The sequence below is a fragment of the Oryx dammah genome, unplaced genomic scaffold, assembly GCF_014754425.2.
Source record: "Oryx dammah isolate SB20612 unplaced genomic scaffold, SCBI_Odam_1.1 HiC_scaffold_15, whole genome shotgun sequence".
In the NCBI taxonomy this organism is placed as follows: Eukaryota; Metazoa; Chordata; class Mammalia; order Artiodactyla; family Bovidae; genus Oryx; species Oryx dammah.
The window spans coordinates 17,710,538-17,936,465 of record NW_024070199.1 but is presented as its reverse complement, the minus strand read 5'-3'; the positions used below and the strand labels follow the sequence as shown (position 1 = coordinate 17,936,465).

Here is a 225,928-nt window from a genome sequence, read left to right as displayed (position 1 = left end):
AAAAAAAAAAAATGACCATTGTGGCTTATAACAACTATAAAAGTAAAATGTATGACAATGATTCCAAGGCCAGGAGCAGAAAATGAAACTATATTGCTGTACAGTTCTCATACTATATATAAAGTGGTGCAGTATTACTTGAAAATAGAGTCTAATATGTGAAAAAAGTATGCTATAAACTTCAAAGTGATCTCTGGAAAAAGGTGTACATATATAATAAGTCAAATAGGAGATAAAATGAAATATAAATATTACTCAATCCAAGAGAAAACAAGAAAAAAAAAGATACATAGAACAGGAGAACAAATAGGGAGCAAATAGTAAATGCCAGATTTAAGCCTAAATACATCAGTGTGTGTTAGTCACGCAGTCGTATCTGACTCTTTGCAACCGCATGAACTGTAGCCCACCAGACTCTTCTGTCCATGGAATTCTCCAGGCAAGAATACTAGAGTGGCTTGGCATTTCCTTCTCCAAAATACAGCAGTAATTCCTTTCAATGCAAATAAACTAAATGCTCCATTTTAAAAAACAACAAAATTGACTAACTGGATTAAGAGAACAAGCAACAACAAGCTCCTTACAAGAGTTTGGTTTGTTAAGATAAATTTAGAAAAAAAAAATGGAAAAAGACAGTCCAGTACTTAGGACTCTCTGCTCTCACTGCCAAGGGCCTGGGTTCAAACTCTGGTCAGGGAACTAAGATCCCACAGCTGCACCGTGCAGCACAAAAACAGGAAAAAAGAAAAAGACACACCTTGTACATATATCAGCATTCCACTACCAGGATAATGCCATGGACCAAGCATGGACAAAACTTCAATCACATATAACAAAAAGCTTCTGCTACTCACACATCTGAGCTGATCTGCTATCCATTCTGCTGATCTAGACTGGCCTCAGGTATTATGACCAGACAACTCTGCTCCATGTGTCACTCAACCAGGCTGACCTGAATATGTTTTCATGGTGATGGAAGTCATACAAGAGAGCAAGCCTCAATGTGCAAGCCCATTTCAAGCTTCTGCATCAAGGGATGTCTTGAAGTCAGTCAGCTCATGGTAGAGGGCACAGTAAAGTTGCATGGCAAAGGGTGTGAACACAAGGGTGTAACTAAAGGAAGGATGAAAACTAAAGTCAAATGATATAATCTACCTCACTATATTATCATTAAATCAAAAAACTTTGAGGCAAAAGCATTAGCAGAGACAAAGAGGGACATGTATAATGATGAAGAAATATTTTTAAACATTTGTGGGCACCTAATTACATAGCCTGTGAAGGAGAAATAGACAAATCCACAACCACGGTAGGAAATTTAGCACACTTCTCTCAATAAATGATATAATAAGCAGATTTAAAAAGTGGCTGTAAGGATACAAAAGATGTTAACATTTAATTAATAAACTAGTTTAACTAACATTTATAAAACACTGTTCTCAATGACTGCAGAGTTTTATGTTCAAGCGAAAATGGAACATTTATCAAAAAACACAATTATTTTAATAAAACGTTGTAAACATTGCAAAAAAAAAAAAACACACAAGCCGGAAATCAGTAAGAAAAAGAGACCTAGAAAATCCCACACTTGGGAATTAAACACCATATTTATAAAAACCCATGGGTCAAAGGAAAATGACCACAACTGAACTGAGAACAGTCTGAACTGGTTGATGAATTTACATGAACTTGTGAACAAAAGTTCTGTGTCTGGGAGGAAGGTAAGCTGCTTGAATACTAAATAAAAGGCAACATTTAAAGCAGAATCATTACCATAACCATTTTCCATATGTATAGATCTCTAACTTTGTGTATATCAGCCAGAGTAGCCAAGTTCATATGAAAATCAATAATATTTAAGGAAAGATCAATAAATATTGTTTCCCTTGCAGCTCCGAGATTTCCAAACCCATGTATTCAACAGCCTTCTGAAATCTCCACTTAAATTTCTTACAAGCATTTCAAAACTAACATGTCCAACACTGAATCCTTCACTTTCCCTCCAAAACCTATTCCTCCTGAAGTCTGTCCCATTTCAGTAAATGACACCACTCTTCACCTACTTGCCTGAGGCAAAAAGGATTGAGATACCAGAAAAACTCACCCTCACCCCATAAAAACTAGAAAACTGGGAAATATATATATATAACTACTATAAGAGGTCAAAAAGGCAGCGATGAGCAGTGATCCTCGATTAGAGAAACCAACGAACATGTCCTTCACGCCTGCAGTAACTTCTGCATAAGCCGAGGCACCGGGCATGTAGCCGAGATTGGTGGGGCCCCCACCCATCCCCCCATTCACCCTCCCTCACTCCCCCACTCCTCACCTCCCCCAACCCCCGTCTCAGATGGGGACTGGGGACTGGCTCAGGTCCTCAGCATCCTCTGTAGAGCAGAGGGGATAATGGTAGCTCCAGCTTTATTGGAGGACGTGGTGAGGATGAGCTGACAGGATAGAGTGCCTCAGGTGTGCCTGCCAACTTGAGAGTATTAACGTAGCTTTCTCTTTCTGGAGATGCTTAAGGGGGAAGTACGTATGGTGACTTCACCACGGGAAACCTAAATCTGGAATTCAAGCTGAAGGGGCCGACGTCTCTCAAGATGGAGGCCAGGCAAAATAAAACGCGCAAGGCTGGAGTGCGGTGGGCGTGGCCAGGGGCGTGGCCTCGGTGCCTAGTCAGACGCTAACACTGAATTTAAAGCCAACCGCAAACCTTAGCTCAGACCAACAAGCTTTAAATGTTTTTTAAGGTATGCCCTGTTTATTTTTGGTTCTTCTAAAAATACTATTTTCGTTCTTCTAAAAATAACATAAACTTAGTTCTTGTTAATCACTTAGTTCAGGCATTTATGTTCTAGCCCAGTTATTCAGTTTCATTTTTTAGCTATTTTTTCTTGCCCTTTTTTCCCCCAAGCTGCTTCAAAAATAGACCTGTGTAGTTTTGTTTCTTTGTTTAATCTTTGATTCACACAACTATTTCTCTAGCTCTGATTTTATTTCTGAGCTCTAAATTCTTGTACCCATCTTCCTGCTGGTCATCTTCATCTGAATGTCCTGGGGTAGACACGTCAAGTTCAGTAAACTCTCACCTGAATTATCTTTCCCTTCTAATCTGCCCCATCACCTGCGAGTGCTTCCAGATTGCCAAATAACAAGATCTGAAACCTATGCCTCATTCTTAACTCCTTCTTTTCCTCTGCAAATCCCCCTCCCTCCTAATAGGAACCAAGTTCTGCTTGTTATACTTCCTATTCATTTCTATCCATGTCTCCTAGTCATTCCGTGTTGATTTCAATGCCTCCTAGGCCTGTAATCACCTCCCTGGGCACCAGCTGCTTAGTATTGCTATAGTAAGCCTTTAAGGAAGTTATAGTTACTACAGTTGACTCCCAAAGAATCTCACTACTTCCAGTTTACCTTTCCAAAACTCTGCCTTTCAAAGATCAGGTAGTAAGTGATCTACAGGAGTTAGGCAATAATTGCCTTAATGTGTTTTAGTGTATGGTGTTCTAATTGGCATGCTGTGTGAAGCATTACCCAGATTGTACAAAGAGGAGGCCTTATGCAGACTACATTTAGCAACTGTGTCCATTGGCTGGTCAGTTAATTTGACATCTGGCAACCTCTGCTGCTGCTGCTGCTGCTAATTCACTTCAGTCATGTCTGACTCTGTGCGACCCCATAGACGGCAGCCCACCAGGCTCCCCCATCCCTGGGATTCCCCAGGCAAGAGTACTGGAGTGGGTTGCCATTTCTTTCTCCAATGCATGAAAGTAAAAAGTGAAAGTGAAGTCACTCAGTCGTGTCCGACCCTCAGTGACCCCATGGACTGCAGCCTTCCAGTATCCTCCGTCCAGGGGTTTTCCAGGCAAGAGTACTGGAGTGGGGTGCCATTGCCTTCTCCGCTGGCAACCTCTAGTGAGAACCAAAAGCTGTTAGCCAACATAAATTTCCTTGACCAATCGCAGTCCCATAGAAACTACAGAAAAAGAAAAGTACCTCAGCAAGAATAGAATATTTTTTCTTTTTTTCAGATCACAGCATAAATTCAAGCTTGAGAGGATGAAAATATTAAATATTTATCTTTAGAAAAATGACCTCAAATTTTTTAGAAGTTTCATTGCAATTACAACTCTAAAGAAAATTAAAATATATACAAATCAAAGAAGTATGAAAAGCTTAATGACAACATGAGTTAAGTATCAAAGAAAAAAAGAAAAGAAAATGATTTTTCTATATATTACAAATAAAACTGGACAGTTATTTGACATTTGTTTTCAACAATTATTTTTACAAAATATATGCTCAAAGTTTAGAATGATACAATTTTACTATATTTTTCAGTTCAGTTACTCAGTCGTGTCCAACTCATTGTGACGCCATGAATTGCAGCACGCCAGGCCTCCCTGTCCATCACCAACTCCCGGAGTTCACTTAAACTCTTGTCCATCGAGGCGGTAATGCCATCCAGCCTTCTCATCCTCTGTCGTCCCCTTTTCCTCCTGCGCCCAATCCCTCCCAGCATCAGAGTCTTTTCCAATGAGTCAACTCTTTGCATGAGGTGGCCAAAATATTGGAGTTTCAGCTTGAGCATCACTCCTTCCAAAGAACACCCAAGGCTGATCTCCTTTAGAATGGACTGGTTGGACCTCCTTGCAGTCCAAGGGACTCTCAAGAGTTTTCTCCAACACCACAGTTCAAAACCATCAAATCTTTGGCGCTCAGCTTGCTTCACATTCCAACTTTCACATCCATACATGAACACTGGAAAAACCATAGCCTTGACTAGACAGACCTTTGTTGGCAAAGTAATGTCTCTGTTTTTGAATATGCTATCTAGGTTGGTCATAACTTTCCTTCCAAGGAGAAAGCGTCTAATAATTTCATGGCTTCAATCACCATCTGCAGTGATTTTGGAGCCCAAAAAAATCAAGTCTGACACTGTTTCCACTGTTTCCCCATCTATTTTCCATAAAGTGATGGGACCAGATGCCATGATCTTAGTTTTCTGAATGTTGAGCTTTAAGCCAACTGTTTCACTTTCCTCTTTCACTTTCATCAAGAGGCTTTTTAGTTCCTCTTCACTTTCTGCCATAAGGGTGGTGTCATCTGCATATCTGAGGTTATTGATATTTCTCCCAGCAATCTTCATTCAAGCTTGTGCTTCTTCCAGCCCAGCGTTTCTCATGATGTATTCTGCATATAAGTTAAATAAGCAGGGTGACAATATACAGCCTTGACATATTCCTTTTCCTATGTGGAACCAGTCTGTTGTTCCATGTCCAGTTCTAACTGTTGCTTCCTGACCTGCATACAGATTTCTCAGGAGGCAGGTCAGGTGGTCCGGTATTCCCATCTCTTTCAGAATTTTCCACAGTTTCTTGTGATTCACACAGTCAAAGGCTTTGGCATAGTCAATAAAGCAGAAATAGATGTTTTTTTCTGGAACTCTCTTGCTTTTTCGATGATCCAGCGATGTTGGCAATTTGATCTCTGGTTCCTCTGCCTTTTCTAAAACCAGCTTGATCATCTGGAAGTTCACGGTTCATATATTGCTGAAGCCTGGCTTGGAGAATTTTGAGCATTACTTTACTAACGTATGAGATGAGTGCAACTGTGCAGTAGTTTGAGCATTCTTTGGCATTGCCTTTCTTTGGGATTGGAATGAAAACTGACCTTTTCCAGTCCTGTGGCCACTGCTGAGTTTTCCAAATTTGCTGGCATATTGAGTGCAGCATTTTCACTGCATCATCTTTTAGGATTTGAAATAGCTCAACTGGAATTCCGTCACCTCCACTAGCTTTGTTCATTGTGATGCTTTCTAAGGCCCACTTGACTTCACATTCCAGGATGTCTGGCTCTAGGTGAATGATCATACCATTGTGATTATCTTGGTCATGAAGACCTTTTTTGTACAGTTCTTCTGTGTATTCTTGCCACCTCTTCTTAATATCTTCTGCTTCTGTTAGGTCCATATCATTTCTGTCCTTTATCGAGCCCATCTTTGCATGAAATGTTCCCTTGGTAGCTCTAATTTTCTTGAAGAGATCTCTAGTCTTTCCCATTCTGTTGTTTTCCTCTATTTCTTTGCATTGATCACTGAGGAAGCCTTTCTTATCTCTTCTTGCTATTCCTTGGAATTCTGCATTCAGATGCTTATATCTTTCCTTTTCTCCTTTGCTTTTTGCTTCTCTTCTTGTCACAGCTATTTGTAAGCCCTCTCCAGACAGCCATTTTGCTTTTTTGCATTTCTTTTCCATGGGGATGGTCTTGATCCCTGTCTCCTGTACAATGTCACAAACCCCTGTCCATATTTTTAATTAACCCTATAAAGCATAGTATTAGTCCCTGAAATTAAGATATTAAATAATTAAGTATATTTCAATGCCAAATGTAAATGTATAAATAAATACATACAGTATGAATGAGAATATCATGGCTTTAAATCTCAAAGCACATAGCACAGACCTTGATATTCTGATAAATTTAGTTGTAACATCTATAACTTTTATAATGAGGCCTAGTTGATTAAGATCAATATATATTAACAGGATAATATAGGCATAGAAGGATGAATGACATATGGTCACACTCTGAATGAGTGGATGTCTCATCTAGGAGAGTGGATGTCAGAAATAATGATCAAATGTGATAAATACCTTGTATGATGAACAAATGAAAGCTTATAAATGTTCCATTAAGTCATCACTTTGCTTTTGCACAGCAAAGGAAACTATAAATAAGGTGAAAGACAACCTTCAGAATGGCAGAAAATGATAGCAAATGAAATAATTGAGAAAGGATTAATTTCCAAAACATTCAAGCAGCTCATACAACTCAATACCAGAAAAACGAACAATCCAATCTAAAAGCAGGCAAAAGAACTAAACAGGCATTTCTCCAAAGAAGACATACAGATGGCTAACAAACACATGAAGAAATGCTCAACAGCACTTATTATTAGAGAAATGCAAATCAAAACTACAATGAGATATCACCTCACACCAGTCAGAATGACCAGCATCTAAAAATCCACAGATAACAATTGCTGGAGAGGATGTGGAGAAAAGGCAACGCTCTGGCACTGCTGGTGGGGATGTAAATTGATACAGTCACTATGGAAGACAGTATGGAGATTCCTTACAAAGTTAGGAATAAAAACACCATAAGACCCAGCAATACCACTTCTAGGCATTTATCCCAAGGAAACCAAAACTGGAAAAGACACATGTACCCCGATGTTCACTGCAGCACTGTTTATAGTATCTTGGATGTGGAAGCAACCTAGATATCCATTAACAGATGAATGGATAAAGAAGCTGTGGTACATATATGCAATAGAATACTACTCAACCATAAAAAGGAACACATTTGAGTCAGTCCTAATGAGGTGGATGCCTAAAGCCTAATATAAAAAGTGAAGTAAGTCAGAAAAAGAAAAACAAATATCATGTACTAAAGCATAAATATGGGATCTAGAAAGATGATACTGATGAACCTACTCACAGGGCAGCAATGAAGATGTAGACGTAGAGAACAGACTTACGGACAAGAGCAGGGAATAGGAAGGAGAGGATGAGAAGAACGGAGAGAGTAGCGTGGAAGCATATACACGAACATATGTAAAATAGATAGCCAATGGAAATTTTCTGTATGATTCAGTGAACTCAAACTGGGGCTCTGTAATAACCTAGAGGAATGAGAAAGGGTGGGAGGTGGAAGGGAGTTTCAAGAGGGAGCGGACATATGTACACCTATGATTAATTCTTGTTGATGTATAATAGAAATCAAACTGATATTATAAATCAATCATCAATCAATTAAAGATAAATAAATATAATTATTAAAGAAAAAAATAAATAAAATACAAACCTGAACATGGTTAAAATTCATTCCTAGGCTCCTTAAATGGGATCCTACCTTTCTCTCCAGCTTCATCTTCCCCCTTACTCTCCTTCATTCCCACTCATATTGAAACCCCAGCAAAAGCAAATCCCTTGTACTGCTCTGTTAGATCACTATGTACACTTATTCATGATGTCCCTACTTCCAGGCTGACTCACTTACCATCCTCAACTTTCACCTGGCTTACACCTCTTGTTAGTGTAAGACTGAGTTTAAGAAGTCTTTGATCATCACCACCTATTCCTCACCAGCAAACTTGGTTAAATACTTGCTCCTCTTGTCCTGTATGTCCCTTGAAATGGTTGTACCCACTGAGATTAGGTAGCAAGCAAGGGATTAAGCAATCTTTTGTGATATGAAGATGGAACTTCATTCTGATTTCTTCTTTAGACATCTTTTCCTCTTTTTTATCAACAGAGAATGAGGTATAGGTCCCATTAGGGCAAATATAGACCTGATCCTGTCACTCTTGGTTTTAAAGCTGAAGCAAGTAAAACAAAACTAAAGCACGCAAATAGAATGTAGAAAAGGACACCAAAGAGCTTATCAAATAAGTCTAATTATCACATTCTTATTTCAAAGAACCTTAGTATTCAGTTAATCTCTGTGGGAGGCTTTAACTTTTAACTTGCCTGTTAAAAATCAGGAATGAAAGTTGACTTCAGGACATGATGTGTTTTACATAAGAAACCACAGATTCCCACTGATACCTGGGAAAGGTTTTCTTCCCCAGCTTTATTGTCCCAACAGAACTAACTCAATTTTGTAAATTCATTATAAATCTAATTAAATTGTTCTTTTGTAATATTATTTTAAGTTTGATGGACCCTTTCCAATCCAGATAAAAGTATGATGAACTCAAAAAGATTGTGTTGGAAGAGTTAGTACATTTTAAGACTCCTTCATAACTACAAACTGAAAGTTTGCTAGTCATTTCTTCAAAACTCTCCTTTCCTTCTGCAGAACATAAGCTTTTAGTCCAAAAGTTTCCATAAGGAGCAAGCTGACCTGTGATTTTTTTTTTCCTAGTGATCATTGTTACACTACCATCTGATGGGAAAATCTACTAAAAACAACATAAGAGAATTTGTAGTTTGCTATAGACTGTAAAGCCTAATTCAAATACTTTAAAAATGTATATTTTCTTCCTCTCTCTCTCTCTCACACACACACACACACACACACACACATACACACAAAGTCATTTGCTATTTAAACACCCAGACTGATGCATGGTCACCTAGGCTGTGTGTACAGAAATTTCACAGCAAAATATAAGAGGCTTACATGTTATATAACATATTCTTTTATATAAGAATATATAATATTAGTATATAATATATATATACTTATATAATAAGAAGTATTATAAAAGTGTAGCAAATTCCTAACTTTGCCTGCTTTTGAAAGTCTAGGCAATAGCTATCTCAACTTTTTTTTTTCTAATTACTATAAGAGCAATTTTATTGCTCACTTCTTGGACTGAAGGATGAGTCAGGAGTTACAAGTCAGGAGTTGTTTTAAATAAAGGTTACCTAAATCTTAAAAATGATAAAATTGACACCAAAAAAGGGATAAACTTGAGACCTATGGATACATTTCACCTCACCAGCTGAATGCTAGCCTCTGATTTCTCTTTCTTGGCAGCATCCTGGGGCTTGATATACATTCTAGCCATATGTGCAGCAGTATATCAAGCCCAAAGTTTGAACATTATCACTTCTAAATATATATGATATTCGTGTTTCAAGAAATATCCTTATATAAACAATGAATCTCCTTTTAAATGAAAGATCACTGAAATTAATGCTTTGCTTTTAATATACCATGATAAAGAAATATTGAACTGCAAGTCTGAAAGAGATACTAAATATTAATATTAGGGCTTACTCTCTTAGCAATTTGGCAAGAAAGAAATAGAGGCCCAGCCAGGATTTTGAACAGAGTAGCCTCAAGCAGCCTCAAGTAGATACAGGTTTTTATAAGTGTTGATTGATCATTGATTCTGTGGCCAGGAACCAGTTATTGGCTATGATGCGCCTAGTTGTTGGTTCTTTTATAAAAAACCTTCAGTTTAGTACCAATAAGAGAGTATAAGGTATAAAACCTCCTGAAAATCCAGGTTGTTGTTATTCAGTTGCTTATTCATGTCTGACTCTTTCTGACCCCACGGACTGCAGGACACCAGGCTTCCCTGTCCTTCACCATCTCCTGGTGTTTGTTCAAATTCATGTCCATTGAGTTGGTAATGCCATTCAACCATATCATCCTCTGTCACCCACTTCTCCTCTTGCCCTCAATATTTCCCAGCATTGGGTTTTTTTCCAATGAGTTGGCTCTTTGCATCAGGTGGCCAAAGTATTGAAGGTTCAGCTTCAGCATCAGGCCTTCCAATGAATATTCAGGTCTGATTTTCTTTGGAATTGACTCTTGTTTTTCTTTTTTAATTAATTTATTTTCATTGGAGGCTAACTACTTTACAATATTGTGGTGGTTTTTGCCATACATTGACACAAATCAGCCACGGGTATATGTGTGCCCCCCATCCCGAAAATCCCTTCCACCTCACTCCCCATCCCATCGCTCTGGGTTGTCCCAGTGCACTGGCTTTAAGTGCCCTGTTTCATGCATCGAACTTGGACTCATCTATTTCACATATGGTAATATACATGTTTCAGTGCTATTTTCTCATATCATCTCACCCTCTCCTTCTCCCAGAGTCCAAAACTCTGTTCTTTGTATCTGTGTCTTTTTTGCTGTCTTGCATATAGGGTCGTTGTTACCATCTTTCTATATTCTCTATATATGCATTAATATACTGTATTGGTGTTTTTCTTTCTGACTTACTTCACTCTGTATAAGAGGCTCCAGTTTGATCCACTTCATTAGAACTGACTCAAATGTGTTCTTTTTAATAGTTGGATAATATTGCATTGTGTATACGTACCACACCTTTCTTATCCATTCACCTGCCAATGGACAACTAGCTTGCTTCCACGTCCTAGTAAACAGTGCTGCAATGAACACCGAGATACACATTTCTCTTTCAGTTCTGGTTTCCTCAGTGTTCATGGCCAGAAGTGGGGTTGCTGGGTCATATGGCAGTTCTATTTCCAGTTTTAAAAGGAATCTCCACACTGTTCTCCATAGTGGCTGTACTAGTTTGCATCCCCACCAACAGTGTAAGAGGCTTCCCTTTTCTCCACACCCTCTCCAGCATTTATTGCTTGTAGACTTTTAGATAGCAGCCATTCTGACTAGCATGAGATAGTACCTCATTGTGGTTTTGATTTGCCTTTTTCTGATAATGAGTGATGTTGAGCATCTTTTCATGTGTTTATTAGCCATCTGTATGTCTTCTTTGGAGAAATGTTTAGTTCTTTGGCCCATTTTTTGATTGGGTCTTTTATTTTTCTGGTATTGAGCTGCATGAGCTGCTTGTGTATTTTTAGATTCTTTGAAAGTTGCTTCATTTGCTATTATTTTCCCCCATTCCAAAGGCTGTTTTTTCACCTTGCTTATAGTTTCCTTCATTATGCAAAAGCTTTTAATTAAGTCCCATTTGTTTATTTTTGCTTTTATTTCTGTTACACTGGGAGGTGGGTCATAGAGGATCTTGCTATGATTTATGTCAGAGAGTGTCCTGCCTATGTTCTCCTCTAGGAGTTTTATAGTTTCTGGTCTTACATTTAGATCTTTAATCCATTTTGAGTTTATTTTTGTGTATGGTATTAGAAAGTGTTCTAGTTTCATTTTTACAGGTGGTGGACCAGTTTTCCCAGCACCACTTGTTAAAGAGATTGTCTTTTCTCCACTGTATATTCTTGCCTCCTTTGTCAAAGATAAGGTGCCCATAGGTGCATGGATTTATCTCTGGGCTTTCTATTTTGTTCCATTGATCTATATTTCTGTCCTTGTGCCAGTACCATACTGTCTTGATGACTGTAGCTTTGTAGGGTAGTCTGAAGTCAGGCAGGTTGATTCCTCCAGTTCCATTCTTCTTTCTCAAGATTGCTTTGGCTATTTGAGGTTTTTTCTGTTTCCATACAAATTGTGAAATTATTTGTTCTAGTTCTGTGAAAAATACCATTGGTAGCTTGATAGGGATTGCTTTGAATCTATAGATTGCTTTGGGTAGTATACTCATTTTCACTATATTGATTCTTCTGATCCATGAACATGGTATATTTCTCCATCTATTTGTGTCATCTTTGATTTCTTTCATCAGTGCTTTATAGTTTTCTATATATAGGTCTTTTGCTTCTTTAGGTAAATTTATTCCTAAGTATTTTATTCTTTTCGTTGCAATCATGAATGGGATTTTTAACTTAATTTCTGTTTTCTCATTCTTAGTATATACGAATGCAAGGGATTTCTGTGTATTAATTTTATATCCTGCAACTTTACTATATTCATTGATTAGCTCTAGCAATTTTCCAGTGGTATCATTAGGGTTTTCTATGTAAAGGACCATGTCATCTGCAAACAGTGAGTTTTACTTCTTCTTTTCCAATCTGGATTCCTTTTATTTCTTTTTCTTCTCATTGCTTTGGCTAAAACTTCCAATATTATGTTGAATAGTAGTGGTGAGAGTGGGCACTCTTGTCTTGTTCCTCAATTTAGAGGAAATGCTTTCAATTCTTCACCATTGAGGATAATGTTTGCTGTGGGTTTATCATTTATGGCTTTTATTATGTTGAGGCATGTTCCTCCTATGCCTGCTTTTTGGAGAGTTTTTATAATAAATGAATGTTGAATTTTGTCAAAGGCTTTCTCTGAATTTACTAAGATAATCATATGGTTTTTATCTTTCAATTTGTTAATGTGGTGTATCACATTGGGAGAAGGAAATGGCAACCCACTCCAGTATTCTTGCCTGGAGAATCCCAGGGACGGAGGAACCTGTCGGGCTGCAATCTGTGTGGTCGCACAGAGTCGGACACAACTGAAGCAACTTAGCAGCAGCAGTAGCACATTGATTGATTTGCAAATATTGAAGAATCCTTACATACCTGGGATAAAACCCACTTGGTCATGATGTACTATCTTTTTAATATGTTGTTGGATTCTGTTTGCTAGAATTTTGTTGAGAATTTTTGCATCTATGTTCATCAGTGACATTGGCCTATAATTTTCTTTTTTGTGACATCTTTGTCTGGTTTTGGTATTAGGGTGATTTTGGCCTCATAGAGTGAGTTTGGCAGTTTACCTTCATCTGCAATTTTCTGGAAGAGTTTGAGTAGGATAGGTGTTAGCCTTTCTCTAAATCTTTGATAGAATTCACCTGTGAAGCCATCTGGTCCTGGACTTTTGTTTGTTGGAAGATTTTTTATTACAGTTTCCATTTCTGTGCTTGTGATGGGTCTGTTAAGATTTTCTATTTCTTCCTGGTTCCGTTTTGAAAAGGTATACTTTTCTAATTCATCCATTTCTTCCAAGTTGTCCATTTTACTGGCATATAGTTGCTGATAGTAGTCTCTTATGATCCTTTATATTCCTGTGTTGTCTGTTGTGATTTCTCCATTTTCATTTCTAATTTTGTTGATTTGATTCTTCTCCCTTTTTTTCCTGATGAGTCTGGCTAATGGTTTGTCTATTTTTTTTTTTATCTTCTCAAAGAAACAGCTTTTCATTTTGTTGATTTTTCTACAGTCTTCTTTTTTTCTTTTTCATTTATTTCTGTTCTAATTTTTATGATTTATTTCCCTTTACTAACTCTGGGGTTCTTCATTTCTTCTTTTTCTAGTTGCTTTAGGTGTAAACTTAGGTTATTTATTTGATTTTTCTCTTGTTTCTTGAGGTAAGCTTGTATTGCTATGAACCTTCCTCTGAGCACTTCTTTTACTGAATCCCATAGGTTTTGGGTTGTTGTGTTTTCATTTGTTTCTATGCATATTTTGATTGTCTTTTTTATTTCTTCAGTAATCTGTCGTTTATTTAGAAGCATGTTGTTCAGACTCCATATGTTTGTATTTTTAATAGCTTTTTTCTTGCAGTTGACATCTAATCTTACTGCATTGTGATCAGAAAAGATGCTTGAAATGATTTCAATTTTTTTGAATTTTACCAGGGCTAGATGTATATGGACCAGAATGTGATCTATCCTGAAGAATGTTCCATGTACACTTCATAAAAAGGTGAAATTCATTGTTTTGGGTGAAATGTCCTATAGATATATCAATTAGGTCTAACTAGTCCATTGTATCATTTAAAGTTTGTGTTTCCTTGCTAATTTTCTGTTTACTGATCTATCCATATGTGCGAGTGGGGTATTAAAGTCTCCCACTATAATTGTGTTACTGTTAATTTCCCCTTTCATACTTGTTAGCATTTGCCTTACATATTGAGGCATGCCTATGTGTGTGCATATACATTTATAACTGTTAGATCTTCTTCATAGACTGATCCATTGATCATTATGTAGTACCCTTCCTTGTCTCTTTTCATGGTCTTTATTTCAAAGTCTATTTTATCTGATATGAGTATTGCTACTCCTACTTTCTTTTAGTCTCCATTTGCATGAAATATCTTTTCCCAACCCTTTACTTTTAGTCTGTATGTGTCCCTCGGTTTGAGGTGGGTCTCTTGTAGACAGCATATATATGGGTCTTGTTTTTGTATCCATTCAGCCAGTCTTTGTCTTTTGGTTGAAACATTCAACCCACTTATATTTAAGGTAACTATTGATAAGTATGATCCCATTGACATTTACTTTGTTATTTTGGGTTCAAATTTATAAATTTTTTCTGTGTTTCCTGTCTAGAGAAGATCTTTCAGCATCTATTGAAGAACTGGTTTGGTAGTGCTTAATTCTCTCGGCTTTTGCTTGTCTGTAAAGCTTTTGACTTCTCCTTCATACCCAAATGAGATCCTTACTGGGTATAGTAATCTTGGTTGGTTTTTCTCTTCCATCACTTTAGGCATGTCCTGCCAACCCTTTCTGGCCTGAAGAGTTTCTATTGAAAGATCAGCTATTATCCTTATGGGGATTCCCTTGTGTGTTATATGTTGCCTTTCCCTTGCTGCTTTTAATATTTGCTCCTTGTGTTTGATATTCATTAGTTTTATTAACCTGTGTCTTGGGATGTTTCTTTGTATTGATCACTGAGGAAGGCTTTCTAATCCCTCCTTGCTATTCTTTGGAACCCTGCATTCAAATGGGTGTATCTTTCCTCTTCTCCTTTGCCTTTCACTTCTTTTCTTTTCACAGCTATTTGTAAGGCCTCCTCAGACAGCCATTTTGCCTTTCTACATTACTTTTTCTTGGGGATGATCTTGATCACTGCCTCCTGTACAATATCATGAACCTCCTTCCATAGTTCTTCAGGCACTCTGTCTATCAGATTTAATCCTTTAAATCTATTTGAAACTTCCACTGAATAATCATAAGGGATTTTATTTAGGTCATACCTGAATGACCTAATGTCTTTCCCTATTTTCTTCAATTTAAGTCTGAATTTGACAATAAGGAGTTCATGATTTAGCCACAGTCAGCTCCTGGTCTTGTTTTTGCTGACTGTATAGAGCTTCTCCATCTTTGGCTGCAAAGAATATAATCAATCTGATTTCGGTACTGGCCATCTGGTGATGTCCATGTGTAGAGTCATCCCTTGTGTTGTTGGAAGAGGGTGTTTGCTATGACCAGTGCGTTCTCTTGGCAAAACTCTATTAGTCTTTGCCCTGCTTCATTCCACATTCCAAGGCCAAATTTGCCTGTTACTTGAGGTATCTCTTGACTTCCTACTTTGCATTCCAATCCCCTATGATGAAAAGGAGATCTTTGGGGGTGTTAGTTCTAAAAGGTCTTGTAGGGCTTCATAGAACCATTCAACTTCAGCTTTTCAGAATGACTGGTCAGGGTATAGTCTTGGATTACTGTGATACTGAATGGTTTACGTTGGAAATGAACAGAGATCATTCTGTCGTTTTTGAGATTGCATCCAAGTACTGCATTTTGGACTCTTTTGTTGACTATCATGGCTAATCTGATTCTTCTTAGGGATTCTTGCCCACAGTAGAGGATATAATGTCATCTGAGTTATATTCACCCATTCCTGTCCATTTTAATTCGCTGATTGCTAAAATGTTGATTTTCACTCTTGCCATCTCCTGTTTAACCACTTCCAACTTGCCTTGATCCACGGACCTAACATTCCAGGTTCCTATGCAATATTGCTCTTTACAGCATCAGACTTTATTTCCATCACCAATGACATCCACAACTGGGCATTGTTTTGCTTTCACTCCACTTCTTCATTCTTTCTGGAGTTATTTCTCCTGTCTTCTCCAGTAGCATATTGGGCACCTACTGACCTGGGGAGTTCATCTTTCGATGTCATTTCTTTTTGCCTTTTCAGACTGTTCTTGGGGTTCTCAAGACAAGAATACTAAAGTGGTTTGCTATTCCTCTCTACAGTGGACCACGTTTTGTCAGAACTCTCCACCATGTCCAGTCCATCTTGGGTGGCCCTACTCGGCATGGCTCATAGTTTCACTGAGTTAGACAAGACGTGGTCTATGTGATCAGATTGGTTAGTATTCTGTGATTGTGGTTTTCAGTCTGTCTGCCCTCTGATGGAGAAGGATAAGAGGCTTATGGAAGCTTCCTCATGGGAGAGACTGACAGGGGGAAACTGGGTCTTGTTCTGATGGGCGGGGCCATGCTCAGTAAATCTTTAATCCGATTTTCTGTTGATGGGCAAGGCTGTGTTAGCTCCCTGTTATTTGACCTGAGGTCAAATTACGGTGGAAGTAATGAAGATAATGGCCACTTCCTTCAAAAGGTCCCATGCACACTGCTACACTCAGTGCCCCCAACCCTGCAGCAGGCCACTGCTGACTCATGCCTCTGCCAGAGACTCCTGGACACTCACATACAAGTCTCAGTAATCAATGCAAAGAAACAGAGGAAAACAATAGAATGGGAAAGACTAGAGATCTCTTCAAGAAAATTAGAGATATCAAGGGAATATTTCATGAAAAGATGGGCACGATTAAGGACAGAAATGGTATGGCCCTAACAGAAGAAGATATTAAGAAGAGGTGGCAACCATATACAGAACTATACAAAAAAGATCTTCACGACCCAGGCAGTCACGATGGTGGGATTACTTGCCTAGAGCCAGACATCCTGGAATGTGAAGTCAAGTGGGCCTTAGTGGGCCATCACTATGAACAAAGTTAGTGGAGGTGATGGAATTCCACTTGAGCTATTTCAAATCCTAAAAGATTGGGCCTTAGGAAGCATCACTATAAACAAATCTACTGGAAGTAATGGAATTCCAATTGAGCCATTTCAAATCCTAAAAGATGATGCTGTGAAAGTACTGCACTCAATATGCCAACAAATTTGGAAAACTCAGCAGTGGCCACAGGACTGGAAAAGCTCAGTTTTCATTCCAATCCCAAAGAAAGGCAATGCCAAAGAATGCTCAAATGACTGCACAATTGCACTCATCTCACACGCTAGCAAAGTAATGCTCAAAATTCTCCAAGCCAGGTGTCAACAGTATGTGAACCATGAATTTCCAGATGTTCAAGCTGGATTTAGAAAAGGCAGAGGAATCAGACAAATTGCCAACATCCACTGGATCATTGAAAAAGTGAGGGAGTTCCAGAAAAACATCTACTTCTGCTTTATTGACTATGCCAAAATTGTTGTGTATCACAACAAACTGTGGAACATTCTTCAAGAGATGGGAATACCAGACCACCTGACCTGCCTCCTGAGAAATCTGTATGAAGAACAAGAAGAAATAGTTAGAACTGGACATGGAACAACAGACTGGTTCCAAATCAGGAAAGGAGTACATCAAGGATATATATTGTCATCCTGCTTATGTAACTTATATGCAGAGTTCATCATGAGAAATGCTGGGCTGGAAGAAGCACAAGCTGGAATCAAGATTGCTGGGAGAAATATCAATAACCTCAGATATGCAGATGACACCACTCTTATGGCAGAAAGTGAAGAACTAAAGAGCCTCTTGATAAAAGTAAAAGAGGAGCATGAAAAAGTTGACTTAAAACTCAGCATTCAGAAAGCTAAGATCATGGCATCTTGTCCCATCACTTCATGGCAAATAGATGGGAAAACAGTGGAAACAGTGACAGACTTTACTTTGGGGTCTCCAAAATCACTGCAGATAGTGACTGCAGCTATGCAATTAAAAGATGCTTGCTCCTGGGAAGAAAAGCTATGACCAACCTAGACAGCATATTAAAAAGCAGAGGCATCACTTTGCCGACATAGGTGTGTACAGTCAAAGCTGTGGTTTGTCCAGTAGTCATGTATGGATGTGAGATCTGGACCATAAAGAAGGCCGAGTGATGAAGAATTGATGCTTTTGAACTCTGGTGTTGGAGAAGACTCTTGAGAGTCCCTTGGACAGAAAGGAGATCCAATCAGTCTGTGCTAAAGGAAATGAGTCCTGAATACTCATTGGAAGAACTGATGCTGAAGCTAAAACTCCAATATTTTGGCCACCTGATGCGAAGAACTGACTCATTTGAAAAGACCCTGAGGCTGGGAAAGATTGAAGGCATGAGGAGAAGGGGACAACAGAGGATGAGATGGTTTGATGGCTTCACTGACTCGATGGACATGAGTTTAAGTAAGTTCCAGGAGTTGGTGATGGGAAGGGCAGCCTGGTGTGCTGCAGTCCATGGGGTCACAAAGAGTCGAACATGACTTAGCAACTAAACTGAACTGAACTGTGGTGTTTTGCCTTGGGTTTATCCTATTTAGGACTCTCTGGGTTTCTTGGGCTTGGGTGGCTATTTCCTTCCCTATTTTATGGAAGTTTTCAACTATTATCTCCTCAAGTATTTTCTCATGCCCTTTCTTTTTGTCTTTTTCTTCTGGGACACCTATGATTTGAATGTTGGGATGTTTAACATTGTCCTAGAGGTCTACAAGGTTGTCATTTCTTTTTTTCTTTTTTCCTCTCTGGTTCATTTATTTCCACCATTTTATTTTCCACCTCACATATCCTCTCTTCTGCCTCAGTTCTTCTACTGTTGGTTCCCTCCAGAGTGCTTTTGATCTCAGTTATTGCATTTTTCACTATTGATTGACTCTTCTTTGTTTCTTCTAGGTCCTTGTCAAACATTTCTTGCATCTTCTCAATCCTTGTCTCTAGTCTATTTATCTGTAACTCCATTTGTTTTGAAGATTTTGGATCATCTTTACTACCATTATTCTGAATTCTTTTTCAGGTAGACTCCCTATCTCCTCCTCTTTTGTTCAATTTGGTGGGTATTTATCATGTTCCTTTACCTGCTGAATGTTTCTCTGCCTTTTCATTTTCTTTAGATTCCTGTGTTTGGAGTGCCCTTTCTATAGGCTGGAAGTTCATGATTCCTCTTTATTGTGGAGTCTGCTCCCTGTGGGTGGGGTTGGACTAGTGGCTTATCAAGGTTTCCTGGTTGGGGCAGCTTGCAACTGTGTTCTGGTGGTGGAGCTGGATCTTTTCTCTCTGGATTGCAATGAAGTGTCCAGTAGTGAGTTTTGGGGTGTCTATGGGTCTGGCATGGCTTTGGGCAGCCTGTCTTTTAATGCTCAGGGTTGTGTTCCTGCTTTGCTGGAGAATTAGCATGGTTTGTTTTGCACTAGAATTTGTTGGCTCTTGGGTGGAGATTGGTTTCAGTGTAGGTATGGAGACTTTTGGGTGACCTCTTGTCTATTAATGTTCCCTGGAATCAGGAGTTCTCTGATGTTCTCAAGTTTTGGAGTTAAGCCTCCTGCCTCTGGTTTTCAGTCCTTCTCTTACAGTAGCCTCAAAACTTCTCCATCCATATAGCACTGACAATAAAACATCTAGGTTAATGGTGAAACAATTCTCCACAGCGAGGGACACCCAGAGAGATTCACAGAGTTACACAGAGAAGAGAAGAGGGAGGAGGGAGATAGAGGTGACTAGGAAGAGAAGAGGTGTAGTCAAAAGGGGAGAGAGCAATCTAGCCAGTAATCAGCTCCCTAAGTTTTCTCCTCAGTCTGGAACACCCAGAGAGATTCACAGAGTTAATTAGAGAAGAGAAGGGGGAGGAAGGAAATAGAGGTGACCCTGAGAAGAAAAGGGGCAGTCAAAAGGGGAGAGAGCAATCAAGCCAGCAATCACATCCCTAAGTGAAAATGGATACTGAAGATTAGATTCTTAAAGGTACAAAATTGATAACAAATACCAAAAAGCAAAGATTAAAAATCTAGAACAGAGGTTAGGCTCTCAAAAATACAATATAAAAAATACAAAAATTAAATATATATATGAAATTTGCTTTAAAAATAGGGTCTTTTTTCCAAGGTAATAGTGAATGAAAATTAAAGGAGTAGTAAAGAATTTAAATTTGTTTTAAAAAATTTAAAAGTGATACTAGTAAAAATATATCTAGGAATTTCTCTGGAGCTGTTGTGGGCAGTGTGGGGTCAATTCAATTTCAGATAGTTCCTTGTTCCAGCTTGTACTTCTTCTCAAGGTCCACAGGCCCCCTCCAATGCACAGTGTTAACTACAGGGTTTTAATCTGTTGCATCTGTCACTTCCAGAACGGTTCCCTCGTCTTCGTTTATTTTGCCTTCCTCTGTTTGCAAGTCTCTTCAGGGCCTCACTTCCGCCCTGACACAAGGGGGCGAAGGTGGTCACTTATTTAGGCTCACTTGTTCAGTTGTGTTGTGGGGAGGGAGCGACACTGCAAACAAGTATCACTGGCATGTGTGGGGAGTGCTCACGGTGTATGGACCACACTGGGTTTGCCACAGCCCAAGGCAGCGTGTGCTCCCAGGTTTACACTGCTCAAGCTCCAGGGTACCCTGCAAAGGCACTCACCCAAGTGGGCCCTGTGTTTCATGCACTTCCCAGGTCTAAGCCTCTCAGGTTCTCGGGTACTCCGCAAGGACACAGACCCGGTTAAGCATGTGCTTTGTGCCCTTCCCAGGTCCAAGCAGCTCAGGCAACCAGGTGTCTGGCAAGTGCACTGTCCCAGGTGGGCTGTGCATCTTAATCACCTCCCCGTTTCCAGCCGCTCGCTCAGTTTCCCAGGGGCACTGCAAGAGCACCATCTCAGGGGTGCCGTGTGTCTCCTCTGGGGAGCTGATCTCAGGCTGTGACCCTCCTGGCTGATGTCAACCATCCAGGATCCCAGGAAGACGTGGTTAGCAACTGGGAGCTTGCTCACAGTTTGGTGGAAGATGCTGTCTCTGGGCCCAAGATTGTAGCAGCCCCTTGCCTTCCAGCTCTGGCTATGGCACAACTGCCTCTCTGCCTCTGGCAGGGGAGGGGCCTGTAAGTAGCCAGCTAGCTCTCCTTCGAGATTTGCTCAATTCTTTGTTCAGTAGCAGGCCAGCCTGCGCGTTAGACCCTTTTACAGAAAAGTTCTTTTTTTTTCTCTCTGGCAATCCCACAGTTTGGATTTCTATCTCACATTGGCTCCCTCAGATTGTCCTCAGGGCATTCAGGCCCCGTCCTTACCCTGAGGACCTATGACGCAGCCCATGCCTCCCTGCCCAGCCCCCGCTTGCTAGTGGCCTTCGCAAGCATCTGGGTTCCTTCACTGGCAGTTGCAAGTTAGGCGCTTACTCTGTGGTGTTTTGTTTTGTTTTGTTTTTTCCTCCCGGTTATGTTGCCCTCTGAGATTCCAAAACTCCCCACAGACCTGCCTGTGAGAGGGTTTCCTACTGTGTGGAAACTTCTCTTGCTTCACAACTCCCTCCCCAGGACAGGTCTCCATCCCTAGATCTTTTGCCTCTCTTTCTGTCTTTTATATTTTGTCCTACCTCCTTTCGAAGAGAATGGGCTGCCTTTCTAGATGGCTGGTGTCCTCTGCCAGTGTTCAGAAGTTGTTTTGTGGTATTTGCTGAAAATTCAAATGATCTTTTGATGAATTTGTGGGGGAGAAAGTGGTCTCCCCATCCTATTCCTCCGCCATCTTTGGACCGCCCTCTAGGATTGACTGGTTTGATCTCCTTGCAGTCCAAGGGACTCTCAAGAGTCTTCTCCAGCACCACAGTTTGAAAGTATCAATTCTTCGGCACTCAGCTTCTTTATAGTCCAACTCACATATCTGTATGTGACTACTGGAAAAACCACAGCTTTGACTATACAGACCTTTGTTAGCAAAGTGATGTCTCCGCTTTTTAATACTTTGTCTAGGTTTGTCATAGCTTTTCTTCCAAGCCTCCTGACAACCCACATAATTCCAAGCACTATAAAATAGGACTGCATTTGCTATGTGTCAGGGATTGTGTTAAAAGCCTTGCATACATCATTTTATTTCCCTGGAGACTTAAATACTACCATTGTACTCATTTCATAGACCTGATTTTTGTATGATGTCCCTTGTATAAGGTGAAGAATAGGATTTATGAGCCAACTATATGCTGTCTTCAAGATACTCACTTCATATATAACAATACAGGCTGGATTAAAGTAAATGAATGGAAAAAGTTTTATCATGTAACTTTTATCATGAATCAAAGGAAATCAGAAGAGGCTACATTCATATCAGATAAATTATATTTCAGAACAAAGATTATTACTAGAAATAGAAGGGCATTATATAGTGATAAAAGGGTCAATAATCCACGAAGAAGATATAGCAATTCTAAATGTGTATTTGCAGCAGACAATAGAATTGAAAAACATGTTAATGAAAAATTGGTAGAACTGAAAGGAGAAAAGGACAGATCCACAATAACAGTTCAAGTCTTTAACACCCAAATCACAATGGATAGGACAATTAGATTGAGAATCAGCAAATATTTAGAATTCAACAACAACATAAACAAACAAGATCTAATTGATGTTTATAGAATATTCCACTCAACAGTATCAGCATATGCATTCAAGTGTGTATAGCACATATAAAACATTGGCCATATTCTGTGCTTTAAAACAAACCTCAACAAATTTAAAAGGTCTTAAGTCATACAGAGCATATTGTCTCATACACTGGAATCAAACTGGAAATCATAACAGAAAGATAACATAAAAATCTACAAATATTTGGAAACTAAACCACACACTTCTAAATAATCAATGGGTCATAGAGTAAGCCTCAAGATAAATTTTTAAAACACACTGAACTGAGTGAAAGTGAAGGTACAATACAAAAAAATTGTGGGACATACCTAAGGCTGTGCTGAGAGGGATATTTATTGCACTAAATGCATAAATTAGAAAACAGGAAGTTGCAAATCAATAACCTAAGCTCTCATCACAAGAAATCAGAAAAAGAGCAAAATAAATCCAAAGCTAGCAGAAAGAAGGAAATTATAATAAAGATGTATGAGGCAGGAGTGAAGTAGACGTGGCTATAAATAATATGTAGTAGTAGAAATGTTTGCATTTTTATTACATCAGTGTCAACATTCTGATTGTTACACTGTCCGATAGTTTTGCAGGGTATTACCAGGTAGGACACTGGATAAAGAGTATGTGGAATACCTCTGTATTGTTTCTTACATTTCATGTGATTCTATAATTATCTCAAAATGAAGTTAAATTTTAAAGACAAGAAACAAAGTATTGTATAACACAAATATAAAAACAATAATTACCCAGAACATGCAAAGAATTTCAACACATAAAATATTTTTAAATGACAAAGTGGAGAAAAATGAGGAAAAGATTTGAAAAGGCACTTCACAAAAGAGTAAAAGCATTATGAAATACTACAACAGACACACCAGATTGGTTACAATGAAATGGTCTGACAGTATCAAATGTGAGTACAAGGTTGAGCAATTTGTAAGGAGTCCCACACTGGTGGGAGACTAAATTGGTATAACTTCCTTGGAAAACTCTTAGGCATTATCTTAAAATGTTGAAGAGGTCTGTGCCCTGTGATCTAATAATTCCACACCTAGGGTATCTTCTAGATAAATGTGTGCTTATGGGCAGGATAAACATACAAGAATGTTCGCAGCAACATTCACAGTAAAGTTCACAGCAACATTACGTGTCATAGCCCCAATTAGCAAATAACTCAAATGCTCAACAGAAGAATGAATAAATAATGTCCACAAATTCATACAACTGAATAACATAGAGCAAACAAACCCAGATGATCAGATAGTATATACACCAGGCCTCTAGAATAGGATTTACAGGAAGAAACCAACAACAGGTTTAGAAGCCCCTGTTGCTCACTGCATTTGGAGTCAGCACACAGGAATAAAAGTGATCCTGGTACTGGCATGAATATGGCTATACAGTGTCTCTTAACCAACTCCCTCCTTACACACTGCCAGTAAGGAAGGTTGTTTCTTCACAAAGAAAGAGATTTAAAAACCACAGAGTGGCTGCCTGACAAGGCTGTGATTCAATAGATGGTGTGATTCAATAGATGGCTCCTAGCCCTGTTCACCACTTCATCATACATTAGACAGGAGTGCACAGGCTCTTTCCTGACAAAGTAAGGAGTAAAGGCCATGTCTTGATATGGTAGACAAGCATTCTAGTACAATTGATTTCCTTAAGCATTCAAATGTAGCTAGTTTCCATGGCTCAAAAGCTAACTCTTCTGGGAGGCCAGCCTGCAAAGTGAAAGTCACTCAGTCGTGTCTGACCCTTTGCAACCACATAGACTATACAGTCCGTGCAATTCTCCAGGCCAGAATACTGGAGTGGGTAGCCTTTCCCTTCTCCAGGGAATCTTCCCAACCCAGTGATCAAACCCAGATCTCCCACATTGCAGGCAGATTCTTTACCAGCTGAGCCACCAGGGAAGGCTGCAAAGAATCTTAGGCAAGTTAGCCCTTATTTCTCAACCACTGTTGTTCTCCACCTCCAATCTTGGTGTGGCCTGTATGCATCATACCCCATTCCATTAGTAATATATACCATTTCAAGCTATAGGCAACACTGGAGAATGGTTAGTATAGTTTCTAGGGCAGCGTTATCAAAGTTGAACTGTTGGAGCCACCTTGAGGGCTCATCTGCAGACTGCAGATCCACAGAGGTCAATGAGAATTTGCATTTCAGAAGAGTTCTCTGGTGATGTTAATATTGCTGGTGCAGGAACCACACTTTGAAAACCTTTGGAATAAGGAAAGCCATGAATAGTCCTTTCCTGAACCAGGGCCTTAGGGAGCTTAGACTCAGACAAGAAATGAGGTCCCAGAGTTCTGAATACAACAGATAACTATACTGCCTTCCCCCACATGCAGAATATGGATTATCCTACCTGCCACTAATCATGATTCATAAAAATACGTTGTGTTGATTAGGACACAGACAGTCCTTTGGCTATAAGATTGTGAAGATCAGTTCTGTGACCTAAATGTACTCTGGTTAAAATAACAATAACAACAATAATAAATAAAAATAAAATCATCCTGGCTAAGGAATTCAGGCTAATCCACTCAGTAGCTAGAGCAGTCTCATAAGCTATTGGTGTGTTCAGTCTCTCAGTCATATCCAACTCTTTGCGATGCCATGGACTTTAGCCTGTCAGGCTCCTCTGTCCATGGAATTTTCCAGGCAAGAATACTGGAATTGGTTGCCATTTCCTTCTCAAGGGTATCTTCCCGACCCAGGGACCAAACCCATGTCTCTTATGCCTCCTGCATTGGCAGGCAGGTTCTTTACCAATAGCACTACCTGGGAAGCTAGTCATAAGCTATTTAGCCATGAATAACTGGCAGATTTCCTATCGTCTTCAGCCTCAATTACCCCCACCCAGAGGTAAGCCTATGTAGTGTCCTCCCCACCCCAAAGCCAGCTGGGAAATTTTCCCTTTACATCTGAGTCAGGTGGTAGCTATGGGCCAAAAATCACAGAAAACATGAAATAGCTCAGTTATCACCTCAAGTTCCGGGTTATGTTCCATGAAGGGAAACAGGCGACAGCCATTTGATCACACTGGAAAACAATCTGGGGTGGGGTGTGGTGGGGTGTGGGTGTGTGATTCATACTTACAGGACCTGAATAAAGACTAACCAAGACTTGTAGAATTACTCCCAAGTCTCCAGTCACCAACAATCCTGTTATCCCAGGAGGTGGTTCACTTCAGTTCAGTTCAGTCACTCAGACATGTCTAACTCTCTGCCACCCCATGGACTGCAGCACACCAGGCATCCCTGTTCATCACCAACTCCCAGAGCTTGCTCAAACTCATGTCTATCGAGTCGGTGATGCCATCCAAACATCTCGTCCTCTGTCATCTCTCATCTCTGTCCTCCTGCCTTCAGTCTTTCCCAGCATCAGGGTCTTTTCCAACGAGTCGGCTCTTCCCATCAGGTGGACAAAGTATTGGAGCTTCAGCTTCAGTATCAGTCCTTCCAATGAGTACTCAGGACTGATTTCCTTTAGGAATAACTGGTTTGATCTCCTTTCAGTCTAAGGGATTCTCAAGAGTCTTTTCCAACACCACAGTTCAAAAGCATCAATTCTTTGGAGTTCAGCCTTCTTTATGGTTCAACTCTCACATTGATACATGACTACTAGAAAAACCATAGCCCTGACTAGATGGACCATTATCAGCAATGTAATGTCTCTGCTTTTTAATATGCTGTCTAAGTTGGTCATAGCTTTTCTTCCAAGGAGCAAGCATCTTTTAATTTCATGGCTGCAGTCACCATCTGCAGTGATTTTGGAACCCAAAGAAAGAAAGTCTGTCACTATTTCCATTGTTCCCTCCTCTATTTGCCATAGTGAGGGTACCAGATGCCACGATCTTAGTTTTTTGAATGTTGAGTTTTAAGCCAGCTTTTTCACTCTCCACTTTCACTTTCATCAAGAGGCTCTTAACTCCTCTTTGTTTTCTGCCATAAGGCTAGTGTTTGTCATCTGCATATCTGAGGTTATTGATATTTCTCCTGGCAGTACTGATTCTAGCTTGTTCTTCATCCAGTCCTGCACTTCACATCATGTACTCTGCCTATCAGTTAAATAAGTAGGGTGACAATACACAGCCTCAACATACTCCTTTCTCAATTTGGAACCAGTACATTGTTCCATATCCAGTTCTAACTGTTGCTTCTTGAACCACATACAGATTTCTCAGGAGGAAGGTAAGATGGTCTGATAGTGCCATCTCTTTAAGAATTTTCTGCAGTTTGTTGTGACTCACACAGTCAAAGACCTTGGCATAGTCAATAAAGCAGAAGTAAATCTGACACTCTTGCTTTTTCGATGATCCAGTGAATGTTGGCAATTTGATCTCTGGTTCCTCTGCCTTTTCTAAATCTGGCTGGAACATCTGGAAGTTCTCAGTTCACGTACTGTTGAAGCCTCGCTTGGAGAATGTTGAACATTACTTTGCTAGGATGTGAGATGAGTGCAACTGTGCGGTAGTTTGAGCATTCTTTGGCATTGCCTTTCTTTGGGATTGGAATGAAAACTGACCTTTTCCAGTCCTGTGGCCACTGCTGAGTTTTCCACCTTTGCTGGCATATTGATTGCAGTACTTTCACAGCATCATCTTTTAGGATTGGAAATAGCTCAACTGGAATTCTATCACCTCCACTAGCTTTATTCATAGTGATGCTTCCTAAGGCCCACTTGACTTCACATTCCAGGATGTCTGGCTCTAGGTGAATGATCACACCACCGTGGTTATCTGGGTCATGAAGATCTTTTTTGTATAGTTCTTCCGTGTATTCTTGCCACCTCTTCTTAACATATTCTGCTTCTGTTAGGTCTATACCATTTCTGTCCTTTATTGTGCTCATCTTTGCATGAAATATTCCCTTAGTATCTCCAATTTTCTTGAAGAGATCTCTAGTCTTACCCATTGTATTATTTTTCCCCTTCCATTGTTCTAGTCTTTCCCTCTCTATTGTTCAGAATCCTGTCACTCCAGGAGGTGGGGAAACAAGTAAACATGGGACATAGCAGTCCATTGTTCACAGTGAATATCCTAGGCAGGTAGTGGGTAGTAATCCAATGGAGTAGGATAGGAAACTGGGAGTACATAAGTGTTAGGAAACACTGGAATGCTTCAAGCTTTCCTTACTGCATCTAGTAACTGATCCAGCATTGTGACAGATTAACAAAGAGGCCACTATAAATAAGAGATGCATGGAAGGAAACAATGGAAAGATTATGCAAGCATCTTTTAATTTCATGACTTTAGTCACTGTCCACAGTGATTTTGGAGCCCAAGAAAATAAAAGACCTGATCATACTGATACCATGATCTTCGAGGTCCCAGCCTCCAGGACAGTGAGAAATAAATTTCTGTTGTTTATAAGCTGCCCAATCCATGGTATTTTGTTAAGCAGCCTGAACAAACTGACAGCTTCCCAAGATTCCCTGCCTTTGGCATACATGTACCTTTTCTCAGTTGCTCAGTCATGCAGAAATCTAGGTACTGTGTTGTTGTTGTTCTGTTACTAAGTTGAGTCCAACACTTTGCAACTCCATGGACTGGAGCAGGTCAGGCTTCCCTGTCCTTCTCTTATATCCTGGAGTTCAATGAAATTCATGTCCAATGAATCAGTGATACTATCTAACCATCTCATCCTCTACCACCCTCTTCTCTTTTGCCTGCAACCTTTCCCAGAATCAGTGTCTTTTTCAATGAGTTGGCTCTTCGCATCAGGTGGCCAATATTTGGAGCTTCAGCTTCAGAATCAGTCCTTCCAGTGAATATTCATGATTGATTTCCTTTAGGATTGAATGGTTTGATCTTTCTGTCCAAGGGACTCTCAAGAGTCTTCTCCAACACCACAAGTCAAAAGCATCAATTCTTCATCACTCGGCCTTCTTTATGGTCCAGATCTCACATCCATACATGACTACTGGAAAAACCATAGCTTTGACTGTACACACCTATGTCGGCAAAGTGATGCCTCTGCTTTTTAATATGCTGTCTAGGTTTGTCATAGCATCTCTTCCAAGGAGAAGCAGTTTTTAATTTCATTGCTTTCATTAATTTCAATCCACAGTGATTTTGGAGCCCAAGAAAATAAACTCTGTCACTGCTTCCACTTTTTCCCCTTCTATTTGCCATGAAGTGATGGGACCAGATGCCATGATCTTACTTTTCTGAATGCTGAGTTTTAAGCCAGTTTTTCACTCTCCTCTTTCACCTTCATCAAGAGGCTCTTTAATTCCTCTTTACTTTCTGCCATTAGGGTGGTATCCCCTGCATATCTGAGATGGTATCATCTGCATATCTCAGAATAGTTCTCTCAGCAATCTTGATAACAGATTGTAATTCATCCAGCCCAACCTTTCGCATGATGTTGATAGCTTATGGTGAATGATGTTGGATTGGTGATCTCCGAAGATTTAGCTTTGGGATCAGAGACCAGGCTTGATCACTAAGAGCTTTCTGTGTGGCAAAAGTTTTACTGTGGTGAAAAAGGACAGAAAAAGCTTCTGACATAGACATCAGAAGGGGAAAGGAGAGTGGCCCCCTTGCTAGTCTTATCAAGGCTTTACATACTTTTACCAGACTCAGTCATATGTCTTAAGATAACAAGAGTAGTCAGAAGGTTCCTGTTAAGAAGAAACATATCCTTGAGCAAGATTCATTGTTGTCATATAATCATTAGTACAGAGCTTAAGGAAAAACATACCCTTGAGCAAGATGAGTTGTTTTGTTGTGTAATCATTAGCTCTGGGTTTGAAAAAAGTTAGTGTTAAAGATTGTTGTCATAACAACTCAGAGCTTAAGACAAATCTTATGTGACTAAGACAAAGCAATATAGAAAAAAGTTTGTCCCTTTCTCCTCAAGAGGCCCATACCTCTTTCTCCTCCTCAGGGACCCCAGACTTCTTATCAACCTACCTAAGAATTAGAAACAGTGACAGACTTAATTTTCTTGGGCCCCAAAATCACTGTAGATACCATGAAATTAAAAGATGCTTGCTCCTTGGAAGAAAAGCTATGACAAACCTAGACAGTATATTAAAAAGCAGAGGTATTACTTTGCCAACAAAGGTCCATCTAGTCAAAGCTATTGCTTTTCCAGTAGTCATGTATGGATGTGAGAGTTGGACTATAAAGAAAGTTGAGTACCTAAGAATTGGATGCTTTTGAACTGTGGTGTTGGAGAAGACTCTTAAGAGTCCTTTGGATGGCAAGGAGATCCAACCAGTCAATCCTAAAGAAAATCAGTCCTGCATATTCATTGGAAGGACTGATGCTGAAGCTGAAACTCCAATACTGTGGCCACCTCATGCAAAGAACTGACTCATCTGAAAAGATCCTGATGCTGGGAAAGATTGAAGGCAGGAGGAGAAGGGGGCGACAGAGGGTAAGATGGTTGGATGGCATCACTGACTCGATGGACATGAGTTTGAGCTCCAGGAGTTGGTGATGGACAGAGAAGCCTGGTGTGCTGCACTCCATTGGGTCACAAAGAGTCAGACATGACTGAGCAACTGAACTGAACTGAAGAATTACTTCTCTCAATGTATTCTGCAAGGGAGTTGAATAAATAGGGCAACGATATACAGCCTTGTCGTATTCCTTTCCCAGTTTTGAACCAGTCACTGTTTCATGTTCAGCTTTAACTATTGCTTATTGACTCGCATCAGGTTTCTCAGGAAATAGGTAAGGTGCTCTAGTATTCCCATCTCTTTAAGAATTTTCCACAATTTGTTGTGATCCACACAGTCAAAGGCTTTGGCATAGTCAATAAATCATAAGTAGATTTTTTTTTGGAATTCCCTTGCTTTCTCTGTGAGCCAACAAATGTTGACAATTTGATCTCTGATTTCTATCCCTTTTCTAAATCCAGCTTGTACATCTGGAAGTTCTCGGTTCACGTACTGCTGTAGCCTAGCTTGAAGGAATTTGACCATAATCTTACTAGCATGCAAAATGAGCACAATTGTCTGGTAGTTTGAACACCTTTCTTTGGCACTGCCCTAAGTGTTGCAAGAGGGCATCAGAAGGCAGACACACTGAAACCATACTCACAGAAAACTAGTCAGTCTTATCACACTAGGACCATAGCCTTGTCTAACTCAGTGAAACCAAGCCATGCCAATGGAGCAACCCAATATGGGCGGGTCATGGTGGAGAGGCCTGACAGAATGTGGTCCACTGGAGAAGGGAATGGCAAGCCATTTCAGTATTCTTGCCTTGAGAACTCCAAGAACAGTATGAAAAGGCAAAATGAAAGGATACCAAAAGAGGAACTGCCCATGTCATTAGGTGCCCAATATGCAACTGGAGATCAGTGGAGAAATAACTCCAGAAAGAATGGATGGAGCCAAAGCGAAAACAATACACAGTTGTTGGATTTGACTGGTGACAGAAGCAAGATCTGATGCTGTAAAGAGCAATACTGCATAGGAACCTGGAATGTCAGGTCCATGAATCAAGGCAAATTGGAAGTGGTCAAACAAGAGATGGCAAGGGTGAACGTCAACATTCTAGGAATCAGCAAACTAAAATGGACTGGAATGGGTGAATTTAACTCAGATGACCATTATATCTACTACTGAGGGCAGGAATCCCTCAGAAGAAATGGAGTAGCCATCATGGTCAACAAAAGAGTCCAAAATGCAGTACTTGGATGCAGTCTCAAAAACGACAGAATGAACTCTGTTTGTCTCCAAGGCAAACCATTCAATATCACAGTTATTCAAGTCTATGCCCCAACCAGTAACGCTAAAGAAACTGAAGTTGAACGGTTTTATGAAGACCTACAAGATCTTTTAGAACTAACACCCAAAAAAGATGTCCTTTTCATTATAGGGGACTGGAATGCAAAAGTAGGAAGTCAAAAAACACCTGGAGTAACAGGCAAATTTGGCCTTGGAATGCGGAATGAAGCAGGGCAAAGACTAATACAGTTTTGCCAAGAAAATGCACTGGTCATAGCAAACAGCCTCTTCCAACAACACAAGAGAAGACTCTACACATGGACATCAACAGATGGTCAACACCAAAATCAGATTGATTATATTCTTTGCAGCCAAAGATGGAGAAGCTCTATACAATCAACAAAACAAGACCAGGAGCTGACTGTGGCTCAGATCATGAACACCTGATTGCCAAATTCAGACTTAAACTGAAGAAAGTAGGGAAAACCGCTAGACCATTCAGGTATGACCTAAATCAAATCCCTTATGATTATACAGTGGAAGTGAGAAATAGATTTAAGGGTCTAGATCTGATAGGTACAGTGCCTGGTGAACTATGGAATGAGGTTCGTGACATTGTACAGGAGACATGGATCAAGACCATCCCCATGAAAAAGAAATGCAAAAAAGCAAAATGGCTGTCTGGGGAGACCTTACAAATAGCTGTGAAAAGAAGAGAGGTGAAAAGAAAGGAGAAAAGGAAAGATATAAGCATCTGAATGCAGAGTTCCAAGGAATAGCAAGAAGAGATAAGAAAGCCTTCTTCAGCGATCAATGCAAAGAAATAGAGGAAAACAACAGAATGGGAAAGACTAGAGATCTCTTCAAGAAAATTAGAGATACAAAGGGAACATTTCACGCAAAGATGGGCTCAATAAAGGACAGAAATGGTATGGACCTAACAGAAGCAGAAGATATTAAGAAGAGGTGGCAAGAATACATGGAAGAACTATACAAAAAAGATCTTCACCACCCAGATAATCATGATGATGTGATCACTAATCTAGAGCCAGACATCTTGGAATGTGAAGTCAAGTGGGCCTTAGAAAGCATCACTGTGAACAAAGCTAGTGGAGGTGATGGAATTCCAGTGGAGCTGTTTCAAATCCTGAAAGATGATGCTGTGAAAGTGCTGCACTCAATATGACAACAAATTTGGAAAACTCAGCAGTGGACACAGGACTGGAAAAGGTCAGTTTTCATTCCAATTCCAAAGAAAGGCAATGCCAAAGAATGCTCAAACTACCACACAATTGCACTCATCTCACATACTAGTAAAGTAATGCTCAAAATTCTCCAAGCCAGGCTTCAGCAATACGTGAACCGTGAACTTCCTGATGTTCAAGCTGCTTTTAGAAAAGGCAGAGGAACCAGAGATCAAATTGCCAACATCAGCTGGATCATGGAAAAAGTAAGAGAGTTCCAGAAAAACATCTATTTCTGCTTTATTGACTATGCCAAAGCCTTTGACTGTGTGGATCACAAGAAACTGTGGAAAATTCTGAAAGAGATGAGAATACCAGACCACCTAACCTGCCTCTTGAGAAATCTGTATGCAAGTCAGGAAGCAACAGTTAGAACTGGACATGGAACAACAGACTGGTTCCAAATAGGAAAAGGAGTCCATCAAGGCTGTATATTGTCACCCTGCTTATTTAACTTACATGCAGAGTACATCATGAGAAACGCTGGACTGGAAGAAACACAAGCTGGAATCAAGACTGTTGGGAGAAATCTCAATAACCTCAGATATGCAGATGACACCACCCTTATGGCAGAAAGTGAAGAGGAACTAAAAAGCCTCTTGATGAAAGTGAAAGAGGAGAGTGAAAAGGTTGGCTTAAAGCTCAACATTCAGAAAACAAAGATCATGGCATCTGGTCCCATCACTTCATGGGAAATAGATGGGGAAACAGTAGAAACAGAGTCAGACTTTATTTTTCTTGGCTCCAAAATCACTGCAGATGGTGACTGCAGCCATGAAATTAAAAGATGCTTACTCCTTGGAAGAAAAGTTATGACCAACCTAGATAGCATATTCAAAAGCAGAGACATTACTTTGCTGACTAAGGTCCGTCTAGTCAAGGCTATGGTTTTTCCTGTGGTCATGTATGGATGTGAGAGTTGGACTGTGAAGAAGGCTGAGCGCCAAAGAATTGAGGTTTTTGAACTGTGGTGTTGGAGAAGACTCTTGAGAGTCCCTTGGACTGCAAGGAGATCCAACCAGTCCATTCTGAAGGAGATCAGCCCTGGGATTTCTTTGGAAGGAATGATGCTAAATTGAAGCTCCAGTACTTTGGCCACCTCATGCGAAGAGTTGACTCATTGGAAAAGACTCTGATTCTGGGGTGGATTGGGGGCAGGAGGAGAAGGGGACGACCGAGGATGAGATGGCATCACGGACTCGATGGATGTGAGTCTGAGTGAACTCCAGGAGATGGTGATGGACAGGGAGGCCTGGCGTGCTGCGATTCATGGGGTCGCAAAGAGTCAGACACGACTGAGTGACTGAACTGAATTGAACTTCTTTGGGATTGGAATGAAAATTGACCTTTCTTGTGGCCATTGCTGAGTTTTCCAAATTTGCTGACATATTGAGTGCAGCACTTTAACAGCATCATCTTTTAGGATTTTAAATAGCTCAGCTGGTATCCCATCACCTCCACTAGGTTTGTTCATGGTGATGCTTCCTAAGGCCCACTTGACTTCACACTCCAGGATGTCTGGCTCTACGTGAGTGGTTATTCCAATCCTTAAGACTTTTTTTGTATAGGTCTTCTGTGTATTCTTGCCACTTCTTAATCTCTTCTGCCTCTGTTAGGTCTTTACCATTTCTGCCCTTTATCATATCCATTCTAGGATGAAATATTATATTGGTATCTCCAGTTTTCTTGATAAGATACCTGGTCTCTTCAATTCTATTGTTTTCCTCTACTTCTTTGTTCTGTTCTTTGAAGAAGGCCTTCTTATCTCTCCTTGCTTTTACCTGGAACTCTGTATTCAGTTGGATATATCTAAGGTCCTATAGTGAAGGGGTCTTACAGATGTAATTAAGTTCCCAAATCACTTGACTTTAAGACAGTGTGATTATCAAAGTGAGACTGGCCTATTCATATAAGCCCTTTAAAAGCCATTTTCTCTGGCACTGCAAGAGAAGTGGAAATCAAAGAGCTATGTTCTGGCTGGTCTAGCAGAAACCAAACATTCCTTTCGTGAATTGCCTGTGGGATCCATGTGGCAAGAAGCTTCAGGCAGCCTCTAGGAGCTGGGTCCTCTGCTGACAGCTAGTAAGAGAAAGACGACCCCAGTCCTACAAGTAAATTAATTCAACCAACAACCAGAGAGACTAGAAGATGACTCCAATCCCCACATGAACTACAATACTAACACCTGGATTTTCAGCCTGATGGGAGCTTAAGCAAAAATCCAACCAGAACCAAGCAGAACCCTGTGCCACCTGCCTCACCCCAGTAAAAAGGCCCCTTTCATATTTTCTGCCTTTTCTTTATAGAAAAGCTGAAGTCTTCCAGGCCTTCCTGAGTCACAAATGAGAAGGCTCAAGCAGCTAATGATTAGGACAACAGAATCACAGACTCATGTCTGATGCATGTTCCTGAGTTGTTCTATAGATAGTGCAACTGACATCAGAGGGGGAAAACAACTGCAAGATGACTGGATTGCAACCATGCTATGAACTGCTCCATATTGAGTAATACTGAATCTATGGCTAGCACAATTCCAAGAACTGGCCTTAAGAGAATGGGATTAACACTATAGTTCATAATAATCTATATATTTGTGGACATCAAAATAATTGTAGCTTGTTCTGCCTTTACATGTAAATGGACAACTATAATCGTCACCAAAGAGATGGTACAGACCCATGTCAATATTTTCCACTCAAGAACATGGTGCCCTATGTCAGCGTGATAGAGTTATAGAAGACCAACCTTTGCCCATAATCCCATAGAAATGGATGATGTTCTAACAAGTGGGGATTTGTGAGCAGCTTTCGGCATGAAAGAGCTCACTGCAGGGTGCACCCTTTTGTCACTAACCTTAACCAGGCACCCTCATGCTCTATTTATCTCTGGTCCTGGCATACCTTTCAAATCTTTCGATCACACAATATCTTGCCTAATCTGCTGGCTCTTTCTGTAGATCAAAGAAGTAGAAATGAATTAACCAATGATCAGATCTCTTCCCCTTCCGTAATTTTGTGAATAAACTATGTGAACAAAATAGCATCTAAAAAAAAAATCACAAGAAGTTGGCAAGCCTGCACATGAGCCTGTATAATAGGGGATGGTGACAACTCTAACTCTCATCATTTCAATGATTAACTGAGATTACTTCCCTTTTTCCCTTTAAAAACTTTCAGGGAGGAGCAGAATCACTGGAGATGGTTTTCAGGAGACAACAAATCCACCATCTTCCCAGAATGTTGACATTCTGTTTAAAAGCAACTCCTTTCTAACATTTGTCTCTCTCTCTCTCTCAATTATTGATTTTTGAGCAAAGAGCAGTCGGACTTGATTTGGTAACAGAACCACATCATACTCCACCATGCTCCTTAATCATGACCTAGAGAAACTGTGTTAAGCCATGATGTTTGTGATAATTCGTCATGCAGCAATAGAAAACTAACATATAGGGGACAGATGTGTTCAGTACTCATAAAGAATTAGACAAATAGTGATTATCTGAGTAGACAGTTTCAGAGTTCTGGTTCCACACTCTGAAGGCAATGAAATGTAAGGAAACTTGCTGTTAAGTTGCATGGTCATGACGAATATTCACTATGTGGGTGGATGTCTAGATATCCCCATAGTAAATGATACCGAACAAAAGTTTGTGTGGCTCAGTGGTAAAGAAACCACCTGCCAATGCAGGAGGTGCGAATCGGACCCCTGGGTGAGGGGATCTCCTGGAGGAGGAAATAGAAACCCACTCCAGTACTCTTGTCAGGAAAATCCCATGGACAGAGGAGCCGACCAGGCTACAGTCCACAGGATCTCAAAGAGTCAGGCATGACTCAGCAACTGACCACACAGGCACAGATGCACAGTAAGTCCAAACAAACCCAAACATCAGAGTTTGGAGCAGAGAAAGGCTTACTGTAGGGCAAAGCAAGGAGAATAGGTGGCTTATGTTCAAAAACCCCAACTCTCCAGTGCTTCTTAGGGAAAAGTTTTTACAGGCCAAAATTTGGGATGACGGTTGCAGGGTGTATGACTCCTTCTGACTGGTCAGTGGTGAAGTAACAGGTCAGTATTCCAGGAATCTTGGATTCAATCTAAAGTTGCCATCCTCCACCTGTGTGGGGGCTTTAGTTCCTACAGAAGTAGTCAAAGACACTTAATGTATATCCCTTGAGAAGGAACCAGGATCCTGTTTTTCACGGCTGCACTACAGCTTCTTGATTGTTCTTCCTTTGTTTCTGCATTTCCTTACTTTGCTGGCTAGAAACTGCTTGAATCTATTCTTTGGAACTCAGGAATGTCTAGAAGGCTGAAGTCTAGATCCTGCAAATAAGAAACTAGGAATACAGAATCACTCTTGTGTCCAGCAGGGCCCAATGGGGTCCTGCTTGATTACATAGACAGTCATCACTCTAATGCTTAAATTGTTGGAAAGTTCACAGCAGAGCTAATGCTTGTGAAACACTGCCCCTGAGGTGGTAGTTGAACTGACATGATGGGACTCAAACCCAGCCAAAAGCCAGATTGGGACTTGAACCCATGGTCTGAGATCACACAACTCATCTCAGGACTCAATGAAGCTCAGGCTCTTTATGACTCATCACAGAAAGAAATCAGTGAGAGACAAAGCCATAGATATGAAATGGATTTACTTAGAGAGATGCACATTCCATAGACAGAATGTGGTTCATCTCAAAAAGCAAGAACAGCCTTGGGGGAAATACACTCCACAGACAAGAGTGTGGGCCATCTCAGAATATGAGAGGCCCTGAAATATGCTGTAGTTAGTTACAGGCTGGGTAATTTCATAGGTTAATGAGTGGGAAGATTATTCCAACTATTTTAGGGAAAGGGTGGAGAGTTGCAGGACTGGGCCATCACCCACTTTTGGTCTTTTATAGTTGGTCTCAGAACCATCATGGCATTGGTGGATGTGTCATTTAGAATATGTTAATGCATTACAATGAACATATAATGAGGCTCAAGGTCTACTGGAAGTCGAATCTTCTGCCATCTTGGTTCTAACCAGTTTTTGTCATATTCTATGAATCTGAGTGAACCCCGGGAGTTGGTGATGGACAGGGAGGCCTGGCATGCTGCAATTCATGGGGTCGCAAAGAGTCGAACACGATTGAGCGACTGAACTGAACTGAACTGATGGCTATGTCAAATTCCCTGAGGTTCTCAATTCCCTTGCCAGATCCCCAGGTTGGGAAATCTACTGTGGGCCCTAGAACTTTCGCAACAGTGCAGGAACTTCTTTGGTATAAGTGTTCTCCAGTTTGGGGTTGTCTGCTCAGAGGCTCTATGGTGGGGCTAATGGCAACCTCCTCCAAGAGGACTTCTGCCACACACTGTGGAAAATTCTTAAATAGATGCAAATACCAGACCACTTTACCTGCCTCCTGATTATGCAGGTTAAGAAGCAAGAGTTAGAACCAGACATGGAACAATGGACTGATTCCAAATTGGGAAAAGAGTACATCAAGGCTATATATTGTCACCCTGCTTATTTAACTTAAATACAGAGTATATCATGAAAACTAGCAGGCTGGATGAAGCATAAGCTGGAATCAAGATTGCTGGAAGAAATATCGATAACCACAGATATGCAGATGATACCACCCTTATGGCAAAAAGCAAAGAGAAACTAAAGAGCTTCTTGATGAAGGTGAAAGAGGAGAGTGAAAAGCTGGCTTAAAACTCAACATTCAAAAAAGTAGGATCATAGCATCTGGTCCCATCACTTCATGGCAAACAGAGGAGGAAACAATGGAAACAGTGAGAGACTTTATTTTCTTGGGCTAGAAAAACACTGCAGATGGACACTTCAGCCACGAAATTAAAAGATGCTTGCCCTCTGGAAGAAAAGCTATGACAAACCTAGACAGCATATTAAAAAGCAGAGACATTACTTTGCCAACAAAGGTCTGTCTGGTCAAAGCTATGGTTTTTCCAGTAGTCATGTACAGATGTGAAAGCTGGACCATAAGGAAGGCTGAGCACCAAAGAATTGATGTTTTTGAACTGTGGTGTTGGAGAAGACTCTTGAGAGTCCCTTGGACTGCAAGATCAAACCAGTCAATCCTAAAGGAAATCAATCCTGAATATTCACTGGAAGGACTGATGCTGAAGCTGAAGCTCCAATACTTTGGCTACCTGACACGAAGACTGAGGGCAGGAGAAGGGGACAACAGAGGGTGAGATGGTTGGATGGCATCACTGATTCAATGGACTTGAGTTTGAGCAAGCTCCAGGAGATGGTGAAGGATTGGGAAGTCTGGCATGCTGCAGTCGACGGTATTGCAAAGAGTCAGACATGACCCAACTAATCAACTCTAAAATTCCAGAGAGGCAATTAACAAACAATTTTCAGCCCTCATTAGACTAACCAGTTTACCACTGCAGTCTAAGAGTGAGGAAGTACAATCTTTGGATCTTCATCATTTCTTCTGGAATATTATCTAATATTCCGTCTTACATAGAAGCAATCCAATCATACTTGTCCTTTCAGTAACTACAGGAGGATCTCCTGTTGCTCTGCATTTTTCTTCATAAGACAGTATCAGGTCTCACTAATCATCACTTTTGACCCCCTGATCTAAAAGCCATAATTACATAGCATTATGAGTTGTCAGCTGACCAGTCCTCCCTGGAGTTATCACCTTCATTTGGAGGTGGGAATGGAGAGTGTGATGGTTAATTCTGTCAACCTGACTGGGTCATCAGGAGCCCCCTATCTCATTAAATGTTATTTCTGGGTGTGCCTTTGAGGGTGTATCCAGAAGAGTTTAGCATTTGAACTAATTGATGGACTGAACAAAGGGGATGTGCCTCCTCAAGGTGGGTGGACATCATTCAATTAGCTGACAGTCTGAACAGAACAAAAATGTGGAGAAAGGCTATTCTGACTGTACCAGTAGGACATTGATCTTCTCCAGCAAAGGGACTCAAGTCAAAAATATAAACATATATCCGTTCTCTTCCAAACTCCTCTCCCATTCAAACTGCCACATAACATTGAGCAGAGTTCCCTGTGGTATACAATAGGGCCTTATTGCTTATCCATTTTAAATATAGCAGTGCAGACTTGCTTTTTTTTTTTTTTTTTTTTTTTGGCCATGCCACCCACTCCAAATCCCAGGGACGGGGGAGCCTGATGGGCTGCAGTCTATGGGAGTCACATAGAGTCGGACACAACTGAAGCGACTTAGCAGCAGCAGCAGCAGCAGCACAGCATGCAAGATCTTAGTTCCCTGACCAAGGATCAAACCCATGCCCCCTGCAGTGGAAGGGCATAATCCTAACCATTAAATCACAAAGGAATCCCCTAGACTTCCACTAGAATCTACACCACTGCTCTTTGACTGTCTGGTCTTCAAACTACACCACTGGCTTTCATGGGTCTTCACCTCTGCAAAAGTGTTAAGAATAAAGAATACACAATAAAGTAAGTATATAGTGGTAAAGCAGCATCTTATCTGCAACTTAATCTCAAATGATTCTGGAAGAAAGAATATTTTTATCATATATATATTTTTTCTTAATTTAGAAAAAATCAAAATAAAAACTTAGAAAAGAAGGGAAGGGAAAAAGGAAAGAAAAGCATACACCAAATAGAATATTTTCATCTCCTTTTATTGAAGGAAATAAAACTGCAGAGGCAGTGGTACCTCAGAGCATGACAAGGTAGCCATTGGGGCAGACATGACAAGCCACAATGCTGGCCAGGGGTCCTACCATAATGGGAGGACCAAAACCACAAAGATAGCAGGAGGTAGCAAACATCCCCAACACCCAGTGCAAGCATTTCCATTTGCAGAGAGCTTGGCCATGCAATGTAAAAACAGGGTCCCCTCATAGCTGGCAGACTATCATCTCAGGCCAACAAATCCATCCGAAACTAACATGTAGTCTCAGATTTGGAGTTCTTTCTCTTTGACCCAGAGATCAGGGCAATCAGAAGATGAGTTACTCTTTTAGCTCCTTGTTGCAGATGGAAAAACATGCTGAGTTCTTCAAATATCACATAGGTATAGCTGGACAGGTGCTGATGCCCAGCTTTGTTCTAAAAGCAGCTTTTTTTTTTTTTCTTGACTTCTCACACTACTCTCACCCAGCATGTGCTCTAGGAAACTTCTCAATGTTCTAAACAAGGGCAGAATGGGGGCAGCAGCCTAGGGGAATTTAGGGAGTCAAAAGCTGCTACATAGCCAAGATCATTTCACAAGAAATAGCATGGGGAACACGATTAGATCTAGATCCTCCCAAAAAGATGCTTGAAGCATATACAAAGAAAAACATGGTAGCTCTCCCACTCATATCAGGATCAGCTGTGCCAAAGTCATGGTCCAGAAAGAAGAGCCATTTCATGTCCTGGCTGAATATTACCTCCATGGCATTCCTTGGGCTATTCCAAGTTTCAAGTACAATAATGTGTTTGGGCAGTCTGATAACAGAAAAGCAAGCACTAAAAAATATCTCAACTGATCACAGGTTGATAATGTTATAAAGTCAAATATTTATATAGTCAAGAACTGATTGGTTGGTGGGGGGGCGGGGAGCAGAAATAGGAGTCCAAGGATTTATTCATGTAAGTCCTTGATCATAAATCACCCTCACATCCACAGGTTGGGAGCAAATTCCTTATTTTAAAATGGCCGTCATCCAAATAGTCAACTGCAGTTCTCTTCAATGCTGGACACATGGTTTTCAAGGATCAGTCTTGAGAGCACTAGACCAGGAAATGGGAGGAGAAGGCAAGGAAGAGCATCAGGGGTTGGAATTTCCGAAATGAGCATTTATTTCACAGAAGGCTTGGCACAATGAGGCTGGGGTGATGTGGTTTTAGTGATTGTTCTTGGTTGCCTCCTTTGCAGCAGCAATCAGTGGAGTGAGGCTGTAGAGAGGCTTGGCAATCTTCAGAAATTGATGCTAGAAAGGAGAAAAAGAACAAAAGACTCATGACAATTTACCATTCTTCTTTAGCAACCATTACAAGATTTTCAGGGCATCCATGTTTGTATACTGTACATATCATCAACTTCAAATTGAAGGACATCTTTCAAAGATAACATATCATTTTGAAGAACTGTTTGGCAATATCCACCTACAGCTAAACACATGTCTATCTTATATCCCACCAATTCCACTTCTAGATATATTTCAAGAGAAGTAAGTTTTTTAGTTCACCAGAAGACACACACATAAATGCTCACTGCAGTTTTACTTATGACAGTTATAAATGAAAGAACCTAAATGTCCAAGAGACTGAAAGAATGAGTAACATTATATTCATAGAATACTATACAAAAATTACAGAGCAATGAAAAGGAATAAGTAATTGATACACTGATAATAGGATGAATCCCACAGAAGGCACGCTGCATGAAAGAACACATATATAAGAAGAGTTCGTACTGTATGATTTCATTTTATATTAGATGAGTCCAAAATATGGTGATAATCAGAATAATAATGAGCTCAGAGGGAAAGTTATTAACTGATCATGACCCAATGGTACACTCAAATTCTGCATTTCAGAAGCACTGATTTGGGAATTTGTTGTTCTATCCTTGAGTTTAGTAAGGTTAATTAACCCAGGAAGGACTTGGTCCTTTTCCAAATCACTTTCACTGGGCTATACTGTGGGCCACACCCACAACCATTAAAGACCATTGTGGAAAAAACACCATTTGAAAATTACTTTTATGTTTTCAATAAAAAAAATTATGGAAAACGATCATCAGAGAACTCTGAACTCACAACTAAAAATGATTTTTATTCATTTACTAGTGAAAACGCTTTGTGTCTTGAGTGTAGGATGTTTCTCCCCTTGGATAAGAAACATAGGAACTAACTAATGTATTTTCTTTTCTGTTTTCACTACCAGGACACTAAGAACCAAATTTGATGTTTAAACAAAACTATTTAACACAAATGATTAGCATGTTTGATTCTTCTGGCCATCCTAAGTCTCTTTTATTAATCATATTGTATATGTATATACACACACATTAAATTTTAAAATTTCTATATTTCTAAATATAAAAATATCTACAAATATTCTTTGCTAGAAGAGCTTCAAATTCTTTTTGAACAGAGATGGGATTCAAAGAGGTACTGAGAATAAGAAACTATTACTACAAAAGGAATAAAAGATCTTGGCTAAATTATGAAGATATGAATTCCAACAAAAGCCCCTATGTATTTCTATCCATATATATCTTTCTCACAGGAGAAACAGATGTGAAGCTTTCATGATCTGAGATTCTGAAAGTCATCGTTTAGAATATTTACAATGTACAGTAAGAATCAGTGTTCTCAGACTGCATGTTTATACAACTCCCCTGAGTTGAGAAAGCAGCATGATCCAACACCCAATTAGGAGGCCTCAGTTTCCTTCTCTGTGTAATGAACAAATCAGACAAGATAAGTCCTAAGGTCTTTCCAGCTTAACACTCGGAACCAGGCAGTGGCCAAGAATATACACACTTGAGAGCCAAATACACACAGATTTAAATCCTGGGTCCACTACTTCTCAGTTACTTTTTAATCATGCAAAGTTATTGAATACTTGAAATCTCAGTTTCCTCACCTGTACAAATGGGAATACAAAAATCTATAAATCACAGGTTTATTAAAAAAGAATAGGTTAAAAAATATGTAAAATGCTTAGTGCCTAGAATGTGGTAAAGATTCAACACAATGTATTTATTATTTGTCATGTATTATTATATCAAGAAAAAAACTCGAGAAGACATTAATCTTTCAGTAACTATGTTTTAATACCTAGTTAACAATATCATCTTGAGGCTTAGACTATTTGCACATTTCCCAAAGCTTAGTGTTTCCAGAAAAAACTTCATATGAAAGGAAAAGGATCCTAACCTGCCTGTTGTAAGGAGGTTTTGTCCCAAAGGATTCTAGAAACTAATGGGTTGGGTAGAACCCAGATCTCATATCTAATATATCAATGCTCTGTAGTCAGTAACTCTGATTACAAAGAGATGCTAAATATCTCCAGAAGGTAACATTTCAATGAAGGTTTAAGCAATTCCATTCAATTCAACAAACATTTTCTGAATAGCTATTTTTTAATTGAAGTATAGTTGATATACAATGTTATATAAGTTTAAAGATTAAACAACAAATTGTTGCTGTTTAATCACTAAGCCATGTCCGATTCTTTTGCAACTCTGTAGACTGTAGCCCACCAGGCTCCTTTGTCCATGGGATCTCCCAGGCAAGAATACTGGAGTGGCTTCCTATTTCCTTCTCCAGGGAATCTTCCCAACCCAAGGATCGAACCTACATCTACTGCATTGGCAGGCAGATTCTTTACCACTGAGCCACTAGGGAAGCCCATTGCATAAATCACAGGTATAAAATATAGTGATTCACAATTTTTATAGGTTACATTCCATTTATAATTATTATAAAATATTGGCTATATCTCCTGGGTTATACAATATATCCTTGCAGCTTGTTTTACATATACTAATTTGTGTCTCTTAATACCCCACCCATATAATGTCCCTCCCCCACTTTCCCTCTCTCCACTGGTAACCATTAATTTGTTCTCTATATCTATAAATCTGTTTCTTTTCTGTTATATTCACTAGTTTATTTTACTTTTTAGATTCCACATATAAGTGATGTCATACAATATTTGTTTTTCTGGCTGACTTATTTCACTTAGCATAATATCCTCCAAGTCCATCCATGCTGTTGCAAACAGCAAGATTTCATTCTTTTTTATGGTTGAGTAGTATTCATAAAGCCCTGGAGAAGGAAATGGCAACCCACCCCAGTATTCTTGCCTGGAAAATCCCATGGACTGAGAATCCTGGTAGGCTACAGTCCAAGGGGTTGCAAAGAGTCGGACATGACTGAGCGACTTCACTTTCAGTATTCATCCACATCTTTATCCATTCATCTCCTGATGGACACTGAGGTCACTTACATATCTTGGCAATTATAAATAATGTTGCTATGAACATTGAGTTGCATGTATCTTTTCATATTAGCTTTTGTTTCTTTCATATATATACCCAGGACTGGAATCACTGGGTCATATCATAGTTCTATTTTTAGTTTCTTGAGAAACCTCCATATTGTTTTCCATATTGGCTGTACCAATTTACATCCCCAGCAAGTGTGTAGGAGGGTTCCCTTTTCTCCACATCCTTGTCAACATTTGTTATTTGGATTCTTTTTGATGACAGCCATTTTGACAGGTGTGAGGTGATTTCTCACTGTGGTTTTGATTTGCATTTCCCTGATACTTAGTGATACTGAGCATCTTTTCATGTGCCTGCTGACCATCTGCATTTTCTCTTTGGAAAAATGTCTATTCAGGTCTTCTGCCCATTTTTTAAGTGGGTTGTTTGTAGGGGTTTTTTTTCCTGAATTGTATGAGCTGGTTATATATTTTGGATATTAATGCTTTATCAGTCATATCTTTGCAAATGTTTTCTCCCACTGAATATCTATTTTGACTCAGGTCTCAGGTAAGAGGAAACCAAGGATTAATAACATAGAAGTTATGATCTACTAACAGTAAGGAAGACAGAACTGTTCATAATTAGCTTTAATGTGATGCAGTATGGTACATCCTGCCCTGCCCTGCCCTGTGTTGCTGCTGCTGCTGCTAAGTAGCTTCAGTCATGTCCGACTCTGTGCGACCCCATAGACAGCAGCCCACCAGGCTACCCCGTCCCTGGGATTCTCCAAGCAAGAACACTAGAGTGGGTTGCCATTTCCTTCTCCAGCCCTGCCCTGTGTTAGTCCTCAAAATACAAAAGTTTTATGACTTTTGTATACTGACTGACTGTGCAAATCTACACATTACTCACTGTCAGTAAGTTGCATGTCACACTTATTAAATCACCAGCTGGCAATGTAGTAAAATAACACTAGTAATGAGAAATTGCAACTGAAACATAAATGCTAAATATAGATAATGTGGTCAACTAAGAGCAAATTTTGAAACCATATGAAATAATCACACTATAACTTCAGGATTAAGCTGGTGGAATATATAAGGCTTGGTAAACCCCCAACTTCAGGTTCCCCACAGCCTGTCAGGATCTCACTCCAAACAAGCAGACTATAGGGACCTTCCTGATGATCCAATGGTTAAGACTCCAAGCTTCCACTGCAGGAGGGCACAGGTTTGATCCCTGGTCAGGGAACTAAGATCCCTCATGCCATGTGGCATGGCCAAAAAATTGAAATAAATGAACAAACAAGCAGACTATCATTCCCACCATCTGCAAGGGTTTCCATGAAGAAACTGGGAAGACTTGAAATGTTGCACTAACTATCCTCTAAATGAATGTCTTCTGATATCCTTTCCTAAAAATCTATCTTTTGAGTTTATCCCAGTAAAATATAACTTGTATAAGATTTGCACGTCAAAAAATTTCTTCTCATCAAGACTCAAACTCTGTAGACTAATTCAGGCAGAACAAAACAAGCACCAAAGGAAGATACAGGCAAAGTTCAATAAGAGCTCAGAAAATAACTCTGTAAGATACAGCCTAGAAAAGTACAGAGTTTTAATAGGCTGAGGAAGAGCCCAAGGGAGTAACATGAGCAAAGGTCCAGGGATGAACAAGATGAGGGAAATAGGAGTGTGGGACGTGCTAGGAGAAAAGCCTAGTTCTAAAACAGCCGTACAAAAATGCAGCAAAAAAGCCTTGGTTACGTGATTCTCTGAATTAGGTGCCTCCCTACATAGGGACAGTTACCTGCAGCAGTTCTTTAGCCGAACCTCTCTTCTCCACATCCATCTCAAGACAGCGGTTCAGAAAGTCTCGGAAGATAGCTGACAGCTTCTCTGGGTTCTGAAGCTCTGGGGTCCCATTGGTGGCAATGAGGTACAAGGCCTGGAAATACAAACAGAATTGCCCTGGGCTCTACCTGGGGTTCTTTCCTGGTTCCCAGACAGGCCCCCAAGAAATATGCTCGGCTGCTTTCTGCCTTCAGAAGACAAAGAGGCAGCTTTGGTTTCCAGGAGAGAATATGACTTAAGAGCCAAATTTCCAGTGAATTTCTAACTTCCTCATCTGTAAAACAGGGATGTTAACAGTGCCTATCTCACATGTCTGTAAAATAAACTAAGATAACATATTGAAAGCACTTCATAAGCTTATGAAGTGTGTTACAGATCCAAGGATTTGTTACTATTGATTTAAATCTAAATGGTTTACTATACATTTAGCCTAATGAGTTAAACACCTGCCCATTTACTGAAGGAAATTTATTATTCCTGGTGCCCTCATCTCAGTCATCTAAAAACTGATCTCTTCTAGCACGAAAAGAATATATAAAGGAACTGTTCTGTAAAGGAGCAATCTGTTTCACTGTTGCCATCTTGGTTCTCTAATATGAAGCCATATCCTGGGAAAGATAAAGAAAAACATCATACTAAACCTTTTAAAGCAATCTGAACTTTATTTCATAAAGTGTTTACACAAACACTATCTCATTTAATGACCACAATAACTCTGGGTAATAGGCAGGGCAAGAATTATCATCCCCATTTCACAGATAAAGTCTTAAAACATAAAGAGATATGCTTGGGATCATGCTGTTTACACAAGCTCATGTCCTCTGACTTTGATCCCAGTCTTATTTCTGTTACTACTACTCATTATCATTTTCAAGGCCACTCTAAGGTGGAGGAAGATGAGTGGCAGGTGGATCCACAGGGCAATACTGGGAGGCAAGGGAAGAAACTATGGAAGGTAGTTTCCGTTTGGTACACTAAAACACTTTTCAATAATCAGGGCTATCCAAGAGGTAACTGGCTAAAATTACATGACTGTAATGACAGAACTCTGGGAATTCTTGCACTGAGTGAGAGGTTGGAATAAATAACAAAATAAAAACAATCAGAATAACTCTCACATTTGCCCATGATCAAAATTACCAACCTACTTGTATCTGTATTCACTTACGCTGCTTTCCCTCTCCTATTATAATAACAAACTGTCCAAGTTCTAATTTGATGATCTTTACTTCAGTACTTGATCCAACCCCCCGATCTACTTAAGGATATCACTATCTCTCCTACAGATGTCACATCCCTCTTGTACATGACCATTTTCCTCTCTACTAGATAATTCTCCTCAGCACAAAAACATGCTATGATAATATCATCTTCAAAACAAAAAACAAAAAAAGAAAACCCCCCTAGTCTCTACTTCAAGATATGGCTCCACTCACTTCTCTGTTAGCATAACTGCAAAATTCCTCTGAAAGAAAACAATGAAAAGTAACTGCTTATACATGTCATTTCTTCACTCTGGTGGATTTACTCTAATCAGGCTTTCATTCCCATCACTCCAGTGAAACTGACTGTCAAAGTCATCAACAACCTTCACACGGGCAAATCTAATGATCATTACTTTGCATTAGCTTAAATGCAACTTAGTCACATTTGACACACTGGTACGTCCTCCTTCTCAAAACACTTTGTCCTCTTGGCCTCCGGGACACGTCTCTCAGTTCTCCTTCTACCAGGAAGGCTGCCCATTGATCAACTTTGCTGGTGCCTCTAATTTGTAAATATTTGTAAATATCCCAGGTCTCAGTACTACCTCACTCCCTAGGTGAGTGATCTCATTATCATCTACCTCTGATTTTTAAATAAACCAACTATATAATACCTACTAACAAATTTGTATTTTGAGTCCTGAATGCTCACTCTTGAACTCTGAACTCTTATGCCCAATTCTACTCAATACCTTCCATTTAAGATGTCTAATAAACATTTTAACTTAACATGGTCAGAACCCTGTCCACTCTGCTCACTCACTTCAGGGACATTAGTCTCCTTGGTTTTCCCAAGGATGTATCAAATATGTTCTTTAAACAAGTTCTTTATACACTTGATAACTTGAAAATTCTTACTTCAGATTAATCTCAAGGCTGATTCCTTTTTTCATTTTTCTTTTTACTTTTTCATTCCTTTTTTTTCTTCAGATGTCTCCTTAGATAACTTATAAGAGAGGAATTCATTCTCCACCTAGAATAAAATAGCATACTTCTCTGTCCTTCCCCCTCTTACTCTCTTAAGCCCCTTACTATTTCTTTCACAGCTCTTCTCTTCTGTTACTATATATTAATTTGTTTTATTATTATCAAAACAGTTTCTTGCCCAAAAGAACTCAAATAATCACTGAATATATGAATGAATGACTGCTAATTTACATTTTCTTTAAGCATGTATACTTTACCACTGCCTAGTTTGATCCAGAAAAGAGAATCCAACAGCCCAAACATCTTGATATGGGACTAGTAACACTCACTCTCAGAGGGTTTTCGTTGAGGTATGGGGGCTCTCCTTCAATCATTTCAATGGCCATGATGCCCAAGGACCAAATGTCAACCTTAGGCCCATAGGCTTTCCGTGTCACAACCTCTGGTGCCATCCAGTACGGTGTTCCCACCATGGTGCTGCGTTTGCTCTGCTCTGGGGTGATCTGAGCACAAAATCCAAAATCAGCTGAAAAAGAAAAGACAGAAACAGTTCATATGCAGAGTTTCTTCTGTAAATACTGTGTGCCTACCCCGAGGTATCAAGCTCTGCCAGCGTCCTAACCACTACATCCCTTGTCTCTCCAAAGCTGGAGTCACATAACTGCCACCTTCATATCCAGCTCCTAGGCTGTGCCCTGGTCAGACTTTAAGGAGGAATATGAAACATCATTTCTGCCTTCCTACTCCTCCTCAAACCAGAAACACTAGCATTAAAGGCTAAGCTGCCCATTTTGACATTTATTACCTGCCCAAATTCTGCTTTCTTCCTGAAAACCATCCCCATACACCAGTATCTGGTTACTAGGTCCTTATTTAATTTCCCAGGCATGAAACCCGAACCATCTACAACTAGGCATGACAAAATGTGGTCCACTAGAGAAGGGAATGGCAAACCACTTACGTATTCTTGCTTTGAGAACCCCATGAACAGTATGAAAAGCCAAAAAGATAGGATACTGAAAGACGAACTCCCCAGGTCGGTAGGTGTCCCATATGCTACTGAAGATCAGTGGAGAAACAATTCCAGGAAGAATGAAGAGACGGAGCCAAAACAAAAACACCCACCTGTGGATGTGACTAGTGATAGAAGCAAAGTCCGATGCTGTAAAGAGCAATATTACATAGGAACCTGGAATGTTATGTCCATGAATTAAGGCAAATTGGAAGTCGTCAAACAGGAGATGGCAAGAGGGAACATAGGCATTTTAGTAATCAGCAAACTAAAATGGACAGGAATGGATGAATTTAACTCAGATGACCATTATATCTACTGCTGTGGGCAAGAATCCCATAGGAAAAATGGGGTCGCCATCACAGTCAACAAAAGATTCCAAAATACAGTATTTAGGTGCAATCTCAAAAACAACAGATTGATCTCTCCAAGGCAAACCATTCAATATCACGGTAATCCAAGCCTATGCCCCAACCAGTAACACTGAAGAAGCTGAAGTTAAATGGTTCTATGAAGACCTACAAGACCTTCTAGAACTAACACCCAAAAAAGATGTCCTTTTCATTATAGGGGATTGGAATGCAAAAGTAGGAAGTCAAGAAACACCTGGAGTAACAGGCAAATTTGGCCTTGGAGTACAGAATGAAACAGGGCAAAGGCTAATTAGAGTTTTGCCAAGAGAATTCACTGGTCATAGCAACACCCTCTTCCAACAACACAAGAGAAGACTCTACACACGGACATCACCAGATGGTCAATACTAAAATCAGATTGATTATATTCTTTGCAGCCAAAGAGGGAGAAGCTCTATACACTCAGCAGAAACAAGGCCAGGAGCTGACTGTGCTCAGATCATGAACTCCTTATTGTCAAATTCAGACTTAAATTGAAGAAAGTAGGGAAAACCAGAAGACCATTCAGGTATGACCTAAATCAAATCCCTTATGATTATACAGTGGAAGTGACAAATAGACTCAAGGGATTAGGTCTGATAGAGTACCTGAAGAACTATGGAAAGATGTTTGTGACATTGTACAGAAGATGGGAATCAAGACCATCCCCAAGAAAAAGAAATGCAAAAAAGCAAAATGGCTGTCTGAGGAGGCCTTACAAATAGTTGTGAAAAGAAGTAAAAAGCAAAGGAGAAAAGGAAAGATATACCCATTTGAATGAAGAGTTCCAAACAATAACAAGGAGAGATAAGAAAGCCTTCCTCAGATATCAGTGCAAAGAAATAGAGGAAAACAATAGAATGGGAAAGACTAGAGATCTCTTCAAGAAAATTAGATATACTAAGGTAACATTTCATGCAAAGATGGGCACAGTAAATGAGGGAAGCAGAAGATATTAAGAAGAAGTGGCAAGAATACATAGAAGAACTATACAAAAAAGATCTTCATGACCCAGATAATCATGATGATATGACCACGCACCTAGAACCAGTCATTCTGGAATGTGAAGTCAAGTGGGCCTTAGGAAGCATCATTACGAACAAAGCTAGTGGAGATGATGCTGTGAAAGTGCTGCACTCAATATGCTCACATATTAGGAAAACTCAGCAGTGGCCACAGGACTGGAAAAGGTCAGTTTTCATTCCAATCCCAAAGAAAGGCAATGCCAAAGAATGTTCAAACTAACACGCAATTGCACTCATGTCACACACTAGTAAAGTAATGCTCAAAATTCTCTAAGGCAGGCTTCAACATACATGAACTGTGAACTTCCAGATGTTCAAGCTGGTTTTACAAAAGGCAGAGGAACCAGAGATCAAACTGGCAAACATCCATTATATCATTGAAAAAGCAAGAGAGTTCCAGAAAAACATCTACTTCTGCTTTATTGACTACAACAAAGACTCTGAGTGTGTGGATCACAACAAATTGTGGAAAATTCTGAAAGAGATGGGAATACTAAACCACCTAACCTACCTCTTTAGATATCTGTATGCAGGCCAGGAAGCAACAGTTAGAACTGCACATGGAAGAACAGACTGGTTCCAAATAGGAAAAGGAGTATGTCAAGGCTGTATATTGTCACCCTATTTATTTAATTTATATGCAGAGTACATCATGAGAAATGCCGGGCTGGATGAAGCACAAGCTGGAATCAAGATTGCCGGGAGAAATATCAATAAACTCTGATATGCAGATGACACTACCATTATAGCAGAAAGCGAAGAAAAACTAAAGAGCCTCTTGATGAAAGTGAAAGAGGAGAGTGAAAAAGTTGGCTTAAAACTCAACATTTAGAAAACTAACATCATGGCATCTGGTTCCATCACTTCATGGCACATAGATGGGGAAACAGTAACAGACTTTATTTTGGGGGGCTCCAAAATCACTGCAGATGGTAACTTCAGCCATGAAATTAAAAGACACTTGCTCCTTGAAAGAAAAGTTATTACCAACCTAGGCAGCATATTAAAATAAAAGCTGAGATATTACCCTGATGACAAAAGTTCTGTCTGGTCAAAGCTATGGTTTTTCCACTAGTCAAGTACGGATGTGAGAGTTGGACTATAAAGAAAGCTGAGCGCTGAAAAATTGATGTTTCTGAACTGTGGTGTTGGAGAACTCTTGAAAGTTCCTTGGACTGCAAGGAGATCCAAGCAGTCTATCCTAAAGGAAATCAGTCCTGAATACTCATTGAAAGGACTGATGTTGAAGCTGAAACTCCAATACTTTGTCCACCTGATGTGAAGAACTGACTCCTTGGAAAAGACCCTGATGCTGGGAAAGATTGAAGGCGGGAGAAGGGGATGACAGAGGATGAGATGGTTGGATGGCATCACCGACTTGATGGACATGAGTTTGAGCAAGTTCCGGAGTTGATCATAGATAGGGAGGCCTGGTGTGCTGCAGTCCATGGGGTCGCAATGAGTTGGACATGACTGAGCGACTGAACTGAACTGAGGCATGACCCTTTAACAAGTTCCTCCTCTTGTGCCCCAGGGTAGAGACTGCTAACAGTCCTCCCATAAGCTGCCCATCCACCTGTGACACAACCTGTTTGTCTGGATTCTTGGTCCTTACACTTCTGAACAGAATGTTCTGCCTGCAGTTCATTCCCATTATACTGCTATTATATGTTCACTTAATTACGAGGCCTTCAATAAGAACTATGTGTTCTTACTAACATTTTTCATTCTCAGATGGCCAACCACATAAATAGACATTTTATAAAAGTTTGCTAAATGAATCACTGAATGAAAGTTATTACACTAAACTCTCTTCTCTAATTATGTATTTTATGTTTCCCATAGTAGATTGAGAACTACTTAAATACAGGCAAAAGTATCCTTGTTGCCCATCACAATAAATGTTTTTCATTCAATGTATAAATGGGGGGGGGGGGGAATGTCATCCTATATAGTGCTGACTAACATAAAGTGCCTGCATATCCAAGGAAATAGATTCTTTGGTGAGTCTTGTACCTACTCTCATAGGATTACCATCCCAGAGGAGACAGGGTCCCAGAGAGAAGAGAAGTGATTATCACTCCTACTTACTTAGCTTGACAGAGCCATCCATTCCTAACAGGATGTTGTCACTCTTGATGTCTCTATGAATAACTTGGTTCGAATGCAGAAACTCCAAAGCTTGCAGGCACTGTTGAAGTGATGTGGGCAGAAGGAGAGAGAAAGGACAAATAATTATGAAGACTTACAGAAAATCACTAATCCAACCTCCTCATTTTATGATATCAAAAGTGAGACCCCAGTGAATAAAAGAACTTACTCCAAATAAATGGAAGAGGCAGGTCTAAAATCCAGTCTCTTGTCTCATTACTAAACATACTTTTTTTTTTTTTTAATACTCGGTGCTGTCTCATACTTTTCTTATAAGATACTTGACCACAGTGTATTGTAACATAGCTTATAACAGTTTTAGGTACAGGAATTCCTCCAAAGTATTTTAGAATTATTTACAGAACGTTAGCACCTTGACAAAGAACCCAAGGCAAAAAAAAAAATACTGAGGAAGAATGGAAAGGAATTTGTAAAGAAAAAACTACAGGAAAATGACAAATAAGAGTCACATTTGGGAAACTAAACAAATGGAAATGATACTAGAAGCTGTGAATTTAGGAAGATAATCTTATTTTGGTGAGGAGGCAGTTTGTGCTGTTTGCTGTATTCTGCTTTTTACATTCCCATAAACATCTGCAGACAAATGTCCAGCAGGCAACTGCAGGTGTGAATCTTGAGTGCTGTAGAGAAGCTGGACTTGAAATAAACATTTACAAGTCTTTCAAGTTATGGTAATGGTTGAAATTGGCAAATGCTATAGTAAATAAAGAAGAAAGAAAAGAACCTTGGAAAATACACAGACTCAATAGGCAGAATGAGTAATATAGAGACTGAAAAGAATAATAAAAATGCCTGGTTCTGACCAATAAAGTTATTCTAGACAAATCTCTTATTCCCTCTGGGCTACTGTCTTCCCAGCTGTAAAAGGTGAGGATCAGAAAAAACGCTATAAAGGTTACTACTAAATCTATTAAGAAGTTCATAACCCAAAGCTAAAATTTAGAGGCTTCCACCAATTAAAAAACATGAAAAAGATGCAAACCAATTAGAGGACAGTACTGAAATATTAATATTAAACATAAAGTCTCTACATGACCAAAAGGTCCGCTCCTAGACACATACCCAAGAGAAGTAAAAACATATTCAACCAACAACTTATCCACGAATGTTCACAGCATTATCCATAAGAGTAAAAAAGTAGAAATTACCCAAATGTCCATCAGCTGATGGACAGGCAAATAAACAGAAACTTACTTGTTAATAAAAGGACATATGCTATAGAACAGATGAGCCTTCAAAATATTATACTAAGCAAAATGATCCAATCAGAACACATATTACCTTTATATGAAATACCTGGAATAAGCAAATCAACAGACACAAAATAGACTAGTGGCTGCATAGGCCTGGAAGGGATGGGGCCAGGTTGGGCGGGGGCAGCAGGGGGGGTGACTGCTAATAGGTACGGAGTTTCTTTTTCAGTTCAGTTCAGTTGCTCACTTGTGTCTGACTCTTTGCGACCCCATGGACTGCAACACGCCAGGCTTCCCTGTCTATCACCAACTCCCGGAGCTTGCTCAAACTCATGTCCATCAAGTCAGTGATGCCATCCAACCATCTCATCCTCTGTCATCCCTTCTCCTGCCTTCACTCTTTCCCAGCATCAGGGTCTTTTCCAAGGAGTCAGTTCTTCATATCAGGTGGACAAAGTATTGGAGTTTCAGCTTCAGCATCAGTCCTTTCAATGAGTATTCAGGACTGATTTCCTTTAGGATAGACTGCTTGGATCTCCTTGCAGTCCAAGGGACTCTCGAGTCTTTTCCAATGCCACAGTTCAAAAGCATCAATTCTTCAGCACTCAGCTTTCTTTATAGTCCAACTCTCACATCCGTACTTGACTAGTGGAAAAACCACAGCTCTGACTAGACGGAACTTTTGTCGGCAAAGTAATATCTCAGCTTTTATTTTAATATGCTATTTAGGTTGGTAATAACTTTTCTTTCAAGGAGCAAGTGTCTTTTAATTTCATGGCTGAAGTCACCATCTGCAGTGATTTTGGAGCCCCCAAAAATAAAGTCTGTTACTGTTTCCCCATCTATGTGCCATGAAGTGATGGAACCAGATGCCATGATGTTAGTTTTCTAAATGTTGAGCTTTAAGCCAACTTTTTCACTCTCTTCTTTCACTTTCATCAAGAGGCTCTTTAGTTCTTCTTCACTTTCTGCCATAAGGGTGGTATCATCTGCATATCTGAGGTTATTGATATTTCTCCCGGCAATCTTGATTCCAGCTTGTGCTTCATCTAGCCCAGCATTTTGCATGATGTACTCTGCATATAAGTTAAATAAGAGGGTGACAATATACAGCCTTGGCATACTCCTTTCCCAATTTGGAACCAGTCTGTTGTTCCATGTCTGGTTCTAACTGTTGCTTCTTGACCTGCACATAGATTTCTCAGGAGGCAGGTCAGGTGGTCTGGTATTCCCACCTCTTGAAGAATTTTCCAGTTTGCTGTGATCCACACAGTCAAAGGCTTTGGCATAGTTATTAAAGCAGAAGTAGATGTTTTTCTGGAACACTCTTGCTTTTTCAATGATCCAACGAATGTTGGCAATTTGATCTCTGGTTCCTCTGCCTTTTCTAAATCCAGGTTGAATATCTGTAAGTTCACGGTTCACATACTATTGAAGCCTGGCTTGGAGAATGTTGAGCATTACTTTGCTAGCGTGTGAGATGAGTGCAATTGTGCGGTAGTTTGAACATTCTTTGTTTCTTTTTAGGGTGATGCAAATGTTCTAAAACTGATTATGGTGATAGCTGTATAACTAAATATACTAATATGTTTTAAATTATGTACTTTAAATGGGTGAATAATATGGTATGTGAATTATATCTCAATAACAGTATTTTTAGAAAGGTGAATTATCTCTATGAGAACTTATGGATAATAGTAATGCCATGTATTTGCATAACATTTAAATGTTTTTCCAAATGCTTTTTTGATCCACATGGTACCCCTAAGGTATACACAGTATGAATGCTGCAATTCCTAAGATAAATCACTTGAGACATATTGATTTCCCCAAGCACACATTTGCATGTATCTCAACCAGTAAAAGTCAGTTCTTCGGATGACTGAAATGAATAACATCTTAGTTATTACAGTAACTCTGCATTTCCAAAGGTCCCCAGAATACAGATACATAGTTCATCTATGATATTAAATTTCATGGGGGAAATGTGATTAGGAAAAAACGTCTTGAAAGTTTCCTGGTGGGGGAGGGAGAATAATGAAACAAATTTGAACACCACCTCAGTGGTACAGTAAAGAAAATAAATCAGATCTCCTAAGATCCCAGGCCTGTGTTAATTCCATTAACCTACCTGTGTATGTGTTCTAGATCCCAGGGTTTTTAATGAAAAGATGATCATATTTTCTAGGACAGCAGTGATTTCACATGACTTTATTTTTCCTAATATTATTACAAAACCATGTAATTTCATCTGCATGATTCTAATTCCTCTATCATCAAATCCTAGGCATACTCATCCCCATAAAACTCTGAGTCTAATCTTCTAACCACTTAATCATGCTCTCTTTCCCTAATTCCCAAACTTTTATACTATTAGTCTATGAGAAAGTTTCAGTCTCTTATCAGCAAAGCAGCCAATACACTCAACTTCTCCAAATACTCCCTTCATCCTCTCGCTCTAATGAAGATGTGGCCATCCCCTAAGGACACTGCTTCTCATGTAGGCCTTGCCAAGGTTTTTATTCTGCCTCCTTATACAAGCATTTTACAGATTTTAGATGTTTGACAGCAATGAGGAGAGAGAAGAATACTGATTTAAACTTTGTTTCCTATTCCTTTTGCCTGGAAGTATTTTACCCTAGATTTCTGCTTGGCTTACTTTCTCATATCATTCAGATCTTTACTCAAATATATAGCAAAACCTTCCCTGACTATATGAAATAGTATCTCCTCTGTCACTATCTCTTTACTCTGCTTTATTTCCTTTGTAACACATGAATAAAGCAGGAAAGCAGAATAAAAAATATGACTAAAATATATACCCATATTAAAGAAATAAAGGAAAATAAGTGTTCACAGCACCTATTTTTAAGAGGCTGAAATAATACGATTTTATATATGTGTGTGTGTGTGTGTGTGTGTATGAACTTTCTTTCAGACTACAGTTACCTTTAAAGAAAAAAAAATGATATAAAAATCTCAAAACAGGTATCATAAAAGGATGATGGGAGAATACAACTAATTTCTCCCACCTCTACAGTGCCCAGGCTGAGATCCCATTAGATGCAGAACCCTGAGATACATAGATATGGAAGCCATGTCCTGCTTAAGTCTAATTGGCTGTTGGCCTTACCTCACGGCACACAGCTGCAATCTGACCTTCGTCCATGCAAGTTTCCGTTACCACGTCTGTCAAAGAACCTCCAGCCAAATATTCCATGACAACCCATAGCTCATCTCCCACAAGGTAACTGCAGGGGTAAAGGTAAAAGGTGAGTAGGAATAGGGTACATTGAGCCATAGCAGTGGCTTTCAAAGGACAAGCATATACACAGAGTGACTCTGCATTTCCCCCAATTCTGAAAGGGTCTAGGGTCCTTTTTTCTGAAGAAAAGCAGAATCTATGGGACCGTTTCACTAGCTTGACATCTCTTAAGGATTCGACTGGAGAAAACAAAGCAGACTGTCCTGTGAAGCCCCAAAAGATAGAACTAAAATCACTAGGTTGAGGATGCAATAAAATTTCATTTCATCACAACACAAAGCTGTATTTCTTAAAATCAGGCATGGTTCCCACACCTCTAGAAGCCTGAAAGCAGAGAGTACCCAAACGTCTGATGAAGATGAGATTTGGCGTCCATGTTACCAATATTAGGGAAGTTACTAAACATCCTTGAGAGTTCTACTAGATTTGAGATCCATGAGATCAGTACCAGGTCATGTTCAAGATTCCATCCCCAGAGAGAGTGGCACAGTAGATGTCATTATTTACTGAATAAATCAATGAGTAAAATAAAAGATAACTGCAAATGTTAAATAAAGTAATAGTTACAAAAACCATTAAAAAGCTGTAGAGTTTTATACACACAGCCATTCTGCTGACAATGATCTCCGTTTTGAACATCTCTGATTCTAAGAAGGGAATAAATTCGGTAAGGATTACAGAACCAAAGCCTCTTCTGGAAGCCAAGGGTTTCCAATTTAGTACTGTATCACTACACAGACAATGGGGCTGAGAAGGGCTAAAACTGAAAATTTCACTCAGGGACTGGATCACTCAGCTCTGTTATATGATAAGTAAAAAAGTCACTTAGCCTGTCAGTTTCCTCTGCTACAAAATAAGACAAATAAACAACAAAGATAGTCTAGAGCTCTACAAACTCTTGTGCTAGCTTTAGACAAAGGAGGCAGACTGAATTGGCTTGAGCTGTGTGGTATGTCATATCATCTTCATCCCCATATTGGGACTACTGCTGGGCAGATGGGAGGCTACTGGGAAAAATAAACAGTCTCAAGTAAAGGATAAGATTTAAATCATATTCTCTTGCCTATTAATCAATTCAGTCCTCTTTCTGTAATATTATGAATTCTCTATACATCAAAGCCTTGCAGTTTTTTAATGTCCATGAAGAATAAATATGACAGATTAATTTCTCCTTCAACAATCTCTTAGGAGAACTGTGGGGACTTGGACCAAAAGAGAATTCAAGCCTGGGTTAAAAAGCCCTCCATTGCCATAAGGCTATTTCATCCCTGACAAAGAATATGCATTTATAGACCATCCCCCAGCATGTCGAAAAGACATCTGTCAACTTGGACTGACTGGGGGGAAAACACAAGTGTACAAAAGATTATGTGGACACTGACAAAGCAGAGTCCCTTTAGCTGGGCCTCACATAATGTTCTCAAGACCAGATTCATGTTGTCTCAATTACTATGCAGCTATACACTGTGCCAAGGTACCATCAAAAAAGCTTCAGAGCATCCCATATTTAGAGAAGAAAAAATACGAATGGAGTTCTCCTCTAGGAACTCACAAAAACCACAGACTCTCAAATGTAGCCCCTTCACTGAATGTTCAGCTTAAGAGTACCCACTCTTCTCCTCCAGCAAGAATTCCTAGGTATGTTTTTCTACACCAGACTACAACTGATGACAGGGACTGAGCCTAATTTATTTCTGATTACAGAATATAATAAGCCTCTGGAAATACTGGCAAAGGCATGATAAACAAACAATTTATAAACCTTCTAATCCCATTCCCAGAACACAGATTCATTCAAGCACATGCACTTTGTTGTTTACTTACCTCCACTAATGAGGAACTCACTATTTTATGAGATAGGCCATACCCTTAAGACAGCTTTCATTTTTCCTTATCCTGAGCCAAAATGTGGTATCCTTATAACCTTCAGAAGCTTATCCATGCTTTATTCTCCATATAATAAGTTCTTAAAAGAGATGGGAGGATGAATAACTTCAGAGGATTCTTCAGAGCCAGTCATGACCTACATCATGGAGAGACTATCATCTCCAAAACAGAGAAGGCCATAGTCCAACTCCTTGCCTCTTTAAAGAAATGAACGCTTACCACTTTTAGATTCAGAACAAGAAATCTGGCATAATCTGGCAGCAATGAAAACAAGTTGGCAATGCAGGATAAATAGTAAGAAAAATTACTCAGAGTCTAAGACTTGGTCCAATGTCACCTTCACCTCTGATGTGTCTGAAACCCAGGCAAGAAGCACTTTCTTTTGTTCAGATATGGTAGAAAAGAACATAATATGATGGAAACAGCATGGATGTTGATGCTAGGAATATTCAAATCCAAAACCCTCATTTGCTACTTACTGGCTTACTGGTCTTGGACAAGTTATTAACTTCTATGAATCTCAGTTTCTTCATCTGTAAAATACAGACAATAAACCCTACCTCATAATGAGATACTGCTATTCACAAAAGTGCTTAGTACAAAGAAAAGCATAACACAAATATTAGCTACAACTCTTATTATTACCTTAAAGAGCAGAATTCTTACAGGCTGGAAAGATAGGTTAAAAGAATCAAAATGGAATTTAATGAAGATAACCAAAAATCTATGTTACCAGTTTAAGGCAAGCTCTTGTTAAGAAAAAAAAAAAAAAAAAGGATCAGAGATTTGAACTGACTACATACTTACTAGGGGTCAACAATGAAAACAGAACACTTAAAATTTAAAAAAAAAATTTTTTTTTAATGAACAACAAAAAAAAGAGTAAAATCAAGTTCCGTAGAGTTTAGAACAAAGGAGGGGTTGCACTGTCTCCATACAGCTCAAATCTCAAACAAGGCTCAAATTTCAAACAAAACTACTGAATGTCACATTTTAAGATAATGCAGACAAACTAGAAGTTATTCAGCAGGGTAAGCAGGATCAGGAAAAGATTTGAGATGCAGAATGATTTAAAGACCTTTGCGTCTGACTCAGGCAGACAGGCTGAAGGCATTCCCTGGGGCAGGACCAGCTGGGAGAAGCCATAGGGTGGTAGGGTTCAGCCTAACCCAGAAGACTGCGCAGCAGTTAAGAGATGTCCAGCAACATGCAGGCTCAGAGGCACAGAGCTGAGCACCTTAAAAGATTCTTGAATGGAAAGAGTTCTGAGTGCTGGTGTTGCCTTCTCTAATAGCACTACCATCCATCAGTCCCAAAGGCCTTATTTCTCTGACAGGACTACCACTCCATACCTGTCCAAGTAGTTCACAATATTTGGGTTCTTGTTTTCCCTCATGACCAGGATCTCATTAATAATCAGCTCTTTCTTCGGCTGCTGCTGAAGGTTCATCTGCTTAATAGCCACCTGAAATCAAAGTACATTCAGTGTATAACCAGAGTCACTCCAAATTTACTGAGCACCTACTAAGTACCAGACATAAACACTTAGGAGACAGAGATGAATAAAATATGGTCTGAGCCCTTGAGGAACTCACAGTTTATCACTGGAGACCAATGGTACTCAATGCAAAGTCCAGCAACATCATCTGGGAATGTGCTGGAAATGGAAATTTTCAGGCCCCAACCAAATCTACTGAATCCGAAACTCTGTGGGGTTTTTTTTGGGGGGTGGGGTATGTGCATAGTTTGCATAAATTTTCTATTTAATGGAAAAGTTCACTTGCTAAGTATAAAGATCATTTATTACCTGGCATTGGTATTGGTGTCACTGGAGGTGAGGATAAGACATGGTTATGAAGAATTTAAATGAGCAAGTAAAAGAATTTAAAAATTTATCTTTCCATTCATCTCTCTACCTTCTTAGATCTCTACTTAATCCAAGCTCAAGTACTGATAAATAGGGACTTCCTTTTCCTCAAAAACCCTGTATTTTAACAAGCCCTCCAAGTAATTTGGGGCTTCCCTGGTGACTCAGACGGTAAAGCATCTGCCTGTAATACGGGAGACCCGGGTTCAATTCCTGGGTCGGGAAGATCCCCTGGAAAAGGAAATAGCAATCCACTCCAGCACTCTTGCCTGGAAAATCCCATGGACGGAGGAGCCTGGTAGGCTACAGTCCACAGGGTAGCAAAGAGTTGGACATGACTGAGCAACTTCACTTTCACTTTCCAAGTAATTCTAATGTGAACCAAAGTTTGAAGATCAAACTTGCTACAAAATACTTATATTAGAAAAAACACTTTTAAAACTCACAATATAAAAGAGGTGTGCTTTAACAAAGCCCACACAAAATGTTACAGAAACATAAAACTGGCAAGAACTCTTTCACACGATCAATGTAGAGGCTTCATAAAGGGGAGATGCCTTTTTAAACTGTGGAAAAGTAAATCAGAGTTGACCAGGTTAAGAGAGAATAGAAAAAGGGGATCCTTAATGTTTATGTATGAAAAAGATCTTGATAGGCTTTTTGTCTATAGAAATAAACAAATTTTCACATAATACCAACTTAAGGAATATGCTAGTTTCCAAGACACTTTTGCATCCATTTTTGCAGTGTGTCAGGTACTACACAGAATATTCTCAAATGTATTTCATTTAATCCTCTGAGACATGTTATGACTTAAATATTACTACCAACCATGTTTGACAGATGAGGAAATTGTAATTCAGAGAGGATATGTGACTTGCAAGCACAACAATTCAGTAGCAGAGTCAGGATTAGAATCTCAAAAGCAATGCCCATTTATTCTGCACACAGAGCCAGATTAATCTTCCCCACTGTACACATTTGATAACACTCTCCCAGATTCAAAATTAAAAAGGTTCCTGTTCCTAGAGATGTTCCTCGGCCCAACATTCAAAGTCCTTCTGATCTGACCTCTATCTTACTTCTCACTGTATTCTTTCATATGCTACAATGAAAGATGTATGCTCATATCCGAGCCTCTCTCCATTTGGAACATCTTACACTGTTTTCACAGGTTCAAAACCTTCTTATACTTTGTATCAGACCAAAAGAAATTTCCTTCTCCAAAGCAGAGAGGTTTTTTGCCTTCTTTAAAGCCCTGTAAGACCATATTTACACATCTCTTGTGGAACTTACCACATACTGAATTGTATGATGATTAGTTAGGGTGTGTATCTCGAGACATTTGAGAGCTCGTTTGAAAGCTCAGAATCCCTGGTGCCAAGCATAGGGCCTGATACAGAGTGTGTTCAGCAAATCTTTTTGGCAATGAAGAGGAAAAGACAAAATTCAGTGGGTTGATAAATACTTTGTTTCTAAACCACAAAGAGCATCAGCAATAGGCTACTTCATCCAACAGGACTAGACTTTAAATTATTTAAGTGTTTATTGCCTAGAAATAACATCGAAGAACATGAACATCTAACAGAACAACTACAACTAGTCATTCTAGAATCATCCAGAAAAGTAGAGGATGAATAATTCAACTTTTATGGGAAAACTCCACACTCTATTATTTCTTCAAATTAAGTATGGACAGTCTTCTGCCAAGAGTCATTTATCAGTAAGAAAAGAAACTATTTTTTTGAAAGATTTTGACCACTTCCACTCCCTACCCTAAGTGAGAAAAAATTGCTGGAAAATCCCATTGAAGGAGGAGCCTAGAAGGCTGCAGTCCATGGGGTCACTGAAGGTCAGACACAACTGAGCGACTTCACTTTCACTTTTCATTTTCATGCATTGGAGAAGGAAATGGCAACCCACTCCAGTGTTCTTGCCTGGAGAATCCCAGGGACGGGGGAGCCTGGTGGGCTGCCGTCTACAGGGTCACACAGAGTCGGACACGACTGAAGTGACTTAGCAGCAGCAGGGTCTCCTATCAGGGAAGGCGTCTGGTCTGGCTAGTTTTCTGTAACACCTGATGATTAGCTTTTTCTAACATCTAAAGAGGAAAACATTGATCTAAAGGCCCATCACATTAAGACTGTAAGCCCTTATAACACATATTAAGATCTGGACCCTATGCAGTTCCTAAGGCCACCCTGGAGGATGAGACAGAGCTTGTGAATTTCACAGAGGTCACTGCTGGCAGCAGCAAGGGAGAAGAGAGGCAGGCCATGGATGACAGAGGAGGGGACTGTCCTTTCCAACAGCTACTGACTAAACATGGGCTAGGCTAAACGCCCTTCACCTGATCAGATCCCTCTTAACTCAAGCCAGCAGACAGCACTCCCATAACAGAAAAAGAGCTGGATTTGAACTCTGAGGGCCTAAGCTCTGGGGCTGATTCTTTCACTTACCAGCCTTGACCAATCACAAGCGCCCTGAGCCTCCATCTCTTTATCAATACTAAGGATAATAATCCCCACCCTGATTTCCCTCCTCATAGGATTCTTCTGGGGACTAAAAGAAATAGTGGTCAATGTGTTACTCATACATAAGAAATTTAAATAATACAGTAATACAACAGTGAAAATGCTAATCACTGTCGTAACTGCATTTGATGAGTACTTGGCACAGAGCAGCAAGAATGACAACATAATCAGCAGGAATGACAGCAAAAACCAACCACTCTCCCACCACAGTGTTAGGTGCTCAACTGACAACGTCTCTGTAAAACAACCCTGTCAACTGAAAATCATCCTCTGCATTTTCAGATAAGAAAATAAAGACTAAGACTTACAAGGAAGTTGCCCAAGGTCATAATCAATGCCTTCAGGCTTGTACGACTTCAAAGCATCTTCCAGTCTATTTTGTCTACTATATACATTCCCTCTAAAAATAAGCTTGAAAATTAATTGTCGGATGTGTAACTAGAAGACTTCCAGCACTAACATGCTAATCTTCCTCTATGTGACAGGCAATAGCTCTCTTTTCCCATCGGATAACTCTCAATATGCAGTCACTCACAAAGAGCATCCCGCCAGCTCCACTAAAGATTTATACTCCCTGGGGGAGAAAATGAGGCCTTCCTGGCTACACTGCATTAGCTGCTCTAATGGACTTGCTTCCATTCATAGTTTTGTAACCACAAAGCAAGCACATGACATCAAGTTTGTTTCCCGTGGCCAGCTTCTCACACATGCAACTCCAGACCTTCAGTGAACCAGCCAGCACCAGCCTGCCTCCCATCAAGGGCTGTGAGGCTCCAGAGGTCAGAAATATGACAAGAGGCCATGGTGCCAAACCTTGCTGCAGCCTAGCAGTCAAGAAAACACAAGTTAAGATTTTTGAATCAAAAGATTCTAACCCAGTCCTTGCTAACTGTTGGCAGTACAAACCCACAAAAGTTACTTTAACTCCAAGCCTCAAATTCCCCATCAGTAAAAAGGAAATAATACTGCCTACTGTGTCGGGTTCTTTTTAGTATTCGTATAACCTCCTCTTTTCTATCTCTGCCTCCAATATAGCATATTTAAAATCAGCAAAATGATACCATCCTTCCTTCCTTACCGTTATTTCAACACAGGTTTCTGTCAGCACTGTAAGAGTCTTATATGTACACAACAGAAAGTATGGTTTCTTACACTTATATATATATATGTTTTTAATGTCTGAATCTTTCATAGTTCTTAGCATAAGTGTAGTATAAAGTAAATGATCAGTAAACACTGTGTGAAATAAATATGTGCAAATAAAAGTTAATATATACATAATTCTTAGTTTATGATGTATTTTTCACATGCATTGCTTCACTCAACAGTCTTGTGAGGTGTATGTTACCATGCATATTTTATAAAGAAATAAAATTCAAGCTCCAGAGGTCAAACGACTTTTCCAAGCTTTTATAAGTAAGTAAAGGTAAACATCTGGGCTTCCCTTGTGGCTTAGCTGGTAAAGAAGCCGCCTGCAATGCGGGAGACCTGGGTTCTTTCAATGGGTTGGGAAGATCCCCTGGAGAAGGGAAAGGCTACCCACTCCAGTATTCTGGCCTGGAGAATTCCATGGACTGTATAGTCCATGGGGTTGCAAAGTGTCGGACACGACTGAGAGACTTTCACTATCCACTAAAGGTAAACATCTAGTTATCTGGTTCTCACATCAAAGAACAATTAATAAATCTTTAACATAATTTTTGAAGTTGACTTACCCTCAATGGAGCCTCAATATTTGCCTCAGACACTTGTAAAAGCCTGACAAGAGCACAGTGAGTTATGTGACTTCTCCAGTACATCATGGAGTTTCAACCACCAAACATATACAAGCAGGTCCTAGTAGCCTCCCTCAGAGGACCCTAACTCTATTTTCATTGGAATAAGAGGTGCCTCTCAAGTTCTGAGCCCCATGAGTCTTTGAACTAAGACCTTTCCCAAGTAACTCCCATCCACAACCCACCTGCTAACATTCCTGCTCTGCAACCAAAGAGTACAATGCAAAGAAACTTTAAGCATTCTAGATTCCCTTCGTGGCTTCCTTCTGCTGAAGATAAGATCTTGGGTCATCAGGCCTTAGCAATAAGATTAGAGATGTTCCAGCTTATGAAACATGAGACAAAGAGGTGCCTCCAAGTGAGAACTTCAATGTCTACCAGAATCCTAGGCACAGAGTAATGGAAGACCCACTAGATTAGAGACAAGAGACAAGGTTTTAAATCTCTTCTGTATCAGATTTCTCTCCTAAGCACCAAATTTGTAAAAATAACTGTCCACCAGGCAGTTTCACAAGGTCTCTTAGGGCAGTATCTAACTTCTTCAAATCTATATTTCCTCTGATCACTCACTTGGGCTTCCCAGGTGGTGCTAGTGGTAAAGAATCCACCTGCCAACACAGGAAACACAAGAGATGCAGGTTTGGTCCTCAGGTGGGGAAGACACCATGGAGAAAGAAATGCCAACCCACTCCAGTATTCCTGACTGAAAAATTCTATGGACAGAGTAACCTGGTGGGCTATATTCCATGGGGCCACAAAGAGCAGACACAACTAAGAACACACACACACACATCACTCACTTGTGAGTCATCCTCACCTTCACCAAATTCTGTCAAATCTACTTAAAGTGAAACTCTAGTCGCTCAGTCGTGTCCGACTCTTTGAGACATGGATTGTAGACTACCAGGCTCCTCCATCCATGGGATTTTCCAGGCAAGAGTACTGGAGTGGGTTGCCATTTCCTTCTCCAGAGTATCTTCCCAACCCAGGGATCCAACCCACCTCTCCTGCACTGGCAGGCAGATTCTTTCCCACTGAGCCACCAGGGAAGTCCCTCAAATATACTTAAGTGAAGTCGCCCAGTCGTGTCCAACTCCTTGCAACCCTATGGACTGTAGCCTATCAGGCTCCTCCGTCCATGGGATTTTCCAGGCAAGAGTGCTGGAGTGGATTGCCATTTCCTTCTCCAGGGGATCTTCCCGACCCAGGAATCAAACCCAGGTCTCCCACTTTGCAGGCAGACGCTTTACCGTCTGAGCCACCAGGGAAGCCCCCAAATCTACTTAAGTACCTCTCAAATACATCACTTTTCCCCATTTATAATGTGCTACCACCTTAGTCCAGACATCATCTCTCATATGGAATTACCCAATAACCTGCTGAGTCACCTGCTTCACTCTTGTCTCTTCCAATCTCTTTTCCACATTCCAGCCACAGTAACTTTCCAAAATCTGTAAGTTTCACCATGTTGAAAGAATTCTAGTCTACAATAGTAAAAAACTAGAAGAGTCCCTGTTGAGCTAAGAAGGCCTAAAACTTAACAAAAAAGAGTAAGAAATGGTAAAACTGAAGGAGTAGTAGTTGGTGGTGGATACTTACCTCCTGTCCTGTGGCTACATCCATTGCAGTGTACACAGTGCCCGAAGCACTGAACAGGTGTGGGAAAGAAAAACAAAAAAAAACAGATGTTAGATGAGGTGACATTTGTCAAATGAAGCTCTCCACACACAATCTAGCAATGCAAGTGTTAATAAAAATAGTAGCAAAAAATGATCCTCCCCGTTGTCTCTTCCACTCTCATGAAAGGCAGTATGTAGCAGCAAAGAGAATATAGGCTCCAGTGGCCATCAGGAAGTGAGGAAATAAAGTAGGGACAGAGGAAGAAAGCAGAGAAATACTGGTATAATGCTACGAAAGTGAACATGTCCATTCTAAAGGACTAAAAATCTCACTTTATGCTTATAACCATGAACTCCGTATATCTGTGAGTGGTATGCAACAATATTTGTAACCTTACATGACAATGTGTCAGATTTACACGATGCGATTGGAAGAAAATTAAAATTCTATGCACTGCAAAAAAAAATGTATTCTTGGCAAGCCCTGTGATTATGCTTCCCAGAGAAGTCATGTCAATTCAAGGAGAAAAGTCACTTTTAAGTTTGCCTGGAAGCCAGAAATTATGGTCATTATCTTCCAAACTACAACTCTTTGGTTAGGATTTCATTGTAGCTACATGTCAGGAAGTTGAGATCAAAGATATGGACAATCAAGGACTGGATTCTCTACATTAGTAGTTACTTCCTCATTACTAATCATCCTACCTCTAGGCATCTTCTGTCATAAAATTGATGTCTATATTCCTGTCCCCATTCGCCCTTATCCCACCAGATGTGCCATTCTTAAAGGGCAAAATGCCCAGGCCTCACAGGACTGGACATTTTCAGACTGCTTCTCCATAATTATAGAGGAAAGCTACTCAGGCCCACTGGGTAGTACTTAATTGTTTCTACCTCCAATAGACATATAATTAGACACATGAATTCCAAGTAAAACAAACAAAATTCTTCACTCTTAGGGAAGAAAAAAAAAAAAACAAGCAAAAATTATAACAGTACCAATTTATCATATATATGTAATATGTATAGTATATATGTAATATGTATAGTTTTTTTAAGATTTTTTTTAATTGAAGGTTAATTGCTTTACAGAATTTTGTTATTTTCTGTCAAACATCAACATGAATCAGCCATAGGTATACATTTATCCCCTCCCTTTTGAATCTCCCTCCCAACTCCCTCCGCATCCCACCCCTCTAGCTTGATACAGAGCCCCTGTTTGAGTTTCCTGAGCCATACAGCAAATTCCGACTGGCTATCTATTTTACATATGGTAACGTAAGTTTCCATGTTACTCTTTCCATACATCTCACCCTCTCCTCCCCTCTCCCCATGTCCATAAGTCTATTCCCTATGTCTATTTCTCCACTGCTGCCCTTTAAATAAGTTATTCAGTACCATTCTCCTAGATTCCATATATATGTGTTAGAATACGATATTTGTCTTTCTCTTTCTGACTCACTTCACTCTGTATAATAGATTCTAGGTTCATCCACCTCATCAGAGCTGATTCAAATGTGTTCCTTTTTATGGCTGAGTAATATTCCATTGTGTATATGTACCACAGCTTCTTTATCCATACATCTATCAATGGACATCTTGGTTGCTATCATGTTCTAGCTATTGTAAATAGTGCTGTAATGAACAATGGGATACATGTGTCTTTTTCAACTTTACTTTCCTCAGGGTACATGCCTAAGAGTGGGATTGCTGGATCATATGGTGGTTTTATTCCTAGTTTTTAAAGGAATATCCATACCATCTTCCATAATAGCTGTATCAATTTACAATCCCACCAACAGAGCAAGAGCATTACCTTTTCTCCATGCTCTCTCCAGGATTTATTGTTTGTAGACTTTTTGATGATGGCCATTCTGACCAGTATGAAGTGATATCTCATTGTGCTTTTGATTTCCATTTCTCTAATAATGAGCAATGTTGAACATCTTTTTATGTGTTGTTAGCCATCTGTGTGTCTTCTTTGGAGAAACGTCTGTTTAGGTCTTTTTCCCACTTTTTGATTGGGTTGTTTGCTTTTCTGGCATTGAGTTGTATGAGCTGCTTGTATATTTTGGAGATTAATCCTTTGTCACTTGTTTCATTTGCTATTATTTTCTCCCATTCTGAAGGCTGTCTTTTCACCTTGCTTATAGTTTCCTTTGCTATGCAGAAGCTTTTAAGTTTAATCAGGTCCCACTTGTTAACTTTTGTTTTTATTTCCATTATTCTAGGAGGTGGGTCATAGAAAATCTTGCTTAGATTTATGTACTGAGTGTTCTGCCCATGTTTTCCTCTAAGAGTTTTATAGTTTCTGGTCTTAGGTTTAGGTCTTTAATCCATTTTGAGTTTATCTTTTTATACAGTGTTAAGAAGTGCTCTAATTTCATTCTTTTAAATGTAGCTGTCCAGTTTTCCCAGCACCATTTACTGAAGAGGCTGTCTTTGCCCCATTGCATATTCTTACCTTCTTTGTCAAAAATAAGGTACTGATTGGTGCATGGGTGTATTTCTAGGCTTTCTACCTTGTTCCATTGGTCTATATTTCTGTTTTCGTGCTAGTACCATACTGTCTTGATGACTGTAGCTTTGTAGTATAATCTGAAGTCAGGAAGGTTGATTCTTCCAGCTCCAGTTTTCTTTCTCAAGACTGCTTTGGCTATTTAGGGTCTTTCATGTTTCCATATAAATTGTGAAATTTTTGTTCTAGTTCTGTGAAAAATGCCATTGGTAATTTGATAGGGATCGCACTGAATTTGTAGATTGTGTTTGGTAGTATAGTCATTTTCACAATATTGACTCTTCCTACCTAGGAATGGAATCTCTCTCCATCTGTTTATGTCATCTTTGATTTCTTTCATTAGTGTCTTATAATTTTCTGTGTACAGTTCTATCCTGGAGAATGTTCCATGTGCACTTGAGAAGAAGGTGTATTCTTCTGCATTTGGATAGAGTGTCCTAAAAATATCAATGATATTCATCTCATCTAATGTATCACTTAAGATTTGTGTTTCCTTATTAATTTTGTTTTGATGATAATTCTAATAGAGTTAGTTAGAGTCTTTGATGATATGTCCATTGGTGTGAGTGGGATGTTAAAGTCTCCTACTATTATTGTGTTTCTGTCAATTTTTCCTTTTATGTCTTTTAGTGTTTGTCTTATGTATTGAGGTGCTGCTATGTTGGGTGCATAGATATTTACAGTTGTTGTGTTGGATTGATACCTTGATCACTATGTAGTGTCCTTCCCTATCTCTTGTAATATCCTTTATTTTAAAGTCGATTTTGTCTGATATGAGGATTGCTACTCCAGCTTTCTTTTGTTTCCCATTTGCACGGAATATATTTTCTCTGAAAAGCTTTTTATTTTTCCATCAATTCTGAATGAGATCCTTGCCGGGTACAGCAATCTTGGATGTAAATTTTTCCCTTTCAGTACTTTAAATATATCCTGCCATTCCCTTCTGGAGAAGGAAATGGAAACCCAATCCAACACTCTTGCCTGGGGAATCCCACGGACAGAGGAGCCTGGGAGGCTACAGTCCATGAGGTCGCTAAGAGTCCAACACAATGAGCAACTTTTACTTTTCACTTTCATGCACTGGAGAAGGAAATGGCAACCTGTTCCAATATTCTTGCCTGAAGAATCCCAGGGACAGAGCCTGGTGGGCTGCCGTCTATGGGATCACACAGAGTTGGATACAACTGAAGCAACTTAGCAGCAGCAGCAGCATTCCCTTCTGGTCTGCAGAGTTTCTGCTGAAAGATCAGCTGTTAAGCAAATGGGGTTTCCCTTGTATGTTACTTGTTGCTTCTCCCTTGCTGCTTTTAATATTCTTTCTTTGTGTTTGGTCTTTGTTAGTTTGATTAGTATGAGTCTTGGTGTGTTTCTCCTTGGGTTTATCCTGTATGGGACTCCGTGCTTCTTGGACTGATTGACTATGATTGACTACGACTTCCTCTTCCATGTTGGGGAAATTTTCAACTATAACCTCTTCAAAAATTTTCTCATACCCTTTCTTTTTCTCTTCTTCTTTTGGGACCCCTGTAATTTGAATGTTGGTGCATTTGATATGGCCCCAGATGTCCCTGAGACTATCATCAGTTATTTTCATTCTTCTTACTTTATTCTGCTCTTCAGAAGTTATTTCCACCATTTTATCTTCCAGTTTACTGATTCGTTCTGCTTCAGATATTCTGCTAGTGATTCATTCTAGAGTATTTTTAATTTCAGTAATTGTTATGTTTGTCTCTGTATGTTTATTCTTTAATTCTTCTAGATCTTTGTCAATTGATTCTTGCATTTTCTCCATTTTGTTTTCAAGGTTTCTGATCATCTTTACTATCATTATTCTGAATTCTTTTCCAGGTAGTTTGCCTAGTTCCTCTTCATTTACTTGGACTTCTGTGTTTCTAGTTTGTTCCTTCATTTGTGTAGTATTTATCTGCCTTTTCATTATTTTTTTTTAACTTATTGTGTTTGAGGTCTCTTTTTCCCAGGCTTCAAGGCTGAATTCTTTCTTCCTTTTGGTTTCTGCCCTCCTAAGGTTAGTCCAGTGGTTTGTGTAAGCTTTGTATAGGTGAGATTTGTGCTAAGTTTTTTGTTTGTTTTTCCTCTGATCAGCAAGGCTGAGTGAGGTGGTAATCCTGTCTACTGATGACTGGGTTTGTATTTTTGTTTTGTTTGTGTTTAGATGAGGTGTCCTGCACAGGGTGCCACTGGTGGTTGGGTGATACCAGGTCTTGTATTCAAGTGGTTTCCTTTGTGTGAGTTCTCACTATTTGATACTCCCTACGGTTAGTTCTCTGGTAGTCTAGGGCCTTGGAGTCAGTGCTCCCACTCCAAAGACTCAGGGCTTGATCTCTGGTCAGGAACGAAGATTCTACAAGTGGTCTGTTATGGCATTAAGTAAGATGAAAACAAATATCCAAAAACGAGAAATCAAAGATGAACCCCAGACAAATGGCAGTTACAAAATCAGGCAAATAATAATTAAAATAAATGGAATATACACATATACATATATACCCAGGAGCAAAGTCAAAACAGTCCAACAAAAATAAAGTCCAGTAGATTGACCCAGCAAACAAAGAAAATCAAAAATTATATTTACCAGTTAAGAACAAAATTAACTAAAGTGCAAACTGGAAAACAAAACTAAAGCAAGGTGCCAAGTGGAGAATAAAGCAATGAAAACAAAAATAACAAATATGTTGCGAGGAAAGGAAACAAAAAAAGAAATAATAGATATGCAAAGTTAAATAGAGATAGATGAAGATTTATATACATTAAAGATTAACTGCAAGAGGAAAAGAACAGTAGGAAAGGCAAACAAAGGAATAAATATAGAAAAAATATAATAGATTTTTAAAAATTAAAATTATAAAAAAGAGAAAAGAAAAAAATCAGAAGAAGAAGAGAAAAAAAAGGAAACTTCCACAGAACTGCAAAAGTCCAATGTAGAAGCAGAGGTTTATAACAGTAATAAAAAATGTGACTGTCAGAATGACCATCATCAAAAAGTCTACAAAAAATAAATGCTGGAAAGGGTATGAAGAAAAGGGAACACTCTGGCATTGCTGATGTGAAAGTAAACTGATATAGCCATTATGGAAGATGGTATGGAGACTCCTTAAAAAGCCAGGAATAAAACCACCATATGACCCAGCAATCCCACTCCTAGGCATATACCCTGAGGAAATCAAAACTGAAAAAGACACATGTACCCCATTGTTCACTGCAGCTCTATTTACAATAGCTAGAACATGGAAGCAACTTAGATGTCCATCGACAGATGAATGGACAAAGAAGTTGTGGTATATATATACAATGGAATATTACTCGGCCATAAAAAGGGACACATTTCAATCTGTTCTGAGGTGGATGAAACTACAGCCCAGTATATAGTGAAGTAAGTCAGAAAGAGAAATATAAATATTGTATACTGACATATATATATGGAATCTGAAGAGACGACACTGATGAATGATTTTCAGGGTGGCAATGGAGAAACAGATACGGAGAACAGACCTATGGACAAGGTGGGGGGAGAGGAGGGACAAGGGGAGATGTATGGAGAGAGTAACATAGAAATTTACAATACCAAGTGTAAAACAGATAGCCAATGGAAATTTTGTATGACTCAGAGAACTCAAACAGGAGTTCAGAGACAGGCTGAAGGGTGGGGTGGGGAGGGACATGGGAGGAGGTCTGGGAGGGAGGGGACATGGATATACCTATGGCTGATTCTTGGTGATATATGACAGAAAACCACAAAATTCTGTAAAGCAATTATCCTTCAATTTTAAAAAAAGAAACATAAAAAAAAGTGAATATATGTATAACTGATTCACTGTACTGTACAACAGAACACTGTAATTACAACATTGTAAACCACCTATATTCCAATAAAAATTTAAGAATAAGAAAAAGTGACAGAATATACACATATACATATACACCCATAAGCAAAATCAAAACAGTCCAACAAAAATAAAAGTACAATAAATTAACCCGGCAAAGGAAATCCAAAATTACATCTACCAGAACAAACTAACTAAAGCACAAACTGGAAAACAAAACCAAAGCAAGGTGCCAATTGGGGAATAAAGCAATGAAAATAAAATTAACAAATATATTGAGAGGAAAGGAAAGAAAGGAAAGAATCAATATGTAAAGTTAAACAGAGGTTAATAAAGAAGATTTATATACATTAAAGATTAACTGCAAGGGGGAAACAACAGCAGGAAAAGCAAACAAAGGAATAAATGTAGAAAAAATAATATTTTTTAAAAATTAAAATTAAAGAAAGAGAAAAGAAAAAAGAAAAAAAATGGAAAACTCCACAGAACTGCAAAAGCCCAATGTAGAGACAGAGGTTTATAACAATAAAAAATGTCACTGAGGAAAAAAAAAAAGAAGCTCAAAAGCTTAATTAGATTTCATAGTGCCAATAAAATCGACAACAGAGGGAGAAAAAAAGAAAAAAAAAAATCCAAAAGAATCTACAGAACAAGTCAAAGGATAATAATAATAAATGTTTTTCTTGAATCATTGCTGTCAGAGTCCTTTCTCTCACTGGGAGTCACAGTCCACCTCACCTCCCTAGGATTCCCTCCAACACTGTACTGGTCTCTGTACCTGTTATGGGGCAGCTCAGATTCTAATCTGGTCCTACTCCTGTGTGTTCTTGCCTCCAATGTCCACAGCTATCAGAACTAGTGCATTTTCTTTTGTGGGAGCTCTCAATGTCCTTTTATATATTCCATAGACAAAGAGTCTGCCTAGTTGACCGTGTGGATTTAATCTGCAGCTTGAACAGCTGGTGCCAAGGTTTGGGGTCTTCTTCCTTAGCCACATTGCCCCTGGGTTTCAATTGTGGTTTTATTTCCACCTCTGCATGTGGGTCATCCACTGGAGTTTGCTTCTGAGGCTGCTCTGGAGGATTTGGGTTTGCCCCTGTGAGGCCAGGTATGGAGGTGGTGTATGTAGCTGCTTGGATCGCAGGGGTTCTGGCAGCACCAAGTACTCAGGGGAGTTGGAGGCTAGGGCAGCAGGAAATATAGTGCTCTCAAGGGGTATGGCAACCAGTATTGGCCAATATGCTCCAATATTCTTGCCTGTAAGAAACCCCCTCCCTAACAGAGAAGGCTGGCAGGCCACAGATTAGAGTAACAAAGAGTCAAACACTACCGAAGTGATCCTGCGAGCACAGATGCAAGACATTTTTTTACCTGTGGCAGCTCTGCCCCATTGAGAGTTGAGTGTGAAGGTGACCCAGTCGCTTGGCTTACGGGGACCCTGGCGGTGCCAAGTGTGTGGGGACACGGACTGCCTCTGCAGCAGGAGTTATGGCCCTATCAGAGTCTTTTTTCAAGCCTCTTATAGCTGGCTATCAGAAGGCCTCTTTGGCCAGTCTTTCTCTGTAGCTCCGCCCATTCAGGTTCTTAGAAGGCTCCCTTGCCTGGGGTCCTACCCTGTTGTTCAGTGCATCAGGCACATAGAGGGGCCCCCCTGACTGGGGTCCTATTCTGTAGACCAGCACATCAGGCACTTAAAAGGGCACCCTGGGTGGGGTCCTACTCTGTAGTTCAGAGTGTCAGGCATTTGATAGGCCAGACTTTCAATTGTTCAGCAGCTGATGTTGGCATGTGTAGAGAGAAGCTATGGTGATGGAGCCACCCCTCTATGCATGACTCAGCAGTATCATCTTGCTTCCATGGCTGCCTGGCTTTCCTCCACCAGCATTTCCCACCACAGTCTCCTCCCTCACATCCCCTCCATTTGTCTCTCTGTAGTCAACAGCAGCCCTTGCCCAGGGATTACTCCACAATCCCTTAACTCCAACTCCCAGCCACTACGCCTTCCAGGGGGCCTGCATCCCTGTCTGAGGTATGTATGGCTGAGGCAAGGACTGTCTGATTCTCATTTCATTTAGGCTGCCACAGATCAGCTGTTTCACTCTCAGCCTTAAATGTTTCTCCTCTGGTTCAGACAATTGCCCCAATGTGGGGATTGGACCCTTGCTTCAGTTCCCCCACTGGCTGAGGGTCCAGTCCTACTAATACTCCTGTTTCTCCCCCTAGTTGCTTCATCCTACCGAGTTTTGCATGGTTTTATATATTCCTTCCACTGGTCAGGCACTCCTGTCCACTCTCAGCTGGAATTCTGCATGCACTTCTGTGTGTGAAGGTGCATTCCTGACGTATGCATGGAGAGAGATGTACCCTACGTTCACCTAATCTGCCATGTTGTTTTTTCTAAGATTTTTTTAGGTGGACTATCTTTAAAGTCTTTATTGAATTTGTTACAATATTGTTTCTGTTTTGTTTTGTTTTTTGGCCCTGAGGAATGTGAGATCTTAGCTCCCCAACTGCAACCAGGGGTGCAGTATCAAACCTGCACCTCTCCATTGGAAGGCAAAGTGTTAACAACTGGCCCACCAGGGAAGTACTCCATGTATAGTTTTAAAATAATGGAATGTGGAAACATCAGCATAGGTGCTTAGTAAGTATTGCAATCCTCTCATCACTAACATACCTGTCAAATAAGCAAGGACAAAACTTTTGCAGATAGTGCCTATTTATGGGCCACATACATCTGCATATGCATATATATAAAATATATAATCAACAGTTTGGGAGGTAAAAGACCGTGAATCCACAACCCCTCTCCCTTAAATGAAGAAACTGATGTCCAGAGATAGGACCTGACTTATCCACACTTGTCTGTGTACCTTTCTTCTACATTGTTAGTATCTCAATGTAATTAGCTGAAGAAAATACCATCCCAGATTACTCAGAGCAAGGAAAATAATGTCTTCTCAATGTGTTAACTACGTTACACTAGGTCAGACTCAGAAAAGCATGTCTAATAGCAGAAGCACTGGACCAGGGAAAAAGGAGATCCACTCAAGTCCAGGGCTAGTTTGAGGATTAAATTGAACAATAGATGCAAATAACAGTTGTAAGCTATAGAATACTGTACAAATACAACATCAGTACACTATGCATTACTTTATCTTATTTCAGAAGTTCTTAAGATATATAGGAAAGAAACCTGAGGAATTCCCTTGCATTCCAGTGGTTAAGAATCCACCCTCCAATGCAGGGGATTCAGGTTCGAGCCCTGGCTGGGGAATTGAGATCCCACATGTCTCAGGGTAACTAAGCCCACATGCCTCAACTAGAGAGCCCATGTACGGAAAACTACGAAGCCCATGCCCCACAACTACAGAGCTCACACACTCTGGAGACTGCACAACACAACTAGAGAGAAGCCACCATTCCACACCTAAAAATCCCACATGCTGCAAGGAAGATCCCATTTGCCACAACTATGGTGCCACAATTTTTGACGCCCTGATGCATCAAAAATTTGAAAAGAAAGAAAAAACAGAAAACTTCAATGTCTTCCTTAACAACAATGCTTTCATTCACGTAACACTGAGAGCTTTCTACAAGCCAGTTTTTTCAGTTTCTTTTTAATTTTAGCTAATTGGGTATCTCTATAGAAATCTCATTCTTTTTCTTTTTTATATAAAGGCAAACTTACTTTTTATATAAAGGCATAACTAAACTAATCTGCACAAATCTTAAGTATACAACTTGATTTTTCAGTATGTACACACCTACATGTTCACCATCAACCCCTCAAGGTTCCCTCATGCTACTTCCTAATCCTCCCAAACACAACCATTATTCTGACTTACATTAGCATGTATTATTTCTGCCTGTTCTTTAATTCCATATATTAAAAAATCACACAGTATTTGGTCTTTTATATCTGGCTTCTCTTGCTCAAAAACACTTTTAAGACTTATCACAGTATAATTGTTTGTTTGTCTGCCTATCTCCTTCTGTAGATATGAGGGTCTCTCTGAAAGCAGATACAGTCCGATTCATAGCTGTACTCATGGCACCTAGTATCTAACAGAGATTCAGCTAAGATTTGCTGAATCAGTACACTGAGGTCAGAATACAAAATCCAGAAAAAGAACCAGAGAGTAAGAGATATGATTTCTGTCATCCACTACAGTCAATAAAAACAAGACCAGGAGCTGACTGTGGCTCAGATCATGAACTCCTTATTACCAAATTCAGACTCAAATTGAAGAAAGTAGGGAAAACCGCTAGAACATTCAGGTATGACTTAAATCAAATCCCTTATGATTATACAGTGGAAGTGAGAAATAGATTTAAGGGCCCAGATGTGATAGATAGAGTGCCTGATGAACTATGGAATGAGGTTCGTGACATTGTACAGGAGACAGGGATCAAGACCATCCCCATGGAAAAGAAATGCAAAAAAGCAAAATGGCTGTCTGGGGAGGCCTTACAAATAGCTTTGAAAAGAAGAGAAGAGAAAAGCAAAGGAGAAAAGGAAAAATATAAGCATCTGAATGCAGAGTTCCAAAGAATAGCAAGAAGAGATAAGAAAGCCTTCTTCAGCGATCAATGCAAAGAAATAGAGGAAAACAACAGAATGGGAAAGACTAGAGATCTCTTCAAGAAAATTAGAGATACCAAGGGAACATTTCATGCAAAGATGGGCTTGATAAAGGACAGAAATGATATGGACCTAACAGAAGCAGGAGATATTAAGAAGAGGTGGCAAGAATACACGGAAGAACTATACAAAGAAGATCTTCACGACCCAGATAATCATGATGATGTGATCACTAATCTAGAGCCAGACATCTTGGAAAGTGAAGTCAAGTGGGCCTTAGAAAGCATCACTACGAACAAAGCTAGTGGAGGTGATGGAATTCCAGTGGAGCTGTTTCAAATCCTGAAAGATGATGCTATGAAAGTGCTGCACTCAATATGACAACAAATTTGGAAAACTCAGCAGTGGCCACAGGACTAGAAAAGGTCAGTTTTCATTCCAATTCCAAAGAAAGGCAATGCCAAAGAATGCTCAAACTACCACACAATTGCACTCATCTCACACGCTAGTAAAGTAATGCTCAAAATTCTCCAAGCCAGGCTTCAGCAATATGTGAACCGTGAACTTCCTGATGTTCAAGCTGCTTTTAGAAAAGGCAGAGGAACCAGAGATCAAATTGCCAACATCAGCTGGATCATGGAAAAAGCAAGAGTTCCAGAAAAACATCTATTTCTGCTTTATTGACTATGCCAAAGCCTTTGACTGTGTGGATCACAAGAAACTGTGAAAAATTCTGAAAGAGATAGGAATACCAGACCACCTAACCTGCCTCTTGAGAAATCTGTATGCAGGTCAGGAAGCAACAGTTAGAACTGGACATGGAACAACAGATTAGTTCCAAATAGGAAAAGGAGTCCATCAAGGCTGTATATTGTCACCCTGCTTATTTAACTTATATGCAGAGTACATCATGAGAAACGCTGGGCTGGAAGAAACACAAGCTGGAATCAAGATTGCCGGGAGAAATATCGATCACCTCAGATATGCAGATGACACCACCCTTATGGCAGAAAGTGAAGAGGAACTAAAAAGCCTCTTGATGAAAGTGAAAGAGGAGAGCGAAAAAGCTGGCTTAAAGCTCAACATTCAGAAAACGAAGATCATGGCATCCGGTCCCATCACTTCACGGGAAACAGATGGGGAAACAGTAGAAACAGTGTCAGACTTTATTTTTTTAGGCTCCAAAATCACTGCAGATGGTGAATGCAGCCATGAAATTAAAAGACGCTTACTCCTTGGAAGAAAAGTTATGACCAGCCTACACAGCATATTCAAAAGCAGACATTACTTTGCCGACCAAGGTCCGTCTAGTCAAGGCTATGGTTTTTCCTGTGGTCATGTATGGATGTGAGAGTTGGACTGTGAAGAAGGCTGAGCGCCGAAGAATTGATGCTTTTGAACTGTGGTGTTGGAGAAGACGCTTGAGAGTCCCTTGGACTGCAAGGAGATCCAACCAGTCCATTCTGAAGGAGATCAACCCTGGGATTTCTTTGGAAAGAATGATGCTGAAGCTCCAGTACTTTGGCCACCTCATGCAAAGAGTTGACTCATTGGAAAAGACTCTGATGCTGGGAGGGATTGGGGGCAGGAGGAGAAGGGGACGACAGAGGATGAGATGGCTGGATGGCATCACGGACTCGATGGACGTGAGTCTGAGTGAACTCCGGGAGATGATGATGGACAGGGATGCCTGGCGTGCTGCGATTCATGGGGTCGCAAAGAGTCGGACACGACTGAGCGACTGAACTGAACTGAGCTAGAAAAACAGGTCCCATATACTAGCAGAAGAGTCTGTAAGTTCTGTCTTTCATTTCATATTAGTGCTGGTAAGTCTCAGCACCAGGTAAACAAGGTTAATATGGAAAAGCAGAGCTATAATTTGGGAAGAAGGTTTTTGTGCTAAGAAAATAAATGGTTTTTGCACTCTCAATGCAGGAATATTTTTAGCAACAATGTCAACTAATGGCACATCTCACATATTAAAACATAATCTAGAAGCCTGAGATCAGCCTAATAAAACACCTTCAGATGGGTGAGGGGTGAGGTGGAGAATGAAGAAAAAGGTTTATAAGAGGCACAACAAAAGCAAAAGCATATATATCAGCACATTTTAAGTCATTTTTCTAGGGAAACAAAAGGTACCTACTAACCCTTGTCCAATCTTCTCAAACCGTGTGTATTTCTTCTTAGGATCGCCCACACTCACTATGCTCCCTTTGAAAGAAACAGAGAACATAAATCAGTTTTTCCCAGATCAACAATACAAAACAAGCTCCATGCTCCCCCAACTCTGAGCCAGCAAAGTTTAAAGAACTATCTCCAATACCCTATAACCACACTAAGGCGCTTAGCTTTCCCTCTTAAGTTTCAACCAAAAGTTTCACCTCCTTACCACTTTTATTAATAGTACCCTAATCCACTTCTAATCTCCTAAAAGTTATTCATTCATTTTTAAATTCATAAATTCAATAAACATTTACTAATTTTAATATGCTCATTTATTATGCACTAAGCCCTAGGTTGAGTGCAACAAATGAAGACCCAGTTAATGGACCCAATAGATGAGACCCAGTTAAGACAGTCTCTGCTCTCAAGAAGCTGTAATCTCATACAGGAAACAGATACCATGTATAAAGTTCCATGAACATATAATAATTGCTGTGATACAAAAAGAAGCAAAAATATAGACCAGAAAGGCCTCAGAAGGGAAATGAACCTGGACTAATTTTTACAGGGTTAGAAGGATTTTGCCAGGGAGAGAAAGTCAAGAAAGGGTTACAAAAAAAGTATTTCAAGTGCAAAAACACAGAGGTATGAGAAAGTTCACAGTTTCAAAAAAAAGTCTTCTGAAGATGGTAAAACTGAGCCCCACCAAAGGGAAGATACTTCCCCTCAAGGTCACACAGCAAACTGGTGTCAGAGTTAAGATTAGGAGTTCAGGTTTGGTCTCCCAGTCCAAAGCACTTTCCAATAATATCAATTACTGGGATTTGATACTTTTCAAATACATTATCCCATTTGATCTACAAATGAGACAGGGATTAACATTCCTATTTAAAAGATGAGAAAAAGGACGGTGAGGAAACAGTAGAAAATTGCCCAAGACCCAAGTTAATGATCTCATCTATGCTAGGGCTTCAATCCAAGGATCCTTAACTCTCAAGCCAATCTGTTTTTACACAATCCTATGTTCTAAGTATTACTGTTTCTGAAAAAAAATCTGATTCAGAGAAAAAGAATATATACAAGAGCAAATAGATGGCCAAGGTAAGTGGCTTTTCTTATTTCATCATTTCATAAGGGCTCTGGGTAAGGGCGAGGCTTCTCTGGTGGCTCAGACAGTAAAGAAATCTACCTGCAATCTACTTCCATCCTGGGGGCAGGAAGATCCCATGGAGAAGGGAATGGCTATTCACTCCATACTCTTCCCTGGAGAATTTCATGGACAGAAGAGCCTGCTGGGCTACAGTCCATGGGATTGCAAAAAGTTGGACATGACTGAGCAACTAACACTGGGCAAAGGCAACTTTGGAGAGAATGAAAATTTTTTTTTAAAGTCAAATAAGAATTATCAGGATGAAATCAAAAGCCACTAAGCTGAGGAACCAGAAACCTCAGCTTTAGAAAGCAATGCCAGGGGGCAGACTTCACCAGATCAGTCACATCAAATCCTCTTTAGACATAGATAAGTTCAAAGAATAAATCAAAAGCCTTGTCAGATGTTTTTTTTCAAGCCTACAGGCCAACCCATTCCTTTCTTCTCATATGAATTCTCCTGCAGATTACTGAAAAAGAGAAATAAGCTGCCCTAATATTTCTCATCACTAAAGAAAGCAAAACAGGAGTTCCCACCTGACTGCAAGAAATAGCATGCTCTGATTACAGGAGCACAAGCTGCATGCTAATCCCAGATCTGTCACTTTTTGGCTTTTTGCAGAGTATTTAGCACTCTTAGCCTCAAATAACTGCAAAAAATAAGGATTATAATGTCTGTCTTCACAGGGCTAAAATGAGGAATAAATGTTCATTTGGTACATACTGCAGGCTTACAAAATGTTAGTTTCCCTTCCTTCTTTTTCTGCAACCAAATGGCAGGTCCATCTTCTGCCAACAGAAACATCAATAATCAACACAGCACTCTTCCTCACCAGGTTTACACAAGGCCTCAGTCTTTCTCAACACAACCTTTCAGATTATATTGTAAGTAAAAGCTATTTTATATCTCCATAAGCCTGTGGTAAGTGATTCCCAGCCTTTGAAGTGGGCTATTCACATACTCTCTCATCATATTCCCACCCTAACATAGCATCTAATCAGGGCTGGTGAGACAGAGGAGGTGGGTATAGGGACGGGTGAGAAGAGGCACAGTCTGGCAAGATATAAAGCACAGCCTCCACTGACAAACACCTAGCATAGAACCTAGATCTTTATAGCAACAGAATTCTCTTTGTGCTCAACCAGTCACATACCAGAGGGAAAATAAAAAACCTACAAAGTGCTTACGTAATTTCTCCAAGATCTCCTCATCAGACATCTTAGGCTTCTTCTTCTGCTTCTCAGTATTCCGGGTCAGAGCATCAGGTGGAGTGGTATTATTCTCAGTAGGTGAAATGGGAGATGTAGCCACATCCCGAGTTGGAGTAATAGGAAGTGGTTCAATCACAGACCGTGTGTATACCTGCATTGTTGGTGCAAACATTTGGTGAGGCCAGCCTCTCTTAGATTTATGTGTTAGAACAACCAAAGAAGAACAAATCTCAGTAAACTCATCTCTTCTCCTATGCCTTTGGGGTGCCACTGCCTTCTCCATAGAGTTGCTAATGAAGAGTATCCTATGATACTCTTCCTCTACGCCCAGGCTGTGAGAATGGAATGATCTTCCTTGCTCTCACTTTTTACAACAAGGGTTAGTGAGAGTCTGAGCACTTAAGATAATCAATATAAGCTACACAACTCTCACTATAAAGAGTTTAAAGGATATCCTATCACTAGATGGGAATCCCATTCATCTGCAAAATTCTGTTCTTTCCCAAGCTGAAATGAATATCCTGTATTCCTGCAGTACTTTTCACTGCTAATACAACACTGAGCATTACCTTCATTTGAGTTATTCCCTCTTTAAATCCTGAACGCTCACAGAGAAAAAACTGCAATTGTTCTTCTTTAAGAGGCCATAAGATAGAGTTATTTAGATTATAGACTCTGGAACCTGCCTGCCCAGACTTAAATTCCAAATCTTATTCTTACCATTTGTATGACTTTGGGCAGACTACTTAACTTTTCTATGCTTTAGTTTCCTTGTCTGTAAAATAGTGATGCTAGTGATACTTATCTTATAGAGTAGTTGCTGCTGCTGCTGCTGCTGCTGCTACTGCTAAGTCACTTCAGTCCGACTCTGTGCGACCCCATAGATGGCAGCCCACCAGGCTCTCCCGTCCCTGGGATTTTCCAGGACTGGAGTGGGTTGCCATTTCCTTCTCCAATGCATGAAAGTGAAAAGTGAAAGTGAAGTCGCTCAGTCATGTCCAACTCTTAGCAACCCCATGGACTGCAGCCCACCAGGCTCCTCTGTCCATGGGATTTTCCAGGCAAGAGTACTGGAGTGGGGTGCCATTGCCTTCTCCATAGAGTTGCTAATAAACCATAAATTAATTAACATGTGAAATAAGCAGCATCACATTCAGGGGACATTAAGCTTTCAAATTTCGGCTAATATTATTATACTGCCTATTCATTCATTTCCTTAATAAGCATTTACTGAGAATCTGTTCTTTGCCTTGCTGTACAAAATGCTGCCCCATCCACTACTTCTGTGAAGGAAGTCTTGGAGAAAGTCCTAACTACAAGGCAGAAAAAGACAAATATCAGAAAAAAAGAACAATCTATATACTATTGAGGCTCAGAAGAAGTGATCACATGTTCTACCATCCGTCCCCAAGAGATGCTTCAAGGCATTTATCACTTTTTTCATAAAAACATCACAACAATTTTTGGGTTAGTCTAAAAGCTCTATGAAGGCAGAGAATCTGAGTCGTTCATCACTGCGCTTCTATATCTAACCAGTCATCTAACAAAAAGTAAGCATTCAGGTAAAAGTTTCATGAATCACTAAACAAATAAATGGGGTTCTTCAGCCGGATCTTGAAGGATGGACATGGTTATAATAGGCAGAAATGGAAGAGAACTTTCCACTAACTTATTGCTAGTGGAAATAGCAATAAGTTGAAACATTGAGATCAGACACTATTGTTTCTTCACTGACTACTCCTGCATAGTGATTTCTTAATTTTCTATTCTTGCACATGTAGACAAACTATATCCCTGGCACCTAAACATGAATTTCATGCCTTGTCCTTCTCCTTTAGTTCTGATATGGCTCCTTGAGAGGAAGAACCCTGCCTTTTCCTTCTCTAACATTCTCTTTTTCTGGCTCCCAACACAGGTCTGCTCATATAAAAAAGGCCACTGTACTATGCTGGAATATAACCTGGACCTGGGGTAAATTACCTGCTTTCAGTTCTGGCTATTTTGCTTAGAGACTTTGGATTGATCAATTTACCTCTCCAAATCTCAACTTCTTCTTCTTCTATAAATTAGGAATTAACAGTATCTTTTGGGGGGGAATGCTATGAAGATCAAATTTATCAGTTCATTCAATACTGCCTTTCTAAAACCTTTTAAGAACTATGTTAAGCACTCCAAACACACACATATATATGTGTGTGTGTATACATATATACACACACATATATATCCTCTACATATACATATATATATTTCCTCTACTTGTAAGGAATTCATGGTTTAATGGGAAAATTTTTTTAAATGAACATGCTTGCAAATCGAAAAAACCTTTCCAATGTGACATCTCTGGACAACTCTCTGATTCTGAAGCTCATTTTCCTTAAAGTGAGTTTGTAACCTACAGAAGCAGTGATTCCACAGATTCTGCTTATAAATTATAATTCTAAAAGGTCATCTAATCCCCTTGAATTGCCTCCACAGCATCTCCCATACTCAGTCAACCAACATCTGCTTGAATATTTCCATGAATTCTCTAGTTCAGAGAATCTTTTTTGTATTACCACAGAGTTTAAGCCCTAAATCATTCTTTCATTCTGAAGTTTTTGTCATAATAAAAAGTCCAAACAAAGAAACACTAGTAATATCATCTAATGATAGATCAGTGCTCAGTGATGCTAAAACATGTAAAACGCAGATTATGCAAAGTGAGGGCAAAGGGACCACGGCTATTATGAAATGCAAGAACCTCAAAGGAAGTTAAATAAAAATCACTGCCAATATCCAGCATCAAAATGCACTCCTGATGTCCAAGGTATTAATAGCACTAATGTTTTTACAAATTCTCTTGAGTCTTTCAGTATCATCAATAATGTCTTAAGAGCCTGAACACTGGACTTTAACAGGGAAGAAAAGATCTATAGCAGGCTAATTTGTTGCCACCTAGGAGATGGGAACAATTTATGTTACTTCTACACTAAGTAACACTAATTCTGTGTATCTTCCTGTCTATAAAGAAAGTAGGGCTAAGTTGGTACAAAGACCAACTATTTAGGACACCTTGGGACTATCTGCAAACCAATGATAAATAAATATACCACTTCCTGTCTTTAATCATACAGAAAGTACCTTTCAATCAAGGTAATTTGGTTATTTCACCACCTCCAAAATCTCAGGACCCCCACCAGAGTATTAAACTTCTAGACCTTGGCACCCATCCCTTACTCCCCACCTCCAAACTCTAATAAATCACAAAGACTCACAGATTTTGTGTGCTCTGGGCGTGGAGCAATCACTGGAGGTGGGGTAGCATCATCATCATCATCTTCATCTTCTGAAACTGGCGGCACTGCAGGGGTCTCAGACACCGCCTTCACATTCTGCACAGTGACAAAAGCCAGGTTCGTTAGGTTAAACCAACATGGAACTTAAACTACCAGGGTCACCAATCTCCCAGAAGAAACCTTCTCCTGACACTCTTTCTGAAACACACATCAGCCTCCAAGCTCTCCACCTTTGTAGCTGGCCTCAGGAACTCAGCCATCTCCCCTCTCTTCTTTTAGCTACCACTCCCCCTTCAGTCCCTGGAGGGCTTCCTTCTCCCACCCAAAGCCTAATTGTGGATGGGGAAACCAACTGACAGCTTCTCTACCTGCCTACCCCAAACCAAACCCTGAAGACAAGCTCGTATTTCTTTCTTCTCTATGAATTTTACTCTGTGCTGAACAGAGGATAAAGTACAATATGCAGGAAAGGGATCAAGAGTTCAGAATTTTACAAAGTTTATCATTATAATTCTGTAATCCTTTCTGATATGGTAAATAGTCTTTGCCTCTCCTTTTCCTTCTTTACCAAAATATACTGCATCCCGCTATCAGGTACCCTCACCTGCAGATATAGAACATCACAAGAAGCAATGAGATTTTCTTGTCACAGGAAGCAATGAGATTTTCCCCAGATCAGATGCTACCTATTTCCTTAAGCTTCTGCCCTGTCTTGGAATGACCCTTACCAGCACCACTAATTGAATCTGCTATAATCTCAGAAACTTGATTTTCCCACGCGAACTATAACAAAGCTGGGCCAAGACTGGCAGGTTTCAGGGCAAGACCAGGCAAAAAGATCATACCATTACTGTTTACAACACATGTTCAAGAGATAAAATAGCTCCAAAATATGAGATTTTTGACAGAGATTAAATGATTATAGTATAGGACCAGAGAAGCAATAGAGATCTTTTAGTAGATATTGATGTAATTCAACAGTTTCAGATATTTTCAGACCATCTACTTTGTGCTCAGTAAGATACTGTGATGGATGTTTTTGATATAAATGTACAAAGATGAAAAAGATGGTCCAAGTCCTAAAAGTAGCTCACCATCTGATGCAGGAGACAGACGGACGGACAATTCCCCTTCTGCTGCCATTTGAGGCCGCTGGAGAGAGGAATGTCAGAACAACATGGGATAGTGAAGGAACTTATTTAGTTGAATATTATACTAGAGTTATGTGTGGGAGAGTGGCCTTTACCACATTTGACATACTAAGTAAGGAAAGTTGGCATCTTCACAGATTCTAACAGGACCTCCAGTGCAGGACATAACTTAAAAACTGCCAGTGACAGGCGTTTGTAAGCAACTAGTTTTAGTGACTACAGGCAGTGAATCCATCCTTTCAGCTTCAAGTTTTATCACTTGAGGAATGTGGAGGTGAGGACTGGTATAATTTGAGGGGTGCCCTTAAGTCACTTTCAGTTCTAAAATCCAATAGCAGTTCCTTCCCTGTGAAAGCACATATTTTGATACTTTTCCACTCTAATTTGTTTTCCCCCTAATATTCCACTCAATAAGATTTAACTAGGAACCCAAAATGAGAATGAAGTTAACTCAGCAACCTCTCCATCTTCTTGGGGCCCTAGGGCTACCCACTGTAAACTATAAACACCAAGTGTGTTGCTTCCTAAAACTGTGGAGGAGGGGATTTCATCACCTTCCTTAGCAACACATTCTGGTTTCCACATGTGATGGCTTTGGGTAGTTGTATTAACGACTATCAAAATCAAGAGATATAGGTTTCTTTCCCAGAATTTTATTTCTTATCCCTGTGTCCTTTGCCAAGGGTATCCCACTTTAAGCCAAAGTTCTCATCCACAAAATGGAAATGATGACAAGAAGCTCTTTGCCTACCTTAGAGGACCACATGGAGAAAGAAATGAAGTGATGCGGGTATAAACACACTCAGTTAGAAAGATGTAAGGAATCAATTAAATTATCATTATGGTTAATAACCACAAACCTCTTTTTAAAAAGTGACTCCAACTCATCCACTGATTCACTGTAGATAAAGTGCCTGGTCCTATGGCTTACATTTTAGAAGAAGATACATTTAAAATTCATCACCAAATTGCCAGGTAGTAGTAAGAAACATGTGAGAGTAGAGATTGATTGAAAGTAAGGAATTATTATCTTAGATATAAGTAGTCATGGAAAGGCCTCTTTAATGGCCAGAACAAAATGAGAAAACAAGCCATCAGACCCTCTGGGAGAAGAATATTCCTGGCAGATGGAAGAGATACAAAGACTCTGAGAAGGGAACATGCTTGGAATGTTCCCAAAACCTCCAAGTGCCTACATATACTACTGAGAAGTGCTTATCATTTTAAAACTGCTGAACTTTGGGTAAAAACATAGGGATCTCTGATGTTCTGGCCCAGGATTTCTCCCATCCATCCCACCCTAGCTTTATTAGAGCAGGGTTTCTTCCAGGGAAGGCAGGCTGCAACTATGTGGTCCAAGAGGTCTCACTTTCATTTGGAGGAGTGAGCAGTGCCCAGGCCCAGTGGGGCCATCAGTGGAAGTAACCTCCCAGAGACGGCAGCAGGAGAGAGTCAACCGCTGCTAGCCTGAGGCTGCAATCCTGGATAGGGCAAATGAATTCTGGCCAAGACTGCTCAAAGATACAGCAGACATTAGAGAGAGGTCCCACACTGGTCATACATGCCTGACTCTGTGCACATACATAAAAGCTTCAAAAGGGACAAGCAGAAAGTTAAAGTTTCTGGACAGCCCTCAAAGAGATCTCAATAATGAGCAATGATATAGATTTTAACAACACTATCAATCAATGCAACCTAACTGACATATACAAAGCATTTCACCCAAGTTCTGAAGAACACACATTACTTTCAACCACTTATGGATAATTCTTCAGGATAGAATATATGCTGGGCCATAAAACATATCTCAATAAATTTTCAATGACTGAAAACACACGAAATGTCTTATTTAACCACAGTAGAATTAAATTAGAAATAAACAATGACAAAAAATTTCTCCAAAGAAGATAAACAAATGGCCAATAAGCACATGGCCAATACTCAACATCATTATTAGGAAATGCAAATCAAAACCACAATGAGATACCACTTCATATCCACTAAGATGGCTATAATCAAAAGACAGACAATAACAAATGTGGGAGAAGATATGTAGAAATTAGAAGCATCCTAATGTTGGTGGGAATGTAAAAAGGTACAGCCACTGTAGAACACAGTCTAGCAGTTCCGCAAATGGTTAAACATAGAGTCACCATGTGGCTTAGAAATTCTACTCCTAGGTATATACCAAAGAGAAATGAAAACACAGATCCACACCAAAGTTTGTACATGAATGTTAGTATGAGCATTATTTATAATAATCAAAAAGAAGAAAAAAGCCAAATGCCCATCAACTGATGAATAATCAATACAGTAAAATATTATTCAGACTTTTATAAAAAGGAATGATGTCCTGATACATGCTAGAACATGGATGAAACTCGTAGGTATTATACTAAGTGAAAGTAGACACAAAAGACTACATGGTCTATGAGTCCATTTATATAAAATGTCTGGAAAATGTAAGTTTATATAGACAGAAAGAATATCAGTGGTTTCCTAGGGTTGGGCATGGGAGTTTGAATGAACTGTAAAAGAACACTAGGGAACTCTTTGTGGTGATGCAAATATTCCAAAAAGAGATTGTAAAGACTGTTGCATAAGTCTATAAATTTAATACAATCATTGAATTGTACAATTCAACTAGTATGGATGAATTTTACAGTATATAAATAAGTCAATAATGCTACCTTTTAAAAGTAAAAATTTTAAGTTATATGTAAAACCAGCAGGTTCTTATCTTGTATTTTATATAATACAGATACGTAAGGAGTTAAAACCAAAAATTCCTCAGGAATGCCTGATAAAGATGGCAGATTGAACATAGGCATCTATTTCTTAAAATTTCATTAGAACTATAATAAATAATGACCTGTTAAAGCCATTAAACCCAGAAGGTTGGGGAAAACAGGAAAGAAGGCAGGATTAGCAAAGGAGGCAAAGAAAAATAGATGAGCAGTAACTGTTAAAAAGATCAAATCTCAAGTTGATGGTAGGCAAATCTGAAAATCAATCTACATATCTATGCTGCAAAATTAAGGCAAGGAAAATAGAGTAAATATTTTAAAAAATCAGAGAATTAGTCCAGCAAGTCTTAAAAAAAAAAAAAAAAGGAGCTCCAGAAAGAGAAAACAAAGAAAAGAGGGGATGAAATCATCAACAACTCAGGCAAATTTCCTAAAACTGAAAGCTTGAGTTTCCAGGTTGAAAGAGTTCACAAAGTTCCTCATGAAACAAATAGGTAAATATAGAGATGAAATTGTGAAATTTCTAAGTGATGGTGACAAAAAAAATGCCACAACCCTCCCAAATGAAAAAAAAAAAAAAAAACAGGTCAGGTACAAAGAGGCAGGAATAAAACAGCTTTGAAATTGAATAGCTAATACTGAAAAGTAGATAACAAAACTGCACTGCTTCCCAAATTCTGGTGGAAAAGTATTTTCAACCAAGAATTCCATGTACAGCCAAATATCAATCAAATGGGAGGCAGAATAGAAGTGCTCCATTTTGAGACCTGAAAGATATTAAGTATTTACTTCCCACCTACTTTCTCAAAGCTACTAGAAGATGGGATCCACCAAACTAGGAAGCAAACTAAGAATGAGGAAGCACTGCAAGTGAAATAGAAATTCCAACACAGAAATGCAAAGAAATTTCAAAGACAATAGTGAAGGAAGACCCCAGAATGACAGCTATTAGTTACTAGGATTTTAGTTCTAACTGATTTTTTAATCTAATGCTTGGGTAAAAAGAATTTTTAAGTGAATATTCTTAATTACCATCAACCCAAAAGGTCAGTTCAGTTCAGTTGTTCAGTCGTGTCCCAGTCTTTGCAACCCCAGGGACTGCAGTATGCCAGGGTTCCCTGTCCATTACAACTCCTGGAGCTTACTCAAACTCATGTCCATCGAGTCAGTGATGCCATCCAACCATCTCATCCTCTGTTGTTCCCTTCTCCTCCTGCATTCAGTCTTTCCCTGCATCAGGATCTTTTCAAATGAGTCAGTTCTTTGCATCAGGTGGCCAAAGTATTGAAGTTTCATCTTCAGCATCAATCCTTCCAATGAATATTCAGCACTGATTTCCTTTAGGACAGACTGGCTGGATCTCCTTCCAGTCCAAGGGACTCTCGAGAGTCTTCTCCAGCACCACAGTTCAAAAGCATCAATTCTTCCATGCTTAGCTTTCTTTATGGTTCAACTCTCACATCCATACATGACTACTGGAAAAACCGTAGCCTGGACTAGATGGACCTTTGATAGCAAAGTAACGTCTCTGGTTTTTAATATGCTGTCTAGGTTGGTCATAGCTTTTCTACCAAGGAGCAAACATCTTTTAATTTCATGGCTGAAGTCACCATCCATAGTGATTTTGGAGGCTAAAAAAATAAAAGTTGCCATTGTTTCCCCATCTATTTGCCATGAAGTGATGGGACTAGATGCCACGATCTTAGTTTTCTGAATGTTGAGTTTTAAGCCAACTTTTTCACTCTCCACTTTCATCAAGAGGCTCTTTAGTTCTTTGCTTTCTGCCAAAAGAGTGATGTCATCTGCATATCTGAGGTTATTGATATTTCGCCTGGCAATCTTGATTCCAGCTTGTGCATCATCCAGCCTGGCATTTTGCATGATGTACTCTGCATAGAAGTTAAATAAGCAGGGTGACAATATATAGCCTTGACGTACTCCTTTCCCAATTTGGAACCAGTCTGTAGTTCCATGTCCAGTTCTAACTGTTGCTTCTTGACCTGCATACAGATTTCTCAGGAGGCAAGTAAGGTGGTTTGGTATTCCCATCTCTTGAAGAATTTTCCACAGTTTGCTGTGATATACACATTCAAAAGCTTTGGTCTAGTTCATAAAGCAGAAGTAGATGTTTTTCTGGAATTCTCTTGCTTTTTCAATGATCCAATGGACGTTGGCAATTTGATCTCTGGTTCCTCTGCCTTTCCTAAATCCAGCTTGAACATCTGGAAGTTCACAGTTCACATACTGTTGAAGCCTGGCTTGGAGAATTTTGAGTATTACTTTGCTAGCGTGTGAGATGAGTGCAACTGTGCAGTCGTTTGAACATTCTTTGGCATTGCCTTTCTTGGGACTGGAATGAAAACTGACCTTTTCCAGTCCTGTGGCCACTGCTGATTTTCCAAATTTGTTGTCATACTGAGTGCAGCACTTTCACAGCATCATCTTTTAGGATTTGAAATAGCTCAACTGGAATTGTATCACCTCCACTAGCTTTGCTCGTAGTGATGCTTCCTAAGGCCCATTTGACTTCTCATTCCAGCATGTCTGGCTCTAGGTGAGTGTGAGTGATCACACCATCATGATTGTCTGGGTCATGAAGATCTTTTTTGTATAGTTCTTCTCTGTATTCTTGCCACCTCTTCTCAGTATCTTCTGCTTCTATTAGGTCCATATCATTTCTGTCCTTTATTGTGCCCATCTTTGCATGAAATGTTCCCTGGTATCTCCAATTTTCTTGAAGAGATCTCTAGTCTTTTACATTCTATTGTTTTCCTCTATTTCTTTCCATTGATCACTGAAGAAGGCTTTCTTATCTCTCCTTGCTATTCTTTGGAATTCTGCATTCAAATGGGTATAGCTTTCCCTTTCTCCTTTGCCTTTAGCGTCTCTTCTTTTCTCAGCTATTTGTAAGGCCTCTTCAGACAACCATTTTGCCTTTTTGCATTTCTTTTTCTTGGCAATGGTCTTTATCACTGCCTCCTGTACAATGTCATGAACCTCCATCCACAGTTCTTCAGGCACTCAATCAGATCTAATCCCTTGAATCTATTTGTCACTTTCGCTATATAATCGTAAAGGATTTGATTTACCCAACAGGAAAATACTGTTAATATTTAGTGTTTAGCCTTTCCAAGGGTGGTAAACTAGATCATCACATGTTCAAACATACCTTTATGTTGACCTCATGCTTGAAAGCTAGTTTGATTAGGTATAGAATTCTTGGTTCTAAATAATTTTCCTCTTACCTCCGAAAATACTGCTCCTTTGACCACTACTGTTAATGAGCCACATTAGCTGTGTTTTCATTTTGAAGGCTTTGAAAATATTTCTCTTTATTCTTTGGTCTCTTTACAGTTATCTGACTTGGTAACTGGTAGGCTCTCCCATCTGAAGATTCATACCTTTCTTTAGCTGAGAGATTTTTCTTCCATTATTCCTTTTTCTACTCTAATGTCTTAATCCTCTAGGTCTTCCTGAATTGCACTGAATAATGTCCTATATCACTTATGCTTTAATTTTCCATATGTCTTTATGTTTTATATCATTAATCCACCTTTATGTGCATTTTTAATCCTTAGAAATTTATTTCTTTAATCATATTTTCAATTTCTAAGAATTATTTTTTTATCCTCTGATTGCTCTAATCCATGGGTCCCCAACACAAGGGCCACAGCCCAGTACCAGTCAATGGTCTGTTAGGAACCGGGCCACACAACAAGAGGTGAGCAGCGGACAAGCAAGCAAGCCAGCCAGTGAGCAAAGCTTCATCTGTATTTACAGCCACTCTCCATGTTTGCATTACTGCCTGAGCTCCACCTCTTGTCAGATCAGCGGCGGCACTAGATTCTCATAGAAGCACAAACACTCTTGTGAACTGCACACATGAGGGATCTAGGTTGTATGCTCCTTATGAGAATCTAATACCTGATCGGAGGTAGAGTCAAGACAATGATGCCAGTGCTGGGGAGTAACTGCTAATATAGATTATCATTAGCACAGTAAATGTAATACACTTGAATCATCCCCAAACCATCCTCACTCCCCTGCCCCTAATCATGGAAAAATAGTCTTCCACAAAACTGGTCCCTGGAGCCAAAAGGTTGGGAACCACTGCTCTGATTATAGCATGTTTTGGGAGATGCAATATCTATAAAACCTTTGAATATACTGGGTTGGCCAAGATGTTCGTTCCAGTTTTACGAAACATCTTACAGAAAAGCCCAAATGAACTTTTTGGCCAACCCAATATTAGAGTTCTTTTTAATTTTCTTTCTTGAATTATCAATTTTCTCTGGCATCAGTTTTATTTCTTTATCATGGTCCTTCTCTCTAATGCTTTGTTCCTCTCAAGTGTCTAGAGATCAAGTGTCTAGGCTCTCCGCTCATATTTATCAGTGAAAAATCAGACTAATCAGTGTATACACCTAGCACGTGCTTCCTCTGTAGTCATGCGAGTGTGCTTCTCTGCTGTCTCTTCCTCTGAATGGGCAGTCTGACGCAGTCTGTATATGAATTATACAGATGAGGTAACTGACAAGTATCATTTCAGAGTGTGTCAGCACGGAAGAGTATGTATGATAGAGATTCCTCTTCTCCCAGTTATCAAAAGCATAAGAAATTTATCCTTGGGATGCAGAAATTTAATGTATTTTTTTCCACTGCAGAACTACTTTTCCTTTTCCTCTACTTTACACCTGCTGTAGAGATTTGTAGTTAACTCCAGTTCTGCTGCTTCTCTCTCAGGCCCCTGTACCCATATCAGGCATTCTCCTGATATGGGTAATTTACAAAGAAGCAGTGTGCTTTCTTTCGAAAAGTGTCTTTTAAGCTTAGGATCAACCTTCTGATACCTTTTGTTCACTTAACATGGAGGCTGATCCAGCTTTTTCAATTACAGAATTTAAATTAATTTACTCTTGAAGATGACCCAGGACTCTTTCCTGTTTTTTATATATATTCTCTCACACCATTTTCTCTGAAGCTACTCTTACTTTCCTAGGATTTTTCTCTTCCACATACACAGAGCAGCTGTACTTTCTGCTGCTCCAGTCAATCTGATCTTATCTGCTTTCTATCTTCCACAAATTTCCAATAGTGGTTCATTAATAAGCATTGTATTGAATTTATTTTTTATGTATCTTTTCTGAATTTAAGAAATTAAGCATAGCAAGAGAGACAGAGATATGAATTCATCCCACTACACAGATCCAAATTCCAGAGGTATCTTTCTAAAATGGTTGTTATTATTCAGTAGTTCAATCATATCCAACTCTTTCTGACCCCATGGAGTGTGGCCTGCCAGGCTCCTCTATCCATGGGATTTTCCCAGCAAGAATACTGGAGTGGGTTGCCATTTCCTTCTCCAGTGGATCTTGCTGACCCAAGGACTGAACCCACACCTCCTGCACTGGTAAGCAGATTCTTTACCACTGAGCCACCAGGGAAGCCCTTTCTAAGATGGTAGTTTAGACTAAAATAAATATCTAACTACATTATTTAAAATACTTCCTTAGCTCAAGTGGAGAGTCCAAGTTCTTTCACCTGACATGATGGATCCTTAACAATGTGGCTTTTGTTCATGCTACTTCACACAAGAAAGCATTGATTGCCCTTTTCTCTGGCTGGTATCATTGCCTACATTTACCTGACACTGTGTTACTTACCTGACACTGTGTTATCAATCCTTGTTTATGTGTTCTGATTCCTCACTAAGTTGGGAGATCAAGAGCAAAGACCTTACCCATCCTTGACTCTTGGGCACTCACGGAGCCTATAACATAGTAGGTGATCATTTTATAAATGAGAGCTTAGGCACTAAAATGCTAAATAATCTGAGAGATGGATCTCAGACCAATGAGCCACAAATAAAAGAATTTTAGAACTAGAAGAAACATTAAAGTTTATGTTTGTTAAATGAATAAACTGTGAGGGCCCAAGAACCTTGTGCCAACTATCCTGTACTACCAAGCAGGATAAATCACTCCATCAAATATGACCCTCATTGTATGTTATTCATGTACATCTCTTGCAGCCCTCATCCTTATGTTAATTTTTTCTCAAGGACTAAGATAACGCAAAAATTTTATCTCTGTATCACCAATACCTGGGCACAAAGAAAGTGCTAAATAAATATCAATGGTTAAATGTAGAAAATGAATGCTGCGGAGAACTTAATATTGTACTGGTTTCTACTACTAATTCATTCAAGGATAGGAAGCATGTCACGTAATCTCTGAGTCCCAATTTCTTGTGTTATGGAGATTACAGTATCATTCAAATATTTCCAACATCAAATGGAATGATCTGTGTGAAACTAATAAGGAAAACGATGCCATGCTATCACAGGACAAACCATATCCCCACATATAACTAGTAAGGAAATAAAGAGGACTGAGCCACAGGGATAATGTTCTGAATTGGGGAGAAAATGTCCTTGACAATCTGGTGGTTTTAATTGTAGATACTAAAATCAGTACAGGTTTTTACAAAGCAGGTGTTATCCTCTCTGCCATATGGCATGAGCCCCAGGGCTCCTCCTCCTCACTAAGGAACAACAGACTGAAGGCTTTACTGCAATCTCCTTTATAAGACCTCTCTGACATCTTCTTTCTCAGTTCCCTGCCACAGTGGGAAAAAAACCCAGGACAGAGACTCAGAAGACCCTAGTTCTAATCTGGTTGTATCACAATAGCAATTATGAGTCTCCAGGAAAGTCTGTTTCCTACCTGTGAAGTGGGGATGATAATTTCTTCACAAGGTTAATTTGTGAGGACTAATTATGTTAACATACATAAGTTACTGGGCTTCCCTCATAGCCCAGTCGATAAAGAATCTGCCTGCAATGCAGGAGACCCAGGTTTGATTCCTGGGTTGGGAAGATCCCCTGGAAACGACAACCCATTCCAGTGTTCTTGCCTGAAGAATCTCATGGACAGAGGAGCCTGGCAGGCTACAGTCCATGGGGTCATGAGAGTCATAAACGACTTAGTGACCAAACCACCACCATATAAGTTACTAACACAGTGCCTGGCACATCTTAGCTACTCAATAAATAATAGCTGCTACTTCGCCTTGAAAAGCATAAAGACATTTGAGCCACAAAGAACAGTTCAGCTTTGGTTAACATCCCTTCTTCAACAATTTACAACTCAATAATGGGGAGAAATTTTCAAAGATCTTAACACCAGCAAATTCTTCACCACCTTTTAACTGTATCTCTTCCATTTGATGAAAAATGAATCAGTGGAAAGCAAGACGAACTGGGAATCAGTTACCTATTGCCAATAACCCTTCTCAATTTCAGTTTTATCATCTATTATACAAGGATAATAACCTGTCTCATTAAACTCCTGTGAAGAGTAAAAGAGAACCATGAATATGAAAGGAGCCAGGATGCTACTGGCAATGGACATGTGAACTTTTTTTTTTTAATCACTGATTACAGTATAAAATGACTCAGAATAAACGAATCTCCAATGCTGGAAGCATGATTCAACGTTTTTGGCTTGTGACTCAGTATTGTGTTAGAATGTATGACTCCTCCACTTAAGATCCCTCAATAGCTTGTTATTACCTTTAAAAGTTAAAATTCCTTACATGATCTGACCTGCCTACACTTCACATTCCAATCATAACAAACCACTCGCAGTTCTCTGTACAAGCCAACCTCATGAACCTCCTTGCCTTGCTGCTAAGTCGCTTCAGTCGTGTCTGACTCTGTGCGACCCCACAGACAGCAGCCCACCAGGCTCCCCCATCCCTGGGATTCTCTAGGCAAGAATACTGGAGTGGGTTGCCATTTCCTTCTCCAATGCATCAAAGTGCAAAGTCAAAGTGAAGTCGCTCAGTCGTGTCCGACTCTTCGAGACCCCATGGACTGCAGCCTACCAGGCTCCTCTGTCCATGGGATTTTCCAAGCAAGAGTACTGGAGTGGGGTGCCATTGCACATGCTATTTATCCTCTGCCTGGAATACACTTGTCTCTTTATTATTCTTCCCCAAGATAACTAACTCATTCAGTTCAGACTTCACCACCAGGAAGCTTTTCTTAAACATCCAATCTTTTATTCAGTACGTGCCATAGTATAATTTTATTCAGTATTATATCATTATGTGCCACATGCCATGGAACCTGCAACTGACAGGTGAGACAGTTCCTGGCCTCATGAAGTTTTAGCATCCTGTACTGTAACTGTTTGTGCCTTCATAACACTCACAAGACTGGGAGATCAGGAATTTGATAATGTCTGATTCATCCCTATACTGTCACTTCTCCACAGAAGACCTGGCATAGAATAGCAGCTTTGCAAATGTTTAGTAAATCAACATAAAATAACCAACTCTGCACAGAGACAGCACTAGATAAAAAGAATAGCAGTAATCTAGTATAATAAGTCACAGCTTACTCATTATAAGACCCTTTCAAATACATCAACACCTCATCACATAATCTGCTTTAGAAAAAGGAATTGGTAAATTGTGAAGGTCAGAGGGACCCATGAGGTCATTAATGACTTCTACATATTTCTTCAAATGATAGGACATTCACTACAACTTCAGAGGACAGAATGAATGACCTTAAATTAATAGAATCTGCTCCCTTCAACAATTAATCCTAATCCTGGTTTTGTAAACCCAATTAACCCAAAAGAAGGAATTCTCTTTTAAATGCAGCTATTTGAGGATATTTCCAGGTTAGGCAAAGTGTATAGTCCTCAGTCTACTGAGGAAAAAACTGAAGCTCAGAAAGGCAAATTGTCTTTCCTAAGGTTCAAAGCTAAAACTGAAAACTGAGTCTAGCAGCCAGTTCTTCTGGTTCCAGGGTTAGGATTTCTAGAGCATTAATAAATGAAAGCTGGAAGGGATATCTACTGCTTATTAAGTTCAAGTCCTTTACTCTGAGACCCAGGGTAGGAGAGTGACCAAGATGAGTGCCCAACAGCCCAGACTCTGCATCTACCACACTGACCTGATCCCTAAAAAATCATACCTGCCCATATCAGAATAGAGGAAATAAAGGCTTACCAAAGTGTTAGAAGAATTATAATCCTCAGCTGATTTATCTGCAAAAGAAAAAAGACAAGTGATTCAGTCAGTAAACAATTACAGTGAATCCTTTCTTGAGACTTAGGAAGCCTATTCAGTAAAATACTTGCCAAGCTTAGAATAACAGTGTTACTGATACTACAGTCCCAATACCATGCTAAATACTTTACACACATTACCACCTCTAATCCTTGCTACAGCTGGGTACTATTATTATGTCTACTTTTATAAATTTGGAAACTGACATTCAGTGAAGTGATTTATCTACAAATTATTTAACACACAGGTTATTAGGAGTCAAGATCTGAATTCTGGTCTAATTCTAAATACTATGCTAGAACTATATCCACATTATCAAGCCTCAGTGATTAAGGAAATTACCTCCATTCTAAGAGAAAAGGAAAGAGTTCATAACTGGTATCACCCCAAGACATCTATAACAAATCATGACCAGCATGCAGCTTCAGCTTTTAGAAAGGATCCTTCTATATCCATGTCTATTCCCCACAAGGAAAGAAACACTAAGCCTTAGGAAAAGAGCTTTCTGGGTAGCTCCGCTGATAAAGAATCTGTCTGCAATGCAGGAGACTCTGGTTTGATTCCTGGGTAGAGAAGTTCCCCTGGAGAAGGAATAGGCTACCCACTCCAATATTTTCACCTGGAGAATCCCCATAGATAGAGGATCCTTGTGGGCTACAGTCCATGGGGTCATAAAGAGTCAGACACGACTAAGCATCTCAGCACAACACAGTCACGTCAAGTATAATTAAAAGTATGGTCTTATTTCTGACACTAGATCTAAATTCCCTCAATATCACCAAATTTTATTAATTCCGAGATATATATTTTTTCACATTAACACCTCTGAAACAAAGATGTGTCCTACAGTCAAAGGTATTTCATGATTTAATTGGCAGCTTTTTTCTTCATGTATGTAAAATAACAATGCATCTCACAATCAATGATATCTTAAACTTGATAAAGTATGAAACACAAACCCAATGGAGATCTTGCAAGAAAATAAGTTTAAACACCAAGTATTATGTTTGGATTTATTCTTTAATCCCTAGAAGTCCTAGAAGAAATTGATTTCATCAGTTCACCACCAATGGAATTAAGGAAAAGAAATATTATATCAAATCCTACATCTACCTCACCAAGAAACAAGGCCAGATAATGTCCAAGATCTCACATACATGGAAGTGTCAGGTATAGCTCCTGTGATCCTATGACAAATTATGAACCCACAAACTGTGATAATATGTTCTTAAAGCAAGGCCTGAATGGCAAGCTGTACCCCAGAGAAATCAAATCAGGATATAGCTTAAACCTAATTCACTTGTTTTTCTTCTCCAAAAGCATATTCCATACCAAGTAGAATACTATGCCCTCACTGCACTACCTCCAAAATTCCGTACTACTACTGTTTGTGAGGACTGGGTATTCTGGTAATAAACATATCTCAATCATATAAAAGAAGAGTAAGTTTGCACCTTCTAAATGAGATGTACAATTTCTATATATAAAAATTAAATTTCATAGCACAGAATGACACAGCAGAAAGCACTTCCAATCCCTTCATTGTACAAACAAATAAACTAAGGTTCAGAGGAAAAGAAACTGGTTTAAGATTACATAAATCAAATGCCACAAATCCATGGCAAAGAGGGCTAAAACCCAGGACCTGAGGTTGTCAGTTCAGTTCAGTTCAGTCACTCAGTCCTGTTTGACTTTTTGCGACCCCATGGACTTCAGCACGCCAGTCCTCCCTGTCCATCAGTCCTTCCAATGAATATTTAGTCCTTCCAACTTCAACATCAGTCCTTCCAATAAATATTCAGGACTTATTTCCTTTAGGACGGACAGGTTGGATCCCCTTCCAGTCCAAGGGCCTCTCAAGAGTCCTCTCCAACACCACAGTTCAAAAGCATCAATTCTTCGGTGCTCAGCTTTCTTTTTAGTCCAACTCCCACATCTATACATGACCACTGAGAAAACCACAGCCTTGACTAGACAGACCTTTGTTGGCAAAGTAATGTCTCTGTTTTTTAATATGCTGTCTACGTTGCTCATAACTTTTCTTCCAAGGAGTAAGCGTCTTTTAATTCCATGGCGGCAATCACCATCTGCAGTGATTTTGGAGCTAAAAAAAATAAGTCTGCCACTTTTTCCACTTTTTCTCCATCTATTTGCCATGAAGTGATGAGATCAGATGCCGTGATATTTGTTTTCTGAATGTTGAGCTTTCAGCCAACTTCTTCACTCTCCTCTTTCACTTTCATCGAAAGGTTTTTTAGTTCCTCTTCACTTTCTGCCATAAGGGCGGTATCATCTGTATACCTGAGGTTATTGATATTTCTCCCGGCAATCTTGATTCCAGCTTGTGCTTCATCCAGCCCAGCGTTTCTCACAGTGTACTCTTCATATAATTTAAATAAGCATGGTAACAATATATAGACTTCACGTACTCCTTTTCCTACTTGGAACCGGTCTGTTGTTCCATATCCGGTTCTAACTTGCTTCTTGACCTGCATACAGATTTCTCAAGAGGCAGGTCAGGTGGTCTGGTATTCCCATCTCTCTCAGAATTTTCCACAGTTTATTGTGATCCACACAGTCAAAGGCTTTGGCATAGTCAATAAAGCAGAAATAGATGTTTTCTTGGAACTCTCTTGCTTTTTTGATGATCCAGTGGATGTTGGCAATTTGATCTCTGGTTCTTCTGCCTTTTCTAAAACCAGACTGAGGTTGTCGATCTAATCTAAATTTTGCTTATCACATTACCTCTGAGTTGGTACAGAAAATAAAGTGCTAAAAAAACAGGAAACAAAAAAAATTGGCATGAAAATTGTGCTTTGGTTTTAGACAGCAAAGGATTTAAAGACCCAAGTTGAAAACACACTTACATCACTGGTGTATCACTCAATTGATATGTTAAGGCTCTATGAATAAATCGCTTACTTCCCCAAGCCTAAATAATTTCTCTGAGTATGCAAAATGTAGGTTAACAGTACTTGTGCTTCCAGTCTCTCAATGTCATCATAAGAATCAAATGAGATAATTTATGTGCAAGCATATATAAATTGAAGTAGTGTTGTCATAATTAATATGAGAATAGTATGAGAAGAAAGGAAATAGGAAAATGAGAGATAGGACATTTAAAATAACTGTGCCATAAAAAATGAGATCTACTGTATAATACAGAGAACTATATTTAATATCCTATGATATACTGTAAAGCAATTATCCTCCAATTTAAATTTTTAATAAATAATTTTTAAAGGAAAAAATATCATATCATAAACCATACTGGAAAAGAATATTTTAAAATAGAGTGTCTATATAACTGAATCACTTTGCTGTATAGCAGTAACTAACACAACACTGTAAATCAATTATACTTCAATAAAAAAATAACTGTGACAAATATAGAGTTTTGCCTGGAGCTGCTTTGGTCTTCAACTTACAGAAAACAAAAAATCCTTCAGTGTTATTCATTTATGCATACATGCAGGAACATACACACAATTACCTGAATGTGTATATCATATACCCATATTCACTCATATATACTTAAAGTGGACTTTTTATATTCCAAACATACAGAAACCCACAGAGCTGCTTCCATAAACATAAACAGTATTTGTACACATCTATACACATACACATAAAAAGAGATTATTTCAAAGACTCTGCTACTGAGGCTTTCAAAACCAGCTCCTAATCTGACATTTCCACGACAAACTCTTAAAAACACAAACCCTAATCTAGAAAACTTTCCTACCTATGATCCCTCAAACCCAATACTGCCTTGGAATAACTCACTCCCTCAATGGAAGAAGTGAGATAGATCCAGAGGGGACAGATATCAGGAAGGGAATATGCTAGGCACAGGTATAATGCTCTGCTGGGCACCACTATGCAGAATGAGCAAAGCTGCAGTTTGTCATCCTCACCATCTGTGCCCTTTGCTACAGGCCAGATACTTGCTGGGAAAAGCATCCTTCAAAATCAGTTAGTTCATCCTGGTTCTCACTATCCCCAACAACACTGACCTTTAAAAGAGACAACAGTAACACCAGCATTAAGCACTGAACTCAGAGTTAAGAATAGTGGTTAGGAGACTACTAATTTAGGCACAATAGAAAGGCATTTGGGGCGTTAATGTTTGCAAAACAAGAGGAAACTGGAAGTGGTATATACTAAAGACACTACTTGCCCTAAAATTCTAAGATGCTATATAAAAGGCAAGTTTCAAGAAATGTAGGCCTTCTTAGGGCTTGCTTAAGAAAAGAAAAATTTCTCTGCCATGGAAGGAGGTGTTCCGAGCAAGAGTTACTAGAAGCAAGTGGCAATTCCTAGTCCAGGAATTAGGAGACCTGGATTCTAATCCCAATTCTGGTATGAAAAACATTCTGAAAAACACAGCCCTTTATACAGAGACAATGAATACATCTAAAGAACATTTATTATTATTTGGCCTTTTTTCATATGACTGATAAAAATTAGTTTCTTGAGGAAGAAATTGGGCTTGCCTACTTAAATGTGTTATCACATAACTTACTGATATTGAAAACGATGATAACAATGGCTACATTTCCATGGTGCTGTTTTATAACCTACAAAGAATTTTCATATCAATGAGCTCATTTATTCTCATTACAACCTCTTGAGATAGGAAATAATATCCCCATTTTGAAGCTCAAAAAAATGAAGTAATTACTAAAACCTAGTCAGTACCAGAATCCAGATTTTCTAGAACAAAGTCTGTTTTTATACATAATATCAGAGTATTTTTTAGAAACATGGAGTTTTAGAGTAAAGACTCAAGTTCAATGCAAAAACTCAACATCGTAGCTCTCAAATTTCAAAATTCCATCTTAGTAAAAGTGCCATCTCTACTGTTCCCATAATGTTCTTCCTTCACATCAATGGGCATCCAATATAAAAACTTTTTTTTTTCCCCTAGACTGTCCTAGACACAATCTCCATACCTGTAAAACTCATATACTTCTGGCTGTTGGAGGTCTTCTTTGAGTTATAAAATTCCAACACATCCAGAACAGCCTGCGGGTTTTTCTTCTGCTCCGACTTAGTGATATTTGATGTCTGAAGCAAGCGGGCCCATTGCTCTGGCATGCCCTATAAGAGAGATATGCAAGGCTGTCAGCAAGGCACAGTCACAGGGACCCTGAAGCAAATTCAGAACTCACTGTGGAGTGGAAGACTGGTTCAAGATGGGGAAGCAGAGGACATGTGCTCACCTCCTCCTCCAAAACTCACAACTGCTGAACAGTTAGCTACTTTGCTGGAACCCACCAAAAAAAAAAAAAAAAAAATCCAAAGACAAAGGTGTAGCCGCAATGAGACCGTAGGACAGGCACAATCACTGTAAAACCAAATCCAATATCTGCCAGGTGGGAGACCTACACAGAAGTTCTGCCACTGTTGTGAAGGTTCTGAGCCCTACGTCAGGCTTCCCAGACTAGGAGTCTGGCAATGGCACTAGGAATCCCCAGAGAATCTAACTTTGAAAGCCAGTGAGATTTGACTACAGAATTTCCACAGGACTAGGGGAAACACACTCCACTTTTGGAGAGCACACACAAAATGTTGAGCCCAACAGGACCCAGGGAAAAGGAGCAGAGACCCCATAGGATAATGAACCAAACCTATCTGCTAGTGCTGCAGAGTCTCCTGAAGAGGCAAGGGGCAGCTGCAGCTCATGGCTGCGGCTCTGGGTGGCAAGGGCACTGGCAGCAGCACTACCCATTGGCATGAGCGCTCCTGGAGAGTGCCATCAGCCCTATCATAGAGCCTTTAGCCTCCAGGGTTGGGTCACCTCAGGCCAAACAACAAACAGGGAGGGAACATATTCCACTCATCAGCAGACAAGGGGATTAAAGTCCCTGCCCACCAGAGCAAAATCAAGAATACTATACCCAGTGAGGCTCTCATTTAGATTTGACATGGAAATCAAAAGATTTAAAGACAAGCAAAAACTAAGAGAATTCAGCATCAGCAGACGTGCTTTGTAACAAATGCTAAAGGAACTCCTCTGGGTGGGAAAGAGACTGTGTGTGTGTGTCAGTCACTCAGTCGTGCCTGACACTTTGCGACCCCATGGACTACAGTCCACCAGGTTCCTCTGTCCATGAGATTTTCCAGGCAAGGATACTGGAGTGGGTTGCCATTTCCTTCTCCAGGGGTTCTTTTAGCAACTTTAAAAAAGAAAACGTGTGTGTGTGTGTGTATGTATGTACTGTTATATCAAAACCTCGTGTGTGTGTGTGTGTGTGTGTGTGTGTGTGTGTGTGTACGTATGTATTGTTATATCAAAACCTCATGGGTGCAGCAAACCCAAAAACTACACTGTGTGTTAGTCGCTCAGTCATATCTGACTCTTTGCAATGACAAGGACTATAACCTGCCAGGCTCCTATGTCCATGGGATTCTCCAAGCAAGAATACAGGAGTGGATTGCCATTTCCTTCTCCAGGGGATCTTCCTGACCCAGGGCTTCAACCAGGGTCTCCTGCATTGAAGGTAGAAACCACAGATACACATAAGAAAGAGCAACCCAAACACAACACTAAAGATGGTAATCAAACCACAAGAGAACAAAGGAAGAAGGGAAGAAAAAAGACCTATGAAAACAAACTCAGAATAATTAACAAAATGGCAATAGGAATATACATATTGATAATTACCTTAAATGCAAATAGATTATATGTGCCAACCAAAACACAAAGACTGGCTGGGCGGATACAAAAATAAGACTCATATATATGCTGTCTACAAGAGACTCACTTTAGACCTAGGGATACATACAGACAGCAAGTGAGGGGTTGGAAGAAGGTATTTCATGGAAATCAAAATTAAAAGAAAACTAGAGTAGCACTACTCATACCAGACAGAACAGACTTTAAAACAAAGACTGTTATAAGAGACAAAGAAGGTCACTACATAATGATCAAGGGATCAATTCAAGAAGATATAAAAACTGTAAACATATATACACCCAACATAGGAGCACCTCAATATATAAGGTAAATTTTAACAATTGTAAAAGAGGAAATCAATAAATGCAGTAGTAGCGGAAATTCAGCATCACTAATATTAGGGAAATGCAAATCAAAATCACAATGAATATTACCTCACACCAGTCAGAATGGCCATCATCAAAAAATCCCCAAAGAATAAATGCTGGAGATGGTGTGGAGAGTAGGGAACCCTCCTACACTGTTGGTGAGAATGTAAATTGGTACAGCCACTACGGAGAACAGTATGGAGGTTTAGTTTTAAAAAACTAAAAATAGAGCTACCATATGACCCTGCAACCCCACTCCTGGGCATATATCCAAAGAAAAATATGATCTGAAAGGATACGTGTATCCCAGTGTTCACTGTTGCACTGTTTACAATAGCCAAGAAATAGCCAACAGAAGCAACCTAAATGTCTGACAGAGGAATAGATAAAGAAAATGTAGTACAGACAGACAATGGAATATTACTCGGCCATAAGAAAGAATGAAAGAATGTCATTTGCAGCAACATGGATGGACCTACAGATTGTTATACTGAGTGAAGTAACTCAGACAGAGAAATATCATATGATACCCCTTATATGCAGAACCTGAAAAGAAACAATACAATTAAACTTACTTACAAAACAGAAACAGCCCCACAACCTTAGAGAACAAACTTATGGTTACCGAGGGAAAGGATAGGGGGTAAGGGATAGTTAGGGAGTTTGGGATCACCACCTACACACTGCTATATTTAAAACAGATAACCAACAAGGTCCTACTGTATAGCACAGGGAGGTCTGCTCAACGTTACGTGGCAGTCTGGATGGAAAAGGAGTTTGGGGGAGAATGGATACCTGTATATGTATGACTGAGTACCCCTGCTGTGCACCAGAAATTCACAGCATTGTTAACTGGCTATCAGTCATTTCAGTCGCTCAGTCATGTCTGACTCTCTGCAACCCCATGGACTGTATCACACCAGGCTTCCCTGTCCATCATCAATTCCCGGAGCTTGCTCAAACTCATGTCCATCCAGTCGGTGATGCCATCCAACCATCTCATCATCTGTCATCCCCTTCTCCTCCTGCCCTCAATCTTTCCCAGCATCAGCATCTTTTCTAATGAGTCAGCCCTTCGCATCAGGTGGCCAAAGTATTGGAGCTTCAGGTGGCCAAAGTGTTGGAGCTTCAGCATCAGTCCTTCCAATGAATATTCAGGGTTGATTTCCTTTGGGACTGACTGGTTTGATCTCCCTGCAGTCCAAGGGACTCTCAAGAATCTTCTCCGAAACCACAATTCAAGAGCATCAATTCTTCGGTGTTCAGCATTGTTTATGGTCCAGCTCTCACATCTATACATGACTACTGGAAAAAGCATAGCTTTGACTACACAGACCTTTGTTGGCAAAGTAATGTCTCTGCTTTTTAATATGCTATCTATGTTTGTCACAGCTTTCCTTCCAAGGAGCAAAACTCCAATATAAAATAAGAACAATTTTTTTTAATTTTTTTAAAAGAACTAACTTTTTGAAAACTGATAGCAGCTAGAGATGAGTTTAGTCATTCCCTTCTCTGCCCTCAGAGCTTCTCACAGGCCTCTCTTACAAGACATCTTACTGTATCAGTTAACTTCTTGAGATGTTTGCTCCTCACCAGGCTATTACTCCTTTAAAGCATGAACCTTGTCTGATTTATCTCTGGATCATCAATGCCCAGCACAGAGTCCCTGCCAAAAGGCCACTTAACCAAGGTCTATTTAAGGAACGGAGGTTCAAAGGCTTCTCTGGTACAATTCTGGAGGTGCACAAACAGTCCCTCTCAAGAACATGAGAAGATAGTAATAAGGGTCTCAGGCAAAGACAGAGGCATCAGGAAGTCTGAAAAAGATTAAATCTAACAGTGTATAGCCAGAACTCTGAAAGACCAAACGTCTTTCTGTGACCCAAAAACTTACTGTAAACTCGCCTGTGACAGCATCAAAACCAACATGAATCGTGTGCTCAAAATCTGATGGAAGAGAAATCTCTGGCCGTTCCTTCTCCTTCTTTTTATTTGCTGCAAGAGAAACAGGAAAAAGGAGATAAAAACAAAGATATGACTTTATTTATTTATTTATTTAGCTCTTTATTTATTTATTTATAAATACCTTTATTTATTTAGCTCTTTTGAGCTCTAAGCTCTTTTAAAGGCCAAGGACTATGATACAAATTCACCTGTGTATTTTACAGAGCCCAAAACCAGACCTAGTTTGAAGCAGATGCTCAATTCATGATTAAAGGTTTAATTTTTCATTGAACTATAGTAAGGCAGGAGCAGGAAGAACATTTATCAGAATGTCCTGGTTTTACCACTAATGAGTCTGTTGATCCAGGGCAAGTAACTTCCTTTTTCTGAACCCTGGTTTCCCCATCTGCAAAATGAGAAGACTCAAGTAAATGGTCTCTAAAGAGCCTTCCAACCCAGACATCTTACATTCTATGAGCTTCTAGAACCTGCTTCTACCTTTTGATTCTTGATTATGGATCACTTAAAGGTTCCCCACATTATGGAATTTTAGATTTAGAAATTGCTTCTTAAAATGAGTATCTAATAATTAATCAAGTACAATGATTCAAGTTACTTTTCTCTATTATAACTGATTTACAATATTAGTTTCAGGTGAACAATACTGTAATTCAATATTGCTATAAACTATCCTCCATTTAAAGTTGTTATAAAATATTGGCTATATGCCCTGCACTGTAAAATATATCTCTGTATCTTATGTATTAATTGAAGTTCTTCATATGTATTAATATTCACTGTGGCCTCACAGCAACCTTATCAGTTAGGTACTATCATCCTTACTTTACAGATAAAGATGCTGAAGCATAGAGACTAAGTTATTTGCCCAAAATCAAATGGTTAGTAACAGTAGCAGTCAGACTCAAATCCAGGCAGTCTGGCCCAGGCCCTAAGTTCTAAACCACTATTCTATGCTACCTCCCTAGACTAGGGCCTCAAAGAATCAAGTCCAAATATTTGTAATCATCAAGGGTGCTGCATCAAGCAGGTGTTCTGCTGATCTGGCACAAAAAGCTTCAATATTTACAGAGTTATTGTGCCCTTGTCATACTCTTGTGTTCCCCCCAAATTCATATATTCTAACTCCCAGTACCTCATAGTATGATCTTATTTGCAAACAGAGCCACTGCAGATATAATTATTTAAAATATGATTAGGTCATACTGAAGTAGGTTCAATCCCTACCTGACAATGTCCTTATAAAAAGGGATATTTGGAGACAAATGCACACAGGAAGAGATAAATGCAGAGATCAGAGCAGTATTTCTTCAAGCCCAACAAATTTTTCCTCACAGCTCTCAGAAGGAACCAACCCTACAAACACCTTCATCTTGGACTTCCAGCCTCCAAAATTGAAATAATAAATTTATTGTTTAAGCTCCTTGTTTGGGGTAATTTGTTGCAGCAGCACTAGCAAATTAATATAGCCCTCTCCCAACTAAAAAGAATTTCGGGTCTTGGTATTAGCTAGACCTAGTCCATTGGAGCTTCAATGCAATTGTGTAACAAGTAGGATAGTGATACTAGTGCCCATCTGACAGAAGAAACCAGAAGTTTCAAGAAGTTAAGTAGCCTTTCCAAGGTACAGAGCAAGTTAGCAGCAGATCTGGGGCCTTCAGATCTGAGGTCTTCAGGCTTCTAGCCCCAAAGTCTTTGTATTCCGTCACTCCTACTATATATAAAAAAGATAATGAGGACCTACAGTATAGCACAGGGAACCCTACTCAATACTCAATAATGGCCCACATGGGAAAAGAATTCAAAAAGAGTGGGTATATGTATGTCAGATTCACTTTGCTATATACCTAAAACTAACACAGCATTGTTAACCAACCTCAATAAAAAAACTTTTTAATAAAATATTGAGTTGGAAAAAATTTTCATTCAGGCTTTCCTCACCATCTTACAGAAAAATGCAAATGAATTTTTGGCCAACCCAATAAAAACTATAATTTCACAAACACACACACAATTCAATAATAAGAAAACAAACCGATTAATGACATAGGCAAAAGACAGAAGAGACACCTCACCAAAGAAGATATACAGACAGAAAAGATACTCAGCATCATATTTCATTAGGGAACTGAAATTAAAACAATAAAAGCCCCTACACACCTACTAGAATGCCAAAATCCAAAACTGACAACAACAAATGTTAACAAGAATATGGAATAACAAGAATTTTCATTCATTAGAACTGGGAATGCAAAATGGTTCAGTCACTTTGGAAGAAAGGTTGGCAGTTGTTCAAAAAATTAAACATACTTTTAATCTAGCATTTATGCTCCTCCATTATTTACCCAAAGGAAATGATAACTTATTCACACAAAAACTTGCACATGGATGTCTGCAGCAGCTTTATTCATAATTGCCAAAACTTGGAAGCAACCAAGATGTCCTTCAGTAGGTGAATGGGTAAACTGTGACACATCCAGAAAATGCAATATTTTTTAGCACTAAGAAGAAATGAACTATCAAGCCATGAAAAGATAATGAGGAACCTTAAATACACACTACTAGGTGAAAGAAACCAATCTGAAAAGACTACATACTACATGATTCCAACTATCTGACATCTGAAAAGTCAAAACTATGGAGACAGTATAAAGATCAGTGGTTGCCAGAGATGAGAGTGGAAGGAAGGATGAGTAACCAGAGCACAGAGAAATTTTAGGGTGATGAAAATATTCTGCATGATCTATAATATTGGATACGGAGAAGGCAATGGCACCCCACTCCAGTACTCTTGCCTGGAAAATCCCATGGACGGAGGAGCCTGGTAGGCTGCAGTCCATGGGATTGCTAAGAGTCACACACGACTGAGCGACTTCACTTTCACGCATTGGAGAAGGAAATGGCAACCCACTCCAGTGTTCTTGCCTGGAGAATCCCAGGGACAGAGGAGCCTAGTAGGAGGCCGTCTATGGGGTCGCACAGAGTCAGACACAACCGAAGCGACTTAGCAGCAGCAGCGGCAGCATAATAGTGGATATTTGTGCATGTGTAGGCCACCTCATGCGAAGAGTTGACTCATTGGAAAAGACTTTGATGCTGGGAGGGATTGGGGGCAGGAGGAGAAGGGGACAACAGAGGATGAGATGGCTGGATGGCATCACTGACTCAATGGACGTAAATCTGAGTGAACTCCGGGAGTTGGTGATAGACAGGGAGGCCTGGCGTGCTGCGATTCATGGGGTCACAAAGAGTCGGACACGACTGAGTGACTGAACTGAACTGAACTGATACATACACATATATATATTTATTCAACTCACAGATTCACAACACCAACAGTGAAGTCTAATGTAAAATATGGATGTAAAGTGAATATGATGTGCTGATATAGGTTCATCTATTGTAACAAATATACCACCCAAGGACAAGATGTTAGTAGTGAGGTTAGATGTGCATATGTGGGAGCAGAATGTTTACAGGAAATCTGTGTACTTTCCACTCAATATTGCTGTGAAACTAAAACTTCTATAAAAAATAAACTTTTAAATAAAGATTTTGAGAACTCTGCTCTACAGACTTATATCCTCTACTTTATCTCCCACTACAGGAAAACCTTCTTTTACTATGCTTCGAGTTACTATACTTCACAAACTGACAATTTGTGGCAACCTTGCATTACCAGATGATGGTTAACATATTTTGGTGATTAAAGTATTTTTCAATTAAGGTATGTACACTGTTTATTTGGAGAAGGCAATGGCACCCCACTCCAGTACTCTCGCCTGGCAAACCCCATGGACGGAGAAGCCTGGTAGGCTGCAGTCCATGGGGTCGCTAAGAGTCGGACACAACTGAGAGACTTCCCTTTCAGTTTTCACTTTCATGCATCGGAGAAGGAAATGGAAACGCACTCCAGTGTTCTTGCCTGGAGAATCCCAGGGACGAGGGAGCCTGGTGGGCTGCCGTCTCTGGGGTCACACAGAGTCGGACACAACTGAAGCAACTTAGCAGCAGCAGCAGCAACACTATTTATTTTAAAATAGATGTGTACTTAATAGACCACAGTATAGTGTAAACGTAACTTTTATATTCACTTGGAAATCAGAAAAATTCATGTGACTCCTTTTACTGTGATGCTCACTCTACTGGGGTAGTCAGAACTAAACCCACAGCATCTCCAAGGCATGCTTGTACTTAGGTTTCATACAGTCTACACCAAATACACTGAACCAGTAGTAATGATCCACCATTAGCACATAATGTGCTCTTCCACACCTCTTGACTTTCTCTCTAGTTACTCTCTTTGCCTGTAAATCCTGTCTTTCCTTTTCCCTTCCCTTGCCACGCCACCACACAAACCCTTTCCTTTATCCTTGTCAGGTCTCAGCTTAAAGGTCATCTCTTCTGTGAAGTCTTTTCTCATCTCTGCACTGGGGTGTTCACCTTCCCCTCTGTTCCCAAATCCATGATAGTTATTGCCTACTTTCAGAGTTTATTTTTCTAAGCAGACTCAGTTCTAAGTGCAGGGATCATGTCCAACTTACCACGAATCCCCAACAGCTAGCAAAAGCCAGGCATAAAACAGGTGCTCAGACACTAAGTGAAGAAAGGAACAAATGATCAGACACCTAACTCAACCTAGCAAGGAATCTAAGGAATCTGCCTAAGACATGCAAATTCTCTCCAGGGCAGGACTATATGTTTCATTTTTACAAGCTCTGACCTGAAGTACACAATCCTGTTTTAAAATGCTGTTCTGTGGTAGCTCAACACACTGGCCAAAAGATATTCTGAAGTCCTGATGCCTCCAATAGACCCAATACAACCCTAAAGGGAAGGAGAGGGCAAAAAGGTCTAAAAAATCCAGGCCAGTTTTGCCTCTACTACACCATGTAGTCCAGGTTGTCAGCTTTCTCATCTGAAAAATGTAGACAATAAACTAGATGATCTTAAGTGCCCTTTCAGCTCCTACATTCCAAATGTCTATGAAAACAGAAAAATAAGCACACTCAAAGCCCTGTAACTACATCTCTTCCTGACACAGTATCCCACAGTTTTAACAGGTACTTCATATATATCATCTCATATAATCACCACAATTCTGACAATCAATTTTTACTTGGAGACTATGAAACTGAAATATGGACTTGTCTACAGTTATGGAAGTAATTTAAATTTTAAAAAATGTGGCTTCAGAGCCAAGGCCCTTTTCTACTACTTTACCCCCTCTAAACAACTTCAAGCGGCATCAAGAAAACTTCCTGTTATGAAGAGGAGAAATAACATTAAAGAGTTAACCACATATACGATACTAGAATATTTTCCTTAATTGTCATAATCCTATGGGATATATTTACTACTGTCATTTTACAGATGAGGAAACTTAAAAGCAGTTAAATAATTTGCTCAAGCTTATACAGCTAGTAAGAGATGAATTTGAACCCAGGTCTGATTCCACAGGTTCTTCCCTTAGTATCTTAAGAGAACCATTTGTCTACATTCCAACTGCTAGGGTTTAAGCTATTTTTACATTTGGCAATTTTCCTTCCAGAAGCAGATGCTTTGTGAAAGGGAAGGGCTTGCTATGGCCCAAATTAAGCATTCATTTATGACATAAGTCCATCTGTCTTACTCATAGCTAGAATGCACTGGACATGTTGCAAGGCTTTAGAATTGCTTTCTGTTCCTAAATTTCTCCTGATCTAGTCAGTTAAAAGATTGTAGGGAAGAACACTTCTACATTATTTTTATGTTTTACTTAGGTTTTCCAGATCTAATATTATTACATATTATTTCTATGATATGTTATTAATATGCCATATAATATACCCATCACAGGCAAAGAATGTCAAAAGGAACCTTGGTAATGGAAACAAAGAGAGTAGTTCACACAATGAATAGTCTATAGAAAAGAACCCCTGGGAAATGAAATCACTTAACACTTGAACATATAAAGAATATCTGAAATTAGTAGTTTCAAGAGGCTTATCATTTTGGCCTCAGCTTCAAATATTGAGTACTTGTTCCAGAGATCTAGGCCCATGTCCAGAGCTTAGAGTTCTGCTTCTGACATTATAGAGAACTCTTGAGAACTTCTTGGGAAACCTTTCCTTGGGTCTGCTTAGTCCTAGTACACAAAATTTTTTAATGTGGCCCCCTCCAATACCCCTGTCTAAACCAACTGGAAATACAGCCTACATACAAGAAGAGAAAGGTATTTTCCCAGGACCACTCTTCAATTCATTCTTGGAGGAACCTCATTAACAGTTGTTATTTTGTACATCTCAAACAACTTTTAGATGTTAATCACAGATTTCAAAAGAAAACCATGACAGCAAGCAATAATAGCCACAAAATTACTGTTAATAAAGCTTCAGTTTGAATCTTTAGTATTAATAACCCAATCAGGGACTTCCCTGGTGGTCCAGTGTCTAAGACTCTCTGCTCCCAATGCAGAGGCCCCGGGTCCCATCCCTGGTCAGGGAACTAGATCCTACATGCCACAACTAAGATTCAATGCAGACAAATAAATAAATAAATATTTTAAAAATAATAATAATCCATTCAACAACTCTAAGAGATAAATATTATTATGTATCCATACTACAGGTTGATTTCCCACATGGCTCAGATGATAAAGTGCCTACCTGCAATGCGGGAGACCCAGGTTTGATCCCTGGGTCAGGAAGATCCACTGGAGAAGGAAATGACAACCCACTCCAGTACTCTTGCCTGGAAAATTCCATGGATGGAGGAGCCTGGTAGGCTACAGTCCATGGGGTCACAAAAAGTCGGACACGACTGAGCGACTTCACATTCACAGGTTAGATAATTGAGATGAAGAAAGGTAGCGCCAAAGGTCACAAAGTCAGGGATGGTCAATGGTAATAACCTCAAGGGCCCGAACTCCAACACAGCTTCTTCTACATGCACTGTGCCTTCCCTATATTGCAGACTATGTGACTATGAATGGATGTCATTAAATGAAAGTTTGTTTTAAAATGAGTTAAAAGAACTAACCAAATCAGTTCTACCAAAGGCATTAGTCTGAACATCTATAGGATGGGAGCCTTCAAACAGTACATTGGTGTCTGAGGACTTAGAACAACTAAAGAGCCAGTCCAGAGGTCAAGACAATATGTCAAATGCCAAACTCCATGCAACTATGTGTCATATGAACTTGGGCAAGTCCTTGACTCTCTGAGCACAAAAGTATCACAGCTGTAGAGTGGAAAGGTCCCTGGAATCATAGAGAAGAGCTACAATCTCACATCAGCCACTCCTAACTAGACCTTGGTTAAGTTATTTAAATTGAGTTACCTCAGTTTGCTGTCTACAAAGTGTAACATTTATCTCCATGAAAAACTGGTATATTCCACAACCATCAAAGCTCCTAATATAATAAGTGAGCCAAAGAACTGATGGTCTAAAATTGCGGTGCTGGAAAAGACTCTTGAGAGTCCCCTGGACAGCAAGGAGATCAAACCAATCAATCCTAAAGGAAATCAACCCCAAATATTCATTGAATGGACTGATACTGAAGCTCCAATACTTTGGTCACCTGATGAAAAGAGCTGACTCACTGGAAAAGACCCCAATAATGGAAAAGATTGAAGGCAAAAGGAGAAGAGGGAAACAGAAGATGAGATGTTAGATAGCATCACCAACTCAATGGACATGAATCTGAGCACACTCTGGAAGACAGTAGAGGACAGAGGAGCCTGGTGTGCCGTAATCCATGGGGTCGCAAAGAGTCAGACACAACTGAGCGACTGAATAACAACAAATGTTATGTTTATTACTATTATATTAGTACTATTTGTTATTTCTACATTTATTACTATTGTTATCTTAAGGATCAACTAAGATAAAGAGAACGCATGTGCTTTATAAAAGCTAAAGAGCTTTACAAACATGAATTATTATTAACAAAGGAAAGTGTCAGAGTAGGATTTACCTACCCACTCATTAAGACAGAGAAATTGTGACTGAGGAAAAAGAATGAATCACCTGATTTCATGAAACCAGAGATCACAGACTTACAGAAATAAAGTGGAAAAAGAAGTCTGCAACCCCGTCCATCCTAATATTAATATTAAGCCTATCTTTGGCTAATTCTATTTGACTTCCCAGTAGCATGGGAAATAAGGCTGACACTGCAAAATCCCAAGTTGCAGTACAGCTATCCAAGTTCCAGTACAAAGCATTGACTTTTTTTTTTTTAAGATTTATTTTTAAGAAGCCCCTCTCATGGGTTCAGCTGAGCCAATCTGAGCTCAAGGCAGTAAAACACTCCAAACTTGGAGAGATAAACACTGATGTAGTCCAGTTTTAAAATTAACTCAGCTAAACTCTTCCCAAGCTTGGAGAATTCCACTTTGGTTGTGAAAATGCAGCCAGAAAAAAATTCCAAACTAAATGCTGAAGAACTTCTTAGAATAAACCAAAGGCTCCAGATCCTAACCGCAGGAACCAGACTTTCCCACATGGAATTCTACAACTCAGCACCACCTATCACAGGCCCTCAATTACAGCTTCTGACAATCATTTATGCATCCCTCCAGGCACATACTAAAGCTATGTTGGAGGTCAGCATTAGGTAATGACTACAGACATTCTACCCATTGCCAGCTCAAGTCTCAACCACTAACGCAGCCCACCAAGAACTCTTCTTTCTCTTCTCCAAATCCCCTTAGACCCCAAGACTGTGTGCCTGCTCAGTTGCTTCAGTTGTGTCCAACTTTTTGCAACCCTATGGGCTATAGCCTGCCAAGCTCCTCTATGGAAATTCTGGCTCCAAAAGTATGGGTAGGACCCAAGCATCAGTATTTCAAAAAAGAACCATGAATGAGTCAGATGTATAATCTGGGTTGGGAACAATTAACAGATAGTATTCTGTGACGTGGTAGATACTTTACAAAGATTTAGTTTCACACTCATTCCTTCCACCTTCCAGCTGTAAGACCTTGATCAATTTACTTTTCTCTAAGCTTTAGCCTCTCCAACTGAAAATGAGTTGTTATAGATACCAGATCAAACAGGAAATGAGGTTTCCCTTTTAAAAAAATCATATTTCTATAGTGTTTTACAGTTTAAAAAATGCTTTTATATCCACTACATGAAATGACAACAGCCTACTCATAATATGGGATGACTGGGAATTATTATTCACACATTACAGTTAAGGATACAGGGATTAAAATAAACAGGTAAAAGGACTAAAAAAAAAAATCACAGACTTAATAAATGTTAGAGGTAGGACTCAATTCAGGTTCTCTAAATTCAATTCTAGCTCATTACTCTGTGTAACAGGTATAAAGTTTCAAATAATTTATGAAGAGCATACTACGGCAAAGACTGCCAACATTGCTATGGATCCTTCTAGGATTAAGTTAAGCACAATGAGCAGGTCAACAAATGCCTTTTGGTTGAATGAAATCAAGCTGAATAAAATTTCCAAACAAAGGGAAAAAAACTCATTTATTTCATTTTGATGTATGCATTAATTACAGCCATCTAATAGGGCTTCCCAGTGGCTCAGACGGTAAAGAATCTGCCTGCAATGCAAGGGACCTGGGTTCGATCCCTGGGTTGGGAAGATCCCTTGGAGGAGGACATGACAACCGACTCCAGTATTCTGGCCTGGAGATACCCCATGAACAGAGGAGCCTCATGGGCTACAGTCCAAAGGGTCACAAAGAGTTGAACATGACTGAGTGACTAAGCACAGCACAGCAAAGTATTAACGCAAAGGAGTAAAACCTATGTGTTCAGGGTATGTATAGAAAATCCAAAACTAGGGAGTGAAAAAGAGGCCACTATATCATTTCACAAGAACTTCTCATAACTATATGCTTTCTACCTCTATGCTTTGAACTTATAGAAAACTTCTATGCTTTGATCTTGAGCCATGAGTTTTATTTTCAGACCAGATTTGGCCTAGGGTTACTCAACAAGGATTTCTAGAAGAACCTCTGCATCTACAGCTTTATTGCTGATCAAAATACTTCACAATGGCCTAGTTTTGTTTCCCATAATATACAACCTGATCCAACTTCATATTTATATCTCATTTATATAATTAGAGGATTTCAAAACTGTAAGAGACTATATTTCAACTTATTTGACTGATTTTTTATTTTTTGATTACTTTTTATTGAATGAAAGATTATTTAAATTCTGTAGCACTTTATGATTTTCAAAGGTTTCACACACATGATTTCATATAATCCCATAACAACCCTCTTCCCTCTTCCTTCTCCCTACTACGGTATCACTAGTGTGGTCCCCATATCTGTGTGGCTGTAATATTTTAGATGAAGGTACTTAAGTTCACGGACAATACCTGACCCAAACCAGGCAGCCAATTTATGAGAGAACCAAGACTATAACAATATCTAGATCTCTACCTCCCCATTCAATACATAAGGTCATCCCCTCAGTTTCCAATGATGTCTAAATGGCTCCATCAGCTGTTTTTTTTTTTTAAACAGAGTTTTACTGAGATAAAATTCACATACTATAAAATTCACTCAGAGTGTAAAATTCAATTGGTCAATATGTTCGCAGAGCTGGAGAACCATCCCCAAAATCAATTTTAGAGCATTCTCATTACCCAAAAGGAAACCCCTGAGAAACTACTGTACGGCACAGAGAACTCTACTCACTGCTCTGTGGTGGCCATATGGGAAGGAAATCAAGAAAGAGGGGATATAAGTGTATCTTTAGCTGATTCACTTTGTGTACAACAGAAACTAACACAACATTGTAAAGCAACTATACACCAATAAAAAGTAAAAAAGAAACTCCACACCTCTTAGCCATCACTTCCTAATCCCATTCACTGACTCCTACAACCCTAGGCAACACTCTTACTTTTTATCTATGAGTTTCTCTGAATAATTCATATAAACAGAATTATATAATATGTGGTCCTTTGGGACTGGTTTCTTTCACCAGTTTTCAAGGTTTGCCTATCTTGTAGTATGGATCAGGGCTTCATTTCTTTGTTACCAAATATTATTTCTTTGTATAGATATATAACATTTTATTTACCCATTCATCCTCAATGAATATTTGAGCTGCTCCCACTTTTTGGCTATTATTAATAATGCTGCTATAAATATTCATGTACAAGTTTTTGTGTTGACATAATTTTTCATTTCTAGCTCATATGGGTAACTCTTTATGTATTTTTTATATAAGTTCCTTATCAGATATATGATTTGGGAATTTTTCTCCCACTCTGTGGGTTATCTTTTCACTTTCTTGAAGAAGCACAAAAATGTTAAATCCCAACCTTTCCTAGACACAGGAAACTAAAAGTCAAAGGAGTTAACTGACATATTTAAGGTTAGAGAGCTAATAAGTGATAAATCCAGGATCTGAATCAGGGCTACCTAAGTGAGAAGCGCATGATAACTATTTGCAGACAAAAGGGCAATTTTTTCAGCATGCCATAAAAACAAAGCCCTACAAACATGGCTGAGAACTTTACTTCATTTCAACAGCCACTTACATATTTGGGTAGTCAAACCAAAGTCATTTATTCATATGGACATCCAACTGTCTATTTCACTATCTTATTCATAAGGATATCAGTGACTTCATTAGATATACTGTTAAAGTCCTGATTATTCTAAAAGCTTTATTCATGAAGAGGAAATGAGTCCTGGCTGCACTACATGGTTTGTGGGAACTTAGTTCCCCTACCTGGGATTGAACCCAGGCCTCCAATGAAAGTACCAAGCCTTAACTGAAAGTGTCAAGCCTTAACCACTGGACTGCCAGGGAATTAGGGAATTCCCTAGCATTACTTCTTCTTAGTGAAGTCATGCTAAGTCCTACTTTTTTTACCTCAGCTATTACTTGTCTTTCTTACTGATGTTTAATCCTTAAATCTGGGTTTAAGTCTAGGACATATGACTAAAGAAGGGGCAATCAAAAAATCTGGGAAGAAGACCTTCCAAATGAAACTAGTTTGGGGAGAAAAAATTTCCAAATGAAGACATTTCAATATTTCTTATATTTTGTGAGGTCATAAACAGTTATGAACTTAAAAAGTAAGCAAATTCAGATTGACTAAGATATAATATATCAACAGCATAATTATTTTCCTCAAATTTTGCTCAGATATAATTAATAAAGTATAAAAATGGGTCTATTTTCTACTTGACTTCAGCCATTTCAGGAAAAAAGACAAACTATTTAATGAGAAAAAAGGGGGATTAAAAGAACATTAAGTGAAAGAAGCAACAAATATTTTATTCAGGTTACAAAAAAGAAATTTAAGTATACAAATGATGAGAAAGAAATGAAATACTGTACTTTTATCTCCAGGTAAGATGGCTCGGTAAAATCGGTCCTTTTTTTTCTTTTCCTCTGGGTTTGGTGGCAGAGGTTTGGAACCGTGGTTTAGGGTTCCAGCGTCTTTGCTGCCAGCTCCAATCATAGTGCTGGTATTTCTCATCGGAGGGGCTGGAGGTTTGTCTTGAATGTCTAGGCCGTTATTTGACATCGTCACCACCAGCAGCAGCTACTGGAATCAGAAAGAAGAACATACCTCTTAATTATTTTTGAGCAAAAGGAAATACATTTTGGAAATTTTAGAAAAATCCAAATTTTACAACCCTTCCTCCAGGACTCACCTCAAGCCCTTCTACAACATTCCATGACTACTGCTGTCTTACTTAGTTCACCATACTCAAAGATGGAATACCTACTCAGTCCTAAGCCCTGCTGAAAATTCACAAGGTTCTTGCTTTTCTCTTCATTCTCCTATCTAAGGCATTCGAAAGTACAAAAAAACCACAATGATGTGGTTTAAAAGGCAGAAATTTGGCCTAGCTAAACTGAGTATGAATCCATGTGCTACGTACAGGCTTTAGAGAAATTCCTTAATCACTTGGTTTCTATTTATACATTCACATGAAGATTAAATAAAAGTGCCAAGAGCCTTCCACATAGTGAGTTCTCTGCCAAGTCTTAATTTCATTGCCTTAGAAAAATCATTCCTTCTCTGGTAGGAACTGTATCACTATATCAAAGGTCAGTAATACTGCTGGCTTTGTAAATGGTTTTACTGAAACACTGTCACATACATTCATTTACATATTTTCTATGGCTTCTTTCATGTTCCAATGGCAAAACTGAGTAGCTGTAACAGACCTAAAATATTTAGGTTGTTCACAAATCTAAAATATGTGCTATTTGGTCCTTTACAGGAAAAATTTGTTGACCTGTGACCTTTATCATCATCTCTCCAGGATCTCCTTCCACTAAAATTTGACCTTGTTCTAAATATATGATGATCAACGTATAACCATCTTATCCTATACAGCACTGAATTTACAGGCAATTTCTAATGCTTCTGAGAAATAGAAGGAATAAAATCTAAAAGAAAGCTGGAAAAATCCCCATCACATAGAATCAATAGTTTTAATGAAGATAGATGTTATTACCTTAAACAAATAGGCTTGACAATAGATATAAATATATCCAGAGTTAATAAAGTTTTTCATTATTCTTCCATACTACAATGGAAATTATATCTTTAACCATGACTATTTAGAATGTATGTTCCTTAGAGTCAAATACAACAGTGCTAGTGCTTTAGAAACTATAGTTTCTAATTATTTTTTTAAAGCATAATAATCACCAAGAACTTTTCAGAAATACAAATGTATTTGTTTGACCCCCATAAATTCTGATTTAGTATGGCTGGCCATAATTAAGGCCAAAATTTTATAATTTTAAAACTTAGTGATCCCAGTGACTGCCAGAATTGAATACCACTGCTTTAGAAGTCAATTACTTTAATGCTATGGACAAAATTGATGAATTGGGGTACTGGAGAAGACTCTTGAGAGTACTTTGGACTGCAAAGAGATCAAATCAGTCAATCCTGAAGGAAATCAATGCTGAATATTTATCAGAAGGACTGATGCAGAAGCTGAATCTCCAATACTCTGGCCACCTGATGAGAAGAGCCAACTCACTGGAAAAGACCCTGATGCTGGGAAAGATTAAGGGCAGGAGGAGAAGGGGGCGATAAAGGATGAAACGGTTAGATAACCAACTCGATGGACACAAACCTGAGCAAACTTCAGGAGACAGTGAAGGACAGGGAATTCTGGTGTGCTGCACTCCATGGAGTCGCAAAGATCGGACACAACTTAGCGACTGAACAACAACAACAAATGGACAAATCTATAGTAGTCTTTTTAACATTTTCTAATAAATGCAGAGCTAAATGATCCCTCACATCCATTTTTTCCCCAACCCTTTCTCCACGTGTCATCAATGACCTTAAAACACTCACACTCTACTCAAAACCCTTCAGTAACATTACGAAATAAAAGCTCAAGTTCCCTAGCTTGCTTTTGAAGGCCCTTCCATTATTTACCAGTTCTATCCATCAGCTTCATTCCCCACCACTACCACTCCCTCTAATTCCCCTTACATTCTAGCCATACTCTACTTCTCTAACTTCTTTAAATATACTGCAGCTTTCACACTTTCATTCCTTTGCACATGCTGTTCCCTCTGCTTAGAATGCCAACTTTCCTATCCTCAAATTCACTCATCCTTCAACTGCTATTTCTTCTAAGAGGCCCTTTTGAAATGTTCTCATCTTCAAGAAGTTAAGGTCCCCTACTCTGGACTTCCAAGGCAATAGGTATATTTCCAGGTTATCACATTTATTTTTACTATTATGTTATAATTATCTTCACCAGGAGCCAGAACGATACCCAGAGGTCAGGCACAATTTTGTCACCTTTGTAATCCAGAAGAGTCTAGTATAATATCTGACTCACAGTGGATTCAATAAATATTTTTATTAATCAAAAGTTTGACAGAGATATATACCTTGCCTTAAGGAGTTCAGTACAGATGAAATTTTAAGGTCCTTCACAGTCTGATAATGAACTGCCTCACAGACTAAGCCACCATACCTGAACACAGCTTACAGTCAAATTACACTTCAGAAATCTCTGTTCTCTTGAACTTGTCAAGTAGTCTCTTACCCTCCTCTTGCCCCATCCCACTTCCCACCACCTAATGCTTATCGATGATTTCTCTCTCTTCTGACTGATAAAAACTTTACTCATCTTCTAAGGCCAAATTCAAACTTCGTCTATTTATATAATTCATCCTGACCTACCTCTGGCAAACCAACTGCTCCTTACTTCTCTTTTTGAACAAAAGAAATCAAGTAGCAAGGACAATCTTGTTAACCTAGAGCAACTCTCTGGGTGGTGCACTTTTTACCCATTTCTTCCAGTTTTATTTTGCAGATCTGCCTTCATTTTCCCTCCCACACCCCAATGCAAGTCCCTCAGCTCCTCCAAAGAGAATTTCTACCAGCTCAGTTCTCAAGTGTACCTTCCCACTCCAGACTGCCAGTTCCAAAATTATACTCCCTGCAGCCACCTGATATCCTCAGCAGGCCCTTCTTTGCCTCTTAAGTCCTTCAGCCAAAAGCTTCATTGAATATAACTTTTTCAGGATCACAGCCCAGGAACATGCCAAGAAAGGCTTCACTCTTTCTGATAACGCTTTTCTTCATTTTTCAGTTCTTCCACTGTGTTTGCTGAAGCTGAAACTCCAATACTTTAGCCACCTGATGCGAAGAGCTGACTCATTTGAAAAGACCCTGATGCTGGGAAAGATTGAGGGCAGGAGAAGAGCACGACAGAGGATGAGATGGTTGGATGGCATCATCAACTCAATGGACATGGGTTTGGGTGGACTGCGGGAGTTGGTGATGGACAGGGAGGCCTGGCGTGCTGCAGTTCATGGGGTCGCAAAGAGTCAAAGACGACTGAAGTGAAGTAAAGTGACTGTGTTTGGACAACTCCTGGTGGTAGATCTCCACTTTCCAAAGTATTCTCAATTATTAAAACCAAAATCTATTGTTGAAATACAACCTTTGAATCCTTTGTACAGTATTTCAGCCCATGTCATCTAGCCCATACTTGAAAACCTCCAGTGATAAGAAATCTACAGTCTCACAAGTCAGCCTATTCTATCATCAGTGATCTCATTTAGAGAGTTTTCATTTATATTAAGTTTTTATCTTCTCACACTGAATTGAAATTATTTGTTTATACATTCACCTCTCCCTACAATTCTCATCCCTGGCAGACTTAAGATTATAAACTCAAGAACAAACTTCAGTCATTTCACAATCCCCAATACCAGTCCTGGCACAGAACAGGTAATCAGTAAAGACTTGGTGAACAAATGAACAAACAAGTGACCAAATAAAATAACAACAAATGAACAAATAGACACTACTTGCACCTATTACTCCTAAATCCTATCTCAGGGCAAGTCAGAAAGGCCTACTGCCTCTTACTCAGACAGAAATTTAGGTACCTGAAATCATCTCTCAAGACTCCCCCAAAATCTATTTTCTCAAAGCTAAACATTGCCAGTACTTTCAACAATACTCACAGAACACAAGTTTGTGCTTTTTTGAACCTTCCCTTTGCACTTACTTGGACTTAGTATTTCTATACTACTTTTCAGTTTCTCTGAAGCCCTCCAAACAGTCCTTTCCTGTGGCTTCTCCACAAGTCTTTACTCTTTACACTTCATAGATCCACTCACAGGTCATTTTGTTCATCTACACCTAGCACAATAATCAGAACATTTTAATAATCAGAACATCAGAACCTAGCATATTAATCATAACCTACACTATCGTAAACTTTGTTTATATGAAAACAAGTCCAAAATTTCAATCGTGAGAGGAAAAAGAATTACACTTGACTCTTGAATATCATGACCAAATACATCATAAATCTTCTAGCAATCTCTTCAGGTCAAAGATTTGGGAAGATGACAAGCCAATGCCTTCTGACAAGCTAAAAGATAAAGCTAAGCCCAAGGCCAACATTAAGAATGAGAGTTCAGATAACATCACTTATCTATCATAGATGACAGACAGACAGAGAGAAAGACAGAATGACCATGTTTTACCAATGCTCCAGAGCCTCAGAGAGCCTAATGATTTATAAGCAACTAATTATACTGAAGTATTAATTATTAATCAACTGAATGACTCTATAATAAATGCAGGTTCACTGTAAGGTTTCAAAAGGGCCACTGGTAGGGTGATAGAGTAAAAAGATGACTGGAGTTAAAATCAGATGAAATTTAAGTCCTGGCTCTGCTTTTCACTAGCTATAGTTCTAATAGAAGCCTCTATACCTATGAGCTGCAAACTGTTGTTTCCCTTGAGCAGTCTCACAACAGATATGGGTCAAGAGGCAACCAAGGACGGGAAGTGATTTATGTCTGTTTTTCTGTAAAAAAAAACACCAGCTTCCCTGGTGGCTCAGACGGTAAAGCGTATGCCTGCAATGCGGGAGACTGGGGTTCAATTCCTGGGTCGGGAAGATCCCCTGGAGAAGGAAATGGCACCCCACTCCAGCACTCTTGCCTGGAAAATCCCATGGACAGAGGAGCCTGATAGGCTACAGTCCGTGGGGTCACAAAGAGTCGGACACAACTGAGCGACTTCACTTTCACTTTCACTTTTCTGTAAAAAGCATATAAAAACATATTCATGCATGCTCAGTTGTGTCTGACTTTATGACCCCAGGGACTGTAGCCCGCCAGGCTCTGCTGTCCATGGAATTTCCCAGGCAAGAATACTGAAGTGGGTTGTCATCTTCTACTCCAGGGGATCTTCTCATCCCAGGGATCGACCCTGCATCTCCTGCATCTCTTGCACTGGCAGGCAGATTCTTTACCACTGCACCACCTGGGAAGCTCAATCAAGCATGCTATAAAAAGCAAGAAGATATAGTGCTGAAGTAGAAAAAAGGGAAAGAAAACATTTTTCAAGTAGCCACTATGTGCAAGTATACTTTCAATCAGTTCAGTCGCTCAGTCGTATCCGACTCTTTGCGACCCCATGAATCGCAGCACGCCAGGCCTCCCTGTCCATCACCAACTCCCAGAGTTCACTCAAACTCACGTTCATCGAGTCGGTGATGCCATCCAGCCATCTCATCCTCTGTCGTCCCCTTCTCCTCCTGCCCCCTATCCCTCCCAGCATCAGAGTCTTTTCCAATGAGTCAACTCTTCACATCAGGTGGCCAAAGTACTGGAGTTTCAGCTTTAGCATCAGTCCTTCCAAAGAACACCCAGGACTGATCGCCTTTAGAATGGACTGGTTGGATATCCTTGCAGTTCAAGGGACTCTCAAGAGTCTTCTCCAACACCACAATTCAAAAGCATCAATTCTTCAGTGCTCAGCTTTCTTCACAGTCCAACTCTCACATCCATACATGACTACTGGAAAAACTATAGCCTTGACTAGACAGACCTTTACATACTAAATAAAACCAGACAGGGATTCAGACGAATGTGCTCACCAACAACCACTTCTTTCTACTTTATCACATCTGGATTCCACAGCCACTAGTATAATACAGTCAAGATAATCAAAGATTTTAAGATACCCATAACATCAAAGCCAGAAAAAAATCTTAAAGGTCATCTAATCTGATCCCCTTACATATCAGGTAAGAATACAGAGGTCCAAAAAGCACAGAGAAATTACCTAAGACTACACAGAAATTTAAAGGTGAGGACTGGAACCCAAGTCTTCAGACACGCTGCCAAAGAATTTTCCAACTATACTTGAGGTAATTCTAGCCCCTCTGTACCTTCACTGACCTGAACTATGCTACTTCTGATTTACAATTAGATCATTCAAATCTAGCCAGTGGCAAGTATAGAAATATATAAACACATTTAGGCTGGACTTGAGATTGATATTTACTAAATGTCTGCCATGAGGTAAGCAACAGAAAAGATAAAATAATTTCCTGTTCCTCAAATAAGTCAAGTGAAAGTTAAGTACATCTTTTACTGCAGCTGTAGGTTCTTCATTCAAGTACAATTCAAATAAATAATTTTTAATGTGTACTTACTTATAAGGTTCTATGCCAGAAACCAGGGATATAGAGATTATATAAATGAGTAGGGGCTTAGGGAAATTCCTTGATGGTCCAGTGGTTAGGACCCTGTGCTTCCACTCCAGGGAGCTCAGGTTAGAACCCTGGTCAGGGAACTAAGATCTTGCATGCTATGCAGTGCAACCAAAAAAAAAAAGAGTAGGGGCTTAAAGAATAAATGGGTCAGATAGTAGGCTCTGACTCTAGACTATGAGAATTCGCTTGGGGCTTTTTAAAATACCAGATGAAGTACTTAAGAGAGGAAGTATGCTAATGCCCGCAATTTACTTTGAAATGCATTTTTTAAAAATAAGATACATTAATGGCTGACCATAGGGATGTGATATAATATACATGTCAATATATAATGGAAGTGATAAAGCAAGTTAACATGAAAATATTAATGATATAAGAATCTATATGGTGATTATATAGGCATCCACTATAAAATTCTTTCAACTTTGCTGTATGTTTCAGATTTTCCTTAAAAAGGGAGGGAGGGGTGGATACCACTGCTTGAACTCTGATTTTAATTGGTCTGGGATAGGCCCAGACACTGAAATATTACCTTGACCAAGGAAAACAGACAATAAATAAATAGAATGATTTTGACAGAGAACAATGACGGCAAGTATACTCCAGACCATAGGAATAACATAAGTGTGAGAGTATGGTGTTGTAGAATGTAACATGAAAGTAAAAAAAATAGGACACAGCAGAGAGGGCCTTTTATTTTCTGTAACGCATACAGCTATAGTTAGAAAAACGGTCCCTTCTAAGCAGTTCTGGATCTGTACAATGAAGCTCCGTGTTAAAAATAAAAGATGACATGGTTGATTAAGAAAAGACTGAGAGATGACAATGAGAAAGGAGATATGGTCTGGAGGAGGGGACCAGCTGCTATTTGTCTGTACTGAGGACTCTGTGGTGCCTTGAGCTCACACAATAGGACTTGGAGCTTAGGAGAGGCCTCTAAATGCCTAAACAAAGTTGCCAAAATTCTTTAAAAGTATCCCCATAGAAGCTCCTGGACTAACTGTCTTTACAAACAGGGTTTCAGACATCACTTAGGTCTGATATTTTAATTACTAACATTAGTGGAATTTACAAGAAAACTTGGAAATGTGGTTGGTATTCTTTTCCTCATTCAGTCATGCAAACATTTATTCATCTCCTACTTTTTGTCAAGCTGTGTTAGGTGCTAGGGGATAAAATAGTGAATAACTCAGAAGAAAAATCTCAGAGATGCTGCCAGTCACCCAGGGTCACACAGCTAGTGGGCAACAGAGCCAGGGACCTGAAATGAAATCTGTGTGACTACAGAATCACCTCTCTTTCCACTGCACCATACCTTATTGTTCACTCAAAAGGCAAAGGAATGGACTACATAACCTCTAATAATACCTCAGGCCATTATTTAAATGAAGATGGGAAAGGAAAAAAGAAATAAAACCTATCTCATATATTAATCACATTTTTCAGTTCCAATAACTTAGAGCTGCTGAGACTTGCATGACCAGCACTCCAACCAAGACTGGGGAGTGCATGCCCTTGACACCTGGTTATGAGAATCTGATCTTTAATTAAATCGTGCCAGGAGGTTTTCTTTGGCAGGAGCCTGGAATGTTGCAGTCTTGAATTTGCTGAGGGATGTCCTTCTGACAAGTCAAAGACATTCCCGCTATGCAGCCTCCAGTCACTTGCACTAGTTTAGCAACAAGAAAGCAAGTGCTGAGATAGCAGGGAGGGAGGAAAACTGGAAGCTGGTTCTGGGCATAGAAAAACTACTTTAATTTCTGACCCCGTTTCCTCTTTGGTAAAATACAAGTAAGATTGTCTTTTTCACAGACTTATTATGAGAATTTAAAAGCATATATAAAGTCCCCAGCATGCTGTCTGACACAAAATAGATATTCAATAAATACCTTTTATCTCCAATTACCGAACCAGTTTCATCTCTTTTATGGCTAAACTTCTCATTCCAGCCCAATGTGATTTCACGCTCTTGCCTTTGCCCACACTGTTCTCTCTGCCTAAAACGTCCCAACTTGTCTGCCAAGAAAATTCCTACCCATTCTTCAACATCCAGCTTGACTCACTTCCTCTATGAAACCTTCACACAGTCCTCCTATTTCTACCTTGCCCCAAATTTAATAGCATTTTATACATAATTCTGTGCAGCAGGTTCCATATTTCATGATATTAATCTCACCAGTCCATGAACAAGCCATGGAACAAAACTAAGTACGATTAATGTCTATGTCCCCAAGACAGCACAGACCTGGCACAATTAGGTAACTAGTAATGGTTCACTGACTAAGGTAGCCTGGTTTAGAGAAGAAAAACACAGGGGCTGGAAGTATAAAGTCAGCTAATTCAAAATTTTTATTTTATAGTTCTAATATGAAACCCATGGGGTATGCAACTTACCTAAGATCATTCAATGAAACAGTGCAAAGGACATGACTAGCCTGATTATTCAGATTCTCTTAAAAATACTTTTTCCACTAATTATAACTTGAGACAGAATGAACAAAGAGCTGTACCTGGAAAACATGGAAAAAATTGTACCTGTAAAGCAAAATGGAAAAAGCACAGAGATACGGAGTCAAAGATTTAACTTACGCTGACCTATACCTTCACCCGCCCCTCACCCTACCAATAATACCACACATCTTCCTCACTCCTATCACCCCTGCAGATGACTTGCAGAAATCAACACCAAAGGTCTTATAATCCTCTTCTATCATCTTGGGCAATTCCTGACCTGCATCTCCAATGCAGGAGACAGAAGAGACATCAGTTCAATCCCTGGTTCGGGAAGATCCCCTGGAGCAGAGGATGGCAACCCATTCCAGTATCCTTGCTTGGAGAATCCCATGGAGAGGGGAGCCTGGAGGCCTACAGTCCACAGGGTCACAAAGAGTCAAACACAACTGAAGCGACTTACCATGCACACAGTCCAAGTTAACCATTATTCTCATGATCACACCCTAGACTTTATTCCCAAAATGTTCACTGACTGATATCTAGAGTGAATTATCCAAACAAAACCTCCTATTCATGTAGCTCACCTGTTCAAGAACTTCCAAAAGCATTCTTAGACTTTATTTTGAGCTTCAATCCACTATCAGTTAGTCCCTACTGCCATCACTTCCTTTTTTCCCTAAACATAAATCACTTAAACATCAAAAAACATCAACTCTCTAAAACTCAAAAACAAAAACATGAACAACCCAATTCAAATATGGGCTAAGGATTTGGACAGACATTTCTCCAAAGATATATGCACATAAGCCAATAAGCACATAAAAAGGTGCTTAATATCACTAACATTTAGGGAAATGCAAGCCAAAACCACAATGAGATACCACCTTGCATCCATTAGGATGGCTACTATCAAAAAAACAAAACAAAACAGAAAATAACAAGTGTTGATGAGGATGTGGAGAAACTGGAACCTTTATGCATTGCTAGTAGAAATATAAGATGGTATCGCCACTATGGAAAATAGTAAACAGTTCCTAAAAAAATTAAAATATTATAGAATTACCATATGATTCAGCCATTCTAATTCTTGGGTATATATCCAAAAATATTGAAAGCTGAGTCTGGAAAAGCTATCTGTACACTCATGTTCATAATAGAATTATTTACAATAGTTAAAATGTGGAAGCAACTCAAGTGTTCATTGACAGATAATGGATAAGCAAAATGTGGTATGGAATGAAATATTATTCAGAAAATGAAGGAAATTCTACAACATGCTACAACATTGATGAACCTCGAGGATTTTATGCTCAATAAAATAAGTCAACCACAAAAAGACAAATATTGTATAATTCCATTTACATGAGGTACTTAGAGTACTCAAAATTATAAAGACAGAAAGTATAATGGTGTTGACTAGGGGCTGGGGAAAGGGAAGAATGAGAAGTTGTTGTTTAACAGGACAGAGTTTCAGTCTTACAAGATAAAAAGAGTTATGGGGATGGATGGTAGTGATGTTGTGCTGTGCTGTGCTTAGTCACTCAGTCGTGTCTGACTCTTTTCAACCTCATGGACTGTAGCCACCAGGATTCCTCAGTCCATGGGGAGTCTCCAGGCAAGGATACTGGAGTGGGTCGCCATGCCCTCCTCCAGGGAACCTTTCCAACCCAGGGATCAAACCCAGGTCTCCCGCATTGCAGGTGGATTCTTTACAATCTGAGCTACCAGGGAAGCCCAAGAATACTGGAATGGGTAGTCTATCCCTTCTCCAGGGCATCTTCCTGACCCAGGAATCAAACCTGGGTCTCCTGAATTGCAGGCAGATTCTTTACTGGCTGAGCTACCAGGAAAGTTCCATGGTGGTGATGGTTGTACAATAATGTATTTTTAACACCACTGAATGGTACACTTCAAACTTATTAAGATGGTAAACTTTATATTATGTGCATTTACCACAGTAAAAAAGAAAAAAGTAAGGAGAATTAGAATTTTCATCTAATAAATACAGTACAATGTGCTGAAAGTACACAGTGGTATCAACAGTCATGTTACCCCGTTAATCCAGGGTAAAGATCAGTAAAATGAGACTTAAGATATTAACTGTGGACACTGGATAACTGACTCTCAGTAAAATTTGTAGGATAATAAGATGGCTTATAATAGAATTTCTCTGCACATGTATATACTAAACCACCCTGATCAAAAAACAAGAACAATCTACCCCCTTGCCTCCTCTTCCTTTTCAAAATTCAAGTGGCAAAATCCCAACTTCAGGATAGTTGAGCTTAACTCTCTCCAAACTGCCTCTATACTAAAAGAACTGAGTATCCTAGAGAACACTACCTACCAGTTGACTGCTTCAGCTTGAAAATTATGATGCTCTTCCTACTTAAGATTGCTGCTGCTGCTGCTGCTGCTGCTGCTAAATCATCAGCTGGGATTCTCATCCACCCCTTCCCTCAGGCAATGATCCAACTTTCAATGAGAAAACCGAAATCTGCTCAGGAGCACACAATCTTCTTACTCCTAGATCTGTATGTTTCCTGCACGGGTACCACCCACTGTACCATACAATGAAGGAGGTGTCTCTTATCAGAAGTTATCCTCCCCTTCTCTCTTCTCCCTCTACTCCTTCACTTGTACTCCCTCTCACCTGGAATGTTCTTCTCCTTCAGCAGCTACATTAACCTCCCTCTTTCTCTCTCTCACACACACACACATATTCAGTCATTCAGCAAATATTAATACTCATTTAGAATCTATAATGTACCAATTCTAATCTAGCTGAATAGAACAAAGTCACTGTGTCCGTGGACTTTATGGATTGATTAGTAAGAGAAGTGAAGAAATAAATAAATAAATATACAATGTCAAGTCAATAATGAAAATTAAACAGTAGTTCATGTGAATATAAACAGACAGGGATGGGGGTGGTATATACGATAATGATCAGGACAGGCTTCTCTGAGGAAAAGACACAAGACATGGATGAAATGCAACAGCAAATCCCAGTAATATATGGAAGCATTTTAAGCAAAGGGAGCAGTAAGCACAAATGTCCTAGATAAGAATATTTGGGGCACAGAGAATAGCAAAAAGGCCAGCAATACAGAAGTTGAGTGAACAAGGAGAAATGTGGTTAACAGTTTAAGAGTAGAGATGTAGCCAGAGGTCAGAATATGCTGGACCTTACAGGCCACAATAAATTTGGATTTTGTAGCAAGTGTAAGAAGACACTCAAGAATTGATTTATGTTTTGAATAAACCACTATGGCTGCAGAGTACTGACTGCAGAGGAGCAAAGGAAAAGCAGAGAAACAATTAAGTTATCACAATAATTCATATGAGAACTGATGGTGGCTTAAATGGATCACAGTAGGCAGAGAGTATTTTGAAGGTAGAGCCAAATGACTTATTTGGAGACTAAATATACAATGTAAGAAAAAAAGGAAAAACCAAGATCTCTCAACTTTTGGCCGGAGCTAGAATACTAGATGAATATAAACATGCTATGCATCTCCTATTCAAAGACACACACCCACACACACACACCCCTTGACATTCACATACTCCTCCAAACACTATTTATTTCTTTGTTCCCCTTCATAACAGCTTCTCAAAAGAACTGTCTACTTATACTATCTCCACTTCCTCCCCTTCTGTTTGTCAACTAACACCCTACTATTTGGCCAAGAGTAGTCTTGTCAAGCCTCCTTGTCAATCATCTCCATGTTGCCAATCAAACGGTCAGTACTCTGTCCTCATCTGCTCAACCTCCCTGCAGTATTCAGTGTAACTGACCTCCCTTCTCTTTCAAATGCTCTACTTTTTTGGCTTCTGGGAAAGCACGTTCACCTAACTTTCCCTCTATATTTCTGTCCATTCCTATCTCCTTTGTAGACTCTTCCTTCACTAGCTACATGTCCCAGGCTAGGAAGCTCCTTTCCTCACACTACACTCTGTCCTAGATGTTCATCCATTCCCATGACTTAACATATTATCTATATGTTGATGAAACCCAAGTTTTTATCTTTAGTCCCAAAGCTTTTTCAGACCAATAACTATCTGTTAGATCAGCAGTCTCCAACCTTTTTGGTGCCAGAGACGGGTTTCACAGAAGACTATTTTTCCACAGACAGGGTGGGGGCGCAGAGCAGGGATGGGGAGGTTCAGTTCAGGTGCTAATGCAAGTGATGATTCAGGCAATGTAAGTGATGGAGAGGGGCAGACGAAGTCTCACTCGCTTGCCTCCCTCTGTGTGGCACAGTTACTAACTTGGGCCCAAGAGTTGGGCGCCACTCTTTTAAATATTTTTCCTGCATGTCTCAGTTCAGTTCAGTCGCTCAGTCGTGTCCGACTCTTTGCGACCCCACGAATCGCAGCACGCCAGGCCTCCCTGTCCATCACCAACTCCCAGAGTTTACTCAAACTCACGTTCATCGAGTCGGTGATGCCATCCAGCCATCTCATCCTCTGTCATCCCCTTCTCCTCCTGCCCCCAATCCCTCCCAGCATCAGAGTCTTTTCCAATGAATCAACTCTTCACATCAGGTGGCCAAAGTACTGGAGTTTCAGCTTTAGCATCAGTCCTTCCAAAGAACACCCGGGACTGATCTCCTTTAGAATGGACTGGTTGGATCTCCTTGCAGTCCAAGGGACTCTCAAGAGTCTTCTCCAACACCACAGTTCAAAAGCATCAATTCTTCGGCACTCAGCTTTCTTCATAAGTACCCTAAAGCTAATTTCAACAAATGGAATTCAGGATGTTTACAACATCTATCATGAATTTTAATTATATTTGCTTACTTATTATACATCTCTCTCACTAAACAGTAAGCTTCACAAAGGAGCAATTCTGTCGTATTTATCAATGTATACTTAGAAATTAAATAGGGCTTAATAACAGTAAACATCAACATTTACTAGACCTTCTCTGTCTAGTAATAATTCACATGCTAACAGGAGAGACAGATACATAAACCCCAATGACAGTACAACATGGTAAGTGCCACTATGAGTGACAAAAGGATGCACATGAATCCGAAAAAGGGGCCATTAGAACTATACTCAATATTTTGTAATACTGATAAGGGAAAAGAAGCTGAAATATATATATATATATATATATAATTACATCACTTCACTGTACACCTGAAACTAACACAACATTGTAAATCAACCACACTTCAATGAAAAAAAATAAAAATATAAGCCCTTAACAGCCTAGGAGTCAGGGAAGACTTTCTTAAGAAGGTAACTTCAAAGGTATTTCTGCAGGATAAAAGTAAGTATAGCTATAAAGTACCTACTATATACTTTCCTTTTTTATATATAATTATTTTAAACTTTATAACTCAAGATATTTAAAAAGATCTTCTATTTTATATATGAATACTAGAAAGATTAAAAACCAAGTACTTAGTAGGTGAACTGAGGTCAGTTTAGTATTAATCCCTTTACCCCTTCCTTCTTTTGTTTTTTTTTGTTTTGTTTTTTGCTATAGCACAAGCTATCACTAAAAATACTTCTCATGCTTGCCACCTACCATTTGTTTGACCTTAAAGAAAACACTGTGTTTCTCAGGTGGTGCTAGTGGTAAAGGACCTGCCTGCCAACGCGGGAGACATAAGAGACGTGGCTTCAATCCCTGAATCAAGAGGATCCCCTGGAGGAAGACCTGGCACCCCACTCCAGTATTTCTGCCTGGAGAATCCCATGGACAGAGAAGCCTGGCCAGCTACCGTCTCCAGGGTTACAAAGAGTCGGACACGACTGAAGCAACAGCACACACGCACACAAAGAAAACACTAAACCTCTCAACCTCAGTTTTCAGTACAGGGCTCAACTACCAGTCTCTAAAGCAAAGCATCCTCTTCCTAGCCCCTTTCTTTCATTATTAAGGATTGAGGCTCAGTTTTAAACTAGTCAGTGAACAACCCTTGGGATTTCCTCCAGGCTGCAACATCTGAGCATTTTTCATGGCTGAAAATACACTTAGGAACAATCACAGTAACATCTATGGAGCACTTCACAGTTTACAAAGTCTTTTCACACATTTATTATTTCATTTGATCCTTACCAACCCTATGAGTTATTAAATATCTATTTTACAGAGGCCAATGAAAATAAAATGTTTCACCTAGCTCCATTTGGTCTCTCGGCTCTATAGTCTGCCAGAAATTGAATTAAGAAATTGGAGGGGTGCAGAAGGGGAGGGGAGTACAAATGACTCATACAGGGAGCTCAGCATCAAGTCCCCCAAGTGGCCCAGAGCCAGGAGAAGTTAACAAGGAAAAAGTGTATTTCTCTTCCAAAATAATGAGCGTTTGGCCATGGCACAGTGACCTATCACAGGAGTCTGTTCTTTTTTCATATCAGCAGCACCTAGAGTCTAGCCTCACAGATAGGCAGAAAGGAAAACATAAGAAAACCCTTTGTACACTGTATGTACACACAGAGTCAGAAGATAATGTGGTATAAAAGCACAGGTATCACCTTTAGAGAAGACCTGAGTTTAGGGTCTAGCTCTGCCACTTACTGAATCAAAAGTCCCCTTCTCTGCATTATTATAGTTCCTTGTGCTTCTCTTACATCACATATCATTATCACATGAGGTTTCAGATACCCACTCTTAGACTTGCACTGGAAGTCAGCAACTTAGTTCAATTTCCATTTTTGCATCCCCAACACCTGGTACCATAACTAACATAGATGGTTCAGAGAAGGTTTAAGGATGAACAGATACCATATTCAAAGCTTTTTGTACATAAGCACACTGTCTAGACAGTAAGTATATGTATAATAGCAATCTTGCCTTGTTATCTCTGCTTTCCCTCTCACTGTCCCAGACTGAGGACACTCCTGAAAAAAAGTTTACTGAGGAGAAAACAAATCAGCCCAAAAAGCTAGTTTTCAGAGAGAAAGAAAATGAATGTATATGGTCCTCTTTCCCAGACTACAGTGTTTCCCAATACAGCAATCTCTAGGCCTAAACAACCCCTATCTTATCCAGGCCACTCTCTTCTTCAAAAGACCACTGTTCTTCTCCCTCAGGATTCCTCCTTCTCTCCCTCCAACCCACTCCTGCTATTGTCCTCTTCTTCCCTAGGTTCACAAGTCTGCCTCCCTTCCTTCAGGTCCGCAAAGCTTCTAAGCTGTTAAAGAGTCTGTGTGTGTCTCCTAGTTGCTCACCATTTCCCTGGTGGTTCAGATGGTAAAGCATCTGCCTACAATGAGGAAGACTGGGGTTCAATCCCTGGGTCAGGAAGATCCCCTAGAGAAGGAAATAGCAACCCACTCCAGTACTCTTGCCTGGAAAATCCCATGGACGGAGGAGCCTGGTAGGCTACAGTCCATGGGGTCGCAAAGAGTGGGACATGACTGAGCAACTTCACTTTAGTTGCTCATCTCACTAAAGGAAGTTAGAGCCTCCAGAAAACTCTTGCCCTTCTCCCACCCCAGTTCCTAAGTCCTCCCCGTCCCATCTGGCTTACTCATTCTGCCTCTGGGAAATGAGGTGGAGGACAAATCCAAGAAGAAAGACTGCTTACTGTGGGGCCCAAAGCAAGGCAAAGAGGCAGTAAGGAGAGACTGGGGCTTGGGGAAGATAGATTCGTGATGAAAGGCAAAAGTAAGGGAGGGAATAGTGTTTGGATTTCACTAACACCATAGCAAAAGTCCCTGCAAACCAGTAACCTGCCAAGAATGAGAAAGCTGGACCAAAAGGAAAAGAGAAGAAAGCTTAACCAAGAAGAGAAGGACGCAAGAGAAAAACTGGCTATGGAGGGGAAAGAACTAGAAAGGGAAAGTACGAGAGGAAAGGGGAGCAGGAAAAAGAAAATGGGAATGGGAGAAAAAGTGGGTAGGGCACAGGACAGGAAAGATGATCAGGAGTAGGAAGTAGAAAGGCAAGTGGTGAGATGATAAGGTGGTAGAGTCATAGAAAAACTGGGGGAAGAAGGCAGTCCAAAATAATCACGGTAGGTTAGTAGCAGCCTGACATGTGTTTCTTGGTCCCAGATGATCATGATTAAGACATTACACAGTCTCAAGGTCTGTCATTAGCTCGACATTCTAAGGAGGAAGTTCCAGAGAAGACAGCTACGTTTAAAGCAGCTTTATGCCCAAGTATCAAAGAATTGGCCAATTTGGAAAAAAACTATTAATATACCTTGACCTGCTTCTTCCCAGCTCTGTCTCGCTACGACCAATATACCTACACTCAAAACTTTAAAAATCACCATTCTTAACCTCTGCCTTGTCCATGAAGTCACAGAGTCCTGAGTAGCCCAGTAAGATGCCATTCAAAAGACTAGATGGAAAAAAAGGTACCAAGATCTGTTTCCCAAGTCTGCCTATCTCCTACAGTGCTGAGGGGGACATTTCTGCTGTCTACTCTAGGGCTTTTACCAACTTGCCTGTCCAAAAGGCAGTTTGGCAGTCTGAAAATGCCAGTCACAAACAAAATGTCAAGCCCTTCGCTGCACAGATAAGGAAACTGAGGCCCACAAACTCGGGTCTCCTGGATTGTAGGCAGATGCTTTACCATCTGAGCCACCAGGGAAGTCCTTAAAGGCTGCCTAAACAGGACTAATTCCCCCTCACCCCAGGTCTCTCATCTCTCAGTTCACTCCACCTCTTAACAAGTCATTTATAATACAGTGCCTCTCCTCAGCACCAGAGAGAAAAGCCCCCTCGGTCCGGCAGGACAGCAGCTAATCCAAAGCAGACGGAAGCATCACCCCAGCCGCCAAGCAGAAGGGTGCTTACAAAGGAGCAAGGATCCTCAGGCAGAGCAAGTTCCCCAAAACCAGCTTCCCCTTCAGAGCCTTCCCTACCCAGGGCTCTGGTTCCAGCCCTGGCCTAGCCCTGGGTGGGCTCATCTAAGCATTCCACCATAAACCCGTTCTATTACTTAGGGTCTCAGACCCTAAGTCTACCGGACCCGCGTCACCACTCCCCGGAAACCAGCAGAGCCGTCCCCCCTCCCCAGCACCGCCCAGCTGAGCATGCCCCAGGGTGGGCCAGCATTACCTGGTCGGGGGAGCCGGCCCCGGCATCTCTGCCTGCGGTTTCTATCGCAGAGCCGCACCTCTCCCACGCCTGGTCGGCCGCGCGACACCCAGGCTCCACCCGGGCAGCTATACTTGGCTGGGGCTGGGCTCGCAGCAGCTCAGCCGCCCGAGCTCTGGCTCTGGGGTGCAGCACACTCCCGCCCTCACAGGGCTCCGCTCCAGGGTTGGCGAAGCAGAAGGGGCGGGGAAACAAGGGAGGGAAGGAGGCGGGAGAAAACCCGCTTCTCCTTTCAGTAAAGAAGCTCAGAGGGAAAGCAGAGAGACTACTACCTTCCCACCCCCTCCGCTATTCTCCTCCACCTAGTCTTCAGCAGGGGGTACTTCTCAGTGAATCCAGGCTTTCCCGGGACTGTCTGAGCTTCCTGTGTGGGCCCCAGAGTCAAGAAAGAGAACCAGAGCTCTTCTGTGCCTTCGCTTCTCCAGCTGGGTCTGGACCCAGGACAAGTCAAATCAAACCTATCATTCTATATTAGGCTTCAAGCAAAGAAACTAACCCACCCACGCCCCAAACAAAGGTGTCAGGTTCTAATTCGAATGCCCCAGGGAAAACATTGGGCGGGTGCTTATAGCTGCTTCTAAGCAAAGAAATCTCTGTAGCAGCTACCATTTATTAAGTGCTATTCTGTACCAGGTACTTCACAAAATGTTATGTCTATCTCACCACAACCTCAGGAAGTAGTTGTTTGTCGTTTAGTTGCTAAGTCGGGTCCAACTCTTTTGCAACCCTATGGACTATAGCCCTCCAGGCTCCTCTGTTCGTGGGATTTCCCAGGCAAGAATATTGCAGTGGGTTGCCATTTCCTTCTCTAGCAGAATCTTCCCAACCCAGGGATCCAACCCAGCTCTCCTGCACTGGCAGGCAGAAGCCCCACCAATTCACATGTGTCAAAACTGAGTTCTGGGCTTCCCTGGTGGCTCAGTGGTGAAGTCTGCTTGCCAGTGCAAGAGACATGGGTTCAGTCTCCAGTCTGGGAGGATCTCACATGCCACAGAGCAACTAAGCCAGGGTGTCACAACAATTAAGCTTGTGTTCTAGAGCCTATAAGCTGCAACTCCTGAGCCCACACGCAGCAACTACTAAAGTCCATGCGCCCTACAGCCTGGGCTCCACGACAAGAGAAGCCATCACTGCAACTAGAGAGTAGCCCCTCCTAACCAAAACCAAAACACCAGTCAAAACAAAAAAACTGAGTTCCAAGAAAATATGGTTTTGTACAATAAGTATTTCTTAAACACATACTGTGAATCAGGCATTGTAAAGGGCCCCGAGCAGAACAACACATTACAGAATATTTACCAACACTGGCCCAGACCCTCTAAATCGACCCCCCAAAATTGAAACATTAAAAAAAAAAAAAAAACTTTCACACATTTTCAAGTGCTTCCTAAGGGTAATTTACCTTGTCAATTACCTCTATAAACTGCTCTTGAGAGGTATCAGGAGTCAAGAGAATGTAGGACCTCTTGGGGGTCATAACTAGGAGTTTGGGTTTTGTTCTAGGTTTTAGCAATGGGAAAGATTTGGAAAGTTTCAAGCATAATGACAAGGTCTCATCTATATTTTTTTAAAATCACCAACTGCTGAATGGAAAACAGAGGAGACGGTTATGAAAATGAAAAGTCAGTAAATTCTTTCAGAACTTTAGCCAAGAGAAGAAGGTAATGATTTAGATTAACATATTGGAGAAGAGATAAGGAGAAATAAACATATTCTAGAGATATATGGCTTGGAAGCAGCAGCAAAAGTTGGTAAAAGACAGGATGTGATGAGTGAAAGACGGCAGTGACTTCCCCAAGACCACACACTTGGTAAAGGACTGACTCATTCCAACTTTGGTTTGACTCCCAAGCCTATGTTTTATTTCTCTCTGCCATGTCAATTATCTTTATAGCAACTGCCAAATCCCTCTTCCTACAGCCTGGCAAAGAGCAGGTAACCAGTATTATGTCTGATCAGAATTTAAGTGTACTAGAGGGAAATTTTATGGAATTTACTCATTTTCCCTGAGAGATGTCCACAAGTCCATTCAATATGCCAACATAATCTGCTTACAAAAGGATACAGGGGAAGAACTCCAGGAGCACAGAAAAGAGGTCTTCTGTTAGGTATCTTTCACCCTTCCCAGACCCTCAGTACCTGTGCTATTACAACTACCAAAATCTCAATTTTAGTGGAGGAGATGGAATTTCTTGAAAATCTCTTCCAGCATGGAGATAATCAATCAATAATACAGACTAGAGGGGTCTGCTGCACTATGAGAACTCAGACTCAAAGTAGTTTTAGAATATTCTTTTAACTCCCATACCCATGTCCTTCAATTTATGAATGAGAGGAGAACCGAAAAGAGTTCTCAGTCTTGAACATAGTTTTTCAAAGTAATCATCAGTAAGCGTAACATCTGATCTTACCTAATTTCCCAAGCATCTGCTCTTATATATGGGCTCTGCTGAAATGTGAAGGAACAGAAAGCTCAGGAGCAATGAGCACTATGAGACAGTGCTTCCTAACTAATATTCAGCCAGATGCCTCTCTGTAAACTTCTAATTCTACCTCCAAGAGCACTCAGAAAGCATCCTTCAGTGCCAAGTCATATTAAATGCTTTCCGATATGTGTATATGATGATGTATCAAGGCCATGCACTTTTTCTCTTCTCCAAAATAAACACATTCAGTTCTTTTAATCATCTGCTCATTCAACAACTATTTAAGCAAATTGTACAAGCCACCAGAAACAAACATATCATCAAAGAGGACCACACCTTCAAGGAGTTTATAATTTTGGTGTGCTGGTTTTTAACTCTCCCTATGTATCAAAATTATCTGGGAAGGTTTAAGTATATATACTTAAGTCCTAGCACAGAGGTTTACTAAATTGGTCTGGGATATAGCCTAGGCAACACATCTTATGAATATAACTCTGGCTATATATAGGTATCTATCAGAGGACTAATACTACCTGACTTCAAGACTTATTATAAAGCTACAGAGATAAAGGCAGCATGTTACTGGTGAAAGAATAGACAAATATATCAATGGAACAGAATAGAGACCCTAAATATACATACACAAATACAGTCAACTGATACTTGACAAATGAGCAGAAGAAATTCAATGGAGAAAATAGTCTTTTCAATAAATGGTGTGAGAACAACTTGACCTCCACCTGCAAAAAAATTTAGACACAGACTTTACACTTTTCACAGAAATTAACTCAAAATGTATCACAGACCTAAACGTAAAATGCAAAACTATAAAAAAAAAAGTCTAGAAGATAACAGAGAGAAAACCTAGATGCTTCAGACTGGGTGATGGCTTTTTATACAACAAAATCACAATCCATAAAAGAAAAAGCTAAAAACTTGGGCTTATTTAAAAACTAAAACTTTTGTTCTGCAAAGACCCTTTAAGAAAATGAAAAGACAAGTCATAGACTTGGGAAAACATTGCAAAACACACATATGATAAAGGATTTATATTCCAAATATACAAAGAACTCTTAAAATTCAACAATAAGAAAACACACAACCCAACCAAAAAATGGACAAAAAATCTAAACAGACACCTCATCAAAGAAGATATAGAGATGGCAAATAAACACATGAAAAGATAATCCCCCATGTGTCATTAGGGACTTGCAAATTAAAACACCACTAGATATCTATTAAAATGGCTAAAACCCAAAACAGTGACACCACCAAATATTGCTGAGGATGTGGAGCGACAAGAATTCTCATTCACTGCTGAGGGAATGTAAAGTAGTACAGCCACTTTGAGAAACAGTTTGGCAGTTATAAAGCTAAATATAGGCTTACCAAACAATCTAACAATTGCACTCCTAGATACTTATCTAAATGAGTTGAAAAATCTATCCACAAATATTTATTGCAGCCTTATTCATAATTGTCAAAATTCAGAAGTAACCAAGATATGCTTCAAATAGATAAATGGATAGACAAACATCCATAGAATGTGTATTAAATTCAGCAATAAACAGAAAGTGAAAGTGAGAGTGAAGTCGCTTAGTCGTGTTCGACTCTCTGAGACCCCACGGACTGTAGCCTACCAGGCTCCTCTGTCCATGGGATTTTCCAGGCAATAGTACTGGAGTGGACTGCCATTTCCTTCCCCAGGGGATCTTCCCGACCCAGGGATCGAACCCGGGTCTCCCGCATTGTAGACAGATGCTTTACCGTCTGAGCCACCAATTCAGCAATAAACAGAAATGAACTATTAAAACATTAAAAGATCTTTACCAGTTCAGCCACCAAGAAAGCCCATTAAAAGACTTAGAAAACCCCAAATATATACTGCTAAACGAAAAACATTAGTCTGAAAAGGCTGACTCCAATTATAGAATATTCAGGAAAAGGAAAAACTAGAGATGCAGCAAAAAGATCAGTGGTTGCCACACACTAAGAAAGTCGTGGCAAGGATGAATAAGTGAAACACAGGACATTTTTTATATAGGAAAACTATCCTGTGTGATACTATAATAGTAGATACCTGATACTATGCATTTGTCAAAATCCACAAAACTGTACAACACAACGAGTGAACCCTAATATAAACTATAGGCTTTAGTTAATAAAAATGTACCAATACTAATTCATCAATTGTATCTACTATTGCAAGATGTTAAGCACTTCCAGAGGAAGTGCTGGGAGCAGTGGGACAGATGTGGAGTATGGTCTTTGCACTTTTTGGTCAATTTTTCTACAAGCCTAAAACAACTCTAAAAATAAAATCTATTAAAATAAAAGGAAAGTATCAAACAAAAAAAGACATATAAGATAAACTTCATTTTCTTTTTATTAGATTCAATAGGCATAAAGTTACTCTGTCAAATTGTTGTACAAGTTTCTGCTGCTGCTGCTAAGTCACTTCAGTCATGTCCTACTCTGTGCGACCCCACAGACGGCAGCCCACCAGGCTCCCCTGTCCCTGGGATTCTCCAGGCAAGAACACTGGAGTGGGTTGCCATTTCCTACACACCCTCAATTTCTATGCTTATCTCATTCCAGACTGTGAAGAGTTCAAACTCTACTTTGAGTAGTGATGCTTTAGGGCACTTTCCACTAAATACAGTTCTGTCTGCAATGAACCTCTTATTGCCTGGTTCCCCATGGGGAATATAACAGTCTAAGTGCAGTCCATCCTCTATAGAATGTAGCTGGACTATCACCTCCATTAACTATACTTAGTACTTCCAATAATTCAGTCTGAAGCTGCACTAGCTTTAAAGTCACAGTAATACCTTCGGCTGACATTGGGCTTAGGCAGCCAAAACCATAATATTCTTAAGTATAGCATCATGCTAGGTATCCTCTAGGGTCCCCATGTCACCATTTCTTTGAAACTTAAAATGTAGAACCTCACTGTCATCTTCCTTAAATTTCATCTTTTTGGCTTTAATTCATCTTGTCAAACTCCCTTGCTCTCTCATTCACTCTCTTCTCTCTCTCGTGCCATCTAGCACCGTAGCTTTTCTTTCCATTCTTTATCACTTGCAAATTTAATAAGTACTCTATCTCTTCAAACATTTATCAAACACATACCATGTGGTCTTGCCTGGACTTGGTCATCAGGGTTAAATATGACCTAGAAATGGCCTATGACTCCAAGAATCATAACTAAGAAGGGAGACTAGCATACATAAAAATGTAAAAGGTATTGCACTAGAAACCAGAATAAACAAAATAAATAGGATATGGTGGAAGAAACTACAAAACACGAATCATACAGTATAAGGGAGGATCACTGATGTCTTCAGCAAGAAAGAACAGATTCAGGCACCTTCTGTTTTTAGACCTCAGTTCTCAAAAACCAGATGCTGGTTTGGTGACAGAAGGCAGACCAGCCAACTCACATGCTGTCTCTTTCAGAGGTGAGCTACAGGAAGCTTGGCTAAGCTTGGTTCCTCTGATGAAATGAAAGACACGTGAAATTTAGGTATATTAATCAGAAGCCAGCATTTTATTTATTACTAAGGGCTAATAGATTATAACCAAGAAAGAAACTATTGGCTAAATACATGAAAAAGCAGAACCAGATGAAGTAGAAGGGACTTTAAGAGACTAAACTATACAGCCAAAGAAAGAAATTAAATCTAAGATATATAATAACATGCCCAAGTTTACAGAAGTTGGCAGTTGACTTCTTTTAAGTCCAATTACTCCTTGCATTTATATAGTCTCTTGTTTTTACAAAGTAAAAAAATCACAAATTATTCTTTCAACCCAAGGACCTTGACCAGTGATGTTTTGTTTATGAAGTCATCTTAGCCTAATCAGGACCTTTCAGGTCATTTAGATGCAAGCACTGTTTGGTTCAGTTCAGTCTTTCTCAGTCTATTGTTTTCCTCTATTTCTTTGCATTAATCACTGAGAAAGGCTTTCTTATATCTCCTTGTTATTCTTTGGAACTCTGCATTCAGATGGGTATATGTTTCCTTTTCTCTGCATTCAGATGGGTATATGTTTCCTTTTCTCTGTTTTACTTCTCTTCTTTTCTCAACTATTTGTCAGGCTTCCTCAGATAGCCATTTTTCCTTTTTGCATTTCTTTTTCTTGGGAATTCTCTTGATCACTGCCTCCTGTACAATGTCACAAACCTCTGTCCATAGTTCATCAGGCACTCTATCTATCAGATCTAGTCCCTTAAATCTATTTCTCACTTCCACTGTATAATCATAAGGGATTTGATTTAGGTCATACCTGAATGGTCTAGTGGTTTACCCTACTTTCTTCAATTTAACTCTGAATTTGGCAACAAGGAGTTCATGATCTGAGCCACAGTCAGCTCCTGGTCTTGTTTTTGTTGACTGTATACAGCTTCTCCATCTTTGGCTGCAAAGAATATAATCAACCTGATTTCAGTGTTGACCATCTGGAGATGTCCATGTGTAGAGTCTTCTCTTGTGTCGTTGAAAGCGGGTGTTTGTTATGACCAGTGCGTTCTCAGCAAAACTCTGTTAGTCTTTGACCTGCTTTGTTTTATACTCCACAGCCAAATTTGCCTGTTGCTTCAGTTATCTCTTGACTTCTTACCTTTGCATTCCAGTCCCCTATATTGAAAAGGACATCTTTTGGGGGTGTTAGTTCTAGAAGGTCATGTAGGTCTTCATAGAACCGTTCAGCTTCTTCAGTATTACTGGTCGGGGCATAGACTTAGATTGCTGTGGAATGGTTTGCTTTGGAAACAGAGGTCATTCTGTCGTTTATTAGATTGCATCCAAGTACTGCATTTTGGACTCTTTTGTTGACTACAAGGGCTACTCTATGCATTCTAAGGGATTCTTGCCCACAGTAGTAGATATAATGGTCATCTGAGTTAAATTCACCCATTCCAGTCCATTTTAGTTCACTGATTCCTAAAATGTCAATGTTCACTCTTGCCATCTCCTGTTTGGCCACTTCCAATTTGCCTTGATTCATGGGCCTAACATTCCAGGTTCCTATGCAATATTGCTCATTACAGCATCAGACTTTACTTCCATCACGTCACATCCACAACTGGGTGTTATTTTTGCTTTGGCTCCATCTCTTCATTCTTTCTGGAGTTATTTCTCCTGTCTTCTCCAGTAGCATATTAGGCACCTACCAACCTGGGGAGTTCATCTTTCAGTGTCCTATCTTGTTGCCTTTTCATATGGTTCATGGGGTTCTCAAGACAAGAATACTGAAGTGGTTTGCCATTCCCTTCTCCCATGGACCACATTTTGTCAGAACACTCCACCATGACCTGTCCGTCTTGGGTGGCCCTACACAGCATGGCTCATAGTTTCATTGAGTTAGACAAGGCTGTGATCCATGTGATCAGTTTGGTTAGTTTTCTGTGATTGTGGTTTTCATTCTGTCTGCCCTCTGAGGGATAAGGATAAGAAGCTACTGGAAGCTTCCTGATAGGAGAGACAGACTGAGGGGGAAACTGGTCTTGTTCTGATGGGTGGGCCCATGCTCAGTAAAACTTTAATTTTCTATTGATGGGCAGGGCTGTGTTACCTCCCTATTATTTGATCTGAGGCCAAACTATGATGGAGGTAATGAAGATAATGGCAACCTCCTTAAAAAGGTCCCATGCATGCCCTGCTGCACTCAATGCCTCTGACCCTGCAGCAGGCCACCGCCGACCCACACCTTGTTGGAGAATCCTGGACACTCGGGGACAAGTCTGGGTCAGTCTTTTGTGGGATCACTGCTCCTTTCTCCTAGGTCCTGGTGCATAAAAGGTTTTGTTTGTTCCCTCCAAGAGTCTGTTTCCCCAGTCCTGTGTAAGTTCTGACAGCTCTATGGTGGAATTAATGGCGACCTCCTCCCAGATCTCCTCCAACCTCTGATATTACCAGTTAAACATAAGAGGATGTCAGTCAATGAGGATGATTTTGGTTCTCTTAAAACAGTCAACTAATATACCATGCTTTCTTGTATTTAGATGGCAGAGCCAACTGTCTATTAAGGACTATGAAGTGAGGCAGAGTATGAAATAAATAAGCAAACAATAATAGCTTACCAAAATATTTTGAGAGAAAAAATAAGCAATGGAGGGATGGAAAGAGCAGGGAAAGGCAAAAATCTATTCAGTGGCAGTCAGTTCCAAAGCAACTAACTAAATCAAAATGTACTTGAAGCTCAAACAAGGCAAAAAAGTACAGAGAAGGAAGACATCAATTACATCTGTGGAGCTTGAAGTTTTGTAAAGGAGAGAGTATCTGGGCTGTGTTTTAGGAGTAGAATCTTCACAGATAAAGGTACTGAGAATAGGGGTGAGGATAGAGTCATCTTGAGGGAACCACAAAAGCAAAGGGCCAAAGAATGAAAAAACATGAGCTCTACTTAGGAACAATAAATAATCTAGACATTCAAGGAAATAGTAAATAATCTCATTATTCATTCATCATTTTATAAATCTATTCTATATGCTAGATTCAGCACAGTCACAAAAGATGAAAACATGAGGAGACCTATTTCCTACCTTCAAAGACAACATTTATAAAGACAACAGAAGACAAATGTGTCACTGACAGTCAGACTTAAAAGATCCAAAAATCTGTTGTTTCTTCACTTGTCCCCCTTTCAATAAGTGGTAATTCTACTCTTCCAGTTACTCAAGCCAAAAAATCTGATTCATCTTTGACTCCACTTTTCCTATCACCTTCACATCAAGGTCACCAGCAAATTCCAACAACTCTACCTTCAATTTAGATCTATAATCCAATCACTTCTCATCACCTTTACTTCACTGCTACCACCTTGGTCCACACCATCAACAGCTTTTACCTAGAATAGTGTATAAGCGTGTATGTGTGTGTGCTCAGTTGCTCAGTCATGACCAACTCTTTGCAGTCCCATGGACTGTAGCTGGCTCCTCTGCCAATGGAATTTTCCAGGCTAGAATACTGGAGTGGGGTTCCATTTCCTATTCTAGAGGATCTTCCTGACTCAGAGATAGTGGTACTCAGTATTTCAAGGCTAGGAGGAGAAATTTTTCTCCAAAGGAGAAATTTGGCCATGTCTAGAGAAATTTGTGTTGAAACAACTGGGGAGGTACTACTGGCATGTAATGGGTAGAGGTTAAGAACTTTACTAATTATACTATAATGCACAGGAAAGCCCCTCATAACAAAAAATTATCTGACCCAAAATGTTAATAGTGCCACTGTGGAGAAACTCTGGCTTAGAGTATTGCAGTAGACTTAACAGATCCACTCTTGCCTTCCAAATGATCCTTTTACAATGTAAGTCTCAGACCACATCACTCTCTTCTGCTCAAAATCTTCCAGTGGCTTCCCAAATCACTCAGTGTAAAAGCTAAAGTCCTTATGAAGACCTACAAGGCCATACATGATCTTACTTCTATCCTCCTCCTCCACCCCTCATCTTACTCTGCTGTATCGCTGACCTGGTCTCCTTCCCCCTCCTTCACTCACTCTGCTCCAGGTATAATGGCTTCTACCAACAGGATATATACACTCCCACCTTTGGATCTTGGTACCTTTGGTCACCTGCCTAAAAATATTTCTCCCCAGATAACCATATGACTTGTTTTCTCAGCCCCTTCAAGTCTCTACACAAATATCACTTCATCAGAGGTCTTCCCTGACTACTCTTTATAAAACAACAAAAACCTCTCTTTACTCCATCTCTGCACTCTTTATTCCCTCCTACTCTCCTTTATTTGTATGCACAGCACTTAACATCAACTGACATATTTATTTGCTTATTGGTTGACTCCCACCAATAGAATAAATGCCCCACAAGCAAAAACTTTTCCTTTATCTTCAGACCTAATAACTATTCCTTGCACACAGTAGGATGCAAGGAATAGTAATGACTGAATAAGTAATGACTGAATGAATAAACGAAACTGGAGAGACCAGTCAGGAAGAAACTAGAAAGAACAATGAAGGCCAGAAAAGAAATGTGAATGTAATCTTAGGATTGGCCTAAAGAAGTGATTGCCCAAGAGTGATTATCTTGTCATTTGTCATAAAAATCACCTTGTCTTCTCTACCAAGTAGAGAGTCTATTTTATATCAATATAAGAACATTATAATAATCAGAGGTACCCAAGAATGAAATGGATAACATTTAAGGTATTAATACCTCCAATCAACCTCTCAGCAGGGAGGATGCAGTAACAAAGTACTCTCCCATAATTTCCCCCTCTGGCTTATCCTTTTGAACTCTGTTCAAATGTCACCACCTCTAAAAAGGTTTTCCAGAATCCCTCAAACAGTCACTCTACTTATGGTCCTCAGAGCAATCTGCCCACTTATCCCAATTTACTAAAAGTGTTTGTTAATATATTATTATGACTGAATTGTGCTCCCTCCCCGACCTCCAAAACTGATAGGCTGAAGCCCTAACCCTGTGGTGAGCCCCCGCCAAGCCACGCCTCCCCACAGGAGACCCTCCAACACTAGCAGGTAGTCTTGGTTCAGTCTCCTGTGGGATCACTGCTCCTTTCCTCTGGTTCTTGGCATGCACAAGATTTGTTTGTGCCCTCCAAGAATGGAGTCTCTGCTTCCCCCAGTCCTGTGGAAGTCCTGTAATTAAATCCTGCTGATCTTCCACGTAGGATACCCTAGGGATTCCCAGGCCCTTTGTCAGATCCCCAGGCTGAGAAGCCTGACATGGGGTTCAGAATAGTCACAACAGTGGGAGAACTTCTTTGGTATTATTGTTCTTCAGTTTGTGGGTTACCCACCCGGCGGTATGGGATTTGATTTTATCATGATTGTGCCCCTCCTACCGTCTTGCTGCAGCTTCTTCTTTGATTTTGGATGTGAGGTATCTTTTTTCGGTGGGTTCTAGTGTTCAACAGCTAGTTGTGATTCTGGTGCTCTCGCAGTTAAGAGATAAGCACATGTCCTTCTACTCTACTATCTTGAACCCACAGTCTTGGATTTATGTGTATTTACTGAATGCTTTAAGTACCAGATAGTACCCTAAGCCTTTATGCCTTTGTTCATGCTGTTATTTCTGACTGGAATGGCCTTATCTCCCTTTGTTTCCTAGAAAACTCTTAATCTTCAGGTGTCCTCTAACTGGCCCTCTCTGAGGCAGTCCTGCCCAAAAGTTTCAGTAGGTCCTCCTCCCTTAGGACACTAGAGCACTTTATGGAAACTCCTCTCACCTATTTACCACAGGCATTGTGTATCTCCAGCCAGAATATAAGTCTCATTGGTAAGGAAATGCTTCATTCACTCATTTCTGTTCCCTCAGTACTTAAAGCCTCATACATAAAAGGTTCTCAACAATTATATCAACTAAATCCAAGCAAAACTAAAAAATAAAAATATAATGTATCTTCTGGCACAGCCATCCAATTTCTCTTTGCCTTGCTCTGACTCCTCTTATATCCCAAGATATATTCTTGTTTCCAAGGCTGCCTTAAATATCTCTTCTAAATATTTAAAATGCTGCAAGAGCACAAGTGCTTCTTTAAAAAGATGATTATAAATAAGTTCTTTATAAACCCAAAGCAGTTTGAAGGTCCACCACATCAAAGCAAAAGATGATGGTATGTTCCAACTGAAGGACTCCTAGACTCCAAACACTTTAAAACATGGATTTTTCTTTAGTGAGCTCCCAGTCCTTCTTGCCACTGAAAATTTTCTTCTTAATTAAGCTTAGACTCCAACCATAGTGTTCCACCAGGTCAGTCAAGGCTTTAGAAAAGAAGTACCCTCTGTAACAGCTGTCTTTCACCTTTTTGGCACTGTGTGCTGTGCTTAGCTGCTCAGTCGTATCCAACTCTTCGCGACCCCATGGACTGTAGCCCACCAGACTCCTCTGTCCATGGGGATTCTCCAGTCAAGAATACTGGAGTGGGTTGCCATGTCCTCCTCCAGGGGATCTTCCCAACACAGGGACTGAACCCAGGTCTCCCACATTGCAGGCGGATTCTTTACCATCTGAGCCACCAGGAAAGTCCTTTAGGCACTAGTGACCACTTTTGTGGAAGAGAATTTTTCCACAGATGGGGGGTGGGGAAAGGGAGGATATGGTTTCAGGATGCTTCAAGTATAGTACAGTCTGGGTTCCTATGAGAATCTAATGCCTGATCTGACAGAAGGGGAAGCTCAGGCAGTAATGTGAGCAACGGGGAGTGACTGTAAATACAGCTGAGGCTTTGCTCATTCACCTGCCACTCACTTCCTGCTATGTGTCCTGGTTCCTAATAGCCCACAGACTGGCACCAATCTGTGGCCCAGGGGTTGGGGAGTCCCTTTCTGTTCTATAAGATATGACAATTTCTAATATTTATGCAGTTCTTCACAATCAACAAAGCACCATCGTACCGATCATCCAATTTAATTCTTGCACACAACCCTGAGAGATTTCTCCTCACAAGCAAAGCCCAGTCCCAAAGCCATCTCTCCTGCACTGCTAACTGCACTGCTAACCACCACCAGGGCCACCCCTCAATGCCACCAAACACACACACACACACACACACACACACACGTTATAGCTCTTCTCATTCATACAGACAATATACTATCCACAGTAAAGTGTAAGGAACCTAAGGGAAGGAACCAGGCATACCACAGTGTATAGCACGGTAAATGTTTGATAATTGTCTGTTGAATAAACAAATCAAAGTGAGTTAAGCACAACAGTCAGCATTTTTGTCTCCATAAAGCAGAAATTGAGATGACTTCCCCAAATTCTCCTAGCTAAGACTATAATCAGAATGTTCTTGACTTTCAATTCAGGCCTCTTTCACCACACTGCCCTTTCTAAGGACTGGTCAATGCACAAAAGAAGATGTCCTAAACTGGGACTTGGAAATCGTGGTCCCCAGACAATCTACTTAATTTCTCTGAGCATCAGTTTCCTCATTTTTTTCAAGTGGTAACAACCACACAGTCTTTTCTCTCAGAACACACTGTGAAGATTATATAAGATAATATGAGTAAAAGTGACTTGGGAAGTGTGAAATGATACACTTGGCCAGAGACAATTCTCAAATTGATGACTAGGATCCCACTTGTCACTGACAAAGTCAAAATCAGTCTACCCTAAAAGAGACATATTTATTGTAACAGCTCTAAAAACTGGCTTTACCATCCTCATTTTACAGATCAGAAAAATAAGGCACAGAGAGCTTAACACTTGACAAAGACTACAAACCTACTAAATATTAGTAAATATCAGTCCATCACATCCTAAAGATCTTCCCATTCCGCTTCCCCAACACTATAGAATAAAAGCTTTTATGTTTCTTTAATCTCGGTTACCTCTAGACAGACAGAACTGTGATAATCTTGAGTTGAGAACATTTCACCATCTCTCAGGCCAAATCAAACTAAGTTAGCCTTGTAAGTAAGTACAGCTTGATAGCAATTTCTGTGGTGCCACACCTCAGTAGGATGAGCTAAATATTGAATATGTGTAGTATTAGAAAATTTTCTGACATCAATTTTGAGATTATTTTAGACTGAAAATCTCAAAAGTGATCTATCTATTTTTTGGAAGGTAAAGCACATTTTATTTACTGACAGATTAAAAACTGTAATTCCAGGTAGCACAAAATACACCACTGAACCCAGTTACAAAGAACTGCTGCCGATACACAATGTCTGTGCAGCTACACTTATTTTTGGCAAAGTGCTGCACTGTTTAGTCTGTGTATAAAATTGATCATCTATGAACCAATTAGTTGGTTCATTAAATAAATAAATAAATAAATAAATAAAAATAAAAATATTTATTTTTACCATTCATTGCTATGATTATGAAGGATGGAAAGAGCCTAGGCTTTGAAATGAGACAATTAAAACTTAGAGCAGAAAAGCAAAGCCAAATCATTGAGAAAGTCTAAAACTCTCCTTTGCTGATACTTCTTCCTAAATGCCTCTCTGCAGACAGACTGAATGGCAAACAGGCTTGTCAGTAGACACACAGTGTCATTATATTGTCCTTCATACAGTTTGGGGTAGAGATTTTTTGGTTGTGAAGTAGCTGCTATTACTTGCAGTTTTAAATACCCATATACGTATAGCCAGCAAATTCTTTTACTTGGAACGACAGCATTAAAAAAATCATTTTAAAGAATATATTTGGAATTAACAAAAGAGGAAAATAGTATAAATACATAATTTTTATCAGAAAGAGCCCTGGTATAAGGCAGGTATCTGACCCAGCTGTGCCACTGTCCAAACTCCTTCCTTTAGTCAGCCTTCTGGACCTCACAATGTCTATAAACAGATTTTAAATAAAAACAACAGATTCACTGCTGCCATATGATCACTCCTGGAAATATAACCAGACAAAAATATAATTTAAAAAGATACATGCACCCCTATTTATAATAGCCAAACATGAAGACAATCTATATGTCCCCTGACAGATGAATGGATAAAGAAAATGTGACGTGTGTGTATGTGCAGGTGTGCACAATGGAATATTACTCAGCCATTAAAAAGAAATCATGCCATTTTCAGCAACATGGACAGACCTAGAGATTAACATGCTAAGTGAAGTCAGAAAGAGAAAGACAATCACCACAGGATATCACTTATATGTGGAATCTAAAATACAATACAAACATATGTACAAAACAAAAACAGACTCACAAGTATAGCGAACAGACTTGTGGATGCTGGGGGGAGGCAGAGGGAAGCACTGGGAGTCTGGAATCAGCAGATGAAAGCTACTATATACAGCATGGCTAAACAACAAGATCCCACAGTACAGAACAGGGAGCTACAGTCAACACCCTATGATAAACCATACTGGAAAAGAATATGAAAAAGAATATATATATATATATGTATAACTGAGTGACTTGCTTTCAAACAGAAAATTTGATTTACAATGTTGTAAATCAACTATACTTCAATTAAAAAAAATTTTTTTAAAGGCTCACAACTCAGAATTCATTACCTCAACAAGTTCCATCAGGTGCTTTCAAGGACCAGCCAATGAACCAGATAACAGATAAAAGTTAATCATGAACATAGAAAGAACAAGGGAAGCACTACATCAGAAGAACAAAAGGGATTAATTTTTACTATGAAGTTCAGAGAGGCTTCACCAGGTAATCCCTCCCCTTGGAAATCCCCTCCACACTGTAGTCAGACTCTGACATGCCACACCAGATCTCTGAAATAGGACCCCAAGGGATTTTGTCAAATAGTGAAAAAAGGAGTTGGCTAGACCAGATAGCGGAGAAGGCAATGGCACCCCACTTCAGTACTCTTGCCTGGAAAATCCCATGGACAGAGGAGCCTGGCAGGCTGCAGTCCATGGGGTCACTAAGAGTTGGATATGACTGAGCAACTTCACTTTCACTTTTCACTTTCATGCATTGGAGAAGGAAATGGCAACCCACTCCAGTGTTCTTGCCTGGAGAATCCCAGGGACAGGGGAGCCTGGTGGACTGCCGTCTATGGGGTCACACAGAGTTGGACACGACTGAAGTGACTTAGTAGCAGCAGCAGTGGCAGACCAGATAGAGAAGGCAAAGGCAAAACGAAAGAGTAACTGTACTGATGTTTATCTAAGGAATGGCCAGGGACCATGACTGGAGTGCAGGGTACACAGAAGAACTAATAAGAAATGAGGCAGGAAAGGTACATTTGGGTCAGATCTTAGGAAGTCTTTAATATCAGCCTAAGGAACTTGAAATTTATTCTACAAGCAAAGGGAACTATTATTAAGCAGAGCTGTGGCATTTGACATTTTTTAGAAAGATCACTCTAGCAGAAGTATGTAAGGTAAGGGAAGAGAGCAGCAGTAAGACTGTTAGGAATCTACTGTGTTACGACAGCCTAGTTAAGAAATGATGAGGGCAACCCAACACTGTGACCAGAGCCTTAGCAGAGTGAAAAGGGCCTACAATGGGCAGTGGAGAAGGGAGAGGAAGACTAGTAAGGAGAATCGGAGCTCCAGGAGGAGAGAAGGGCATCCGCACATGGCCCAGGGTGGTAGACAGTGCAGCAAGGAGGGCATGCATACTGGGCGTGGGGATGGGCGCCTGATACAGTGTGTCCGAGTCCAGAGGAAAGAAGTGAAGGAGTCCAGTGGTGAAGCAGCCTGGTTTAGCGTGTTGGAACTTATACAGAATGAGCAGGGCACCCACACAGTGTGAAGAGTCTGTCACAGGGAACTGGAACCTCATTTCCTCATTGTGTCCAGACAGGGACTGGGAGCAGCACCAACCCAATAACAATAAGCATACCAGCAGCCAGACCCTGGCTTCTGAACACTACTTAATAAAACAAACTATGGCTCCTTGATGGAACGGACTACTACAGGGCTGGGGCATAGAAAGCACAAATGAGTCTAGAATATCTTGTTGGGTCAGAAACAAAGGGAGTGGTCAAAACAGGACATGTCAGAAGTAGATAGAAGTAAACCTGAATGATGTTCCTGCTGGCCAAATCAGGCAGAACCTGAGCATCAAAATAATGATACAGCAATACATTGTTACCCACTGAATAAAGTAGGAAGTTATGAGTCCAAACAGATTAAAATAATTAAATACATTGTTTGGCAAAGAAAAATATACTCATATAGTTTCATAGTACCTTCCTATAAAATATTTATTAATTAGAATTTCACAGTGGAGAAGCCTGGCAGACACCATCTTGACCAAATTAGCAAACTCAACATCAACAGTAATGAGATAGCCATGAAATGTAGAGTTAGGTCTCATTTCAATTCCATACTTTGCCCCTTTGGGCTGATTATTTAATCCTTCTGAACTGGAATTTCCACACCTACCAAATGCAATAAAGTTTTTGTGAAGTGTTGGAGAAATAATGTTTTTGTAAAGTGTTAGAGAGATAATGCTTAAAGCACATACCAAAAGTGCCATGAACAGTAGGGGTTTAAAATGTGTCTATTATTTAGGCATATTTTGCTACATTTTTATAATGTTTTGCTATTATTTGCATTATCATTTGCAACATTGAGAATCATCTGCATTCTTATTTCACATTATTTCATACATTATTTACATTATTTACAACTGAACTTCTGCAAATAACTCACATTTATACACAATTCTATATGCATCTAGGATAGCATTTACAACTAGTATGATGTCGGTGTCTGTGATATTACACAATAAGTGATATTCTCTTTTCAATTTGACAGATGAGAAACTGAAACCTAAATAGAATGCATTGATGTGCCCCATGTTTAACTTACACATACAGCTGAGCCCTGAAACATACTCCCAGTGGCCTTTCCCTCTCATAAAACTTACATGTTACCTAGGAACATAGCCTTTCACAAAGGTTATCCCTTTTCACCAGAATTTGAAATATTATGAAAGGAAATAATCTCTCTGAGATGCGAGTGTGATTAAGGCCAACTAACAAGGAGTAAAGAATCTTTTTACCATTCAGAACTAGAATAGTCACCTAACTACTTAGCCACTTGAAACATCAAAAAAACAAACTCTTCAGACAGACTTAAGTGAAGGAAGCCCTATAAAAAGCAAGTAATTTCACACTATGCTAAAACTAGAAGGGATCTTAAATACCACCAAGTCCAACTTACCCATGTACAGGTGATAAAGCTCAGACCTGAAGAAGGAAAAGGATGTATCTCAAAAAAAGTTACAATATGCCAACCCTCAGGAATTCTCTGGTGATCCAGTAGTTAGGATTCTGGGCTTCCAATGCCAAGGACCCAGTTTCAATCCCTAGTTGGGGAACTAAGATTCCACAAGCCATGCAGTGAGGCCAAAAAGAAAAAAACCAACCCTATAATCACTGGCCTGAAAATAAGGTCACTGTGGAGTTCATTTGGTAAGTATTTATCACATATCATGGAGAAGGAAATGGGAGCCCACTCCAGTACTCTTGCCTGGAAAATCCCATGAACAGAGGAGCTGGTAGGCTACAGTCCATGGGGACACAAAGAGTCAGACACAATTAAGTGGCTTCACTTTCACTTTCAAGCTACTTTATTTTATATTCTTTTGGGATCTTCCCTGGTGGCTCAGATAGTAAAGCGTCTGCCTACAATGCGGGAGACCTGGGCTCAATCCCTGGGATGGGAAGATCCCCTGGAGAAGGAAATGGCAAAACACTCCAGAACTCTTGCCTGGAAACCCCATGGACAGAGAGAAGCCTGGTAGGCTACAGTCCATGATGTTGCAAAGAGTAGGACACAACTGAGCAACTTCACTTTCACTTTATCCCATATCAACACAAGGTACTGTCTTTATCTCACTCTTGCATTCTCAACTTTAACCCTGTGTGTTTTTCTGTCTCCTCAAATATAGTGGATGGCTCCAACATCTTAGTAATCCATGGTAAGATGGATTCTACAGGCTTGGTAAGTAGCTGGTGCCCAATAAGTCCCTGTCATAAAACACAGTATGATCCTAGGTAGCAAGGTTTGTTTAATGTCCAAATTTTAATCAATCAATATACCATATTAGTACAATAAATGACAAAACTATTAAGATCATCTTATTGATAAAGAAAAAGCATCTGACAAAACTCAACACCCTTTCATGATAAAAACACTCAAGAAATCAAGAAGAGATGGAAATTTCCTTATATCTGATAAAAGGTATTCATGAAAAACCCACAGCTAATATCATACATAACTGGTAAAAAACTGAATGCTTTCTCCCTAAGATCAGAAACAAAACAAGGACATCTGCTCTTGCCACTTTTATTTAACATTGCATTGAGTGCAAAACAGCATAATCCTTTAGGATTTGAAATAGCTCAACTGGGATTCCATCACCTCCACTAGCTTTGTTCGTAAAAATTTGCCTTTAAAAATCAGACTTAAATTGAAGAAAGTAGGGAAAACCACTTGACCATTCAGGAATGATCTAAATCAAATCCCTTATGATTATATAGTGGAAGTGAAAAATAGATTCAAGGGATTAGATCTGGTAGACAGAGTGCCTGAAGAACTATGGGTGGAGGTTAGCGACATTGTACAGGAGTAGTGATCAAAACCATTCCTCAGAAAAAGAAATGCAAAAGGACAAATGGTTGTCTGAGGAGGCCTTACAAATAGCTCAGAAAAAAAGAGAAGCAAAAGGCAAAGGAGAAAAGGAAAGATATATCCTTTTGAATGCAGAGTTCCAAAGAATAGCAAGGAGAGATAAGAAAGCCTTCCGCAATAATCACTGCAAAGAAATAGAGGAAAACAACAGACTGAGACTCAAAGACTAGAGATCTCTTCAAGAAAATTAAAGATACCAAGGGAACATTTCATGCAAAGATGGGCACAAGAAAGGACAGAAATGGTATGGACAACAGCAGAAGTAATTAAGAAGAGGTGACAAGAATACACAGAAGAACTATACAAAAAAGATCTTCATGACCCAGATAATCACGATGGTGTGATCACTCATCTAGAGCCAGACATTCTGGAAGGTGAAGTCAAGTCGGCCTTATGAAGCATCCCTACAAACAAAGCTAGTGGAAGTGTTGGAATTCCAGTTGAGCTATTTCCAATCCTAAAAGATGATGCTGTGAAAGTGTTGCACTCAATATGCCAGCAAATTTGGAAAACTCAGTAGAGACCATAGGACTGGAAAAGGTCAGTTTTCATTCCAATTCCAAAGAAAGGCAATGCCAAAGAATGTTCAAACTACCACACAATTGCACTCATCTCACACGCTAGCAAAATAATGCTCAAAATTCTCCAACCCAGGCTTCAACAGTACGTGAACCATGAACATCTAGATGTTCAAGCTGGATTTAGAAAAGCCAGAGGGACCAGAGATCAAATTGCCAACATCAGCTGGATCATGGAAAAAGCAAGAGAATTTCAGAAAAACATCTACTTCTGCTTTATTGACTACACCAAAGCCCTTGACTATGTGGATCACAACAAACTGCGGAAAATTCTTAAAGAGATGGGAATACTAAACCATATGCCCTGCCTCCTGAGAAATCTGTATGCAGGTCAAGAAGCCACAGTTAGAACTGGACATGGAACAATGGACTGGTTCCAAATTGGTAAAGGAGTACAACAAGTCTGTTTATTGTCACCCTGTTTATTTAACTTATATGCAGAATACATCATGCGAAATGCCGGGCTGGATGAAGTACAAGCTGGAATCAAGACTGCTGGGAGAAATATCAACAACCTGATACGCAGATGACACCACCCTTATGGAAGAAAGCAAAGAACTAAAGAGCCTCTTGATGAAAGTAAGAGAGGAGATATAAAAAGTTGGCTTAAAACTCAATATTCAAAAAATGAAGATCAGGGCATCCAGTCTCATCACTTCATGGCAAATAGATGGGGAAACAATGGAAACAGTGAGAGACTTTATTTTCTTGGGCTCCAAAATCACTGCAGATGGTGACTGCAGTCATGAAATTAAAAGATGCTTGCTCCTTGGAAGAAAAGCTATGACCAACCTAGACAGCATATTAAAAAGAAGAGACATTACTTTGCCAACAAAGGTCCATCTGGTCAAAGCTATGGTTTTTCCAGTAGTCATGTATAGATGTGAGAGTTGGAATACAAAGAAAGCTCAGTGCCAAAGAATTGATGTTTTTGAACTGTGGTGTTGGAGAAGATTCTTGAGAGTCCCTTGGACTGCAAGGAGATCAAACCAGTCAATTCTAAAGAAAATCAATCCTGAATATTCACTGGAAAGACTGATGCTGAAGCTGAAGCTCCAGTACCTTGGCCACCTGATGCAAAGTACTGACTCACTGGAAAATACCCTGATGCTGGGAAAGATTGAAGGCAGGAGAAGAAGGGGATGACATCAGAAAAGATGGTAGGATGGTATCACCAACTCAATGGACATGAGTTTGAGCAAGCTCCAGGAATTGGTGATGGACAGGGAAGCCTGACATGCTGCAGTCCATGGGGTCACAAAGAGTCAGACACAACTAAGCGACTAAACTGAACTGACTGAACTGATGGTTCCAGCCAGAGCAATGAGGCAAGACAAAGAAGTAAAAGCATCCATATTGGAAAGGAAGAAGTAAAATGTTTTCTATTTGGGATGATATGATCTTCAGCACAGAAATTTCTGAGGAACCCACACAGGCACACACATACACACATACACACAAACACACACATACACAAACACACACACACACACAAAAGTATGAGAATTATGAACAAGTTTGACTAGGTTTCAGGATACAATATCAATATAAAAATCAATTACATAGCTATATAATATATATCTATTATATATAATTGCATAGAAATACAATGTATTTCTATACAGTTATATAGATAATTGTATGATAAAGATAATTTCAATAAGCCAAACATTGAAATTTTTAAAAATTTCATTTATAACAGCATCAAAAAGAATAAAGTAAAAAATCTGTACACCTTGAAAAATAAGAAAAGAAGTGGAGGAGTCACACTCCCCAATTTCAAAACTTACTACCAAGCTGCAATGTGGTACTGGCATAAAGATAAACATATACAGATCAACAAAACAGAATTGAGAGTTCCAGAATTAATGCTTATGTAAAGAGTAAAATGATTGTGACAAAAATGCCAAAACAAATTCAACGGGTAAAGAATATTCTTCAACAAGTGGTACCAGGACAACTGGACATGAAGTTGAACCTCTAGGTCATATCCAAGTAATTCAAAATGGATCCTAGCTCTAAATATTAAATCTAAAACTACAAAATCTTTAGCAGCAAACATAGCTGTAAATATTCATGACCCTGGACTAGATAATAGTTTTTTTAGATATGGTACCAAAAGCAAAAAAAAAAACCTAAATAAACTGAACTAAATCAAAATTTAAAATTTTGTGCTATAAGAAATAGCATCAAGAAAGTGAAGAGAAAATCCATGGGATAGAAAAAAACATTTGTAAACCATGTATCTGATGAGGGACTTGTAACCAGAATAAATAAAGAACTTAACAAAAACAGTAAGAGTACAACCCAATTTTAAAATGGACAAATGATCTAAATAGACACCTGTCCCATCTAAAGATATACAAGTGGTCAATAAGCCCAGAGAAGTTGTTCAACATTATTAGTCATTACGGAAATTCAAATCAAAATCAGAAAACAGATACCACTTCATATCCAACAGATAATTTTTTAAAAAGAGAGAGAGAGAGAGAATAGTAAGTGTCTATAAGCATGTGGAGAAATTAGAACCCTCATACAATGCTATGGGAATATAAAATGCTGTAGTTCCTTTGGGAGAAAGTCTGGCTGTTCCTCAATGAGTTAAACATAGGGTTACTGTATGATCTAACAATTCCACTGCTAGATATATACCTAGATATATACCTATATAAAAATATACATCCACACACAAAAAAGTTCAGAGCAGCATTATTCATAAAAGCAGAAAAGTGGAAACAATCCAAATGCCCATCAACTGATAAAAAGATTAATAAAACATGATATATCCATACAATGAAACATTATTCAGTAAAAAAAAAGTCACCAAATATTATTCAGCAATAAAAAGAAATGATACAAGTTACAACATGGATGAAGCTTGAAAACACACTAAGTGAAAGAAACAGGGTACAAAAGGCCACATATTGTATGATTCTATTCATATGAAATGTCCAAAATAGGCAAATCAAATCTAAAGAAACAAAAAGTAGATTAATAAGTGCCCCAGGCAGTGTGATGAGGATGGGGGAGAATGGCGAGGATCTACTAATGGATACAGGGTTTCTTTTAGGAGGACAAAATGTTCTAAAACTGAAATATGTGATGGTGGCAACACAACTCTGTGAATATACTTAAAAAAAAAAAATCGACTGTACACTTTAAGTAAGTGAATGTTTTGGTATGTGAATCATGTCTCAGTAAAGCTGATAAACACAAACACATGATGGAGTGACATGAGCACTCATCACCCAATCTTAATAGTCAGACCTAGGTTCAAATCCCAGTTCTACTACTCTCTACCAGCATCAACCATGACTTCTCCCTGAACCTTACTTTCTTTATTTGTAAAACTAAGGTAATAATAGTAATCACTACCTTTGCAAAATGACTGGAAAATGAAGCAAGAAAACAGACATGAAAAGTGCCCTGCATACAGCTAATTTCCTAAGACAGTTATTTTCTCTTGATAGACATTTCTCGTCACTGGTTTTACTGACCAAAACAGTAGAAACAGAGAGAACATTTTTCTCAACTAATTTAAGTAGCTTTGTGTCTTTTTCCTACAAGCTAAAGAGAAAATGAGCAGACCACAAAATGTACAATGAAGAGTAAGAAAGCTCTGAAGTTATGAACATAGAAACTTAGTTGCGATACTGAAAAAAGAGATGTAAGTAGATACCTAATTGCCTTCTAGCCCCTGAAACCGAAACCTACTTTGTTTCAACCCTTAAACCCTCACCACCACATCATCACTGAACTATGAAGTCACCGTTCAGGAGAGGTAACATGATTTCTATCTGGGCTGGCAAGGAGAATGCAGTGTCCCTGGTTCTCAGTAGACACTTATCCTGTGGTTGCAGGCCACACCAGGACACTACTGGTGGGCAACCAAAGATGGAAAGGAGAAATGAGCAGCTGTTTTATACTTTTGTTTATAGAAGGGAAAAACCAATGGATTTGCCTAAGGCCACAAAGTAAGTCCATATAATCTCAACTGTATGACAGGTACACGGCAAGCAGTACAATGTTTTACAAAGAATTCCGGTTCTAAAGATAGGAAAAATAAGAGCTACTCCCCGAACTGCTACCAAATTGCTGTCTGACCTTGAATAAATCATTCTCTCTGACTCTATTCCCTTCCCATGTGCCTACTGATTCAGAAAGTTCACAAAGTAATTACTATACACAAGGCACTGTGCTGAGATAGTGTGGCGAACAGTCTGTTTACAAGTAAGTCTGTATTTAGGAGTTTACAGGATAGAAGGCTACAGAACTCAGATATTAAAAAAGAAATAAGCAAGTCAATTTTAACATAATTACAACTTGTGATACTCAGCCAGTGTCAATCAGGAAGTGCCTAGGAGAGCAGAGGAAAACCTCACCAACAAACTTTAGATTACAAATCAGGGGTGGCTCTCAGCTCTCCATCATAAATAGGGGCTCAGTATTCCTTGGCTGCATGTTTTCACTTAACTGCCTGCTGATTTGTGTGGCTAGAAGCATCATGGTCAACCACAAAAATATATATATATACACAAAATAAATGCCAGCTCCATTCACCAGTTTCTTCCCCTTTCTCTGAACCTCAGTGTCTACAACTATAACATGGAGATAATTCTATCTACTTCACAATACTATTCTGAAGATAAAATAGAAAAAAGTACTCTGAAACCAATCTACTCCCGTGTGTCGCAGTGCTCAGTACCGGATTAGACAGTGCAGCTTTCCCATTTGTAAAACTGCAATAACACCTGTACACATTAATTTTAACTTTTAGCTGTCCCCACAATTTGTATGTATACAGACCACTGGTTTTCAATCAGGGGCAATCTTCTTCCCTAGGGTATATCTGGCAATGTCTAGAGACATTCCTCAGAGAAGGCGATGGCACCCTACTCCAGTACTCTGGCCTGGAAAATCCCATGGACAGAGGAGCCTGGTAGGCTGAAGTCCATGGAGTCGAGAAGAGTCGGACACCATAGAGCGACTTCACTTTCACTTTTCACTCTCACGCATTGGAGAAGGAAATGGCAACCCACTCCAGTGTTCTTGCCTGGAGAATCCCAGGGATAGGGAGCCTGGTGGGCTGCCGTCTATGGGGTCACACATAGTCGGACACGACTGAAGCAACTTAGCAGCAGCAGCAGCAGCAGAGACATTCCTAATTGTCACAACTGGAGGGGGGTAGATACTGTGGGGTAGAGGACAAGGCTGCAGCTAAACATCCCGTAATATATAGGCCTGAGCCCCCAACATAAAACTGTATGATCTAAAATATCATTAGTCTCAACACTGAGAAATTCCAATACAGACCAAACAAATCAAACAGAAGTTCTCTCTCTCCTCCAGACTCCTAGAGTATTTTATCTGAATTTTTCTTCTAGATGCTATTAAACAGACAGAAAAGTTTTAGACCGGAAACAGACTTTAGAGAGCTCCTTACAGAGCTAAAACAGGCAAGTAGTTTACAAAAGAACAGAAACGCAGTAGGAAAGCCAGCACTGGAGCGCTCGCTCCTTCCACAGCTAATTCAGATACCTAACAAGCACTTCCTTTTTCTCTTCCCCACTCTCTCTAGCCCTCTCCCTTCTTCAACTCTCCCTCCCTCATCCTCAGGCTTGAAAACAAAATCTGTTTCTTTTCTAGCATCATCAGAAGTCATAGAAGGGCAGACCTTTCTCCCCACCCTTCCATTGCCTACCTTCGCAAGGACCTGCCTCTAGAACTTCAGGCTAGGCTTTGGACAAGAAACCAAGATTTATTCCCATTTACCTGCCCTGGGTCCCTTCTTGCAGAGGCCAAGCTGAAACTCCTTGGGTTATTACTGTCTCCCGAGGTTAGGCAGATGTTCTGCCTAAAAGTATAACTTGGGTCAGACAACTTGGGTTAATCTCCTTTTCCCTGTCTATGGGAATGAACTGGTCTCAGGGAGGGGCCAAAGGCAAGTTGTTACAGCTTACGCTGGACTTTCTTCCCAGGAAGTGGTTTTGAAGAGAAAAAAAGATTGTGGGTATCTTGGTGAGGAAAACATGGAAAAAGGATGTGTAAGAGAAAAATACTGAGGCCTTTAACAGAGTAAAACATGTAAGACATACCTTTAAACAGAGTCTACATGCAGGACTTTTCAAACATTTCCCACATCTAATTCTTATCAGTACTTCAAGGACAAGTGCGTGCCTCCTCAAAAAAGTCTCCCGTGACCACTTTCATTCATGAAAATATTAAGCAAGTGTTCATTATGTGTCAGCCACTGTAGCAACTTTATCTTATTTAATCCTCACAACCTGAGGTAATTATTTATCTCCATTTTAGAGATGAAGAAAATGAGGCCAGCAGAGGTTAACTTGCCTACTGCCTTGGCCAGTAAGAAGCAGAGCTGCAATTTACCCCTAGATCTTTCAGACACAAAAAAACTAAGCTCACAACTATTTTACTAAGTTGTTTCTCAAGACAATTTCCTTTCTTTGATCCTATATCTCATTTACTGTCTGTATTACATATTAAGCAATTAATTTCAGACTGCCTTTTCTTAGTTTCATGCACATCAGATATGTTCCACACCCTGTGCTAGGCCTTATGAATAAAAGATATAAATAGCAGTCTCTTCAATAAAGCAGAATTTATCAAACTGTTTTGACTACAACCTACAATAATACAACTCAGATGGAGACCAGTACACACACACACACACACACACACATGCATACACACACCTATAAATATAAAACTGAGACAAAAGTTTCAAAAGATAATCCATGTTCTTTGAATATATGATATATCCTGACATTTTCTCTGGTATATTATACTTGACATTTTGTTTTTTCACTTTTTAAAAATGCTGGTCCAGAGTACTATGTTAAATTCACAACTCATGGGTTATGACGTACAGTTTAAAAAAAAAAAAATATCCCTTCAGAGCCCCCAGGTTAAAGAGAGAAATAAGACATGGGTAACAATAAAAAATAATTACAATAACAGGAGCCAACATTTCAGGAACTCTTATGTGTCTAGCATGCTGATAAGCACTTTACATGAATTACTAGAGCCAAGATCCAACCCAGGTCTGTTGCTTTGAATCCAACAATCATATTCTTTTCACCACACCACAATGCCCACGCAGCATGAAAAGTTCTATTGTAAAACACATTTTCATGAAGCACAGAGGTCAGGGGAGGGAGGGAAGAGTTTGGAAGCTTCACAAAATGAAGATTCTGAATTGTGACCTGACATAGACATTTTCAAGAATGTAGCAAATGAGCTTCTATAGGTGCTCTATAAATATTTGTGGATGGAATTCTTCTACCTTGTCTTGTGATGTAGAAAAACAGCATGGTATTTTTAGATGAAAAATCTATGTAATTTTTAACTGATTCTATGTTTCTCCTAATAGAAATCTCAAGAGACACAGCCATATGGCACTAAAAAAAAAAGTTTCAGCATTTGGTACAACTTCTCTATAAGAGTGTCTATGAAAAGACATCCAGGACTAGGTGCTCCTGATAAGGAGACCAAGGTCCTAATCTCAGTTCTGTCATAAGAATTTCTGCATATTACTTTAAGCAGATGTGTTTTCCTCTCTGGAATTCAGTTATTAATCTATAAAATGATAATCAAAACAGACCATATGATCACCAAGTTTCTTTCTAGTACTAGTATATTTGGGGGCTTCCCAGGTGGCACTAGTGGTGAAGAACCTGCCTGCCAATGCAGGAGACATAACAGACGTGGGTTCAATCCCCGGGTGGGAAAGATCTGGAGGAGGGCATGGCAGCCCACTCCACTATTCTTGCCTGGAGAATCCCATAGACAGAGGAGCCTGGTGGTCGACAGTCCATAGGGTCGCAAAGAGTCAGACACGACTGAAGCAACTTAGCGCAGGCGTGCACACACACACACACACACACACACACACACTAGTAAATTTGAAGAATAATACATTCTAATTATTCTAGTCCTAATAAACTCAGCAAATTCATGAAAAAGAAAAAATAGTTTTAATAAAAACCACTCACCTACAAAGACACAAGGATGAATCTGGGCTCCAATAACACACTAATAGGTCTCTTTCTTGTCTGATCCCCTTGGCTGGAGGCGGAAGGGAAGATGCACACACAATGGCCTGACATTTCATCTGCCTGAGCCTAAACTTCCTCATGTGAGAGGCCAGTGATTAGAAGCCCACAGAGCAACAGATTTTAGTTTTAAGAGCCAACGTGTCAAACCATGAAAAGATCTGCCTCCAGCAATAGAGAGCTCTCCATCATGGAAGTACACAAGCAGATACTGGAAAGACGCTTGACAAGAACTTTGCAGAACAAAGTTAAACATAGAGTAAAGCCTGTGTTAGATGTCCTAAAAGGGAACATTCAGTCTTAAAATTCTACAATTGTCTCCTCACACAACAACAGAAAGATTAGCAGACTCTGGAGGGAAAAATTACCCGAGGAGTTTTCTTTTCCATTCCCCTTCCCTCCTTCTCCAGGTCCACTGTTTCAGTGTAGAAATGTAGAAAGCGGGTACTCCAGCACCCCGGGACAACTGCTTATCCAATGGCATCAGAAAAACCATCCCCTTTCTTTACCCAAAGAAGTCTTTTAAGATCACTCAATCCACTCAGGTCCCAACTTTTTCTGAAGGCTTTCAACCTTTCTTCCAATAAAATCTTATAGAAACACCAATACTTAAACAGATAAAAAGTAGTACTGCTCTGCCTGAAAAGGAGATGGGGAAGTTCCACTTCCTCAGCCTCTTTTCCACTTCCCATTCTCACCCCCATATTCTGTGAGGCTGCACTTCAAAACCCTGAGACTCTAGTGTAACACCTCCATGCTTAAGAAAACTAGGGTTCAGAGAGAACATGTCTTTATCAAGATCACACAGTCAGTGCCAACACTGGAACTCAAAAATCAGAGGTGCTGATTTACAGGGCAGCCGATTTCCCGTATCATCACACTACTCCCTTGGAATAATCACATGCAAATCAATATGAAAGCATTTTTAAAAGCACTAAGTGAACTGACCTGTATAGTTCCCTCTGCAAAATTTCTCTGCTACTGCTAAGTCACTTCAGTCGTGTCCAACTCTTGTGAGACCCCACAGACGGCAGCCCACCAGGCACTGCTGCTCCTGGGATTCTCCAGGCAAGAACACTGGAGTGGGTTGCCATTTCCTTCTCCAGTGCATGATAGTGAAAAGTGAAAGTGAAGTCACTCAGTCATGTCTGACTCTTTCGCGACCCCATGGACTGCAACCTAACCAGGCTCCTCCGTCCATGGGATTTTCCAGGCAAGAGTACTGGAGTGGGTTGCCATTGCCCTAAGGGTAAAGTAATCATAATGCTCAGACTTCCAAGGAAAATTTCACCACACAGAATCCAACAACAAAGAAATCCTCTCATGTTCTCAACCCCTCAGTAAAGTGTCTATCTGTAAAAATAGGCATAATTATGTTACCAACTTAGACTGAGAGTAGATAATTAAGACTCTGGAGGCTTCTGAAGGATTCTCTGCTCCCTGCATCTTGAGAAACCACCCCTTAAAGACACATGGGAATTCTCCTGGCATCCACCATGCATGAAACATGGAACAGAATCTGCACCTGTATATTATGGTTAACCAGGCTTCAAAGATTCTCTACAACTGTGATGATAACCAGCCTCCAAGACAAATACCCTGCCTTCTGGTATTTGTACCCTGTGTATCATTTCCCATTAGGTAGAAGAGTCAGTATGTATGATCAAAAGAATATAGCAGAAGTTAAGGTGTGTCATTTCTGAAATCAGACTATAAAAGACATTGTACCTTCTGTTCTGGTGGCTCCCTCCTCCCTCCACTCACTCACTGTGGGGAGGCCAACTCAAGGGCTGTACGATGCCCTATGGAGAGGCCATGTGGCAAGGAACTGAAGATGTCAGCCTGTTAACAGCCAGCAAGAAACTGAGGCTGGCCAACAACCAGATGAGTGAGTGTATTAAGGGATCCTCTAGGTTCAGTTGAGCCTCCAGATAATTGCAGCCCTGGGCAACAGTTTGACTGTAACCTCATTAGAGACACTGAGCCAGAACCACTCAGCCTAGTCACTCTAAGATTCCTCACCCTTAGAGACTGTGTGAGATAATAAATGTTTATTTTTTAAGGCTGTTGATTTTCAGAGGTAATTTATTTAGAGAGCAACAGATAACTAATGCAACCACAAAACTAAGGTTTCCTGGGTTTACATCAGAAAGCCCCTGTTACGAAACCAAAAGTCCAGCTGAAACAAAACCCAAGGCCTCAGGGTTGGAGCTTCCCCTTAAACAATAACTGTCTCCATGGCTTATTCATAGGGTGACCAAGTCATTTAATCTCTCTCAGCTGAGATTTCTGTGAATATATAGGGACATTTTCCTTGCAGAGTACTGTGAGGATTAAATGAGAATAATTTGTAAAAGGATCTTTAAAATGGTTGGAACTATACAAATTAAAGTTGTTACAAAGACTAGAAGATAACCCAACAAAGCCCACTTCCAATAGTAACCAAAAGGAGATGCTGCTGCTCAGTGTAGTCAAATGGAAAGGCCTCTTCTCTGCCACTTATCCAACTGCATTAAAAGTATCCTCCTCTATCACTGCTGCTCATAATAACAAGAAAAAATTACCAGTCAAGCATAGTGCTAAGTGTTATCACATCATTTTCTCATTTAATGCTGTATTTAACCTATAGAGAAATGGAAACTTAAAAGAGGTTAAACTGATTTGGTAAGATAAGCAGAATTGAACTTCATATCCACACAACTCCAAAGACCATGTTCTTTCCACTAAACCAATATGCTGTTCACTACAACAAGGAGACTGAAAATATCCAATACAGAAGGCGTACAGGCCCCACTTAACAAAAGAGGTAAATAAATTAGACAGGAAGAAAAAAATCACCTTCCAAGTTAATGAGAAAATTGAAAGGTTCAGGAAATGTGGAATCTAGTCCTGTCTAGGGCACCAAGCAATTTTAACACCTTGGGCAAGTTATTAGCCATTGAAAATTTTCTAAACCCTCACATTTACAGAGTACTTTGGATTCTACAAACCATTCTGAGTACCCACTAATATTTGACTGTCACAGTAACCCTGAAAGGTAGTTTTAATAATCTCCATTCTAAGGCTTCTTTGGTGGCTCATTGGTAACGAATCCACCTGCCAATCCCAGAGACAAGGGTTCGATCCCTGATCCGGGATGATCCCACATGCCTTGGAGCAACTAAGCCCTTGCACGGCAACTATTAAGGCTGTACTCTAGTGCCCTGGTGACTCAGAGGTTAAAGCGTCTGCCTGCAATGCGGGAGACCCAGGTTCGATCCCTGGGTCGGGAAGATCCCCTGGAGAAGGAAATGGCAACCCACTCTAGTATTCTTGCCTGGAGAATCCCATGGACGGAGGAGCCTAGTAGGCTACAGTCCACGGGGTCACCAAGAGTTGGACACAACTGAGCAACTTCACTTCACTTCACTTCTAGAGCCCAAGCGCTGCAACTACTGACACCGAGGCACCCTAGAGCCTGTGCTCCACAACAAGAGAAGCCACCACAATGAGAAGCCTGCATACAGCAACTAGAGAGTAGTCCCTGCTACCCACAAGTAGAGAAAAGCCCACGCAGCAATGAAGACCCAGCAAAATAAATAATTTTCTTTAAAATCTCTATTCTATAATAAATGAGAAAACTGAGACTCAAAAAGAATTCCAGTAATTTGCCCATGGCTACTAAACAGCTGGTACATGCCAGAGATACATATCTAGATTTCTTATTCTCAGAAGTACCTGAGACGCAAAGGTTTTAGAGAATGCACAAAGGTCACAGCAAAGACAAAAATCCAATTTACTTCTTATTCCCCCAATCCAGTGAGCTACAACCAGATATGCAAACCTGGAATGCTTTTTAAAAACACTAATTCCTGAACCCCATAACTACTTCTGCACCCCCTACACCTGCAAAAATATATATATTGGGAGAGGAAGAGGGATCTGAGCATCAATATGCTTTTAAGCCTTCTAGAAGTACCCACACTTGAGAACTACTGCCCTAACCCCAAGAGCCACAGGTTAAGAAATGTCATGATCCACCCTCAGTTTCTAATGTGAAATTCTTTGAGTGAAGTTATCTACTTTTTTTTAAATTCATTACATTTACAAAACAAAATATTTTCTATTATTATAAATGACATCTAAGTTAAAATAACTTAATTTCTGTTACCTAGAATAAATTTTTATGGGCCATTCAATCAGCATCCTAACGGTCAAGACTGGTTATGTGGTATGCGGCAATAAAATTGCTTATAGAAAAAGAAAAGCTGCCCACAATAGTATGCTGTGAATAAAACAACTGGAAAAAAATTGAAGTTATCTTGTCTCCAAACGTCCCTGCTTGGGGATCTCAGAACTACTTGTTTCCACTAAGATGAATTTCCTGGAGTGTTCTCTAATTAGGGTTGTTTGGATACTGCAAAGACTTGTCTCATAACATTTCTTCTACTTCTCTCTGCTAATTCAAATCTTACCTGACCAAGTTCTTTCCTTAACCATAAACCCCATTGTTATGGGTTTAAATGGTATCTGCCAAAAAAAAAAAAAAAGATGTGTTGAAGTCCTAACCTGTGGTACATCAGAATGTGACTTTGTTTGGAAATAAGGTCTTTACAGAGGCAATCAAACTAAAATGAGATCATGAAGGTCAGCTCTAACCCAATACAACTTGTGTCCTTATAAGAAGGGGAAGTTTTTACACAACAGACAGATACACTTTGAGAAAAGACTGTGAAGAGACACAGGGAGAAGATGTTCAGCTACAAGCCAAGGAACGCTTGAGACTTCTGGAAGCTAGGGAGCAGCCTGGAACAGATCCTGCTCTTCTTGCACATTCAAGGGGAGCGTAGCCCTGCCATCACCTCTGATTTCAGATTTCTGGTTTCCAAAACTGTAAGGTTGTAATTTCCTGTTGTTCTAAGCCAACGAGTTTGTGGTACTTTATTATAGCAGCCCTAGGAAACTAATCATCTACCTTTCACTAAATTCTCAAAGTTTGTACCCAGTTTATTAGCTGGGACTATTTAATTTTTTTAGCATATGCATCCTATATTCCTAATGAAATCAAAGCCTCTCAAGGAGAGGAACAACATTTCATATATCTTTTGTATTATCTACCACTTTCAGGGAAAGACTGACCTTCGAAAAGGTATTCAGGAAACATTTTCTCACTTGATTACTTTCTGGAAAATGCTCAACAACCACTGCTGGTTGTCTCAGAATTTGATAACCAGAAAATCACTTTCCTACTTCTATCATTTTGTCACATTGGAATTAGCTATTTTAAAATCAGAAAAATTTTATGAGCTTTTTATGTATCTATTATATAGATAATACCACATTCTCTCTAGTACTCATAAATAAAAATTTCACAAAATCAAAGAACCATGTACTATTTGGGACTGGGAGAGAGCTTATAGACCATCTAGTGCAATCGTGAAGTAATATCTTCTTCAAAGTACACAATATCATTTCTCTCTTTTACAGTAAATGCCAGATTCTCTCTTGTCCATTGTATTTGTTACCGATTTACAGGGCTCCTTCCCACCCCCACCCACCACTAGGCTGTAAGTACACCAAAGGTTGAGGAAAAAAAAGTAGCAAAGTCAAAACAGAATCAATTTTTAGTCCAAAAGCAAAAATATACTGGTGAGATACATTAAGAGAATTAATCACTGAGGTACCCTAACAGATTAGGTCCTAAAGACCCCACAACTGCCTGTGATGACAGGAAGCAGAGACTCCAAACAGCTCTCAGAAATTCACTTTGGTAGCTCTCAAAGGGGCAAACACAGCTTTCTGCTTAACTGACATAAATGAGTTAGCAGACCCAAACCTCAAACAGACCAAGAACAACAGTCTAGCCAAGTATCCTGCTGTCCCATGTCACCACTAGTTAAAGAAAAGTCTAAGCCAGCACCAGAAAAACACTAACTCAGATTTCCAAAGAACTTCTCTGTTCCCAATAGGCTCCAGTGAATTCCCAAAGGAGGAGTCTTCTAGGTTGTGCTGAAATCCAGAGACAGGGCAAAGAAACACTAAAAGACATCAATATATTTTAAAATTGATAAACTCTTGTTCATTCTCACTCAAGTGTCTCCTCCTCTATGGAGTCTTTATTGTCTCTTCTCCTCCCTTCTTCCTTCTTCCTTAAATAATACTTGGTACATCTCTCTATTATACATTCATCATTGAATGTTACAGCAATTCTAGTGCCTCTCTCTCCTCTAAAAGCAGACACACAATAATCCATGGCTGCAAAAACCTCACTGTAAAGCAACTGTCCACCAATAAAATAAAAAACAAAATAAAGTTTTTTAAAAAGCTTTAACCTGCTCCTTCTCATGCTAAGACCTCATTACCCTGGCTTGTCCTAATACCAGAAAGAAAAGGGGGAAAAGCTAAAATATTTTCAACTAGATGCCTATTTACTGTGTGTTGTCTAACAGCCATGGATCTGTACACTGTGATCCTTCTTTTTCTTTTTCAAGTATCAAGCTCTGGTCAGTATGGTAGGCAGGTACAGACAGACTTTAGAACACCCAATCCTGTTTTTCCAAGACCTAGGCCTTAATGAGGCTACAAAGGGACTGGAAGTTAGCATTAAAGGATCAGTGCTTTTCAAGAATCAGGAGAATCCCAGACTCCTTAAAACAGTAAGGGAAGAAAGAACTCAGAGGACATACAGTCAATCTCCTCATTCTACAGAGAGAGAATCTAAGGCCCAAAAAGGGGTAAGGATTTGGTCACGGTCTCATGGTCTGCTACAAGAAAAATCATATTTTGATTCCTAGCTCAGTATAACTTCTGATAGATCTTTTCTCTTTTAAAAAAAAATAATAATCTCAAAAATGAGACATAGGGAGGTAATTTGTCCAAGGCCATATACCCGGTAGATGGCAAAGCCAAGATTTGAACGTAGGACAGAAGATTTATCCTCTCATTAATTTTCATGGTGAAGTTTTCACAACTCCATTATATAAATGCAACTTTACTTTCTGTTTCTTTAACTTCTTTTGAAGTTTGCTTCTATTTAAATTTGGCAGATTAAAAATACATTTACCTGTGTTCTTCCCCAAAAATCACACTAAAATGACAGTAAAGGTATTTTTTAAAAAGGGCGGGGGGAATAAACCTAAACAAAGAGAGAGAATGGGTGAGGGGGACGTCAGAAGATGAGATATTTCAACAAAATTTTAGACTATCCATAGTGAATGGGGTATTTGTAATCAAAAAAGAAGGGCAAAAAAGCTGTAACCCAAAACCTTGCATGGTCCTTAGGCCACAGAGATATGTGGTATTTGGACAGCAGGATCACATTCCCCGGAAAGAATCACTGGGTTAGAACACATAAAAGAATAGGGCTAGGAAGTAGAAATTACTTGCTCAAACTCACAGTGAGCTAACAAGAGCTTGGAACCCAGTCTTAATTTTTTTGTTACCTTTCTGTAACTCATTTGCTATTAGTCAGACTTCAACAGCCCATGTCACAAAACAAGGAGACAGAGGTGTTTCCCAAGGTCTACCTTTTGTCTTCCTTTACCAACTACAAAAAATACTTTGTGTTTAGGCTCTCCCTGGTGAGAGCTTAGGCTTTTCAAACAGCTGGGGTAAGAATCCCATATTCCAATTCATGCTCCAACTTCTGATTCTACAGTGCAGAAGATGTAGGTTACCAGCACCTGACAAAAATATGACAAAGCTTGAAAATGAAAGATTTCAAAAGCACTTGCACTGTTTCAGGTCAAAGCTGAGCTCATCCTCCTTGCCTATGAAAGTGTGAGAGAGGCAGCTTTTCATCCCTTTTTAGAACAGAACATGCCCAAAGGTAGGTGTTGTTACATCTGCCAACCAGCTAAAGCAGATTTATTTTTAAATGCCTAGTTATAGGATTGCCTACAGAACCAATTAAGGCATTAATGAGTCTAAGGCCATTTCTTAATACACAGCAATAACACTGAGTGCCACAGCTATTCGAACCCTACTCCCATTTGAACTCTCATCCATCAATGCATTAAACGTCTACATATTCAATTTGTGTTTTTTTGATGTGCACAGAAAGAATGCTGAATTAGGAGTCAGAATAGTTCTAAATACAGCTCAAGCTCTGGAGTCAGCACACAGGTTTGAATCCTAGTCTTCTGAATCCAACCTCTCTGGGTCTCAATTTCTTCATATGTAAAATGGACATAATACCTACATGAGAGACCTAGTATAAGGATTGAGATTATGTATATAAGACAGCTTGCACAACAATAAGTCACTCAATAAATGTTAGTTTCTTTTTTTTTTTTTTGTCCACCTGGTAAATAACCAGGTACTTTCGACGTTCAAAGGGCTGATTGCTTTGAAGAAGTGTTTAGGGTGAAACAGGACAGGTGAACAAATAATTCCAATACAATATAATGCAAATAGGTACAATACAAAACAGTAAATGCTTTTCACAGTCATTGGAACAAAGTTATCACATAAACACTAAAAAAGGGGGGATATTAATTCTCTCTGGAACAGGAGGAGAATATCAGGGAAGGTACCAGAGACAGAGATATCTGAAATGGGCCTTGAAGATTGTTGAGTGAAAGAACAGTAAGCAAAGGAAAACATCTTAAACAAAAGAAACCATGAAAAACAAGCTAGAGAGACATGACAGAGAACATATGGCTTATTTAAGCAACAGTGAGAAAACTCAGAGGAGAGCAGAAATGAATGGGTTACACAGGACCAGAAGATTAGCATAAAGAAGGGCCTACCCACAGGAATATTTTGTTGAGAGAAAAGTGGTATGAGAGGCAAAGAGAGGTAGTCATTTAAGAAACTCTTGAGGAAAGTATTCACCAGAGAACAGAAATGAAAATGGCCTAGGAATATTAATAATATATAAAGTGAGGCATTTGGAATTTAAAAGGAAATGGCCTTTCTTTAAGGGGTGAAAATAACACAGAGAGCTCAAGGTAGAAACTGATATCTACTGGCTAAGGAACCCAGGCTGCTTCTTCCTCTTTGAGGACAAGACTAGACTTGATGGGTGTTTGGTGCAACCAGGTTTGAGGAAGGTGCTTCTGCCACTTCCTGAAGCTTTACACAACTCAGTTCAACCTCAAAAGGGAACACAAGCCCGCACAGTAACAGTCTAAAAAAGAAAACTAAAGCAGGCAATAGACTTTAAGGGAAACTAGGCAGAGGACTTAAAGAGGGACAGTGAGACTATAGAACATGAGAGGCTTATCCAGTGCATCCAATGATCTGTTATCACATTAATGGAGGAAGCAGCAATAGAACAGCTGCAAGACCATTATCTAAATGTCCGAGTTGTGGGAGCCACAGAGGTCATCCAGTCCCATACCTCATTGTACAGAGTAACAGGCAAAGAGAGCTTGGCCTAAAAACAATTTAGCATACACCTTGCACTTCAGGCAGGCTCTTTTACTTATCTCAAGACAGAACAGTAAAGGATGTGTTATTTTGCATTAGTTACTCCTATGTATTTCTAGAGTATATAACGCTTTCCTTTTTGATCCCACAGGTTACAAAAAATTCACCTTGAGGACTGGGTTCTCTCCAGGCAAATAACATAGACTAGAAGATAGTTTCTTCATACCTCATCCCGACTGCTCTAATGTCTGAATCTATGACTTTCCAGATCACGGCATCTGGCCACATCACTTCATGGCATATAGATGGGGAAACAGTGGAAACAGTGGCTGACTTTATTTTGGGGGGCTCCAAAATCACTGCAGATGGTGACCGCAGCCATGAAATTAAAAGACGCTTGCTCCTTGGAAGGAAAGTTATTACCAACCTAGACAGCATATTAAAAAGCAGAGACATTACTTTGCCAACAAAGGTCTGTCTAGTCAAGGCTACGGTTTTTCCAGTGGTCATGTATGGATGTGAGAGTTGGACTATAAAGAAAGCTGAATGCAGAAGAATTGATGCTTTTGAACTGTGGTGTTGGAGAAGACTCCTTAGAGTCCCTTGGACTGCAAGGAGATCCAACCAGTCCATCCTAAAGGAAATCAGTCCTGGGTGTTCACTGGAAGGACTGATGTTGAAGCTGAAACTTTAATACTTTGGCCACCTGATGGGAAGAGCTGACTCATTTGAAAAGACTCTGATGTTGGGAAAGACTGAAGGCAGGAGGAGAAGGAGACAACAGAGCATGAGATGGCTGGATGGCATCACCGACTCAATGGACATGAGTTTGGGTAAACTCCAGGAGCTGGTGATGGACAGGGAGGCCTGGCATGCTGTGGTTCATGGGGTCGCAAAGAGTCGGACACAATTGAGCGACTGAACTGATGACTTTCCAGGGTAGAAAATGTTCAGTAAAATCTATTCGGTTTCAATTCCTGTGCTGAGAATAGAAAACACAGATTTGAATCAGATAAGACTCTTGCTTTCAAGAGGCTCCCATTTAGTAAAGAAGACAGACACAGCAATCAGTGATTATCTTTGAGTCATAAAGACATGGATACAAATCTTAGGTCTACCTTTTGCTAGCTAAGGGAAGTCATTTCCTTTATCTAAATTCCTTATTTCTTATCTGTGTAACTGAGGGCAATATTATCAGCTTACCTCAGAGGTTACTCATTAGCATTTGGCAAGATGATGTATTTAAAGCACCCAGAAGAATGCCTGGTCTCCAGTATATACGTTTAGTATGCATTAATGAATTAATGACTTATATGAGAATATCCTTTTTGTGAGGGGAGGGGGAGAGAACTCCTCAGCATTACGCTTTCCCATAATCCTGGAACGTCTGAGGAAATACAGTTTCCCTGACCATGAAGATCTCAAGTTCCCCAGCTTCCATGCATTATAACCACAAACCCCATCCCAGCATTAAAAACCAGAAAGAGGAACCTGGTAGGTGCCACACAAAGACTAGGGTTGAAGAAAATAGCTGTCTGGCCTAACCAAGACTGCAATGGGAAGTCAGCAGTAGAGCAAAACTTAAAAACCCCAAGACCTGAAATCCTTCAAATCCCTAAGGTTAAAAACTAGAAACACCTGGTTAAATCAAGTGTCTCTGCCAGGTAGAGCTGGTGAGAGATTAGTGGCCACCAGGGATTTATGGACCCCTATGGGTCACAGCACTTCTCCATTTCAGATATTCATTCTTTCAATAAAAAATATATTGCATATCTACTCTTAAGTCAGGTGTTTGGAGTAACAGAGGATTTAGATATTGTCCCAGGAGTTTGAGGTACTTACAGTGTCAGAAACTTAGATCATAATGAAAAAAAAATTTCACTTTTAATTAAGGCCCTGACATACTGAGATTCTGTGGACTGCAGGCAGTAGTGACCAAAAAGAGCAATATTTGTCCCATTTCCATTCTTCCTCCCAAGTTTCCCAGTCACCAAGCTTCTTCCACCTCTTCTTCAAACAGTTCACCACATTCAATGCCTGCCATCTCCAGAGGCTCTTCCCTGGGTTGAAAAGTCTGACTATAGACCACTGCAGTTTAGAATGGAAACCTGACTAACAGCAAAGCCCATAACCTACCCCACCCCACCTATAGTTCCTGATTCAGACTCTACAAAATAGTTTCAAAGCCACAGAATAAGTTCTGCTATATCCGTATTAAGCCTTTAGAGGAACAGTTCTGAGAAGGCAGAACTAAGTCATCTGAGAAGAGCTCACTCACTCACTGAACATCTATTATGTGCCAGGCACCATTCTGAATGTTTTACATACACTAAAGCCCTCAAAACAACTCTGCAATAGAAATACTATTGTTCCAGTGTTACAAAGGAAAAACTGTGTTCACAGCAATTAAGTGACTTGCCAAAAAATCACTGTTTATAGGTGATACAGCTAAAATCCATAAGCAAATTGGCCACATCTGTCTTAAGATCCCTTTTTTCCAATGCATCTTATGTGTTATTCTAGTAATAACCCTATGAAGCAGGTAAGAAAGTATCAGCATTATCCTGTTTTACAAAGGAAGAAACTGGTACTTACAGAAGTGGTATTACTTTTCTCAGAAACAAGCCAGTAAGTGGCAGAGTCGTGGATTTTACTTAGATCCTTTGCCCTCAAATCTGTGCTCTTCTCACTACTCCAAGTTTCCTCTAATACTCACTGCCTTGCAGAACAGTGTAGTAGAAATATATTTAACAGTCAGAAGGGCTGAGATGTGGTCCTAACTCTGGAACTTGCTTATTGTATAATACTGAGTAATTTGTCTTCTTTTGGGCTTAGTTTTCTCATTCATAAAATTAAAGTATTAGATTGGATAATCATTAGGCTCCCCTTCAGCTGGAAATCTAGACTTTAATTACTACCAACAAAACTATGAAAAGCAGTTTCTCTGGTTTCCTTGCCACCCAACAGTAACTCTTTAAAAGAAAAAAAACAAAATTTAACTGTTATTTATAGTACAGATAAGGTAATTTCTACTCTATGCCACAGAGTAGAAATTATCCATTCAATTTCATTCCTTCCTTCCTCAGATACTCCAGACGTAAACATAGAAAAGGCCACAAGCCACCTAATAACACAATGCTGGCACCTCCAATAAGTGGCACATCTGATAACATGTCAAATGTGTCTAGGAGGGAAGAATGTGTGTATGTCAGGGCCCTTCCTCCCACTGCTGGATTCACAACACTTCTATTCACTTGGTAATCTTCCTAGGTTGGGACATCAGTTCTGTTTTGTTTAGAGTACACTATCAGATAAAAATAATTTACAAGTGGCTTTTTTCTTAATAATTTTTTTTATTTATTTTGGGCCGTGCTGGGTCTTCACTGCTCCGGCAGCCATTGCTCCAGCAGCTTTCCTCTAGTTGCGGTGAACAGGGACTACTCTAGCTGCAGTGCTCAGGCTTCTCCTGGCAGTGGCTTCTCTCGTTGCAGAGCCAGGCTCTAGGGTGCGTGGGCTCAGCAGTCGCAGTTCCTGGGCTCTAGAGCACAGGCTCAATAGTTGTGGTGCACGGGCTTAGTTGCTCTGTATCATGTGGGCGCTTTCCGGACCAGGGACCAAACCCATGTCTCCTGCATTGGCAGACTGATTCTCTACCACTGAGCCACCAGGGATGCACCTACAAGTGACTTTTGACTAATTAATATCACAAAACAAAAAATGAAATGTAACCCCAGATGTAATTCTTCCTTGCCAAGAAAACAGAAGAGGCTAAGGAGCAGGACCCAAGACTGGATAAATTACTTTCCTGTCTTAGTTTCTTTATATGTAAAGTAAGGAAGAGAGTCCAAGCCAATCCTAAACGCCTTTCCCACTGTAATCTAATATAATTTATAAATATTTTATATTTAGAAAATGTGAAATGTATAAAAAACAAAAGAGGAAGAGGGCATAGTTTTACAAATTAAAAAGACCTCAGAGAAGAAAATAAAAAGAAATGCCAAGGCAGAACATAAAATATGTATGGTCACATGACCTCCAATATATGGTAGTTATAAAAGAAAAAAGAAACCTCTATAGTCCTGCGACAGCTGAAGTAAATAATTCACATAATTCCCTCAGGATAAGACTGCAGAGGCAGAAAACCATTGCTCATGCAGCTAAACTAGAGCTGACCTGAATATGAATATGATCTGAATACGATTAGATCTAAAACAATCACTGAGAATAAGGGAACTGTCTCAGGAGGAAAGGCAATCGTAAGGGAGCACACCTCTCCTTGACCTCAGAATAAAAATCATCCTGCTTTAGCCAAGCATCATTATTTTCAGTAAATATTTATTTATTAATATGCTAAATGATGAACTAAGCACTTCTGCATTCCTTTGTTCATTTAATTCTCCCAAAACTTCAGTAGTTATATAGTCCCTATTTTACAGAAAAGGAATTTGAAGCTCAGAGAGGTAAAAATGACCAGGATGAGAGCCTAATCTCTGACTCCAAGTTCAATGTACTTTCTACTGCATCTCTATTACAATCTATCTCCTTCACTGGTCCCTCACACATCCTTATCTAGTCTGAAATCTCACAACAGCCTTGAGAGGCAAGTGTTCAAGATTCATCATGAACTGATTGATCCCTACTCACCTTTACAGGTCTGAAATGGATGCTACTGGCTGCTCAGCATCCATCCCCCTTTTCCTCTCTCTTATTAGAGCCCTGATTTTTATCAGGTATTCATTCCTCAGTAACCAATGTAACTAAGGCAGTTCTCAAATTTTAGTATATTGCCAGAGTCAAAATCACCTGGAGAGCTTGTTAAAACACATATTCCTAGACCCAGAGTTTTTGATACGTGCCCTGAGAATTTGCATTTTTAACAAGCTCCCAAGTGACTATGGGCTTCCCTGGTGACTCAGATGGTAAAGCGTCTGCCCGCAATGCAGGAAACCTGGGTTCAATCCCTGGGTCAGGAAGATCCCCTCCAGTATTCTTGCCTGGAAAATCCCATGGACAGAGGACCCTGGTAGGCTACAGTCCATGGGGTCGCAAAGAGTTGGACACGACTAAGCAACTTTTCTTTTTCTTTCCTTCTTCCTTGTGACCATTTTTTGAAAACCACTGTCCGAAGGGAAAGCTGGCCCCAAAACCAGATCCAGGAGTAGGTCTTCACTCTACATCCAAACCAAACACATTAATTCCATTCTTCTTGCCAGTGAATAGTCCAAGAATGCAGGCTTAACCAACTGGCATCTGGCACATCCCTGGAATCTCTGTTCAAGGATGGATACGTGGTCTAAGGTGGTCCAACTGGACTAAAGAGAAGAAATTTTGTCCATTGCGGGAGATGAGGTCAGTGTCTGTCTGTCTCTCTGCCTCTTTCTGCCTCTCTCCCTGTCTCCCTCCCTTTCCCCTGACCCTTCTGTCTATGTATCTCTCTCATCCACTGGTTAACAAAGATATTTAGCTCCTCCGTTTCCACCAATTTACCACCATGATGAAAGGCAACTTAGTGATAAAAGTAACACAAGCTTTTACTTTTGTGTTGTTATAATTTTAAATTGACATAAATTTCACTATGATTTATGCCAAATTTGAGTGGAATTGCTGCTTACAGAATTCCAAATGATACAGAATCTGGTACTCAGTCAGACATGACTTAGTGACTAAACAACAACAACTGGAAGAGGGTACAACCCACTTGAATACTCTCTACAGCAGAATATGTAAATCAGTTTGCTCAACACCTATTCTAACCCCTTTCAAGTTTTGAGTACTACAGAGATCGAAAAGAAAAAAAAAACAAACCCTTTATTTCCCAGATTCCCTTCAAGCTTTGAGTACTACAGAGATTGAAAAGAAAAAAAGAAAAACACAAACCCTTTATTTCCCAGATTCCCTTTTTTTTCACTCTTTACTTCCATTCTATTATATTCCATAACACTCAGAATCCCACTTCGTATCTCCGAAAGCACTTAATATTTATTAACTATCAATCCAGCTAACTTTTATCTGACAAATAATAAGTACTCCCAGACTCCCCTCTGCAAGTCATTTTTGGTTCTGCTAATCAGATGCTCTCACACTAGATAATGATTTGGAACAATATTAGATGAATGGAGAGAGACTGGGCATAGGACATCCCTTTTGCTGAAGCAAACTGCAACCAAGACAGCATAGTTCTAGATCTAGCAGTTGCAGCAACAGCCTCCTGATTCTGCATTCTAAAGCTGCAAAGACAGTGGCATCCTTAAGAGCACTGTTCTCTGGTGCAGTTTAGAAAGTTTATTCCTGGAAGTTCAGCCTGGGTTCATTTCTTCCATTCTCCCAAAGACTCATTAATCTCTCTGGTACCCATTAATAAATCCATTTTCCTTGAACTTGTAGAGTATATTCTGTTAATAGCCCCCACCAATAAGAACCTGACCAATAAACTGCCCTACACTAAAGATAACATATAATATTTACCATCATATTCCCATAGCTGACCCTTTCCTTCCTTGTCTTTGCATCAAATCTTCCCTCAATGTAGAAGGTCCTCCTACACAATCATCCCATTTGCAAAAGTTGCCCACTTCCTCCATGAAGAGATTTACATAACGAGGAATTAACTACAGAAGAAAGGAAGAAAACCAACCTGACAGAGGAAACAGCCCTGAAGAAACAGCAGTATGACATCTGGCAGAGAAGGAGCAAGGTGAAGGAGAGAGTGTTTCAAGCGTAGAGTAACATTCACAAAGGCAATAAAGTATCTCTTGCCACCAAGGATTGACCCTACAAATTCACAACTTGCTAGAGCTGGGAGTGATGCTGTCCCACATACTGAGGTTTGCTTAAAAATTAATATGGATATAAGTGATTTTTACAGTCACTTGTCAGTAATTACAAAGCATAATAACTATGCACAAAAAACTATTATATTAGGGGCTGCTGCTGCTGCTGCTGCTACGTCGCTTCAGTCGTGTCCAACTCTGTGCGATCCCATAGACGACAGGCAGCCCACCAAGCTCCCCCATCCCCTGGGATTCTCCAGGCAAGAGTACTGGAGTGGGTTGCCATTTCCTTTTCCAATGCATGAAAGTGAAAAGTGAAAGTGAAGTCACTCAGCCATGTCCAACTCTTAGCAACCCCGTGGACTGCAGCCTATCCCGCTCATTTTCACTCCCCTCCTCTGCAATAATAATGGCAGTCAGCATTTACAGAACAATTATTAAGTGCCAGAATCTGTTAAGTACATTACAATTATTATGTCTTGTAATCCTGGTAACAAACCTATGAAGCAGGTACTACTGTTAGTACCATTTAAGGAAACTAAAACTACAGAGGTTAAGTAACTGTGCCCAGATCACAGAGTCCGGAATTGGTAGGGCCACAGGATTCATGGTTAGGTCTGTAGCAAGGGTTTTTAGCTGCTACACAATATAGAGGACAAAATTATCTTTACATGAGACAGAGATTTGTTAAAATGGGGACATGGAACTGTTAATGTGGCACGAAACCGACCATCTCTCAAGATTTTCTTCTTCCTTATCCCATAACATGAAGGAATAGATTCCCTAAGCAAGGGTCACGTTCAGCATCTGTTTCTATGGTTTCAAAAACAATGTCAAAAGGTTTCTAGGTGCCTAGTGAAAAGGTACTTTGAAAGCTGACACTATATAGTTCTTAGCCACGGGGTTTGTTTCCCTGCTTTCATTAAGGGGTATATTAGCATCGTATTAATTGGCACAAACAGCTGTAGCATAAACCTCCTGCAGGATAGAAGCCTGGCGGCACACAGAACAAAAGGAAAGGCAGGAAAGCAATGATTGGCTGACCTGGATCCATCTAGGTCAGGCATGGCATTTGGTCCCTCTGCATTTCTAAGTTCTCATGAATGTGGATGCCCAGGCTGCAGCCCTCCTCATTTCCATCTCAATCTCCAGGAAAAATTTCAATGATAACAAGAGCTATTGAGGCAGAGGACAGACTGAATATTAAAGTACATGCTAGGCAGGAGCTAGCAAGGAATAATAAGAGAGGTTCTCCATTAGGATATAACAAAGCACAGCAGTCAAACTCTACTCATTTACTTGCCATGTAAACTCTGTACCAAATAGTACCTTTTTCCCCATCTTCAGCCACACCATGCGGCTTGTGGGATCTTAGTTCCCCTCCCCAAACAGCATCTTTTCAAAGCACTTTTCCAAATCTCTTCTATTACTGTTCACTTCTTCCTAACACTTTGCTTTATTAGGTATCTCCTATATACCAGACTGAGCTAGGCCCCAAAGGAATATAATGAATAATGCACAGTCCCCAACATCAGGGAACTAAACCCAACAGGGACAAAAACATACAAAGGAATTCCTGTTATCTGAGGACAGCTAATACCTAAAAATGCCAATTAAGTTAAGTGATAAGAGACAAAAATTTCCTAGTAAATAAAAACAGATAAAAAGTAGATGAGGCTTTTATCAAGATAAGTATAAAACAAAATTCTGTAATCTGTAATTTAATAAAATTTAAGCTATAATCACCACCAAGGTAATTCTTAAACCAAAGCTCACTCACTGGGTCATTTCACATTTGGCTTTCAGAACACACTGATGAGAGGATCAGTTTTGTGAAACTATTCAAGAGCTTCACCAATTTTTCCCAAGGGTCTCTCTGAATCCTTTGTTACTCAAATCATTCTCCTCTGAGTCTGCGATTATGTCTTTATTCACACTAGTTTTTCCTTCAATTTTAAACTGGTCTAACTTTACCTAATTCTCATTTGTCAATGACATGGCTGTGTGTGGTTCAAGCCATTCTCCAGCATAACTTTATTTCAAATTCATAAAATTCTTCATGTTTTGCAGAAATTTCAGCTTTTTAGAACATACTTGCATCATACTCTTAGATGTTAATTATACTACCATTAGAAATATAACTACTGACAAAGACAGTGAGGAGAACAAAGCCCAGGGGTAAGCAATGAAGGGGATGTTTGAGTGGGGACTGATTTTATAAGTGATTGGTTGCCATGGATAACAAATGACCATCCATACATCTAATCATAGTCCAAAGGATGGAATGAGTGCTATGAAAATTCAAAAAAGTTTAATAAGTATTTTTTGACAGTGGATAAATTATTTTATTCAAAAATTCAGTAAGTTTATTGAGAGCCTACTACATCCCGGACACTGTTCAAGATACTGAGTATACAGCAAGGAACAAAACAAAGTATTACCTGTCTTAGACCTTTTGGACTGCTATAACAGAATACCTGATGCTGGGAAAGATGATTGGATGGCATCACTGACTCAATGGACATGAGTTTGAGCAAACTTCAGGAGATAGTGAAGGACAGGGAAGCCTGGCATGCAGTTCATGGGGTTGCAAAGAGTTGGACACAACTAAGTGACTGAGCAACAACAGAATACCATGGGTGGCTCAGTGGCGAAGAACCCACCTGCAATGCAGAAGATCCAACTTTGATCCCTGGGTCAAGAAGATGCCCTGGAAAAAGAAATGGCAACCCACTCCAGTATTCTTGCCTGGGAAATCCCATGGACAGATAAGCCTGGAGGACTACAGTCCATGGGGTCATAAGAGAGTTGGACATGACTTAGCAACTAAATAACAACAACAGAATACCATAGACTATGTGGTTTACAAACAACAGAAATTTATTTCTCACAGTTCTGGAGACTGAGAAGTTCAAAGGACCAGAAGATTCAGTGTTTGGTGAGAACTCTTTATGTGATTCATAGATAGTCATTCTCTCTCACATAGCAGAAGGGGAGACTAAGGACACTAATCCTATTGTGTCCTCATGACCTCAACCCCTCTTAAAGGTCCCACCTCCAAATATCACATTTGGTATTTGGATTTAACATGAATTTGGGGGAGACATAAACATTCAGTCTATAGCATACCATCAAGGAATTTATAGTCATGAATGGGTATATGAGGGCTAAAAGCCTACAGGGAAAAAATGACAGCTCAGTTGATTTAAGTTGAATCTTAAAGAGCAAAGAGCTTTAATAGCATTAAGAAAAAAAGGAATTCCAGGCTGAAGGAACAAAGTGATATATGAAAGTGAATAAAATTCAGTCTTTTAGGGATGGATTAGGGTCAAGTGAGATGAGGCTGAAGAAGTAGATGGGATCATATTATAAAGTTCCCTGAGTAACAAACTAATTAGCATATTATTCCACCAGCAATGGGGACACACTGATGGGTTTTGAGAAGAATAGTTAACAGGATCAGGAAAATTATTCCAGACAGACTAATGGGTGAATAAGAGGACAGAAAGACTGGTGGCCAGGACACTAGTTAAGAGCTAATTACAAACCTAGAGAAAAGATAATTATGGTCTAAACCAGAGCACAGAAGATAGAAAGATAAAAACAAATTTGGAAAAAACTTCAGAGATAAAACTGACAAGGCTTGATAATCCTTGATAATGTGAGCTCATTCATTTAGCAAATATTACAACACTTACTATATTCTGGCACCACATTAAGGTGATGGGGAACAAAGGTGAACAAAAGAGATATGATCTTTGACCCCCAAGGAGCTGAAAGGCTTGACATAAAACAGTCAGTAAGGCTAGAATTACAGGTCATTATAAAGCCATTTCAGGGGCTTCCCTGGTGGTCCAGTGGTTAAGAATTTGCCTGCCACAGCAGGGGACACTGGTTCGATTCCTGGTGTCCCAAGATTCCACATGCTACAGAGCAACTAAGCCCCTGGGCCACAACTACTGAAGCCTGCATACCCTAGAACCTGTGCTCTGCAACAAACGAAGCTACTGCAATGAGAAGCCCAAACAATGCAACCTGAGAGGAGCCCCCACTCGGCACAAATAGAGAAAGCCCATATGCAGCAATGAAGACCTAGTACAGCCAAAAATAAACAAATAAATTAAAGCTATTACAGAGAAAAACAAAATACAGTAAGAGAATAATGAAGGCGATCTTTAGATCAAATAGGTCCTGGTTCACAGTAGATACCCAATATTTTAAAAGAAGAAAATACTCAATTTTCTTAAAGAAGTAAAAGAGGCGGGAGAAAGAAGCTAGTCTTCTGAAGGAAACCAGAAACGGCGGTTAGGGGAAGCATACCAGGGGAGAACAGGTGTGAAGGCCCTGAAGCAAGAGAGACTTTCTCAAACTTTAGGGGGATGCCAATCTCTCTGAATCATAACCATTGAGGTGGAGAGTTGCACAAGGTGAAGTTAGACAAACAAAAAACAAGGCCAAGTCACTCAAAACCTTAAAATCATGTTTAAGATTTGATATTTGGGAATTCCCTGGCGGTCCAGTGGTTAAGACTCGGCACTTTAACAGCTTTCACCAGGGCCCAGGTTCAATCCTTGGTTGGGAAACTAAGATCCCACAAGAAACGCAATGTGGCCAAAAAGAAAAAAATTTATATTTTTTCCTAAATAAAATAAAAAGCTTTTACAGGTTTCAAGCACAGAACTCAGTTAAAAGATAGTCCAAGGTAGAGAGGATAGTAGTCTGGATTAGGGAGGTGACAGCAGAAATGGAGACAGGTAAATGAATTCAAGAAATATACAGAAGTAAAATTAACAAGGTTGGGAGTACAGTTTTGCATATGAAGGAAAAGAGAGAAGGTTGGTGTCAGAGATGAATCTTAAATTTCAGGTTTGAGCAACCAAAAATCAAAAATCCCAGTTAGTAAGACAGTGATAACTGGAAGAGGACCAGGTTTATGAAAAATGACCAAGAAAGTAGTTTAGAGCATAGTAAGTAGGAGATGTTATAAGACTCCAAAGTATAAATATCAAGCAGGCAACTGAATATAAGGATCTAGTTAAGGAGAAAAGTTTAAGCTAGAGGTATCTGGGGAAATAGGGAAGCTGTGATCATATATACAGTATTCAAAGGTAGGACAATGAACGAAATCAAGTAGAAAGAGATTACAGTGTAAGAGAAGAGGATCTCTCCCTTGAGGAATTGCAACATTTAAAGTCAACATTGTAGAAAAAGGCAACAAAATAAATGGAGGAATGGTCAGAGGCAGGAGACAAACAAGGAAAGTGATATCACAAAAGGGAAAAGAATATTTTTAAAGTGGGAGTAATAAATAAAATAAATATATGGAGAGGTCCAGAAAGACAAGAATGAAAAGGAAATTCCATGGCTGCTAACAACACAAAAGAGGGCTATGCAGGCACTATGAGCCTCTTGATGAAAGAACACACCAACATATATAAAGTGGTCATGCAAAACAAAGCAAAAAACCTGAATTTTATCAAGCCTCTAGATTCTAACTTATAAGTAATATATAGAACCAAGGAACTTCTTAAACTTTAACAGGGTGATACAAAATGCAGAGAGTGAGAAACTCAATAGGACAACTGGTTTCTTCAACAAATAATCTGAAAGGATGGGGAGAGGGAGAGACTGAGAGGGAATTTAGAAATTAAAGAAGACATAAATGAAATATCAGCCAATCTCTCTGTGTAGCCTTTGTTTCAAACTACTAAAGGGAAAAAAACTGACTTCTGCACCACAAGAGAACATTTTGACGACATTAAAGGATTATGGGAAGGGAGGTGGTATATGTGTGGCTATGGTTTTGGAGTGATTTGCTTTTTTCTTTAAGTAAATTTGGCACCATACGGGTCATTATGATTATGGACTTTAGCACAAGCAATTATGATAAGGTGGTGGGGACAGAAACAGAGTGGAGTAGGCTGCCAAGTAAATAGGAGGTAAGGAATTAGAAGCAGAAGTTGTAAACAGCTATTTAAAGAAGACTACCTTTGAAAGAGAGCAAAGAAGTGCTTAGCTTGAAGGCTGACATGGGATCTCAGGAGCACTACTGTGTGGTGGAGAAGAAAACTGTTTTCCTTTAAATAAAGCATTTGAATACTGCTTATGATAACTCTAAAAAGCAAAATGTAACAAGATAGTGAAGTGAGGTTTCTAAGACAGGACCCCAGGAATCTAAAAGCATACAAAGGATCAGGCCTTTCCTTGAAAGAAAATCACTTCCTTCATAAAGAAAGGAATGAGTTCAAGTTCAAGTAGATTCTCAAATTCAGAAGTAGGAATATAAAGCTTCTATTTTATCTATTCTTTATTTATTCTGTTTTGTGATAAATGAGACAAAGTTGGGGGGGAGGGGGGAGAAATGAAAGCGCAAAGAGAAAGTGACAGGTAGCAACTGAAGGGAGAACTGAAGATAACCCTGAAGAAAAGTGGCTATTTCCAGATTTAGAAAATGCGGGGTGGGGGGAGACAGACTTTTGGAAATGGGAAATAAGTCAGTTGAACAGACAGACCAACTTCTGAAGAAATCAATAAAAGAAAAACTGGTGATATTTTCAGTTTCCAAATATTAAATGCTATCAAGAGCTTATTAGGCATACATATCACTGATTCAACAATTCCACTGATCAGAATTTATTCTAAAGAAATAAACTCTGAAAGTAGAAAGCTATATGTAATGTTATCGATAAAATTAGTGTAATTTATAACAAGGAGAAAACTTAAATGATTTTGATGGTTAGTTTTATGTATCAACTTAACTAGCTTACAGTATCCAGTAATTCAATTAAACACTAATCTAGGTGCTGCTGTAAAGTATTTAATAGGTATTTTATAGATATAGTAAACATCTACATTCAGCTGACTTTAAATAAAGGAGATTATTCTTCATAACATGGGTGGGCTTCACCCAGTCAAATGAAAGGCCTTAGGAGCAGAACTGGGGTTTCCATGCTAAGGAATTCTACTAGTTCTGTTTCTCAGGTACAACACTGACCAACACAATGGTTTTAGGCAAATTATGAAATATCATCTTAAATTTTATAATGGATACTAAGGAGTAACATGGGGGGAATGTTTACTATAAGTCAAGAAAAAAAGGCAAACAACAAATGTAGGTTTATATTGTGATTATAATTGTGTAAGTAAGTATGTTTACATGCAAGAAAAAAGAAAACGGAAGAGTTCATTTATTTGACTGATGGAATTGTGTCTGAATTTTAAATTTATTAACAGTCTTACAAAAGTTGGTTAAATGGGGCTCTGTTATTTTTAATTGATGAAAGTAATGTATATGTTAAGCCTTATTAGAATTACTTGGCACTATAAAGAAATTGATACAAAACCACTGCCTGGGATAACACTAAAAAAGAAAAAAAAGAATATTCTGGAATGCAAATACGCCTAAAAGGGCCTTAATCCAATACCATATTTCAGTAATATAATTCCTTAACTCAAATAAAAGGAAGAAAGACCCGGAATGGCAAAGTAGCTGGAGATCCCCTTAAGAATTTTTCACATCCTTACCGAGCATCAGGGCATATGTTCAACTTTGACTCAGGTCAAAGGTGTTTGTACTGGGCAGCTAAACATTTAACATAGTGAGGTTTCCTCTCTCCTGGCCTCTCCCAAACCAGACAATGAAAGGATTCTTGCATATTTGCTAAACTTGATTAAAGAGTCTAAGCACCTCAGTTTGAATGCTGGCTCTACTCTTACTCATTCAGTCAAAAACATTTACAGAATAGCTACTATATATTAGGAACTGCATCTACAACAGACAGCCAAAAAAAAAAAAAAGATACTTTTCAAGGAAATAGGTACTATGTTAGAATTCTTTCTCTTCAGAAAAATGATTCTCTGGAGAGTAGGGTCTAGTAGACAGATATTAATCAAATAATGCCACAGAGTAACACGTAAGAGTAGGAATGCTTCCCAGGTAGTTCAGTGGTAAAGAATCCTCCTGCCCGTGTAGGAGACACAGGAGACGCGGCTTCGATCCCTGGGTCAGGAAGATCCCCTGGAGGAGGAAATGGCAACCCACTCAGGTACTCTTGCCTGGAAAATTCCATGGACAGAGGAGCCTAGCAGGCTACAGTCCATGGAGTTGCAAACAGTTGGACACGACTGAGCAACTAAGCGCACACACACAAACCTAAATATATACTAATTGTCTCTAGGCCACTTAGGAAACTTGGACTTTCAAAGGTCTATCATAATGAAATTTTACCCTTTGCTCACCCACTTGCTTGTTTTGTTTTTAGTTATTTTGCAGATTACATATAGATAACGTCTTGAACTGATCAAGCAAAATCTACCCAGATACCAAATAAAAATCTCAGAATCTGAACTGGCCAGATAACTCCAGATGGGAAAATAATTTTAAATATAAGAAATTTTTATAAAATAATAATTCTTCAAAAGTTATAGGGGAACTAAGAGTCTTCCCAACTATACCAAGTCCCTTTCTACCCATGCCACAGCCTGGAAATTAAAATTTTGCTCTGCTAGCCCATGGAAAATTGTTTCCACACTGAAACACTATTACTGATAGACTATGGGGGTCAGGGACTATGTTACTAAGTAGTAAAAGTGAGGGCGGGGAAAAGGAGAGAAGGTAAAAGCAAACAACAAACAAAATTAAAAAAAAAAAACACTAGTCATAAAATAACTGAACTAAGAAGCTGACATCAAATTTAATACATCTATATCACAGCTAAGGAAAACTAAGGCTCAGGGTGGTTAAGTGACTTGCCATAGTTACACAGTAGTAATTATAAACATGTCTTCAAATCCCAACTTGATCTCTCTGCTTCTAAATTTCCTCATCTGTAAAATGAGTATAGAACAGTATCACTCTTGTAGGATTATTCTGAGGAGTAAATGAAAAATTAAATGTAAAGTACTTAGCACTATCCCCAGTAAAAGGTCAGTTATAACAAGGCTGAGGGTGATGATTTGTTCCTGATGTCATTTATCCTCAGTATACAATGAGATTGGGGGTAGAAGGTGGCTGAGAAACAGGGAGTTCACCATCCCAAACTCATTTTTTAAAAAGATCAGAAGGGAGTAGATGAAATGCTACATTGATTATCTTTGTACAATAAAACTCTGACATTTGTTGTTGTCTTTGTTTTACCTTTTATTCTTCTGTATTCTCCATATTTTCTGTAAGAATCATGTATTACTTTCATAATAAAAGAAACAAATGTATTTTAAAAACAAGGGGAGCTGAGTAAAGACAATCAAATTGGAAGAGTAACTATCTGATACTATTTTAGCTTGCTGAACCCTAGTTACCAACTCCTGGTGGAAGAAAAAAAAAATATACATATATATATATATGATAAAGGAAAATCCCAGAAAATGCCCACAGAATCTTAAGAGCTAAAAGCACTTGAATAGGTCACTTAGTGCAAACTCCTGACTAATAGCCAACATGAGTCAAGCACTTTACAGCTTACAAATTGCTATGCATTTATCTACGGAGTTCACCTGATCTCCCATAAAAGTATAAGACAGCTAGTCTTATTGGAACAAGTATATTGGGAAAAATATGCACTCAAGTCAGAAGAACCAGTCCTCAAACCACAGCTGTGCTATACAGCCTCAGGTGTTTCAATTAACCTGTTTTCATTTCTATAAAATGGACATGAAATAATACCTGTTTAAGCTAACCCTGGGAGCTGTTGAAAGAATAAAGTGAGATAACATTAGTTAAAGTACTTTGTACACTATCCAAAAGGTCATTCATCATCTGGGCCTTGCCTTCCTGTCCTTTCTTACTACTCCCCACTCCACACCCCATCCTCTAAGTGTACTACATTACACAGCATTCCCCAAATTATGCTCTCAAGCCTTCTAATCTTCATACTGCTCTCTTTCAGGAAGGTTCTCCTTTCCCTTCTCTTTCTACCCCTCCACCGCTGCCTTGGTTAACCCCTGCTTATCTCTCAAAATCCAATTTAGGTTCCACTTCCATTGAGAAGGCTTGCCAAGCCATCTCTATTTCAGGTGAAGTAGATGCCTTTCCTCTGTCTTCACATACCACCAGTATACATAGCCATGTGTCATTTTTTTCTCAATATAATACAATTGTCTACAGTAATGTTTGGTTCTCAACTATAAATTTAAAGGTAGGCACCAGGTTACAATCTGTTTCTTCAGAGTCCGTGACAATGCCTGATGCATAATATGTGTTTAGCAAATAAATGGACTTTAGATGACAAGTGGAGAAGGAAATGGTAAACCACTCCAGTATTTTTGCCTAGAGAATCCTGCGGACAGAGGAGCCTGGTGGGCTGCCGTCTATGGGGTTTTGCACAGAGTCGGACACGACTGAAGCCTTAGCAGCAGCAGCAGATGACAAAACAGTTTTCATATAGTAAGTACAAAAGACATTTATGCAAAATATTATAAGGTAGTACTTTTCAAACTTGGCTGCATATCAGAATCATCTGTAAATTTTCAAGAATAAGGATTCCAGAAGACTTTGCTTAAGTAGACCTGAGAAAGACCTGAGATACAGTCCAGTTCAGTCGCTCAGTCGTGTCCGACTCTTTGCAACCCCATAAATAGCAGCACGCCAGGCCTCCCTGTCCATCACCAATGCTCGGAGTTCACTCAGAGTTGCATCCATAGAGTCAGTGATGCCATCCACCCATCTCATCCTTGGTCATCCCCTTCTCCTCCTGCCCCCAATCCCTCCCAGCACCAAAGTCTTTTCCAAACTCTTCGCATGAGGTGGCCAAAGTACTGGAGTTTCAGCTTTAGCATCATTCCTTCCAAAGAAATCTCAGGGTTGATCTCCTTCAGAATGGACTGGTTGGATCTCCTTGCAGTCCAAGGGACTCTCAAGAGTCTTCTCCAACACCACAGTTCAAAGGCATCAATTCTTCGGCACTCAGCCTTCTTCACAGTCCACCTTTCACATTGATACGTGACTACTGGAAAAACCATAGCCTTGACTAGACAGACCTTAGTCGGCAAAGTAATGTCTCTGCTTTTGAATATGCTATCTAGGTTGTTCATAACTTTTCTTCCAAGGAGTAAGTGTCTTTCAATTTCATGACTGCAATCACCATCTGCAGTGATTTTGGGGCCCAAAAAAATAAAGTCTGACACTGTTTCCACTGTTTCTCCATCTATTTCCCATGGAGTGATGGGACCGGATGCCATGATCTTCGTTTTCTGAATGTTGAGCTTTAAGCCAACTTTTTCACTCTCTTCTTTTACTTTCATCAAGAGGCTTTTTAGTTCCTCTTCACTTTCTGCCATAAGGGTGGTGTCATCTGCATATCTGAGGTTATTGATATTTCTCCCGGCAATCTTGATTCCAGCACGATGGTGTGATCACTCATCTAGAGCCAGACATCCTGGAATGTGAAGTCAAGTGGGCCTTAGAAAGCATCACTACAAACAAAGTTAGTGGAGGTGATGGAATTCCAGTAGAGCTATTTCAAATCCTCAAAGATGATGCTGTGAAAGTGCTGCCCTCAATATGCCAGCAAATTTGGAAAACTCAGCAGTGGACACAGGACTGGAAAAGGTCAGTTTTCATTCCAATTCCAAAGAAAGGCAATGCCAAAGAATGCTCAAACTACCACACAACGGCACTCATCTCTCACTCTAGTAAAGTAATGCTCAAAATTCTCCAAGCCAGGCTTCAGCAATACGTGAATCATGAACTTCCTAATGTTCAAGCTGGTTTTAGAAAAGGCAGAGGAACCAGAGATCAAATTGCCAACATCCGCTAGATCATGGAAAAAGCAAGAGAGTTCCAGAAAAATATCTATTTCTGCTTTATTGACTATGCCAAAGCCTTTGACTGTGTAGATCACAAGAAACTGTGGGAAATTCTGAAAGAGATGGGAATACCAGACCACCTAACCTGCCTCTTGAGAAATCTGTATGCAGGCCAGGAAGCAACAGTTAGAACTGGACATGGAACAACAGACTGGTTCCAAATAGGAAAAGGAGTGCATCAAGGCTGTATATGGTCACCCTGCTTATTTAACTTATATGCAGAGTACATCATGAGAAACGCTGGGCTGGAAGAAACACAAGCTGGAATCAAGACTGCCGGGAGATACAGTCCAGGCAACTGTATTTTTTTTTTCCCCACACCTTCACAAGTAGTTCAAGCACATAGCCAAAACTAAAAACCATTGCTATACATAACAGACATAAATAGTAGTCACAAAATTACAACAATTGTACCTAACATCTATATAACTTGCTGCTGCTGCTGCTGCTAAGTCACTTCAGTCGTGTCCGACTCTGTGTGACCCCATAGACGGCAGCCCATCAGGATCCCCCGTCCCTGGGATTATCCAGGCAAGAACACTGGAATGGGCTGCCATTTCCTTCTCCAATGCATGAAATTGAAAAGTGAAAGTGAAGTCGCTGGGTCATGTCCGACTCTTAGCAACCCCATGGACTGCAGCCTACCAGGCTCCTCCGTCCAAGGGATTTTCCAGGCAAGAGTACTGGAGTGGGGTGCCATACATCTTACAATTCATTGTCACATATTATTCATTTAATCTTCACAACAACCCTGTAAGTTAGGTATTATTTTTATTTTCCAAATGAAGAAATAGAGGCCTAAATAAGTGTCCGAGTAGGTCTTTGCCTAACTTTTCTTTCTACATCTTCTCCTTCCCTAGAAAAATTACAAATAATATTGCCATAATATACAAAGTACTATGAGCCAAGAGTTTAGATGAGGAAGCCATCAATCCCTTTGTGCAAATCAGAGAGAGAGAGCATGAGAAAAGCTAAACCATGAAAATACAGGCAGACAGACAAAGGTAGAAGCTACACATATACTGTCATTTATCATCCCCAAAGATTCAAAAGGCAGATTCTATAAAGGAGAAGAATGCTCTTGTCAGCTTCAGTACTTACACAAAGTGAAAAGGAAAGGGACATTGCAGAGGACTGAAAGTGGAAAAGTGGAGGAAGAAAGCCCCATAAACAAGAATGAATTTCCCAATGCTGCAAGCAAATTACCACACACCATCCCCATGAATAAGAGCCAAAACATAATGAAGTTTTTTAATAAGACTTAGATCAATTTTAGAGAATTAATCAATACCAAATAAAATCCTATTTATGAGGGATCAATGAAGCTCTGGTTCTTTTTTGACTTATTACTATACTACTCTTAGAGAGGGGATAATCTAGAGGATCCTGACACACAGATTTCTCCCATCTCAAAGACTAGATGAGAGAGTGGAGGAAGTTATTTATAAGAGATAAAGCTTAACACTAAAGCAGAGAAATGTATTGCACTATGTTAATAAATTTACATTGGCAACGGAAAAACAAACATTCAGGCACAAGTGACAGAATACAGATAAAGTCTGCTCTCTCAACTTCAATGAAAAAGTGTTATCCTGTAAGTCTGCAATATCATGACCATACGGCAGAGTTTTATCAGCAATTATTTTTTTGTGGTTCAAACCATGGACTTCAGTCAGGATTTTCTTAGTGAGAAGAGGTTAGAGAGTTTAGAGAGCAATCTAAAAGGACATTTCTAGTGCCCCAAAGTTTAGCCTCATAGAGTTTAAAAGGTTATTGCCTTTTATGATATAGTGGCAAAAATAAAGTAACACATTTAGATTTTTAAAACATAGTTTTAAATCAATATTTAGTCATTTCCTAATGATATGCCTTTGAGTAAGACAATATCTCTATGATACTAACTTATAAAATAAATATCTGTCTCATAGATGGCTGTTGTGAAGCTGAATAAAAAGTACCAGGGAAGGATGTTATTCTTTTACCTAATCATGATAAACATAAACGCAAGTAAATCTTTCTTCACCAGTCGTTCTATGCACAAAGAAAGAAAGCTAAATGAAGAAAAAATTTAACTTTCACAGCAATAAACTTACAAAACATTCCTAAAATCTGCCATACAGAAAAATTAAAGCAGCTGGAATAACCAACACAACACATATTGCTTGAATCAGATGGATATGAACTGGAACTGAGGTCTGTCACTTTCAGCAAAACCTTGAACAAGATCCCTTCACCAGTCTAAGCCTAGCCTCCTTATCACTGAAATGGAGATACTAGCAATCATCTTACAGGTTCATTCTGAAGACTGGAAAAAATATCTCGCATGGTATCTGGTACAGTGTGGTCCATAACCTTTTTTGGCACCAAGGACTGGCTTCATGGAAGACAATTTTTCCACAGAAGGGGGTTGTTCAGGATGATTCAAGTGCATTACATTTATTGTGGACTCTATCTCTATTATTATTATTACCTCAGCTCCACCTCAGATCATCAGACATTAGATCCCAGATGTGGACCGCTGGGTTGGGGATCCCTGCTTGTTGTTCAATAATGTAAACTGCTGTTAATAAGTTTACCACAACCTAACAACTAGCTAACAAATTATACTTTTCAAAAGTGTTTTTATATTCAATATTTTTTTAGTTGCTTCATAAACCTGTGAGCCAGTCATAGCAACTGTTACTATCCTGATTTTAAAGTTACAACCAAAGGCACAGAGATAAAATAATTTCCATAAAGTCATGCAGTAATATCAAGACTAAATTAAGGTCTCCTGACTTTCTCTGAGTTTCATTAACCACCCACCCAAAATAATAACATTAGTCCTTAGGAATTAAAATGAAACAGCATATTCTTTCTGATAAACTTTTCTCTTTATTATTAAAAAAGTTTTTTTTTTCCCTACTTCCTAGTCATGATTTAGAAAAACAAAAAGGGGGGAAGGAAATTTCATTAAAACCAACAACAATAAAATTGAGAAGTATCTCAAATTAGCAATTGCTGATTCTACCTTGATTTTTGTTTTAGTTTCCCCCAATAAAACCGCCAACCTCTTAATTAAAAAATGTTTAAGGTCTGCTTATCAAAATGATGCTTGTTTGATCAACTTAAATTTAGAAAGACAGCTTTCTCCCACCTTTATGAGTATACATCACTTTATCCCTCCATTTAACTCCTTCATTTCCATACTTATTATATAATGTTGTAATATCTTTAATTCCTTAAGGACTTGAACCACATCCTACGTACATCTGTCCCAGCATGGGACCCAGCACATGGTAGAGAAAGACTCAACAAGTGTTTATAAATGAAGAATCAATAAATGAAGCCAATCTCCCAGAGGGAAGTTAGAAAAAGAGAAAACTGGATATGGTATCTTAGGGCTAATAAGAAAGTGAAAGAAAGAAAACACTTTAAGAGCTTCACAAGGAAGAGAAACCTTTGTGTGGAGTCAAACAGGTCCTTGTATGGCTTTAAGTTATCACTAGAGAAAGACAAAAACCACAGGAGAGCCGGAAGAGACAGTTTCAAGTTAAAAGGTTCAAAAGTTAGGGTGCTTACTTAAACTTGCAAAACTAAGTGCAATCCTGGCCTAGGATATTTCAGCTGCAGTTTTCAGATCCTGAAAAAAAAGAACACAAGAAGAAAAAATCATGCAGATTCTGATGGAGAAAGACAGAAGTAAAAGGGGGGAAAAAAAGCTCAATCTATTGATAACATAAATCCCCCAAAATGTTGGAATCCATTTGGATTTGCATACTGGAGTGAGGTTCCTCTTCTTACTGAAAACTGTTCTTGAATAAACCCCAATGTAGCAGCTGGCAGTAAATAGAGTTAAATCATTTTTATATTATTCATTCAACAAATATTTCAATGGCTGCTATATGCAGTCACTATTTTAGCCCCTGGGATTACAGAAGTAAATAAAACAAAATTCTCTGCTTTCAGGAAGCTTTCAGTTAAGTGAGAAAAACAGATGATATGAAATGGAATGGAATAGAGTAGGATGGAATGGAATGAAACTGAACAGAATGGAACAGATGGGATGGAATGGAACAGAATGGGAGGAAATGGAACGGAAGGTCAGGCACTTTGTGCTATGGAAGAAAGAGGAGGCAGGGAGAAAGGAAGCAGGGAGGGAGGTAGCAAGGTAATAGTCTTATTAAAGGCAGATCATTTAACCCAGTGGTTCTCAAACTTTAGCGAGTATCAGAATCACGTGGAGGATTGTTAAATATCTGGGGTCCCCAACCCTAGAGTTTTTCATCTGTATGTCTGGAATGGGACAAGTAATTTGCAACTCCAACAAATTCTCAGATTCTATTGATGATCCTGGTGCAGGGACTACACTTGGAGCTAAAATTATTCTAACCCAAAGAATTAGGTAATCTCTCAAGGGCCTTGATTTGCTTTCTTCACTCATACATTCATTTCAAACTCTTATTCAGTGCCAGAAACTTTGCAAGGCACTAAGACTAAGAGATCTTGCCCTCAAAAAATTCACAGGCTAATATTTGCAACAGTGTGATAAAGTCAAAAAAATTTGCAACAAAGCGCTATAGAGATCTATAAGAGTGGTCTGTACATAAGCCCGAGAACGGAAAAGCAACTCATTATATGGAGGTAACAGGAGGAAAAACTAAGGGACACTTTCATTTTTCTCCCAGAAGTACAAGTGCTTCTCCATAGGCAGGTGCAGGATGGCATTTTAGACAGAACAGCACATGCAAAAGCAGAGATGAAAAGAGGGTGGCAAGGAAGTTGTAGAAAGTGAGGCTGCAAAGGCAGGCAGTACTCTGATTTCTGAGAGCTTCTTATTCGTGTCAAAAAGTTTAAAATTTTATCTTTAAGCAATGACTAGTCAGGAGTGGGGCTGGATATATAGTGCCTTCCTTTTAGAAATACTTGGACTACCTGATGTGAAGAGCCAACTCACTGGAAAAGACCTTGATGCTGACAAAAACTGAAGGCAAAAAGAGAAGGGGACCACAGAGGATGAGATGGTTAGATAGCATCACTGACTCAATGGACATGAATTTGAGCCAGCTCCGGGATACAGTAGAGAACAGAGGAGCCTAGCCTAGCCTACTGCAGTTCCTGGGAGTTGCAAAGAGTCAGACACATTAGAGACTGAACAACCACCTCCTTATAGAAAGCAGTCCTTCCTCCAAATTTAACACAGGGCCTCATACCATGTGCTTAGTAAATGTATACTGAATTGAATATACATTCAAAAAAGCTCTTTGTCAAGTCCTACCTCCCAGAAGAGAGGCAGGTCACTACCTTCCTTTCAGGACTCACTTTGACCAGGACAAGACTTGTAAAACAGGTCCAGCAGCCTCAATTATTGCACACTACTCCCTGTACAGCTGTTGTAGAGACTAGGGAAGGCCTTCATTGTTTACAAGCCTACCTCACCCACTAGACTTTGAGCTCTTTGACAGACAGGGAATGTCTTAACAGATTCTGAATCCCCATAGCCCAAGCAGGAGACCTGAAATACAGTAGCTCTCCAGACTCCAGTAATATTGGGTAAATGAATGACTGAATAAGCAAATTTACGAGACAGACCCATAAGCTAATGGGATAATCTTTATGGAATGTTTCATGATCTATCATTCAAAAATCCTTTTTTTTTTTTTTGCCACTTTATTTAATTGAAGGACAATTGCTTTACAGAATTTTGCGGTTTTCTCTCATACATCAACAAGAATCAGCCATAGGTACGCCCATGGCGCCCCCCTCCTGGACCTCCCTCCATCTCCCTCCCCATCCCACCCTTCTAGATTGTCACAGAGCCCCTGTTTCAGTTCCCTGTTCCAGTTTCCCCTGTTCAGTTACAACACACATGGTATTGTAAATTTCCATGTTACTCTCTCCATCCATCTCACCCTGTTTCTTGAGAAGTAGAGTTTCTAGTTAAGATGAGGTGGATTTCATATGCACCTGATTCAGGATTTTCCAAATAGGAACAACAACAACAAAGTGTTAACAAGTGCTGTAGCATAAATCCTACCAAGCCTCTGAGGGACTCAATGAGAAAGTTTTTCCTGCAAGGATTATGGGGGTGGGTGCCAGCAAAGACTTCATGGGAGGTTTGGCCAGAGTTGGGGGGGGGGGTGGCGGGGCGGGGGTGCTTCAGTAAAGTCTTGAAAACTACATAGCACAAAAGCAAACAAGCAAACTCCTGGACCTTTAAAACTGGAAGTGACCTGCTCAAGGTCACACAGGAAGTAGAAGTCATAAGGTAAGACTAACGAGATATTTGTGTACTGTCGACTCCTCTTTTCCCCTGACAAAGTTTAGACAGGGCACAAAGACACAGTAGGCAAGATTAAAGATTTTTCTAGGAACAACTCTTAAAGGTTAGACTAGTGACTTCAAACTTTTATTGGTAACCAAACTACTAACGCTTCTCATCACCTTTCACAGTCCTGGGGGGAAAAGCGTAAGACAGTTATCTAAAGGGCTGAACAAACAATAAGCACTTTGCTCTCAACACCCAAAACTTCTCAAGTATTCTTCCAAAACACTCCTAGCAATGTTTGCTGTGAAAATATTCAAGACAGTAAAGGTTATAATAATTACGTCTTTTGAAGTGGAATAAGAAACATAAAATAACTCCAAATCTTGTCTCCCCGTGTTTTAACGCCACGGGTTCAGAGTATTCCCGGTGTGGGGGAGGGGCGGCATAAGTCAAGCACTGTCCACTCGTATTTTTCAAGGAGTTCAACTCTATAGGTGATCCCCACGGCCAGGACAAAGGTGACTTTTCTTGTGCACAATGAACCTGTCGCCGCCTTGCTAGATCCCCCTACGCGGTCCAGAGTTAGGATCCGAGGACCACAAAGTTCAGGAGGCAGTCGCTCCCGGAGCCGGACCTGCGAGGTCTCCCCTCCGCTGACTTCCCCTGGCTCTCTGGGGTCCCCAGGCGTCAGAGACCCGCGGCCCCGCGGGTTACTACACAGGGGGCCTTTGTTGGTCCGACAGAAACGGCCAGCCTCGAAAGAGACGCCCCCGCCTTCCCTCACCTGGCGCCCGCGTCCGCCCGGCCGCGGCGGGGAATGAATGGGTCCCGGAACCCCCACCCCGCGCCTCCCGCAACCCGCGACGCCAGGGGTACAGGGCGGGAAGCCGGCTCTCACCGTCCGCGCTTGTTCGGCTCGACTCGGCTCCTCCTCCTTCTCCACCCCGGTGTCCGCGGCCAAGCCGCGGAGTGAGCGCTCGAGTGTGCGCAAGGGGCCGCTTCACTTTCTACCGCCCGCCGCCGCCGCCGCTGCTCGCCCGGAGCCTCCCCTCCCGCTCGTGCCCGGGAGTCCCCTCAGGACAGGGCGAGGATCGGGGGGAGGGGGTCAGCGACCGTGGCTGGAGGCGGGGAGGCGGAGGGACCTAGGCGACGCGGCTGAGGGGGGCGCTTGCTCGGAGATGTGAGGAGCTCGGGTGGCCTCTGGGGAAGGAGGTGGAGAGACAGAGTTCTTTGAGGGGCTCTCGAGAGCGCGGGGCTCCGTGAAAGAGGGGGTAAAAAGTCTGAGGGAAAAAAGCGTCTGGGGCAGGACGGTAGAGTCGGTGAGGAAGGCGCTACAGACGAGCAGAGAGGGAAAGGGGTGTGGGGGCGAAACCGTGAGGGGCCGTCTACGGTGCTGCCCACACCTTGGACTCCAGCTGCAGCGCCCGCTGAGCCGCCTCCCCCACCTCAGCCGAGCTATTGTAAGACGCTGGCCGGGCGGACCGCCTCGCCCACCGGCCCCCGCCCCTCCCCGTGAGGCACAGGCGCCGGCGGAGCCCCGGCCCGCCCCACCTCCCGCAGGTGGGAGGGGGCGGGGAGGGCAGGACGGACCCACGTGAGCGAGGCCAACCCAGGCGTGCGGGCGGGGGGAGGGTCAGCTCCTGGAATGACGTCATCGGCGCATGACGCCAGAGACTGGGGAAGGCACCCGGCTGCCCGTGACGTCATCGCGCTCGCGTCTCTCCTCTGACCCCGCAAGGTCTACTGCTTCGGGCTCCTTCGAGGCAGAAGGCTTTGGGCCGGTTTCAGGGTTGTTGGTGGTATAGTCATGGTCAAAGAATACGGCTCACCCCCTATCTTACGGTCCTCTCCGCATCCGCTAGCTCGATGCCAAGCGCTGAATTTGGAAACCTCCCCATCTCCTATGACCTCAGAGCCAGACGCTTATTATACTGGATTTGGGGCGGGGGAGGGGCGCGGTGGGAAGGAGGCAAAGAAATGGTAATGGAGGTTTCAGTTGTTGTTACTGACAGGAAAAGAATGGGCTTCTTTTCCTAGTTTTTCCCTATGAAGGAGGCTACATTCAACGCAAACCTTTTGCCTGAGCTTGGATTCTGTTTCCCAATGCCTCCTCTATTTCCCAGTGCAGTGTTTGCATACCCGCTCTGTACGTCAGATTCCATACGGCCAAAACTGAAACGTTTAACATTAGCGAGGAAGGGTTTGGAATCAGATTGCTTTGTTTCAAATTTCAGCTATACAGATGTTAGTGATACGACTTTAACATTTCTAAGCCATAGTTTCTCTGTAAGTAGTACCTGTATCCTTTCTGTAATAATAGTTAAGTGCAGTTTAGTACGTATTAAGTCGTTTGGAATGCTGGCTATTCCTACCACCATTTCCCCTCAAAATTGTGACTCACATTACTTCTTGATCTTAGAGAATGGACCGTCATTCAGCAGTTCACTGACCCAGAAACCTGAACTTAGCCCCCATTCTTGGTTACCGTCTTTGTAGAGTATCCTACATATTTCTCAAGTTCTTGCCCTTCTGTTCACTCACCACCATCACCTAGACAACTGGAGCAGCTTTCAGAGTCTCCAGATTCAATCCATTCTTAATGACCAAGATTATTCTTTTTTTTTTTTTTTTTTTTTGTTTTAGGGTATAGCAGATTAACAATGTGATACTTACAGGTGAGCAGCAAAGGGACTCACCCATACGTATACATGTATCCATTCTCTCCCAAACCAGAGTGTCCTTTTAAAAACACAAATCTGATGCCTTCCCCTGTTTAAATACTCTGAAAGGGTTTTGTTGCTTTCAGGATAAAATCTAAACTCCTTAATTTAGCACTGTACAACCTTGGTGCTTACACCAGCTTGTCTAGTTTCATCTCACATGGTATATACTTTGTTCCAGCCACACTGAAATGCTACTTAATGTTCTTTGAACTTAACATTTCTTCATGTCTATAGCCCTTCTCTTTTATCTCACTGGCCAAAGCCTATTCATTCTACAAAGCCCAGTTCAAACGTCCTGTTCCTTTGTTCTTTCAATTAATATTTCTTAAGTTTCTCTGAGCCTTCACAATGCTGTCATCTTATAGTACTTCATGCCGCTTATGGCATGTAACAGACAGTGTAGTAACCGTATTTGTGTATGTGACTCCCTGAGCTCTGTTAGAGTGAGTTATATTCCTACCCGTACTATTCATATCCCCAGTATCTAGAATATGCCTGGCACATAATATGTTATGAAAATGTACTTAATAAATGATCACATAGTACTTACCATGTGCCAGATAACTGTTCCAAGCACCATTTCTTTTAAACCTCTTAACAACCCTCTGAGATAGTCTATACTGTTATCCTCCACCCCTCCATTTTATTGGTGAGGAAACTGAGGTGCAGAGGGGTTAAGTAACTTAACCCAAGATCATAACCCAGTAAATTAATTCTAAGCTATTTTTGGATAGTCTCAATGGTGGGCAGAATAATGGCTCCCTAAAAATGTTCACATCCTAATCCCCAGAACCTATGAATATGTTGCTTCCTTTCACAAAAGGGATTTTGCATGTGTGATTAATTAAAGGTCTTGAGATGAGGTTATTCTGGAATGTCCAGGTCGATTTAGTGTAATCACAAGGATCCATAAAAATGGGAAAAATAGGCAGAAGAGTGAGGAAGCAGTAGATTAGACTACATAAGAGGCCAGATGTGAGATGTGATTCAGTGTGAGGAGCACCCCACTCACCGTTTGAAGATAGGAAGAGAGCTACCAGCTAAGGAATAAAAACAACTCCAAAAACTAGAAAAGGCAAGAGAACAGATTATTCCGTGGAGCCTCCAGAAACTAACACAGCCCTGCCAACACCTTGCTTTTAGCCCAGTAACACTTATTTTGGACTTCTGGACCACAGAACTATAATATAATGAATGTTTGTTATATGAAGCCACTACAATTGTGATAGTTTGTTACAGCAGCAATGGGAAACTAACAGTCTCAAATCAAGGGTGGCTGCTCTATGCTAACAAGTGAGAGGGACTCCTTGTCAGAGGTACAAGATTCTCAGCTGCATCCTCCCAAATGTCTCAGGCCTCAGGGTTCCACCCCCTACCTATGGGAACTGATTTTTAAATAAGAACAGTCAAGGGGTCTCTGACACACCAACTATTATATTCCAGGCCTGATTTTCAGCATACTCTCCTCTCTAGCTGCAGGAAAAAAAGGATTTTAAAAAATCTTTCATGGAGGTTTTCTGGATCTCATACATGCCCTGAGTTGGTAGGTGGATGACCTGAATCTGAAATTGTTTTTTATGCTATCTAAAAAAATCCAGCCAATTCCACGAATTATAATATCATTCAAGTTCTAGGGCACACGATCTTAATGTTGACAATATCTTCCCCAAGGAAGTAAAAACTTGTTCTTATGTGGGCAAAAAAACACCTAAGATTTTATAATGGTTTGTATCCTCTAAAGTTCAACCCTATTTGATAAAATCTTGTTTTTTAGTATTTCATTTCCTTAGCTAGAGATAATTTATTGGGTTATGGTTGATATACAACATTATATTCATTTTAGGTATTCAGTTCAGTTCAGTCGCTCAGTCGTGTCCGACTCTTTGCGACCCTATGAATTGCAGCACGCCAGGCCTCCCTGTCCATCACCAACTCCCGGAGTTCACTCAGACTCACGTCCATCGAGTCAGTGATGCCATCCAGCCATCTCATCCTCTATCATCCCCTTCTCCTCCTGCCCCCAATGCCTCCCAGCATCAGTCTTTTCCAGTGAATCAACTCTTCGCATGAGGTGGCCAAATTACTGGAGTTTCAGCATTTTAGGTATACAACATAATGACTTGATACATGTATATATTATGAAATAATTGCTACCGTAAGTTCAGTTAACATCCATCACCATATATAGTTATAATTTTTGTCTCTTATGATGAGAACTTTTTAGACCTACTCTCAGCCACTTTCATATATACAAAACAGTATGCTTAACTATCGTCATCATACTATACATTACATTCCCTAGACTTATTTGTCTTGTAACTAGAAGTCTTTTTGCCTTTTCATACTAGACAGTGTATTAAAAAGCAGAGACATCACTTTGCTGACAAACGTCCATATAGTCAAAGCTATGTTTTTTTCAAGTAGTCATGTATGGATGTGAGAGTTGGACCAAAAGTTAGTCGTGTCTAACTTTTTGTAACCCCATGGACTGCAGCCCCCTAGACTCCTCTGTCCATGGAATTTTCTAGGCAAGAATACAGGAGTGTGTTGCCATTTCCTATTCCAAGGGATCTTCCGACGCAGGGATCAAACCTGAAACTCCTGTGTCTCCTGCACTGGCGGGTGGATTCTTTACCACTGAGCCACCTGGGAAGGGCAGAGGACAGGGAAGCCTGGTCTGCTGCAGTCCATGGAGTCACAAAAAGTCAAACACAATTTAGCGACTGAACAACTAGAAGTCTGTATCTTTTGATCACCATCACCTCTTTTGCCTACCTCCTACCAAGAATTCTTCAAATTAATTTTTCTCCTTAGGGAGCAAAATTTTTTTTAAATAGCTGAGAATCCCTATGCTAAAGCTACTACATATTCTGACATACTCCTTCCACTTGTACTTCTAGTTTCCCACTGGTTAAGAGCTTAGTCATTGTGACCGCACAGCTTATCAGGGGCTATCATTGCTCAACTTATCATCAACAGAGTCCTTGTTGTCATCTGATCAGTGAGTGATTCAGTTCCAGAAACTATCCTGAGGGTGTGTTCACCCTGAGGTCACTTCTGGTATCAACTACCTAAGTTTAGATTAAAAAAAAAAAAAAAAAAAAACAGAGCCTGAGATAAATATTTGGGTTCAGTTTATTTAGGAGGTGATGCTAGAAAACAGAAATGAGACAAAGGGAAAGTGAAGTCACTCAGTCGTGTCCGACTCTTCGAGACCCCATGGACTATAGGTTCCTCTGTCCATGGAATTTTCCAGGCAAGAGTACTGGAGTGGGTTGCCATTTCCTTCTCCAGGTGATCTTCCCAACACAGGGATTGAACCCGGGTCTCCTGCACTGCAGGCAGACGCTTTACCCTCTGAGCCACCAGGGAAGGGAAAGCCAATGGAGAGTGTGTTATGGAGGGTCTCACTTCCACCATAACCTCAGAGAAACATACAGAATGTCTCTCAGATTAGAACCACTGAAAGATAAGAGCTTTTGTCCACTGGCTTCCATCCCTCATTGAATGACATTATCCCCAGAGAAGTTGACTCCCAAAGGCCTTGTGACTTTGCTTGTAGGTCTACAGGTATCAGAGAAGGTCCTGAGGCAAAATAAGGAAAGATGTGAGGTGACACACTAGCACCATGAGGAGAGCTGGAACTGTTTTCCAGTTTTCAGCTGAAATCAGACGTGGGTTAAAGGAATGTGACAAGTGCGAGACATCTGCCACAGACCAAGTGGGTTTCTTTCAAAGGTTCACATTATAAAACCAGTTTAGAAGATAATGCCAAACCTATCTTCCAAAATAGTTGAACCAATTTACACACCCACCAGCAGTGTATGAGAGTTCCAGCTGTTTCACATCCCCACCAATACTTGGTATTATCGGTCTTTATTATTTTAATCATTCAGTGGGCGTGTAGTGATTTCACATTATGTTTATCTGCATTCCTATGATTACTAATGAGGTTGAGAACTTGTTCAGAAGTTTGTTGGTCATTTGGATATCCTGTTTTGTGAAGTGTCCAGATCTTCTGCCCAAGTTTTAAAATCAACTTTATTGAGGTATAAAAGTGCAAGTGAAAGTCGCTCAGTCATATCCAACTCTTTGTAGACTCCTTGGACTGTATAGTCCATGGAATTCTCCAGGCCAGAGTACTGGAGTGAGTAGCCTTTCCCTTCCCCAGGGGATCTTCCCAACCCAGGGATTGAACCCAGGTCTCCCTCCTTGCAGGCGGATTCTTTACCAGCTTAGTCACCAGGGAAGCCCAAGAATACTGGAGTGGGTAGTCTATCCCTTCTCCACCAGATCTTCCCAACCCAGGAATTGAACCAGGGTCTCCTGTATTGGATTCTTTACCAAGTGAGCTATCAGGGAATACGTTACGTATAGTAAAAATACACCTGTTCTAAGTGTTTAGCTTGATGATTTATGACACGTGTATATCCCTTGTAACCACTTCTACACCGATTCTGACCCAGAAAGTTCCCTTGCGCCCCTTTACTGTCAATCCCTTACCTTTCCCCTACCATGGCAACCGACAGTCTGCTTACTATCACTGTAACTTAATTTTGCCTTTTCTAAAATTTCATGTAAATAAAATTTCAGTAAATAGGTACTCCTTTGTGTCTAGTTTCTTTCATTCAGCATAATATTTTGAGATCATCCATGTTGTTCATGTGTAAGTCAGTACTTCCTTTTTATTGCTGAGTAGTATTCCATTGTATGGATGTATTGGGTTGCCAAAAAGCTCATTTGGATTTTCTGTAACATCCCCCCAAAACCCACATGAACTTTTTGGCCAACCCAATACTACCACTAATTTATCTATTTAACTATTGATTGTAAGATTTTGGCAGTTATGAATAAAGCTACTGTGATCGTTCATGTACAAGTCTTTATGGGGATATATATTTTCGGTTCTCTTGGATGTGAAATGGGTGGGTTGTAGGGTTAAATACATACTTAATAAGAATCACTAAACTGTCTTCCAAAATAGTTATACCACTCATCCTTTTGACATGTCTCTATCATTCTCTGAGCACTTCCTTGGTTTTTGCCCCAAGATGTTCTAGGCTCTTGTACTTTCTTTGAACCAGTCCTCAAATGAGTCATGTCTCCAAAGAGTTCTTACTCTTTTCATTAAGAATAGAATTTAGAAGTCAAGAGCTAAGCACTAACTGAGCTCATTTCTATAGAGTCACTATCCCCAGGTGCTCTCAGGATATCTGATTCCAGGCAGACTCATTCTCACTCTCCTTCTGTCCTTTAAAAAACATGCCACCAGGAATTCTATAGCCACAAGAAAAGTAATTCTGCCAACAACTTGAGGGAGCTTGGAAGCCTCTGATGATAATGCAAACTGCCAACACCATGATTATAGCTTTCTGAGAGACCTTGAGGAAAGGACCTACCTAAGTCATCCACAGACTTCTGACCCACAGAAACTAAGATGATAAATATGTGTTGTTATAAGCCACAAAGTTTGTGATAATTTACTGAGCAAGAGAAAACTAATACAGGAGGGGCAGGAAAGAAATGTCCACGAGTTAAAGGCACTCATGAAAATTTGAGAAGGCAGAAGTGAGGCAGACCATCTTCCTGAGGCTTTGGCTACAGCTGCTGGAAAGAACAGTTATAGAGACTGGGTTTTTCTGTAACAGTATCTCAGTGGCTAATCACTAACTTTGTGATTATCTAGAGGTAGTTCTTGGCACAGTAGCAGCGATAGCATCCCGATCTCTCAGTTGCAGCTACGTCGTCTATTGTTGAAAAGCTGTAGCTCCATTGGTGGGCTCCTGATCCCCTTGCTCCCGAAAGTGGCAGCTCCCCTGGCAAGTCAGTTTGGCAGTGTTATTCTGAGAATTAATCCTGAAGGTCCAGCCTACAACTTACTCCTTCTAATTTACAACAACTTTTATAAGTACCTCATTTTTCCTTACATCATTATCTACTTACAATAGCTATGTTGATTTTTGTTTCCTGCACCTAAAGCTTACCCATATACCCATCTTTGCTTGAGCTCATTTAAAAGGCTTCCAGTTCCTTGTAGCCAAGTGATCCTAGTCTAAGATACCAACAGGGTCATTAAGAGTTGATGGTTGCAGCAAGGGGTGGGATACTGAGGAGGTCAGTGAGGCAAGGCTAGGGTTAATTCATTCAACCAACACACTTCACTCATCCCCTGCTCTGTGTCAGGGCCTGAAAATAAAAAGCTAGATCATGAGCATCCCTGCCCTCAAAGAGCTCAAAAAGCTACTTGGAGAGACAAACACATATATGAATAAGTAATAGTAAAACATGTTATGACCTGTAAAGGAATTAGTTAAATGTAGTGAAAGCCTGGAGAAGACAACAATAATTTTGCCTCCCCAAGGGTATTAAGAGATGGCATTTGAGCTGGCTTTTACAATGTGAGTAAGTCTAAACAGAAGGAAGAGAAAACAGACCCACTATCTACAAGTCTTGGTGAACCCAGAGTAACTTAGTCACTTACTGACTTTTAACCCTCACAACATTCCCATAGATAGGCATTATTATCTATCTCTTTTTTATATATATAAAAAAGGAGGCTAGGTCCCAAGAGTTTAATAATTTGACAGTGTCACATAACTGAATATAATAGGAAAAAATATATAGGATCTACTGTAGATAATGGATAAAAAGAAAGCATAAGAATATTTATTTCAGGGAATGAAATCATCTGAAGAATCACTGGGAATGCTGAAGACTCCAGGCTGAGCTTTCAGGAGTGACTCCCAGGTCCTACTGGTGGGAGCCACCAAGGGAGCTGTGGCCCTCCCACAATCAATCAGAAAGCCTCTCTTAGAGCTGCTGACCCCAGAACCATGCCGTCTCCTGCACTTCATCTCAGCACAAATGGCTACCTTATGCACTGCCTCTCTCCCTACTTAACTCAGTTCCAAACTCGGGTCTTACCAAGGTATATCTGATTTGTGGTCTTAGCTGGAAACAGTCTGGGAAATATGATTTGTGTTTCCAGTCTCCAATTCAGGAAGACATACCAGAAGGCAGTTACATGGGATGTTGAGTGAGCCAATCAATCATTTCTGCCACATTCAGTCTGATAGGATTAAGAATATTGATTCATTCTTCTCCCATTTATAATATTGAGCAGAGCTCCCTGTGCTATACAGTAGGTCCTTGTTGGTTATCCCTTTTATAACTTACTTATCTATCTATCTTTTGGCTGTGCTGGGTCTTTGTTGCTATGCGGGCTTGTCTCTAGTTGCAGAGAGCAGGGGCTGCTGTCTAGTTGTGGTGCACAGGCTGCTCATCGCAGAGGCTTCTCTTGTCGCAGACCACATGCTCAGCACGCGGGCTCAGTAGTTGTGGCTCCTGGATCTATTTATTTTTAGTTGGAGGATAATTGCTTTACAATATTCTGTTGTTTTCTGCCATATATCAACAGGAATCAGCCACAGGTATACGTATATCCCCTCCCTCTTGAACCTCCCTCCCCATCCCCATCCTGTAGGTCGTCACAGAGCAACAGACCATTTTAAATACAACAGAATGTACATGTTAATTCCAAACTCCCTAACTATCCCTTCCCCCCTCCAACTCTTTTCCTCAAGAATAGACACATGTGAGACTTCCCTGGTGGTTCAGTGGTTGAGAGTCCACCTGCCAATGCAGGGGACACAGTCCGATTCCTGATCCAGGAAGATCCCACATACCAGCGGGGAGCCAAGCCCATAGGCCACAATTACCAGTCCCATGCTCTAGAGCCTGCGGGCCACAACTACTGAGCCTGTGTGCTGCATCTACTGAACCCCAGCACCCTAGAGAGAAGCCACCACAATGAGAAGCCTGCTCACTGCAACTAGAGTAGTCCCCACTCACAGTAACAGAGAGAGAAAGCCCTCGTGCAGCAGCAAAGACCCAGCAGAGCCATAAATAAATAAAAATTTTTAAGTAAAAAAGTAAAAGAATAGATACATATATACTATAACTGAATCACTTTGCTGTACACCTCAAACTAATACAAATTGTTAACCAATTATACTCCACTATAAAAGACAAAGCTAAAAAAAAAAAAAGAATATTGACTAAAAAAATACTAAGTGAGTTCCCTGGTAGCCTTGTGGTTAGGATTCTGGGTTTTCACTGCCATGGCTTGGGTTCAATCCCTGGTCAGGGAGCTGAGATCTGGTGTGGCTTGGCCAAAAAAAAATCACTGCAATGATTGATAATGCCAATCATGTAGACACTCGTACACTATTGGTGGAAGTGTAAACTGACATAAACTTATTGGAAAGTACTTTGACAACATCTAATAATATTAGAAACGTGTATCTTTTATCTTTAAAAAAAAACCAGCACTTTTTTAGGGGTCCATCCTACCAAGAAAAAAAAAAAATAGCATAAATACATAAAGTTCAAGAACACTTATTACAGTACTGTAGCTACATAAATCTGGAAACAACTTAATACCCATCAATAGGTGACTAATTAAATAATTGAATGATATATCCACACAGCAGAATACTATACAACATTAAAAGGAATTAGATGGCTCTCTAATCCCACTGACAGAGGAGCCTGGTGGGCTGCAGTCCACGGGGTCACGAAAAGTCAAACACGACTGAGGGACTTCCCTTTCACTTTTCACTTTTATGCATTGGAGAAGGAAATGGCAACCCACTCCAGTGTTCTTGCCTGGAGAATCCCAGGGACAGGGGAGCCTGGTGGGCTGCTGTCTATGGGGCCACACAGAGTCGGACACGACTGAAATGACTTAGCAACAACAGCAACAACTATATACTATGCTAAAAAAGATGCCCTTTACTGATGTTGAGTGCAAAAAAACAAGTTGCGAGAATTTTGTATAATATGATCTTATTTTTTGTTTTTCAAAATGGAGGTAAATGTCAGTATAAATATAGGGAAAAATTGCTAACAGTGCTTACTCTTGGGAATTGAAAGGGGAGAGGTAAAGGAACTGGACTTTTACACATTTTACTCCATATAATTTTTTTAAATGCAGTCATAGGTAAGATTTGCCTTTATTGGGTGAGATTTTCAGTATTTTTCATATATATGGATGTGGTGTATGTACGTATCTTAGAAACTTTTTTGAAGAATTAAACTATTTTCATATTTTTTATTGAAGTATACTTGACATAATATCATGTTAGTTTCAGGTATACTACATAGTAATCTGACAGTCAAATGCATTACAAAGCGATCTGTAAATCTGTTTTGTTTTGCTTTTCTTTTTTGAGACTCCACGTATGAGATTAAATAGTATTTGTCTTCTCTCTGACTTACTTCACTTAATTTAATACCCCCGAGGGTGGGGTCGCACAGAGTCGGACACGACTGAAGCGACTTAGCAGCAGTAGCAGCAGCAGGGCCACTCCTGTTGCTGCAAATGGCAAGAGTTCATTCTTTTTATGGCTGACTCACATTTCATTGTATGTATATACAGCATCCTCTTTATCCATTCATCTATCAGTGGACATTTAGATTACTTCCCAGAAATAAGAAAAACTGAAACTGGGTAGTTCTCCAGTAAGTAGGTAGGTCCATGCTGAGATCCAAATGTGCAGCATCAGTAAGAGCTAATCTAGCTTGACTCTGCCCTGCTAGATGGAGGAAGAAGATGGGGGAAGTACACTTTTGGGAACTGCATGAACATCTGCAAGTCCATGGAGGGGAAGATGTGCCGAGGTCCTTATGTCTGCATAGAGATGAGTCTGCCATAAGGGCCTAGGCGTGGTTATAGGACCTACAGTTATGAAGATATGTAATATGATCCTTGTTCTCAAAATGTTTACCATACAAAAAAGAATAATACAAATGAAAATTCGTATCAGAAATCATAATTTTTATATAGATCTATATAACTACTTACTAATTTATAAAACACTTTTCTTCTCACTTGATTCTCCCAACAGCCCTGAGAGGGAGCCAGGGCAAGAGTCATGTCCCCATTGTACAGATGAGGAAGCTGAGGCCCAGAAGAGATAGTGACTTATTCAAAGTAAATATATCAACTGCATTTTACCAACTCCTTTTATAACCATTAGTTAATTCACTAAGGACAAAGCCAGGCCTAAGAGAACAGCCTGGGGAGAGTAGTACTAGGTTTAGCTACTGTTTATAGTGTGTTCCTATGATGCATCCCATTCACCTGCTTGATCCAAGAACACCATCCAACTCAACAACATGTACGGGGCCAGTTACATTCTATTCCAAAGGAGAAGCCTGTTCAGTACATCAGTGTAGGCAGAATGAAAGGATTGCTCTACTCTGCTCTGTCCTCTCTTAGATCTACAGTCCTGTGTTACTTTGCATTTTCTGACTTTGCACCAGTGTTCATGTTATTGTATTCAGATGTTTTGTTTTGCTTTTAACTAGAATATTAATCTCCATAATGACAAGAATGCTTAATTCTTTGGCGTATTTTAGCACTACGTCTCTTACTTTTTTCAACAGCCACTTTCAGTAAAACTACAACCTATAGTACATGTAATGGAAACAAGTTCCACACAACAATACTTATTCTTAATCTGAGCAACATACCCTGATATTTTGTATTGTTTATACAATTTCACTTTTTACTCGACTCCCAAATATAATCCAGGGTTGGATGCTAAAACAGAAAAAAAACATCAGTGAAAGAACACATGGAAGTCAAATAAAATCTATAGTTTCATTAATAATATTGGACCAATGTTAATCTCTCAGTTTTGATAAATGTACCATGGTTATAGAATATGTTAACATTTTAGGGAAAGCTGGGTAAAAATATGCAAAAACTTTCTGAAGTATCTTTGCAATTTATCTGTCGATCTGAAGTTATTCCAAAAGAAAAAGTTTATTTAAAAAAGAAAATAGATGTGAGGAGTAGGAGGTATTGAAATAGATGAAAGGGGTTAAAAGGTACAAACTTCAAATTATAAAATAAATCATGGGGATGTAAATACAGCATGACAAATGTGGTTAATAACACTGTATTGTATATTTGAAAGTTGCTAAGAGAGTAAATCTTAGAAGTCCTCAATACAAGATAAAACAATGTGTAACTATGTATGGGGTGGATATTAACCTGATGCATTTCACAACATATATCAAATACTAAATAATTGTGTTACATACCTGAAACTAGGGCTTCCTAGATGGCTCAAGTGGTAAAGAATTCACCTTCCAATGCAGGAGGCCCAGGAGACACAGGTTCAGTCCCTGGGTCTGGAAGGTTTCCTGGAGGAGGAAATGGCAACCCACTCCAGTATTCTTGCCAGGATAATCCCATGGACAGAGGAACCTGGACAGGCTACAGTCCATAGCTTCAACATCAGTCCTTCCAATGAACATTCAGGACTGATCTCCTTCAGAATGGACTGGTTGGATCTCCTTGCAGTCCAAGGGACTCTCAAGAGTCTTCTCCAACACCACAGTTCAAAAGCATCAATTCTTCAGCACTCAGCCTTCTTCACAGTCCAGCTCTCACATCCATACATGACTACTGGAAAAAACCATAGCTGTGACTAGACGGACCTTTGTTGGCAAAATAATGTCTCTGCTTTCTAATATGCTATCTAGATTGGTCACAACTTTCCTTCCAAGGACAAGCGTCTTTTAATTTCATGACTGCAGTCACCATCTGCAGTGATTTTGGAGCCCAGAAAAATAAAGCCTGACACTGTTTCCACTGTTTCCCCATCTATTTCCCATGAAGTGATGGGACCAGATGCCATGATCTTCGTTTTCTGAATGTTGAGCTTTAAGCCAACTTTTTCACTCTCCTCTTTCACCTTCATCAAGAGGCTTTTTAGTTCCTCTTCACTTTCTGCCATAAGGGTGGTGCCATCTGCATATCTGAGGTGATTGATATTTCTTCCAGCAATCTTGATTCCAGCTTGTCCTTCCAGCCCAGCGTTTCTCATGATGTACTCTGCATATAAGTTAAATAAGCAGGGTGACCATATACAGCCTTGACGTACTCCTTTTCCTATTTGGAACCAGTCTGTTGTTCCATGTCCAGTTCTAACTGTTGCTTTCTGACCTGCATATAGGTTTCTCAAGAGACAGGTCAGATGGTCTGGTATTCCTATCTCTTTCAGAATTGTCCAGAGTTTATTGTGATCCACACAGTCAAAGGCTTTGGCATAGTCAATAAAGCAGAAATAGATATTTTTCTGGAACTCTCTTGCTTTTTCCATGATCTAGCGGATGTTGGCAATTTGATCTCTGGTTCCTCTGCCTTTTCTAAAACCAGCTTGAACATCTGGAAGTTCACCGTTCACGTATTGCTGAAGACTGGCTTGGCGAATTTTGAGCATTACTTTGCTAGCATGTGCTGCTGCTGCTACTAAGCCGCTTCAGTCGTGTCCGACTCTCTGCGACCCCACAGACGGCAGCCCACCAGGCTCCCCGGTCCCTGGGATTCTCCAGGCAAGAACACTAGAGTGGGTTGCCATTTCCTTCTCCAATGCATGAAAGTGAAAAGTGAAAGTGAAGTCGCTCAGTTGTGCCCGACTCTTAGCGACCCCATGGACTGCAGCCCACCAGGCTCCTCCGTCCATGGGATTTTCCAGGCAAGAGTACTGGAGTGGGGTGCCATTGCCTTCTCCTGCAAGCATGTGAGATGAGTGCAAATGACCCACTAACGGGCTGCAATTCACTTTGAATGTTGCAGGTATTTGCTATCATTTTAGATAGTGCTGGTGGGAATAGTCGTGGTGATCCGCAAAAGTCCACGGGTGCTCATTCTCTGACTCTCATCACTTCCAGAGTGGCACAGCCAACCTCTCTCCCAGCTGTTGGCCTTCTCTGCCTTGTCTTACGCTCATGTTCATCTGTGTGACCTGTCCTTGAAGGGATCTCTTTGCCTGAATTCTCTGTAGACCTTGAAAGGGATACATGATGTATATTTATTAAATAAATGTTTGAAGGAATAACTGTGTTTCAACACTCTTATTTGAGTTTTTCTTCCTCTTCAAATTGTAGGAAATCTTTGTGTATACATAGAAATCTACTATAAAATCTTTTCTGAAAGCCTTATATGAAATAAAAATTTTCAAACTTGGCAGTAAGTCTTTCCTGACAAAAAACCTTCATGACTATCTTTAGGACTTTCAATAAGAAAGTAAGACTTTCAATAACAAAGCTCCTCTGAAAAAGGTTTAAACTGTTTCTAAACTTTTATTACTATTTTATTTCACAAGTGACACTCATTCACTACTGAAAAAAAGATAAAAAAGGATGAAAATAAAAAATGAAATCCTATAAGGTCACCTATGAAAGTGAAAGTGAAGTCGCTCAGTCGTGTCCAACTCTTTGCAACCTGTGGACTGTAGCCCACCAAGCTCCTCTGTCCATGGGATTCTCCAGGCAAGAATACTGGAGTGGGTTGCCACTTCCTTCTCCAGGGGATCTTCCCGACCCAGGGATCGAACCCCGGTTTCCCACATTGCAGGCAGACGCTTTAACCTCTGCACCACCAGGGTAGGTCACCTATAACCCATCATAAATAAGTATTACTAACATTTTAATATATAACTCCTTTTGTATATGCATACATATAAACAAATACAAATACTTTAAAAATAAGTGGTCCTATTTTTCATAAAACTTTAGAGGTATCTTTCCTCAGGTTGTTCCTTCATCCTGGAATGCATTCATTCCTTTTTGTTTTCCATCTGAATATCTCCTGCTCATCTTTCTAGAGTCAACACATGATCACAACAGTGGGAAGCCTTTTCTATCCTCCCTGCTTTTCTCTACCCTAGATAGATTAGGTGATACCTCTCAAGTCTTCCAATGGACGTTAAGTTACCTCTTTATTACATTTTGTATCTTAACTAGTTTTTTACACATCTCACTGTCCCAAGAGTCAGGGAGCTCCTCAAAGGCAGTGATAATGGCGATTACAGGTTTTGTGGAATAGTGTATGTATGGATGAAGGAATAGAGGAATGGACAGCTGAATGAATGATGGATGGAAAGAGACACATGACTGTTCATCTGCTATGGAGACCATCCTTTGCTTTTTGGCCCCGTGGTCTCAGCCTCAGCTACCTTGCCATGGAAGGGTCATTGGTAAAGAGAATATGGATGATGCAATCACCTTATCACTGGGGCTACAAAGACAACTCAAATGCTTGTGTTGAGTGCTTCCACAAGGAAATTTTCCAAATCCCATCAAAGCTTTGAGCAAAGGCCTGGACTCTGGCCTCTCATTCACTGAAGAGGCAACAGACCAGCTTAGCCATCCTGAAAATTAAGCATCAGGGGACCAACTTTCAGTCTCAGTTACATGATAAAATCGCTATGCATGGCCTTGGATACGCTGCTCCCCTGCCAAAAGCCTCAGTTTTCTTCTCACTTTACAACAAGAGCAGTAGACTAGATGGTCTCTAATTCTCCTTTCAACACTCACTTTCTGTGATCTTGTGATTTACTCACAATTGATCCCACTCAGAGAAGACACAGGATGGAGGCCATTGCCCACCTTGACTAAGCTGTGCTCCCTGCCACTACTTCACCAGGTGCCCTTGGGAAAAATCTCTTTACTTCCCAGGGCCTCAGTTTCTTCATCTGGAATGGGAAGATTAGATCAGCTTTTATACACTGAACGTAAGCTCTAGGGTGACTATAAATGCAACTTATTTGTTGTTGTTGTTCACTCCCTCAGTTGTGTCAACTCTTTGCGACCTCATGGACCGCATCAACCAGGCTTCCCTGTCCTTCACCATCTCCCGGAGCTTGCTCAAACTCATGTCCATCCAGTCAGTGATGCCATCCAACCATCTGATCTTCTGTCATCTCCTTCTCCTCCTGCCTTCAATCTTTCCCAGCATTAGGGTCTTTTCCAATGAGTCGACTCTTCACATCAGGTGATAAAAGTATTGGAGCTTCAGATTCAGCATCAGTCCTTCCAATGAATATTCAGGATTGATTTCTTTTAGGATTGACTGATTTGATCTCTGTGCAGTCCAAGGGACTCTCAACAGTCTTCTTCAATATCACAGTTCAAAAGCATCAATTCTTCAGCGCTCAACCTTCTTTATGGCCCAACTCTCATATCTATACATGACTACTGGAAAAACCATAGCTTTGGCTAGACGGACTTTTGTCAGCAAAGTAACGTCTCTGCTTTTTAATGTGTTGTCTAGGTTGGTCATAGCATCTCTTCCAAGGAGCAAGCATCTTTTAATTTCATGGCTGCAGTCGCCATCTGCAGTGATTTCAGAGCCCAAGAAAATAAAAGTCTGTCACCGTTTCCATTGTTTCCCCATCTATTTGCCATGAAGTGATGGGACCAGATGCAATAATTTTAGTTTTTTGAATGTTGAGTTTTAAAACAGCTTTTTTCACTCTCCTCTTTCACGCTCATCAAGAGGCTCTTCAGTTCCTCCTTTGAGCATTTTGAGCATTACCTTGCTAGCATGTGCAATGAGTGCAATTGTGAGGTAGTCTGAACATTCTTTGGCAATGCAATGAAAACTGACTTCTCCAGTCCTGTGGCCACTGCTGAGTTTTCCAAATTTACTGGCATATTGAGTGCAGCACTTTCACAGCATCATCTTTCAGGATTTAAAATAGCTCAACTGGAATTCCATCACCTCCAGTAGCTTTGTTCGTAGTGATGCTTCCTATGGCCTACTCCAGGATGTCCAGGTCTAGGTGAGGGATCACACTATCATGGTTATCTGGGTCATTAAGATCTTTTTTGTATAGTTTTTCTGTGTATTCTTGCCACCTCTTCATAATATCTTCTGCTTCTATTAGGTCCATACCATTTCTGTCCTTTATTGTGACCATCTTTGCATGAAGTGTTCCCTTGGTATCTTTAATTTTCTTGAAGAGATCTCTAGTCTTTCTCATTCTATTGTTTTCCTCTATTTCTTTGCACAGATCACTGAGGAAGGGTTTCTTATCTCTACTTGCTATTCTTTGGAACTCTGCATTCAGATGGGTATCTTTCCTTTTCCCTGATAGCTCAGTTGGTAAAGAATACGCCTGCAATGCAGGATACTCCAGTTCAATTCCTGGGTCAGAAAGATCTGCTGGAGAAGGGATAGGCTGCCCACTCCAGTATTCTTGGGCTTCTTTGTAGCTCAGCTGGTAAACTATCCACCTGCAATTCAGGAAATCTGGGCTTGATCCCTAGGTTGGGAAGATCCCCTGGAGAAGGAAAAGGCTACCCACTCCAGTATTCTGGCCTGGAGAATTCCATGGACTGTATAGTCCATGGAATAGAGTCAGACACGACTGAGCAACTTTCTCTTTCACTTTCTCTTCTTTTCTTAGCTATTTGTAAAGCCATACAACCATTTTGCCTTTTTGTATTTCTTTTTCTTGGGAATGGTCTTGATCACTGCCTCCTGTACAATGTCACAAACTTCCATCCATAGTTCTTCAGGCACTCTGTCTATCAAATCTAATCCCCTGAATCTATTTGTCAATTCCACTGTATAATGGTAAGGGATTTGATTGAGGTCATACCTGAATGATCTAGTGGTTTTCCCTACTTTCTTCAATTTAAGTCTGAATTTTGCAATAAGGAATTCATGATCTGAGCCACAGTCAGCTCCTGGTCTTATGTTTGCTGACTGTATAGAGCTTCTGGAGAAGGAAATGGCAACCCACTCCAGTATTCTTGCTTGGAGAATTCCACAGACAGAGGAGCCTGGTGTGCTGCAGTCCATGGGGTCTCAAAGAGTTGGACACGACTGAGCAACTATCACTCACTCACTCACTCACTCACTCACAGAGCTTCTCCATCTTCAGCTGCAAAGAATATAATCAGTCTGATTTTGGTATTGACCATCATTGTGATGTCCATACGTAGAGTTGTCTCTTATGTTGTTGGAAGAGGGTATTTGCTATAACCAAAGTGTACTCTTGACATAACTCTGTTAGCCTTTGCACTGCTTTATTTTGTACTCCAAGACCAAACTTGCAAAATGCAATTTTTGGAAGCCCCCTAATACAAAGAAAATATTTCATTTAAAAATAAACATTCAGCGTTTCTGAGACTAAAGTAAGATTCCCTTTGTTGATGTTCTCTGCTCAGTTTATTCTCGGAGGCCACCATGTTGAGCTGAAATGTTTTTGCTTTTACAAAAATCACTCTGATTTGGAGCAAAGCAGTTCCTAAACTCATTGCAACAGTAACTATCAGCTCACACTGAATTTTAGAGCTGCAAACAAAATAATAGTTAATATCAAGACTACAACTGCTACTAAATTTTCAGCTGCTTCAGAACTTTTCATTTTTTATTCATAAAATGATACAGTTTAGAGCTATCTAAAGGCTGGAATTCAGTATCAATGTTATATCAAGCATGAAGCTACTTTTCCATTAGAAAAACACCATAGTTATTACATTAATTATAACAGAAATATTGACCACCAGTATGAAATTTCAACCATGAACAAAAATTTGAGAAAGCATTTCTCTCCATGTAGTAAAGGATTAATAAAAAGAACAGAGAGAAGACAGGAAGGAAATGCATTAAAATGTTAATAATATATGAAAAGTTGCTCAATATCATTAGCCATTATGGAAATGCAAGTTAAAACTGTGACGAAATACTACTGTTTACTTTTCAGAATGTAAAATATTAAAAAGACTTACCAAACCATGTGTTGGGCAGAATTAGAAAGAGTGGTAATGTATACAAGATTGGGAAATCGTTTCTTAAAAAACAATTTGGCAGTGTCTTAAAAAGTTAATATATACCTACTAAATGATCTAGTCATTTTAACCCTAGATATTTTCTAAAGAGAAAACATAAAAGCTATAGCCATAGCAAGTTTCATATATGAATATTCATAGTAGTTTTATATGTAATAACCAAACATTGGAAATAAACTTTTGACAGTGATGGGTATATTGGTTGGAGTAACGACTTTATGTGTGTATATGTATGTCAAAACTTACCAAACTGTACCAAAGTTCATCAACAAGTGAATGGATAAACAAACTGAGGTATATCCTTACAATGGAATACTACTCAGACATAAAAAGGAATAAACAACCTATGAATCTCAACAAATTATGCTGAGTAAAAGAAGCCAGACAAAAAAGAATATACAGTATATTATTTCATTGATAAAAAATTACAGGAAATGTGAACTAATCTATAGTAGCAAAAAGGAGATCAGGTGTTTTCTAGATTTGGGAGAAAGAGCAGGAGGTAGTAGTCACAAAGGGCACTTTGGGGGGTGATGGATATGGTTATGATCCTGACTGACAATGACTTCACAAATATAACTATACGCCAACACTTATCAAATTGTATACTTTAAATACATTTAAAGAAAAAACTATACATTAACAAAATTATAAAATATGCTGTTATGTATCATATTTATTGCATATATCAATATCAATATATAAACAAAATATAATAATAAATATAATAAAAAATATGTTTATTTAAACTAAACTGAAGTTTATTTTATTATTAACTGGTTTAAAAAGAAAAGAAAAAGAGAATAAGAGCTCAACCACTCTCAGTACTTATTTGTGAGGAAAATACAATAATGTGCTTTACATGTTTTTGTGGAGGAGCTGCTCTATGGGACAACTCAAACATAGACTTATGAACCAGAAGTATTCATCAAACCAGCTAGTCCCAGTGGGAATGTTAATTTATGTGAGCTGATATGGTCCTGAGCTCATGCTGCTCCCTCAAACATAGAGTTGATATGTGGTGCCCCCCACCACACTACTGAATCTTCTGGCATTTGGAGGCTTCTACAGACAGAACAGACACATTCTGGTTGATATATCTTGTCCCCTTGACTTTTTCTTGCACCCACCTTGCAAATCTACCTTCCTATGTCAGCCAACACTTCCATTCTCCACTTCTACATCTGGTTCTGAGAGTAACTGGAAGGCCTTTGAATACACATGTGCAAGATAAGCAAACTCTGTCCATAAGTAAGTGAAAGAAGTCTGTTCAGTTGGAAAAACTACTTGTAATCAGTTCATAAAAGTGAAAACAGATTCAAATAGCAAAGATGAATGTACGTAACTCAGTTCAACTAGAGACTGCCTTTTCTGAAAGGCTGAGATAACATTGGCTTGGACTCCTCTCAAGAAGAGGAGTCCCTATTTCAACTACCTATCTTGTGAAATACCAAAGCCCTCTTCAAGATTTCAGTTTCTTCCCAGTGATCTGTTGCCATAACCACCTGGCCTCTGGGCTCCTGGCCCCACACCTCTTCCTCTGTTCTGCAGAGCATGGATCCAGACTCAATCCTATTCTGTTTCAGTTGTTGTAACATCATCTGTTGTGCTGCAATTCAATTCTGACACTAAGCACCCAAAGTTATTGTCAGACTCCACAGCATACAGTCCCCAACAAGACTCCCTCCCCTTCAGACACCAGGAACAAGTGGGGTCCCAGCCCACCCATACTTCTGACCAACTTGGCTACAAATCCAGACGGTTCCTAAATGTCCCTCAGGTTCTATAATTCAGTAAAATGACACAAAACTGAGGATAGCACTATACTTACAGTTAGAGTTTTATTATGAAAGATTCAAATCAGACAAGCCAAATGAAGAGACACATAGGGAAAGGTCTGGAAGGGTCCTGAACACACAGCTTCTGTGTGATCTCTCCTCATAGGATGAGGGCACCTCATCTTCCCAACATGAGTTCATCAACAAGAAATGTCCACTGAGCTTTTCTGTCCAAAGTTTTACAGGAGTTTCACTGATTAAATCATGGACCCCATGCTTGAACTCAGTCTCCAATCCCTCTCCCTCCCTGGATGTTGGGCTGGCTCAAAGTCCCAACCTTCTAACCAGTGGTTGGTCTTTCTGGTGACCAGTCTCTATCCTGAAGCTACTGGAAGGTCCCACCATGAGTCCCCTCATTAACATAAACTCAGCAGTGATCCAAGGGACTCATGAATAATAAAGACACTTTAATCACTCAGGAAATTGCAAGGGTTTTAGAAGCTCCATGCCAGGAATTGTGCAAATTATTTTCTGGAACTTCCAAATGGCTTGAGCAGGGCTGACCCCCATCCTATTCCAGTGATCCAAACAAGTCACTAAACACAGATAATTGGTGCATCCCATATCCACGGCCAGACTGCCATTCAGGTATAAGCTTGTGGGAACTCCTGTAAATGAAGGACTCTTATCCCTGGGGTCACTGAGCTGGTAGAAAAGTCAGTCTAACTTCACTAGTGCCCATTTTTGCCACCACATGTAAAGAGCCTGCTAGAGGGTGAATCAAGACTAAGGAAAAGAAAATCAAGAGCTCATTCACAAGTATGAATGACAAAGCTTGGTCCCTAAATCCAGCCATGTCTAACTAGATATCAGGGTTTTCCCCTTAGGGGAGGCTGGGTTAAATTTCTGTCATTACAATTGCAAGAGCATTGACCAACACCTTCTTTCTTCCTCTTCCTTTTTATAAGCAATAAACCATATTACTTTCTTTGTTTCATGCAAAGCAGCTTCCCCATGTCTCAACTGGGTATATGCTGACACCTGTACCCGAAGGGCATTTCAGAGTTTTCACAGTTTCCTCCGTATGAGATATGTTGGTGCCAACCATTAAGATAAATTTTTTTTTTCACTTTGTAATTAAAATATTTATATAGTCAAGACTGTACTGTATATCGGAGAATGCAATGGCAACCCACTCCAGTACTCTTGCTTGGAAAATCCCATGGACAGAGGAGCCTGGAAGTCTGCAGTCCATTGGGTTGCTAAGAGTTGGGCAGAACTGAGCGACTTCACTTTCACTTTTCACTTTCATGCATTGGAGAAGGAAATGGCAACCCACTTCAGTGTTCTTGCCTGGAGAATCCCAGGGATGGAGGAGCCTGATGGGCTGCCGTCTATAGGGTTGCACAGAGTTGGACATGACTGAAGCGACTTAGCAGCAGCAGCAGTACTATATATACAATTTCTTATCTGTTATTTTCATTCAACAAATATTTATATAAAAACTATGTTAGTCATATAGTAAGCAACTAACACTCTATGTTGAGAATTTTCCCACATCATTCAAAAGATTTTTGTAAATGTCATTTATTACTAACTGGCAAAGAATATACAAGCATATAGCCAGGTGTTTTTTTTAAGATTTTCATTTTTTAGAGCAGTTTTAGGTTCACAGCAAAGTTGTGAATCCCTGTTCCCATATAACCCTGTTCCCTTACAGATAGTTTTTAAACTAAACCTGTATTGTAGAATATTAAGCTTATTTCCAAATTTAAGTTTTATGAATAATGATAGATACCTAATGCCATCTACATCTCTCATGATTTTCTTAGGATAGGTTCCTAGAAGTAGAATTTTTATAAGAACTTCATTTTTATCCCCCAAAAATGCAGGGAAAAATTACCAATTGTTTCTGTAAAACAGCATCTATCCCTTCTGACCCCATGTAGCCTGGAGAGATCTGGCCTAAGTGCCTCCAGATAGCACAAGAATCACGTTCCTTGACAGCTTCCTGTTTCCTCTGAGTTCCCCTTCTCAGCTGTCCTTAAAGGGCTGGGGACTGACCAGGCAGCGGGCAGCCTGTCAACCCGAGAGACCTCTGGAGGCATAGTTCACATAACTGCTTGTAGAAATTGTTTGAAAAGAATGTCATTCAGGGTAAGCCTGAAAAGGAGCTAGATGCCAAGACAAGAAAGTCATGACCCTATTTTCATTTTTAAGTCTCTTTCTTCCCTACTTTTCTTTATTTTCCTTAAGCATGTGTGGTTTATAATGGAAAATTTTAATTTATTGGCAAAAATAAAAACAAAATGAGTTTCTCAAATTTAATGTGGGACTGGAGATAATCTGGCTCCTGGAAAAGCAGCTGTGAGCTCTCTCGGTTGGCAATGCTTCCTACAAATCACTAGCTGACTCAGAAAAATACATATACACGTTAGTCACCAGAAGAACAGGGTGATTCCCTCTGGGGCTACCACAAAGGGGAATTGATCACAGTCTTCCAGACTTGGAAGAGGGTTCCAAACGGCAAAGTGTGAAAATAAGAGGTGAGTCTAAGACCAGTCAATGGGGCCTCCAACACAAGGATTTTTGATTCCTTGCCACAACTTCCTAAGAGCCAGAGTAGACCAAAGATAAAGCCAGCTGTTCCAGGAGGTGATGACCTCCCCATCCTGTGAAGTGTTAAGGCCCACACTGGAGGCCAGCTGTCCTGGGTGGGATGGCAGGGATTCAGCTGCAAGGCAGAACAATGGTTCTTGATCTTTCTGGTCTCAGGACTCCTTTATGCTCTTA

The 225,928-nt window shown here is 39.8% G+C and overlaps 1 protein-coding gene across 5 annotated transcripts; it reads right to left on the bottom strand.

Moving 5' to 3' along the window:
- Positions 1-40,269: 40,269 nt before the first annotated feature.
- Positions 40,270-202,501, bottom strand: PAK1 (p21 (RAC1) activated kinase 1). 5 transcript variants are annotated; one of them, XM_040255635.1, is made up of 16 exons: positions 201,875-202,501; positions 198,291-198,351; positions 120,455-120,665; positions 108,060-108,160; positions 104,071-104,218; positions 99,056-99,093; positions 86,113-86,229; positions 82,832-83,006; positions 80,479-80,542; positions 67,364-67,412; positions 60,941-61,053; positions 57,570-57,687; positions 53,163-53,262; positions 48,972-49,168; positions 46,407-46,544; positions 40,270-41,586 (listed from the first exon to the last, which is right to left on the bottom strand). In XM_040255635.1, the coding sequence occupies exons 3-16, from the start codon at positions 120,642-120,644 to the stop codon at positions 41,500-41,502; spliced, it is 1,635 nt and encodes a 544-aa protein (XP_040111569.1). In that variant the 5' UTR covers positions 120,645-120,665; positions 198,291-198,351; positions 201,875-202,501; the 3' UTR covers positions 40,270-41,499. The 5 variants fall into 5 exon arrangements, with proteins under 5 accessions (XP_040111569.1, XP_040111573.1, XP_040111568.1 ...); XM_040255639.1 differs by lacking the exon at positions 198,291-198,351 and having other exon boundaries at positions 201,875-202,410; XM_040255634.1 differs by lacking the exons at positions 198,291-198,351; positions 201,875-202,501 and adding an exon at positions 138,625-138,812.
- Between the last annotated feature and the right edge of the window lie 23,427 nt (positions 202,502-225,928).

Coding starts and splice junctions, on each gene's coding strand:
- PAK1 (XM_040255635.1), bottom strand. CDS start 120,644: ATGTCAAATAACGGCCTAGACATTCAAGACAAACCTCCAGCCCCTCCG. Junction 108,161..120,454: donor CATCTTACCTGGAGATAAAA/GTACAGTATTTC, acceptor TTTCTCTTGCAG/CAAATAAAAAGAAGGAGAAG. Junction 57,688..60,940: donor ATTGTGAACTACTTGGACAG/GTATGGAGTGGT, acceptor TTACCCCTGCAG/TTACCTTGTGGGAGATGAGC.